This window comes from Jaculus jaculus, chromosome 1 (genome assembly GCF_020740685.1).
Source record: "Jaculus jaculus isolate mJacJac1 chromosome 1, mJacJac1.mat.Y.cur, whole genome shotgun sequence".
Taxonomy (NCBI): Eukaryota; Metazoa; Chordata; class Mammalia; order Rodentia; family Dipodidae; genus Jaculus; species Jaculus jaculus.
The window spans coordinates 246,722,497-247,003,277 of record NC_059102.1 but is presented as its reverse complement, the minus strand read 5'-3'; the positions used below and the strand labels follow the sequence as shown (position 1 = coordinate 247,003,277).

The 280,781-nt window shown below is 45.0% G+C and overlaps 7 protein-coding genes, 1 non-coding gene and 3 pseudogenes across 15 annotated transcripts; 4 read left to right on the top strand and 7 right to left on the bottom strand.

The window, feature by feature from the left end:
* Positions 1-17,917: 17,917 nt before the first annotated feature.
* LOC123457879 lies at positions 17,918-18,050 on the bottom strand. Its single transcript, XR_006635237.1, has one exon. It is a non-coding gene; the product is annotated as a small nucleolar RNA SNORA33 (small nucleolar RNA).
* Positions 18,051-49,257: 31,207 nt separating this feature from the next.
* On the bottom strand, positions 49,258-53,374 carry Dpep2nb (DPEP2 neighbor). Its single transcript, XM_045142807.1, has 2 exons — positions 53,329-53,374; positions 49,258-49,664 (listed from the first exon to the last, which is right to left on the bottom strand). The coding sequence occupies exons 1-2, from the start codon at positions 53,372-53,374 to the stop codon at positions 49,258-49,260; spliced, it is 453 nt and encodes a 150-aa protein (XP_044998742.1).
* Positions 53,375-53,763: 389 nt separating this feature from the next.
* Positions 53,764-55,470, bottom strand: LOC123457749 (annotated as a pseudogene).
* A 9,889-nt stretch (positions 55,471-65,359) lies between these two features.
* On the bottom strand, positions 65,360-66,458 carry LOC101601037 (annotated as a pseudogene).
* A 9,848-nt stretch (positions 66,459-76,306) lies between these two features.
* On the top strand, positions 76,307-78,448 carry LOC101600744 (annotated as a pseudogene).
* Positions 78,449-102,979: 24,531 nt separating this feature from the next.
* On the bottom strand, positions 102,980-106,167 carry LOC123458572 (DPEP2 neighbor protein-like). The gene is made up of 2 exons (XM_045142799.1): positions 106,101-106,167; positions 102,980-103,884 (listed from the first exon to the last, which is right to left on the bottom strand). Exons 1-2 carry the CDS (start codon positions 106,165-106,167, stop codon positions 103,274-103,276), a joined length of 678 nt encoding a protein of 225 aa, XP_044998734.1. The 3' UTR covers positions 102,980-103,273.
* LOC101614023 (probable ATP-dependent RNA helicase DDX28) lies at positions 102,980-109,209 on the bottom strand. The gene is given in 11 exon segments (XM_045142788.1): positions 102,980-103,884; positions 107,345-107,933; positions 107,936-108,021; positions 108,023-108,058; positions 108,060-108,284; positions 108,286-108,352; positions 108,355-108,501; positions 108,504-108,646; positions 108,648-108,733; positions 108,735-108,897; positions 108,899-109,209. Coding segments are annotated over 10 exon segments (1,803 nt in total). The 3' UTR covers positions 102,980-103,884; positions 107,345-107,394.
* Positions 109,065-153,820, top strand: Dus2 (dihydrouridine synthase 2). Of its 4 annotated transcripts, none has more exons than XM_045142275.1 (16): positions 109,065-109,178; positions 114,843-114,979; positions 119,523-119,568; positions 125,404-125,495; positions 127,022-127,065; positions 128,732-128,792; positions 130,445-130,492; positions 135,291-135,356; positions 135,529-135,599; positions 140,915-141,001; positions 143,113-143,281; positions 146,616-146,737; positions 147,799-147,948; positions 149,957-150,044; positions 151,096-151,169; positions 151,364-153,820. In XM_045142275.1, the coding sequence occupies exons 2-16, from the start codon at positions 114,854-114,856 to the stop codon at positions 151,599-151,601; spliced, it is 1,482 nt and encodes a 493-aa protein (XP_044998210.1). In that variant the 5' UTR covers positions 109,065-109,178; positions 114,843-114,853; the 3' UTR covers positions 151,602-153,820. The 4 variants fall into 4 exon arrangements, with proteins under 4 accessions (XP_044998210.1, XP_044998209.1, XP_044998208.1 ...); XM_045142273.1 differs by lacking the exon at positions 109,065-109,178 and adding an exon at positions 109,208-109,472; XM_045142274.1 differs by lacking the exons at positions 109,065-109,178; positions 135,291-135,356 and adding an exon at positions 109,206-109,472.
* A 6,438-nt stretch (positions 153,821-160,258) lies between these two features.
* Nfatc3 (nuclear factor of activated T cells 3) lies at positions 160,259-250,405 on the top strand. 2 transcript variants are annotated; one of them, XM_004661668.2, is made up of 11 exons: positions 160,259-160,387; positions 190,891-192,025; positions 196,500-196,662; positions 201,525-201,724; positions 203,761-203,933; positions 209,081-209,221; positions 212,176-212,231; positions 217,256-217,382; positions 223,551-224,543; positions 232,376-232,479; positions 247,633-250,405. In XM_004661668.2, exons 1-10 carry the CDS (start codon positions 160,285-160,287, stop codon positions 232,474-232,476), a joined length of 3,192 nt encoding a protein of 1,063 aa, XP_004661725.2. In that variant the 5' UTR covers positions 160,259-160,284; the 3' UTR covers positions 232,477-232,479; positions 247,633-250,405. The 2 variants fall into 2 exon arrangements, with proteins under 2 accessions (XP_004661725.2, XP_004661724.2); XM_004661667.2 differs by lacking the exon at positions 232,376-232,479.
* Positions 250,192-256,923, bottom strand: Esrp2 (epithelial splicing regulatory protein 2). Of its 3 annotated transcripts, none has more exons than XM_004661666.2 (15): positions 256,575-256,923; positions 256,337-256,465; positions 254,851-254,964; positions 254,627-254,741; positions 254,230-254,328; positions 253,968-254,022; positions 253,788-253,898; positions 253,582-253,714; positions 253,459-253,501; positions 252,997-253,298; positions 252,684-252,896; positions 252,380-252,578; positions 252,071-252,257; positions 251,610-251,775; positions 250,192-251,531 (listed from the first exon to the last, which is right to left on the bottom strand). In XM_004661666.2, the coding sequence occupies exons 1-15, from the start codon at positions 256,773-256,775 to the stop codon at positions 251,442-251,444; spliced, it is 2,157 nt and encodes a 718-aa protein (XP_004661723.1). In that variant the 5' UTR covers positions 256,776-256,923; the 3' UTR covers positions 250,192-251,441. The 3 variants fall into 3 exon arrangements, with proteins under 3 accessions (XP_004661723.1, XP_045001941.1, XP_045001936.1); XM_045146006.1 differs by having other exon boundaries at positions 252,071-252,173; XM_045146001.1 differs by having other exon boundaries at positions 253,788-253,895.
* A 9,220-nt stretch (positions 256,924-266,143) lies between these two features.
* On the top strand, positions 266,144-280,022 carry Pla2g15 (phospholipase A2 group XV). 2 transcript variants are annotated; one of them, XM_004661665.2, is made up of 6 exons: positions 266,144-266,340; positions 270,608-270,764; positions 274,523-274,641; positions 274,885-274,983; positions 275,929-276,153; positions 278,180-280,022. In XM_004661665.2, exons 1-6 carry the CDS (start codon positions 266,214-266,216, stop codon positions 278,689-278,691), a joined length of 1,239 nt encoding a protein of 412 aa, XP_004661722.1. In that variant the 5' UTR covers positions 266,144-266,213; the 3' UTR covers positions 278,692-280,022. The 2 variants fall into 2 exon arrangements, with proteins under 2 accessions (XP_004661722.1, XP_044995604.1); XM_045139669.1 differs by having other exon boundaries at positions 276,054-276,153; positions 278,180-278,438.
* The last annotated feature ends 759 nt before the right edge of the window (positions 280,023-280,781 follow it).

The following is a 280,781-nucleotide window of genomic DNA, read 5'->3' as shown; positions in this document are numbered from 1 at the left end:
TTCTGAGCTTGGTCAAGTCAAGGTTAACTTAAGATGGCTAGAGTGCACCATACAGACGCTAAGCAACAGTTGGAAGCAACAATGATGATGAACATCGGGCTAGAGAGATGGCTTAGTGGTTAAGGTGATTGCCTGTGAAGCCTAAGGACCCAAGTTTGGTTCCCCAGGACTCATGTTAGCCAGATGCACAAGGGTGCACACATAGCTGGAGTTCATTTGGGGTGGCTGGAGACCCTGGTATGCCCATTCTCTCTCTCTCCCTCTTTCTCTGTCAAATAAATCAATAAAATATTTAGAAAAATTAAAAAAATTGTTTATCAAGGACCAGGGAAGACTCCTTGGTAACAGGCCTGAAAAATAAGTGAGATTTAAAAAAAATTTACTTTTAGTTATTTATTTGAGAGAGAGAGAGAAAGAGAGAGAATGAATGGGCATTCTAGGGCCTCTAATGAACTCCAAATGCATGTGCCACCTTGTGCATCTGACATACATGGGTACTGGGAAATTGAACCTGAGTCCTTTGGCTTTGCAGGCAAATGCTTTAATCACTGAGCAATCCCTCCAGCCCATAAGTGAGATTTGGACAGGTTCAGAAGACATTCCATGTGGCAAGAATAAATGGAGATAGGCTTTTCTTGACATTGTTCTGCCACAGAAGTAAATTCATAGAACCCTCACCTTTTTACAATGGACAGCTCAAAATATCTAAGAAGGAGCTAGGCATGGTGGCACATACCTTTAATCCAAGCACCCAAGAGACAGAGAGGTAGGAGGATGGCCATGAGACCAGCCAGGGGCTACAGAGTGAGTTCCAGGTCAGCTTGGGCTAGAGTAAGACCCTACCTAGAACAACAACAACAAAAATAAAAACCCCACAAAAACAAAACTCTTAAAGCTGGGCATGGTGGTGCACACCTTTAATCCCAGCACTCAGGAGGCAGAGGTTGGAGGATCGCCGTGAGTTCAATGCCACCCTACATAGTGCATTTCAGGTCAGCCTGGGCTAGAGTGAAACCCTACCTTAAAAAAACAAATAAACAAACAAAAAACCCAGAACTCTTAGAGGAGGGCTAGGGATGTAACTCAGTTGGTAGAGTGCTTCCTAGCACACATGAAGCCCTGTGGTCAACCCTAGCACTGTGGAAACTGGGTTTGTTAACATTGTCCTGTTGTCCCACACTCTGGAAGTAGAGACAGGAAGATTAGAAGACCATCTTTGGAGACATAACTAGTTCAAATCCATCTTGGGATACATGAGAATCAGTCTGAAAAAAAGGTTTCAGGGCTGATGATACCCATAAGGGGCACATGTAAGATCTCTTAGGTCGTAAAGAGGTGTTTTGTTCAGCAACTGCTAAGCTTCATGTTGCTTATGTGGGACATCTGGATTTATAGCTGATGAAAAATGAAAACAACCTCATCATATTTAAGGGTGAAACCCACTGGGAAAACTGTTTCCAGTCAAGATGGCAGTTGTAGTGACTTTGCAAAGCGGAGATAGAGCTGGGTATGGCGGTGCATGCCTTTAATCCCAGCACTGGCGAGGCAGAGGTAGGAGGATTGCTGTGAGTTTGAAGCTACCCTGAGATTACATAGTGAATTCCAAGTCAGTTTGGGTTAGAGCAAGACCCTACCTCGAAAAAAAAAACAAGAAAAAAAAAAAAACCAAAACAAAAAAACAACAAACAAATTGGAGGTAGATCTCTTTTTAAATTTATTTGTGTGTGTGTGTGGGGGGGTGCTGGAGAGAGAGTGGATGTGCCAGGGGCCTCCAGCCACTGCAAACAAACTCCAGATGCATGCACCCCCTTGTGCATCTGGCTTATGTGGGACCTGAGGAATTGAACCAAGGTCCTTTGGCTTTGCAGGCAAGTGCCTTAACTGCTAAGCCATCTCTCCAGCCCAGAGACAGATCATTTCAACAGGAAATGAGAAACACACCCATGACACAATAACCTAATATAAAAGGACAATCATTTCACTTCCTTTTTTCAAAGAAGGCCAATAATAGAATTGGGATCTAACTCAGCTCCATGGTAGTACATTTACTCAGCATACTTGAGGCCCTGAGTTAAATCACCAGTATTGCAAAATCCCCGAACAAAAATCCTAACTGTGCTGGTTTAGAGTGTGCTTTCTCAAAAATCTACTGAATGGGCCCAGTGTGGTAGCGCACGCCTTTAATCTCACCACGCAGGGAGGCAGAGGTAGGAGGATCACCGTGAATTCGAGGCCACCCTGAGACTACATAATGAATTCCAGGTCAGTGGTTAAGACGCTTGCCTGCAGTGCCTAACAATCCCCAGGACATAAAGCCAGATATACAAAGTAGCACATGCATCTGGAGTTCATTTTCAGTGGCTGGAGGCCCTGGCACGCCCATACTCTTTCTCTCTCACAAATAAATAATATATTTAATAATAATAAAAAATAGAAACTAAAGGAAAGTTAGACCTGGTGGCATGCACCACCTTGTCTTAGGCTGTCCTCAAACTCACAGCGATCCTCCTACCTCTGCCTCCAGTGCTGGAAATATAGGCACGGGCCACCACAGCTGGTGTTTGTTTTATTTTAAGATAGGGCTCATATAGTTTATGTTGTTCTAGAACTGACTACATAGCTAAGGCTGGTCTGATTCTCTTCTATCCACGTGCCCTGAGTACTAGGATTGCTGGTAAATGCCATCACTGGCAACATAATTGAAGACTTAAGAGAGTGGCCACAAAGCAGGTTTCTGAGTTCAGAATCACAGAGGCCCACAGCCTCACTCCTAAGTGGTTTGTAGGGAACTGTGAGAAGAGCTGTTAGTAAGCAGGCTCTTAAACCTTCGAGAGTCACAGAACATGCTTAAGGCAGGGAGAAACCTGTTCCCTGGGGCAGGGCTTGGAGCACTGAGCAATCATGTCCCTGGGTGCTCAGCTGTAGGTTAGGCACTGTCTGTCCTCCCTGTCATTCACCTTATCATTCTGTAAAGTGTCTTGTGTCTGGATGGAAATGAGGACAGTAACACTCAGAAACCCTGGACTTCTCAAAGTCTGAGGCATGCCTAGAGTCACAGAAAGACCAAACCCTAAGAAATTCTGACAGCTGCTTTCTTTCTTTACTTACGGTGATCTCTACCTGCCTCTGTAGGATAGCAGAGAGGGACATTTTTGCTCTTCGCGTCCTTAGTCCCTGTGCATCAACCGCATTCAGCTGGATGACATACTCTAGGGGAAACCTCCAGGTTCCTGGTGTCCCACTCCATCTCCGTATGCCTGAATACCCTCCACGGTCACTTCATAGCTCAGGATAAATGGTATCCCACTTCTTTTTTTTTTTTTTTTGGTTTTCTGAGGTAGGGTCTCGCTCTAGCCCAGGCTGACCTGGGATTCATGGTGTAGTCTCAGGGTATCATTAAACTCGTGGCGATCCTCCTTCCTCTACCTCCTGAGTACTGGGATTAAAGGTGTGTGCCACCACTCCTGGCTATGTCTCATTTCTTTTCACTTGTGCTTTGCATTATGTCTCCATTGACTGTTTTCTTATTGTGTGCCATCTCTCCCGAATCCTGTGCCTTTAGTGAAAGGAAACTTTGACTAAAAGTGCACGCATGTAACTTTTGCCCCCACCATGGCCATCCAGCTGGTTCCCAGTTTTAGACTTTAGCACCATCAGCTCACCTGGATTCAAGTCTATTATAGGGCAGGGTTGTAGGGATTGCTAAAGATGAGAAAAAGGTAACTCTGCCTACATCAATATATTCTTCCGTCTGTCTGGCCTTTAGTGTTCTTGAAAGCCCAGAAAGACTTGTTTTCATGGAAGAGATGTAGAGCATAGCATGAGGTAGAAGGGAGAATGGCTCAGCGTAGTGCTCTTCTTTTCTTTCTCTTTCATTTAAAAAAAATGTTGTAGCTGGGCGTGGTGGCGCACACCTTTAATCCCAGCACTTGGGAGGCAGAGGTAGGAGGATCGCCATGATTTCAAGGCCACCTTGAGACTACATAGCGAATTCCAGGACAGCCTGAGCTAGAGTGAAACCCTACCTCGAAAAAACAAAAAAAAAATTTTGTTATTTTCATTTATTTAAGAGAGAAAAGGAGAGGAGGAGATAGAGATAGAGAGAGGAAAAATAAAAAATTAAAAAAAAAAGAGATAGAGAGAGAATGGGCACACCAGGGCCTCTAGTTGCTGCAAACAAATGCCAGATGCACTCACCACCTTGTGCATCTGGCTTATGTGGGTCCTGGGGAATTGAACCTGGGTCCTTTGACTTTACAGGCAAGCGCCTTTATCACTAAGTTATCTCTCCAGCTCTTTCTTTCTTTTTGTTTGGGTTTTTTGAGGTAGGGTCTTGCTCTAGCCCAGGCTTAACTGGAATTCACTATGTCTCAGAGTGGCCTCAAACTCATGGCAATCCTCTTACCTCTGCCTCCCAAATGCTGGGATTAAAGGTGTGCACCACCACACCTGGTCTTTTCTTTTTAAATTTAATTTATTTTTATTTATTTGAGAGAGGAAGAGGGAGAGTCTTTTAAAAAATATTATTACTATTGTTTTTGGTTTATTAAGGTAGAGTCTAGCTCTAGCCTAGGCTGACTTGGAATTCACTATGTAGTCCCAGGCTGGCCTGGAACTCACAGAGATCCTCCTTCCTAGCCTCCCAACTGCTGGGATTAAAGGCGTGTGCCACCACCCCTGGCTACACAGTACCTTTCTTTAAAAAAAAATATTTATTTATGTATTTATTATTTATTTATTTGAGAGAGAGGGAGAGAGAGAGATAATGGGATTGCCAGGGCCTCCAGCCACGGCAAGTGAACACCAGACACATGTGCCACCTTGTGCATCTGGCTTATCTGGGTCCTGGGGAATTGAATCTGGGTCCTTTGGCTTTGCAGGCAAACACCTTAATCATTAAACCATCTCTCCAGCCCCACAGCACCTTTTTTTTTAAATTTTTTTTTGTTCATTTATTTATTTGAGAGCGACAGACACAGGGAGAAAGACAGATAGAGGGGGAGAGAGAGAGAATGGGCACGCCAGGGCTTCCAGCCACTGCAAATGAACTCCAGACACATGCGCCCCCTTGTGCATCTGGCTAACGTGGGACCTGGGGAACCAAGCCTCGAACTGTGGTCCTTAGGCTTCACAGGCAAGCACTTAACCGCTAAGCCATCTCTCCAGCCCCACAGCACCTTTCTTAACAGCCATGGGAATCATGGTTGCTGGGCAGTGGGAGCTGAGTTGCCACAGGAATTGTGCCACACTGTCCTTTGGCTCATTCTTTGGGAACGTTCATGGTAGTCCAAGCCATTTGAGCCTAGATTTATGTGATTGGTTCAATATGCACCCTTCCCCTTTGTTTTTGAGACACGGTCTCATGCAGCCCAGGATGGTCTTGATCTTGCTTCCAACTGCCAAATGCTGTCTCTCTGGCATGTGTTACCAAAACAGGCAGTACGTGGCTCATCTAATTGAATAAAGGTTCGTATTTTATTTTATTATTTTTTGGCTTTTGGAGGAAGGTTCTTGCTCTATGTAGTTTCACACTGGCCTGGAACTCATGGAGATACTTCTACCTCTGCCTCCTGAGTGCTGGGATTAAAGGCGTGCGCCACGAAGTCCAGCTAAAGCTTGGTCTTTGAAATGAAAACCTTTCTTCTAGGGTCCTGCTCGAGTTTGCAGGAGAGGAAATTCTAAATATGTTAGCATTGCTCGATGTGTTCTATTCTGATAGTGTTGCTATGACTCATGAACAAAGAAAAGGCCTTCCATCTACTTGCAGGAAAACACTGAGGAAAACAGATGGGCAGGCAAGTCAGCTTGATTTGATAGGTGGCTGGGGACCAGGGCTTGGCAGAGTGGTGCCTGGTGCCCCCTAGTGGATTTAGAGTTTCTCTACAAGTCAGCATTGGACTATAACCTGCCTGGATGTTCTTTCTAGTCACATAGGTGACTCATCTATGGGATTAATAGTTGAGCCAGGGCTGGAGAGATGGCTCAGTGGTTAAAGGCATGTGCTTGCAAAGCCTGCTGTCTTGTGTTCAGTTCCTCAGTACCCATTTAAGGTCAGATGCACAAAGTGGTGCATGTGTCTAGAGTTTTTTGTTTGTTTGTTTTTGTTTTTGTTTTTCGAGGTAGGGTCTCACTCTGGCTCGGACTGACCTGGAATTAACTATGTAGTCTCAGGGTGGCCTTGAACTCATGGTGATCCTCCTACCTCTGCCTCCCGAGTGCTGGGATTAACCGTGCGCCACCACGCCCGGCTTGTCTAGAGTTTTTTTGCAGGAGGCCCAAGTGCATACTTCTATCTTGTCTCTCCCCTAAATAGATATTGAAATAAATGGTTGAACTAGCTCTCCTACCTTGTACAATAGGACTCCAGTAGTTTTTGGAAACCTGCCTGTAAGACTTACTTATCTCTCTCTTTCTCTCTCATGGTGTTTTGGAGGCATGGCTTCACTCTAGCCCAGGCTGACCTGGATCTCATTCTGTAGTTCCAGGCTGGCCTCAAACTCAAAGCGACCCCCTACCTGTGCCTCCCAAGAGCTGGGATTAAAGGCTATACTAGAGAATGCAGCACTGAACAACAATAAGAATGAGAGACCCTGCCTCAGTGAGGTGAAATGTGAGGACTAATGCTCAAAAAGTTAGTCTCTGACCTCTACACACGGACACACAAAAACATACACACATGCATACACCCAAATCAATAAATGAAATAGAGGGCTGGATAGATGGCTTAGCAGTTAAGACGTTTGCCTGCAAAACCAAAGGATTCCAGTTCGATTCTCCAGGACCCATGTAAGACAGATGTACTAGGTGGCGCATGCATCTGGAGTTCATTTGCAATGGCTGGAGACCCTGGCGTGCCCATTTTCTCCCTCTCTCTCTCTCTGCCTCTTTCTCTCTGCCAAATAAATAAATAAATAATATATAAGTAAATGAAGTAGAAAGTATTTTAAAAATTTCTGGAGCTGGGCATGGGGGCATATGCCTTTAATCCCAGCACTTGGAAGGCAGAGGTAGAAGGATCGCCATGAGTTCGAGACCACCCTGAGACTACATAGTGAATTCCATGTCAACCTGAGTTAGAGTGAGACCCTACCTTGAAAAACCAAAACCAAACCAAACAAAAACAAAAACAAAAATTCTGTGTAGACAAGGATGTGTTTGAAGCTTATCCTCCTGTCACTACTTCCCACGTGCTGGGATTACTGTCTTTCACCACATTAACTAGTTTATCTCAGCCATTAAAAAAAGTTTTGGCCAGGCATGGAGGCACATGCCTTTAGTCCCAGCACTCAGGAGGCAGAGGTAGGAGGATTGCCATGAGTTCAAGGCCACCCTGAGATGACAGAGTTAATTCCAGGTCAGCCTGGACCAGAGTGAGACCCTACCTCGAAAAACCAAAAAAAAGAAAAAAAAATTGTATTGTAGCTGGAGTAATGGCTCAGCATTAAGGCACTTGCCTGGAAAGTCTAATGACCTGGATTCAATGCCCCAGTAACCATGTAAAGCCATGGAGGCCCTGGCATGCCCATTCTCTGTCTCTCTTCTCTATTTCTCTCTGTTTGCAAATAAATAAATAAATACAAATATTTAAAAATATACATTTAAAATTTTTATTTATGAAAGAGGAAGAAAATAAAGAGGAAGAAAGGAAGAGGGCTGGAGGGATGGCTTAGTGGTTAAGGTGTTTGCCTGCAAAGCCAAAAGACCCAGGTTTGATTCCCCAGGACCCATGTTAGCCAGATATTTCAGTGATGAGCACTGTCTGTCACTTTTCAGTACCATGGTACCTTCTGAATCATCCCAAGGTCACTGCCATCTGAAAAGAGAAGCTTCTCTAAACAAAAGTGAGAGTAGCATTAGTATAAGGGTATGAACACTAAGAGAAGTGCTTACTGGGCAGTTTGGGGAGCATAGTATATGCAGTTAGCCAGACAGCAGCAGACGTTACACCTCTAGGGCTCATGACTACCCTTGTTGTACGTTTTCAGTATCAGGGGTGTATCCCTCCCATGGAGTGGGCCTTCAGTTCAATTAGATAGCGGTTGGTTTCCCCCCATCACTGACGTGCCACTATTGCACCCTTTGGCTCATTTGGCCTGGCTGGCCAAATATAAGGCTTGCAGTGTCCACTGTTGAGTATCTCCACTGGTGAGTTCTTTCTCTCTCTCTCATTGAACTGCATACAGAATGGCTTCTTCCAGCTTTCTGTCAGCTGGTCTACATGGAGGAGGTTTTCAGTTCAGCTCCAGCAGGATTTCTCAGTGACTTTGCAGCCCAAGTATGTGGCAGTAGTGTCTTACCATCTATTTCTGGTGGGAAACCAAAAGCATTGGCAATGGCCTGGAATGTTTTAGGGGTATCAGGGACCTCCTTGGTTAACAACTCACTGGAAGGAATCCCATCCCTGGCACTGAAAGTTTTCTAGTAACAATCATCATGCTCCAGAATGTTCTTTGTCCAAAAAAGTAGATTTCCATATGACTTATTTACATCCTGTTAGATTTTGATTAGCTCTCCCTCTACCTTTCCTTTACTCAATTTCTTCCCCTAACCTCACTTAAGCCTTTTCACCCCCATTAATCTGTTGTTCTACTTACATGTATGCAATACCATCCTAGTAAGTCTCCCCCTCCCTCCCTTTCTATTGCCTTTATTTCTCCTTTCTAGCTTACTGGCCTCTGCTACTGCGTTTTCTTCCTACTCACACAGAAGTCCAGTCATTTGTAGCTAGGATCCACACATGAGAGAGAACATATGATGTTTGAATTTCTGGGCCTGGGTTACCTCACTTAGCATAATCCTTTTCAGATCCATCCATTATCCTGCAAATTTCATAACTTCATTTTTCTTTACTGCTGAGTAGAATTCCATTGTGTAAATGTGCCATATCTTCATTATCCACTCATCTGTTGAGGGACATCTAAGCTGGTTCCATTTCCTAGCTATTGTGAATAGACTAGCAATAAACATGGTTGAGCAAGTATCTCTAAGGTAGTGAGACGAGTCCTTAGGCTATATGCCTAGGAGTGGAACAGCTGGGTCATATGTAGATTTATTTTTAGCTATCTCAGGAAACTCCACTGATTTCCACAATGGCTGGACCAGATAAATGGGTCTATTTTCATCCTTCTACAGATACATATCCAGTTTTCCCAGCACCAATTGCTGGAAAGGCTGTCTTTTCTCCAATGAGTATTTTTGGCATTTTTGTAGAATATCAGGTGGCTATAGCTACCAGACTTGCATCTAGGTCCTCTATTCTGTTCCATTGATCTACATGTCTGCTTTTGTGCCAGTACCATGCTGTTTTTGTTACTATGGCTCTGGAGTATAGTTTATAATCAGATATGGTGATACCAACAGCCTTATTTTTGTTGTTCAAAATTGTTTTAGATATTCGAGTTTTTTGTGCTTCCAAATAAATTTTCTCTATTTCCATGATGAATGTATTGGAATTTTGTTGGGGATTTCATTAAATGTGTAGATTGCTTTTAGTAAGATTGCCATTTTCACAATAATGATTCTTTCAATCCAAGAACCAGGGATATCTTTCCATTTCCTACTGTCTTCTGCAATTTCTTGCTTGAGTGTTTTAAAGTTTTCATTGTAGAGATCCTTCACTTCCTTGGTTAGGTTTATTCCAAGATACTTTATTATTATTATTTTTTTTTGATGCAATTGTGAATGGGAGTGATTCTCTGATTTCATCCTCTGTGTGCCTGTTCTTTGCATACAGGAAGGCTACTCATCTCTTTGTGATTATTTTGTATCCTCCTACATTTCTATAAATGTTTATCAGCTCTAACAGTTTGCTGGAAGAGTCTTTAGGGTCCTTTATGTACAGAATCATATCATCTGCAAATAATGATAACTTGATCTCTTCCTTTCCAATGTGTATACCTTTTATGTGTGTTGCTTGTCTTATTGCTATGTCTAAGACTTCCAAAACTATATTAAATAAAAGTGGGGACAGTGGACACCCTTGTCTTGTTCCTGATTTTAGTGGAAAAACTTCAAGTTTTTCTTCATTTAGTATTATGTTGGCTGTAGGCTTGTCATATATAGCCTTTACTATGTTGAGATATATTCCTTCTATTCCCACTCTCTGTAGGACTTTTATCATGAAGGGATTTTGACAAATGGTTTTCTTTCATCTAATGAGATGATCATGTGATCTTTATCCTTCAGTCCATTTATATAATGTATTACATTTATTGATTTGTAAATGTTGAACCATCCTTGCATGTCTGGGATAAAGCCTACTTGTTTGGAGTGAATGATCTTTCTGATATATTCTTGTATTCTGTTTGCCAATGTTTTATTGAGAATTTATATATCTATGTTCATGAGGGATACTGGTCTGTAATTTTCTTTTTATGCTCTGTTTTTATCTGGTTTTGGTATTAGGGTGATGCTGGCTTTGTAGGAGTTTGGTAGGATTCCTTCTTTTTCTACTTTATGAAAAAGTTTGAGAAGCATTGGTGTTAGTTATTCCATGAAGGTCTGGTAAAATTTACCAGTGAATCTATCTGGGCCTGACTTCTTTTAGTTGGGATATCTTTTATACCTGCTTGGATCTCCATAATTGTTATAGGTCTATTTAAGTGGTTAATATCAACTTGATTTAATTTTGGTATGTCATATAGATCAAGGAAATCACTGGGTGTGGTGGAACACATCTTTAATCCTAGCACCCAGGAGACAGAGATAGGAGGATCACCATGAGTTCGAGGCCACCCTGAGACTACATAGTGAATTCCAGGTCAGCCTTAGCTTGAGTGAGACCCTACCTCGAAAAACCAAAAAATAATAAAAAATAAAAGAAAACAAAGGAAATCTTCCATTTCTTTTAGATTTTCAAACTTAGTGGAGTATGTGTTCTTATGGTATATCCCTGTGATTTTTTTAGAGATTTATTTCTAGTAGGCTGGGTGGAACAACATACAGGCAATTCTAAAACTTAACCAAACAATGTACACATTCAGTGAAAACCAGCACAGAGTCTTTATGTAAGAGCAGGTATTATGACAAACAGATCCTCTAACAAAGTCACAGTCCGAGGATGTGTGTTGCCCCATACCCTTGATCCTGTCAAGTGGGATGCTGAGATTTCTGGTCTGTAGAGGGTTCCAAAGTCAGCTTGTGACCAAGTGAGACTCTTCCCCAATGAATGACAGAAGAGGAGAAAAAGGCAGTGTACATCAGGAAGCAACAAATGACAAGCCCAAAATATAGCTTATTTAAGAATGGCAAATTGAACCATTCATCAGATTTAACATATAATTTACCCTGACATGAGAGGTGCAATTATCACTTCTGATAAAAACCTATTAGGCTTATTTGGTGGGTACTGACCTGGTGTAATCCCAGTTACCTTTTGGGCTGTCTTTGGTCTCAATTATGCTGCGCACTGGCTTGGGTTACTCTTTGCTGTGCTGTGGACTTAGGTAGGCTGGCTGGGTTGGTGACTCACTGCTCTGATTGACTATGCTGGGTGGCCTGTAGGTGAGCTCCCTTCTATAGGTCTCTGGTGCTTGCGCTGGCAGTAGAGGGAGGAGAGGCTGTGGATGGTGGCTGAATTTTTTCTGATCCTTGTGATCCTTTTCCTCATGAGCTGCTTTGCTAGTCCCTGCTGTCCACCCTTGATCTTTTTTAAGTTTGCGAGGATGCTGTTGTGAGTGGAGAATCCCTTCACCTGGCTTTTCCTGCAGCTCAGGCCAAGCCTGGCAGCCACAGCCTTGCAGACCTGGTTCTGCTGTTGCTGGAGCCACTTCTGCCTGCTTCTGTGGGCTCTAGATGCTCTGGATCTCTCCTACTTCTCTGCTGTGGTTGATAATTTCTTATACATCATCACTATTTAGTAGAAGAGTGTATTTTAAAAACATTTGTTTATTTATTTATTTGACAGAGAAAGAGGGAGAGGGAGGGAGAGAAAGAGAGAGAGAGAGAGAGAAAGACACACACACACAGAGAATGGACACACCAGGGCCTCCAGCCACTGCAAATGAACTCCAGTAATCATGGGCACCACCCCCTTGTACATCTGGATAATGTGGGTCCTGGGGAATCAAACCTGGATCCTTTGGCTTTGCAGGAAAACATCTTAACTGCCACACCATCCCTCCAGCCTTAAAAAAGTATATTTTGATGTTTTTTTGTTTTGTTTTGTTTTGTTTTCTTCCCTAGGCTGCTTTGGTGTGATTCCTATGCAGCCATCTTAACGAAAAGTCCTCTTTTTGGTTTTTTGAGGTACAGTTCCACTCTAGTCCAGGCTGACCTGGAGTTCACTATGTAGTCTCAAGGTGGTCTTGAACTCAGTGATCCTCCTACCTCTGCCTCCTGAGTGCTGGGATAAAAGGAATGCACTGGCAGAGAGAGAAAATGGGCACATCTGGGCTTCAGCTACTGCAAATGAACTCCAGATGATGCACACCACTCTGTGCATTTGGCTTTATGTAGGTACTGGGAATTGAACTTCAATTGTTAGGTTTGGCAGGTAAGTGCCTTAACCACTGAGACATCTCTCCAGCCCTATCTCTCTCTCTCTCTCACTCTCTCTTTTTATTTTTATTTTTATTTTTTGGTTTTTGCTTTAGCTCACGCTGACCTGAATTCACTATGTAGTCTCAGGGTGACCTCAAACTCATGACAATCCTCCTACCTCTGCCTCCTGTGTACTGGAATTAAAGGCATGTGCCACCACACCCAGTCTCTTACTTCATTTTTTTTTTGTTTATTATTTATTTATTTACTTGAGAGCAACAGACAGAGAGAGAGAGTCAGAGAGACAGAGAGAGAGAATGGGCATGCTAGAGCCTTCAGCCACTGCAAACAAACTCCAGACACGTGTGCCCACTTGTGCATCTGGCTAATGTGGGTCCTGGGGAATCAAGCCTTGATCGGGGTCCTTCAGCTTCACAGACAAGTGCTTAACCACTAAGCCATCTCTCCAGCCCTCCTACCTCACTTTTAAGTGTACATTTCAGTAGTGTTGGGTATATTCACATTGTTGTGAAGCAGATCTCTGGGACTTCATCATATATATATAAAATTTTATTTTGGGGGGGCTCGAGGTAGGGTCTCACTGTAGCCTAGGCTGACCTGGAATTCTCAGGCTGGCTGTGAACTCATGGCGATCCAACTACCTCTGCCTCCCAAGTGCTGGGATTAAAGGTGTATGCCACCACGCCTCGCTCATTACTTTTAACATTTGAAACTCCACAAAAATTTAAACAGTTTTCTATTTTGCTTTCCCACTAGCCCCTTGTAGTGGTTTGATTCAAGTCCCCCATAAACTTAGGTTTTCTAAATCCTAGGTCCCCAGCTGGTGGCAATTTGGGATGAATCCTCCTGGAGGCAGTGTATTGTTGGAGGCAGGCTTATGGGTGTTATAGCCACCTTCTCCTTGCCAATGTTTGCCACACTCTCCTGTTGCTGTTGTCCATCTGGTGTTGGCCAGGAGGTTATGTCCACCCACTGCTCATGTGTAGGGAGCCAATGCAGACGCCATTACAAAATGGCGCTAGCTTCCTGCCAGTCTTGAGGTAAACAATTCCTTATTTGGGCAGCACCTTGTCCTGAGCCTATCCCGTGGCTCCTGTTTGGGCGGGTGAGCCTATGGCAGCCAATCAGCAGGCGCCCCATAGTATTCTGCCCTATAAAAGCAGCTACACTCCTGCACCCATTGCCCCTCGCCATCAGCTTTCCAGTTAACCAAGATGCTCTCCAATAAAGTGTGATCAAGAAGGATCTTCGTTTGCTGGTCGTTCTTCTCCTGCTGGTCAGGGGGTTCGCCGCAACCCGGGACGCCGGGTGCTTTGTGGTCACCGGGCGAGGGGCCGAAGAGGATCCAGAACTTGACACACGGAGAGGAAGACGTCGGTAAGGAAGACGTCGGTAAGTCATCCCCAGTCATAATGTTTTTTCACTTAGATCCCTACCTGATCCTTCTTATTTTCATTCCTGTGTGGTTTATTGTCCTTATCGTTTGCTGTGAGCGCAACATGGGCAATTCTCAAAAAAACCACATAGAACTTATGAGAAGGGGACGAGAAATTCTCGCAAGACATCAGGATAGCCTTTCTGAGTCAGATTCAAAGGGGGAGTCAAAAACTAGGCCTAGAAAAAGAAAAAAAATAAGAAAGAAGGGATTAAACAAAGAAAAAGGTTTACAAGATGAGCTCAGAGAAACAGGTGAAATCTATAATTGTCCCCCCCCCCCCAGGGGGAAAGAGGAGCCTTTAACAGGCTCTATCCTCCCATTAAGGAGCTTACACATTTAAATGTACTTAACACAGATGAGGAGGCTAGCTCCGATTCTGCAGAGGAGGAAGAAGAAAAATTATTTAAAGGGGAAGAGGAAAGACTAAAGGAGGCCACCGCCTGTTATAAAAGGGAGCGGACAAAGGGGCCTCAAGGCCAAGGGTGTGGTCCTTTACAGTCGATAGAGCCTTCCGCACCCCCACCCCATAACTCCCCTGGGGACACATGCCGCTTCATTAAAACAAAAACCTGGTTGCGGCTGGCCTCCGCTAGGAGGGGCTTCTATTATGGCTTCAAGAGAAAGAAGAAAAAAAAAAAAAAAAGGAAAAAAACTCCTTGGGAGCCCGCACTCCAATATTTTCCACAGCTGGTAGCCCGACAGGCTTGTTTGGGGCTTAAATATTGCTTAATACACTTTGCAAAGTTGCCTGACAAGCTTATCATTCCTTATACTAAAGAACAAGTAGAGGTCTTGTCTGGCACTGTGGATGACTGGAGCATTCTCATGTGCGCTTTCCCAAATGTCATAGATAATCATTACCCAAAGAGCCCTATTTTGTCTTTTGTTAAAAATAATTTGGTGTATTTTCCTAAAATCACTGTTCAAGAGCCTATTACATCAGCCCCTGCCATCTTTACTGATGGTTCAAAGTCTGGTCGTGGGGCCTACTTGGTACAGGGCTCGGAGCCTGTTGTAAGAATGTTTAGACCTGATTCCCCTCAAATTGTTGAATGCCTAATTGTTTTGGAGGTCTTTCGGACATTCTCTACTTCTTTTAACTTGTTCACGGATTCCCTATATGTAGCTAATGCGGTTGCTGGCCTAGAGATTGCCGCTTCGGTTCGCTCTGCTAGTCTAGTGTCTAATATTCTTTTACAACTTCAGTCTTTAATTTTGCAGCGAACTTGCCCTTTTTATGTAACTCATATTTGGGCGCATTCACTACTGCCTGGCCCCTTATCACAGGCTAATGACCTCGTGGACCTGGCCACTAGGCTCACCATGATTTCTCTGGAAGATACAAAAGCTTCAGCTACTGAATTCCATAGACTATATCATGTTCCTACAAACACCTTGAGAAAGAAATTTTCTATTTCTAGAAATGAAGCACGAGACATTGTAAAATCTTGTCAGTCTTGTGTTACCTTTCTACCCTCCCCACATGTGGGTGTTAACCCTCGGGGCCTATGTCCTGGAGACCTTTGGCAAATGGATGTAACACATCTTCCAGAGTTTGGGAAAGTAAAATACCTACATGTCTCAGTGGACACATGCTCAGGTATTATTTTTGCCTCACCATTGGCAGGTGAGAAGGTCTCTCATGTCAAAACTCACTGCCTAGAGGCCTGGGCTGCTTGGGGAAAGCCACACTGCCTAAAAACTGATAATGGCCCAGCGTACTCATCTGGTGGCTTTCAAGCCTTCTGTGCCCAAATGCAGGTTGCTCATACCACTGGCCTTCCTTACAACCCACAAGGTCAAGGTATAGTAGAAAGAGCCAATAAAAGTCTAAAAGCTCTTTTATTTAAACAAAAAGGGGGTATAGCGGAAAATGCAACTCCCAAGGAAAGAGTGTCTTTAGCCCTTTTTACCCTTAATTTTTTAATCTTGGATAATAATAATAAATCTGCAGCTGACAGGCACAGTCAACATGTGATTCAATCATCCAATGAGATGGTGATGTGGAAGGATGTCTTAGATAATAAATGGAAAGGACCGAATCTTGTTGTAATAAGATCCAGGGGAGCTATTTGTGTTTTTCCACAGGAACAGGATTCCCCTCATTGGGTTCCAGCCCGGATGGTGAGGACAGTCAAGCGATCTCCAGAGGAGGGTCCAGAAGACAGTAAGGTCCATCAGGGCAGAGATGATAAAGGTCTTGTGGACAATCTTCCTCCTGTGCCTGGAATCTATTAAAGGAGAGCCACGTTGGGGTATTCTGTCAACCTTTCCCAAACCTATGCTGGTGCTCCATTCTGCCATGGTCTTCCCTCGCTTCTTTACAACTCCATTTTCAAAGTGGATTTTGTGTGGGAAAAATGGCAGCTGCACGGACTTTATACCCTTTGTACTGTTACAAGGAGGACTTGTAGCTTGCAATAATGTGTCTGGGACCCTCCATACGGAGAATCAAGTGGAAGAGAAAGAAACACAAGATGAAGGGGCGTCTTGGAAGCGCCTCAATACATCTGGGGGTGTTAATGACATTGGACATGGCTGTGGGAGGAATACTTCCTTTGCCCCTGCGCCGGCATGTGTTCATCCACTGTTTCTGTTCGTTCTTAGTAACTTCTCTTTTAGTAATTACACCAATGCTTCCTGCTATCTGTCATTTTAAGGAAGGGGTAGGAGTGGGAATGTTCCTAGTGTGCTGCCTGGGAGGATGCGTACTTTGCCTCTGGTTGATTTGCCGCCTGCGAACCCAGACCAAGAGAGACAAGATGGTCATTTCTCAAGCGCTCGCTGCCTTGGAAAGTGGTTCCTCCCCCCAAATTTGGCTGTCAGCTTTAAAAGGCAAATAGCTCCCCTGGCCCTTGCACCCTCAGGGTCTCAGAGTACCCATTGCACGAGGATGGGCAGGGATCTGGTAGCTTTCGTTTGACCGCCGCCTTTGCACTCTCAGGGGACCTGTCCCATTGCACTGAGGAAGGGGAGGTTGAACTTCTTCCCTTGATCGGTCAACACATCATGAGGTGCGGACCTGATCGGGAAGATGGCTATTTTTCTGAGCTATGCCATAAGTTAATAAAAAAGGGGGATCTGTAGGGAGCCAATGCAGACGCCATTACAAAATGGCGCTAGCTTCCTGCCAGTCTTGAGGTAAACAATTCCTTATTTGGGCAGCACCTTGTCCTGAGCCTATCCCGTGGCTCCTGTTTGGGCGGGTGAGCCTATGGCAGCCAATCAGCAGGCGCCCCATAGTATTCTGCCCTATAAAAGCAGCTACACTCCTGCACCCCTTGCCCCTCGCCATCAGCTTTCCTGTTAACCAAGAGGCTCTCCAATAAAGTGTGATCAAGAAGGATCTTCGTTTGCTGGTCGTTCTTCTCCTGCTGGTCAGGGGGTTCGCCGCACTCATGCCATCATTTTCCCCTGCCTTCATGGAGCTTCCCCTCAGGTCTGTAAGCCAAAACAAACCTTTTTCCCCCACAAGCTGCTGTTGGTTGGGTGTTTTATTTTTCCCCCAGCAATGCAAACCTCATTGCAACACACTTGATAATCACAATTCTTTTTGTTTCCACTAATTGGTTTCTTCTGAATACCTCAGAGAAGTGGAATCATATGTGTATATCATGGTATGACTGGTTTATTTCCAATAGCACAAATTAATTTTCAAAATTTTTATTTATTTATTCATTTGAGAGAAAAAGAAGCGCAGGGAGGGAGGTGGAGAGAATGGGCATACCAGAGCCTCTAGCCACTTGCAAATGAACTCCAGATACATGTGGCACCTTGTGCATCTGGCTTTATGTAAGTAATGGGGAATAAACCTGACTCATTTGGCTTCACATGCATCTTAACCACTAAGCAAGCTCTCCATCCAAAATTTCTTTTTTAATTTTTTTTAAATATGCAATTTATTAATTCTTAGATTTCATTAAACTTAGAACAAGTTACATTAAAATTAAGTCTTATGAAAATGCTTCAACATTAAGGTTTTGTAGCCATTTTCAGGGACCTTAACGACCTCAACTGTCCTTAAGGCTGGTAACATGGCATCACTATTGCCAGCTCTCTACATTTCTGCAGAAACACATTCAGATAAGCAGACCAATTAATTAGCTGGCTCAAAATTTCTTGTTTTTAATCAAGGGACTCAAATCTTATAATTATCATTCCAACTGTAGTGTATGTGCTGCCAAAGTGAGCACAAACCTTGTAATTATATTAGGACCTTTATTAATTCGTGAAGAGTGAAGAGAGAGAGAGAGAGAGAGAGAGAGAGAAAATGTGAGTGAGAGAATGGCCACATCAGTGCATTTTGTTGTTGCAAATGAACTCCAGATGCATATGTGTCACCTTGTGCATCTGGCTTTGTGCAGGTACTGGGAAATGGAACCAGCCCAGCAGACTTTGCAAGCAAACACTTTTAGCTGCTGAGCCAACTTCCAAGCCCACGTACCATAATTTTCTAAAGACTCTTCCACACTGCAGCATGCCACATGATCTTCCTCCTCTTCTTAGCACTTTTTTTTTTTTTTTTAAATTAGAGGCAGGGTCTTATATGTCCCAAGCTAACCTGGAGCTCCTTAGGAGAATGACTTTAAACTTCTGATCCCCTGCTTCCATCTTCTGAGAGCTTGAATTAGAAGTGTGGGGGCTGGAGAAATGGCTTAGTGGTTAAGGTGTTTGCCTGCAAAGCCAAAGGACCTTGGTTTGATCCCCCAGGACCCATATAAGCCAGATGCACAAGGTGGTGCCATGCATCTGGAGTTCGTTTGCAGTGGCTGGAGGCCCTGGCATGCCCATTCTCTCACTCTCTCTCTGTCTGCCTCTTTCTCTTTTGCTCCCTCAAATAACTAACTAACTAAATAAGTACAATAATAATAATAAAAAGAAGTGTAGGCCATGTTACCACCCTTTATGAAGTGCTGAGATCAAATCCAGAGCTTGGTGCATGCAAGGTGAACTTTCTACCAACTGACCAAATCCCCAGCCCCCATCATGGGGTTTTTGGCTAAACTACTGGACTGTTCTGACACACCCCTAAGGCTTCAGGTCTAATGCCAAGCAGTTCTGGAAACCAAGGCGGGAGCTGCCTACACATCTTTACTGTTAAACACTATTTTCTTTCTTTCTTTTTCTTTTCTTTTTTAAAAAAATTGTTTTCTAGCCGGGCGTGGTGGCGCACATCTTTAATCCCAGCACTCGGGAGGCAGAGGTAGGAGGATCGCCGTGAGTTCAAGGCCACCCTGAGACTACATAGTGAATTCCAGGTCAGCCTGAGCTAGAGTGAGACCATACCTTGAAAACATTTTTTTTTTCTTTTCTTTTTTCTTTTTTTTTTTTTTTTTTTTGGTGTTTCGAGGTAGGGTTTCACTCTGGTCCAGGCTGACCTGGAATTCACTATGTAGTCTCAGGGTGGCAGGAAACTCACGGCAATCCTCCAACCTCTGCCTCTCCCCTGCTGGGATTAAAGGCCTGCACTACCACGCCTGGGCTCAGCACTCCATTTTCTGAGATCTAACTCAGAAAATATAATTTTCTTCTCATTTCCTCTTCAGAGCTCCCCTTTTCAGGTCTCAGCAAAAATCCTAAGCCTGTAGTTCAGGGCTGAAGCTCAGTTGGTTTTTCTGTTTTGTTTTGTTTTCCAATTTTTTAAAAATATTTTATTTTTATTTATTTATTTGAGAGAGAGAAAGAGGGAGAGAGAGAGAGAAAAAAAAAAACAAAAAACCGTGGGCACATCAGGACATCCAGCCACTGCAAACAAACTGCAGGTGCATGTGCCACTTTGTGCATCTGGGTTATGTGGGTCCTGGGGAATCAAACCTGGGTCCTTAGGCTTTGCAGGCAAGTACTTTAACTACTAAGCCATCTTTCCAGCCCTGAAGCTCAGTTCGTAGTGTTTGCTTAGCATGCACAAAGTCCTAGGTTTGAGCCCTAGCACTGCATACAGCAAGTATAATGGCCCACTCCTGAAATCCCAGAAAGCAGGAGGATTACAAATTCATGGTCATTCTCAGATACCTAATGATCTTGAGGAGGCCTGCCTAGGGCATGTGAATCCTGTTTCAAAAAAAAAAAAAAAAAAAAAGCTGGGTGTGGTGAATGCATTTAATCCCAGCACCAGGGATGCAGAAGTAGGAGGAGGATCAATTTGAGGTAGAGGCTAACCTGGGCTAGAGTGAGATCCTACCTTAAAAAAAAAAGTCTGGCGTGGTGATGCACTCCGGGAGGCAGAGGTAGGAGGATCACCATGAGTTCAAGGCCACCCTGAGACTACATAGTGAATTCCAGGTCAGCTTGGGCTAGAGTGAGTCCCTACCTCGAAAAACAAACAAACAAAAATAAATAAAATAAAATAAAATAACCAGTGGGCTGGGAAGATGACTCAGCAGTTACAACAGTTACAAGCACGTGCCAGCCAGCGCATTTTCTATTTCCTAGTATTCGAGTCATATGCATTGCTTGAAGACTTCCATTGTGGAGCATGATCCTTCTTCTGACCTCTAAATCAAAAGACATGACTCTCTCCTATGTTTCCCTCCTCCCATGTGCCTGATATAATACTACCTGCTCCAGGCAAGGCTAGAACACGTCATTGTAGCTGAGGATGACTTTGAACTTCTGATCTTTCTGTTTCTACCTTCCAGGTTATGGGATTCCAAGCCAACATCACTATACTTGGCTTCACAATGTGTCTTTGTCTTAAATTATGTATCATTTTAAATTTGCCTGGTTTCCCGATGTTTGTCTTTTTTTCAAGACAAGGTCTGTCCTGGAATTCACTATGTAGTTTCAGGGTACCTTGAACTCATAGTGATCCTCCTACCTCTTCCTCCTGGGTGCAGGAATTATAGGAATGTTCCACCATGCCTGGCTTGTGAGCTTTTTTTTGTCTCTTGCTTCACAATTGCCTTTCTATCTGAGCTCCCCAGTAACTGAAAATGTGCCTTAGTCACCTGAAAGATCAGAGAGGGACTGTGGTGAGTGTGAATAGAGACTTTCAGTGAGAACTGTCTGGGACCCCAGGGCCTGTGCCTGCTAAACCCATGGGCTTGTGAGCATGCATTTCAGGAGAAGCAAGTCCCTGCCTGGAACAGGAGGTGGCACCTTCAGCAGCTCACAGCTCTCAGCCCTGGTCACCCCACCCTGCAGACAGCTCGCTTGTCTTCGAGGACCACAGCAGCAGGACTTGCTTCTCCTGAGATGCCACGAATTTGAGGCCATCCTGAGGCGACAGAGTGAATTTGAGGACAGTCTGGGCTACAGCAAGACTCAACCTAAAAAAAAACTAGTAATAATAAATAGTCTATTGTGTACCACTGAGCAACATTAACAGCTACACTCTCTATTCCTTAAAGAATTAGATTTTAAAAATATAGGCCATTGCCGAGGCCCTTGGTTTCCTGGTTTCCCACCACGAATAGATGGCAAGACCCTATTGCTGAAGACTCCACATACTTGGGCTGCAAGGCCACTGAGAAATCCTGCTGGAACTGAGCTGATAACCTCCTACATGTAGACCAGCTGACAGAAAGCTGGAAGAAGCCATTCTGCATGCAGTTCCATGGGAAAAAGAGAAATCACCAAAGAAGATACTCATCAGTGGATACTGCAAACCTTATAATTGGTCAGCCAGGCCAAATGAGCCAACGAGTGCAATAGTGGTACTTCTGTTATGGGGAAAACCAACTGCCCTCTAATTGGACTGGAGGCCCACTCCATGGGAAGGGAGTACATCCCTAATACTCAAAACTTAAAACAAGGGTAGTCATGAGACCTAGGGGTGTAATGTCTGCTGTTGTCTGGCCAAATGTATATACTATGTTTATCAAACTGCCCAGTAAGCACTTCTGTTAATGTTCACACCCTTATATTAATGCTACTCTCACTTTTGGTTGAGAATCTTCTCTTTTCAAATGGCAGTGACCTTGGGACGACTCAAAAGGTATCATGGTGATGGAAAGAAATGACCGCAGTGCTCAGTACTGCAATATCTCTATCACACCTGCCAAGGCTCAGGGTCTAATGTGGAAGAGGTGGTGGAAAGAATGTAAGAGCCAAAGGAAGGGCAGGGCTCCATACAACATGCTCCCTCCAGACACAAAATAGCCTGGATATCCATGGCCTCACAGTGTCTGACACTACCTGCATAAGACCATCACAAGAGGAGGAAAAGATCAAGACATCAAAAGTAAAAGAGAGACTGATTGAGATGGGGAGGGGGTATGATGGAGAGTGGAGTTTCAAAGGGGTAAGTGGGGGGGGGGAAGGAGGGTATTACCATGAGGTATTTTTTATAATCATGAAAGTTGTTAATAAAAAAATTTTAAAAACTTAAAAAAAAAAAAAAAAGAATTGGGTTTTAGCTGGGCATGATGGCTCCTGCCTTTAATCCCAGCGAATCAAGAGTCTGAGGTAGAGGTTCATCCTAAATTCAAGGTCAGCCTGAACTACAGAATGAGATCTAGGTCAGCATGGCTGGGCGTGGTGGCGCACGCCTTTAATCCCAGCACTCAGGAGGCAGAGGTAGGAAGATCGCCTTGAGTTTGAGACCAGCTTGAGATGAAATAATGAATTCTAGGTCAGCCTGGCCTAGAGTAAGACCCTACCTCAAAAAACAGAAACGCAAGCAAGCAAAAACAACAGCAGCAGCAACAACAACAAAAAAGTGGTCTTTACCTAAATTCATCTGGACATCATTTGTAGGAGTCGCCAAGTTAGGAGATGCACCCAAGGGCTCCTAAAGGCAGAAGACCAGGCACTCTACGTAGGAATGACCTAAAGTACAGGGAACAGGGCGGGTTGGGGTTTGGCCTTGGACAAGCTGGATTTAAAGTCACATGGTGCTACAGAAAATGACTGTAGGACTGGGTGTTGTGGTACAAGCCTTTAATACCAGCACTGGGGAGGCAGAATTGGGAGGATTGCCTTGAGACTGAGGCCATTTGAGATGAAATAGTCAATTCCAGGTCAGTGTGGGCTAGAACAAGACCTTACATGAAAAAACAACACACATTAAAATAAAGAAAAAAAGAAAATCATTTTAGGGCTGGAGAGATGGCTCAGCAGTTAAGGTGCTTGCTTGCAACCCCTGATGCCCGGGTACAAATCCCCTACTACCCACCTAATGCCAGATGCACCAGGTGGTGCATACATCTGGAGTTCATTTGCAGCAGCAAGAGGCTCCTGCGCGCCCCTTTTCTGTCTAGTCTCTCTCCCTGTCTTCCTGTTTGCAAATAAAAGAAATATATGTATTAAAAAAGCAAAATCATTTTATTGAACGGTTGGGGATCCCACTGGCACCATAGTGGGCTGAATATAAAGGAATCTGGAAGCCTGGGCAGGGGAGGCTGGTTTCTTCGTAGTGTCCCAGCTTTGGGTCACAGGTTTCCCTGAGGTTGTTTATTCCACCTCTGGAAACCTTGGGCGGGACTCTCTCTAGATAGCTACTGCTCATTTGTCCAGATTCTGGAAGCCCAGCCACTCCTGCTTATACTGGTGGATGCTGGCGGAGATTCAGAGCTGAAGCCCATGGGTACAGAGACCCGGGCTAGGTCTCTCCGCGTCCTCCCTCAGCGCTGGGCTCCTCCTCGGCTGGCACAAGGCAGGCTGTTCTTTCTTCTGCCCACGAAGGGGCTGGAGAGGACCGAGCAGAGGGTGGGATGGTCAGGGCAGCTGCTCCTTTCCAACTGCGCCTCGGAGGCTCCTTGCTCCTGGCCAGGGGACGTGACTCTGGCTCCCGGATGAAGAAGGCTCAGGCAGAACAGGTCGTGTCCCAGAGGGGCAGTGGTCAGTGCTGAAGGGGCCTGAGCGGTCTCAGCAGCTCGAGGCTTGTCCTCGCCACCGAGATGCCCAACCAGCAAGCTTCTCTGGGCGCGCCTCTTGCTGCCACACCTCAGGCGAGGAATTTTGGGGCTTGGGCACCCTCCATCTTTGTGGGACTCTTCCTGAGCTCGACGTCTCTTGGAAGCCTGCCTGGGTGCTGGCTCCTCTTCCTTGGCCTTTGCAGGGGTGGCAATGGGAGCATCCCCATAGGCCCGGTAGCCACCAACCAGGCAGTAAGTCTCCCCATGCCAGCGCATCTGGCTCTCTCCATTTCCCCTGTAGACGACATGGTAGTAAGCTGGGGTAGGGTGCGGCGTGGGAGCCCGTGGTGCTGTAAAGAAAATAGAACTTGGGCTGGAGAGATGGCTTAGCGGTTAAGCGCTTGCCTGTGAAGCCTAAGGACCCCGGTTCGAGGCTCGGTTCCCCAGGTCCCACGTTAGCCAGATGCACAAGGGGGCGCACGCGTCTGGAGTTCGTTTGCAGAGGCTGGAAGGCCTGGCGCGCCCATTCTCTCTCTCCCTCTATCTGTCTTTCTCTCTGTGTCTGTCGCTGTCAAATAAAATAAATAAATAAAAATTAAAAAAAAAAGAAAAGAAAATAGAACTGATGTGAAGGTCACAAATGATTAGTGGAAGCTACTGCTGTTAACTGAATAATGGATATGCGGTGCCCATCAAATTGCCCTCTAAATATATCTTGTTTGCCCTCATAGATTTGTGCTAATTGAACCTTTAGTCAGAGAAGCCGTTTTGCTTCCTTCCTTCCTTTCTCCTCCCCTCCTTCTTTCTCTCCCTCCCTTCCTTCCTTTCAGAGAGAGAAAGAGGCAGAGAGGGAGAGATAGATAGAGACAATGGGCACGTTAGGGCCTTTAGCAATTGCAAACAAACTCTAGATGCATTTGCCACGGTGGGCATCTGGCTCATGTGGATATTGGGGAATCAAACCCAAGTTCTTAGGCCTCACAGGCAAGCGTCTTAACTACTAAGCTATTCTTTCTCTGCCTGTATCTCTCTCAAATAAATAAAAGTTTGCCAGGTGTTGTGACACACGCCTTTAGTCTCAGCACTCAGGAGACAGAGATAAGAGAATCACCATAAGTTCAAGGCCACCCTGATTACACAGTGAATTCCAGGTGAGCGTGGGCTAGACTGAGACCCTACCTTGAAAAAACAGCAACAAAAAATTATTTGCAAGCAGAGAGAGAGATAAAGAGAATAGATAAAGAGAATGGGCGGGCACACCAGGGCCTCCACCTTGCTGCAAATGAACTCCAGAGGCATGTGCCACTGTGTGCATCTGCTTTATGTGGATACTGGGGAATCAAACCCTGGATGGTTTTAGGCTTTGCAGATAGTGCCTCTACCACTGAGCCATCTCTCCAGCCCCCTACAAAAATATTTTTGCCAGATGTGACGGCACGTGCCTTTAATTCCAGGTAGGAGGATCACAGTGAATTCAAGACCAGCTTGAACCTACTTAGTGAAATCCAGGGTAACCTGGGCTACAGTGACACCCTACTTCAAAAATACAAAAGTTCCGTGTGAGGTTGTGCACATGTTTATTACCAGCTCCTGAGAGGAAAAAGTAGGAGGATTGGCATGAGTTCAAGGCCACCTTCAAACTACACAGTGAATTCCAGGTCAGCCAGGACCGGAGTGAGACACTATTTGGAAAATCCAAAAAAAAATAAATAAATAAAATAAAGATATTTGTATTAGGTTGGAAAGACTTCTAAGTGCTTATGGTGCTTGCTTCCAGAGTCTGACAACCCAGGTTCAATTCCCCAGTACCCACATGGAGCCAGATGCACAAAGTGGCACATGTGTCGAGTTCGTTTGCAGAGGCCAGAGTTCCTGATGCCCCCATTCTCATTCTTTTTTTTTTTTTTAATTAATTTATTTAAGAGTGACAGACAGAGGCAGATAGAAAGAGAGGGAGAAAGAGAATGGGCACACCAGGCCTCCAGCCACTGCAAATGAACTCCAGACACCTGTGCCCCCCTTGTACATCTGGCTAACATGGGTACTGGGGAATCGAGCCTTGAACCGGGGTCCTTAGGCTTCACAGGCAAGTGTTTAACCACTAAGCCATCTCTCCAGCCCCCCCCCCCCATTCTCATTCTTTTATCTCTCTTCTTGCAAATGAAAATGCTTAAAAACATATTTTTAGTTTTTTAAAAAGTTTATTTATTTAAGAGAGAGAGAGAATGGGCACATCAGGGCCTTCAGCCACTGCAAACAAACTCCAGATGCATGTGCCACTGTGTGCATCTGGCTTATGAGAGTACTGCGGAATCGAACCTGAGTCCTTTGACTTTGCAGGCAAGTACATTAATTGCTAAGCCATCTTTCCAGCCCCTAATTTTTTTTTTTTTTCCCCGAGGTAGGGTCTCGCTCTAGCCCAGGCTGTTCTGGAATTCACCAGGTAGTCTCAGGGTGGCTTCAAACTCATGGTGATCTTCCTGCCTATACCTCCTGAGTGCAGGGGTTAAGGGCGTGTGCCACCACACTAGGGTCTCTAGCCACGGCAAGCAAACTCCAGATATATGCACCTTGTGCTTCTGGTTTACAGAGATACTGGGGAACTGAACCTGAGTCTTTAGGATTCTCAAGATAGAGCCTTAACTGCTAAGCCATCTCTCTAGTCCTAAAAATATTTTTTATTCATTTGCAAGGAGAATGAGTGTGTAAAGGCCTCCTGCCACTGCAAATTCCAGACGCATGGGTCACTATGTGTTTCGGATTTTACATGGGTATTAGGGAATTGAACCCAGACAGTCAGGTTTTGCTAGCATGTGCCTTTAACCAGTGAGCCATCTGCCCAGCACCAGAGAAGCTTCCTTTTGCCATGGCAGTGACTGTTGGGGAGTCTCAAAGCTCTCAACGTGTTGAGAAATGAGAGGTGATTGTAAAGTGCTGAGAGATCTATAACACCTATAGCTCCAGGCTCACCTCGAATGCCTGGCAATCTTTCCAATCTTTCCACCTCCGCCTCCAGAAGGCTGGGATTAAAGACCTACACTGTCATTGCTTGATGTATATATATTTTCTTTCTCTCTTTCTCTTTCTTTCTTTCTTTCTTTCTTTCTTTCTTTCTTTCTTTCTTTCTTTCTGTTGCACTCTTATTTATAGAAGACATAGTCTAAACATGTTGGACAGATGAAAGTAGTTTTCTAAGCCAAAATGAGATTGTCATCATAAAGTCATATTTCAAGATAAAAATCAAGCACATAATAGTCAGTGAACTAAATACAAAATTCAAAATAAACAATACACAAAACACGTTCTCAAACAGTTACAAATATAGAGTGGTAGTTTGAATGAGATGTCCCCTGTAGCATCATGTGTTTTGAATACTTGGTCCTTAGCTGATGGCAGTTTGGGAGGTGCTGGAGTAGGTGTGTCACTGGGTGGACCTACAGGCTTAGCAGCCCCTCTTGCCAGTCCTCCTTTGCTCACTCTTTCTTTTCTTTCATTCTCCCCCCCTCCCCCCTGGGGTAGGGTCTTACGCTAGCTCAAGCTGATCTGGAATTCACTATGTAGTCACAGGTGGCCTCAAACTCTTGGAATCCTCCTACCTCTGCCTCCTGAGTGCTAGGATTAAAGGCATGCGCCAACATGCCTGGATCTATTTAAAAAAAAAAAACAAAAAACTTTTTATTTTATTTTAAAAAGAGACAGATAGATAGATTGATAGAGAGGGAGGGAGAGAGCACGTGCACAAAGGGTTTCAACTACTACAAACAAACTCCCGATGCATGTGCCACCTTGGGTGTCTGGTTTTACATGGGTATTGAGGAAGTGAACCCATGTGGTCAGGCTTAAAGCAACCACCTTTAACCACTTAGCCATCTCCCCAGCCTGCTAATGCTTTTTTTTTTTTTTGAGGTAAGGTCTCACTCTTGCCCAGGCTGACCTGGAATTAACTATGTAGTCTCAGGGTGGCCTCAAACTCACAGTGATCCTCCTACCTCTGCTGGGATTAAAGGTGTGCACTGCCACACCCGGCTCTAATGCTTTTTTTTTTTTTTTTTTTTTTGAGATAGGGTCTTGCCATGTTGGCCACTCTGCCAAAACTCCTAGACTTAAGCAAATCCTCCTGCCTCAGTCTTCCCAAGTAACTATGACTGTAGCCCTGCTCAACCATGTCTAGTTCTAATATGTCCAAAACCAAATTTTAAGTACCAAGTTTATTCCCAAAGAGGCTTCTCACATCCCCTCCTAGAGAAACTATCTCCTCAGCCCTCCCTGCGCAGAGCACTTCATGTGCAATGCCTGGCTCTTTCGCTTTTCCCAGATGGAAGACTCCACCCTTTCCTTCAGCAGCCAGCAGCTCACACTGCCACGTGACCTAGGGAACCTATGCGGGTTTCTCCATTACTGTGTAGGAAAGGTGCCTGGGTCTGAGGATAAGGGGATTAGCCTTCAACAGCTCTTCCTCCAACTGCTCCATTTACCACTTGACAACAAAAGTACACTTGGTTTTTGCTAACAGTCAGATCAAGAAAGGACCTGGCTGGGAGTGGTGGCACATACCTATAATCCTATCACTTAAGAGGCAGAGGCAAGAGGCTTAACACAAATTGGAGGCCAACCTTGTCCACATAACTAATTTCTATGCCAGTCAGGAATACATGCTGAAACTGTCTTACAAGGCATTTCTTAAGCCAAGATTTCAAATCTGTCCATATTCCTCCTGCAAAATAATTCCAAAAGGCCAAAGCCACAGAATTATGTTTCTAGCATCAATGACCCCAGTTATTGGTACTAATTTTACTGCTGTAATTAGGTTTACGTTGTTGGCAGAAAACACCCAACCAAGAGCAGCTTGTAGGAAGAAAGGGTTTATTTTGGCTTATAGATTTGAGGGGAAGCTCCATGATGGCAGAAGAAAATGATGGCATGAGCAGAGGGTGGACATCACCTCCTGGCCAGCATAAAGTGGACAACAGCAACAGGGGAGTGTGCCAAACACTGGCAAGGGAAACTGGCTATAACAGTCATAAGTCCACCCCCAACAATACGCCACTTCCAGGAGCATCCACTTCCTAAATCGCCATCAGCTAAGGATCTAGCATTCAGAACTCATAAGTTTATGGGGGACACCTGAATCAAACCACCACAGCTGGCATGTAAAACAATGCTGCTCATCACATAAGGAGACTTATTAGTCATTCATCAAATAAAATGATATTTATATGTCTGTAAAAAAAAAAATAAGTCTTCAGGAAGCATTTTGTAGTCCAAGGGAAGGCTAAATTGCTTGAGTAGGACTTGCCTACTTGACAAGAATAATGAACATAAAAAATTGGTCCCAAGTGTGTGTGTGTCAGGGGGCAAACTGAACTCACAGCTAAAGAATGGGGTGTATGTGAGGCGTGGTGGCATACGCCTTTAATCCCAGGATTTGGGAGGCTGAGGTAGGAGGATTGCTTTGAGTCTAAGGCCACCCTGGAGCTACAGAGTGAATTCCGTATTAGCCTGAGCCAGAGTGAAAACCTACCTCAAAAAAAAAAAAAAAATGATACCCATATATTAATGTTACTCTTTCACTTTTGGTTAGAGAAGCTTTTCTTTTCAGATAGCAGTGACCTTGGGATGACTCAGAAGACACCATGGTGCTGAGAAGAAGTGACTATGGAGTGCTCAGCACTGCAATATCTCTATCACACCTTCCAAAGCTCAGGGTCCATTGCGGAAGAGGTGACAGAAAGAATGTAAGAACCAAAGAAAGGGTAGGACTCCTTACAACATGCTCCTCCAGACACAAAATGGCCTGGATATCCATGACCTCATAGTGCCTGACACTACCTACACAAGACCATCATAATAGGAGGAAAAGATCATGACATCAAAATGAAAGAAACTGAATGAGTCGGGGAGATGATAGGATGGAGAATAGAATTTCAAAGGGGAAAGTGGGGGGAGGAAGGGAGGGAGGAAATTACAATGGGATATTGTTTACAATTATGGAATTTGTCAATAAAAAATAAAAAAAATATTTGAGGTGAAGCAGACAAGACCAAAGGAATACATAGTATCTCAGTAGCCCAATGAGGTTGTGTGTTCCTCCAAGAGCCTGTTCTAGACTTACCCAACACACTGGCCTCACAGAGGACAGAGGACAGGTTTGAGTTAATATAGAAGATTCGGTCACACATTCTCTCTGAGACAACCAAACAGACTGGTATCTCTCCAGCCCTCTAAAATAAATAAATAAATAAATAAATAAATACATACATACATACATACATATATATATTTGGCCAGGCATTGTGTAACCCTTTAATCCCAGGTAGGAGGATCACAGTGAATTCAAGGCCATGCCTTTAATCCCAGCTTTTGGGAGGCTGAGGTAGGAGGATCACTGTGAGTTCAAGGCCATCCTGGATCTACAGGGTGAAATCCAGGTTAGCCTGGGCTACAGTGAAACCCTACCTCAGGGGAAAAAAAAATGAGGTGCAGCAGGCAAGACCAAAGGAGTATGTAGTAGCTCAATTGTCCAACAGGGTTGTGTACCCCCAAGGACTGGTGGCGAGAACCTGGTCTACCTGGACTTACCTGACGCACTGGCCTCCCAGGGGACAGAGGACAGGTTCGAGTTAATATAGAAGATTCGGTCACACATTCTCTCTCAAACAACCAAACAGACTGGTGTCTTCGAGGGAATTAAGAAAGTTTCCCCAAGGGCATGAAGTTTCTATTGACTCACTGCCACGGCAACTGAGAACAGTGATGCCATCACTATCCAGTGATGTCATGTAAGGAAGCTGTAATTGAAGAGAAAGAGTCCAGCCCTGAGTATTTTAATTATTTTCAATTTTATTTATTTATTTTTTTATTGACAATGCCTTAACCACTAAGCCATCTCTCCAGCCCTATTTATTAACTTCTTTTGTTTTGTTTTGGTTTTCAAGGTATGGTCTCATTCTAGCCCAGGCTCACCTGGAATTCACTCTGTAATTTCTGGGTGGCCTTGAATTTATAGCAACCCTCTGTCTCTCAAATACTGGGATTAAAGTCATGTACCATTATGCCTGGCTTGTGTGCATTTATTTGATTTTATTTTTATTTTTTTCAGGATTCTCCGTAGTGTCCCAAATTTGGGTCACAGGTTTCCCTGAGGTTGTTTATTCCACTTCTGGAAACCTTAGGCAGGACTCTTTCTAGCTAGCTACTGCTCATTTGTCCAGATTCCGGAAGCCCAGCCACTCCTGCTTGTACTGGTGGATGCTGGCGGAGATTCAGAGCTGAAGCCCATGGGTACAGAGACCCGGGTTAGGTCTCTCCGAATCCTCCCTCAGCGCTGGGCTCCTCCTCGGCTGGCACAAGGCAGGCTGTTCTTTCTTCTGCCCACGAAGGGGCTGGAGAGGACCGAGCAGAGGGTGGGATGGTCAGGGCAGCTGCTCCTTTCCAACTGCACCTCGGAGGCTCCTTGCTCCTGGCCAGGGGACGTGACTCTGGCTCTCGGATGAAGAAGGCTCAGGCAGGAGAGCTCAGGTCATGTCCCAGAGGGGCAGTGGTCAGTGCTGAAGGGGCCTGAGCGGTCTCAGCAGCTCGAGGCTTGTCCTCGCCACCGAGATGCCCAACCAGCAAGCTTCTCTGGGCGCGCCTCTTGCTGCCAGGCGAAGAATTGTGGGGCTTGGGCACCCTCTATCTTTGTGGGATTCTTCCTGAGCCCGACGTCTCTTGGAAGCCCACCTGGGTGCTGGCTCCTCTTCCTTGGCCTTTGCAGGGGTGGCAACGGGAGCGTCCCCATAGGCCCGGTAGGAAGATCAGAAGTTTGAGGTCACTCTCTACCACATAGCCAGTTCAGGGCAACACTGAGCTACATGAAACAGTGTTAAGACACACACACACACACACACACACACACACACACACACACACATGCACACACACAATGACTTTACACATGTGGTGCCACACAGCTATAATGTTAATACCTAGGTGCCTGAGCCTGATGAAAGAACATCAAGAATTCAGACCCCATTTCAAAAAAGAAACCATGAGCTGAAGAGATGTCTTAGTGGTGAAGGAAGGTGCTTGCCTGTGATGCCTATGGACACAGGTTCAATTCCCCAGTGCCCATGTAAGTCAGATACACATGTTGGCCCATGGGTCTAGAGTTTGTTTGTAGTGGCTAGAGGCCCTGATGCATCCATTCTCTCTCTCTCTAGTAAATAGTAAATAAATAAAAATAAACAAAGCGACGCAGTCAGACAAGCACACTCTTCCCAAACCAAACAACTGAGAAGTCAAGGGCCCTGCCAAGGTCAGTCAGGTAACAAAGCGGTCTTTTGTTCAACAAAACAGTTTTGTTACTGATGGTTTCTGAGGACTTCCAGGTTCTTGGCTTCTTACTCAAAGAACGGAGAAAAGCACACACAACTATTTATGAAGAAACACACTTCATTTAAAAAGCAAGCCATAGTAAATGTTTGAACACACTGCCAAAGGAGAGATTGGAGAGTATTCAAGGGCACAGGAAGTGGTCTGGGTTTCTCGTTATAGGATTTTAACTGCTGAACCATCATTTTGTACGGGAGGATTTTAGGAAAGGATAGATCTGTTGCTAAGGGCATTGTTTGAGTGGTTTTGTGGTTTGATTGACGGCATGGGTTATGCAGTGATTTTCTATTCTGTATGTTCCTTCCCATGATGCATCTGATTTTACCAGTCATACATAGACATAAGATGGTAGCTAAGGGTTTCCCCCTAAAACTTCACTCAGAGGACACAATTTGCCTTACTGCTTATGTACTCCAAGACCAATCCAGGAAGGAGGGACCCCTGCTGTTCTGGACCTAGCTAGGATTATATTTCAGTAGCTACTGATCATGAAGAATGGCCACTAAGAAGAAAACGAGCTCATTGTGTGGAGTGGGATGTGCTTGCACTTCTGTACAGGTGGGGGTCCCAGGTTACAGGTGCACTGTTGAGATGGGCGACTCAAGCTAAGCAGTGTTCCTCATGACTCAACTATTCCTTGGGTTTGTCTGCCTCAGTTGCATGTTGCGCACATGAGTTCCAGATGCACAGCCAACAGAAAAGTGAGGACAAGCACTTGCATTTCATTCCAGCACTCAGGAGGCAGATAGGGGCATTCTTGTGAGTTCGAGGCCACCCTGAGAGTACATAGTGAATTCCAGGGCAACCAGGGCTAGAGTGAGAATGTACCTTGAAAAAAAAAAAAAACCAGAAAAAAAAGAGCATCATCCTATCATTTCACTTTCCCTTTGAAAAACAGAAAACACTAGGGTGGGACATGGCTCAACTTAGTGATAGCAGACTTGCTCAGCATGGGTGAGGCCCTAGGTTAAATTGTAAAGATTGCAAAAACTCCAAAGAAATAAACATCCAATATGTGCTGATTTGTAGTGTGAATTCTCAAAATCTACAGAAGTCTGCACACTTGGTAATTATTTTTTGTAATTTTTTTATTGACAACTTCCATAATTATAGACAATAAACCATGGGAACCCCCCACATTCCCCTTTTCAATTCTGCTCTTCATCATATCCCCTCCCCCTCTCAATCAGTCTCTCTTTTATTTTTAAAAATTTTTATTTATTTATTTATTTTGGGTTTTCGAGGTAGGATTTCACACTAGCCCATGCTGATCTGGGACTCGCTGCGTAGCCTTAGGATGGCCTCAAACTCATGGCAATCTCCTACCTCTGCCTCCTGAGAGCTGGGATTAAAGGTTTGTGCCACCACACCCTGCTCTCTTTTATTTTTGATGTCATCATCTTTTCCTCCTATTATGGTCGTCTTGTGTAGGCAGTGTCAGGCACTGCGAAGTCATGAATATTCAGGCCATTTTTTAAATTACTTTATTTTTTATTAACAACTTCCATGATTGTAATCAATATCCCATGGTAATGCCCTCCCTCCCTCGACTTTCCCCTTTGAAACTCCACTCTCCATCATATCCCCACCCCTCTCAATCAGTCTCTATTTTATTTTAATGTCTTGATCTTTTCCTCCTGTTATGATGGTCTTGTGTAGGTAGTGTCAGGCACTGTGAGATCATGGATATCCAGGCCATTTTGTGTCTGGAGGAGCACGTTGTAAGGAGTCCTACTCTTCCTTTGGCTCTTACATTCTTTCTGCTACCTCTGCCGCAATAGACCCTGAGCCTTAGAAGGTGTGATAGAGATATTTCAGTGCTGAGCACTCCTCTGTTACTTCTTCCTAGAACCATGGTGCCTTCTGGGTCATCTCAAGGTCACTGCCATCTGAAAAGGTTCTCTACCAAAAGTGAGAGTAGCATTCATATAAGGGTATGAACATTAAGAGAAGTGCTTACTGGACAGTTTGATGAGCATAGTATATACATTTAGCCAGACAGCAGCAGATGTTATACCCCTAGGGCTCATGATTACCCCTGTTGTAGGTTTTCAATATCAGGGATGTATTCCCTCCCATGGAGTGGACCTCCAGTCCAATTAGAGGGCAGTTGATTTCCACCATGATAGACATGCCAGTATTGCACCCATTGGGTCATTTGGCCTGGCTGGCCAGATATAAGGCTTGCAGTGTCCACTGTTGAGTATCTTCACTGGCAATTTTTCTTTCTCCCATTGAACTGCATGCAGAATGGCTTCCTCCAGCTTTCTGTCAGCTGGTCTACATGGAGAAGGCCATTTTTTGTCTGAAAGAGTACATGGTATGTAGTCCTACCCCTTTTAGCTCTTTCCACCTCCTCTTCCACAATGGACCCTAAGCCTTGGAAGGTGTTGATAGAGATGTTTCAGTGCTGAGTACTCTTCATCACTTCTCAGTACTTTGGTGCCTTCTGAGCCATCCCAAGTTCCCTGCCATCTGAAAAGAAAAGCTTCTCTATCCAAAAGTGAGAGTAACATTAATATACATGGTAATTATTGTTAAAGAAGCCCATTAAAAACATTTATGTTGGGCTGGAGAGATGGCTTTGTGGTTAAGGTGCTTGCCTGAGAAGCCTAAGGACCCATATTCAGTTCTCCAGGTCTCACATAAGGCAGATGCACAATGACGCAAGCATGCAAAGTTGCATATTCACACAAGGGGATGCATGCGGTTGGAGTTCAATTGCAGTGGCTGGATGCCTTGGTGCGCCAATTCTCTCTCTCTCTTCTCTCTGTCATACACACTTTCTTTTTAAAAAAAATTTATTTATTATTTTGTTTTTTTTTTTCTTATCAAAGTTTGATTAACAACTTCCATGATTATAAAAACATCCCATGGTAATACCCTCCCTCCCCCCACTTTCCCCTTTGAAACTCTGCTCTCCATCATATCCCCTCCCCATTTTAATCAGTCTCTTTTTTATTTTGATGTCATGATCTTTTCCTCCTCTTATGATGGTCTTGTGTAGGTAGTGTCAGGCACGGTGAGGTCATGGATATCCAGGCCATTGTGTGTCTGGGGGGAGCACGTTGTAAAGAGTCCTACCCTTCCTTTGGCTCTTACATTCTTTCCGCCACCTCTTCTGCATTAGACCCTGAGCCTTGGAAAGTGCTCACATACACTTTCTTGCATAAAAAAAATAGACCAGTCTGTTGGGCTTGCCTCGGAAAAAAATTTATGCTGGGCATGGTGGCACATATCTTAATCACAGCATTTGGGAGGCATAGTTGGAAAGATTGCTGTGAGTTTGAGGCCAGCCTGGAGTCAGTTCCAGGTTAGCCTGGGTTAGAGTGAGACCCTACCTCAAAAGTACAAAAAGAGGGCTGGAGTGATGGTTTAGCAGTTAAGCACTTGCTTGTAAACCCAGGTTCAATTCTCCAGGTCCCATGTAAGCCAGATGCACAAGGTGGTACGTGTGTCTGGAGTTCATATGCAGTGGTTAGAAGCCCTGGTGAGCCAATTCTCTCTCTCTAGTAAATAAATAATAAAGAATAATAAATAAAATAAAATATTTTTAATTTTTATACAAAAAGAGAGGCTGGAGTGATGGCTTAATGGTTTAGGCACCTGCCTGCAAATCCTATGGACCAACTTTGATTCCTCTGTACCCACATAAAGTCAGATGCATAATGTGGAACATATGTCTGGAGTTGCTTTGCAGTGGCTAGAGGCCCTGGCATGCCCATATCTCTCTCTTTCTTCTTCCTTCCTTTCTTCTTTTTTTTTTTTTTTTCTTCTGAGGTAGGGGTCTCACGCTGGCTCAGGGTGTCCTGGAATTCACTATATAGTCTCAGGGTGTCCTAGAACTCTCAGTGATCCTTCTACCTCTGCCTCCCAAGTGCTGGGATTAAAAGTTATATATATATTTGTTTTTTCGAGGTAGGGTCTCACTCTAGCTCAGGCTAACCTGGAATTCACTATGTAGTCTCAGGGTGGCCTTGAACTCACAGCAATCCTCTTACCTCTGTCTCCTGAGTGCTGGGATTAAAGGTGTGCACCACCACGCCTGGCACATAAAGGAAATATTTTTTAAAAGCTAGTATGGTAGTTCACACCTTTAATCCCAGCACTCAGGAGGCTGAAGTAGAATGATCAAAGCCACCCTCAGACTACATAGTGAGTTTCAGGTAAATCTGGGTTAGAGCGAGACCCTACCTCAAAAAAAGAAAAAGGAAGGAAGGAAAGAAGGAAGGAAGGAAGGACGAACTCTCCCTGGATCTGTAAGCATGAAATAAATCCCATTCCTCCCATAAACTGTCTGGTTTGGAGGGTCATCCCTTAGTCGAAACTGACTAAGACCCTGGACGTGGTAGTCCATGTCTATAATCTCAGCATTCAGGAGGCCAGAGAGAGGTAGCACCAGGAGCCAATCCAATGTCTAGCACATAGAGAGTTCAAAGCCAGCTTGGGCTATATAGTGACAGCCAATGTTAAAACACACAGATGACATCATTTATAATTAGAAATCATGACATAATATAAAGTCAAAATTCACATTTTTAATTTCGTTTTTTTTGGGTTTTTCAAAGTAGGATCTCACTCTAGCCCAGGTGGATGTATAACTCAGTCTAATTTCAGGCTGGCCTCAAATACATTTAATAATAAAATTAAAATAATTATAAGCTGGTTATGGTGGCACCCTTTAATCACCTTAGATTTTTTTTTTTTTTTTTCGAGGTAGGGTCTCACTGTAGCCCAAGCTGACCTGGAATTCACTATGGAGTCTCAGGGTGGCCTCGAACTCATGCCAATCCTCCCACCTCTGCCTCCCGAGTGCTGGGATTAAAGGCGTGAGCCACCACGCCTGGCTAATCACCTTAGAATTTAAAAAATTATTTTATAATTGAGAGAGAGTCAGACTGAGAGAGAAAGAGGCAGAGAGAGAGAGAGAGAGAGAGAGAGAGAGAGAGAGAGAGAATGGGCACTCCAGGGTCTTTCAGCCACTGTGAATGAACTCCAGATGCGTGTGTGTGTGTGTGACATTACAAGCTTGCCTTACTTTTGCGTCTGGCTATGTGGAGCCTGGAGATTGGAACAAAGCGTTTCTAGCCTTTGCAGACAAGCACCTTAAACACTAAGCAAAGTCTCCTGTCCCAAGATTTTTAAAATATTTTATTTATTAATTTGATATTGAAAGAGAAAGAGAAAGAGAGAACAGATACATCAGGGCTTCCAGCCACTGCAAATGGACTCTAGACGCATGTGCCACCTTGCATCTCTGGCTTATGTGGGTCATGGAGAATCGAACCTGGATCCTTTGTGGGGGGTAGTTTCCAGGTAGGGTCTCAATCTAGCCCAGGTTGACTTGAAATTCACTATGTAGTCTCAGGGTAGCCTTCAAATGAAAGAGATCCTCTTATTTCTACCTGCTAAGTGTTTGGATTAAAGGTGTGTGCCACAACACCTGGTATTAAAATAAGATTTTTTTATTTTTTATTTTTCTTGAGGTAAAGTCTCACTCTAACCCAGGCTGACCTGGAATTCACTCTGTAGTTTCAGGGTGGACTGGAACTCACAGTGATCCTTCTGCCTCTGCCTCCCAAGGATTGGCTACCTTTTTTTTTAAAGGTAGGATCTAACTCTAGCTCAGGCTGACCTGGAATTTGCTATGTAGTTTCAGGATAGCCTCAAACTCATGGTGCTCCTCCTACCTCTGCCTCCTGAGCGCTGGGATTAAAGGCGTGCGTCATCATACTTGGCTTAAGTTTAACATTTTAAAATTAATTAATTAATTAATTTTTTTATTGAGAGAGAGCGAATGGGAGTGCCAGGCCATTTAGCCAAAGCAAACCAACTCCAGACACCTGCACCACCATGTGCATCTGGCTTATTTGGTTTCGGGGAATTGAAATGAGGTCCTTAGGCACCCCCAGGCAAATGCCTTCACCACTAAGCAATCTCTTCAGCCCTGTGGTCACTTTGAAAGTTTCTATTACCTCTCAATAATGTCATTAAAATCATGAATCAAGGCTGGAACAAAGACTCAGAGTTTAAGGCACTTGCCTGCGAAGCCTAAGGACCCAGGTTATATTTCCTAGCACCAGATGTACAAGCAGCACATGCATCTTGAGTTCCTTTGCAGTGGCTAGAGGACCTGGCACAGCCATTCTCTCTTTCTACATGCATCTTTCTCTCTCCCTAATAAATAAATAAAATGTTTTTTTTTTTTTTAAATCAGTTTAAGGGAGGAAGGGATTGTTTTAGTTTATAGTTCCAGATGACAGTCCAACATGGTGGGAAAGGCTTGAATGCAGGAGCTTTAGGCAGCTGCTCGTATTAGGCACAGTGAGGAGGAGGAGATGGATGGATACTCAGCTAACTGTCTGCTTTTTCTACAGTCCGGGAATGCAGCCCAGGAGATGATGCTGCCTACAGTTAGGATACATCTTCCCTCCTTAACTCATCTAATCTAGAAGTTTCCTCACTGACAAGATCAGAGATCTTTTTCCATAGTGATTTTAAATCGTGTCAAGTTTACCACCAGAGATTAATCATCACAGTATCTTTTTTTTTTTTTTTTTTTTTGGTTTTTCGAGGTAGGGTCTCACTCTGGCTCAGGCTGACCTGGAATTCACTATGTAGTCTCAGGGTGGCCTCGAACTCTTGGAGATCCTCCTACCTCTGCCTCCCGAGTGCTGGGATTAAAGGCGTGCGCCACCATGCCCGGCTATCACAGTATTTTAATATGTAACCCAACTGGTCTTCAACCTCTGTATCCTCCTGCCTCAGCTTCACAAGTGCTGAGAGAACAAGTATGAGTCAACACACTCAGCATAACTGAGATTTTTTTTTTTTTTTTTCAAGGTAGGGTCTCACTCTGGCCCAGACTGACCTGGAATTCACTATGTAGTCTCAGGGGGGCCTCAGACTCATGGTGATCCTCCTACATCTGCCTCCTGAGTACTGGGATTAAAGGCATGCACCACCATGCCTGGCCTGAGATGCTTTTTAAAAAATAGTTTTAGCCAGGCTAAAACTACATAGTGAATTCCAGGTCAGCCTGAACCAGAGTGAGACCCTGCCTCGAAAAACCAAAAAAAAAAAAAAAAAAAAAAAGTCTTTATGCCAGGTGTAGTGGCATACACTTTTAATCCCAGAACTTGGGAGGCAGAGGTAGGATGATCATTGAATTCTAGACAAGCCTAGCACTACACAGTGAATTCCTGGTCAGCCTGGGCTAGAGTGAGATCCTACCACAGGAAAACAAAACTTATATCTTATCTTTATCTATCTATCTATCTATCTATCTATCTATCTATCTATCTATCTACCTACCTACCTACCTACCTACCTAACTCATTTGTTTATAAGCAAAAAGAGAGAATGAAAGAAAGAGAATGGGCATGCCAGGGTCTGCTGCAACTACAAGTGAATGCTAGGTGCATGTGCCACTTTGTGCATCTGGCTTTATGTAGGTACTGGGGAAGTGAACCCAGGCTATGAGGTTCTGCAAGCAAGCTCTCCATCCAAAATCAGATGCTTCTTAAAATTTATTTATTTATTTATTTTCAGGCAGAAAGACAAGAGACAGAATGGGTGCACCAGGACCTCTAGCCACTGCAAATGAACTCCAGACACGCACTACTTTGTGCATACTACCATGCCTGGCACCCTCTGTAGTTAAATACACTTTAGGTTAAAAAATATTGCTATGGGGCTGGAGAGATGGCTTAGCGGTTAAGCGCTTGCCTGTGAAGCCTAAGGACCCCAGTTCGAGGCTCGGTTCCCCAGGTCCCATGTTAGCCAGATGCACAAGGGGGCACACGCGTCTGGAGTTCGTTGGCAGTGGCTGGAAGCCCTGGCGCGCCCATTCTCTCTCTCTCCCTCTATCTGTCTTTCTCTCTGTGTCTGTCGCTCTCAAATAAATAAATAAAAAATTTAAAAATATATATTGCTATGTAGCTGGGTGTGGCGGCGCATGCCTTTAATCCCAGCACGAGGGAGGCAGAGGTAGGAGGATTGCCATGAGTTCAAGGCCAACTTGAGACTACTATAGTTAATTCCAGGTCAGTTTGGGCCAGAGTGAGACCCTACCTCAAAAAACAAAACAAAACAAAAATTGCTATGTTGACAAGGATGACTTTGAACCTCTGATCCTCCTGTTGCTATTTCCCATGTACTGAGATTAGTCTCTTTTCTCCATATCCTGGCTTCCCTCAGCCATGCATAGATCATCAGTGCCAGGTATATTCACATTCTTATATAACAGATCTATGGGACTTTATCATTTGGCAAACCTGAAACTCCATACCCACTTAACCACACTCTCCATTTTGCCTTCCCATTAGTCTCTGATAACAGCAACTGTATTTTCTGTTTCTATGAATGGACTACTTAGGATACCTCAGATAAATGCAATCACATAGGGTTCATTATGCGACTGCTTTATTTCACTGTGCATAATTTCCTAGAGACTCATCCATGCATTAGCATGAAACAGAATCTTCCACCTCCCTTATTTTTAAATTTTTGCTAGGGTTTCATGTATCCCAAGCTGGCTTGGAACTTAACTAAGTAGTCAAGAATGATGGTGAATTTTTTTTTTTTTTTTTTTTTTGGTTTTTTGAGGTAGGGTCTCACTATGGTCCAGGCTGACCTGGAATTAACTCTGTCATCTCAGGGTGGCCTTGAACTCATGGCAATCCTCCTACCTCTGCCTCCCAAGTGCTGGGATTAAAGGCGTGTGCCACCACGCCCGGCTTTTATGGTGAATTTTTTTGTTTAAGGTAGGGAATCACTCAAGCCCAGGCTGACCCAGAATTCATTGTGTAGTTCCAGGCAGGCCTGAACTCAAAGCGATCCTCCTACCTTTGCCTCTCCAGTGCTGGAATTTCAGCCTTCCTCCACCACACCTGGCTGATGTTGAATTTCTCCTCCTTCTGCCTCCACCTTCAGAATGCTAGAATTGGAAGAATGGGCCACCCAGCCCACCATCCTTTATAAATTGGCAGGGATCAAAAGAAGAGTTTCAGGCTGGAGAGATGGCTTGTGGTTAAGTCATTTTCCTGGGAAGCCTAAGGACCCAGGTTTAATTTCCCAGGACCCATGTAAGCCAGAGGCACAAGGTGGCACATGTCTCTGGAGTTTATTTGTAGTGGCTGGAAGCCTTGGTGAACCCATTATCTCTCTATCTGCTTCTATCTCTTCAAACTTTCAAATAAAAAAATAAATAAAATATTTTAAAAAGCAAAATCCTACTCTGAAGAGATGTCTCAGCGGTTAAGACGATTGTCCATCAAGCCTAATGACCTGAGTCTGATCACCCAGTATCCACATAAAAGCTAGATGCACAGGGTGGCACATGTGTCTAGAGTTGTTTGCAGTGGCAAGAAGCCCTGTGCAACCATTTTCTCTCTCTCTGTTGGGCATGGTGGCACACACCTTTAATCTCAGCCATGAGGAGGCTGAGGTAGGATGGTCCCTATGCCCTGGAGACCAGCCTGAGGCTACATAGTGAATTCCAGGCCAGCCTGGGCTAGAGTGAGACCCCCCACATCAAAAAAAAAACAAAAACAAAAACAAAAACCATGCAACCCTAAGCCTGTTTATAACAACACTCTGGAAATGCTATGTACAACCACCGCCCCACCCGCGGTACAACTGCTGTGAAGATTTCTCCCGCTGAGCTTACCTGTTCTGACTTCTAACTGACAAGACAGGGTTTTCTCTTGTCAACCTCCTTCTTCCCACAGGCCTGATGCTACACTGTCTCCTCCTACTCCACCTCCTCCTCTCTCCCATGTAGCACAGGCAGCAGGAGAACTTGTTATGTAGCTGAGGATGACTTTGAATTGCCGATCCTCCTGCCTCCACCTTCCAGATTCGGGAAGTACGAGGCAGCACTATCATGCCTGGCTTCACAATGCCTGCGTGTGGTGTGTGTGCTGATATACTGCCCGCGCCCTAGCCTGCTGCACCCAGAAGAGACCATCAGGTGTCCTCCATCACTCATCAACATACTTTTCCTGTTGTTTGAAATAGGGTCTCTCTCTAGCCCAGGCTAACCTGAAATTTGCTATGTAGTCTCAGGCTGGCCTCAAACTCACAGGGACCCTCCTACCTGGGCTACCTGCGTGCTGGGATTTAAGGGTGCACAGCCACACCTAGCTCACCTACTGATATTTTCCTTGCCAACAAAGTCTCTTATGAATTACAGAGCTTGCTTTTCTTTCCTTCTTCCTACCTTCCATCCTTCCTTCCTTCTTCCCTCTCTCTCTCCCTTTCTTTTTTCTTCCTCTCTTCTTCCCTCATTCCTTCCCTCCTTCCTTCTGTCTCTTTCTTTTCTTTCTACCTAAGACAGGGTGTCAGTCTAGTCCAGGCTGACCTGGAACTCACTCTAACCCCAGGCTGGCCCCAAACTCACAATGATTCTCTTACCTCATCCTCCCAAGTGCTGGGATCAAATTTAGCCACTATACCTGGCTCAGAACTTGCCACTCTTTTTTTTTTAATTTTTATTAGCATTTTCCATGATTATAAAAAAATATCCCATGGTAATTCCCTCCCCCCCAACACTTTCCCCTTTGAAATTCCATTCTCCATCATATTACCTCCCCATCACAATCATTGTACTTACATATATACAATATCAACCTATGAAGTACCCTCCTCCCTTCCTTTCTCTTCCCTTTATGTCTCCTTTTTAACTTACTGGCCTCTGCTACTAAGTATTTTCCTTCTCATGCAGAAGCCCAATAATCTGTAGCTAGGATCCACATATGAGGGAGAACATGTGGCACTTGAGAACTTGCCATTCTTGATCCCTAGTGATTCTCCAGTCTCTTCACCCTGCAGGACTGGGGTGATTATCGACAAGCATGGCCACACACAGCTGCTTATGTGGACTCTGGAGATTCCTACTTGGGCAGTGTCAGTGGTATCAGGCCACTTCATGTACTCATGCAAGTAATGAACTTCAACCTGAGTGTGGTGGTGCTTACCTTTTCAAAAAACTTACTTTATTTATTTGAGAGAGAGAGAAAGAGAGAGAGAGAGAGAGAAAGGGCCTCCAGGGTCATCAGCCACTACAGGTACAGTGTACTCCAGATGCATGCACCACTGTTGCAGTCCGGTTCACATTGCTGGTAGAAATCACCCAACCAAGAGCAGCTTCTGGGAAAAAGAGGTTTATTTTGGCTTACAGGCTCGAGGGGAAGCTCCACAATGGCAGGGGAAAACGATGGCATGAGCAGAGGGTGGATATCACCCCCTGGCCAACATAAGGTGGACCACAGCAACAGGAGGGTGTGCCAAACACTGGCAAGGGGAAACTGGCTATAACACCCATAAGCCCGCCCCCCAAAATACACTCCCTCCAGGAGGCATTAATTCCCAAATATCCATCAGCTGGGGACCTAGCATTCAGAACACCTAAGTTTATGGGGGACACCTGACTCAAACCACCAAAACCACCTTGCGCATTTGCCTTACATGGGTACTGGAAAATCAATCCTGGGTCCTTAGGTTTCATGAGCAAGTGCCTTAATCACTAAACCATCACTTCAGCCCATGCATACCTTTAGTCTCAGCTCAGCTGAGGTAGGATCACCATGAGTTCAAGGCCAGCCTGGGTTTACATAATTAGTTCCAAGTCAACGCTGGGGTAAAGTACGACCCTACCTTGAAAAATAAGAAGAAAAAGAAGCCTAATCCACCGCTGAACCGTCTCTCCAGCCTCACAGAACATCTTTGTTATAAATTATGTAACAGTTTCAAATTTCCCTGATTGTTAGTTCTTTCTTGAGGTAGGGTCTTGCTCTAGCACAGGCTGATCTGGAATTAAGTATGAGGTCTCAGGATGGCCTTGAACTCACAGTGATCCTCCTACCTCTGCTTCCCATGTGCTAGGATTAAATGTGTGCACTACCACACCTGAGCACAAGTCATATTAAGAAAAAAAAAAAACAAAAACCAAGCTGGGCTTGGCCAGGCATGTCTCTAACCCCAGTCCACAGGGAGAGGCATGTGCCACCACCTTAGCTCTGATTGTCAATTTAAACTTTTTTTAAAAAAACTTATCTGAGAAAGAGAAGATCAAGGGGGGGGGCGGGTGGAATGGGCATGGACATCTTGCCAGTGCACATGAACTCCAAATGCATGTGTTACTTTGTGTGCCTGGCTTTTTGTGGGTACTGGGGAAATTCCACCTGGGTCTTTAGGTTTTGCATGCTAGTGCCTTAAGCACTGAGCCATCTCTCCAGCTCCTTGATTGTCAACCTTTTTTTTTTTTTTTTCAGGATAAGGTCTTGCTCCAGCCCAGACTGACTTAGAATGACTATGTAGTGTCAGGGTGGCCTCGGACTCACGACAATCCTCCTAACTCTGCCTACAGAGTGCTGAGATTAAAAGCATGGGCTACCATGCCAGGATTTATTGCCAGCTTTTAATTTATTTATTTTGAGGTAGGGTCTCCCTTTAGCCCATGCTGACCTGGAATTCACTATGTCGCCTCAGCCTTGAACACTTGACCCTCCTACTTCTGCTTCCCAAGTGCTGGGATTAAAGGCATGCACCACCATGTGCTTGTCCTTTGTTTTTAGGCAAGACCAGCAGACTAGCCTTTTTTTTTTTTTTTTTTTTCGAGGTAGGGTCTCACTCTAGTTCAGGCTGACCTTGAATTCACTATGTAATCTCAGGGTGGCCTCGAACTCATGGTGATGCTCCTATTTCTGCCTCCAGATTTCTAGGATTAAAGGCATGCGCCACCATGCCCAGCCTTTATTTTATTTTTATTTTTTAATTTGAGAGCTAGAGCAATGCAGAGAGAGAAAAAGAGATAATTGGCACACCATGGCCTCCAGCCACTGTAATCAAACTCCAGACACTTATGCCACCTGTGCACTTGCATCACCTTTTGCATCAGGCTTACGTGGGACCTGGAGAGTTGAACATGGGTCCTTAGGCTTCACAGGTAAGTGCCTTAACTGTTAAGCCATCTCTCCAGCTCCATGTTTTTTGTTTATTTCAGAAATGCCTCCATATCTGAGTTCTCAGTAACCACAAATGTGCCTTAGTCACATGAAAGATCAGAGAGGGACTGTGGTGAGTGTGAATAGAGACTTTCAGTGGGAACTGTCTGGGAACCCAGGGCCTGTGTCTGCTAAACCCATGGGCTTGTGAGCATGCATCTCAGGAGAAGCAAGTCCTGCTGCTGCGGTCCTTGAGGACAAGTGAGCTGTCGGCAGGGTGGGGTGACCAGGGCTGAGGGCTGTGAGCTGCTGAAGGTGCCGCCTCCTGCTCCAGGCAGGGCATGCAGACAGACCTGGATCACAGGCCCAGCCCCTCCCTGTGCTGTTTCTTCTCTGCTGCCTGCCCTCGCCCCAACCCCAGGACCACCTGTCCCCTTAACTGCTGAGAGAGGCAGTCTACTGGTAAGTCAGCTCCTCACTGAATAGCTTGGTGCTGGGGATCAAATGCATGGCTTTGCACATGCCAAGAAGCACTCACTTATTGTAATGCCAATTGTTAGATATGTGGATATTGTATCACTTTTTTATGTTTTATTTTTATTTATGAGCAGAGGAGAGAAAATGTTGTACCAGGGTGTCTATATACTGCAAGTGAACTTGAGACATATGTGCCACCATGTTCATCTGGCTTATACGGGCTCTGGGGAATTGTACCTGGGTTCTTAGTCTTCACAAGCAAGTACCTTAACAGCTAAGCCATCTCTCCAACCCCCATATATATGGTTTTTTGAGTTAAGGTCTTGTTCTAGCCCAGGCTGACCTGGAATTCACTGTGTAGTCTCAGGGTGGCCTTGAATTTACAACAATCCTCCTCCTCTGCCTCCCAAGTGCTGGGATTAAAGGCATGTGCCACCACACCCAGCTCAAATACATTTTTTAATGCATGCTTACATGTGTCCTGGGGAATTGTGCTAGGTCTTTTGGCTTTGCAGACAAGCACCTTAACTGCTAAGCCATCTCTCCAGCCCCTGAACATCAATATTTTTTGAGATAGGGTCTTGATATGTAGACCTAAGCTAGCCTGGACTGGTTATTTGACTGGCCTCACACACTCCTGATGACTGTCCTGCCTCTGCCTCCTCATTGCTGGGTTCACAGGTGTGTGTCACCAAGCTCAAGTTGGCTCATCCTTTAGTTTAGGTGCCTTGAGTAGAGGGGTTTCAATAATTTTATTTTGTGAATAAATAACCTTGTATCACAAACAACTAGCACCTGGCTGATACATAATAGATACTCAATATACAGCTTCTGAATAAATGGACAGGGTTGGCTGACAGACAGACTACCATTTTCTCAGTTTTATCTCTTCTCCACACATGTTTACAAAAGCTCTCTCTCAGCTGAACCATAGACCTTGAATACACTAAAGCCTATTGTTGGGACTTTATTTATTTATTATTATTATAATTATTATTTTGGTTTTTTGAGGTAAGGTCTCACTCTAGCCCCAGGCTGGCCTGGAATTCACTATGTAGCCTCAGGGTGGCCTCAAATTCATGTTGATCTCCTACCTCTGCCTCCTGAGTGCTGGGATTAAAGGTGTGTGCCACCACGCCTGGCTTGTTGGGACTTTATAAAAATTTTATTTATTTGCAAGGAGAAAGAGAAAGAGAATGGGCATGCGAGGGCTGCCTGTCACTGCAAATGAAGTTGAGAATCATGCTTCACTTTGTGCATTGGGCTTTATTTGGGAATTGGGGAATTATATCCAGGCTGTCAGACTTTGCAAATAAGCACCTTTAACCCCTGAGCCATCTCTCCAGTCCCTATTGGGACTTTTAAACCTCCTCTTGCTTCATCATGGGCAGGATTTCATACTGTCTCCTCCTTCCTTCTCTTAATCTAATAAATTACCTGTTAAGTTTAAAAAATATAATAAGCCAGGCATGGTGGCACATGCTTTTAACCCCAGGACTTGGGAGGGAGAGATATGAGGATTGCCATGAGTTCACACCACTCTGAGACAATGGAGCAAATTCTAGGTCAGCCTGAGCTAGAGTGAGACCCAACCTCAAAATAATAATAAAATAATGATAATAAGCCTGGCGTGGTGCTGCACTCCTTTAATCCCAGCACTTAGGAGGCAGAGGTAGGAAGATCACCAAGAGTTCAAGGACACCCTGGGATTACATAGTAAATTCCAGGTCAGCCTGAGCTAGAGTGAAAGCCTACCTTGAAAAACCAATAATAATAATGATAAAATGATAAATAAAAAATAAGAGCTGGAGGGCTGGCTTAGTGGTTAAGGTGTTTGCCTGCAAGGTCAAAGGACTAAGGTTCAATTCCTCAGGACCCACATTACCGAGATGAACAAGGGGACACATGCGTCTGGAGTTCGTTTGCAGTGGCTGGAGGCCCTGGCACACCCATTCTCTCTCTCTCCCTCTCACTCTCCCCCTCTTTCTCTGTCAAATAAATAAATAAAATCTAGAAAAATAAAAAAAATAAAGTCAGTTTTCCACAACTGAGCTACATTTACAGGTACACTCTCCATTCCTTAAAGAATTGGGTTTTAGCTGGGCATGATGGCCCCTGCCTTTAATCCCAGCAAATCAGGAGGCTGAGGTAAACAGTTCACCCAAAATTCAATGTCAGCCTGGACTACAGAGTGAGCTCTAGGTCAGTGTGGTCTAGAAGAAACCCTGTCTCAAAAGCAAACTTTTTGCTGGGCATGGTGGGAGAGGTAGGGAGATCAACTTGAGTTTGAGACCAGCCTGAGATGAAATAGTGAATTATAACTCAGCCTGGGCTACAGTGAGACCCTACATCAAAAAACAGAAATGCGGGTTGGAGAGATGGCTTAGCGGTTAAGCGCTTGCCTGTGAAGCCTAAGAACCGCGGATCGAGGCTCGGTTCCCCAGGTCCCACGTTAGCCAGATGCACAAGGGGGCGCACGCGTCTGGAGTTCGTTTGCAGTGGCTGGAAGCCCTGGCGTGCCCATTCTCTTTCTCTCCCTCTGTCTTTCTCTCTGTGTCTCTCGCTCTCAAATAAAATAAATAAAAAATTTTTAAAAAATTAAAAAAAAAACCAGAAATGCAAGTGAGTGAACAAACAAACAAAAACCTGGCTTTTAACTAAATTCATCTGGCCATCATCTGAAGGAGTCACCCAAATATGAGATGCACCCAAGGGCTCTTATTGAGGTCAGAAGACCAGGCACTCTATGTAGGAATGGACCTAAAGTACAGGGGACAGGGCGGGTTGGGGTTTGGTCTTGGACAAGCTGGATTTAAAGTCACAGGGTCCTATAGAAAAGCATTTTAGGAGCTGGATGTTGTGGCACAAGCCTTTAGTTCCAGCACTGGTGAGGAAGTTAGGAGGATTGCCTTGAGTCTGAGGCCATGTGACATGAAGTAGTCAATTCCAGGTCAGTGTGGACTAGAACAAGAACTTACCTGAAAAAACAACACACGTTAAAAAAGAAAGAAAATAAGTCATTTTAGGGCTGGAGAGATTGATCAGCGGTTAAGGTGCTTGCTTGCAACACCTGATGCCCAGGTTCAACTCTATTATCCACATAATACCAGATGCACCAGTGGCCTAGGCATCTGGTGTTCATTTGCAGCAGCATGAAGCTCTAGCATGTCCATTGTCTCTCTGTGTCTGCTCTCCCTTGGTCTATCTTTGTTTGCAAATAAATAAGACATATATTAAAAAATCATTTTATTGAACAGTCAGGGAATCCACCGGCACCATAGTGGGCTGAATATAAAAGAATGGGGGAGCCTGGGTGGAGGAGGCTGGATTCTCCGTGGTGTCCCAGCTTTGGGTCACAGGTTTTCCTGAGGTTGTTTATTCCACCTCTGGAAACCGTAGGCAGGACTCTTTCTAGCTAGCTACTGCTCATTTGTCCAGATTCCGGAAGCCCAGCCACTCCTGCTTGTACTGGTGGATGCTGGCGGAGATTCAGAGCCGAAGCCCATGGGTACAGAGACCTGGATTAGGTCTCTCCTCGTCCTCTCTCTGCGCTGGGCTCCTCCTCGGCTGGCACAAGGCAGGCTGTTCTTTCTTCTGCCCACGAAGGGGCTGGAGAGGACCGAGCAGAGGGTGGGATGGTCAGGGCAGCTGCTCCTTTCCAACTGCACCTCGGAGGCTCCTTGCTCCTGGCCAGGGGATGTGACTCTGGCTCCCAGATGAAGAAGGCTCAGGCAGGAGAGCTCAGGTCATGTCCCAGAGGGGCAGTGGTCAGTGCTGAAGGGGCCTGAGCGGTCTCAGCAGCTCGAGGCTTGTCCTCGCCACAGAGATGCCCAACCAGCAAGCTTCTCTGGGCGCGCCTCTTGCTGCCACGCCTCAGGCGAGGAATTCTGGGGCTTGGGCACCCTCCATCTCTGTGGGACTCTTCCTGAGCTCGGCGTCTCTTGGAAGCCTGCCTGGGTGCTGGCTCCTCTTCCTTGGCCTTTGCAGGGGTGGCAATGGGAGCGTCCCCATAGGCCCGGTAGCCACCAACCAGGCAGTAAGTCTCCCCATGCCAGCGCATCTGGCTCTCTCCATTTCCCCTGTAGGTGACATGGTAGTAAGCAGGGGTAGGGTGCGGCGTGGGAGCCCGTGGTGCTGCAAGGAAAACCAGAACTGCAGTGAAGGTCACAGACCATTAGTGGAAGCTGCTACTGTTAACTGAATAATGGATATGCCACGCCCATGAAATTGCCCTCTAAATATATCACGTTTAGCCCATAGGTTTGTGCTGATTGAACCTTTGGTTAGAGAAGCCGTTTTCCTTCCTCCCCCCTTCTTTCTTTCCTTCCTTCCTTCCCTCTTTGAGAGAGAGAGAGAATGGACATACCAGGGCCTCCAGCTTGCTGCAAATGGACTCGAGAGGCATGTGCCACTATGTACATCTGGCTTTCATGATTACTGGGGAGTCAAACCCTGGATGTTAAGCTTTGAAGGAACGTGCCTCTACCACTGAGCCATCTCTCCAGCCCTCTAAAAAAAATATTTTGGCCAGGTATAGAGGCAGAGGTAGGAGAATTATCATGAGTTTGAGGTCAGCTTGAGACGACATAGTGAATTTTAGGTCAGCCTGGGATAGAGCAAGACCTTATTTCAAAAATCTAAGAAATATGGATAATGAAGATGTGGCACATTTATACAATCGAGTTCTACTCAGCGGTAAAGAAAAATGAAGTTATGAAATTTGCAGAAAAATGGATGGACCTGGAAAGGATTATACTAAGTGAGGTAACTCAGGCCCAGAAATCCAAGTGCCACATGTTCTCTTTCATATGTGGATCCTAGCTACAGATGATTGGACTTCTGCGTGAGAATGAAAATACTTAATAGCAGAGGCCAGTAAGTTAAAAAGGAGACATAAAGGGAAGAGAAAGGAAGGGAGGAGGGTACTTAATAGGTTGATATTATATATATCTAAGTACAATGATTGATGGGGAGGTAATATGATGGAGAATGGAAATTCAAAGGGAAAAGTGTGTGTGGGGGAGGGAGGGAATTACCATGGGATATTTTTTATAATCATGGAAAATGCTAATAAAAATTAAAATAAATAAAAAGAAAAAAGTCCAAGAAATAAAAATAAAGTAAAAATATTTTTAAATATATTTTTTAATTATTTGAGAAAGAGAGAGAGACAGAGAGGGAGAGAATGGGCATGCCAGGGCTTCCAACCACTGCAAACGAACTCCAGATGCATGCACCACATCGTGCATCTGGCTTATGTGGGTCCTGGGGAGTAGAACCTGGGTCCTTTGGCTTTTCAGGCAAGTGCCTTAACCGCTAAGCCATCTCTCCAACCTCCAAGTAAAAATATTTTTATTGGGCTGGAGAGATGTCTACGTGGATACGGTGCTTGCTTGTAGAGTCTGACAATGCAGGTTCGGTTCCCCAAAACCCACATGGAGCCAAATGCACACAGTGGCACTTGTCTGGAGCTCGTTTGGAGAGGCAGGAGGTCCTGATGTATGCATTCTCATTTTCTCATCTTTCTCCTTACAGAGGAAATGCTTAAAATTATATTTTATAATGTCTTTTTAAATTATTTATTTAAGAGAGTGAAAGTGAGGGGGGGGGGGAATGGGCTTGTCAGGGCCTCCAGCCACTGCAAACGAACTTCAGATGCATGTACCCCCTTGTGCCTCTGGCTAATGTGGGTCCTAGGAAATCAAACCTGGGCCCACTGGCTTTGCAGGTAAATAACTTCTCCGCTAAGCCATCCCTCCAGCCTGTTTTTTTTTTTTTTTTTTTTTGAGACAGGATCTTATTATGTGAAACTCTTATTATGTGAAACCCTAGACTTATGCAACCCTTCTGCATCAGTCTCCCTAGCAGCCGTGACTACAGTACTGCTCGACTGTGTCTAAGTCTAGTATGTCCAAAGCCAAATTTTAAGTACCAAGTTTATTCCCAAAGAGGCTTCTCACATCCCCTCCTAGAGAAACTATCTCCCCAGCTCTCCCTGCGCAGGAGCACTTCATGTACAATGCTTGGCTCTTTCGTTCTTCCCAAATGGAAGACTCCACCCTTTCCTTCAGCAGTCAGCAGCTCACACTGCCACGTGACCTAGGGAACCTATGCGGGTTTCTCCATTACTGTGTAGGAAAGGTGCCTGGGTCTGAGGATAAGGGGATTAGCCTTCAACAGTCCTTCCTCCAACTGCTCCATTTACCACTTGACAACAAAAGTACACTTGGCTTTTGCTAATAGATCAAGAAAGGATCTGGCTGGAAGTAGTGGCACATACCTATAATTCATCACTTGAAAGGCAGGGCAGGATTGCCACACATTGCAGGCCAACCTAGTCCACATACAGATTTCTAGGCCTGCGAGGGATACATGCCGAAACTGTCTTTAAAAAAATGTCTGGAGCTGGGTATGGTGGTGCACACCTTTAATCCCAGCACTCAGAAGGCAGAGGTAGGAGGATCATTGTGAGTTCAAGGCCACCCTGAGACTCCATAGTGAATTCCAGGTCAGCCTGAGCTAGAGTGAGACCCTACCTCGAAACCTCCCCTCCAAAAAAAAAAATGTCTGGACTGTTTTGTAGACCAAGGAAAAGCTAAATTGATATAGTAGTTCCCACCTAAATACTTGACAAGAGTAATGAACATAATAGCTGGGTGTGGTAGCACACGCCTTTACTCCCACTAATCAGGAGGCAGAGGTAAGAGAATCGCTGTGAGTTCGAGGCCATCCTGAGACTACATAGTGAATGCCAGGTCAGTCTGAGCTAGAGTGAGACCCTACCTTGAAAAACAAAAAAAAATAAGAGTAATGAATATAAAAAGTTGGTCCCGAGTGTGTGGGGCTGGGAGGTAGGGCAGCCATTCACTGTTCTCACAGGTGTATGTGAGGTATGGTGGCCATGCCTAAACCTCAGCTTTTGGGAGGCTGAGGTGGGAGGATCACTGTGAGTTCAAGGCCATCATTTATCTACAGGGTGAATTCCAGGTTAGCCTGGGCTACAGTGAAACCCTATTTCAGGAAAAAAAAAAAAAAAGAGGTGTAGCAGGCAAGACCAAAGGAGTATGTAGTAGCTCAGTTGCCCAACAGGGTTGTGTGTACCCTAAGGGCTGGTGTCAAGAACCTGGTCAACCTGGACTTACCTGATGCACTGGCCTCACAGGGAACAGAGGACAGGTTTGAGTTAATATAGAAGATTCGGTCACACATTCTCTCTCAGACAACCAAACAGACTGGTATCTTGGAGGGAAATGATAAGAAAGTTTCCCTGAGGGCACCAGGTTTGTTGTCACATTGCCATGGCAACTGAGAACAGTGATGGCATCTCTACCCAGAGATGTCACGTAAGGAAGCTGTAACTGAAGGGAAAGAGTCCAGCCCTGAGTATTTTATAGAGAAGAGCAGGGAAAAAGCAAAGAGGAAATGTGGACTCAACTGGCCTTCCCACCCACATCTTAATTAAGTAGGCAGACCCTGTGGTCAGCATCTGTAGGTGGGCAAAACTCCAGTGACTAGAGGAGGGCACAAAAACCCAAATTCTGAGATTTGTTGCAATCAAGATAACCGTGAAGCCTAAGTACCCAGGTTTGCTTCTTTTATACTCATATAAAACCCAATGTACAAAGTGGCATAAGTGTCTGGAGTTCGTTAGCAATGGGTAGAGGCCCTGTTGTACCCATTTTCTCAGAAAGAGACAGAGAGAGAGAAAGAAAGAAAAGATATTTAGGCATTTACAAGGGCATGTTGTTCATGTTGGCTTTCCAGATTTACACCTGCCAGAAACATGAGGACAGCTCACCATATTCAAAGGTGACAGTACTGCCAAGAATGGTAAAAGTGTCCATGGCAAGAGGAATCGCCAGTGATTTTACAAAGTCAGAATAGCAAACCACTGTAACAGGAAATAGGAAACACACTCATGACACAATGAATAGTGAAGGATAATTTTATAATTTCACTTAATTTTCAAGACAGGCCAACAAAAAGGTTGATGATGTAGCTCAGCTCAGTGGGGCCCTAGTTTCAAGTGTCAGTATGGACAAAAAGTAAGTAAAAACAAAGTGTGACTGACTCTTCAAAACCTACTGTATTCTGCCCCAATAGTAATTACCGTTAGGTGAGTCCATTAACATACACACACAAAACCCACCATTTATTAGCTAGTTTATATTGTCTGTAATCCCAGCATTAAGTGAGTTCAACACCAGACTTAGATATACAGTAACAACTTGTCTCAAAACAAATCATTTATTGTTAGAAATCATTACATGATATAAAGTAAAATCCACCATATTTTTTTAATATTGTAAAAAACTCACATTGCTCAGCTCCTAATGCCCTCAAAGCAGTCCAGTATCTTCTACTGACAAGTGTAATTATCCACCTGGGACCTCAGCAAGATTCCTGATCTAACATTACATTGAAGCAAACCAAAATCAGGCTTGTTAAGGCAAACTGTCTCTGAGGATGCGAGTCCTGGACGGCTTCTTCTTTGATGAGCTGCCAACTCAAGTCTTCTGAACCAGGCTCACATCCTAGGGGTGGGTCACAAAGCTGACGACCTTCCCTGGCACCTCCTTCCTGCTCTGTGGATATAACCCTGCAGGGTAGGAGGAAAGTCATAATTGACAACCAGTTCCACACCGGAGCTGTCTAGGGCACGAGAAGCTGTCTCTGTGAAAACAAGGATGTCTTGGGAGCCCTTCTGGAAGCACTGGAAAACCCCTGCCCTCAGGGCAGCTGGTCATCCAGAATATAGCCTAGCCAGTTCACAGTACCGGACGGTTCGCGAGGGTCCAGTCTTATGTGATCATCATGTTGCTTGAGGATCTGCACCAACTGTTAATCTTCTTTCCTCCCTTTAGCTTCATAAACGTCTGTCGGACACAAGGCCCAATGCAGTGGAGCTTGGAGTTGGTGACGGTACCCAGACTCTGGGTTGGCAACTTCACTAAGCAATTGGTTTACAGTGAGAAAATGTAGCTCCCACCAGGGCTAAGTGAGCTTTGGGGTTAAAGGGGTCTTGTAAGTCATCTGGGCCTTCTGCGGTATGGGTCATCTCCAAGATGTAGTCCACCAGTTCCAGCAAGCTTTCATCCAGCAGTGTGCCCTCTTCATTCAACACCATGAAGGAGAAATGCTCCAAGCTGAAGAGCCGACTTTTCAGAGCCTTCCACAGATCCCCTGGAGTGACCCCAAACATCTGCCGACCGCTGTCTGGACAGCTGCAGCTTAATCCTACGTATGCCATGACGTCCCGCTGTCTGCCGCACCTGCAAGCCCAAGGACTTGCTCAGTGACCGGGCCACGGCTTGCACCTGCCCAGCTAATTCTCGGGAGGGCACGAGAATCAGGCCCCGGGGAGCTGCCGCGGTGCGGGAGTCCAGGTTTGCTTCGCTCAACAGCCGTTGACCTGCGACAGGCGGTAGCTCAGATCCGTTCCACAGCCGGTTTCCGCGCAGACGTCGCGGTGGCCGCCAAGTACTGGGCGGAGGGTACTCGACCGCACCGCGGCGGGACGAGCCACTCGGGGCGCAGCTTCCTCAAGGGCGCGCAGGCCTCGGGTGTGCAAAGCTGCCCCGGGACGACGGGTTGCGGAGGGCGGGCGCCTCCCGTCGCACGCGCTGCACGGAGCTCTGGTCCCCGCGAGCGAGCGCGGCGAAGCTCCCAGCCGGGCGAGGCGAGAGGCGCCGGACAACGGCTCCGGGCGAGGCGCGCGGGCCGCTTCCATCCCGGCCGCCGCGCCCACACCGGCAGGGCTGCAGCTCGCACCACCACCGGCCGCCGCCCCCTCCCACGACTGCTCGGGTCTCCGTAACGCCCGCGGGATGCGCACCACGGGCAAGGGCTCGTCGGAAGCACGGACTGCCAGGTTCCGCCGCGGCGCCGGGAGCAACCGATTCACTAGCGTCGAAAGCCGCGCCGGCCGCGCGGCAGCCATCGTCTGGCGGAAGCGGAAGAGGCGCGCGTGAGTGACGTCACGCGCGCGCCGCGGCCTCTGGTGCGGTTCCTGACGCGGCTCAGCGCTGTGTGCGGAGCTGGAAAAGCGTCCTGAGGGAGGGAGGGTCTTTAGAAGTCTGTAGCTGCGAGGTGTGTAGGTTCGAGCCGCGCTTCATCTCGGGGATCCACACCACATCCGGGAGAAGCGCAGGAGCAGGGAGGAGGGGAGCCTGCCTAGCTTTCCTGAGAGAACCCTTGCCAGAAGCAAGGCGTGTCAGGCACCTCTGTGCCCAGAGGAAGTCCCCGAGCCGGGTGACTGTTGACTCAGCCCTTAGGAGGCAGTGAGGTCCGAGGCTGACGCCTGCTGGCACACTAGGCAGCGGTCCTCCTGTCCCGTGGTGCTCGCTGCTTGACGGTGTGCAGGAGGAGCTGACAGCACGCCCATCAGCGTGGACGCATGGCTTCTGCCTGTATGTCCAGAATTACAGGGTGTTGTGAGGTCGTGTGACCAGGGTTCGGAAGCTGATTATCTCGTAGGGGTATGTCTCCATCGAGGGGTCAGTTAAAGTCAAGAGACATTAGGTATGGAGTCTGGGAGTGAATCAGGAAGAGTGTTTCTGACAGGAGGAAGGAGACAGGCAAAAGGGAGCAGAGCGGTAGGCAAGCTTGAGCAGATGTGAGTTGGAGAGGTGGGTACGCTAGGACCAGGGAGGACTGCGTGGGCTGTTCTTAATTCAGTTAGAAGCCATTGCAGGATAGAATCAGGGGAGTGATAATATAAGGATACTTTTTTTTTTTTGAGGTAGGGTCTCAGGCTAGCCCAGACTGACCTGGAATTTATAGTGGAGTCTCAGGGTGGCCTCGAACTCACAGTGATCCTCCTATCTCTGCCTCCCAAGTGCTGGAATTAAAAGCGTGCGCCACCAAGCCCGGCTTAAGGATCCTTTTTAAAAAGTCTTTTTACTAGCGGGGCATGGTGGCATATGCCTTTAATTCCAGCATGCGGTAGGCAGAGGTAGGAGGATTGCTGTAGGTTCGAGGCCATGCTGAGACTCTTGTGAATTCCAGGTCAGCCTGGGTTAGAGTGAGACTCTACCTCTGTATACAAAAACCAACGCCAAAAATATCTTTTTACTTATTTGCAAGCAGAGAAAGAGAGAGAGTGTGTAGGAGCACAATAGGGTGTCTTGACATGGTAAAGGAACTCCACACACTTGCACCTTTGTGTGTATCTGGCTTGACATCAGTACTGGAGAATTGAACCTGGGTCAGTATGCAAGCACCTTTACCTGATGAGCCATCTCCCCAGGCCAGAATCTCTTTGTACCACTGAGAGTGTGGCCTTTGATCCAAGGTAGAAGTAGGAGGATCGCCATGAGTTTGAGGACGCCCTGAGAATACATAATGAATTCCAGGTCAGCCTGTGTTAGAGTGAGATCCTACCTCAAAAAAATAAAAAAATCAAAGAATTAAAAAAAAAAAAAAAACCTAATCAAATAAACCCCACTTAAGACTGGGCACTCAGTAATGACTTTTTCTCAGGATTTTGAGAATTTTTTGTTCGTTTGTTTTTAGAGGTAAAGGCTCACTCTAGCCTAGGCTGACTTGGAATTGACTCTAGGCTAAGGATGGCCTTGAATTCACAGCAGTCCTTCCTCTGCCTCCCAACGTGCTGAGATTAAAGGCATGAGCCACCACTCCCATCCCATTTTGACAATGTTTGAGTCTCCCCAATAATCATCACCCATTCTAGGCAGGAAGTTTATCTGTTTTTATAAATTTTATTTATTTATTTATTTGACAGAGAAAGGGGGGAAGAGAGAGAATAAATTAATCAGGGCCTGCAGCCACTGCAAACAAACTCCAGATGCATGCATCTCCTTATGCATCTGGCTAATGTGAGTCCTGAGGAATCAAACCTGGGTCCTTTGGCTTTGCAGGAAAATGCCTTAACAGCTAAGGCATCCCACTAGCCCAGTGTATCTATTTTATACTCTGATGTACTCTGACACCAGGACACTGACTGGCATAGTTCAGACATGTAATGAATATTGGTGGGATGAATGACCATGCATGAATCTTTTTTGGTAGCACAGGAGAGGAAAGCACATGACTATATGACAAGGAGGCATACACTGGATGGAAGCAGGTATACTGTCCTTTATATTTCTGACCCATGTTCTCCTTTCTTCTGCCACAGCCAAGGAGGAATGGTTGTCGATAATCTCTCTCCACATTTTATTGGCTATGGTGTAAGTGGAGACTCTCCCAGAATGGCTGATGATCCTGAACTATGGACTAAACATTGGTTTTCTGGAACTGGGTCTAGCTTCCCTAGTTGGCTTTGAAAGTGGTCAGGCATATAGTGGGCCAAGAAGATCTCCCATCATGATTTCACTGAGTTAGGAGGGATCAACACATGTGATATTAATACATTCTGTGGGGCCTGCTGAGGGCCAGCACCCTGGGGAGCCCAGAGGCATTCTGGCCTATCTTGGATCAGATGGGTAGATGAACATCATGTTGAGCCACTTACATTCAGTTCACCACTGACTAGACAACTCAATGTTAGGAAAAAGAGGTAAAAGTCCAGACTCATACTAGGGCAGCTGGGTTAGGCTGGCATTGGTGGCTGTAGGATATTCTAGAACTGGTAGGTATTAGGCCAATAAATATACCTACTCCCTTGCCCTAGAGAACATTAGGGCTTCAAGACCAGGCTAACAGATCTGATAGGCATAAAAAGGCTGGGGGAGGAGGAGATGGCTCAGGGGTTAAAAGCACTTGTTTGCAAATCCTGCCATCCCAGGTTTGATTCCCTCATATCCATGTAAATCAGATGCACAAATTGGCACATGCATCTGGAGTCCATTTCTAGCAGTAAGAGGTCCTGGTGTGCCAATGCTTGCTCACTCACATTCTTTATCACAAACAAAACCAAACAGCCCCCCCCCAAAGATAAATTACATTATTCAGTATGGATAGTGATGGAGTGTGAGCATAGTGATTGTGAATAAGAAACTACCCACTAGCTGGGCGTGGTGGTGCACGCCTTTAATCCCAGCACTTGGGAGGCATAGGTAGGAGGATCACTGTGAGTTTGAGGCCATCCTGAGATTCCATGGTGAATTCCTGGTCGGTCAGGTTGGACTAGAGTGAAACAATACCATAAAGAAGAAGAAAGAGGAGGAGATGGAGAAGAAGGAGGGGGAGGAAGAAGAAAGAGGAAAAGGAGGAGAAGAAACTACTTAATGCTTCTAATATTATTAATTATTGGTATTGAGAGTTGAATCCAGGGTCTTACCCATGCTAGGCAGGTTCTCTTCCACTGAGCTATTTCCCATATTTCCATTGTTTACATGTCAATGAAAAGAAAAAAAAAACAATAAAAAAGGAAAAAGTGAATGAGACAGGGCTGGAGAGATAGATACCCAAGTGGTTAAAGGTGAATAATTGCAAAGCATGCCAGTCAGTGTTGAATTCTGAAGAACCAGATGCACGGGGCTGGAGAGATGGGTTAGTGGTTGAGGTGATTGCCTGTGAAGCCTAAGGACCCATGTTTGACTCTCCAGATCCCATGTAAGCCAGACACAGAAAGGCGAGGCAAGTGCAAGTTCTCTCATGACCACTAGGTGGCACAATCGTCTTGAGTTTGATTTCAGTTGCTGAGGTGCTAGTATGCCAATTCTCTCTCTAAAATAAAAAATAAATAAAAATTTAAAATAATTAAAGAGACAGATACATGAAGTAATGCATATGTCTGATGTTCATTTGCAGTGCTAAGAGGCCCTGGCATACCCCTTTATGCCTAGTGTGTTGGTGCACATCTTTTTAATCCCTGCACTTGGGAGGTTGAGATAGGAGGATCACATTGAGTTTGAGGCCAACCTGAGACTACATAGTAAATTGCTGGTCAACCTGAGCTAGAGCAAGACCATATCTTAAACCAAAACCAGGACTTCCGGTTAAGATGGTAGCGTAGGTACCACACCAATGCAGCCTGGGGGGGGGAAAGACCAAAAAAATTCAGCAAAATACACACTTTTACTAAATAGTGAGGTGTATAGGAAATTGAAGCAGCAGTGGAGAAGTAGAAGACATCCAGAGCATCCAGAGCCTGCACAGGCCGGCAAAAGCAGCCCCGGCAGCTCCGCCAACCATGGTGGCGGCGCACCACAAAGCTACCAGACTCGGCTCCAGCCGCAGGAAAACCCAGGGGCGGGGAGCTTCCCCTCACACCGCGCTCTCCACAACTCAGGAGACGTGAAGGGAGAGCAGCAGTGAGTAATGGAGGAGCAGACCACGAGATAGAAGAACATGTGGAAGAGCGAGAGAACCAGAGCAGTTGCAGCTCCCTCCCCTCCCCCACCACCTGAGCCCAGCTCCAGCGAACAGAGCAGTGTCCTGGGACCCAGCCATGCCAACTTAGGCCAACAGTGGGACCCAAGCATGAGCAGAGTCCGGCAGCAGTAACAGCGACCCCAACAGCAGCAGACCCAGCAGCAGCAGCTTCAGTGGCAGCAGCGGCAGTGGACCCAGCAGCTTCAGCAGCAGCAGTGGCTCCAGAAGTGGCAGCTACAGCAGCAGCAGAGGCAGCAGCAGCGATGGACTCAGCAGCAGTGATGGACCCAGCAGCAGCAGCTTCAGCAGCAGCGGCTACAGACCCAGCAGTGGCAGCTTTAGCAGCAGCAGTTCCAGCAGCAGGGGTGCTGATCTGCAGGGCCACAGTTGCCAGGAATGGTTTGCCCTGCAGGAAAAGCCAGTGCCCAGCTCCAGAAATCAGAACAGCAGCCTGACGACCCAGGCAGCAACTGGACTGAGACCAAAATCATCCAAGGTAACTGGGATTGCACCAGGGAAGGGTCTCACTTGGTCACAAGCTGACTTGGATCCCTCAACAGACCAGAAATCTTAACCTCTATGTTGATAGAGGATGTGGTTGTTGTAATAACTATTCTGGCATACACACTTGGGGCTGTTTTTGATTGAATGGGTACAGTGTTTAGTTAGCTTTTAGAAGCTACCTGTATTTTATTCCACTCAGCCTACTTGAATACTTCCATAGCAGGGAAACTCAACCCCTAGGAGCACCTTTGTAAATACTCTGAGAGTCTTAAGAGCCACACTTAACACCTTAAGCTCCTACCCTGAAAATATATAACATCAAATCAATTGATACAGCTAAGAATACCCAGCTAGCTAGAAATTCCAAGCATTCACTTAATCTAAGATGCAAAAATATATACATTATAACACAAGAAACACTAAAAAGCAAGACGATATAAATCCACCTAAAAGTATTAATGCATCAGAAATGACCTCCAGTGAGAATGAGTTAGAGGAAATGCCTGAGAAAGATTTCAAAAGAATGATTTTAAATATGTTCAGAGAAGTCAGAGAACAAATCAAAGGAGTCAAAGAGGAACTGAAAGAGGAAATCAAAGGAATCAAAGAAGATGCAGGACACCAATTTTCATGAAATAAAGAAGGCAATACAAGACATAAATAAGGAAATAGAAATAATAAAGAAAAACCAGTCAGAATTACTAGCAATGAAGAACACAGTTAATGAAATAAAAAAAACTCTGTAGAGGGCTGGAGAGATGGCTTAGCAGTTAAGCGCTTGCCTGTGAAGCCTAAGGATCCCGGTTCGAGGCTCAATTCCCCAGGACCCACGTTGCGTCTGGAGTTCATTTGCAGTGGCTGGAGGCCCTGGCACGCCCATTCTCTCACTCTATCTGATGCCTCTTTCTCTCTCTGTCTGTTGCTCTCAAATAAATAAATAAAAGTAAACAAAATTAAAAAAAAAAAAAACTCTGTAGAAAATCTCACCAGTAGAATGGATGAAGGAGAGAACATGATGGAGAATGGAATTTCAAAGGAGAAAGTGTGGGAGGGGGAGGGAATTAACATGGGATTTTTTTTTATAATCATGGAAAATGCTAATAAAAATTTAAAAATATAAAAAAATAAAAAAAAAGAGGGGCTGGAGAAATGGCTTGGAAGTTAAGGCATTTGCCTGCAAAGCCAAAGGACCCTGGTTCGATTCTCCAGGACCCACATAAGCCAGATGCACGAGGGGGTGCATGCATTTGGAGTTTGCAGTGTCTGGATGCCCTGGCATGCCCATTCTCTCTCTCTCTCTATCTCTCTCTCTCTCTCTCTAATAAATAAATAACATAAAATAAATAGATAAAATATATTTTTTAAATGCAAATAAAAAAAAAAAGAATTCAGGGCATAGTAGAAGAAGAATTCCACTCCAAAGGCATAGTAGGCATCTTCAACAAAATCATAGAAGAAAATTTCCCCCAATTTGGGAAAAAGAGGTGCCAATGCAGATACAGGAAGCCTTTAGAACCCCAGCCAGACAAAACCTGGAAAGAACCTCTCCTCGCCATATTATAATCAAACTTCCGAAAACACACATCAAAAAATATATATATATATATATAAATATATATTTATATATATATATTTATATATATATTGAAAGCAGTTAGAGAGAAATATCAAGTTACCTATAAAAGCAAGCCCATCAGGATTACAGCAGATTATTCAACACAAACTTTTTTTTTAAAGTTTTTGTCTGTCCCTCAACAGATGAGTGGGTAATGAAGATGTGGCACATTTATACAATGGAGTTCTACTCAGCGGTAAAGAAAAATGAAGTTATGAAATTTGCAGAAAAATGGATGGACCTGGAGAGTATTATACTAAGTCAGGTAACCCAGGCCCAGAAAGCCAAGCGCCACATGTTCTCTCTCATATGTGGATCCTAGCTACAGATGACTGGGCTTCTGTGTGAGAATGAAAATACTTAGTAGCAGAGGCCAGTAAGTTGAAAAGGAGACATAAAGGGTGGAGAAAGGAAGGGAGGAGGATACTTAATAGGTTGATATTGTATATATGTAAGTACAGTGATTGTAATGGGGAGGTAATATGATGGAGAATGGAATTTCAAATGGGAAAGTGTGGGCGTGGGGAGGGAGGGAATTACCATGGGATATATTTTATAATCATGGAAAATGTTAATAAAAATTTTTTAAAAAAATATTTTTTTGTTTTTTAATCTTTATTTATTTATTTGAGAGTAAGAGCTAGAGAGAGGAAGAGAGAGAGAATGGGTGCACCTGGGCTTCTAGCCACTGCAAATGAACTCCAGATGCATGCGCCCCCTTGTGCATGTGGCTAATGTGGGTCCTGGGGAATTGAGCCTTGAACCGGGGTCTGTAGGCTTCACAGGCTAGCACTTAACCACTAAGCCATCTCTCCAGCCCGACTTCATCATTTTTAAAAGCTGAAACTCCATATGCATTTGAACACTTCATTTTGCCTTCCCATGATCCCCTGATAACCACAATTCCACTTTTCTGTTTCCATGAATTAGATTCCTCCAAATACCTCAGATAAGTGGAATCATTAGTATGTATCATGGTGTGACTGATTTAGTTCACATATCGCTTTTTTTTTTCTTTTTCTTTCTTTCTTTCTTTTTTTTTTTTTGTTTGTTTTTTCAAGGTAGAATTTTGCTCTAGACCAAAATTCACTATGTAGTCTCAGGGTGGCCTTGACCTCAGAAGCATCCTTCTACCTCTGCCTCTGAAATGCTAGGATTAAAGGCTTACACTGGGCTGGAGAGATAGTCTAGTGGTTAAGTGCTTGCCTGTGAAGCCTAAGGACCCCAGTTCGAGGCTCCATTCCCCAGGACCCACGTTAGCCAGATGCACAAGGGGGCACACGCGTCTGGAGTTCGTTTGCAGTGGCTGGAGGCCCTGGCATGCCCATTCTATTTCTCTCTGTTTCTCTCTCTCTCTGCCTTTTTCTCTCTCTTTGTGACACTCTCAAATAAATAAATTAATTAATTTAAAAATTTTTAAAAAGGTTTACACACCTCACCTAGCTTATTTATTTATTTGAGAGAGATATGATGGGCATGTCAGGTCCTCTAGCCACTGCATGAGCCACCTTGTGCATCTGGCTTTACATGGGTGCAAGGGAATAGAACTTCGTTCATTAGGCTTTACTTGCAAGAGCCTTAACCATTTAGCAATCTCTTCAGGCCAAACTTTTTTTTAAAAAAAGAGAGACACAAATTTTGCAGTTATATTATGGGGTTTTTCTATATATTTTTATTTATGAGAGAAACAGACAGACAGATAGAGTGAGAGAGAGAGAGAATGGGTACATCAGGGGTTCTAGTCTTTGCAATCAAGCTCCAGAAACATGCACCATCTTGTGCATATGGCTTTATGCGGGTCTTGGGGAATCAAACCTAGGTCCTCTAGCTTTGCCAGCAACTACCTTAACTGCTAAGCCATCTTTACAGCCCTATTACTTTTATTTATTTGTCAGGAGAGACAAAGTAGAGAGAAAGTATTTGGGAGAATGGCCACATCAGTGCATTTTGTTGTTGCAAATGAACTCCAGATGCATGTGTCACTTTGTGCACCTGGCTTTGTGCAGGTACTGGGAAATGGAACCAGCCCAGCAGACTTTGCAAGCAAGCACCTTTAGCTGCTGAGCCATCTTTCCAGCCCACATACCATAATTTTCTAAAGACTCTTCCACACTGCAGCATGCCACATGATCTTCCTCCTCTTCTTAGCACTTTTTTTTTTCTTTTAATTAGAGGCAGGGTCTTATATGTCCCAAGCTAACCTGGAGCTCCTTAGGAGAATGACTTTAAACTTCTGATCCCCTGCTTCCATCTTCTGAGAGCTTGAATTAAGTGTTGGTCACCCTACCATCCTCTATGAGGTGCTGAGATCAAATCCAGAGCTCGGTGCATGCCAGGTGAGCATTCTACTGACTGACCAAATCCCCAGCCCCCATCATGGGGTTTTTGGCTAAGCAAATGGACTGTTCTGAGACACCACCAAGGCTTCAGGTCTAACTCAGAGCAGTTCAGAATGCCAAGGCAGGAGCTGCGTACACATTTTATGGCTAAGCACTTCATATACTGAGATCTAACTCAGAAAGTATGACTTTCTTCTCTTTCCCTCTTCAGGGCTTCCCTTTTCAGGTCCCAGCAAAAATCTTAAACCTGTGGTCTAGGGCTAATTTAGCATGCACAGAGTCCTGGGTTTGAGCCCTATCACTGAATAAAGCAAGTATAATAGCTCACTCCTATAATCCCAGGAAGCAGGAGAATTACAAATTCAAGGTCATCCTCAGATACCTAGTAAGTTTGAAGAGGCCTGTCAAGGGCATATGAGTACTGTTTCAAAAAAAAAAAAAAAAAAGGCTGGAGAGATGGCTCAGGGATTAAAGCACTTGCCTACGAAGCTTAAGGACCCATGTTCGACTCTCCAGGTCCCAGGTAAATGGTATATACAAGGTGACAGAAGTACACAAGGTAACACATGTGCACAAGGTGGCACATGCATCTGGAGTTTGTTTACAGTAACTGGAGGCCCTGGCACGCCAACTCTATCTCTCTTGTTTTCTTGCTCCTTTGATTTAAAAAAAAAAAAAAAGCCAGTTCATTGGGCTTGTCTTAAAAAAAAAAAGCAAATATAAAAAAAGTTTGGGTGTGGTGGCACATGCATTTAACCCAGTACCAGAGAGGCAGTGGTAGGAGGGTTGCTGTGAGGTTGATGCCAGCCTGGGTTAAAATGAGACCTTTCCTTAACAGACCTAAAAAAATACAACCAGACACACTGGGAAGAGTGTTCTGGCACTTGACACTTTGGTGTTTTGTTAGTATTTTTTAAAATATATTTTTATTGACAACTTCCTGTTTTGTCATTATTTTTTTAAAATAAAATGTAATGTTACTTTTCTGAGTAATCAGCCAGAATAACATTCTCAAACTCAGAAACCTACTGGCACAACTCAATGTCAGACATCATTTCTATTATTATTATATTATATTATATTATATTATATTATATTATATTATATTCTTTCGTCTGCCAAGCTATCTTCACATTTTTAATATCTAAAGGCAGACCTAAATGATAATCCCAGCAATATTCTGGAGATAAGATTTTAGTGGGTCTATTGAGGAGGAAACATTTGTTTAGGTGGCTTTCATCATGCTACTTAGCTTCTATGCCATTTTTCTTGTCCTAATGGATTCCTTTAAAACACTCCTGGGTGAGGTTTAGAACCTGAATCGGTGTTCCTCCAAAAATGACTGCATGGTAATAAAAATCCCACTGTCCAGATGGAATGTATGCTGCCAACTCTTTCTGCCTCTCATAGGTAAACTCATCAAGTTCCATGTTGTGCCACTAGGCCTGGAGCTGAGCCACTGACTGGCCACAAGTTTCCACACAAAAATTATCTTGGAAGATCTGGTCAACATCCATACAGCAGAGGAAGTTGACCTCACGCTGGATGTGGGAGGAAATGTGCTCCCTGATGCTCTTCATGCATCATGCTAACGTCCTGCAGCCTCTTCTCAGCCTTGACCTCAGACGCTTTGAAGGACCGCAAGGGATTCAGCTCTATTAAAGGCATCCTAGAGATGTCATCCTCCATGATGTAAAATATGACTTTGTGGCCGACCAGAAGTACCTATTAGCAGATATTATGAACTCTTCCAAAAATATTCGATGTATCTTTCAACAGCAGAAACAGTCAAGGCCACAGTGATTTTCTGATGGGCATAATGCTTTTCTAGGATAGCTCTGTTTTAAGTGCCTTCCCATACAACTGGTGCCTTCATGGGGTCACTGCCACTACCTCTGGGCATTTCTTTGGATTAAACCAGTTGTCTAGTGGAAGTTCTTCACTGTTGTCTTCCTTCCATCCTTCTTTTCCTATGTCCTCTTCATCCTCATCTTGATAGTCAGGGGTCCTATTGTTAAACCAGGTCTGAAACCACCAGCTCTTCAGACTGTTGTTGTCACCAACTTCTGGATTTTTCCCATGATATATCCACAGCAAAGAGCCTTCTGGGCTGTTGATATATTCCCGAAACACAACTACCATAGTTGAGAGAACCAGCATGGACAGAATTACTTTTCTTTTGACATTCATTATTGTCACCTTGTTTAATATTCAGGAACTAGCATCAGAGGCTCCAAAGCCCATTGCTTTCTGGATAGTTGAAATCTACTTACTCTTTTGCTGTGGCCAATCATCACTGTGGAGCAAGCCGTGCACATTGAAAGCTATTTGAGTGAGCCAATCTTGCAGCCTTTAGAGAAGCACTCACTGTCCACTGTGTTCCCCGCAGAGCAAAAGACAAAACAACAGTTCTACTGAGCTCCAGCCTGTAGGAGGAGGCAGGGCTCAGAGGAAGAGAAGGTATGCATTTCAGCTCCTGATGGACAGGGTATGGGCACCAGGGCCATCACAGGACAAATGGGGGAGACAGCCGGGGGAGGCGCTGGGAGCTGGACTGTGCCTCACCCTGGGTGGCCAGGACAGTAGCAGGGTAGGCCAAGAATGCCAGGCACAGCTCCCTTGCAACCGTGTGCTCTGAGCATAGAGCTAGGGCCAGTGGGTAGATAATTTCTGAGGTGAGCCAGGCAGCCCAGAAGGAATGTGCAGCAGCTCAGTGAGGTTGTGTGAACCCCAAGGCCTCTTGTCCAGAACCTGCTCTATACTTACCTGACATACTGGGCTCATAGGGGACAGAGGACAGGTTCGAGTTAATGTAGAAGATTCTGTCACACATTCTCAGACAACCAGACAGAATGGTATCTCTGAGGGAAATGATAAGAAAGTTTCCCTAAGCTCACCAGGTTTCTGTTGTCACACTGCCATGGCAACTGAGAACTGTGATGTCATCACGACTGGGTGATGTCACATAAGGAAGCTGTAACTGAAGGGAAAGAGTGCAGCCCTGAGTATTTTATAGAGAAGAGCAGGGCAAAGGCAGAGAGGAAGTCTGGACTCATCTGACCTCCCCACCCACATCTTAGTTAAGTAAGCAGGCAATGTGGACAGCATCTGTAGGTGGGCACAACTCCAGTGACCAGAGGAGGGCACAAGAAACCCAAATTCAGAGATTTGTTACAATCAAGATAACCTTGGGCTGGAGAGATGGCTTAGCAGTTAAGGTGCTTCTCTGTGAAGCCTAAGGACCCAGGTTGGTTCCCCAATACCCACACATAAAGCCAGATGCACAAGGTGGCTCATGCATTTGGAGTTTTTAGGCAGTGGCTGGAGGCTCTGGTGTGCTCTCTCTGACCCTCTTTTACTTTTTGCTTGCAACTAAACAAAATATATAACATAAGATAACCTTGAATTGGGTCAATTGTTCCGCTCTGTTCCTAAGCAATATTTGGCACAACCTGTGTGGTTCAGAGGACCAGAAAAGATCCTTGGGAAAGGATAGCTGAGATTTCGACAGGTGAAAGATTTTCCAGGTGGCAAGAATAAAAGAAAACAGGCTATTTTATGACATTGTTCGGCCTCAAAAGTAAATTAATAGGAAGCTCATCTTTTTCCAATTAAGACATCAAAAAAACTGTCTAAGAGGTGGGTTGGGGATGGAGCTCAGTGGGTAAAGTGCATGAAGTCATGAGCTCAATATAAACTGGGCGGCTGGAGAGATGGCTTAGTGGTTAATGCACGTGCCTGTGAAGACTAAGGACCCAGGTTTGATTCCCCAGAGCCCACGTAAGCCAGATGAATAAGGTGGTACATGCATCTAGACTTTGATTGCAGTGGCCAGAGGCCCTGGCCTGTGCATTATCTCTATCTGTCTCTTTCTCTTTCTTTTAAATAAGTAAATAAAATAAATTTAAAAAGATATCCAAGACCTTGCAGTGCCTAGCAATACCTACACAAGATTCTCATAGTAGGAGAAAAAGATGATGACATGAAATTAAAAGAGAGACTAATGGAGAGGGGGAGGGGATGTGATGGAGAGCAGAGCTATGAAGGGGAAAGCGGGTGAGGGGAGGGAAATACCATGGTTTGTTGTCTGTAAGTATAGAAGTTATCAATAAAAAATATATATGTATACATATATATATTTACAAAAATAATACTAGCATAAGAAATTTAAAGAAAAATAGGGCTGGAGAGATGGCTTAGCGGTTAAGCGCTTGCCTGTGAAGCCTAAGGACCCCGGTTTGAGGCTTGGTTCCCCAGGTCCCACGTTAACCAGATGCACAAGGGGGCGCACGCGTCTGGAGTTCGTTTGTAGAGGCTGGAAGCCCTGGCGCGCCCATTCCCTCTCTCTCCCTCTATCTGTCTTTCTCTCTGTGTCTGTCGCTCTCAAATAAATAAATAAAAATTAAAAAAAAAAAAGAAATTTAAAGAAAAATAAACCTAGCATCCTGACCCTTGCTTGTAGTGCCAGTGATCTGGAAGTAGAGGCAGGAAGATCAGAAGTTTGAGGTCATTCTCTACCACATAGCCAATTCAGAGCAACACTGAGCTACATAAAATACTGTCTCACAACACACACAACACACACACACACAGACACACACACACACACAAAGACTTTCCAGATGTGGGGCCTCACAGCTATAATCTTCATATGTAGGTACCTGAGCCTGATGAAAGAACATCAAGAATTCAGACCCCATTTCAAAACAATGAACCATGGGCTGAAGAGATTTCTTTGTGCTTAAAGTGCTTGCCTGTGATGCTTAAGGGCACAGATTCAATTCCCCAGTACCCATGTAAGCCAGATGCACAAGGCAGCCCATGGTTCTAGAGTTCATTGGCAGTAGCTAGAGGCTCTGATGCATCCATTCTCTCTTTCTCTCTGCCTCTTTCTCTTAAATAAATAATAAATAAATAAAAACTAACAGAAAGAGGGCTGGAGAGATGGCTTAGTAGTTAAGGCACTTGGCTGCAAAGCCTAAGAACCAGGTTTGATTCTCCACGTCCCACATAAGCCAGATGCACATAGTGGTACATGCGTCTGCAGTTCTTTTGCAGTGGCTAGAGGCCCTGGTGACCCATTTGTTCTCTCTCTCTAATAAATAAATAAACAAATATTTTTTAAAAAAGAAACTGAGCTGGAGAGATGGCTTAGTGGTTAAGGCGCCTGCTGCACAGCCAAAGGACCCAGGTTCAATTACCCAGTACCCATGTAAGCCAGATGCACAGGGTGGTACATGTGTCTGGAGTTTGTTTGCAGTGGCTAGAGGCCCTGGCACATCTATTCTCTCTCTTTACAAATAAATATATAAATGGTGGAGCACGCCTTTAATCCAGCACTTGGGAGGCAGAGGTAGGAAGATTTCCTTGAGTTCGAGGCCACCCTGAGACTACATAGTGAATTCCAGGTTCCCCTGAGCTAAAGTGAAACCTTATCTGGGGGTGAGGAGGGGAGAAAGATAGACATAGTCAGACAGACACACCCCTCCAAAACCAAACAATTGAGAAGTCAAAAGCCCTACCAAGGTCAGTCAGGTAACAAAGTGGTCTTTTGTTGTTGTTGTTTATTTATTTATTTATTTGAGAGTGACAGAGAGAGAAAGAGGCAGAGAGAGAGAGAATGGGCGCGCCAGGGCTTCCGGCCACTGCAAACGAACTCCAGATGTGTGCGCCCGCTTGTGCATCTGGCTAACGTGGGTCCTGGGGAATCGAGCCTTGAACTGGGGTCCTTAGTCTTCACAGGCAAGTGCTTAACCACTAAGCCTTCTCTCCAGCCCCAAAGTGGTCTTTTGTTCAACAACAGTTTTGTTACTGATGGTCTCTGAGGATTTCCAGTTTCTTGGCTTCTTACCGAAAGAATTGAAAAAAAGCACACACAACTATTTATGCAGAAATGCACTTTATTTAAAGAACAGGCCATAGTAAATGTTTGAATACACTGCCAAAGGAGAGATTGGGGAGTACTCAAGGGCACAGGAAGTGGTCTGGGATTCTCTTTACAGGATTTCAACTGCTGAGCCATCATTTTTTAGGGATTTTAGGGGAGGATAGATCAGTTGCTAAAGATATAATTTGAGTGGTTTGTGGTTTGATTGACGGCCATGGGTTATGTGTTTTTCTACTGTGTCTGTTCTTTCCCATAATGCATCTGATTTTACCTTAAAGTTCACTCAGAGGACACAATTTGCCTTACTGCTCATGTACCCCAAGACCAATCCAGGAGGGAGGGACCCCTCCTTCTGTTCTGGACCTAGCTAGGAATATATTTCAATAGCTACTGATCATGAAGAATGGCCACTAAGAAGAAAACGAGCTCATTGTGTGGAATGGGATGTATTTGCACTTCTGTACAGGTGGGGGTCCCAGGTTACCCAATAGGTTACAGGTGCATTGTTGAGATGGGCGGCTCAAGCCATGCAGTGTCCCTCATGACTCAACTATTCCCCAGGTTTGTCTGCCTCAGTTTCATGTTGTGCATGTGAGTTGCAGATGTAGAGCAGACAGAAAAGTGAGGACAAGCTAATGTATGATGGAATACGCATTTAATCCCAGCACTCAGGAGGCAGAGGTAGGGGGACTGTCATGAATTCAAGATCATCCTGAGAGTTCATAGTCAATTCCAGGGCAGCCAGGGTAGAGTGTGAACGTACCATGAAAACCCTGAAAGAAAGAAAAAAAAAAAAAAAAAAAAGAGCACCATCCTATCATTTCACCTTCCTTTTCAAAAAAAGCAAACAGGGGCTGGAGAGATGGCTTAGCGGTTAAGCGCTTGCCTGTGAAGCCTAAGGACTCCGGTTCGAGGCTCGGTTCCCCAGGTCCCATGTTAGCCAGATGCACAAGGGGGCGCACGCGTCTGGAGTTCGTTTGCAGAGGCTGGAAGCCCTGGCGCGCCCATTCCCTCTCTATCTGTCTCTTTCTCTCCCTCTCTCTCTGTCACTCTCAAATAAAGAAATAAAAATGACAAAAAATATTTAAAAAAAATAAAGCAAACAGGGTGGGATATGGTTCAACTTTGTGATAGAAGGCTTGATCAGCATGGTTGAGGCCTTAGGTTAAATTATAAGGATGGCCAAAACAAAAACAAAACAAAATAAAACATCCAACATATGCTGGTTTAAAACATGAATCCTCAAGATCTACAGAAGTCTTCACACATGCTAATTATTGTTAAAGAAGTCCATTAAAAACATGATTTATGTCAGGCATGGTGGCACACATCTTTTTTTCCCCTCAATTTTTATTTACATCTTCCATGATTATAAAAAATATCCCATGGTAATACCCTCCCTCCCCCCCACTTTGCCCTTTGAAATTCCATTCTCCATCGTATTGCCTCCCCATCTCAATCAGTCTCTCTTTTTATTTTGATGTCATGATCTTTTCCTCCTCTTATGGTCTTGTGTAGGTAGTGTCAGGCACCATGAGGTCACGGATATCCAGGCCATTTTATGTCTGGAGGGAGCACATTGTAAGGAGTCCTACCCTTCCTTTGGCTCTTACATTCTTTCCGGGTGGCACACATCTTTAATCCTAGCACTCGGGAGGCACAGGTAGGAGGATCGCTGTGAGTTCCAGGCTATGCTGAGACTACATAGTGAATTCTAGGTCAGCCTGGGAAAGAGTGAAACCCCAACTCGAAAAACCAAACATAAAATAAAAACAATCATTGAGGCTGGGCTGGAGAGATGGCTTATTGGTTAAGGCACTTGCCTGGGAAGCCTAAGGATTCATGGTCAACTTTCTAGGTCCCACATAATGCAGACACACAAGGCCGCAAACTTGCAAAATTGCACATTTGCACAAGGGGTGAACACATCTGAAGTTCGATTACAGTGGCTGAGTGCCAGATGCACCATTTTCTCTCTCTTCTTTCTTTCTCTCTCTCTGTCACTCTCTCACATAAAAAAATACACTGTTTTGTTTGCCTAAACAAAAAAAAAAAGCCAAAATTTATGCTGGGTGTGGTGGCACTCGTCTTTTATTCCAACACCTTGGGAAGCAGAGTTAGAAGAATTATTGGAAGAATAATTATTGTGAGTTTGAGGTCACTCTGGAACTACAGAGTCAAAATTCACTGTTTTTTTTTTTTTGTCATTGTTGTTGTTGAGGTTGAATTTCACTCTTACTCCAGGCCATTTTCACCTGGAATTCACTGTGTAGTTCAAGGCTGGACTCAAATACATTTAATAATAAACTTAAAATAAACTATAAGCCAGTCATGGTGGCACACACCTTTAATCAGCATAAGAATTTTTTTTAGAGGCAAAGATGAAAGCTTTTATTCGGGAAAAACACGAGCTGCCAGGATTGACTCTCAAGAGTGGAGTACAGCCAATTGTGAGATTCCAGATAGAGTGCTTTATAGGACTCTTCAGTTAGGGGAAGGTGAGGAAGGGAAAAAACTCCTTTGATCTTTAGATTAGCCATTTCAAGTAGCTAGGGTGTGAGACCAGAACAATGAGCAGGTGACCTGGGAGATAAGCGGGCAAGAAACCTAGATCTGTGGCATTGTTAGGAAAGGAAGGGATAATGGCTTGGTGGTTCCTTGAGGAATGTGGATAACCTACTTCCTTATGTCTCTGTAGCCCTCCTGCTGGCTTCAGTGACTCCATTTTGTCCTGACCTAACACATCTTAAGATTTTTAAAAAATTATTTTATTTATTTATTTGTTTAATTATTTTATTTTTGAGAGAGACAAGCAAAGAGAGAAAGAGGTAGTGAGAGAACGCCAGATGCATGCGCCCCCTTGTGCACATGTGCGACACTGCATGCTGTGGCAGCCAGGTTCACATTGCTAGCAGAAATCACCTGACCAAGAGAAGCTTTTAGGAAAAAAAGAGTTTATTTTGACTTACAGACTCTAGGGAATGCTCCACAATGGCAGGGAAAAGCAATGGCATGAGCAGAAGGTGGACATCACCCCCTGGCCAACATAAGGTCAACAATAACAACAGGAGAGTGTGCCAAACACTGGCAAGGGGACACTGGCTATAATACCCATAAGCCCGCCCCTGACAATACAATGCCTCCAAGAGGCAATAATTCTCAAATCTTCATCAGCTGGGAACCTAGCCTTCAGAACACCTAAGGTTATGGAGGACACCTGAATCAAACCACCACACGTGCTTACATCACCTTTGCATATGCCTAAGTGGAACCTGTAGATTCCAACAAATGTTCTTAGCCTTCACAGGCAAGCACCTTAACCATTAAGCCATCACTCCAGTGCCAAGATTTAAAAAAATATATTTTATTTTTATTTATATATTTGATAGAGAAAGAGGTAGAGAAAGAGAGAATGGGCACGCCACTGTCCCTATCTGCGGCAAATGAACTCCAGATGCATGTGCCATCTCGTGCATCTGGCTCCTGTGAGTCCTGAAGACTCGAACTTAGATCCTTTGGCATTGCAGGCAAGCACCATTTCTCCAGCCACCTTTCCTTGCCCCCCCCCTTTTTTTTCCCCTGAGGTAGGGTCTCAATCTAGTTTAGGCTGACCTGAAATTCACTATGTTGTCTCTGGCTAGGTTTGAATTAACAGTGACCTTCCTACTTTTGCCTCTGGAATGCTGGGATTAAACAGGTGTGCCACAAAACCTGGCTTTAAATTTTTTTTTTTTTTTTTTTGAGGTAAGGTCTCGCTCTAACCCAGGTCGACCTGGAATTCACTGTGTAGTTTCACGATGGCCTTGAACTCACAGTGATCTTTCCACTTCTGCCTCCTGAGTGCTGGGATTAAAATTATGTGCCACCACTCCTGGCTAATTTAAACATTTAAACATTTTTTTATTTTTAAGTATTTACTTTTTGAGAAAGAGAGTGTGGGAGTGCCAGGCTCTTTAGCCAATGCAAACAAACTCCAGACACATGCACCACCACATTTATCTGCTTAACCTGGATTCTGGGGAACTGAAATTGAGTCCCTAGGTCTCAGAGGCAAACGCCTTAACCACTAAGCCATCTCTACATCCCTGTGGCCACCTTTGAAAGTTTCTATGACCTTTCAATAATGTCATTAAAATCATGAATCAAGGCTGGAGTTAAGGTTTAGCAGTTAAGACACCTGCCTGCAAAGCCTAAGGACCAGGTTCATTTCCACAGTACCCACATAAGGCAGATGCACATACATCTGGAGTTCCTTTGCAGAGGCTAGAGTCCCTGGCATGGCCATTATCTCTCTCTACCTGCCTCTTTCTCTCTCTGAAACAAATAAATAATATGTATTTTTGAAAAATAAGTTTAAGGAAGGAAGGTATTATTTTAGTTTATAGTTCCAGAACACAGTACAACATGGTGGATACAGGAGCTTTAGGCAGCTGCTCATATTTAGTACAGTAGGACGAAGAGAGGGACAGATACTTAACTATCTGCTTTTTCTGCAGTCTGGGAATGCAGCCCAGGAGATGATGCTGCCCACAGTTAGGATGCGTCATCCCTCCTTAACTAATATAACCTAGATGTTCCCTTAACTTACTGACAGGATCAGAGATCTGTTTCCATAGTGATTTTAAACGTGTCAAGTTTATCACCAGACATTAACCATCACAGTATCTTAATATGTAACCCAATTGGTCTTCAACCTCTGTATCCTCCTGCCTCAGCCTCATAAGTGCTCAGATTGCATGTATGAGTCACCACACTGAACACAACTGAGATGCTTTTTAAAAAAATGCTAGGTGGGGCTGGAGAGATGGCTTAGTGGCCAAGGCATTTGCCCGCAAAGCCAAAGGACCCAGGTTCAATTCCCTAGGACCCACGTAAACCAGATGCACAAAGGGCACATGTGTCTGGAGTTTGTTTGCACTGGCTAGAGGCCCTGGCATGCCCATTCTCTGTCTGTCTGTCTTCTATCTTTCTCTGCTTGCAAAAAAAATAAAGAAATAAAATTTATTTTAAAAATGCTGGCTGTAGTGGCACATACTTTTAATCCCAGTTCTTGGAGGCAGAGATAGGATGATCCCTGTGAGTTTGAGACCAGCCTAGGCCTATAGAGTGAATTCCTGATCAGCCTGGAGTAGAACAAGGCCCTACCATGGAAAAAATATATATACTATACATATTATTTATTTATAAGTAGAAAGAGGGAATGAGAGAAAGAAACAGAATGGGCCTGCCAGGGGCTCCTGCCACTGCAAATGAATTCTCGATGCATATGCCATTTTGTGCATCTGGCTTTACATAGGTACTGGGAAAGTGAACCCAGGCCATCAGGCTCTGTAAGCAAGCTCTTTTAACCACTCAGCTGTCTCTCTATCCCAAATATGATGCTTTTTAAAATTTATTTATTTATTTGCAGGCAGGGAGATGAGAGTGAGAGAGATTGAGTGCACCAAAGCCCCTAGTTGCTGCAAATGCACTCCAGACACACGTGCTACTTTGTGCATCTGGCTTGATGTGGGTACTGGGGATCGAGCCTGGGTCTCTAGGTGTTCTAAGCAACCACCTTAACTGCTGAGCCATCCCTCCAGCCCCCAAATTGTGATGCTTTTTTAGTGAACACTCTAGTCCAAACCACAACATACTGAGTAGAGAGAAGAGAGAGCTTGTGGGGGACTTGAGGGAAATTCCCTAATGTTATTAGTTGAGAATCAATAGCAGAAGCTTAAGCAATGAACACAATAGGCAAACAATGAACACAATAGGCAAATTAATGAAGTTGGCATCAAAAACCATGAAAGTCAGGTATGAGTTGTGGCAGATGATGCACAGAAATGCAGTTGCAAGACCAGAGGGGCTAGGGTTTCGGCTTACCCGGAGAGTGGGTACTTAGCACATACCATTAAAAAATAAAACTGCAGCCAGCTGTGGTGCCCATGCTTGGAATCCTGCTACTGAAGAGATCAAGGCAGGAAGACTGTAATCTGATGTGAGAATGAGTTGATCGGGAACAGCTGTGGTGTATCAACAGGTTGAGAGTTTAAGAGGTGACCAGAGGGCAGCTTGTTCTTGCTGTTCTGTCTCTGCCACAAATGTGTGATGAAGTGAGCTGGTTGTTTTTCGCCACCATGAGGAAGCTTCCTCGAGAAGGTAACTTTCATTGTTGAGGTTCCTCAGTGCTGAGCTTGCAAGAGGGGTACTTCCTTGAATATATTGAGGCCAAGTATTCAGAATGAAGAGAAAGAATGTACACTTGTATGTGAATACCAAGAGAATTGGAAAAGCTCATGTTTTTTGGACTCTTCCTGTGCCTGGATGCGCTTCTGTATGTGTTCACCATGCTCCCTGTAAGTGTTCCTGGCACTGTCAGGCTCTTCACTCTGCCTTGCTATGGCTTAAGACCGAAGGGAGGAGCACTTACAGTGTTGTGCCAAGACCCCTGACCAGGAGCCAAGTCCCCCAGTCACCCAGAGAACCGCCACAGAAGCCGAGACACTCGAATGCAAAAGCTACAGGTTTCTTTATTGCAAGCCTAGGCCTGGGCTCCGTCCCCACAGTCCGGCACAGCGGAGTGAGGGAGACAGCCCCTTTCTTTTGGGGGAAGGGGTTCATATAGGAATTCAAACAAAGAAGTAGGGGATAGACACATGATTGGTTGATTTAAACAGTTCTGATTGGCTTGGGGTTTCAGCGACCAAGTTGGGGGCAGGAGCTAGGGGCACTCCAGGCAGATGAAGTCATCTCTATTGTCCTTGAAGTGGAGATTCCTCAGTTTCTTATCTAAGCAGGTGGTGGGAGGCCGGAGGGCCCCCCACCCCCACCCAGTGGAGTGTTTCTGCAATGTCCTTGAAGTGGAGATTCCTCAGAAACGCTAGGGGGAAAGGCAGCAATTAAGCAAGCAAAGTTTACAGAAGCAAAAGGTCAGCACATTGGCCGGCTAGTTCTCTATCTAAGTCAGGCCTGGACTTTTTTTTTTTTTTTTTTTTACTTAAAATGGTTATATTTGGTCTCTCAACACGTCATTTATAGGATGGAATGTCCCCACAGGGACTCCTTGTGGGACAGGAGTTTGCTTCAGCCTGCCCAGATGTGTGACATTTTGAAGGGTGTCATTTTGGTGATCTGCTATTTCATGAGGCACTATGTTGACTACTCCATCATGTACCACCTGATAAGGGGCAGTCTCTCATCAAGCTCTATATCATCATCTACAACATGCTAGAGGTTGCTGATCGACTGTTTTCTTCAGTTGTACAAGATACATTGGATGCTCTCTATCCGACAGCAACAGAACCTACAGCAAGAAAACGAGCTCACATCGGAGTGATCCCTCACTTTCTCGTGGCCGTGCTCTATGCATGCAATTCTCATGATGGTTCAAGCAACAACTCTCAATGTAGCTTTCAACTCACGCAACAAGTCACTGCTTACTATTATGATGTCCAATAATTTTGTTGAAATTAAAGGCAGTGTTTTCAAGAAGTTTGAAAAGGACAATCTATTTCAAATGTCAAATAGCGATATTAAGGAGTAATTCATAAATTATGTGCTTTTGCTAATAGCGTATTTAAGAAACATGGACCAGTTTTCTTAGAATCCAGATCATCTCTGGGTCTTGTTTCCAGATGTCTGCATGGTGATTGCATCAGAAATTGCTGTGGATATTGTCAAGCCCACCTTTATTACCAAGTTCAATGATATTACTGCAGATAGCTACAGTGAATATAGATAGAGCCAGCCCCGCTTTTCACCTTGTTAACACCAGACAGAAAAACACATATACAGACTACAGCAACTTGGTGGCATGGTGGATGGGATTTATTCTTCTCCCGCTAGTTGTTTTACTTATCAGAGTTGTAATAAGCTCAAAGTGCAAGGAATCCTATCTTATGCCTGTGTCATACTTTTGTATTTTGGTTTGATATCCCTGAAAATACTCAATGGTATTATGCTATTGGGAAACTCATGCCGATACGTGAAGGAAGCCAAAATGGAAGAAAAGCTATTTAAGCCTTCCCCTGCCGGCACTCCAGGAAAAGCATTCAGGAAATCCCAGAGCAAGTGCAAATCCTATCAAGGCCTTTCCACAGAACAAAACCCTGCTTCAGTCATCAGCCAGCCTGTTCATCAAAAGGAAAATGTCATACCCTTACTTGTGACCAGCAATTCTGATCAGTTTCTGATAACTCCAGATAGTGATGAAAAAGACATAACACAGGAACATTCTGAACTAAAACACAGATCCTCAAAGATTTTTTTCGTGATAGACAGGTTCACAATTTGTGGAAACCAAATTGACTGAATTCTGTGGTGCATGAGGTGAAGATGCCATTCCCTAGGGCACCAAACACTGCCACTGGGACAGATGTGCTAAAAATAGCACTTAAATATTTATTTAAAAACTTAAATTATTAATGGTAAGCAAATCGTAGTATCTTCCAGTAATGTGGTCTGGCATCAGATCAGATCACAGAACAGCAATGACTACAGGCCGTGACTCTGGGAACCTCGATGGGTGACAACAAGCACTTCCTCCTGCTTGGCCAGAGCACAGTCATTTCCGGACCCAGCCTAAGCAGGGTTAAGAGTTCTTTGTTTTTGTCAGCCCTGTCCTTCAGAATGTCGAATATTGCCTCAAGCTCTCTTCAGTCTAAGGACAGACCTGGGAAACTGTGAAGCTTTTATCATGAGTTACCTTTCTTTTCTCATACTATTTTCTCAAAGTTTTCAAACTACTTCATCTGCCAAAGCATTTAATAAAAATTATTCAATATAATTCAAGATAAATGTTGTTGCGACCAGAGTAATCCCTGAAGATATATCTGAATTAATCAGTGTAAAGGCTTCCTTAAAGCAGCCACGATGAAGAGTGATAAAACAGAAATTTCCTTACCAAGAGACATTTTTTTTACTGAAAAAGTGGAGCATTGTTAACTGCAAGGTATAGTTAACTGGTTTGTTTTAAACTAATTGCTTCATCAATTATTGCAGCTTAAAGGATGTGGTGTTGAGCAGGCTAAATATTATTGGTGCAGCATCTTGCTAGTTATTGAATTCATTTGTCCTTCAGTGGTGCCCTGTGGGGCCTGGGGTCTGGGCTGTGGGCAAGGTGATGGTGGTGTGCCTATGTTGGAAGACACTCTCATGTGTGGACACCTGTCTGGACCAGAGGAGACATTTGAGTGCAGATGTTGGGAACAGCTTCCAGAAGGTGTTTTTTGTTTTTTGTTTGAGATTCCATTTCTGCTTAGTTATTAGTTGGTGGTCTGCATCATAATACAAGTTATTTCTATCCCATTTCATCTTGAGTATGTTTTTGCATTTCTATAAAAATTGAACAATTCTGATTTTAGAACTGTCCAGAAGTTGATACTGTAAGGGTCTGAAAATCACTGAAGAAAGACCCCAAACTCAAATAGTATGTAAAAGCAAGGAGCGTTTATTCTGCAGAATCAGCCAGCATGCTGGGGTCAACCATTCATGCAAAACGGTGACTCCAAGAGGAGCACACATGCTCCTTTAAGCATAACTAAGGAAGGTTTTTTTTTTTAATTTAAATTTTTGTGTTCATTTTTATTTATTTATTTGAGAGTGACACAGAGAGAGAAGGAGGCGAATAGATATATAGATAGATAGAGAGAATGGGTGCTCCAGGGCCTCCAGCCATTGCAAATGAACTCCAGACGGGTGTGTCCCCTTGTGCATCTGGTTAATGTGGGTCCTGGGGAATCAAGCCTCTAACCAGGGTCCTTAGGCTTCACAGGCAAGAGCTTAACCACTAAGCCATCTCTCCAGCCCATTAAGGAAGGTTTTGATGGACAATTTTGTTCTACAGTTTGACTGGCTAATTTGAACAAGGGTTGCATTTGATTGGTCTACAATTACATCTATACATCCTTGATTGGTTGGGGCCGAGAGGCCTTGATTTTCCAGGAAGTGACTCAGCTTTTCTCCTGCCAGGACAGTCACTGATTAATGGCCCTTTGTTCTAATTTTAGCCTAGCCTGGGAGGTGTTTTGCTGAAGCCTATCATGGCATCAATTTAGTTCTTTCATTCCCTTCTTGAGTATGGTCTCATCTCAAGTCCTTGAGATGTTTCCAGAGGTTCATATTGTTGCCTTAGGACCATTAGTTGTACCTGTTCTTTAACAAATTTGATTAATGCATTGATGATACATGGTCTGCAAGTAGGAGCAAGCAACAGGAGAATAAGTGGGTCTGTTAGGGAGGAGATTAGGGTCGTTAGCCAGGGGGAACCAGTTGAATACTGACTCATACCAGCTTTGATTTTCTTGTCTAATTTAGGCCCTTTCTTTTAGTCTCTTCTGGAGTATGGCCAGGCTATCCCTAATAACACTTGAATTGTTGACATAGAAACAACATTGCTCTCCTAAAGCCTGACAGAGTCACCCTTGCTGCAGGAAAAGTAAGTCTAGTCCCCTTCTGTTTTGTAGTACCACCTCAGCCAGTGAATCCAGGGACTGTTCTAAGTGATGGACTGACTTTTCTAATTGGGCAAGATCAGAATCTATTAGGTTAGTCAAGGCCTGATAAGTCTGGTCTGCTTTAATAAGGGCCGTAGCAACAGTACCAATCCCTGCAAATATACCAGTCCCTATCAGAGTTGTTGGAAGGATTGCTGATATGCCAAAATCACATTTCTGTCTATAATGATGATATTCTAGGTTTTCTATATAGTCATCAAAAGGGAGGAAACAGTAAGTAGGATACATAGACTGGTAGTGTTTTGAAGTATCTGTGGGTGAATACAAGGAGTTAGTCCCACAGTGCATGCAAACCAAGTTCCAGTAGGGGGCACCAGATAGAAGTTACCAGTGTCTGCATTAAGAGTGTGATTACAGGGCTGGAGAGATGGCTTAGCGGTTAAGCGCTTGCCTGTGAAGCCTAAGGACCCCGGTTCGAGGCTCGGTTCCCCAGGTCCCACCTTAGCCAGATGCACAAGGGGGCGCACGCATCTGGAGTTCGTTTGCAGAGGCTGGAAGCCCTGGCGCGCCCATTCCCTCTCTCTCCCTCTATCTGTCTTTCTCTCTGTGTCTGTCGCTCTCAAATAAAAAAAAAAAAAGAGTGTGATTACAGAGGTGTTTGAATTGGGGAAAGTTATCCAGTTTTCCTCCTGCACCTAGTACATATAGTCCTTTCCCAGTGACAGATTGTAGGGTAAGGACTGGGGACTTTCCCCATGAACATTGTGGTGGGCCTCTCATTGGGGTTGACAGAATTCCTGTAGTGGCCCAGCCAGCATAGTAAGGGGGTTGTGGGTCTAAGCAAAGCCAACAGTCCTCCCTAGTGAGGTTAGTAGTGGAGTTGAGGAATCCATAGGTGAAGTTTTGTAACTGTAACTCAAATGCCAGGGAAGCAACCTTGGGAGGTGGCATAGCCAAGGGCATATTAGTGCTTCCGACAAGGGAATTGTCAGGGATTGAGGATGATAACATGGCTGTTGTGGGATGGAAGGCAAGGCCAAAATGGGATTTGATTCCACAAGTACTGCAGCGGCCTGGGTGGTCTCTAATGGTTGGACATGAAGTCATAGGGTGAATAATGTCCCTGGGTCCTTTCCTGATATATGTAACCTTAATCCCCAGTTTTTACCAAGTTCCCATTTAGTGGCAATTTCCCCCTTATCAGTCAATTTAATCAGTAGCTGATTACATCCTTGGGATTGCAAGAGATTGGCTCTGTGATTCTAGTAACAGTGATGTGATCTGTCTTTATAGATAGTTCCCGTGGATTTACATTCCCCATGAACCACAGTAATAATATTCTGGGCCACCACAATTAGCTTGTTGCTCAGGGTTTCTATCATGACCAGGGCATACATAGAAAACCTGTCTTTTCATATTAGTCCGAGTATCAGGTGAGTTACATCCATACGTGGGGAGGGACCAAGTTCCCCGTCATCATCTATGAATGCATAATCCCAGGAGTCTCCTATTAAGTCACAGAAACCAAATATCAAATCAGGAAACCAGGTTCCAGGAGGTGCTGAATGGAAAGTACAGTTGACTATTTTTCCTGTGTCCATATTAGTGAGCATCCATGTGAGATTATAGGGTTGATGTGGGTTTGCAACAACAGAGGTTATTAAGCAACAAGAGATTATCATTACATAAAAAAATTTAGCCATCACTAAGTCTTAGTTTCTAGTTTATGAGTCATTAGTTTGAGTGGGTATCATGGATGTGCAACAGCATGCCACAGTCCAGGTTTTTCTTCAAGGGTGCAGTCGTCCGGGCCGTTTACCTGTGGGTCAAGGGGCTTCATGTGAGAGTGTTGTATCCAGGTAGGAACTCCATCCACTCTGATTGCAGTTGGAGTGGTCAGGATCACAGTGTAGGGTCCTTTCCAGCCAGGTTCAAGAGTCTCTCTCCGGTGTCTCTTGATGAGCACTAGATCTCCTGGCTTGAATCCGTGGGGTGTGGGTGAAGGTGTTTTCTCATAAATGACTTATAGCTGAGGCCAGAGTTGTTCTTGTACCTGGAGTAAAGCTTGCAGGGAGGAGAGGAATCTTGTCATCAAATTCAGTTAACATTTCTGCTTTTATATTAGGTAACAAGGGTGGGGGTCTTGCACACATGATTTTAAAGGGAGTCAGCCCCATGGTATAGGGGGAATTTCAAACTCAGAAAAGGGCAAAGGGAAGGAGAGATACCTAGTCACTTCCAGTTTCAAGGGTTTAATTAGGGTCTCCTTTTTTTTGTTTGTTTGCTTGTTTTTAAGTTTTTTAAATCATTTTTATTTATTTATTTGAGAGCAACATACAGAGAAAGAGGCAGATAGAAAGAGAGAGAATGGGTATGCCAGGGCCTCCAGTCACTGCAAACAAACTCCAGACGCATGCACCCCCTTGTGCATCTGGCTAACATGGGTCCTGGGGAATCAAGCCTTGAACTGGGGTCCTTAGGCTTCACAGGCAAGCACTTAACCGCTAAGCCATCTCTCCAGCCCAAACTAGGGTCTCCTTTAAGGTCTGAATCATTCTTTCTACCTGTCCTGAACTCTGGGGACGATACACACAATGAAGCTTCCAATTAGTCCCCACAATTTTAACTACAGCCTGGATTACCTGTGAGATGAAGGCTGGCCTGTTGTCTGATCCCAAAAGAACAGGTAAACCATACCTTGGAATGATGTCATCTAATAGTCCTTTAGCCACAGTTGAAGCTGTCTCATTCTTGGTTGGAAAGGCTTCAGTCCATCCTGAAAAGGTATCTGTAAACACTAGTAAATACCTGTACCCATACAAGCCAGGTTTTATTTCTGTAAAGTCAATTTCCCAGTTTATTCCTGGCCGGGCCCCCCTTTCCCTAGTTCCTGACTGAGAAACTCTGCTTTTTGCATTTACTAGGTGGCAGGCATGGCATCAGGTTATGGCTTCTGTTGCTTTTTTGTCTCAAGTCAAAGACTTTAAGGTGGGCCCATCTAAGAAAGTCCTCAATCTTCTGTTGTCCTAGATGAGTACTCTGATGTGTTTGTCTGATGAGCTGGCTAGCAAAGTCTGATGGGAGGATGATCCTTCCATCAGGAGTCTTATACCATCCTTGTTCTTTATAGGCTGCTGTGCAGGTCTCAATCCTCTGTAGTTCTGAGTCAGTGTGGTTTGGCATTTCTGGCAAGGTGGGAGCCACCATTGGAGGTAATTTTGCCATTAGAGTAGTAGTGACTTGGAGGACTCCCTCTCTTGTCAGCCCTGTTTTCCCTTTGGAAATAGGATCCTCTCCTTCCTGGTGACCAGGGCAGTGCATGATGGCTATCTCTCTGGGGAGTCATATAGCCTGAAAGAGGTCCAGAATTTTCTGTTTATTTTTAATGTTTTTTTTTTTCCTTCTGCTGTCAATAGTCCCCTTTCTTTATAAATGGCCCCATGAACTTGTACCATTGCAAAAGCATAACGGCTATCAGTATAGATATTAAGTTTCTTTCCTTGGCCCATCTGTAAGGCCTTGGTCAGGGCTGTCAGTTCAGCTTTCTGGGCAGACGTACCTGGAGGGAGGGCTTCTGACCATACGTTGTCTCTTCAGTTGTCACTGCAGCTCCTGCATACCAGACGCCATCCTTAAGGAAGCTTCTTCCATCTGTATACCAGGTCAGCTCTGCCCCTTTAAGGGGAATGTTCTTGAGATCTGGTTGGGTCCCTTGTAAACTGCTCAAGATCTCCAAGCAGTCATGTATGGAACTGTCTAGATCTGAATCAGGTAACAGCCTCACGGGATTGAGGACCTGACTGATGGCAAATTGAACCCATGGGGGGTTGACAAGAAGAGCCTGATAATGAGTCAGTCTGGCATTGGTCAGCCACCTGTCAGGGGGCTGCTTTAGCACTCCCTCAATTGCGTGAGGTGTAGCCACTCTCAGGGTTTGGCTCAAAGTCAGTTTTCTGAGTCTTTGACTTAATAAAGTGGTGGCTGCTATTATTTGGAGGCATGGGGGCCATCCTGTTGCCACTGGGTCTAATTTCATTGATAGGTAAGCAATTGGCCTTTTCCAAGGGCCGAGAGTTTGAGTCAATACCCCTTCAGCTGTGCCTTTGTTCTCATCCATGTAAAGATGGAAAGGGTTGTGGATGTCTGGCAAAGTTAATGCTGGGGCTTCAAGGAGAGCCTTTTTTAACTGGAGGAAGGCCATTTCCCTTTCTGGGATCCATTCAAGGGAGTTTTCTTGTCCCTTCGCAGCCTCCTAGAGAGGCTTGGCAATCTCTGTGAATCTGGGTATCCAGAGTCTACAAAATCCTGCTGACCCCCAAAACTCATGTACCTGTCTCTGGGTTCTGGGGTGGGGAATGTTCAGGATTTTCTTCTTGCAGGCTTGAGACAACAGGCATTGTCCCCCCTTGAGCATGTAACCAAGGTACGTTACTTCCCTCTGGCAGAGCTGTGCCTTTCTGGCTGAAACTCGATACCCCATGTGGTTCAATTTTCTCAGCAAGGCCTCTGTAGCTGAGCGGAGGTTTCTTCATCTGAGGCTGCAATAAGGTGGTCATCTACATACTGCAAGAGGAGTATTTGGGGATGGGCCTGGTGGTACTCAGCCAGATCCTCATGGAGTGCCTCATCAAAGATGGTGGATGAGTTTTTAAATCCTTGCGACAGTCTGGTCCAAGTCAATTGTTCACTGAACCCATGTTCTGGATCACTCCATTCAAAGGCAAATAGAGGTTGACTGGCCAGGGACAGTGGCAGACTGAAGAATGCATCCTTGAGGTCCAGCACCATGTACACATTCCATTCAGGTAGCAGAGTGCTTAGCAGAGTGTATGGGTTTGGCACTGTCGGGTGGATGTCTTCCACCCATTTATTAATTTTCCTCAGATCCTGCACAGGCTGGCAGTCATTGGAGTGAGGCTTTTTTACTGGCAGGAGAGGAATATTCCAGGTGGACTGACAAGGGACCAATATTCCTTGTTCCCAAAGTCAGTTTATGTGAGGTGTTATTTCCAGTTTTAAATTTTAGTTATCTATTTATTATTTTTATTTATTTATTTATTTTTTTTTTAAATTTATTTATTTGAGAGCGGCAGACACAGAGAGAAAGACAGATGGAGAGAGAGAGAGAGAATGGGCGCACCAGGGCTTCCAGCCTCTGCAAACGAACTCCAGATGCGTGCGCCCCCTTGTGCATCTGGCTAACGTGGGACTTGGGGAACCGAGCCTCGAACTGGGGTACTTAGGCTTCACAGGCAAGCGCTTAACCGCTAAGCCGTCTCTCCAGCCCTATTATTTTTATTTTTAAACCTTTTGTTTTGTTTTTTTTTTTACTTGAGAGAGAAAAAGAGGCGGGGGGAGGGGAAGAAGAAGAAGGAGAAGAAGAAGAAGGAGGAGGAGAAGGATGGAGGGAGGGAGGGAGGGAGAGAATGGGCATGCCAGGGCTTCCAGCCTTTGCACAGTTGGCAATGGCAGCATCCCCATAAGCTTGGTCTTGCAGTCAGGTTTGCATTGCTGGTAGAAATCACCCAACCAAGAGTAGTTTCTGAGAAAAAGAGGTTTATTTTGGCTTACAGGCTCAAGGGGAAGCTCCACGGTGGCAGGAAAAATGATGGCATGTGCAGAGGGTGGACATCACCCCCTGGCTAACATCAGGTGGACAATAGCAACAGGGGAGTGTGCCAAACGCTGGCAAGGGGAAACTGGCTATAACACCCATAATTCTGCCTCCAACAATACACTTCCTCCAGGAGGCATTAATTGCCAAATCTCCATCAGCTGGGAACCTAGCATTAAGAACACCTAAGTTTATGGGGGACACCTGAATCAACCACCACATTTGCCAGGAGACATGAGGACATTCCGTTGAACTGGAAGCTAAGACTTCTCCCTGGCCACTTTGGGCTCCTGAGGCCCTTGAGTGAACAGGCTGAGACAGGAGTTACAGTGATAGCAGGGATGATTGATCCAGACTACCAGGGGGAAACAGGACTGCTCCTCTCCAGTGGAGGTAAGGAAGAGTGTGTCTGGAGTGCAGGAGATCCTTTAGGTGTCTCTTAGTGTTACCATGCCCTGTTATCAAAGTCAATGGAGACTGCAACAAACCAGTGGGAGTAGTATGATAAATGGCCAGATCCTTCAGGAATGAAGGCATGGGTCACCCCTCCAGGTAAAGAACCAAGACCTGCTGAGGTGCTTGCTGAAGGTGGAGGAAATACAGAGTGGGTAGTAGAAGAAGGCAGTTACAAATATCAGCTAAGGCCATGTGACCAGGTACAGAAATGAGGACTGTAGTTGCAATGTTTCTGTCCTACTTTGATACAGAATGTTTGTATATATTTACACCAATATTAAGATTATATAAACCTAGCTAACTGCTGAATTTATATTAGATCAATTGTATTAGAGAATTCCTCAAGGAACCTTGCTTTGTGTTGGGGGAAGATTATGCATTTCCGGTTGTACGTGGGACAGTTATACCATGTTAGGCAGAATTATGAGCTTTGTTACTGTTTGCATTTGGAAATAAAGTATGATGTAAGGAGATATGGTTTAGTGTCAAGTTGACAAGGGGTGGACTTGTGATAGTTAAGGCATTGTCAACTTGATCTGTTTAGTAATCCACAGAAATCCCTTTCAGGTGGGGCTCTGAGGTTGCTTCCAGGAAGGATTAACTGAAGGAGGAAGTCCTTCCCCCAGAGCTGGTGCCCCGCTTAGTGGGGACTTTATATAAGGAAGCTCTGGGTGAAAAGAGCCCCTTCCTTCTTCCCACTCGGCTGCTCTGCTTGCTGCCTTTCAGCATGGATTGAAGTGCAGTGTGGACTGAACTGAAGACCAGCTTCAACTGAAGACCTGCGTGGATCAAAACCCAGTGGCTCCTCAGGAAGCCTCCCGGCCTTCTGGTGCCATCTCAGAGCCGGATTGGGACTGCAGAGGCATCTGGCCACAAGGACTGAGCAGCTACCAGGTTCCTTGATTCTCGGGCCTGCAACTGCTACCGTAAACTAATACAATAAGTTCCCTTTTAAAAATAATTCATTCTAGCAGTTCTGTTCCTTGGGAGAACCCTGACTAATAAATCCAGTAACTACCAACCAAGCAGTAAGTCTCCCCATGCCGGCGCATCTGGCTCTCTCTATTTCTCTGTACACGACATGGTAATAAGCAGGGGGACGGTGGGGCGTGGGAGGTGGTGGTGCTGTGCAGAAAACCAGAACTGATCAGGGTTTTTTTCTTCATGCACTGTGTTACCAATACCTTCCCCTCACTTCCCTTCCTGTTTCTAAATGAAGCCCTCTTTACTGTGTGGTGGCCCAAACACAGCTGTGGTCTGTCATCTTTATGGGCCCCTTGGGAGGATGACTCTATAAAATTACTTGGTGGTTGACCACAGTACATGAGCCTCATTTCCAGACCCCTCATTTTCTCTTCTCCCCAAACGAGAAAAACGTCTCTGTCATTTCTAAGTCTAGTGAATATGTATTTTGTATTCTTTGAGAGTAGATTGAGAAAGGAGGTATAAATTTATTAAGAACCCTCATACCTTTTGCAGTTCTTCTTAGGACCCATGCCTTTATACTGTGTTTTAGTCACAGTGAACTTGAGCACATTTTTTGTCTAAAGTTTTAAAATATTTTTTTTTATTTATGAGAGGGAGAGAGAGAGAGAAAATAAAAAGAGAGGAAGAGGAGATACCAGGGCCTCCTGCCACTGCAAACAAACTCCAGATGCAGATGAGTGTGGTGGTGCATGCCTTTAATCCCAGCACTTGGGAGGCAGAAGTAGGAGGATGGCTGTGAGTTCAAGGCCACCCTAAAGTTACATAATGAATTTCAGGTGGCCTGGACTAGAGCAAGGTACTGTCTTTACAAAAGCAAAAAGCAAACTCAGATGCATGTGCCACTTTGTGCATCCAGCTTTACATGGGTACTGGAAAATCAAAACTGTGCCATCAGGTTTTATAAGTAAGGGTCTTTACTGTGCAACTTCTCCATCAGCAAATTATGTATATATATTCATTCCTACCTTAGAAAACTAAAACAAAATAGATTATTAGCCAGGCATCGTGTTGTACACCTTTAACCCCAGAACTTGGAAGGGAAAGGTCGGAGGATCTCTGGGAGTTGTGAGTTTGAGGACAATCTGAAGATCAGAGTGAGTTCCAGATCAGCCTGGGCTAGAATGGAATTCTACCTTGATAAAAAACAATTAAAAATATATGGAGGAGCTACAGAAATGGCTTAGCAGTTAAGGGGGTTACTTGTGATATGTAAAGACTCAGGATTGATCCCCCAGTTCCTACATAAGCCAGATTTACAAGGTGGCATATGCTTTTGGAATTTGTTTGCAATGGCTAGAGAACCTGGCTGCCCATTCTCTCTCTTTATTACTCTTTCTTTCTCTTTCTCTCAAGTAAATAAATAAAAAAAAATTTTTTTTAAATATGGTGGGGGGGGGCAACCAAGTAGCCTTAGTGGTTAAGGAGCTTTCCTGTGAAACCTAAGGACTCAGGTTTGATTCTTCAGGTCCCACATAAGTCAGATGCACAAAGTGGTACATGCATTTGGAATTTGCAGTGGCTAGAGGCCCTGGAGTGCCCATTCTCTCTTTCTGTCTCTTTCTCTCTCCCACCCCCTTCTTAAATAAAAATGAATTAAAAACTAAAAAATTATAGGAGCTGGAGAGATGGCTTAGCGGGTAAGGACCCAGGTTTGATTTCCCAGTATCCAGGTAAGCCAGATGCACACGGTGGTGCATGTGTCTGGAGTGCATTTGTAGTGGATGGAAGGCCTGGTGGCCTGTTCGGTCTCTCTTCACTATAACTCTCTACTTGATAATAAATACAAAGAAAAGAAGAAAAACTATTTTACTTATTTCTGAGGGGAGGAAAAGAGTGAGTAAACAGATATGGGTGTTGGAGAGCCTCTTGCCACTGAATATGAACTCCAGATGTATGTGAAACTTTGTGCATGTAGCTTTTCATGGGGAATCGAACTGGGGCCAGCAGATATTGCAAGCATGCACCTCAAACCATCTCCCCAGCCCTCTTATTTACATTTTTCAATGGTTTTTACTTGTTTTAAAAAAAGATCTTGACAATCTGGCATGGTGAAACCACACCTTTAATACCAGCACTCAGGATACAGAGGTAGGATGATTGCCATGAATTCAAGGCCACCCTGCAACTACATAGTGAATTTTAGGTCAGCCTGAGCTACAGAAAGAACCTACCAGGAAAACAACAACAACAACAAAAAATAAGGATACTTTTTTTCATCTTATTTTTTTTTTTTTTTTTTTTTTTTTTGGTTTTTCGAGGTAGGGTCTCACTCTGGTCCAGGCTGACCTGGAATTAATTCTGTCATCTCAGGGTGGCCTTGAACTCATGGCAATCCTCCTACCTCTGCCTCCCGAGTGCTGGGATTAAAGGCGTGCGCCACCACGCCCGGCTTTCATCTTATTTTTATTATATTATGAGAGAGAATTGGCATGCCAGAGCGTCCCAGTGACTGCAGACAAACTCTAGATGCAAATGTCACCTTGTGCATTTGGCTTACCTGGGGACTGTAAAATCGAACCTGGGTCATTAGACTTGGCAGGCAAGCTCCTTAACCACTGAGCCATCTCTCCAGACTCCATGTAATTTTTTTTTTAAATATATTATTTATTTATTTATTTATTTGAGAGCGACAGACACAGAGAGAAAGACAGATAGAGGGAGAGAGAGAGAGAATGGGCACGCCAGGGCTTCCAGCCTCTGCAAACGAACTCCAGACGCGTGCGCCCCCTTGTGCATCTGGCTAACGTGGGTCCTGGGGAACCGAGCCTCGAACCAGGGTCCTTAGGCTTCACAGGCAAGCACTTAACTGCTAAGCCATCTCTCCAGCCCTCCATGTAATTTTTGAAACTCGGTCTCTCATTGAATCCAGAGCTCACAGATCAGTCTAAACAAGTTCCTCCATGGAAATCTTCCTGTCTGTGCCTCCCTAACTCTGATTGCAAGCTTGCTCATACTGCCATACTCAACATTCTTTTTTTCTTTTTCTTTTGGTTTTTCAAGGTAGAGTCTCACTCTATCCCAGGCTGAGGTGGAATTCACTATGTAGTCTCAGGGTGGCCTCAACCTCATAGCAATCCTCCTCCCTCTGCCTTCCGAGTGCTAGGATTAAAGGTGTGAGCCAACATGCCTGGCTGCTCAGCATTTTTGAGTGTTGGAGATCTGAATTCAGATCCTCACTGAAGCCAAGCACTTTACCCATTGAGCAATCTCTCCACCTAGGTGAGATTTTGTTGTTGTTGTTTTGCTTTAGGTAGGGCCTCCCTGTAGTTTTTGTGTGGAAGCCAGAGGACACAGTTGGGTTTCAGTCCTCAGCTGCCATCCAATTTTTTTTATACAGGATCTCTTACTGGCTTGGAGCTCATCAAGGAATCTAGCCTGGCTGGCCCGGGGAACTTCAGGAGCTGGCTGTCTCTGCCTCTTTAGCACTGAGATGACAAGTGGCGGTCAGCACACCCGGGTTTTATTTTATGTGGGTGCTGAGATTTGGAAATAGGCCCTCAGGATAGCATGGCAATCACTTCACCCATTGAGGAACCGTCCTGCTCTTGAAGATGAGGCTTAGGCTTCGTGCCGCCTCAGACAGCGCTACTTCAAACTGCTCACTCACCCCTTGACAAGTAGAGCTCACTGGCGCTTAAGTCTAATCATACCAGGCTCTGGCCTCGGGTGGTGACACAGAAGTAAGGGGCTCTTCATGAGTGTGAGGCCACCCTGAGACTACCTAGGGAATTACAGGGAGCCTGGGCTAGACCAAGACTCTACTTTGAAAAACAAAAATGACAAATAAGGGTCTGGCCAGGAAGGATCATGCCTGTAATTCCAAGTGATAGCAAGATGATTGCCACAAAATTGAGGTTATATCATTCTTCATAGTGCCCTAGGATACCAAGGCTACATGAGATGGTCTCAAAAGACAAAACAAATGAAAAAAAAAAAAACCAAAAAGACCCTGTAAAGGAAGCATCTGTAGGCCAAAGGGAAAGCTACGTTGATAAAGCTGAAGGCCTTCTTTGTAGCTCAATGACGTCATTCCCCTCAGTAGTGAGCAGGAAGAGTTGGTCCCTGAGGGGGTGTCAGGCCACTCATTATGTCATGGCTAATAATTTCTGAGATGAGCCAGGCAGCCCAGAAAGAATGTGCAGTAGCCCAGTGAAGTTGTGTGAACCCCAAGGCCTCTTGTCCAGAACCTGCTCTACACTTACCTGACACACTGGGCTCATGGGGGACAGAGGACAGGTTTGGGTTAATGTAGAAGATTCAGTCACACATTCTCTCTCACACAACCAAACAGTATCTCTGAGGGAAATGATGAGAAAGTTTCTCTAAGGGCACCAGGTTTCAATTGAGAATTGTGATGTCATCACAACTGGGTGATGTCACATAAGGAAACTGTAACTGACGGGAAAACATCCAGCCGTGAGTATGTTATAGAGAAGAGCAGGTACTGGGTTCTCAGCACCATGAGTTGTACTGCATTAATTCATTCCCTGACAAAAGAGATTAGCTTATTGATTATGCAGGGTCCAAGGGTTAGCCCCAAAATCTCGTTTTTGTCTGTAATGGTCCAGGGCTGTTTCCATATACAAGCTGAAAGGAAGGTAGTAAACTTGAGGGAATAGAGTAATTAAAACACAGATAAAAAAAAAAAAAACAAAACACAGATGCTGGAGTCCTGAAGAACTCGTGGGTGGATGAAAGGGGTCAAGCCTGTGGTGCAAGCAAACCAAGTTCCATTAGGAGGCACTAAATAGGAATTACTATCATTTGTGACAATAGTGTGGTTACAAAGGTGTTTAAGGTTAAGGAAATTATTTAGATTTCCTCCTTTTCCTATTACACATATTCCTTTCCCTGTTACAGCTTGAAGGGTAAGGACGGGAGATTCTCCCCAAGAACATCTCAATGGGCTTTCTGGGGGAGATGACAAGTTTCCTACAGTAGCCCAACCAGTATAGTATTGGGGGCCTGGGATCTAAGCAAAGCCAACCATCTTCTGTGGTGAGGTTAGTAGTAGATTTAAGGAAATTAAAGGTGAAATTAAGTAATCCAAATAAATTGGATGCACCAGGGACCTCAGAGGGATACTGGATTATTGGGGTCATAATCCAATTCATGGGAGAGATGGTGCTCAAGACTGAGGTTGGTATTATAGGCTTTAGAACAGACAAGGCAGGAGCTGCAGGTCCTGTAGCTACAGGGGGAGGCCCTGCCAGAACAACCTGTCTCCGGATCTGAAAGAGGAGCCCCCTATCCTGACTAATTGTATTTTCATATAACCTCAGACCCCAAATTTTTCCGGCTTCCCATCCTCTGCTTGTTTGTCCCTTTTCTATTATAGAGATGGAGATGGTGTTTCTCCTTTTTAGTAATGTCCTATTGTTTGTTCTACTAATCTGTATAAGGTCCAGATTTTTATTTTTTTACCCAAAGAGCATTAGTTTCACAGTCCCATTTATAGCAAAAAAAAATCTTCTGTCCCACCACAAGTTCCATAATCATTTGTCCCTGGACAAACATAAAATTTGATAGTTGCGCGCTTTTGTTCCTGGCAGTTGCTACCACAGTTAGTATCGCTCTCTCCAGCTTGATATGATGGACAATTATTATTTTTGTACCCTGAAACTGGGTGTTCCCATATGGAGCTGGCTAGGGCACAAAGATCTAGGTGAAAGACAGGGAAGGTGGTACTCGCCGGGCCTGTTAGTACCAGTATCTGTACCTCTGTTCCTAAGTCTTGTGGGGAAGTCTTAGGGCCTCGGAGTATCCATATGGTGCTGACAGCCCAGTGTGGGCTGGGAGTACATACAGTTAGGAACATGGATAGGATCAAGAGCGTTTGAGTCTGAGCTTGAGTGGGGTGCTGTGTTCCTGATTGATTTTCCATTGTGGCTTGTAGTCTTGGGGTTGAGCCAGGGCATCTGTGGGTCAGACGTGGGTGTGACGGATCCAGGTGGCAATTCCGTCCACCTTCACGGCTGTAGGTGTGGTTAGGATGATGATGTAGGGTCCTTCCCAACAGGGTTCAAGTGTCTCGTGACGGTAGCGGTGAACAAACACCCAGTCTCCTAGATTGTAACCATGAGTTGGTGGGGGAGGTCCAGTTTCATATATGGCCTTCAGTCGTGGCCATACCTCTTTATGGGTTCTAGCAAGAGATCGAAGAAATTCATGCAACTGTTGATTATTAAATTCAGCAATAAACTCTGCTTTTAAGTCAAGCAGAATTGGGGGTGGTCTCCCAAACATTATTTCATAGGGTGTTAGGCCTATCATGTAGGGTGTGTTTCGCACCCTGTAGAGGGCAAAGGGGAGGAGAGATACCCGGCCCCTGCCAGTCTCCATGGCTAATTTAGTAGGGGTCCCCTTTAGAGTCCTATTCATTCTTTCTACCTGTCCTGAGCTTTGGGGGTCTGTAAGCACAATGTAATTTCCAATTAGCTCCAAAATCTTAATAACTTCCTGTGTTACCTGAGAGATAAAGGCTGGTCCATTGTCTGGGCACAAAAGAGCAGGCATTCCATACCTGGGAAGGATGTCCTCTAGGATTTTCTTAGTTACCACTTGAGCTGTTTCCTGCTTGGGGGTGAGGGGGAACCTCTGTCCATCCTGAAAAAGCATCTACAAAAACTAAAAGATATCTGTAACCATATTTACCAGGCTTTACCTCAGTAAAGTCCAATTCCCACTGTGCTCCAGGCTTGGGACCTCACAAGTGTGTTCCATCTCCTTTAGGATGATTGTTTGCATTAGTCATTTTACAACTTAGTCATTTATTGGCAATTTCTTCAATTTGAGATCTGAAATAGAATATTTTAAGGTGGCTGTGTCTTACCAGTTCTTCGGTGCACTTTGTACCCAAATGTTTAGATCAGTGCAAATATTGGAGAAGTTGCTGAGCCAGGTGTGTGGGAAGGATCAACTTATCATCCCCACTTTTGATCCAACCCCCATTGCCCTCTTGTGTTTAAGGCAATTTATTAATCTGTTTGGTTTCCTCCTTTGAATATCCTGGAGTGTCAGGTAAAGTTGGAGGTCCTGGGTCTGGGAGCAGAGTCAATACCAGTTCAGTATCTAGGGCAGCCCTCTTAGTGACCTCATCTGCCCTCATATTTCCCCTGGCCACGGGAGTATCATTTCTTTGGTGGCCAGGGCAATGCATAATGTCCAGTTGAGAGGGCAACCACAAGGCAGCCAACAAGTCCAGAATTTGCTCTTTGTTTTTGATTGAGGCAGGAAAGCCCAGAAGGAATGTGCAGCAGCCCATTGAGGTTGTGTGGCCTCTTGTCCAGAACCTGCTCTACACTAACCAAACACATTGGGCTCACTGGGGAGAGAGGACAGGTTTGAGTTAATATAGAAGATTCAGTCACACATTCTCTCTCAGACAACCAAACAGACTGGTATCTCTGAGGGAAATGATGAGAAAGTTTCCCTAAGGGCACCAGGTTTCTATTGTCACACTGCCATGGCAATTGAGAATTGTGATGCCATCACGACTGAGTGATGTCACATAAGGAAGCTGTAACTGAAGGGAAAGAGTCCAGCCTTGAATATCTTATAGAGAAGAGCAGGGCAAAGGCAGACAGGAGGTCTGGACTCATCTGGCCTCCCCACCCACATCTTCGTTAAGTAGGCAGGCAATGTGGACAGCACCTCTAGGTGAGCACAACTCCAGTGACCAGAGGCAAGCACAAGAAATCCAAATCCTGAGATTTGTTACAATCAAGATAACCTTGGGATGGAGAGATGGCTTAGCAGTTAAGGTGCTTGCCTAAGGACCCAGGCTGGTTCCTGAGTACCCACATGTAAAGGAAAAGGCAGAAGGTGGTGCATGCATTTGGAGTTTGTTGGCAGTTGCTGGAGGCCCTGGTAAGGCCTTCACTGTCTCTCTCTCTCTCTCTCTCTCTCTCTCTCTCTTTTAAATTTTATTTATTTATTTATTTATTTGAGAGCGACAGACACAGAGAGAAAGATAGATAGAGGGAGAGAGAGAGAATGGGAGCACCAGGGCTTCCAGCCTCTGCAAACGAACTCCAGACGTGTGCGCCCTCTTGTGCATCTGGCTAACGTGGGACCTGGGGAACCGAGCCTCGAACCAGGGTCCTTAGGCTTCACAGGCAAGCACTTAACTGCTAAGCCATCTCTCCAGCCCTGTCTCTCTCTTTTTTCTCTTCTATCTTTTTCTCTTTACTTGCAAATATATATATATATATTAAATAAGATAAACTTGAGGTGGTGAGATTGTTCAATTCTGCTTCTCAGCAACAGTTGGAGGCAGAGAGAGAGAGAGAGATAAAGGGAGAGAGAGAGAAAATGGGCACACCAGGGCCTTTCAGCGGCTGTGAACAAACTCCAGATGCAAGCACCCCCTTGTGTACATATGTGACATTGCAAGCATGTGCTACTTTTGTGTCTGGCTATGTGGGACCTGGAGATTGGAAGAAAGCATTCCTAGACTTTGCAGGCAAGAGCTTTAAACACTAAGCTATCTCTCCTGCCCCAAGATTTTTAAAATATTTTATTTATTTATTTGATAGAGAAAGAGAGAGAAAGAAAGAATGGACACTCCAGGGCTTCAAGCCACTGCAAATGAACTCCAGATGTATGCGCCACCTTGTGTCTCTGATTTATTTGGGTCATGGAGAATCAAGCCTAGATCCTTTGGGGGGCAGTTTCATGGTACGGTCTCAATCTGGGCCAGGCTGACTTGAAATACACTATGTAGTCTCAGGCTAGCCTTGAATTTACAGAGATCCTCTTACTCTGCCTCCTGAGTGCTTGGATTAAAAGTGTGTGCCCTAACACATCTCATTAAATTAAGATGTTTTACTTTTCTTGAGGTAAGGTCTCACTCTAACCCAGGTTGGCCTGGAATTCACTCTGTAGTTTCAGGGTGGCCTGGAACTCACAGTGATCCTCCTACCTCTGCCTCTGAAGGCCTGGCTAAGTTTAACTTTTTTTGTTTGGTTAGTTTTGTTTTTTCGAGGTAGGATCTCAGTCTAGTTCAGGCTGACCTGGAAGTCACTATGTACTCTCAGGATAGCCTCGAACTTACTGTGATCCTCCTACCTCTGCTTCCTGAGGGCTGAGATTAAAGGCATGTGTCACAACGACTGGCTTAAGTTTTACATTTTTTAAATTTATATTTATTTATTTATTTATTTATTTACTTATTTATTATTAAGAGGGAGAGAATGGGAGTGCCAGGCTCTTTAGGCAATGCAAACAAACTGCAGACACATGCACCACTATGTGCATCTGGTTTATGTGGGTTCTGGGGAATTGAAATTAGGTCCTTAGGCTTCCCAGGCAAACACCTTAACAATCTCTCCAGCCACTTTGAAAAGTTTGAAAGTTTCTATTACCTCTCAATAATGTCATCAAATCAGGCATGTCTCTAACCCCAGTCCACAGGGAGAGGCATGTGCCACCACCTTGGCTCTGATTGTCAATTTAAACTTCTTTTTTTAAACTTATCTGAGAAAGAGAAGACCAAGGAGGCAGGGAATGGGCATGATAGGGCATCTTGCCAGTTCACATGAACTCCAAATGCATGTATTACTTTGTATATCTGGCTTTATGTAGGTACTGGGGAAATTCTACCTTGGTCTTTAGGTTTTGCATGCTAGTGCCTTAAGCACTGAGCCATCTCTCCAGCTCCTTGATTGTCAACCTTTTTTTCCCCCCCAATATAGGGTAGTGCTCCAGCCCAGACTGACTTAGAACTCACTATGTAGTGTCAGGGTGGCCTCGGACTCACGACAATCCTCCTAACTCTGCCTACAGAGTGCTGAGATTAAAAGCATGGGCCACCATGCCGGGATTTATTACCATCTTTTTATTTATTTATTTATTTATTTTGAGGTGGGGTCTCACTCTAGCCTATGCTGACCTGGAATTCACTATGTAGCCTCAGCCTTGAACACTTACTTGACCCTCCTACTTCTGCTTCCCAAGTGCTGGGATTAAAGGCATGCACCGCCATGCCTGTCCTTTAAAAAAAAAAAATATATATATATATATGTGTGTGTGTGTGTGTGTGTGTGTGTGTGTGTGTGTGTGTGTGTATTTCAATTTTAATTTATTTATTTGGAAGAGAGGGAAAGAGAGGCAGAGAGAGGAAGAGAGCAGGCCTGGTCCTCTAGCTCCTGCAAATGAATTCTAGATACAGATACTACTGTGTACTTCTGATTTATGTGGGTTCTGGCGAATTTAAACTGAGTCCTTAGGCTTTGCAGGCGAGTAGCTTAACTATTAAGCTATCTCTCCAGCCCTGTTTTCAGCTTTTCATAACTGATTTGAGCTACATAAGATAAGACATCCCATATATCATGTGGGATCAAACCCATGACCTTGCACATCAAGTACATTGTCTGTTATTAAGCTATGAATCCAGTCCTGGATATCTGGATATTGTGTCACCTTCCTTCCTTCCTTCCTTTCATTCTCTCTCTCTTTCTTTTTATTTTGAAGCAAGTTCTCAATAAAACTAGGCTGATCTGGACCTCACTCTGTGGTCCCAGGCTGGCCTCAAACTCACATTGTTCACCTTTCCTCTGCCTCCTGAGTGTTGGAATTATAGACATGTGTCACCATGCTCAACTCACTTTTCTTTTTAATGTTATTTGAGGCAATCCCAAGAGACTGCCTTTTTTATGCAAGAGAGACAGCCAGAGACAGAGAGAGAGAATGAGTGTACCAGCACCTCCAGCAGCTGAAACTGAACTCCAGACACATGCACTGCCTTGTGCATCTGGATTTATGAGGGTCCTGTTGATTGGCTCTGGGTCCTTTGGCTTTGCAGGCAGTACCTCAACTGCTAAGCCATCTCTCCAGCCCTATCTCAGGCATTTATAAGTGTATAGACCAGCAGAATGGGATATATTCACATTGTTAGGAAATGTCATCTTTTTGAAAAACTGAAACTCCACACAAACTTAAACTATTTTACCTTTTTTAAATTTTTATTTATTTATTTATTTGAGAGCGTCAGACACAGAGAGAAAGACAGATAGAGGGAGAGAGAGAGAGTGGGCGTGCCAGGGCTTCCAGCCACTGCAAACGAACTCCAGACGCGTGCGCCCCCTTGTGCATCTGGCTAACGTGGGACCTGGGGAACCGAGCCTCGAACCGGGGTCCTTAGGCTTCACAGGCAAGCGCTTAACCGCTAAGCCATCTCTCCAGCCCCTATTTTACCTTTTGTCTTCCCACTAGTCCCTGCTAATCTCAATTCTATTTTCTATTTTCTAATTTCTATTTTCAGTGAATTAATTTTCTTTAAATATCCCAGGTAGCCGGGCCTGGTGGCACACACCTTTAATCCCAGCACTCGGGAGGCAGAGGTAGGAGGATTGCCATGAATTCAACGCCATCCTGAGACTCCATAGTGAATTCCAGGTCTGCTGGGGCCAGAGTGAGACACTACCTCAAAAAAAAAAAAAAAAAAAAATCCCAGGTAAATGAAATCATACAGTATGAATCATGGTGTGACTGGTTTATTTGACATAGCACCAATTACTCTTTTTTTCTTTTTAGGCTTGGCAAGCAAGCGCCTTAACTGCTGAGCCATCTCCCCAGCCCTATCTCAGCCATATTTTAAAAATTTTTAATTATCTTCCCCTTCCACCTCCTCTTTCTAGCCCAGGTTGACCTGTAATTCACTCTGTAGTCTCTAGGTGGCCTTGAATTTACAGCAATCGCCTATCTCTGTCACCTAGTGCTGGGATTAAAGTGAGGCACCACTACACATGGCTTGTGGGAATTTTTTTTTTGTCATTTTTTTTTTTTTTTTTTTGAGGCAAGACCAACATACTAGCCTCTTTTTTTTTTTTCATCTTTTCTTTTTTTTTTTTTTTCGAGGTATGATCTCACTGTAGTTCTGGTTGACCTGGAATTCACTATGTAATGTCAGAGTGGCCTTGAATTCATGGTGATGCTCCTATTTCTGCCTCCAGAGTTCTAGGATTAAAGGCAGGCACCACCATGTCCAGCCTTTATTTTATTTTTATTTTTATTTTTATTTTTTAATGTGAGAGCGGGAGCAATGCAGAGACAGAAAGAGAGAGAATTGATGCACCATGGCCTCCAGCCACTGTAATCAAACTCCGGACACTTATGCCACCTTGTGCACATGTTTAACCTTGTGCACTTGTGTTACCTTGTGCATCAGGCTTACATGGGACCTGGAGAGTTGAGCATGGGTCCTTAGGCTTCACAGGCAAGTGCCTTAAGGGTTAAGTCATCTCTCCAGCTCCATTTTTTTTTTTTTTTTGTCTCTTATTTCAGAAATGCCTCTATATCTGAGTTCCTAGTAATCACAAGTGTGCCTTAGTCACATGAAAGATCAGAGAGGGACTGTGGTGAGTGTGAATAGAGACTTTCAGTGGGAACTGTCTGGGAACCCAGGGCCTGTGTCTGCTAAACTCACGGGCTTGTGAGCATGCATCTCAGGAGAAGCAAGTCCTGCTGCTGCGGTCCTTGAGGACAAGTGAGCTGTCGGCAGGGTGGGGTGACCAGGGCTGAGGGCTGTGAGCTGCTGAAGGTGCTGCCTCCTGCTCCAGGCAGGGCATGCAGACAGACCTGGGTCACAGGCCCAGCCCCACCCTGTGCTGTTTCTTCTCTGCTGCCTGCCCTCGCCCCAACCCCAGGACCACCTGTCCCCTTAACTGCTGAGAGAGGCAGTCTACTGGTAAGTCAGCTCCTCACTGCATAGCTTGGTGCTGGGGATCAAATGCATGGCTTTGCACATGCCAAGAAGCACTCACTTATTGTAAAGCCAATTGTTAGATATGTGGATATTGTATCACATATTTATGTTTTATTTTTATTTATGAGACAGAGACAGAGGAGATAAAATGTTGTCCCAGAGTGTCTATATACTGCAAATGAACTTGAGGCATATTGCCACCATGTTCATCTGGCTGATGTGGGCTCTGGGGAATTGTACTTGGGTTCTTAGTCTTCACAAGCAAGTACCTTAACAGCTAAGCCATCTCTCCAACTCCAATATTTTTTGAGATAGGGTCTTGATATGTAGACCTAAGCTAGCCTGAAACTGGTTATTTGACTGGTCTCATACTCCTGATGACTCTCCTGCCTCTGCCTCCTCATAGCTGGGTTCACACATGTGTGTCACCAAGCCCAAGTTGGCTCATCACTTAGGTGCCTTGAGTAGAGGGGTTTCAATAATCTTATTTTGTGAATAAATTATCTTGTATCACAAACAACTAGCACCTGGCTGATACATAATAGATACTCAATATACAGCTTCTGAATAAATGAATGGACAGGGTTGGCTGACAGACGGACTGCCATTTTCTCACTCTCATCTCTTCTCCCCATATGTATACAGAAGCTCTCTCTCAGCTGAACCGTAGACCTTGAATACACTAAAACCTATTGTTGGGACTTGATAAAGATTTTATTTATTTGCAAGGAGAGAGAGAAAGAGAATGAGCATGCCAGGGCTGCCTGCCACTGCAAATGAAGTTGAGAAGCATGCTCCACTTTGTGCATCGGGCTTTATTTGGAAATTGGGGAATTATATCCTGGCTGTCAGACTTTGTAAATAAGCACATTTAACTCCTGAGCCATCTCTCCAGTCCCTATTGGGACTTTTTAACTTCCTCTTGCTTCACCATGGGCAGGATTTCTTCATACTGTCTCCCCCTTCCTTCTCTTAATCTTATAAATTATCCATAAATTTTTAAAAAACATAATAAGCCAGGCATGGTCCACATACTTTTAATCCCAGGACTTGGGAGGGAGAGATATGAGGAGTGCCATGAGTTCAAACCACTCTGAGACAATAGAGCAAATTCTAGGTCAGCCTGAGCTAGAGTGAGACCCCACCTTAAAATAATAATAAGAGGAGGAGGACAAGAGGAAGAAGAGGAAAAGGAAGAGGAAGAGGAGAAGGAGAGAAGGAGAAGAGGAGAAGAAGGAAGAGAAGGAAGAGAAGGAGGAGGAGGAGAATAGAAGAAGAAGAAGCCAGGTGTGGTGGCACACATGTTTAATCCCAGCATTTAGTAGTCAGAGATAGGAGGATTGCCAAGAGTTCGAGGCCATCCTGAAATTACATAGTAAGTTCCAGGTCAGCCTGAGGTAGAGTGAAACCCTACCTTAAAAAAATATTAATAAAAATAAATAAATAAATAGTAAGAGCTGGAGGGATGGCTTGGCAGTTAAGGCATTTGCCTGAAAGTCCAAAGGATTCATATTCAATTCCTCAGGACCCACGTTACCCAGATGAACAAGGGAGCACATGTCTGGAGTCGTTTGTAGTGGCTGGAGGCCCTGGTGTGCCCTTTCTCTCTCTCCCTCCCCCTTTCCCTGTCAAATGAATAAATAAATAAATAAAAAGTTTTTTTAAAAAAGTCAATTTTCCACAACTGAGCTACATTTCCAGGTACACTCTCCATTCCTTAAAGAATTGGGTTTTAGCTGGGCATGATGGCCCCTGCCTTTAATCCCAGCAAATCAGGCAGCTGAGGTAGACAGTTCACCCAAAATTCAAGGTCAGCCTGGACTACAGAGTGAGCTGTAGGTCAGTGTGGTCTAGAAGAAACCCTGTCTCAAAAGCAAACAAAATTTTTTGCTGTCCATGGTGGCAGAGGTAGGGAGGTCGCCTTGAGTTCGAGACCATCCTAAAATGAAATAGTGAATTACAGGTCAGCCTGGGCTACAGTGAGATCCTACCTCAAAAAACAGAAATGCAAGCAAGCAAGCAAACAAAAAACCTGGCTTTTAACTAAATTCATCTGGCCATCATCTGAAGGTGTCACCCAAATATGAGATGCACCCAAGAGCTCTTACTGAAGGCAAAAGACCAGGCACTTTATGTAAGAATGGACCTAACGTACAGGAAACAGGGCAGGTTGGGGTTTGGTCTTGGACAAGCTGGATTTAAAGTCATGGGGTCCTATAGAAAATCATTTTAGGAGCTGGTGTTGTGGCACAAGCCTTTAATCCCAGCACTGGAGAGGCATCGTTTGGGAGGATTGCCTTGAGTCTGAGGCCACTTCAGATGAAATAAATTTCAGATCAGTGTGAGCTAGAACAAGACCTTACATGAAAAAACAACACCCATTAAAAAAGAAAGAAAGTCATTTAAGTCAGTTTAGGGCTAGAGAGTTTGCTCAGCGGGTAAGCTGCTTGCTTGCAACACCTGAGGCCCAGGTTCAACTCCCTACTACCCACATAATGCCAGATGTACCAGGTGGCCTAGGTATCTGGAGTTCATTTGCAGCACCAAGACCAGCGTGCCCATTCTCTCTGTGTCTGCTCTCCTTTGGCCTTTCTGTGTTTGCAAATAATTTTTTTAATATATATATATATTAAAAAATCATTTTATTGAACAGTTGGGGATCCCACCGGCACCACAGTGGGCTGAATATAAAAGAATGGGGGAGCCTGGGTGGGGGAGGCTGGATTCTCCATAGTGTCCCAGCTTTGGGTCACAGGCTTCCCTGCAGTTGTTTATTCTCTCTTGTGAAACTTTAGGCAGGAGTCTCTCAAGATAGCTACTGCTCATTTGTCCAGATTCTGGAAGCCCAGCCACTCCTGCTTGTACTGGTGGATGCTGACGGAGATTCAGAGCTGAAGCCCATGGGTACAGAGACCCGGGTTAGGTCTCTCCGCATCCTCCCTCTGCGCTGGGCTCCTCCTCGGCTGGCACAAGGCAGGCTGTTCTTTCTTCTGCCCACGAAGGGACTGGAGAGGACCGAGCAGAGGGTGGGATGGTCAGGGCAGCTGCTCCTTTCCAACTGTACCTCGGAGGCTCCTTGCTCCTGGCCAGGGGACGTGACTCTGGCTCTCGGATGAAGAGGGCACAGGCAGGAGAGCTCAGGTCATGTCCCAGAGGGGCAGTGGTCAGTGCTGAAGGGGCCTTAGCGGTCTCAGCAGCTTGAGGCTTGTCCTCGCCACAGAGATGCCCAACCAGCAAGCTTCTCTGGGCGCGCCTCTTGCTGCCACGCCTCAGGCGAGGAATTCTGGGGCTTGGGCACCCTCTATCTTTGTGGGACTCTTCCTGAGCTCGGCGTCTCTTGGAAGCCTGCCTGGGTGCTGGCTCCTCTTCCTTGGCCTTTGCAGGGGTGGCAATGGGAGCATCCCCATAGGCCCGGTAGCCACCAACCAGGCAGTAAGTCTCCCCATGCCAGCGCATCTGGCTCTCTCCATTTCCCCTGTAGATGACATGGTAGTAAGCAGGGGTAGGGTGCGGCGTGGGAGGCGGTGGTGCTGCAAGGAAAACCAGAACTGCAGTGAAGGTCACGGACCATTAGTGGAAGCTGCTACTGTTAACTGAATAATGGATATGCCACGCCCATGAAATTGCCCTCTAAATATATCATGTTTACCCCCATTGGTTTGTACTGGTTCAACCTTTGCTTACAGAAGCCGTTTTCTTTCCTTCCTCCCTCCCTCCCTCCCTCCCTTCCTTCCTCCCTTCCTTTCCTCTTTGAGAGAGAGAGAATGGACACACCAGGGCCTCCAGCTTGCCTCAAATGGATCCGGAGGCATGTGCCACTATGTGCATCTGGCTTTATGTGGGTCCTGGGGAATCAAACCTAGGATGCTAGGGTTTGAAGGGAAGTGCCACTATCACTGAGCCATCTCTCCAGGCCCCTAAAAATATATTTTTTGGCCAGGTATAGAGGCAGAGGTAGGAGAATTGCCATGAGTTTGAAGCCACTTTGAGACTACATAGTGAATTTTAGGACAACCTGGGATAGAGCAAGACCCTATTTCAAAAATCCAAAAAATAAAAATAAAGTAAAAATATTTTTATTGAGCTGGAGAGATGTCTATGTGGATACAGTGCTTGCCAGCAGAGTCTGACCACCCAGGTTCGGTTCCCCAGGACCCACATGGAGCCAGATGCACACAGTGGCACTTGTCTGGAGTTCCTTTGGGGAGGCAAGAGGTCCTGGTGCACCCATTCTCATTTTCTCATCCCTCTCCTTATGAATGAAATGCTTAAAAACCCATTTTTAAGTCTTTTAAAATTATTTATTTAAGAGAGTGAAACAGGGAGGGGGGAATGGGCATGTCAGGGCCTCCAGCCACTGCAAACGAACTCCAGATGCATGTGCCCCCTTGTGCATCTGGCTAATGTGGGTCCTGGGGACTCAAACCTGGATCCTTTGGCTTTGCAGGCAAATACCTTCTCTGCTAAGCCATCCTTCCAGTTCTATATATATTTTTTGAGACAGGGTCTTATTATGTGAGCCACCGCACCTGAAACTCCTAGACTTATGCAACCCTCCTGCATCAGTCTCCCTAGCAGCTGTGACTACAGTACTGCTCGACTGTGTCTAAGTCTAGTATGTCCAAAGCCAAATTTTAAGTACCAAGTTTATTCCCAAAGAGGCTTCTCACATCCCCTCCTAGAGAAACTATCTCCCCAGCTCTCCCTGCGCAGGAGCACTTCATGTGCAATGCCTGGCTCTTTCGCTCTTCCCAGATGGAAGACTCCACCCTTTCCTTCAGCAGTCAGCAGCTCACACTGCCACCTGTCCTAGGGAACCTATGAGGGTTTCTCCATTACTGTGTAGGAAAGGTGCCTGGGTCTGAGGATAAGGGGATTAGCCAACAGCTCTTCCTCAAACTGCTCCATTTACCACTTGACAACAAAAGTACACTTGATTTTTGCTAGCAGATCAAGAAAGGATCTGGCTGGAAGTGGTGGCACATACCTATAATCCTATCACTTGAAAGGCAGGGCAGGAGGATTGCCACACATTGGAGGCCAACCTAGTCCACATACAGATTTCTAGGCCTGCGAGGGATACATGCCGAAACTGTCTTCAAAAAATAAGTATGGGGCTCGAGAGATGGCTTAGTGGTTAGGCACTTGCCTGTGAAGCCTAAGGACCCTGGATCAAGGCTCGGTTCCCCAGGTCCCATGTTAGCCAGATGCACAAGGGGGCTGGAGTTCGTTTGCAGTGGATGGAGGCCCTGGAGTGCCCATTCTCTCTCTCTCTCTCTCTCTCTGCCTCCTTCTCTATCGCTCTCAAATAAACAAATAAAAATGAATAAAATATTTAAAAGAATAAATCTGCAGGACCATTTTGTAGCCCAAGGAAAGGCTAAATTGATACAGTAGGTACTGCCTAAATACTTGACAACAGTAATGAACATAAAAAGTTGGTCCTGAGTGTGTGGGGGTGGGAGGTAGGGCAGCCATTCATTGTACTGAATGTGAGTCATGGTGGCCATGACTTTAATCTCAGCATTTAGGAGGCTGAGGTGGGTGGATCGCTGTGAGTTCAAGGCCATCATTTATCTACAGAGTGAATTCCAGGTTGGCCTGGGCTACAGTGAAACCCTATCTCGGGGAAAAAAAAAAATGAGGTGTAGCAGGCAAGACCAAAGGAGTATGTAGTAGCTCAGTAGCACAACAGGGTAGTGTACCCCAAGGGCTGGTGTCGAGAACCTGGTCTACCTGGACTTACCTGACGCACTGGCCTCACAGGGGACAGAGGACAGGTTAGAGTTAATATAGAAGATTCGGTCACACATTCTCTCTGAGACAACCAAACAGACTGGTGTCTTGGAGGGAAATGATAAGAAAGTTTCCCTGAGGGCACCAGGTTTCTGTTGTCACATTGCCATGGCAACTGAGAACAGTGATGGCATCACTACCCAGTGATGTCACGTAAGGAATCTGTAACTGAAGGGAAAGAGTCCAGCCCTGAGTATTTTATAGAGAAGAGCAGGGAAAAAGCAAAGAGGACGTCTGGACTCAACTGGCCTTCCCACCCCTATCTTTTTTTTTCCCCCCACCCATATCTTAATTAAGTCGGCAGTCACTGTGGACAGCATCTGTAGGTGGGCACAACTTCAGTGACCAGAAGAGGGTACAAAATACACAAATTCTGAGACTTGTTGCAATCAAGATAACCATGGGCTGGAGAGAAATGGCTTAGAAGTTAAGGCACTTGCAAGTCTAATGACCCAGGTTTGCTTCCTTTATATTCATGTAAAGCCAAATGTATAAGGTGGCACATGTGTCTGGAGTTCGTTAGCAGTGGATAGAGGCCCTGGTGTGCCCATTCTCTCAGAAAGAGAGAAAGAAATAAAGAAATAACGAAAGAGGTATTTAGGTATTTACAAGGGCATGTTGTTCACAGATTTACACCTGCCAGAAACATGAGGACAGCTCACCATATTCAAAGATGACAGTACTAGCAAGAATGGTAAAAGTGTCTAAGGCAAAATAGGAGTCGCCAGTGACTTATTTTATAATTTCACTTAATTTTCAAGACAGGCCAACAATAAGGTTGATGGCATAGCTCAGCTCAGTGGTAGAGCAATTAGTTGCCAAGCATCCTTGAGGCCCTAGTTTCAACTGCCAGTAGGGACAAAAAAAAAAAAAAAAAAAAAGTAAAAATGGGGTGTGACTCTTCAAAACTTACTGTATTCTGCCCCAACAGTAATTACTTTTAAGGGAGTCCATTAACACACACACACACAAAACCCCATCATTTATTAGCTAGTTTATATCGTCTGTAATCCCAGCATTAAAGAGCCGCAGAAAGGGCATCAAAAGAGGCCAGCCCCAGCTACATAGTGAGTTCAAGACCAGACTCAGCTATACAGTAACAACTTGTCTCAACACAAATCATTTGTTGTTAGAAATCATTACATGATATAAAGTAAAATCCACCATATTTTTTTAATATTGTAAAAAACTCACATTGCTCAGCTCCTAATGCCCTCAGAGTAGCCACAGTAGTCCAGTATCTTCTACTGACAAGTGTAATTATCCACCTGGGACCTCAGCAAGATTCCTGATCTAACATTACTTTGAAGCAAACCAAAATCAGGCTTGTTAAGGCAAACTGTCTCTGAGGATGCGAGTCCTGGACGGCTTCTTCTTTGATGAACTGCCAACTCAGTCTTCTGAACCAGGCTCACATCCCAGGGGTGGGTCACAAAACTGACGACCTTCCCTGGCACCTCGCTCCCCACATGGCCCACCCTTCCTGCTCTGTGGATATAACCCTGCAGGGTAGGGGGGAAGTCATAATTGACAACCAGTTCCACACCGGAGCTGTGTAGGGCAGGAGAAGCTGTCTCTGTGCAAACAAGGATGTCTTGGGAGCCCTTCTGGAAGCACTGGAAAACCCCTGTCCTCAGGGCAGCTGGCATCTGCCCTTGTAGCCTTAGATGTTGGATCTTGGGGTCATCCAGAATATAGCCTAGCCAGTTCACAGTACCGGACGGTTCGCGAGGGTCCAGTCTTATGTGATCATCATGTTGCTTGAGGATCTGCACCAACTGTGAACCTTCTTTCCTCCCTTTAGCTTCATAAAAGTCTGTCGGCCACGAGGCCTGATGCAGTGGAGCTTGGAGTTGGTGACGGTACCCAGACTCTGGGTTGGCAACTTCACTCAGCAATTGGTTTACAGTGAGAAAATGTAGCTCCCACCAGCGGTAACTGAGCTTTGGGGTTAAAGGGGTCTTGTAAGTCATCTGGGCCTTCTGCGGTATGGGTCATCTCCAAGATGTAGTCCACCAGTTCCAGCAAGCTTTCATCCAGCAGTGTGCCCTCTTCATTCAACACCATGAAGGAGAAATGCTCCAAGCTGAAGAGCCGACTTTTCAGAGCCTTCCACAGAGCCCCTGGAGTGACCCCAAACATCTGCCGACCGCTGTCTGGACAGCTGCAGCTTAATCCTACGTATGCCATGACGTCCTCTGTCTGCCGCACCTGCAAGCCCAAGGACTTGCTCAGTGACCGGGCCACAGCTTGCACCTGCCCGGCTAATTCTCGGGAGGGCACGAGAATCAGGCCCCGGGGAGCTGCCGCGGTGCGGGAGTCCAGGTTTGCTTCGCTCAACAGCCGTTGACCTGCGACAGGCGGTAGCTCCGATCCGTTCCACAGCCGGTTTCCGCGCAGACGTCGCGGTGGCCGCCAAGTACTGGGCGGAGGGTACTCGACCGCACCGCGGCGGGACCAGCCACTCGGGGCGCATCTTCCTCAAGGGCGCGCAGGCCTCGGGTGTGCAAAGCTGCCCCGGGACGACGGGTTGCGGAGGGCGGGCGCCTCCCGTCGCACGCGCTGCACGGAGCTCTGGTCCCCGCGAGCGAGCGCGGCGAAGCTCCCAGCCGGGCGAGGCGAGAGGCGCCGGACAACGGCTCCGGGCGAGGCGCGCGGGCCGCTTCCATCCCGGCCGCCGCGCCCACACCGGCAGGGCTGCAGCTCGCACCACCACCGGCCGCCGCCCCCTCCCACGACTGCTCGGGTCTCCGTAACGCCCGCGGAATGCGCACCACGGGCAAGGGCTCGTCGGAAGCACGGACTGCCAGGTTCCGCCGCGGCGCCGGGAGCAACCGACCCACTAGCGTCGAAAGCCGCACCGGCAGCGGTGCAGCCAGCGTCTGGCGGAAGCGGAAGAGGCGCGCGTCAGTGACGTCACGCGCGCGCCGCGGCCTCTGGTTCGGTGCCTGACGCGGCGCAGTGAGGTGCGCGGAGCTGGAAAAGCGTCCCGAAGGAGGGAGGATCCTTAGAAGTCTGTGGCTGCGAGGTCTGTAGGTTCGAATCTGGCATGGCGCCATCCAGACCAGGGTCAACGTTGAGGAATGGCGCGGGGTGAAGGCAGGAACCTGGACAGGCAATGCGCGGTAGCAATGTGTCCCAGGCCCGATGGACCCGGAGTGGGGATGGCTTCTGACAGTTGGGTGCCCTGTCCCTGCAATTCTTCTATGTCGTCCTCATTGCTCCTGTGATGGCTTGTCCTCTGCGGGTTCCCTTGCAGACTCTCAGGGTGCGGCATTGTTCTCTCAGAGGCGACTCCACGCGGACGGTCTATACCTGTTTAGTAAGTTTGAATGAATGGTAGGCCTGCAGGTTGGGGGCTAGGTTTGGGAGCTGTGAATCCAGACGGGACTCTGTCCCCTTCTAAGATAGCCCAGATTGCAAGCTGATGTCCTTCAGCTTCTTTCCTCTCTGAGGAGAGACGCAAGATCTTGGGCATTTAAATGGAGTCTCTTTTTCTCATTCATCTTTTTTACAGCCTTTTTTGGGGGGGGAGCGGGTGTTTTGATGTAGGTTCTCGCTCTGACCTGGAATCCACTGTGTAGTCTCAGGGTGGCCTCACAGTGATCCTCCTACTTCTGCCTTGGGAGTGCTGGGATTAAAGGCATTCGTCACCACGTCCCGCTCTCTCCGTTTTCTCGTCACTTCTTCCACCTTTCTACTTTGAACTCACTACTCTTGCAGCCTGCTTATGTCCATTGACTTCTCCGTCAGATTCCTACCTCATCTGAATAGGAGTAGGGTGGTGAGATGATCTGGCTTATTTCATACAGCCCTTGTCAAGCTGACTACTTGACCTGAATGCAGAAGCTTGGCTTTAAAAACAATTCACTATTCATACATACTGTTGATCAGAACTGAAAAATTGGTGGCAGATCTTTTCTGTAATGTGAATGTAGTTCCTGGGTTGGGAGATAAGGTAAATGTTTGTGGATCTAGAAGGGCCTGAAAATGAAAGATACAGGAGATTGTCTGGGCCCAGCATATTGGTGCACTCCTTTAATCCCAGGCAGCCTAGGTATGAAGATCTCCATGAGCTTGAGGCCAGCCGAGTGAATTCCAGGTCAGCCTGAGCTAGACTGAGACCTTGCTTCAAAAAAAAAAAAAAAAAAAAAAAAGAGGTTGGGTGTGGTGGTGCACGCCTTTAGTCCCAGCACTGGGGAGGCAGAGGTAGGAGGACTGCCATGAGTTCAAGGCCACCCTGAGACTCCTTAGTGAGTTCCAGGTAGCCTGGGCTAGAGTGAGACCCTATCTCAAAAAAAAAAAAAAAAAAAAAACCCAAAAAAGAGAGAGAGAGAGAGAGAGAGAGAGAGAGAGAGGTACTGGGAAGAAATTGAATGACTGAAATGGTGATCTGGATGTGAGTGTCTAGGAGAAGTGCAGTGGCTGTGGCAGGAGCAGGGAGGAGGGGAGCCTGCCTAGCTTTCCTGAGAGAACCCTTGCCAGAAGCAAGGCGTGTCAGGCACCTCTGTGCCCAGAGGAAGTCCCCGAGCCCGGTGACTGTTGACTCAGCCCTTAGGAGGCAGTGAGGTCCGAGGCTGACGCCTGCTGGCACACTAGGCAGCGGTCCTCCTGTCCCGTGGTGCTCGCTGCTTGACGGTGTGCAGGAGGAGCTGACAGCACGCCCATCAGCGTGGACGCATGGCTTCTGCCTGTATGTCCAGAATTACAGGGTGTTGTGAGGTCGTGTGACCAGGGCTCTAAAGCTGACTATCTTGTAGGGTTGCAGTCCACCAAGGGGGAATTTAAGGACAAAGGATACACTGAATTTAGCAGTATGTGATATAGAGTGTTTGTTAGAGAACTGGAAGGAATATAGGCCCATGGCAGCAGAGAGCCAGGGCAGCTAGGCCAGCGAGTAGGAGAGGTGCACAGGAGATGGATTGTTTGAAGGGTTTGAATATATCCTTAACTCAGTGGGAAGCCACTGAAGGATAGACACATGGAAGTGGTATTATTAGAAATGTTTTACAGCTGAGTCCAAATGGTACATACCTGTAATTCAAGTATTTGGGAAGTAGAAGCAGGAGGATTAGGTAAGGTTGTTCTTACCTACATAGCTAATTTGAAGCCATCTTGAGCTACATGGAACTCTGTCTCAGGAAAAATAAAAATAATTGCTTTTATTTTATTTTTATTTTTATTTTTTTACTTAGTTGCAAGCAGGAGAGATAGAAGGGAGGCCCACACACACAGAGAATGGGTGCTTCAAGGCCTCCGGCCACTGCAAAGGAACTTCAGGTGTATGGACTACTGTGTGTCTGGCTTTACATGGGTGCTGGGGAATTGAACCAGGGTTGGTAGGCTTTGTAGGCAAGTGTCTTAACTGCTGAGCCATCTCTGCAGCCCAAGAATTGCCTTTTTAAAGATGCCCTATGGTTTGTTGTGAAGAGAATATCTAGGTGGGAACAAGACCAAATTTTGAGCCCTGTTTGGTGGCACATATCTGTAATTCTAACATTCAAGCGGAGGCCAAGGCAGGAGGATCTTGAGTTTGAGGCCAGCCTGGGCTATAGAGCAAGACTCTGCCCAAATATTCAAAGGGTAGATTTAAGGAGGTCCCTAAGCAAAGTGAGCTGAAATCCTGGCAAGAGATTGGTCAGGGACACAGGTGTATAGTGGTAGTGACAGCAGTGGAGCAGAGCAGATGGGTTGGAGTTAGATTTTGAGTGTTGCCTCACCAAGAGCAAGGTAGTGATGGGATGGTTGGGGATGTGCATTGAGGATGAGTACTTGAGGGACTGCTGCTTGTGGAAATGGGAAGGATTTGCTTTCCATGCATTGGCATTTAATGCTTTCTGCCTTTTGGCCATGGATCAGGAACTTTCTCAGCCGAGTATTAGTGGTACATGCCTGCAGTCTGTACACTCCGTAGTCTGAGGCAGGAGGATCAAGGGCTGGGATGGTAGGCATGGGTCACCACACCCAACTTCAGGAGACTGTATTTGATTAGAATGGTTATATTAATAGTAATTATCTCTAGGACATTAAAAAAATTGATACTGAGAATAGAAACCAGAACAAGTGCCCTTCTACTGTGCTACATCCCCCATCCATAATCTGTCCCTCTGCTTCTTCCTCCCTGTGTAGCTCTGGTTGGCCTGGAACTCGATGTGGACCAGGCCAGCCTTATATTTTCAGGGGTCCTCCTAACTCTGCCTCTCAAGTAATAGAATTACAGACATGCACTACCACACCCAGCTATAGACCCTGACTTTCTCCCTTCCCAGTTTTTCCAAAATGTAACCACTTTTCACCTCCTTCACTACTGCTGCCTGGACTGAGCCATCCCTTATACTGATTATTGAATTGTCTTTTTTGTTTGTTTGACAGCCTTTTTTTCTTTTCTTTCTTTTTGTTTTGTTTTCAAGGTAGGGTCTTACTCTAGCCCAGAATGACATGGAACTCACTCTGTAGTCCCAGGCTGGCCTTGAACTCACAGCAATCCTCCGATCTGTCTCCAGAGTGCTGGGATTAAAGACCTGGGTTAACAGTCTTGTTTAATTAATTTTAATTTTAATTTATTTACTTGAGAAATAATATGAATGTGCCAGGGCCTTTTGCCACTAGAAAAAAACTTCCAGACCCATGTGTCACTTTATGCCTCTGGCTTTACATAAGTACTAGGGAATCAATCAAACCTGGGATTAGGCTTTGTAAGTATGCACCTTTTTTTTTCTTTTCAAAGTAGGGTCTCACTCTAGCCCAGCCCAGGCTGACCTGGAATCCACTCTGTAATCTCAGGGTGGCCTCACACTCATAGTGATATTCCTACCTCTGCTTCCTGAGTGCTGGGATGAAAGGCATGCACCACCACACCAGGCTCAAATAAATTAAAAAAAATTTTTTTAAAAATAAAGTTACAATTCATCCCAGCACTTTTAATCTTCCTTCACTCTGCTTTAAAAAAAAAAAAAAAAAAAAAAGAGTGCCCTGTTACTGTTCCCAAACCCTGTAAAATTGTTTATTTGTAAGTTTATGTTGTCTATATTCCCCTGCTGGAGAGTGACAGCTCTGCTAGGCAAGAAGTTTGTTTTGTGTTCTGGTACATCCCAAGAGACTAGGGCAATGACTGGCACAGACTGCACACTGAATGGATAGTTACCAGATGAACTTGAGAGAGGTGGGGGGAGGGAGGATGGGTGTGATCAGAGGAAAGGGAAACAAATAAGTATGGGTTAGAAGGAGGAAGGAAACCCTGTCTTAAATGACCCTAGGGCCTTTATTCACTTTTTCTTTTCCTTTTTCTCTTTCTTTCTTTCTTTCTTTCCTTCTTTCTTTCTTTCTTTCTTTCTTTCTTTCTTTCTTTCTTTCTTTCTTTTTTGAGGTACGGTCTCACTGTGGATCAGGCTGATCTGGAATTCACTATGTAGTCTCAGAGTGGCCTCAAGCTTACAGCAATCCTCCTAACTCTGCCTCCTGAGTGCTGGAACTAAAGGCATGTACCACCATGCCTGGTTTCTTTCTTTCTTTTTTTTTTTTTTAATTGACAACTTCTATAATTCCCACTTTCCCCTTTGAAACTCTACTCTCCATCATATCCCCTCCCCCTCTCAATCAGTCTCTATTTTATTTTGATGTCATCATCTTTTCCTCCTATTATGATGGTCTGGTGTAGGTAGTGTCAGACACTGTGAGGTCACAGATGTCCAGGCCATTTTGTGTCTGGAGTAGCATGCTGTAAGGAGTCCTACCTTTCCTTTGGCTCTTATATTCTTTCTGCCACCTCTTCCGCAATGAACCCTGAGCCTTGGAAAGTGTGATTGAGATATTTCAGTGCTGAGCACTCCTCTGTCACTTCTTCTTAGCACCATGGTGCCTTCTGAGTCATCCTAAGGTCACTGCCATCTGAAAAGAGAAGTTTCTCTAACCAAAAGTGAGAGTAGCATTAATATAATGGGTATGAACATTAGAGAAGTGCTTACTGGGCAGTTTGGTGAGCATAGTACATACATTTAGCCCCACAGCAGCAGACATTATACCCCCTAGAGCTCATGACTACCCCTGTTATAGGTTTTCAGTATCAGGAATGTATTCCCTCCCATGGAGTGGGCCTCCAGTCAAATTAGAGGGCGGTTGGTTTCTCCTGTAACAGATGTGCCACTATTGCACTTGTTAGCTCATTTGTCCTGCTGGCCAAATATAAGGCTTTCAGTGTCCACTGTTGAGTATCTTCGCTGGTGATTTCTCTCTCTCCCATTGAACTGCATGCAGTGTGGCTTTTTCCAGCTTCCTGTCAGCTGATCCACATGGAGGAGATTTTCAGCTCAGTTCCAGCAGGATTTCTCAGTGGCCTTGCAGCCCAAGTGTGTGAAGTCTTCAGCAGTAGGATCTTACCATCTATTCTTGGTGGGAAGCCAAGGGCCTCAGCAATGGCCTGTAATGTTTTGGGGGCATCTTGGAGCTTCTTTGTTTTAAACTATATGTTATTTATTTATTTGAGAGAAAGAAGCAGATAACGAGAGAATGGACTCACCAGGGCCTCTAGTCCTTCAAACGGACTCCAGACGCATGTTGCCACCATGTGCATTTGGCTTACATGGCTCCTGGGGAATAGAACCTGGGATCTTTGGCTTTGCAGGCAGTGACTTAACCACTAAGCCATCTCTCCAGCCATCCACGTACATTTCTAATGTGTTTTTCCTTTCTTCAGGCAGAGAAGAAATGATCGTGAACAGCCTCTCATTGTGCTACCACAATAAACTCATCTTAGCCCCTATGGTTCGGGTGGGGACTCTCCCAATGCGCCTACTGGCCCTAGATTATGGAGCAGACATTGTTTACTGTGAGGTAAGGTGTTCAGATGTTCTGGGAGTATATGTGTGTGTGGGGGGGGGAAGCAGGCTCCCTGTTTGGGTTGTGAGAGTGGTCTGCAGGTGGAGAGGAAGAATGTGTCTTCCTCTCTTGGGACTCACTGAAGTCAGGATGTGTAAACACATGCCATTAGAGTTTTATGGGATGTGCTGAGGTGTTCTGGGCTAGCCTAGGCCAGGTGAGTAGATGAGCATCATGTTGGGTCACTGCCCCGGTCCTTATAAGAGATGCCATACATTCAGTGCACCAGTTACTGATCTCCAAGGTTAGGAAGAAAAGGAAAAGAACTAGACACAGGCCAGGGAAGCTGGAGGAGTTTGGTGGCTATAGGATTTTCTGGTAGCTAATAGGCCAGTGAATATACTGTTGACTTCCTTAGAGAACATTAGGTCTTTGGACTCAGGTTTAGAAAGATCTACAAGGGGGGAAAAAAGAATTACAACAGTTAGGCATGGTGTGCATACCTTTAATCCCAACACTTGGGAGGCAGAGGTAGGAGGGTCGCCATGAGTTTGAGGCCACCCTGAGACTACATAGAGAATTCTAGGTCAGCCTGGGCTAGAGCGAGATCCTACCTTGAAAAACCAAAAAAAAAAAAAAAAAAAAAAAAAAAAAAAGAAAAGAAAAGAAAAAAGAGAAAAATCCCAGGAAATTCAGATAGCTGTTACCCTTGTTTATGGTCATCCCTACCTTCACTGCAGGATGCTGAGAGGGACATGCTCTTAATCCCAGTACACCAAGCAGGTTCAGTGGGAGGACACCCTAAGGGAAGTCCTTACTTCCTCTCTATCCTGCTGTCTCTTCCATGCTAGTTTTAAAGCTCAGGTAGATGGTGTCCCTCTCCTTTCCACTTGTGTTTTGCATTCTGTCTTTGTTGACCATTTGCTTACTCCATATGCCATTTCTCCTACTGCTGGGCCTTTAGTGAAAATGAGACATGGTCCATGGCTCCATGTGTGGACTTGATAATGGGACTCAACTCTTCAGCACCATCAGCTCACCTGGCCTAACACCTATTCCAGGGCAAGGTTTAAGGACTACTAAAGTTGAGCAAAAGGTAAAGATGCCTACATTAGCATAGTCAACACCAACCCCCCTTGGCCCTTATTTTTCCCTGAAAGCCCAGAAAGTGGGCTTGCTTTCACTGGGGTAGATGTAGAGTATAGTAACATGAGGGTGGAAGAGAGAATGGCTGTCTGCCCAGTGCCTGTTTGTTGTGGTTGTTGTTTTTTTCTTTTCAAGGATAGGGTCTTGCTGTAACTCAGCCTGACCTTTAACTCACTATGTACTCTCAGGGTAGCCTTGAGGGCTGGGATTATAAAGATGTGCTTCACCATACCTGGTTTGATTTTTTTCTTTTTAATTTTTTTTTCAAATTTTTATTAACAACTTCCATGCTTATAAAAAATATCCCATGGTAATACCCTCCCTCTCCCCATTTTCCCCTTTGAAACTCCATTCTCCATCATATCCCCTCCCCATGTCAATTTTTACTTATTTACATATTTTTTTATTATTCTTTTTTTCCAAATTTTTATTAACAACTTCCATGATTGTAAACAATATCCCATGGTTATACCTTTCCTCCCCCACTTTCCCCTTTGAAACTCCATTCTCCATCATATCCCCTCCCCATTTCAATTTTTAAAAAAATTTTAAAAAATTTTTATTTATTTGTTTTGTTTTTGTTTTTCAAGATAGGGTCTCAGTGTGGCTCAGGCTGACCTGGAATTAACTCTGTCATCTCAGGGTGGCCTCAATTTCACAGCAATCCTCCTACCTCTGCCTCCCAAGTGCTGGGATTAAAGGCATGTGCCACCATGCCTAGCAAATTTTTATTTATTTATGAGATAAAGACAGAGAGAGAATGGATGCACAAGGGACTTTAGCTATTGCAAATGAACTCCATATGCACACACCACCCTGTGCATCTGGCTTTACATGGGTCCTGGGGAATTGAACCTGGGTCATTAGGCTTTACAGGTGAGCACCTTAACTGCTAAGCCATCTCTCCAGCTCTTGATTTTTTTTTTTTTTAAGGGAGGGTTTATTTCAGCTTACAGTTTAAGGAAATATAGTCCATCATGGTGGGGTCGCATGACAGCTGGAGCATATAAAGTAGTTCAGTTGGTCACATTCAATCTGTACGCAGGAAGCAGAGATAACCGCTGATGCCTACCTAGTGTGCTCTCTCTCTCTCTCTCTCTCTTTCTTGTTTGTTTGTTTGTTTGTTTGAGTTAGGGTCTTACTCTAGCCATGGCTGACCTGGAATTCACTATGTAGTCTCAAGCTGGCCATGAAATCACTATGATTCTCTTACCTCAGCCTCCCAAGTGCTGGGGTCAAAGGCATGCATTAGCACAGCACACCCAGTGTTTTTATTTTTATTTTATTTTTTTACTATTTATTCACAATTTCTATAAATACAGACAATAAACTATGATCATAATTGTATCCCACCACCATCTTTTCCCCCTTCTGAATCCCTCCCCCACTGAATCCCTTCTAAGTAGTTTCTCTTCTATTTTAGTGCCATCATTTTTTCCCCTCTTACTATGCAGGTCTTGTGCAGGTAGTGGAAGTTACTTTGTGTCTGGAAGACAGCATTGTAAGCAGTTCTTTCCTTCCTTTGGCTCGTACAATATTTCCGCCACCTCTCCTGCAACAGCTTTGGAGGATGTGATAGAGGTGTCTCAGTGGTGAGCACTCCACTGTCCCTTCTTCTCAACACTGTGGTGCCTTTAGAGTCACCCCAGTGGTCACCGTCATCTGAAAAGAAGCTTCTCTAACGAAAATTGAAGCAGCACTACTATATGGGTATAAACATTAGCGCTTAGAGAGCAGTTGTGTGGGCATAAGATGTGCATTTAGCCAGACAACAGTAGTTGTTACTCCCTCATGACCTTCCTGACTCAGCCTCTCTAGTGCTGAGATTACAGGTGTGTGCTATTCACCTGGTGTTGGATTATACCAACTGAATTTCAGTATTATCAGAAAGACCTTGTTCTAACTCAGCTCCATTTCCTTCTCTCCTCTCTCACAAGTACAGGCCACTTAACGCTTCCTACTTCCTCAGTTGTCTTTTTTTTTTTTTTTCCGAGGTAGGGTCTCACTTTGGTCCAGGCTGACCTGGAATTAATTATGTAGTCTTAGGGTGGCCTCGAACTCACGAGATCCTCCTACCTCTGCCTCCTGAGTGCTGGGATTAAAGGCATGTGCCATCACACCCGGCCACATTTCTTTCTTTTTTTTTTTTATTTTTGTTAACATTTTCCATGATTATAAAATATATCCCATGGTAATTCCCTCCCTCCCGGCCACATTTCTTGATTGTGGTTGTTTGGTCAGACTGGGTGGGCATTGGATGCTTGATGATTTAAGTACTGTGTGGAGAGAATAGCCATGAAACACCTCAAACATGTTTTTGCCTATATGTTAGGTGTGTTGCGAGAAGCCCTGTGAATGCTGTTGGGACCCTTTGGTCTTGTTATTCCTTGATGTTGCCATGCATGTACAGAGGTGACTGTGCCAACTTTCTGGGGTTGTAGCTTGCTGAGGCTCAGAGAGGATCAGCATGGGGATGAATGTCATGGGAGATAATCTTACTCCCTTCTTTTGGGTGCCCATGGTTCTGGACATGTGCTTCTGGGAGTGTCACAGATGCCTGGGTGTTCACTTTGTGGTCTCTGTCACTGAACAAAGCAGAGCAGTCATCTCTATCATAGAGACTCTCAACCATCAATAGATTGATACTGATTTTGAAGAACTCTCTTTTTCCTTCCTTCTTCCTTCCTTCCCTCCTTTCTTTCTTCTTCTCTTTCTCTCTTTCTCATTGTAGCCCAGGCTGACCTGGAACTAACTCTGTAACCCAGGTTTTTCTTGAACTCATGGTGATCCTCTACCTTAGCCTCCAAGTGCTGGGATTAAAGGCATCTCTACCATGCCTGGCTCCCTTTTTCCTTTCTGTCCTACATGTTTTTGACTGTCTCCTGAGTTGGGAAACTCACCCCCTTTGTTTACATACCATGTGAACTGCATAGACTTTACTTTTCCTCTGTTTACCTCATGACGAACTCCAAAGGCTTCTCTTTCCCAGTCCCTATTTTGCCTGCAACCTTTCCCTGGGATGCCCTCACTTGAGTAGTGATTAAGGGAAGAGGTTCTCCGAAGGGTTTACACTTGAGCTGAGGCTAAGAAGAGTTTCCTGGTATCCACATCCTGGGCAGTAGTGTTTGTACCAGCATTTTGAGAGGCTCATCCTCTTCAGCCCCAAACATCTCCTGCTCCTGAGAAGAGCAGCTAACTGGCAGTTCACTCAGGACCCTGCTTTCCTTGTTCAGTTGTAGAGGATAGCACATGCTCCAAAAGCCATGATTGGTTCATGGTCTTAGGGTTATTGTCCATCCCGGGTGTAATAAAAGCCTTTCTCCTTTGCTCGGGGCTACTACCCAGCACTGATGACTGTCCTCTGCTCAGGGTACTGTCCAGCACTGGTGACTGTCCTCTGATTTCTCTGCAGGAGCTGGTTGACCTGAAGATGCTTCAGTGCAAGAGAGTGGTCAATGGTGAGTGCAGCCCTGGCCCCGGGATGGTGTGTGCTCAGCTGGCACGAGTAGAGCTACCACTGCCCCAGCCCATGTTTCTTCCTGGCTGCACTATGTAATTGTGTGGATCACCTGCTCCCTTGGGAGCAGCCACTAGTCCCCGATACAGTGACGGAAAGCCAGGTGGGAGGGCTGTGGGTATAATTCAGTGGCACAGGGCTTACCTAACATACTTGAGACCCTTGGCTTGATCTCCAGCATCACAAAAGAATGAATGGGTTGGACAGATTGTTTAGCCATTAAGGCACCTGCAAAGCCTAATGACCCAGGTTCACTTCCCCAGTACCCACATAAAGCCGATGCACAAAGTGGTTCATGTATCTGGAGTTCATTTGCAGTTGTTAGAGACCTTGGCATGCCCATTATCTCTCTCCCTCTGCCTCTATCCTCTCTCCATCTGTTTCTCTCTGCTTGCAAATAAATAAAAATTTTAAAAAGGAAAGAAAAAAAATTACTGGTGGAGAGTTGGTTTAGCAGCTAAGATGCTTGCCTATGAAGCCTAAAGACCCAGGCTTGATTCCCCAGTACCCACATAAGGCCAGATGCACAAGGTAGCACATGCATCTGGAGTTTGTTTACAGTGGCTAGAGTAGCCCCAATGCACCCATTCTCCCCCCCCCCTCTCTCTCTCACACACACACAAGTAAATAAATAAAATATTTAATTTTAAAAAATTCCTCCTGGCCTCTGAGTCCGTGCCTTTAATCCCACTCAGGAGGCAGAGGTAGAAGGATCATTGTGATTTCAAGGCCAGCCTGAGTCTACATAGTGAATTCCAGGTCTGCTAGAACAAGACCCTGCCTTGAAAAAACAACAACAAAATTTTTTTCATGTATATAATTTGTCAATAAGGCTCATCAGAGCCTTTTTATTAGAAATAGTATTAAAAATGGTAGAGTTAACACCAGAAAATACAAAAGACCAGAAAAGGGACTTGTTATATCATAAAAAAGACATTTTATTTAATTTTATTGGTTTTTCAAGGTAGGGTCTCACTCTAGTCCAGGCTGACCTAGAATTCACTATGTAGTCTCACAGTGGCCTCGAACTCACGATCCTCCTACCTCTGCCTCCCAAGTGCTGGGATTAAAGGCATGTGCCACCACACCCGGCTGACATTTTATTTTTTAATAGGCACACCAGGGCCTCCAGCTACCTTGTGCATCTAGCTTTACATGTGTACTGGGGAATCAAACCTGGGTCCTTAGGTTTGTCAGGCAAGTGCCTTAACTACTGAGCCATCTCTCCAGGCCCAAAAGGGACATTTTTAAAAAAATTATTAATTAGAGAGAGAGAGAGGTACAGAAATAGGCAGGTAGAGAGAGAGAATGGTCATGCCAGGGCCTCCAGCCACTGCAAACAAAAACCAGATGCATGCGCCCCCTTGTGCATCTGGCTTGTGTGGATCCTGGGGAGCCAAATCTTGGTCCTTTGGCTTTGCAGGCAAGCACCTTAACTGCTAAGCCATCTCTCTAGCCTAAGGGATAGTTTTTTAAATTTTACTTTATTTTGTTATTTATTTATTTTGATTTTTTGAGGTGAGGTCTTGCTGTAGCCCAGGTTGACCTTGAATTCCCAATGTAGACTCACGGTGGCCTTGAACTCACAGCGATTAAAGTGCTGGGTTTAAACCAAGTCTGGCTTTTATTTTATTATATTTTTAATAAAAGTACTATTAATTTATTTGGGAGGGGAGAAAGAAGCAGATAGAAAGAGAGAATGGGCATGCCAGGGCCTCCAGCCACTGCAAATGAACTCCAGACACACCCCCCTGTGCATCTGGCTTACGTGGGTCCTGAGGAATCGAACCTTGGTCCTTAGGCTTCCACAGGCAAACGCCTTAACAACTAAGCCATTTCCCCAGCCCATATTTTTATTTTTATTTTTATTTATTTATTTGAGGGAGAGAGAATGGGTGCTCTAGGACCTCTAGCCACTGCAAACAAATTCCAGACACATGCACCTCCATGTGTATTTGGCTTGTGTGGGTACTGGGGAATGGAATCTGTGTCCTTAGGCTTCACAGGCAAGCATCTTAACCACTAAGTTGTCTCTCCAGCCCAGGGACTTTTTTTTTGGAACAGGGCTTCATGAAGACCAGACTGGCCTTGTACTCATGTATATCTGAGGATTACCTTGAACTTCTAATCCTCTTGTTTTCTCCCCCCGAAGTACTAGGATTACCAGTCTGGGCCACCATGCTTGCCTCTAAGGGACTTTTTTTTTTCTTTTTTTTTTTCAAGGTAGGGTTTTACTCTCACCCAGGCTGACCTGGAATTCACTCTATAGTCCCAGGGTGGTCTCAAATTCATGGCAGTCCTCCTACTCTGCCTCCCAAATGCTGGGATTAAAGGTGTGCACTCCCACGCCTGCCTCTAAGGGATATTTTACAGAATGAGAAACCAAAATAAGGACCTTAGCTGCAAATAGGTACATTAGGTGACCCAAATTACTTGTCACTTTGTATCTGGCTATGAATGACTAGAAACACCAAAGGTGTTAATTTGTCAGTTTTGGATAAATTTTAGTGAACAGCTGAATTTACAAGTACTGTAACTGTAAGTAATTATGAAGACTGACTGAAATGCAGTTAGTCTCCACTCACAGTCCCCAGACAATACATAATTAAGAACTTTGAAGCTGGCATAGTGGTATACCTCTTTAATTGAAACACTTGGGAGGCAGAGGTAGGAGGATCACTGAGTTCAAGGCCAGCCTGAGACTACAGAGTAATTTCCAGTTCTGCCTAGGCAACAGTGAAACCCTATCTTGCAAAAACCAGAAAAATAATAATAATAATAATAATAATAATAAGCCAGGTGTGGGTGTGGTGGCACCAAGCAAAGCCTAACCACCTGGGTTTAATTCCCCAATACCCACATAAAACCAGATGCACAAAATGGTGTATGCATCTGGAGTTTGTTCAAACTTGCTGAAGGCCCTGGCTCACCTATTTTCTTTCTCTTTCTCTCTCTCACACTCTGTCTCTGTCACTCTCTGATTGCAAATAAATAAATAAATAAAATCAGCATGGTGCATGCCTTTAATACCAGCAGTCATGAGGCAAAGATAGGATAATCACTGTGAGTTTGAGGTCTGCCTGAAACTACATAGTGAATTCCAGGTCATCCTGGACTATAGCAGGACCCTACCTTAAAAAAATAAAACTAAATGTTTCTATTAAAAAATGTTTTAAAGCCGGGTTTGGTGGTGCACACCTTTAATCCCAGCACTCAGGAGGCAGAGGTAGGAGGACAGCCATGAGTTCAAGGCCACTCTGAGACTACAAAGTGAATTCCAGGTCAGCCTGAACTAGAGTGAGACCCTACATCAAAAAAACAAAACCAACAAAAAGTTTAAAAAGGGTCTGGAGAGATGGCTCAGCAGTTAAAGTACTTGCCTTACAAAGCCTAAGGGCCCAGGTTTGATTCCCTGGTACCCATTTAAGCCAGATGCACAAGGTAGTGCATGTGTCTGGAGTTCATTTGCTGTGGCTAGAGGCTCTGGCATGTCCATTCTCTCTCTTTCTGCCTCTCAAATAAATAAAATATATTTTCTTTTCTTTTTAATCTTTTTGTTATTGTTTTTATTTTCCAAGGTAGGGTCTTACTCTACCCCAGTGGCCTTGAACTCACGGTGATCCTCCTATCTCTACTTCCCGAGTGCTGGGATTAAAGGCATGCACCACCATTCTGGGAAAATAAAATATATTTTTTTCTTTTTTAAAAATATTTATTTTTTATTTTTAAATTTTTATTAACATTTTCCATGATTATAAAAAAAAAAATCCCATGGTAATTCCCTCCCTCCCTCCCCCCGACACTTTCCCCTTTGAAAATCCATTCTCCATCATATTACCTCCCCATCTCAATCATTGTACTTACATATATACAATATCAACCTATTAAGTACCCTCCTCCCTTCCTTTCTCTTCCCTTTATGTCTCCTTTTTAACTTACTGGCCTCTGCTACCAAGTATTTTCATTCTCACGCAGAAGCCCCAGTCATCTATAGCTAGGATCCACATATGAGAGAGAACATGTGGCGCTTGGCTTTCTGGGCCTGGGTTACCTCACTTAGTATAATCCTTTCCAGGTCCATCCATTTTTCTGCAAATTTCATAACTTCATTTTTCTTTACCGCTGAGTAGAACTCCATTGTATAAATGTGCCACATCTTCATTATCCACTCATCAGTTGAGGGACATCTAGGCTGGTTCCATTTCCCAGCTATTATAAATTGAGCAGCAATAAACATGGTTGAGCATGTACTTCTAAGGAAATGAGATGAGTCCTTAGGATATACTCCTAGGAGTGCTATAGCTGGGTCATATGGTCGATCAATCTTTAGCTGTTTTAGGAACCTCCACACTGATTTCCACAATGGCTGGACCAGATTGCATTCCCACCAGCAGTGTGGAAGGGTTCCTCTTTTTCCACATCCCCGCCAACATTTATGATCATTTTTTTTCATGATGGTGGCCAAAAAATATTGGGCTGGAGGGATGGCTTAGCAGCTAAGACATTTGCCTGCAAAGCCAAAGGACCCAGGTTTAATTCCCAGGACCCATGTTAACCAGATGCACAAGGGGGGTGCACGCTTCTGGAGTTCGTTTGCAGTGGCTGGAGACCCTGGTGCCCCCATTCTCTCACTCTGTCTCTTTCTTTCTCTGTCAAATAAATAAATAAAATATTAAAAAATACATTTTAAAAACAAATAATTAAGTCACAAAAAAATGATAACTTTGCTGAGCCTCAGAATATTATCTTCTGGAGAAATTTGGGCCCAAACTGAAACAGAAAGTTTCATATATATACGTTTTCACCTCAGTATTTTAAAAATTAAAAATTGTTAGTAATTTTTCAGAAAATAATGCATTAAAAATAAACCTACTGTTTATAAAGTGAGCTACCATCACTCAGAAGATAGTACCTTAAAAACTTCCCAAATATATGTTTATGTCCTTTAAGGAGAGTCCACACCTAGAATTTCTTTTTTCCTTTCAAAGTTATAGATTTTTTTTTGTTGTTGTTGTTGTTGTTTGTTTTTGGTTTTTTGAGATAAGGTCTCTAGCCCAGGCTGACCTGGAATTCACTCGGTAGTCTTTTTTTTTGGGCGGGGGGTTCAAGGTTTGTTCTTGCTCTGTCGCTCTGGTCCAGGCTGACCTGGAATTAACTCTGTAGTCTCATGGTGGCCTCAAACTCACGGCAGTCCTCCTACCTGTGCCTTCTAAGTGCTGGAATTAAAGATGTGTGCTACCACATCTGGCTTTTTTGTTGTTGTTTGTTTTTTGAGGAGAGGTCTTGCTGTAACCCAGACTGACCTGGAATTCACTGTGTAGTCTCAGGGTAGCCTCCAACTCATGGTAATCCTCCTACCCCTGCTTCCTGAGTGCTGGGATCAAAGGTATGCATCACCACGTCTGGCTCAAGGTTACAGTTTTGCTTTGGGTTCTAGGGTTTAGACTGGATTAAACTTGCATCTTTTTTTTAATTTTTTTAAAAATTTATTTGAGAGTGACAGGGAGAGAGAGAGAGAGAGAGAGAGAAAGAGGCAGAGAGAGAGAGAGAGAGAGAGACAGGAGGGAGAATGGGTGCGCTAGGGCCTCCAGCCACTGCAAACGAACTCCAGACGCATGTGCCCCCTTGTGGAATCTGGCTAATGTGGGTCCTGGGAATTGAGCCTTGAACCAGGGTCCTCAGACTTCACAGGCAAGCGTTTAACCACTAAGCCATATCTCTAGCCCTGAACTTGCATCTTAATTGGGTGGTTTTCTGTGTTTGCGTTTTCTTGTAGAGGTGCTCAAGACAGTAGACTTTGTTGCTCCTGATGACCGAGTCGTGTTCCGCACATGTGAAAGAGAACAGAACAGGGTGGTCTTCCAGATGGTAAGGGATCCTCATTGTCTTAAATATGAATTGGAGAGACTCTGGTGAGGCTCCATAGGCTCTGAGATGGATTTTTTAAAAAATTTTTATTTATTTATTTGAGAGCGACAGACACAGAGAGAAAGACAGATAGAGGGAGAGAGAGAGAATGGGCGCGCCAGGGCTTCCAGCCTCTGCAAACGAACTCCAGACGCATGTGCCCCCTTGTGCATCTGGCTAACGTGGGACCTGGGGAACCGAGCCTCGAACCAGGGTCCTTAGGCTTCACAGGCAAGTGCTTAACCACTAAGCCATCTCTCCAGTCCCGAGATGGATTTTTGATAAACTATCCTTTGATAATATTGGCCACCAGCCACTGGAGAGGCTGAGGTAGAAACTCCAGCAACCTGAAAAACAAAGGAAGTCCCTTACTTTTATAGGTTTCTAAAGGGGAAGGGCTTCAAGTAGATTGTGTGGCTTTTACTATGAGGTGGTTCGGGGTTGGCTATGTGCTAGGAGAAGGAAAGCACTAGATAGGATAAAAGGCCATGAATCAGATCTTCATGGACCCCCGGCATCAGGAAGCTGGTCCTTTTGTCCCATCTACCTGGAGGCCTATGTCTTCTAACAGTCAGCTCTCTGCTGTACCTGAGATGAGAGAGAGAAGCTGCAGGGTGTGGCTGAATCCCTGTCCAGTCTTAGGGAAGTCTGTGATCTCAGTGTCTGGTGTCCTTTGGAGGCTCCTTGTCCCCTGGGATTCCCTAACTCTCACTTGTGCTAGAGCCAGTGTTAAGTGCTTGTCCTGTGTTATACAGTGGCGGCTTCCTAAAGCCTTGTCTTGGACATTTTCCAAAGATTCATTCATGAGTGGTTACACTGTTGTTGCAGTCTAGTCTATGCCTCCAGTCTCCAATTTACATAATTATAGGAGTTGTCAGTTCAGCATGAGTTCTATATATTTTTTAACCTTTAGCATTGATTATTCAGGCCTAGTCTGTATCAAGGGAAATTATGTTTTTTCAAGAAGAGTCAAGATTTATGTTAGAGATACAAGGAGTTCTCCCTGCATCTCTGGAGCTCTAAAGAGCTCTCTGGAGTGCTCCTTTCTTTCTTTGGGTATTTCTTGGTACTTTTTAAATAAATAGCTCTTGAAGCCGGGTGTGGTGACACACACCTTTAATCCCAGCACTTGGGAGGCAGAGGTAGGAGGATTGCTGTGAGTTCTAGGCCACCCTGTGACTATATAGTGAATTCCAGGTCAGCCTGAGCTAAAGTGAAACCCTACCTCTAAAAAACAAAAACAAAAAAATTGTGTGTGTATATATATATCCCTGACATGAATGAGGTTGTCTAGGCCTTCTAAGTCCTTTTTGCTTTGACAGTGAGCTAGTCCAGTGGATAGTGTTTACAAGAAAGCTGACCTGACTGCTATATTTGTTTGCACAGGCATATACACACATGCTTGTGTTTGAGATATGCATAGGCGTATTTGTCTACTCATGTGTACTTATGTCAAGACTGGTTGATACAGCTTCTTGTGTTCCCAGGGAACTTCAGATGCAGAGCGAGCCCTTGCTGTGGCCAGGCTTGTGTAAGTTCCTTCCTCCTTGGGGCTGCCTTTGTCTCTTCTAGAAGCGGTAAAGGCCTTAATGTCACTTAGTGACCCACCTTCTGCCTGCGGGCCCTTTCTATTTTCAAGTGAAGAGTTTCAGGTTTCCTTTTCTGTATATCTAGAAGCTATCCTGGGCCTTGGTGAGATCCCAGAAATCCTCTGTGTGGGAGCCTGATTTTAGCATTGATTCATGGAATTTCCTTTCCAAGGATTCTCTTGGGAGTTCTGAGGCAAAAACTTTCATGAAGTGTAGGTAAGATGATGTATTCTTTGTTAAGTTAATGAAATCAGGAGAGTACCATGACTTTGGATTTAAGATCTGGGTTGGAATTCCGGATTTGCTAGTTTATAATCTAAATTTAGGCAAATTCTTCATTCACTAAGATTTTGGTTCCCTTATCTATAAAATAACACTGATAATATAATAACCTCTGGCATTATAGCACATTGTGAGCACTTAGGTAAATATTAGCTTATTATCAACGATAGTGAGTTAAGAAGGAACTCGGAAGTAGTTGCTATAAGTCATAGACTATTAATTTTATAGAACATAGATATCAGACAATTGAAGTAAGCCAATTGTACAGCCCAGTAAAAAGAAGTTCTATAACTTTTTGTGGTGGATATTTAAAAAAAAAACTTTTATTTTACTTAATTTCTTTATTTGAGAGAGAGAAAGAGAGGCAGGTAGACAAGAATGGTGTGCCAGGGCCTCTAGCCACTGCATATGAACTCCAGATGCATGCACCACGTTGTATATTTGGCTTAGGTGGGTACTGGGCATCAAACCTGGATCCTTAGGCTTTACAGGCAAATGCCTTAACCACTAAGCCATCTCTCCAGCCCTGTGGTGGTATTTTTTTGAGACAAGGTCTTACTCTAGTCCAGGCTGACCTAGAAGTCATTTTGTAGCCAAGGTTGGTGTTGAACTTATAGCAGTTTTCTACCTCAGCCTCCTAAGTGCTGGGATTATAGACATGAGCTACCACATTGGAGGTGTGCGTGTGTGTGTGTCTATGTTCTGTACATGTGTACTGAATTTTGCTATGCAGTTCAGACTGGCCTTGAATTTATTATGTAGTCCAGATTGGCTTTGAACTTGAAATACTCCTGCCTCAGTCTACTGAGTGCTGGGATTATAGGCATGTACACTACACTGGACTTAGTCCTGTAACGTCTATAGAAGATACATTCCAGTAAAGCTCTTGTATAGGGTAAAAGGCTATGATACAAATCAGTTCTCCTTGGGCCCCAGCAGCAGGAAGCATGTCACTTTTCTGCATTGACAAATGGATCTACTACTTGAGTCAGAACTGCAGCCCTGGGGTAGGGTTCACTGTCACTCAGTGTTTGAAATATCTGTTACTCCAATGTGGTAAAGTCTTCTACATGTAGCTCTTTATAGATGTATGTACACATTATGTCCCTCTTTTCAAGCTTTGCTCAAATTAGTCAGTTGTATAGTTTTGGGAAATTTTTTTCCGCTACTTTTCAGCCTTTTCCATTGAGAGTTAATGTGTTTCATAGGCACGGAGACATAGTAAGAGATTTGTGAACACAAACTCATCCTTGCTGGTCACTTTACTTTCTTTCTCAGAAGTGAAATGTTTATTACCTTTTCTCCTTCATTTTTTTTTTTTTTCAGAGAAAATGATGTAGCTGCTATTGATGTCAACATGGGCTGTCCTAAAGAATATTCCACTAAGGTAAACTGACAAAACATTGCACCTAAGGATATATCTGACGCTGGTCTAGATCCTGTGCTGGAGGAGGAAAATGCTCAAATTGATATTAGTAGATCAGATATGGTGGCACATGCTTGTAATTTGTACTTTGGAGGCTGGGGCAGGAGGATTGTGAATTGGAGGTCAGCCTAAACTATATAGTGAGTTCCAGGCCAGCCTGGACTACATAGTGGTACACTGTCTCAAGACAAAAATCAACTAGGAGTGGTGGTGCACACATGTAATCCCTGAACTAGGGAGGTGAAGACAGGAGGATCCAGAGTTCTAGGAGACCCTGTCTCCAAAACAACAATAAACCAGGTGTGGTGGCACACACATTTAATCTCAGCAGTCAGGGATGCAGAGGTAGGGGGGGATCACTTTGAGTTCAAGGCCAGCTGTGGACTACAGAGTGAGTTCTAGGTCTGCCTGGTCTAATGTGAGACCCTGCCTTGAATAAAAGAGAGAGAAGAGAGAGACCCTGACATGTACATGCACATACACAAACACACACACACACAAATAAATTTCAAACCAAATCTAGGACTGGTTCAAAATCTAGTTTAGTTTGTTGTTGGTAGAACACTTGCGTAGCCTAATGCTCTACACTTGCTTAAGTGCCTGGGCTCAATCCCCGGTACTACCCAAAAAAAAAGGAAACTCTGAAGCCAAATGAAAAAAATATTATATTTATTTATTTATTTGCAAGCAGAGAGATATAGACAGATGGGAAGGCAGAGAATGGGCAGCCCAAGGCCTCCAGCCACTGCAAACGAACTCCATACACATGTGCCACCTTGTGCATCTGGCTTACATGAGTACTGGGGAATTGAACCTGGGTCCTTAGGCTTTGCAGGCAACTGCCTTAACTGCTCAGCCATCTCTCTAGCCCCCCTTTTCTTGGTTTTTGAGGCAAGGTCTTACTGTAGCCCAGGCTGGTTTTGAACTCATAGGCAATTCTCTTACCTCAGCCTTCCAAGTGCTGGGATTATAGGCATGAGCCACTATGCCAGGTAAAACCTTTGTCATCTGAGACAGTGCCTCACTATGTAGTATAGGTTTGTCTTAAACTTACTACCTAGCCCAGGCTAGTCTCAAACTCTTGATCCTCCTGCCTCATCTATCTGAATACATGTGCTACCTTGCTTGAGTAGTCTCTTGAGTCTCAACTGTAGCCCAGGCTGACCTGGCATACACTGTAGCTTCAGGCTAACCTTGAACTCACTGATCCTCTTACCTCAGCTGCCCGTGTGCTGGGATTAAAGGTGTGTGTCACCACACCTGCCTCAGTCTCACTGGGTTTTAAGGGTTTAGTGATTGTGAGTTTAGTTTATGATAACACTGAAACCTGTGTGGGAAGTAAGAAGTCCTAAAAAATGAGTTTTGTAGAGCCCATTTCTAGATTGATGCATTGTTTTTGCCAACGGCGTTAGAGCAATGGCTTTTAGGATTCATCACACTCTGACCTCTGATGGGATTTGTGGGGTGCATAGATGCTACCTTCCCCATGTGCTTAGTAAAATGCCAGTTGCCAGTGGCCCTTGATTACCAGGTTAACACACTGTGTTGCCTTACCACGGGCAGAGGCCATCTTCCCTCAGCTCTCAGAAGGCCTTCTGTATGCTTCCCCTCAGGGAGGAATGGGAGCCGCTCTGCTGTCAGACCCTGACAAGATTGAGAAGGTAAGTCCTACGTTGTGAAGTAGGGTTCTCAAACATGACTATGAATTAGAGTCACCAAAACATCTCCCTCCCTGTTCTAGATTTGCTGAAGTCTACCTGGACTATTTGAGGTCAAGACACTTTAAGTTTACCGATGATTTTGACATGCTAGATATGGGAACCTCTGAGACAGTCTGGAGCAGTCTGGAGTTCTATAAAAGCTTGGAGCAAGGGACAGGCCACCTGAGAACTAGAGGGCCTGAGAACTCTGCTAGAACTTTCTCTGTACTTCCTTTCTGTATATCCCTTGTGGGATGATCTGAGTTACTTTAGGTAAGGGTAGGCTCAGTAGCTTTGTGAGTGGTGAGCCTCTCCTAGGGCTTGGATGAGAGCAGCAGGGTGTCCTCTGTATGTTGATCGAGTCCCCCGCAGCCTTTTTTTCTGTCTTTCACTTTTTCTTTCTCTCTTTTCAAAGTATTTTTATTGTATTTATTTTCAAGGAGAGAGAAAGAGACAAAAAGAATGAGAATGGGCACACCGGGGCCTCTAAGTGCTGAAAACAAACTCCAGATACACGTGCCACTTCATGCACTTGGCTTTAGGTGGATACTGGGGAATTGAACCCAGGTCATTAGGCTTTGCAGGCAAGTGTCTTAACCACTGAGCTATTTCTCCAGCCTTTTTTTTTTTTTTTGAGGTAAAGTCTCACTCTAGTCCAGACTGACCTGGAATTCACTATGTAGTCTCAGGGTGGCCTCAAACTCATGGCAATCATCCTGCCTCTGCCTCTTGAGTGCTGGGATTAAAGGCATGCGCCACCACGCCCTGCTTCTCCAGCCTTTTTTAAAGTAACATTTAAAAATTTTATTTATTTGAGAGAGGCAGATAGAAAATGGACACGCTAGGTCCTCTAGCCATTGCAAACAAACTCCAGATGCATGCACCACCTTGTGCATCTGGCTTACATGGGTACTGGGGAATTGAACCTGGGTCCTTCTGCCCTGCTGAGTGCTGGGATTAAAGGCATGCACCACCACACCTGGCTTCCAGCCCTGTTTTTATGGTTTTTCAAGGTAGGGTTTCACTCAATCCTAGGCTGATTTGGAATTCAGTATGTAGTGTCAGGGTGGCCTTGAACTCATAATGGTTCTCCTACCTGTCTCCCAAGTGCTGGGATTAAAGGTACATGCCACATGCCCTGCTCTTGCTAAGTAGTTCTGACTGGGCTAGTTCTCACTATTTAGCCTCAGAACAGTCTTCCTCCTTCTGCTTCAGCCTTCTGAATGCTGGGATTTGGGACATGTTCCACTACCCTCAGCTTCACTATGCTCTTTATTTTTTTTTAATTTTTATTTATTGATTTGAGAGTCAGACATAAGGAGAGAGAGAATGTGTGCACCAGGACCTCAAGCCACTGTTAACTAACTCCAGACACATGCACCATCTTGTGTATTTTGCTTATGTGGGTCCTGGGAAATTGAACCTAGGTCCTTTGGCTTTGCAGGCAAGTGCCGTAACCACTAAGCCAGCTGTCCAGCCCTCCTTTTTGGTTTTTTGAGGTAGGGTCCCACTCTAGCTCAAGCTGACCTGGGATTTACTATGTAGTCTCAAGCTGGCCTTGAACTCATGGTGATCCTCCTACCTCTGCCTCCCAAGTGCTGGGATTAAAGGTGTGTGCCACCATGCCTGACTTCCTTATCCTGTTTTTAAGAAAGAATTGATAAAAATAGAGTCAAGAAATTATGAATTACTTAGTTTATTTAGAGAGAAATCATAAAATATAGAATTGTGGGGTTCATTTAAAGGAAGTTGGGCTCCAGGAAAAGGCTGGAGCAGGTTCATAAGCATGTGGAAGATAGGAAACACTTATGTGGAAGGCACAGTATGTTTCACGAGGTCCATTTAGTGTTTTTGTTTTGTTTTGTTTTTCTGGTGCTGAGGACCAAACCCAGGGCCTTGTGATTGCTAGGCAAGCACTCATCCACTGAGCTAAATCACCAACCCCTACTTGGTCCATTTAAATTGAGGTCTAGGAAGAGGCTGGAGCTATAAGCACGTGCAAGATAGGACTTAGGAGCTTATATAGAGAGACTTAGAAGAAATACTCGCTCGTGTGGAAGGTGCAGCATCCACTCTGAGCCTCCCCATGGAAGAAAGTTGAGCGTAAGTGGTGATAGTTTAATGAAGAATAGCAGAGGGAAAGTACCAAAGCAGAAACCAGGAAATTCAGATGAGAAATAGAAATGGGTAATAAAGATAATTACACCCACGTTACTCCAAGTTTAGAGTTTAGAGGAGGTACGTGGTAAATCTGGAATGTAAAGAAAATACACTTGTGGTAGATTCGGAGATCAGAGGAAAATCGCACATGTAGTTAATTAAAGTGAGAAGGTACTCCAAAGCATAAAGCAGAGGCAAGCAGAAAACTACTTTACCATATCCAGCTTGTCTGGACCTATGTGTCCAGGCAGAGAGGGCAGGGATCATCATGGACAAGCTTTATAGTCGATTAAAAGAATGGATTCTTTAGTAACATAAGGGAACGACCTGATTGGTTTGCAGTCAAGGGGCTGACCCCAAAGGCCCGCCACCTAGGTAGTGTGATAGACGGTGGAGACAGTAGGGGGCGCTGCAACCATTGTGGATGGAACTGGATCAGAACAGCGTTCCATTCCTGCCAACCTGGGGTGGCATTTTCTGGTTCTCTCTTTGGGCTCCTGTCCCTAACTGAAACTGTCTAAAGAAAGGTAGCTTTCTCCTGAGCCTCCTTCACCATCCCACTGCCTGACTTCTACCCACAAACCAAGGGAAGTAAGTTCTGCTTTTCCCCAGGCAGCCAGTGGATCAGTGGATCTGTTGAGGCAAGCCTGCTTGTGGGTAGGTGTGCCGTTCCTCTACTCAGATCTTGTGTCTGTCTGCTCCCTTTGCTCCCAGATGTCTTCACACTACAGAGACATGTGGGGTGATTTGGGTGTCCAGCAGAGTTTCATGGAGATTAAACAACCTCTAGTTGCCCTTTCTCCTCCGTGTGGCCCTAGCATGTGGCTGGACTTTCAGTTGTCTAATGTCCTTCCTGATCCTAAATGTGTGCAATAGCGGGAATACTGAAGTGCTTAGAGTTACTTGGATTAAATACATCCAAAGGAGTTTCTGTAAGACAAAGTAACCACTAGCAGGGAACCTTCCAGAAGTGTTTCTGAGAACCAGAGCTGTAGGACTAGAGAAATCTTTATCATGTGTCCTCATGGGTCTGTCTGGCAGTCACCCATTTAAAGGGTAAGTGCATCTATTAGGCCTGCTGGGGTGACTCTGGGAGGGAACACGTAGGGAACTATTCATTCCTTTCTGGCAGTTGTGCCTAGGCTAGTGGGCATTGTCTTACTCATAAACTGTCCACCTTTCAGTCCATCCAGCTAAGTCTGATGGCTTGAATGATCTGCCTCAGCTTGTCCTAGAAAGAAAACCGTTTTAACTGAGTCTCTGCTGCCCCCTTCTGTCCAAAATCAAGACTGGGAGCAGCTGTCTGGGTGTTTCCACTGTCAGTCACAGCTCCCATTCTTAAAGGGGGGGAGGTGGGCTTTTGAGATCACTTTCCCTTTAGCTTGCTTGAACTAATTTTTTTTTTTTTTTTTTTTTGGTTTTTTGAAGTAGGGTCTCACTCTAGCCCAGGCTGACCTGGAATTCACTCTGTATTCTCAGGGTGCCCTTGAACTCATGGTGAGCCTCCTGCCTCTGCCTCCTGAGTGCTGGGATTAAAGGCGTGCACCACCACACCTGGCTGAACTGAAATTTTTGATACAGGAACAAGATAGCAGTGCTACAGACGTGCAGCATCATCTCTAGCTCTCTTGATCTGATTCTTTTGTGGCCATGGCCTTGTCTTTCTACCTTTTCTTTTCTTTCTTTCTCCCTTCCCTTCCCGCCCCCCACCCAAGGTAGGGTCTCACTTTAGCCCAAGCTAACTTGGAATTCACTATGTAGTCTAAGGGTGGCAATCCTCCTACCTCTGCCTCTGGAGTGCTGGGATTAAAGGTATGTGCCACCACACCTGGACTTTTTGTTTGTTTGTTGTTTTGTTTTCTTTTTTTGAGATAGGGTTTCACTCTAGCCTAGGCCTCTTCCTCCTGAGTGCTGGGATTACAGGTGTGTGCCACCATACCTGGGTCTTGCTACCTTCTTAACACTTTCCTATATTTCTTCTTTAAAAAAATCATTTGAGACAGGCATGGTATAACACTCTTTAATCCCAGCTCTTGGGAGGCAGAGGTAGGAGGATCACCATGAGTTCGAGGCCACCCTGAGACTACATAGTAAATTCCAGGTCAGCCTGGTCTAGAGTAATACTCTACCTCCCAAAACCAAAAAGGAAAAAGAAACTGCCAGTTGTGTGTTCATAACCAGGACTAGGCCTCAGAATCATATTGATGGGGTATTTTGGGCAAAGCTTTTGAAAACACATACTTCTAAACTCTGCCCCTAGAGACTCATTCAGGAAATAATGTGGTATGGAAGTCTGTATTCTTAGGCTCTCTAGGTAATTCCGATGTTGTTCCTGGCAAAGGATCACTGGTGGCTCATGGGAACACATGCTGATCTATTCACTCACTCTTTATATTTGCCTTTATGTGCCAGGTAGGGAATCAGTAATGCTGGGGCTCTACCATTGAAAACAAGTAGACTCCTTGCCTCAGAGAACTTATGTGTATCTACACACAACAAATAAATGCATGCAAACTGTTCTTGTCACCGGAGTTGACACGTCTGTAGGATGCTAGTCAGTACAGAAGAGATAGATGCTCCTGTGTGCTCCTCTCTGCAGATCCTCAGCACTCTCGTGAAAGGAACACACAGACCTGTGACCTGTAAGATCCGCATCCTACCATCGGTAAGGATGTCTGTTATATTTGAAGGTTCTCTCTGGTAATGTTGGACTTGAGGGTGTAAATTGTTCACAACACTCTGAGTTGATGGAGAGTGGTAGAGCTGAGCCCACTTTAGGTGTTGGAAGCTGCTCCCTTGGGACCTTATCAACCACCCTATGTTATCTTTTTCCTCAGCTAGAAGATACCCTGAGCCTTGTGAAGCGGATAGAAAGGACTGGCATTGCAGCCATCGCTGTTCATGGGAGGTGAGTGGTCAGTTGCCTTACAAGTGAATGACTGGTGGGAAGATTTCCCAGCCATCTTTATGATCTTGCAACAGACCCTAGGTGACAACTAGCTTATCTATATATTAGCCCACTTCTGCCTAGCTCATTGATGTCCTGTGAATCCCAAGAGTAGGCAAGCCCTGCATGGGCTTATGTTTGTCTGCTTTATTCACTGTGTACCTGCAAGAGGCAGGCACTGCTCTAAGCATTAGAGAAGAAGGGGTCCTACATGAAGGATGTGTAAGTGGTAGAGATGGAACAATTAGCTCAGAATTGTATCACACAGTCAGGAAGTGGTAGAATTAAAATTTTGACGCTAAAGTTTTGTTTCCTTTTTTTTTCCCTCTTCCTTTTAGTTTTATTTTATTTTATTTTATTTTTGGTTTTTCGAGATAGGGTCTCACTCTGGTCCAGGCTGACCTAGAATTAACTCTGTCATCTCAGGGTGGCCTTGAACTCATGGCAATCCTCCTACCTCTGCCTCCTGAGTGCTGGGATTAAAGGCATGCGCCACCATGCCCAGCTTCTCTTCCTTTTTGGAGGAGGCTGGCCTGAGATTCAGTGTGTAGCTGAGGGAGACCTTGAGCTCCTTAGCCTCTTGTCACCATCTCACTTTTTTGTATTGGGAATTGAACCCAGAGCTTTGCACATGCTAAGCAAGTGCCATGCCACTGAAATATATCCCTAGCCCATGTTTTCTTATGTTTACTTTTAAATATTTTATTTTGTTTATTTATTTGAGAGAAAGAGAGGGAAAGAATGGGTGTTCCAGGGCCTCTTACAAATGAACTTCAGATGCATGTGCAACCTTGTGCATCTGGCTTACATGGGTACTGTGGAATTGAACCTGGGCTCTTAGGCTTTGCAGGCAAGAGCCTTAATTGCTGAGCCATCTCTCTAGCCCTACTTTTGGTTTTACTGGGGGTCTCATGTAGCCCAGGCTGTCCTCACACTTGATGTGTAGTAGAGAAGGCTGGCCTTGAACTCCTGGGCCTTCTGCCTCTACTTCCTAGGTGGTGGGATTACAGCTGTGTATGTAATCCCTTTGTCTTTTTTAAAAATATTTTTATTTTTATTTATTTATTTGTGTGAGAGAGAAAGAGGGAGAGAGACAGACAGACAGAGAGAGAATGGGTGTGCCAGGGCCTCCAGCCACTGCAAATGAACTCCAGATACATGTACCACCTTGTGCATCTGGCTTATATGAGTACTGGAGAATTGAACCTAGGTCCTTCAGCTTTGCAGACAAGTACCTTACTGCCAAGCCACCTCTCCAGCCCTCTTTATCTCTTTTTAGAGGCAGAGTTTCACTATGTGTCCCATGCTGACCTGAATTTTTTGTTTTTTTTTTTGGGTTTTTAAGGCAGGATGTTGCTATAGCCCAGACTGACCTGGAATTCACTGTATTTTCAGGCTGGCGTTGAACTCACAGCAGTCCTCCTACCTTGGCCTCCTGAGTGCTGGGATCAAAGGCATGTGCCACCATGCCCAGTTGGCCTGAACTTTTGGTCCTCCTTTCTCTGCCTTCCATGTGCTGGGATTACAGTCATGCAGCATCATACCTGACATTTCCTTTCCACTTTGTTGAGCCATGGCTTCTCCTTTGAATGACCCCAGGCGGATGGCTCTCTATTTTATTTTATTTTATTTTATTTATTTTATTTTATTTATTTTAGTTTAGTTTAGTTTTTAGTTTAGTTTAGTTTATTTGAGGTAGGGTCTCACTCTAGCCCAAGTTGACTTGAAATTCACTATGAAAAATCTCAGTGGCCTCGAAGTCATGGTGATCCTCCTACCTCTGCCTCCCGAATGCTGGGATTAAAGGCGTGTACCACTACGCCCAACGCAGATGGCTATCTTTTTAAGGGCAGTGCCTCTCTTGCTTGCCCTTGTTACATAGCCAGATGTCCCAGTGACTGCTTTTAATAATCCTCGTATCTGTAGCCCATGGGCTCTTGAGGCTGAGGTATTTCTGAATATTACTGTACCTCCCAGTTAAATGTGCTTTCTGAGCCTATGATGTCCTTTTGTACAGAATCCTGCTCAAAAGACATTCTCTGGATAACATTCATTTTGGGATCAGAGGTCTTATAAGAACACCTTGGGATGCTTTTAAAAAATATATTTTATTGCCAGGCGAGGTGGCATACACCTTTTTTTTTTTTAATATTATTTATTTATTTATTTATTTATTTATTTGAGAGTGACAGACACAGAGAGAAAGACAGATAGAGGGAGAGAGAGAGAATGGGCGCGCCAGGGCTTCCAGCCTCTGCAAACAAACTCCAGACGCGTGCGCCCCCTTGTGCATCTGGCTAACGTGGGACCTGGGGAACCAAGCCTCGAACCGGGGTCCTTAGGCTTCACAGGCAAGCGCTTAACCGCTAAGCCATCTCTCCAGCCCGGCACACACCTTTAATCCCAGTACTCGGGAGGCAGAGGTAGGAGGATTGCCATGAGTTCAAGGCCACCCTGAGATGACAGAGTTAATTCCAGGTCAGCCTGGACCAGAGTGAGACCCTACCTCGAAAAACCAAAAAAAAAAAATTATTTATTTGAGACAGAGAAAGAGAGGGGGAGAGAGAGAGAGAAAGAGAGAGAAGAGAATGGGTATGCCAGGGCGTCTAGCCACTGCAAATGAACTCCAGACGCATGCACCATCTTGTGCATCTAGCTTACGTGGGTCCTGGGGAATCAGACCTGGATCCTTAGACTTTGTAGGCAAGTGCCTTAACTGCTAAGCCATCTCTCCAGCCCCCATGTTGCTTTTTACTGAGTATATCCAGAACACCAACTTTTAACAGAAAACCTGCTTGGGTTGAAGCCAGGAGGGAAACATGACAGATGCACACATCTATACATAAGCTTCTTCCTGGGGCAGCAGGCTTTGGACTCCAACAGCCTCATTTTAAATCCCAGCTCTGGAGCTGCAGAGATTGCTGGTGGTTAAGATGCTTGCCTACAAAGCCTAAGGACCTAGGTTCAATTCCCCAGAACCCACATAAGCCAGGTGAGCATGGTGGCTCATGCATCTGGAGTCCATTTGCAGTGGCTGGAGGCCCTGGTGCACCCATTCATGCTCACCCCCTGCCTCAAACAAATAAATAAAATATAAATCCAAGCTCTGCAGCTTATTAGTTCTGTATCCTCATGGGAATCATTTAACCTCTTTTATTGTTTTTGTTTTGTTTTGTTTATTTTGAGGTAGGGTCTCACTCTAGCCCTAGCTTTCCTGAAACTGTCTCTGTAGTCCCAGACTGGCCTCAAACTCACAGAGATCCTTCTACTTCTGCCTCCTGAGTGCTGGGATTAAAGGCATGGGCCACTGGCTTTTTTCTTTCTTTTCTTTTTTTTTTTTGGTGGTGGTGGTAGTACTTGATCCCAGGGCCTCAACCTTGTTAGGCAAACAAGCAGTCTACCATTAAGCTATATCCCTGGCTTTCTCTTAACCTAAGTGACACATTCCTCATTTTGAAATTATGTAAAGCTCTTGTGAGATTGTGAATATAAAGCCTTGCATACAGTATTGTCTTAATTTAAGATAATATTAGTGGGCTGAAGAGATGGCTCAGTGGTTAAGACACTTGCCTGCAAAACCCAAGGATCTGGGTTAGATTTCCCCAATGCCCATGTAAAGCCAGATGTACAAGATGCCACATGTGTCTGGAGTTCATTTGCAGTGGCTAGAGGCCTTGGTGTGCCCATTCTCCCTTCTCCTCTCCCTCAAATAAATCAAATATTTTGAGGGCTAGAAAGATGGCTTAGTGGCTAAGGCACTTGCCTGTGAAGCCTAAGGACCCAGGTTTGCTTCCCCAGTTCCCATGTCAGCTAAATGCACATAGTGGTGCATGTGTCTGGAGTTTGTTTGCAGTGGATAGAGGCCTTGGCACACCCACTCTCTCTCTTTCTCTCTCTCTCCCTCTCTCTCTCAAATAATAAATAAATAAATAATTTTAAAAATTGTATTGCCACTTGCGGAAGAGGGGGCAGAAAGAATGTCGGAGCCACACGTTGGGTCATGATACACAGAGACATTTCCTCCTACCCATAACTGAGGGCTAACCCCACAATGCATGACCCATACACCCCAATAAGAAGGGGCCAGGGGGAGGGGAAAGACAGGGAGGAGGCTTAACAATGGTACTGACTTGACTATATTCACTGAGTACAAAACTAATTTAAAAAATTTTATTACCAGCTTCCATAATTATAGACAATAAACTATGATAATCCCCTTCCCCTCCCACTTTCCCCTTCCCAAATCCACTTTCCATCATACCCCTCCCCCTCTCAATTAGTCTGTCTTTTATTTTGATGTTGTCATCTTTTAGTGAAGTCCAGGTCAGTCTGGGCTAGAGCAAGACCCTACCTTGAAAAAACCAAAGATAAAAACCTGTATGTATTTTTTTTTTAAAAGAGATACTATTACTTTTATCAAAAGTTGGAGGCAATAGGAAGACAGATTTGAGTAAGTGTAAGCAAGTTTACACAGCTTTAAGGATATTATGAAAGTGGCTGCTGAGGTTGTAGGGAGTTAAAGGTGGAAGCTGAGTTGGTGGAGTTTTCTGAGGAATTGAGGGATATTGCACATTTGAGCACGACCTGGTGAACCTCCTCTGTGGCTTGTCTCACATTTAGCTCTGCCCAAGCATCAGCGTGGTGGCCCTAAAGACTTGCTTACTCCTGCACAAGGACTTCTTGGAGTTGACCTCACGAGGAAGGGCCCTGGGTTGTGTCTTGCTTCCCCTGTGGTTTTTCGTGACAGTCATGGTCTGTGGCCTTCCCTGGCTGCCCGGGGCACCAGGCCTACCCTGTGTCAGGTGCTTCTCCCCAAGATCAGCTGTGCAACTTGGCCTCAGCACAGGCAACTGTGTGGGAGTGGCTGATCCCAGCAATGGCAGCTGTTCTAAGTCCCTTGGGAAGGGCAGGACTGGGACAGTAGGGGCAGCATTCTTGTGGCACTGTCTCCTATTTCTGGCAGAGGCAAAGGCAAGCCAGGGAGAAGCAATGTGACCTTGGGAATCAGGCCACCCACATTGGTCCTCTATAGCCATGCCACCTCTGCAGGCTCCTGAGAGCTGGCCTGGCCTTCTCTGTGTGGATCTGCTGCCCCTACCCCTCAGGACAGAGCTCTTTCCAAGAGGTCATGAAGGCCAGTCCCTGAAACCTGTCCTGGGCAGCCACATGGCTGGCTGACCTGCTTGAGATTCAGTAGGAAGGATCGTACGATTTGAGCAATGATATGGCCTTTAACCCTCAGCCCTCAGACCCCATCTCTTGTCTTTCTCTCCAAGGAAGCGTGAGGAAAGACCTCAGCACCCTGTCAGCTGTGAAGTCATCAAAGCCATTGCTGAAACCCTCTCCATTCCTGTCATAGCCAAGTAAGCCCCTCTTCTTCTTCATTTATGTTGTTATGTTCCATCTCATTCAGAAGAGATTTGATCTGACATACAAAAGTGGAATGACAAAGCATTTAGAAAATGACCACAGGGGTTGAGGAGATGGCTCCACGGTTAAAGGTGTTTGCTTGCAAAGCCTGCCAGCCCAAGTTCAATTCCTCAGTACCCACATAAAGCCAGCTAGGCATTATTTGTAGAAATAAGAGCCCCTGGGGCACTGTACAAGGCACTCTGATGGGTGGGCTGATGAGCTGTGGTTGGGAATAAGGGAAGAGAGAGTAAAGAGGTAGCTGCAGAAGTGGGCCCAGAGCAAGGTGATGTCACACGTAAAGTTAGGTATGCAGGGCCCAGGTGCTTTGGGAGGAGTCTAAAGCCAGAGCTCCTAACACTATGGCTCAGGGAACATAAAGCAGGTCAATGAAATCCAGACAAGTGCTCTGGGTGGCTACTGGAGTAGGAATTTGGACTGGTAGGTATGAGGTTCCCGAGCACCTCCACAACTCAATATTAAGGCCACATCTAGTGGCCTGTGTAGAGTAGCTTAGCCTTGCACCTTAGGATAGCATGTACCACAGGGGCCTGAGACATTGGGAACAGGGCAGCCCTGGGGAACGTTACCCCCAGCTGGTGGGAGGGAGGAGTTAAGGGGTGGTATCTTGATCTTGTGTCTTCTGAGCAAGAAGTTTTAGGAGTGACTTGGAGGTCTGCTTAAGACTTCTGAGCCAGTCCATCCTGTGTGGTGGTGCACACCTTTAATCCCAGCACTTGGGGAGGCAAAGGTAGGAGGTTTGCTGTGAGTTCGAGGCCAGCCTGGGACTACAGAGTGAGTTCAAAGTCAGCCTGGGCTAGAGTGAGACCCTACCTAGAAAAACACAAACAAAAAAACAACAATAAAAGACTTTGGAGACTATTGCTTTGCTTTCACCTGAGGGTCCTCTGCAGCATAGCTAGCTACCTCTGGACTGAGGCTGCCACCTGACTCCCAGTGAAATGGATGAGGTCAGAACAGTTTCTCGGATGGTCCCTGTAACAGGCCAGGAGGGCGGGGAATTATGATCACACTAGATCTCCTTATCTCCTGTTGCAGTCTGGTTCGCATTGCTGGTAGAAATCACCCAACCAAGAGCAGCTTCTGGGAAAAAGAGGTTTATTTGGCTTACAGGCTCAAGGGGAAGCTCCACGATGGCAGGGGAAAACGATGGCATGAGCAGAGGGTGGACATCACCCCCTGGCCAACATAAGATGGACCACAGCAACAGGAGGGTGTGCCAAACACTGGCATGGGGAACCTGGCTATAAAGCCCATAAGCCCGCCCCCAACAATACACTCCCCCCAGGAGGCATTAATTCCCAAATCTCCATCAGCTGGGAACCTAGCATTCAGAACACCTAAGTTTATGGGGGACACCTGAATCAAACCACCACATCTCCCTCCCCCAGTCATCCCTCTCTCTAGGGTTTTGTTGATCAGTCACTAGAAGGTATATGGTTGGCTGCTCAGCCTTGGGGGTTTTCCTGTGGTCGTAATACCAGTTTGTTTGCTTGCTTGCTTATTTTTAGACAGGGCCTTGCTGTGTAGCCCAGGGTGGTCTGGAACTGACTGTATAGCCCAGGCTGGCCTCCAACTTGTGATCCTCTAGTCTTAGCTTCCTAGGTGGTAAAATTACAGACATATGCCACCATCGCCTAGCTAATAACCCAGTTGTAGGCATATGTTGTTTGCTTTGGCCATTATTTTGGTAAGAGAGAAGGAAAGTAAAATATCTAAATACTTAAGTACCAGGCATGGTTGAGGCTCCTCATTTAATAATGTGATGCATTGAGTTGGGTGTGGTGGCACACTCAGGAGGCAGAGGTAGCAGGATCACCATGAGTTCGAGGCCACCCTGAGACTACATAGTGAATTTCAGGTCAACCTGGACTAGAGTAAAACCCTACTTCAAAATCCAAAACAAACAAACAAAAGATGTATGTTATAATCTCCCTTTGCTGAAGCTCTGCTAGCTGAAGGGACTTGGCCAAAGCTGTATTAATAACTAGCATGCTGGTAGGTTCTATAAGGGGACACTTCTAATTTGCCTGTTGCTTTTTAGTGGAGGATCTCATGACCACATCCAGAAGCATTTGGACATAGAGGGCTTCCGACAAGCCACAGCTGCCTCTTCAGTGATGGTGGCCCGTGCAGCTATGTGGAACCCATCGATCTTCCTTAAGGATGGTCTTCGGCCCCTGGAGGAAGTCATGGAAAAGTACATCAAATATGTATGTCTCTGTGCTTTCATTTGTTTTTTATTTTTTTGGTGTTTTGGGACAGTGTCTTGCTGAGCTAGAGCCCAGGCTGACCTGGAATTTACTATGTAGTCTCAGGGTAGCCTCAAACTCAGGATGATTCTCTTATCACTGCCTCCTGAGTGCTGGGAATAAAGGTATGCACCTCCATGCCTAGCTCAAAGTCTTTGTTTTTTTCCTTTTTCTTTCTTTTTATTTATTTTTTTGGTTTTTCGAAGTAGGGTCTCACTCTGGTCCAGGCTGACCTGGAATTAACTCTGTTATCTCAGGGTAGCCTTGAACTCATGGCAATCCTCCTACCTCTGCCTCCCAAGTGCTGGGATTAAAGGTGTGCGCCACCACACCTGGCTTTCTTTTTTTTTTTTTTAATTTAATTTTTATTAACATTTTCCATGATTATAAAAAAATCCCATGGTAATACCCTCCCTCCCTCCCACACTTCTTTTGTTTTAATATATATTTTATTTGTTTGTTTATTTGAGAGAGGGAGGGAGGAAGGTAAGGAGAATGGGCACACCAGGGCCTCTAGCCACTGCAAACAAACTCCAGATGCATGTGCCACCTTGTGCACCTGGCTTACTGGGGTGCTGGGGAATCAAACTTGGGTCCTTAAGCTTTACAGGCATGGGCCTTAACTACTAAGCCTTCTCTCCAGCCCAAAGTCTTTTAATATTTATTTGAGAGAAAAAGCAAGAGAGGGAAGGAAGGAGAGGATATATGTGTGCACTGGGGCCTCCTGTTGCTACAAAGGAACTCTAGACACTTGTGCTACTTTGTGTGTCTGGCGTTACATGGGCACTGGGAAACTGGACCCAGGCCATCAGGTTTTGTGAGCAAGTGCCTTTAACTGCTGGACCATCTGTCCTGCCTCTACCCCTCAAGTGTTAGGATTACAGACATGTGACACCATGGCCAGCTGCAGAATAGCTTCTTCTTTTTCTTTTCTTGTTTTTGCTGAGGAAGGGTCTCACTTTAGCCCAGGCTGACCTGGAACTCACTGTGGCTCCAGGCTGGCCTCAAACACACAGATCCTCCTACTTCTGCCTCCCAAGTGCTGGGATTATAGGCATGTGCCACCACACCCAGCCAGTGTAGATTCTTCTAAACTATTTTCTCATTTATGTATTTATTTTATGAAAGAGAGAGAGAGAATGGGCATGTCAGGTCCTCTAGTCACTGCAAACGAACTATAGACTTATGTGCCACTTTGTGCATTGGCTTTATGTAAGTACTTGGGAAATGAACCTGGGTCCTTGGACTTTGCAAGCCAGTGCCTTAACTGCCTAGCCATCTCTCCATTCCTAAACTATTTTCTTCTTACTGGAAGTTTTATAGTTGTGCCAAAGAAATTTAAAAAACAATATCTTAAAATTTTATTTATTTACTTGAGAGAAGAGAAAAAGAGATAGGCAGATAGAAAGAGAGAATGGGTGTGGAAGAGGTGGCATAAAAAAATGGAAGAGCCAAAGGAATGGTACGACTCCTTGAAATGCACTCTTCCAGACACAAAATGGCCTGGATATCCATGACCTTGCAGTACCTGGCTCTGCCTACATAAGACCATTATAATAGGAGGAAAAGATGATGCCATCAAAATAAAAGAGACAGAGGAGGAGGGGATATGATGGAGAGTGGAGTTGCGAAGAGGAGTGTGGGGAAGGAGGGACTTCTCATGGTTTATTGTATTTAATTATGGAAGTTGTCAATAAAGGAAGGAAGGAAGGAGCATGCCAGGACCTCTAGCCACTGCAAATGAACTCCAGATACATGTGCCTCTTTGTGTATCATGGGCACTGAGGAATCAAACATGGGTCATTAGGTTTTGCGGGCAAGTGCCTTAACCACTGAGCTATCTCTCCAGCCCCCCACAAAGGAATTTTTTGTTGAGCTCACTTGTCATTTTTCTTTGCCGTACCCCTGGGACACTGTAGGATTCTGTGATGAGCTGAGCGTGCACATTAGCAGAGGCAGAGTGTTCCTCAACCTGAACAGAAGATGTAACCCTCTAGAGCAGACTTCCACCTTTCTTTCAGTCCTAGGTCTCACCCCTAGCTAGAACTGTGTGTGCCCTCTTCAAACCATGGCCAGACCTACACAGTTGTGGCTGCTGTGGCATGGAGGTGTTCCCATGGCTCTGGGATGGCAGGACAACGCATGTGTCCAGTTCTGGGCAGCTTTTGTCCTAGAGTCTTCCCTCTCCAGTGGTACAGCCTTCATCCCTTTGACCCTGGGTATCCTGTTGGGCAGGTTGGTGATTGCTGGCTCTTCAGCATTCTGAGTCAGCTATAGCCAAGGTGCTTTACCTCAGCCAGGGTCAGCTGGCTAGCTTTTCTGACCACCTGGCTGGTGTGTGGCAGGGCAGACATGTTTAGCAGTGCTGAGCCTGCTTGCCGGGTGAAGGGTGATGTTATCACTCCTGCTTAGCCATACCTTGGTAGTGTTCAGGAGGGTACGTGGTCATGGGGAAAGGGAGTGTCCTCAAGCATCACCAGTGTTGCCTCTGATATAGTCAGGTTTCTTTTGGTCCAAATAAGCCGAATCCAGGTCCTGTCTATGGCGGGGACTTACTCACTTATTCCCTGCCTTGTCCTGAGCATACTATGGGACCTTCCTAGAAGACAGGCATAGAGGAGATTGTGCAGCAGCATTAGGGGGAGGCGCTTCTGGAGGCTGTGCATGCAGTCTTTACCCAGTGCTGCTCCCCTGCCCTTAGCTGGGTGGGCATCCCAGGTGTCCTTGGGAAGTCATCTCATCTCCCTGGGCCTCACCTCTCAGGTTTTTGAGTTGAGTAACAGCTATATTTCTCGTTGTACAGATTTGTAAAATGACAAGTATATACAAACATGCTTGATAGCTGGGCCATTCCCTACCCATGCAGGGTAGTTGCAGAGAGGCTAGTCAAGATGAAGGAAGGCAAGGTGCTTGCCTGGTTATAAGGTAATAGTCTTGCTCATGTCCTGAGACTGACCCTGCCATGCCAGGATTTGGTATGTTCCCTCTCCCTGCCCTGGAAGACACTCGGCGGAAGGCTTTCTGTGGTGGTGTGGTAGCTGAAGCACACGCTGCTCCTCTCTACTTCTGGCCCTCTGGTGGCTCTCCAGGAGCGTGTGCTACTGAGCATGGGCCTCCGCTGTGACTCTCAAACGCTGTCATAGCCGGAGGAGTAGATGTCAGGGTGGAAGCCACATGGGCTTGACTGTGAGCACCCTTCAGATGCACCCTTGGAGCTTTGTTCCCTGCCAGCAGACCCTAGCTCAGGTCTTTGTGCTTGCTGAAGCAGGTGGGCTCATGCTAGTTCTCCTCTCAGGCTGTGCAGTATGACAACCACTACACCAACACCAAGTACTGCTTGTGCCAGATGCTGCGGGAACAACTGGAGTCACCTCAGGGAAGGTTGCTCCACGCTGCCCAGTCTTCCCAGGAGATTTGGTAAGAGAGACAATGGTCTGTCCATCTGTTCTTGCAGATGTGGCCCAGGCTCGACCTTGAGCACTAAACTTACTCTGCTAGGGAGGTGGGGGGGGGGCCCCAGGGATACAGCTTCCAGATGTAATTATGCAGGAATGGGGTGGTGCTATAACTTACAGAGGGGGTACTTTCAAAGCTTTGGAGTAATCACACACTAGAGTTTTGGGAACTAGGACATGGGTACAATGGAAGGATGTGAAGGATAGGGCTGCGAATTCCTGAGAAAGAAGGGTGTTTTCATTAATGGGCCCATCTTATGCCAGACCAATGAGACCCAATTGTTAGGAAAGACAGGGCTATAGAAGCGGGCCCTTGGCCTACACCCACAGCCACTGAACTAGTGTGAGTCTTCTAAGTCTGATACAGCTCTGACTCAGGTGGTTAACACCTTCCAGCTTCGTTTATTTCCTGACCTAGCTTCCTGTCTTCCTGTCTGTTTACTTCTGTACTTCCGAGTTATCCTCCTTGGGTCCTCTGCCTAAAAAATCTACCCTCCCATATTGGCTGGCTATAGCCTCCCCATTCAAGGAGGCTTTCTAAACTAGATTCGCCCTCGGGGATCTCTCTGCAGGGGTTTCTTCTTAGAAGGGAAAGCTGTACCAGAACCCTTCTATTCGTGGCTTGTGAGGTTTGGTGTTGGTTCCGTCTCTATTCCACATAGCTTAAGCAGCTAGACCATGATGCTTTGTGAATTCAAGAAGAGAATGTTAACTCTGAATAGTACATTAGTTCAGACTAGATCCATAATACTACACACAACCCACATGTTTGATCAGCATGGGTTGACTCAGTCATGGGTGCTGGAGAAGCCCAGTGCTTTAGTCATTCTTGGGAGAGAGCTGCATATGATAACCTTTAGAACCCACCTTCCTCTGGTGTCCATGCGGAAGGGTTCAGATATTCATTCACCAAGTTCTGGTCTAGGCAGATGCTATGGCAGGTAGCATGTACTTTCTGGTATAGGAGTTTCTCAGTACACTGCTCCACTAAGTACCTACCTTGCTCCACCTCTTCCTCCAAAGCGAGGCCTTTGGCCTTGGTGCCTTTTATGAGGAAACCATGCGGGAGCTGGATGCCCGGCGGGCTGACTTCCTAGCCAAGACTCCGGAGGGGACTGAGGAACCAACTGAAGACACCACCGGCATCATTAAGATGGCTGTCAGGTTTGACAGGTAAATTTCCAACTTGGCCTCAGGGTAGTACAGGACCTGTATCCTTGGGGTTTTCCTGTCTGTATGTATGACTAATGTCAAGTAGGAACCACAAATTTCCTTGGCTTGAATACTTGTTCTCGTTTATAGTACAAAGATACTTCTTTTAATTTTTCGTTTCTTTCTTTTTTTTTTTTTTTCCAGGTAGGGTCTCATTCTGGCACAGGCTGGTAAGGAGACTGAAGTAGGATTGCTGTGAGTTCGAGGCCACCCTGAGACTACACAGTGAAATCCAGGTCAGCCTGGACTAGAGTGAGACCTTATCTTGAAAAACAAAAACAAAAAATTAGTTTTGGTTTTTCGAGCTAGAGTCTCACTCTAGTCCAGGGTGACCTGGTACTCACTCTGAAGTTCCAGGCTGGCCTCAAACTCAATGGTGATCCTCCTACATACGCCTCCCAAGTGCTGGGATTAAAGGCATGTGTTACCATACCTAAAATTTTAGTTATTTATATTTCTTACTATATTTATTTATTTATTTTTGGTCCTTCAAGATCTTGCTCTAGCCCAGGCTGATCTGGAATTCACTATACACTCTTAGGCTAGCCTTGAACTCATGGCGATTCTCCTACCTCAGCCTCCTGAGTGCTGGGATTAAAGGCATGCACCACCATGCCAGGATATTTTTAATTTTTATTTTTTTAAGGTAAGGTCTCACTGTAGTCCAGGCTAACCTGGAATTCATTCTCAGGGTGACCTCGAACTCACAGTGATCCTCCTACCTCTCCCTCCCGAGTGCTGGAATTAAAGGCATGTGCCATCACTTCAGCAAATTTTTTAAATTATTTATTTATTTGTTTGTTTGTTTAAGAGACAGAGAGTGTGAGAGCATGGGCGCACCAGGGCCGCCAGCCACTGCAAATGAACTGCAGACACATGGGATGCCTGGGCTAGCAAGCTTTGCAAACAGGTGTCTTTCTCTACTGAGCCATCTCCCCAGCTTTCTTCCTCTTGTTTTGACACAGGGTGTCATGTAACTTAGTCTGTTCTCAAATTTGCTGTACACCCGAGGGTGGCCTTGAATTCCTGATCCTCCTGTTTTTACCTCTTGAGTGCTGGCACAGGAGGTACTTTCAGGGAAGACAGTCCCTGCAAACCCAGGCAGCGCTGTTGGCTGTGCACGTTGTCCTGATGGTGACTGAACTCCACTCCCCCTCTTCCCCCCGCCACCATTCCCTTCCTGAAAGTCTCTGCTTTTCCCCTAGAGCCCCCCAGTGGCTGAAGGTGCTTTGCCCACATTTGGTGTCTGTACTCCTGCCCATCCCCACTGCCTCCCACCAGGTCAGTGGTGCCCTCTCCAGGCAGAAGTAGCCTCAGACTGATCCTTGCTTCACATTGTGACTCAGTTTTGAACAGTGTCCTTCCTCATCCTTGTCCTCTGAGCCTTTTTCCAGTACCCATCCCCAGACCAAGGGGTCAGTCTTGTCTGACAAGAGGTGAGGGTGGGAAAACAGCTGTTGGGCAGTTCCTATGCCAGAGGGAGCACCCAGTGGGTGGCTATTGGAACATGTCCCTTTCACCCTGTTACACTGACTCTGAAGCCAAAATCCTGTGTGTCCATAGCAGAGCAGGTAATCCTGACTCTCAGCAGATGGAATCAGAGTGGGCACAGAGCTAGATCTCTGAGTCTACTTACCTGTATTCCTGCCTCCCTCCACTCCTTACCTTGTCTTGAAAGGCAAATTGAACCTTCCTAACTGTTAAAGGAGGGCATTCAGAGAGCTTGGAGTTCACTTTTACCCTATCCTGCAATTTTTCAGGCACATAGAAGCCATCTTCCTCTTAGGTAAAACCTAGACCCAACTGCTAGTAGGGCAGGACAGAGAGCCCAGGGGAGTGGGCACAGGAGTCCTGAGACAGCAGTTTCTACAGGTCCTATAGCATCCATCAGTGGCTGACAGTAGCCCTTGCTGAGGGAGGGAGTGGAAGTGATGAATGAGCCATAAATTACCTCCCCCTCTTTCCCCAGAAGAGTATACCCACCCCAAGTTACCCCCAAGATGTGCCTGCTGGAGTGGTGCCGGAGAGAGAAGTTGGCACAGCCTGTGTATGAAACGGTGAGTTCCTGGCTGTAGCATGTCTTTGCATCCGGCTGTAGTGCTCCTCATATTGGCACCATCATCCCAGCACACCCATAGGCTTGGTTATCCTTGCTCTCCGTAGGTGTGTACATAAGTTGCTGGTGGCAGGGTCAATTGCTGGTAACTTTTTCCCTCTAACCATGGCCTGTTGTCCAATTTGGAAGACATCTTTGGATTGGGCCTCAGCCAGTAGAACACAGAATTATGTCCACACACAGGGCCCTTGGGTGGAAACCTTGAAATAATCTTGCTTCACCTGGCTTACATTTTTATTTTATTTATTTATTTATTTATTTATTTTGGACCTTGTGTCCCCCATCTGCCAGAGTGACTTTTGGAAAACAAATCTGATCTCTGTCTGTCTTGTTCAAATTACCAACACCTTGGAGCCTCTAAGATAAAGCTGCGACCCTTTGCTGGGCTTGATGGCGCATACCTTTAATCCCAGCACTTGGGAGGCAGAGGTAGGAGGATTGCTGTGCGTTCAAGGCCACCCTGAGACTCCATAGTGAATTCTAGGTCAGCCTGGGCTAAAGTGAAACCCTACCTCAAAAAAAAAAAAAAAAAATTGACCCCTCAGCCAAGAATACAAGACCCCCAAATACCTTGCTGTTTCAAGTCTCCACTCCAGCCACTCCACATCCACTGCTCCCTTTGCCAGGTGTGCCATCTTTGCCTCCACTTTCTTCCCTTCTCAGTCCTTTGCCCGCTAGTGAACTCCTCCTTATTTTTGGGGACCCAGCCAATCTGGATGTCAGTAGAAGGTCCCACAGTCATGTGCAGCTAAGGATTCTGATGGCCTTTTGCTTGGGTCAATGACAGAACTCTGACATACTCTTGGTATCATTATCAATTTGAGTATTTGCCTTTCTTTTCTGAAAGGCATACCAGATGCCATCATGTAGAAGGAACTTGTGATTGGGCAGCCTTCACTTGACTTAGGTTGGGAGCACTTCTCTTTATATGCTATTGATGTGATGAGGCAGGTGGGCAGTGTGCCCTGTTTCCATTGCTTTCTCTGCCTCAGGTTCAACGACCTCTAGATCGCATGTTCTGCTCTGTTGTCACTGTTGCGGAGCAAAAGTACCAGTCTACCTTGTGGTGAGTTTTTCATCAGATGGCATGAGGCTTGGGGTGGGGACACCTGAGTCCAATTGTGGCCTGGGAGAGCTGGATAGGTGGTATGTAGGGGCACTTGATGATGACCCTTGTTCCCAGTTATGTCAGAATCTCTGCCAGGGGTAGGTAGAGTTAGGACTTCTAAGCTCTTCTCCTGCTAACTGCCATCTTCCCAGGGACAAGTCCAAGAAATTGGCAGAACAGACTGCAGCCATCGTCTGTCTACGAAGCCAGGGCCTCCCTGAGGGTCGGCTGGGTGAGGAGAACCCCTCCTTGAACAAGCGCAAGCGAGAAGCCCCTGACCAAGACCCTGGGGTCCCCAGAGGTCAGGAGCCAGCAGTACCTGGGGAGATTTGCAAGAAGCCATTTGTGGCCTTGGAAAATGGTGAAGAAAGCCTCCTAGAAGGCTGGTGACTATTGTTCCTGTCCTGGTCCCCACTCCATGGGCCAGGCCCAGAGGTGGCTATGGATGCCATCAGACAGTTTGCTGGTTCTTGCCTTACTACAGGATTCAGAGGACCAGGCCCAGGTTATCAGCCTGGGGCATGGGCCAAGGAGTACCCAGGAACAGTACCATCTCCTCTCATAGGCCTGAACAGCAGGACCGAGTTCCCAGCAACCTGAATATTTTCCTTGAAAGTAGGCTTTTCAGGCTGCATCTCTAACTTGACATTGTTATAGTGCAATAAAGACAACTCAATCCTCACCTAAGGCTGACTGCTTCAGCCTTGGATGCAGGTCCTGGCATAATCATTCTATTCCTACCCTCTGGGTAGAGGTGGAGTTTCCCAAACCCCTGCATGTAGGGGCTGGGCTGTTATCTTTCAGATTCACTAGACTTTGGTGGAATCTGGAAAGGCCCAAGAAACCCATTTTACTGATGGGAAACCTGAGGTGCTAGGCATCAGTTGACTTTCTTGATGGGAGGCTCTGTGGAATCTTAGGGAAAGACTAGGGTACCCCAGTAGAGGACCAGCCTAGTTAAGCAGGGTTGATTGTGTTTATGCCTGACAGCTGGCTGGAACTCAGACTTCATAAACCGGACACAGAGAACTGCTGAGAACATTGGTTTAGCTGTTGGGCTTCACTGATCAGTAGTCGCCCTCCTGCTGCCCCCACTCACCAATCCCATTTGGGGTGGAGGGAAGTGGCAGATTCTCTTTAATTTCCTCTTGACAGTGAGAACCAAATGGCTACCACTACATTTCTTGGGCCTCCCCTACTGGGAGGAGCGGTCTGACCAAAGGTCTCTGCCCCACCCCACCCCTGCTTCCTGTGCTGTAAACAGGCAGGTGTCCTCCCCTTTGCCAGGCTATATGAGGGGAGAATTCCTGCTCTGGGCCAAGCCTGTCTTTCCCAAATCCCTCCACCAGCCCCACCCTCAGCCTCATGGCTCTGTGGAAGCCTGATCCAGAGGTCAGGCCTCTGTGCCAGCCAGCAGTCCCTGGCCCTGTGGGCCTCTTGAGAATTTGGTGGGTGAAGCTTACCCTTAGTCCACTTCTGCCCTTCCCTGCTGCCCACACTTGCTCTTCTCTGTTCAGATAAGAATGGTACACTCAGCCGGCCATGTTGGAGCATGCCTTTAATCCCAGCACTTGGGAGGCAGAGGTAGGAGGAATGCCATGAGTTCAAGGCCACCCTGAGACTTCTTAGAGACAACATAGTGAATTCCAGGTCAGCCTGAGGTAGAGTGAGACCCTACCTCAAAAAACAAAAACAAATAAACAAACAAACAAAAAGAATGGTACGCTCCCAGGTGCATCTCAGATCACCTTGCCTTTTGACCTTGAGCAACTTACTTTTACCCTTCTCTGCCCCAGAGTGGGATGAGCTATCCATAGTCTTCATGAGGCTGGCTGGAAGGGAGTAAACAGTGATGATGGGTCACTGAATAGCTAATGGCATCACTCCATGCCCAGGCTGGCTGCTTTAACTGACTTCCTTATTCAGTGCTCTACAAAGGGCCCTAGAAGACTTGGTCTGGTCTCAGGCACCAAGATTTAAAAACAGTTTCTCAGTTGATTTATTGGTTTGTTTGTACTAAAAACTGTCCCTCACCTTTTCTCATACCTGAACTGGAAGTGGGCAGACCAAAGCATCAGAGGAACATCTCTCTCTACCCCTGCCCAGGCATGCTGGGAGAAGACTCTGGGGACCAGGGACCAGATTCTGAGATCTATCTCCCAGTGGTTCTGGGCATTAATGTCAGACCTCTTCTCACACCAGTGTGGTTTTCCTGGGGAAACCCCTTCCCTGGCAGAGTCAGATTTGTTTCTGGGGACAGGAAGGAGAGGCAAGAGTAGAGGGGCTGCTGTTAAGATACAGACTAGAGGTGAGGGGCCTTGAAGGTTCTGGGCAGTGGCTCATTCTCAGGGGATTCAGCTAGAGAAGAGATAGTTAATGTGTGCCTTGTGGCAGGGGATATCTAGCAAAGATCCTGGCTGATTGAGTATATTGGCCCTCAAATGATTTCCCTTTAGCAAGCCTCAGTGGTGTCTGCTCTGGACTCAAAGTGCCCTGCCTAGCATCTGGGACTGACTGAGAGGCCCAGCCAAGCCTGAAGGCTTTTAAAAAAAAAAAAATCATTCTCTCCATGTCTACTTTAGACTAGGCCACTTAGAGTTTCCAACCCTGGGCTAGTAGCCTCAACACTGTGCAACCATTTCTGCCACCTAGATCAAAGCTCACCACATTTTGAAGACACCTTTTTAGTTGTGTCGTGTTGTTTGAGACAGGTCCTCACTGTGTAACCTTGGCTGGCCTGAAATTCATTATGTAGACCCGGCTTGCATCGAACTTGTGGGGATCCTCCCATTTTTCCTTCCTATGCTAGAATTACAGGCATGTGACATCATTCCCTGCCTGTGGCAAAAACAAACAACAACAATAAAAACATTATTTTTTTCAAAGTAGGTGGCTGACCTGGAATTCACCATGTAGTCTCAGGGTGGCCTTGAACTCACAGTGATTCTACTACCTCTGCCTTCAGAGTAATGGGATTAGTGGAGTATGCCACTATGCCCAGCTGGCAAATTTTTCAAAATATTTTATTTGCAAGCAGACAGAGACAAAGAGAAGAGAGAAAGGGAGAGAATGGGTATACTAGGGCCTTTAGCCGCTACAAATGAATCCAGATACATGTGCCACTTTGTGCGTCTGGTTTTACTTGGTTACCAGGGAATCAAACCCAGGTGGTTAGGCTTTGCAAGTGGCTTAACCACTGAGCCATCTCTTCAGCCCCCACTTTTTTTTTCTTTCTTTCTTTTTTTTTTTTTCCAGGTATGGTCTCACTGTGGCCCAGATGACCTGGAATTAACTATGTAGTCTCAGGGTGGCCTCAAACTCAACGGCAATCCACCTACTTCTGCCTCTCCAGTGCTGAGATTAAAGGCGTGCACCACCATGCCCAGCTTGCAAGTGGTTTTGATATGATCATGAAAGGGAGAATGGATAAGGCTGGAGAGGGTGGCAGGAATACCAACGCTACAGAAACACAAGACTAGATTTGGGCAAGGATGAGGGAATCTTATGTCTACTCTCCCATAAGTATAGGTCCCCTCAGGTACTGCTCCTGTTCAGGACTCTGCACTCTACTGCTGCCCTCTGGATCAAGTCCAAAGCCTCAGCCCAGCAGGAGAGGACAAAGTGCTGGCCTGTCTTCTCAATACACTGTGCTGACTTCAGCAACTAACCCTGAGGTTGTAGTTGGCTGGTCTTACCCTATCCACCCAAATTGGGAGCTGCTCAAGGACAGTCCTTGTGACCTCTGTGGTCAGCACTGGCATGGAGGTAGAAAACAGTCACAGAAAACTGAAATAAGGGTTTTATGTAAGGGGATGTGGGACATGGGGAGGAAGAATTTTTCTCAACTTTTTGTTTTTAATGTTTATTATTTATGAAAGAGAAGCAGATAGAGAAGGGTGCACCAGAGCCTATAGCCACTGCAGGCCTCTAGCCACTGCAAATGAACTTCAGATCCATGTGCCACCTTGCTCATCTGGCTTTACATGGGTACTGGGGAACCAAACCTCAGTCTTTTGGCTTTGCAGCAAGCTCTTTAACTGCTAAGCCATCTCTCCAGCTCCTTTTTTTTTTTTTTTTTTTTGGTTTTTTGAGGTATGGTCTCACTTTGGTCCAGGCTGACCTGTAATTAGTAATTAACTATGTAGTCTCAGAGTGGTCTCGAACTCATGGTGATCCTCCTACCTCTGCCTCCTGAGTGCTGGGATTAAAGGCGTGCGCCACCACACCCAGCAACATTTTTTTTTTTTTTTGAGGCAGGGTCTCACTCTAGCCCAGGCTGACCTTCAACTCACTCTTTTGTCCCAGGCTGTCTTCAAGCTCATAGCAATCCTCCTGCCACTGCCTCCCAGTTGCTGGGATTAAAGGCATGAACCATCATGGCTAGCTAAATGCTTTTTAAAATATTTTTATTTACTTATTTGTAAGCAGAGAGAAAAGAAAGACAGAGGAGGGAATGGGAGCACCAATGCCTCTAGCCACTGCAAATGAACTCCAGACACATGTGCCACCCTGTGCATCTGGCTTCACATGGTACTGGGACATTGAACCCTGGTCCTTAGGCTTTGCAGGCAGCTTAACCTCTGAGCCATCTCTTCAGCCCTAAACTTTTTTTTTTTTTTAAGGATCTAAACTTTTTAAAAAAATGTATTTTTGTCTGTTTATATGCTCCAGGGTCTCTAGCTGCTGCAAACAAATGAATGCGATATGCTTTTTCCACTTTTTTTTGGGGGGGCCAGGGATGATGAGGTAGGGTCTCACTGGAATTCACTATGTATTCTCAGTTGTGGCCTCAAACTCACAGCGTTATTCCTACCTCTGCCTTCCCAGTGCTGGGATTAAAGGTGTGTGCCCCTGTGCCACGCTGCTGTTGTTTTGGCTGCTTTTGACAGGTTTTGTGTCTAGCTTTTACAAGGGTGTTTGAGAATTTAACTCAGGCTTTGCAAAGCAAGCACCTTTAACTGCTAAGCCATCTCCCCAGCCCTCAAACTTTTTTTTTTAAGGTTTCTGTTTACCCAAGGCTAGGCTAAACTGCTTCATCCCATTGCACTGAGGCACAGGAGAGCCTTCAGCTTTAAGGCCAGGCGCATGACAACTGATGAAACAAAAGGCTTTCTCTGATTCTCAGGCCTGGCTGTCATTCACACTGGAGTGAGAAGAGATATACTGATAACCCCATAGTTCCTGTCTACCCTGATGTTTTATCCACTGCACTGGTCCCTTGGGCCTCATTTTACAGGGCCCTCAGAGAGCTGCAAGTGGGTTAGATGATCTTCAAAAGCTTTGAAACTGGGGCTGGAGAGATGGCTTAGCGCCTTAACCTTAATTTAGCACTCTCTATCTCTCTGTGTCTCTAAACATAAATAAATAAAAGATGCGCATTAAAAGCTTTGAAACTGGCTGGAGGAAGAGTTTGTCTTGGCTCTGGCTGGGGGAAGGGAGTGGAGAGAGCATGCATATTTGGGGAGTAAAATGGGGAATTGGGTCCTTTACAGCCTATAGGGTCCTGGCTATTGCTGCCCTTTCACTTTCCTCTCTTTCTCATTATGACCTTTCTTACAAAAAAAGAAAAACTGGTGACTCATTTCCTGCAGTTGGTGCTCATCTCTGCCCTAGCCCTCATCACTACATGTTAGATTCTCAGTTTACCATAATCCAGAAGCCCTCCCTACATTGTGACCCTTTTCTGGGTTTTTGAAAGGAGTTCACTGTCTGGAAATAATGATGCATTGCTGAACATTTAATAAATGTGAATTTTTTCAAGCAATGTACAGCTTCTCTGTGTGGTCCCTTCTCAAGGGCGGGTGACAGGCCAAAGTCTGCATCCTGCTTCCCCTCTAGCCTGATTGGCTCAGGGGAAGTTATAACTGGTGGGGAAAAGGACTGAGTGTCTATTATTTTAATCCGAATGATAGCCTGGGAGGTATGTCCCTAGGTGTGGGATAGCACATTCTGAAGTTGCCTTTTTTTTTTTTAAGGGTTTCATTGTAGTCCAGGCTAACCTGGAATTCACTATATAGTCTCAGAGTAGCCTCGAACTCACAGTCATTCTCCTACCTCAGCCTCCCGAAGGCTGGGATTAAAGGCAAGAGCCACCACGTGGGCATGCGTACATGTAATTGGGTGCACGTATGGCACACTGGCATCACAGATTTGTGTCCAGCTCTAGGTGGGTGCTGGAGAACTGAACCCCAGGCCAGCAGGCTTTGTAAGCAAGAGCCTTTAATCACGGAGCCATCTCTTCAGCCCTGAAGTTGTTTTAAGTTTAATGGGAATGGGGAATTGAGCTGGCCAATCTTCTGGGACCTAACAGTATACTGGGATCATGTGACAGCAGCCTGTCTGAGGTAGAGCTGGTGTGGCATGTGGAGTCCAAGTTTCATAACAGGCTTTCAAAGTTAGATACCCTCTCAGAGCAAAATAGCTTAGTGGGAGGTTTTCTACCCACTTGATGCCATTTGTGCGCTCTCTCTCTCTTTTTCCTAAATCCTAAGGTGGGGTCTCATATATCCCAGGTTGGCCTCAAACTCATGTTGTAGCAGAGGATGACCTTGAACTTATTTTATCTTTTTATGGTTTTTTTTGTTTTGAGGTTTTTTTTTTCTATTTATTTCCAAGAAGAGAGAGAATAGGTGTTCCAGGGTTTCTAGCTGCTACAAATGATGTTCAGATGCATGAGCCACTTTGTGCATCTGGCTTTACATGGGTACTGGGGAATCAAACCTGGGTCATTAGGCTTTGCAGGCAAGTGCCTTAACCTCTGAGCCATTTCTCTAGCCCGTAACCTTGAACTCTTGATCCTCTGCCTCCACCTTCCAAGTGCTGGGATTACAGGCATGTGCCATCACACCCAACTGCTCCCTGTCCTTGACTCTGTTGTCCTGCCTTTAATATTCCCAATCCAGTGTTCCATATTAAAATTCTGATCATGTATATATCCTGGTTTTGGTTCCCTACTGCCTTCAGGATAAAGTCCAGGCATCATGGAGGTAACTACTGCATTCCACCTGCCCATCTAGACTCATCTTTGGCTTCTTTCTGCCCACTGCAAGTACCTCATAGTGTCCAAGGCTTTGGAAATTGGTTTCCTCCCTGAAACAAACAATTCTCATCTCTTTTTGTTTTAATTTTTATGTACTTGAGAAGTAAGTAGGTAGATAAATAGATGAAAGGTAGGTAGGTGTGCCAGGGCCTCTTGCCCTGCAAACAAACTCCAGGCACATGTGCCACTTTGCACATCTGGCTTTACATGGGAACTGGGGAATCAAACCTAGGCCAGGAGGCTTTACAAGTGCCTTTAACCACTGAGCCATGTCCCCAGCCCCAAACCTTCCCTACCTCTTTCTTGTCTGGCTCCCCAATTCCTACTAGTCTTGGTGGAGGCCCTATAGCCAGGGTAGTTTGAACTTTCTTAGAGCTCCAAGCACAGCTCTCATCTCTTTTACACAGTAATTACAGATTTGTTGTTGCCCTCTCCTCCACCCCTGAAGCGAGACCAATTTATCTGTATCCCCATGTCCAGCATAAGTACCAGTATAAAGTCTTGGGCCAGAATGAAACTGCTTGAACATTCCATGTTCATTTGACCCAGTGTTAGCTGGGGTAACAGTAGCTCAGAAATCACTGAGACAGACATCTTTACAAAGAGCTCCTACTTGGCTCCATTCTCCCAGGGGCTTTTCTGAGTAGTGTGGCATGTGCTGTAGGCTCCATGAGATGACATTTCCGAGGCTTCTCACAAGCGTTCAAACGTCAGACAGCGCCCTGTAGGCCCTGTGTTATCTAACACCCTATCTAATCATGAGCCATGGTGGAACCCTAAGTAAACAAGCCAGGCTCTGAGTCCCTAAGCCTCAAGAGGTGACGTCTAGGGCCTTCTCTGGGGAAGGCAGGCCCGTTGGGGTGGGGCCAAGAGCTAAAACGGTTCTTCAGGCAGTGTCATGTCACTTCCTACCCACTGGCAGCCAACAGCTTGGGTTACATGAGAATGGCCGGTTTCACGGCTGTGCATCAGCATGCAGAACAAGGATCCGCACGGTCCCTGTCCAACTTCCAGCAGGGAAAACAGATCATGCCCTTCTGACCGGGGGTGGGTGGGGGGTGTGTGTGTGTAGAGTGCGCACGCCGTCTTCAGGGACGCAGCTGCCAGGGCCCGCTAGTGGGGATAAAAGCGCAGCCACGGAGGCGGGTCCCTGCCCCCACCCCGCAGGGCTGGATTTGCAGCGGCCGCGAGCTCAAGCTTCGCACTTGTCGCACAACCTAGGTTTCCTTCAGCTCCACCCCCAACTTATTTAGGAAGCTCGGTCTAGTCCCCGGCCCGCTCGAGACTCTGCTATAGAGGCTGGGGTTGAAGAGAGGAGGGCGTGAGGGTCCTAACGCATTCTCTAAGTAACCCGGTGGAGTCAAACATCCTCGAACTTATCACCCGGCTACTCCAGTAGTTCCCCTTCCCCGACGTGAGCTCCGCCCAACGAGGGTCTTCTCCAATTGGCCCGCAGTGCCCAATCCAACTACATCCGTGGACTTTAGAAGTAGCGGAAGGAATAGAGGCTGAACTACAACTCCCGGGAGGCAACGGGGCAGCTTGTCACGTGACTTCCCCCTCGCAGGGAGGCACGCGATAGGCCGAGGACGGGGCGGGGTCCCGTAGGGCTGTTCCACAGAGGGAGCCCGCGGCCTATGGGCGGCCCCGCCGGATGGGCGCGAGGCCGGAGGCGGGGCTGGGCGCGCGGCACGGCCCGGGAGCGCGCGGGCGGCGGTGGCGGCCGTGGTGGCGACTCTTGGGGGGGGTGGGCGGGGAACTTTAGTTAATTCCACTGTGGCTGCTTAGGTGTCCTGACCGGCGACGGTGGCGGCGCCTGGGGCGACTCGGCACTGGGCCAGCCTTCTTGCCGGGAACCGAACGCCTGGCGTCGTGGGCCCCGCCCGGAAAGTTTGCCGTGGAGCCGCGACCTCCTGGCCGGCGCGGCCCAGCATGAAGCGGCGCTAAAGAGCCGTCGCTGCCGCCGCCGCCGCCGCCGCCGCCGCCGCTGCCGCTGCGCCCGAGGAGGAGTCGCTGCACCCTTGGGCCACGCCGATGACTACTGCAAACTGTGGCGCCCACGACGAGCTCGACTTCAAACTCGTCTTCGGCGAGGACGGGGCGCCCACGCCGTCGCCCCAGGTCTCGCGGCCTGCAGGTGGGTGCCGGGCCGGCCGGCCGGGACTGGGGACGCGTTCGCTCGCCGCGCTCCCGCGAGCTCGCCTTCTCCGTGCTTCCCTGCGTGCGTGTGCGCGTGCGCGCGGGTGGGGAGGGAAGACCGACAGAATTCGGCTGGGTCGCCGCGACCGTGGTGGCCCGGGGGCTGGGCGGGGAGAGAACTAGCGGAGAAGTTGACTCCCGGACGTCCGTGGCCGCTGGACGCCCCGGGTTTGGAAGCCGAGAGGGACCGAAGCTCCGACAGGCGTCTGGTCGTCGCGGCTTGTCGTTGCTCGGCCAGCGTGGTACTGAGAACATGTCCCTGTGAGGTGTAAGCGTACCTTGGTTGCTTGAAAATATCTGGGGTTGCTTTAAAGCATTCTTTCTTTGAAAGGTGCGTTTTCTTGATGGGTCAGGCCCCTGGCCCCTTTTAAGATTCGGGAGAGTTGTACAATTTTATGCTTCACAATGAATTAGAAGGGTGCTATAACGGGACTGTTCTGAAAACTGGATTTCCTTAGTTTGAGCAAAATGTTTTGGAAGTTCTTTTTATTTTTATTTTTTTAATTACAGAGAGAGAGTGAGTGTGTGTGTGTATATATAGAGAGAGAATGTACTGGAAGTCCACTTTTGTTTTAGGGGAAATCCTCACAAAATATTTTAAAGATCTTAAATTTGGAAAGCTGGGCACGGTAATACTTGCAGGTCAGACTAGTGAGGAAATAGAAACAGGATGACCTGGGGACTTAAAACTCTCCTGTGACCTGGTTTGTGGAATAGTGTGGTTCATTAAGTTCAGTTTCTCTATTACATTTGCATGTGAACTTAGAAAAGAAGACGGTGAAGGGTAATCTCTAGTTTTTCTCTCCAGTACTAGCTGAAATACTTAATGTTCATATTGATGTAGAATAGTTTCTCTAGCATTGTATCGAAAAACTTTTTGAGTCATAAGAATTCTCTGGGAGGTACAGTAGCTGTTTTGTCAATTTCTTCTTAGCCTTTAGATGTCTTTCAGTGTAATAATTTTTTATTTTGTTATTTTTATTTTTCGAGATAGGGTCTCACTCTAGCCTAGGGCCGACCTGGAATTCACGTTGTAGTCTCAGGGTGGCATTGAACTGGTGGCGATCCTCCTACCTCTGCCTCCTGAGAGTGCTGGGATTAAAGGCATGCACTCCCTCGCCCAGATCTCAATGTAGAATTCACTATGAAGTCTCAGGGTGGCCTTGAACTGTAGGCCATCCTCCTACCTCTGCCTCCCAAGTGCTGGGATTAAAGGCATGCGCCACCACGCCCGGCTTCAATGTAATAATTTTTAATAATTATATGTAATGTTAATTTTCAATTCCATTAACACTATTTAAATGTATTTTGTAGAAGGTACTAGTAGATACTTGGTAATGTTATGTTGCTGCATAAAGGACTGTGGCTTGTCAAGAAGCTGAGGAAATAATTGAAGGACACATTCACTAGCCTGAGAAGTAACTGTGCTGTTAGGTTGAATTGTGATACGTTTTATAAATAGAGGAAGAAATGGGTAGAATGTAGTTTGTGATGAAAAGGATGGCAACAAATTGTACTTACATTACTGAGGTTGAACAAAATAAAAACAGCTTACTTGAGTGAATTTTTTTTGCAAGGTATGCTCTCATTCTAGCCTAGGCTGACCTGGAACTCACTTTGTAGCTACAGGCTTGTTTTGAACTCTGGTTGTCTTCCTAGCTCTGCATGGGATAAAAGGCATGTGCCACCATGCCCAGCTTGAATTAATATTTTCATTTTTAAAAAGTTATTTGTTTGACAGCTAAAGATTGATCTACCATATGACCCAGCTATAGCACTCCTATGCATATATCTGAAGGAATCATCTCATTTCCTTAGAAGTACGTGCTCAACCATGTTTATTGCTGCTCAATTTATAATAGCTGGGAAATGGAACCAGCCTAGATGCCCCTCAACTGATGAGTGGTTAATGAAGATGTGGCACATTTATACAATGGAGTTCTACTCAGCGGTAAAGAAAAATGAAGTTATGAAATTTGCAGAAAAATGGATGGACCTGGAAAGGATTATACTAAGTGAGGTAACCCAGGCCCAGAAATACAAGCGCCATATGTTCTCTCTCATATGTGGATCCTAGCTACAGATGACTGGGCTTCTGCGTGAGAATGAAAATACTTAGTAACAGAGGCCAGTAAGTTAAATAGGAGACATAAAGGGAAGAGAAAGGAAGGGAGGAGGGTACTTAATAGGTTGATAATGTATATATGTAAGTACAATGATTGTGATGGGGAGGTAATATGATGGAGAATGGAATTTCAAAGGGGAAAGTATGGGGGGGGGAGGGAATTACCATGGGATATTTTTTTATAATCATGGAAAATGCTAATAAAAAATAAAATAAAAAGAGAATTTAAAAAAGCCACCATGCCCAGCTTGAATTAATATTTTCATTTTTTTAAAATTACTTGTTTGAGAGAGGGGGGCGGGGGCAAATGGGCACGCCAGGGCCTCTAGCCAGTGCAAAAGAACTCTAGACACATGCACTACCTTGTGCATCTGGCTTATGTGGGTATTAGCGAATTGAACCTGGGTCCTTAGGATTCTCAGACAATCACCTTAACTGCTAAGCCATCTCTCCACCCCTATTTTTATTTTAATTTTTTGGTTTTTCGAGGTAGGGTCTCACTCTAGCTCAGGCTGACCTGGAATTCACTCTGTAGTCTCAGGGTGGACTCGAACTCACGATCATCCTTCTACCTCTGCCCTCCAAGTGCTGGAACTAAAGGCATGTGCCACCACACCCAGCTCCTATTTTTATTTTATTTTATTTTTTTGAGGTAGGGTCTCGCTCTAGCCTCGAACTCATGGTGATCTACCTACCTCTGCCTCCCTAGTGCTGGGATTAAAGGCGTGCGCCACCATGCCCGGCTCTATTTTAAAAAACAAAAAAAAATTTTTTTTTTTGGTTTTTCGAAGTAGAGTCTCTTTAAAAAATATTTTTATTTATTTATTTGCAAGAAGAGAGAAAGAAGAATGGGCACAGAGAGAGAAAATGAATGGGCACACCCAGGCCTCCTGCCGCTGCAAATGAACTCCGGATACATGCACTACTTTATATATCTGGTTTTATATGGGTACTGGGAAATTGAAACCTGGGCCTATCAGGTTTTGCAAGCAAGTGGCCTTAACACTGAGCCATCTCTCCAGCCCTTTATTTTATTTTGATTTTTTTCTAGGTAGGGTCTCACTGTAGCTCAGGCTGACCTGGGATTCACTATGTAGTCTCAGAATGGCGTTAAACTCACGCCAATCCTCCTACCTCTGCCTCTTTAGTGCTGGGATTACAGGTGTGCGCCACCATGCCTGGCTAATTTTTTTTTTTAGTATATTTATTTTATTTATTTGAGAGAGAGAAAGAGGTAGAGAGAGAGAGCGAGAATGGGCACACCAGGGCCTCCAGCCGCTGCAAATGAACTCCAGATGCATGCGCCTCCTTGTGCATCTGGCTTACGTGGGTCCTGGGGAATCAAACAGGGGTCCTTTAGCTTTGCAGGCAAACACCTTAACTGCTAAGCCATCTTCTCCAGCCCTTATTTATTTCTTGTTTTATTTTTCAAGATAAGGTCTTGCTGTAGCCCAGGCTGACCTGGAATTCAGTATGCAGTTCAGGCTGGCCTCAAACTCACAGTGATCCTCCTACCTCTGCCTCCTGAGTGCTGAACGTAAAGGCATGTGCCTGGCTCTGTTTTTATTTAAAAAATATTATTTATGGGCTGGAGAGATGACATAATGGTTAAGGTGCTTGCTTGCAAAGCCTAAGGACCCATGTTCACCTCTCCAGGTCCCACATAAGCCAGATGCATAAGGTGACACAAGTGCGCAAGGTCACACATGTGCACAAGGTGGTGCACGTGTCTGGAATTTGATTGTAGTAGCTGGAGACTCTGGAACACTAATTCTGTCCCCTTCTCTCATAATAAAGGTGTGGTTTTAAAAATATTTATTTATTTATTTGCAAGGGGTGGAGGAGAGAGAATGGGTACACCAGGGTCTCCTACCACTGCAAATAAGAGTCTAGTTGCATGTACCACTTTGTGTATTTGACTTTACATGGGTATTGGGGAATCAAACCCAGGCCATCAGGCATTGCAAGTGCCTTTAATCACTGAGCCATCTCCCCAGCCCTAATTGTACTTTTAAAAAATATCATTCACTTATTTATTTGAGGGTGCATGAGAGAGAAAGAGGCAGATAGAGAATGGGTGCACCAGGGCCTTTAGCCACTGCAGATAAACTCCAAATGCATGTGCTACCTTGTGTATCTAGCTTATGTGGGTATGGGGTTATCAAACCTGTGTCCTTAGGCTTCTCAGGCAAGTGCCTTAACAACTAAGCCATTTCTCTAGCCCCTGATTGTATTTTCTTAAATATTTTTATTGTTTGTTTGAGAGAGAGAGAGAGGTAGACAGAATGAGTGCGGGCACCCCAGGGTCTCCTTCTACTGCAAAGGAACACATGTGCCACTTTGAGCATCTGGTTTTATGTGGGTACTGGAGAATCTAACTTGGCTGTCAAGCTTTGCAAACAAGCACCTTTAACTGCTGAGCCATCTCTAGCCCATTTATATATTTTTTTGTTTGTTTGTTTCTTTCGCATTAGGGTCTCACTGTAGCACTGGCTGACCTTTGATCCCAGGCTGCCCTTGAACGCATAGCAATCCTCCTACCTCTGCCTCCTGAATACTGCGATCAAAGGTGTATGTCACCATGACTAACTATTGTACTCTTTGTGATAATAATATTCAGGCTGGGACCCTGGCACATCCATACATGCACATGCACACAAATAAATTATTACTATTTTTTTCCAGGTAGGGTCCCATTCTAGCTCAGGCTGACCTGGAATTCACTATGTAGTCTCAGGGTGGCCTCACACTCATGGTGGTTCTCCTACCTCTGCCTCCCAAGTGCTGGGATTAAAGGCATGTGCCACCATGCCCAGCTAAATTTATTTATTTTTGTTTTTTGATTTTCAAGGTAGGGTCTTGCTCTAGCCCACACTGACCTGGAATTCACTATGTAGTCTCAGGTGGCCTCGAACTCATAACAATCCTCGGACCTTGGCCTCCCAAATGCTGAGATTAAAGGCATGTGCTACCACACCCAGTCTTAATGAATGATTAAATGACTAATTCATTGACATTTAGTTCTTCATGGTACTGTGCAATTTCCAATTCCATCAAGTTCCAAAATATTTTCATTGAAAATATTTTCATAGAAAACCCAGTACCCAATAAACAGATATTCCTCACCGTTTTTACTTTCCAGGTGTTTGGCAACCAACTATTTGATAATGTGTTCTATATATTTACATATTCTGGGTATTTCATATAACCATACAATATGTAATCTTGAGTCTTCTGTTGATGGAAACTTAGCTGTTTCTACCTTCTGACTATTGTGAATAGTGTAGCTGTGAACATCTAGCAGCTAATACTATGAGTCCTGGGTTTGATCTCCAGCACCATGTAAACCAGGCATGGGGGTGTATACCTGTAATTCTAGCACATGGGATGGAGGCAGGAGAATCTGGAGTTCAGAGCCTACCTGAATTAATAACTTAATTTGATGCCAGCCTAGGCTGCATGAGACCCTGTCTAGAAAAATAAAAAATAAGGAGTTGGAGAGATGGCTTAGTGGTTAAGGCACTTGCTTGTGAAGCTTAAGGACCTAGGTTTTATTTCCTAGTACCCAGGTAAAGCCAGATGCACAAGGTGGTGCATGGGTCTGGAGTTCATTCGCAGCAGCTGAAGACCCTGGCAGCCCATTCTCTCTCATTCTCTGCCTCTTTTTTTTTTTTTTTTTTTTATTCTCAAAATAAAAAATAAATGGTAGCTGGGCATAGTGGCACACACCTTTAGTCCCAGTACTCAGGAGGCAGAGATAGGAGGGTCACCATGACTTTGAGGCCACCCTGAGACTGCATAGTGAATTCCAGGACAGCCTGGGCCAGAGCAAGACCCTGCCTTGAAAAAAAATAAAAAAATAAAATAAATACTGAGTTACTTCTACCATGAAAAAAGTGTGTTACTCCTCTGGCTTCTGGTCCTTGCTGGTCTCCACTGTGGTTTCTTAAGTGATTGGTTCTCTTTAGTCTCCCATCCCCTCAACCTTGTGGCCTTTGTCCCTCTCCTCTTTATAGCAGTTTCATATTAACTAATATACATTGGCTCATTAGACATTTTGTTGTATTTAGTTCAACAATTGTCATACTCATAGCCTCTATGAAATATACTACCAAATGATAGTACAATTACAAACAAGATACAAACACTGTTTCTTTTTTTTAAGGAACTACAGTTCTAAAGAGAATTTAAAACCAAATCAATACATTGATCTAACTCAGTACAGATCTGAATTCTACTAATCAATTTTATAGTCATAGCCTTCTTGACTTCATCTACCATTCCTAAAGCTTCAGTTGATTCCTTCAAACTACATACTAATAATTATGCTTATTAAAATGAAATCTAAGTATAAAATAATTTTGAAAGTTTAGATTTGAATATATAACATCCCCTCAGTAGTATCTTTAAGTTTTATTTTTAAAATATGTTATTTATTCTTTTTTTTTTTTTTTTCTATGTAGGGTCTCACTCTAGCTCAGGCTGACCTGGAATTCACTATATAGTCTCAGTGTAGCCTCGAACTCATGGTGATCCTCCTACCTCTACCTCCTGAGTGCTGGGATTAAAGGCATACATCACCACACCTGGTCTATTTATTTATTTTAAGGGCAGGGAGAAAGGATGGGTGTGCCAGGGCTCTCTTGTGCACAATGGCAACATTGTGCGCTTGTGTCACTCTGCGTCTGGCTTACATGTCTGGACCTGGAGAATCAAACATGAGTTCTTAGGCTTTGTAGGCAGGTGCCTTAACTGCTAAGCCATCCCTCCAACCCCCCCCCCCTTTTTTTTTCTTTGAGACTGGGTCTTGTTATTTTTTTTTTTTTTTTAGCCCTTTCCAGACTTGTGTTCTTGTTTTTTTTTTTTCTTTTGTAATCTGTGTGCATGTGTGTTTGTGTATGTGTTCACATGTGGACAGGGAGACCAGAGAACATACAGTCTGAGGCGATATTCTTCAGGAATGTTCTCCACCTTTTTTGAAACAGATTGTTTCATTTGCCTGGAGCTTGCCAATTAGGCTATACTGGCTGGCCAGCATGCCCCAAAGATCTGTCTGTCTCTTCCTCCCCAGTGCGGGGATTACTAGCATGCACCACCACACCCAGCCCATGGGGTTGAATTCAGGTACGCATGCTTGCAAGGCACTTTACTGCCTGAGCTGTCTCCTCATTGCTGTTTTATTTTATTTATTTTAGTATTATTTATTTCGGGGGGGGGTGCTGAGGTATGGTCACTCTAGTCCAGGCTGACCCGGAATTCACTATTTAGTCTCCTGGTGTCCTCAGACTCACAATAATACTCCTACCTTTGCCTCCTGAGTTCTAGGATTAAAGGCAAGCACTACCATGCCCAGCTCTGCTGTTTTATTTTTAACGTTGCATCTGTAACAGGAAGAAATGCTGCTGAACTTCTTTCAACATGCCATGTGATTAAAGATTGTATTGGTCTTGAAAATACTTTCTTTGAGCCAGGTATAGTGGCTTACACTTATAATCCCAGCATTTGGAGATAGAGGCAGGTGGATTGCCATGATTTCAAGGCCAGCCTGGTTAAATAGTGAGTTCAGGACAGTCCGAGCTACAGAGTGAGATCCTGTTTCAAGACAAACACCACCACCACCAACAAAAAATGCTTTCTTTTCTTGGTTCAATTCCAATTGTCAAAAGAGAGGTGAAAGATATCTTGTAAATTTTCATTTTACAGATGAGTTTATGTTACAGGAGATGAAGTTAGGTGCTGAGTGGTTACAGAGGTCCCACTGTGTTTATTTTCAGGCAGTTTGAATTAACAGTTGCTTGTCTGTGTGAGTTAGAAAATGCCCTAACTTTGAGATGTGGCGGTGAACCCCTGTAATCCCAGCACTTGAGTGGTAAGGCAGGAGAGTTAGAAATTTGAGGCCAGTTTCAGCTACATATCAGGTTCAAAGCTAGCCTCAGCTACATGATAAATCAATATTGAGTTTTTTTTTTTTTTTTTTTTAGATAGAGTCTCTCATACCCTGTAGGATTCTAGGGTGGCCTAGAACTTATATGTAGCATAGTATTTCCTTGAACTTCTGTTACTGAGTATTGGGATTACAAGTGTGTGCCACCATGCTTAGTGTATGTGATGCTGGGGATTAAACCCAGGGCTTTATGCATGCCAACTGAGCTGCATCCCCAGCCCAGAATCAGCTTATTGTTGGGACCTGCCACTGATCTGTATATCTTTAGTCTTGAAACAAGCCTTTTAATAGACGATGGTCAGTTGTATTACTGATTTCCTTCTCACTATTGCTACTTGAGAAGCAGATTGACTAACATAATAGTATTTTATAATAAATAGGGATGAGACTGAGGAAGTCATAATGTAGTAAAAGCATTCACATTACTAAGAGGTAGGAAACCTGAGTAGGTTTAAGCCTCATTTGATACTAAGTGATAGTTTGGTCACAGTAGTAACATAAATAAGGAAGGTGTTGTTTAAAGCTGTCCTGATGGGTTAGAAAGACTAGACACACTGGACTTGGCAGTGAGCCTGGCTTCTAAAACTAAATCCAAGTCATCAAATTTGCTCAGGCATGCCATGAGGTTCAAGTGACAGTGGAATTTAAGAGGAGTGAGTTTTATCCCGGGAGGCTTAGGAGAGTCACAATAAGGAGCAAGCTTGTGTGGGGGTTATTGACTGTGGGCATGCCCATGACATGCTACCCATGTGAAGATCAGAGGACAACCTTGGGTATCTGTCCTCACCTTCCATCTTGTTTTGAGGCAGGGTCTCTTGTTCTGGCACTCAGGCTTCTTGAAACTTCCTTTTGCAACTCTGTCAGCTCACCATAGGCACTATAGGATTACGGACACATGGTACCTGCTCTGCTGGAAGGAGCAAGCTTTATCTTTTTCCTTCTTCTTCTTTCAAGGTATTGTCTCACTCTAGCCTAGGCTGGCCTGGAACTTACTCCATAGTCCCAGGCTGGACTCAAACTCACAGCAGTTCTCCTTTGTATAGTAGAGTAACTATCTAGCATGCACAAAGTCCCAGGTTCCATTCCAGCACCACATAAACTGGCCTGAATTCCAGCACTTGGGAAGCGGAGGCAGGAGAATCCTAAATTTAAGATCACCCTCTAAGCCAGTCATAGTGGCACACAGCTTTAATCCCAGCACTTGGGAGGCAGAGGTAGGAGGATCACAATGAGTTCAAGTCCACCCTGAGACTACATAGTGAATTCCAGGTCAGCCTGGGCTAGAGTGAGACCCTACCAAGGTGGGGGGGGGGGAGGAAGGAAGATCATTCTCTCATAACTATATATTGAGTTCAAGGCCAACTTAAGATACTGGGGACCCTTTCTCAGATTTACCAAAAATGAGAAAATATATGTAGACCTCAGTTAATGTATGAGTCAAATGGTGGCTGTTTAAAAAGCATGCTCCTGCCAGGTGTTGTGGCGCATGCCTTTAATACCAGCACTCAGGAGGCAGAGGTAGGAGAATCACAATGAGAATGACTCGGCACGCCGGATTCTCCAGCCACTGCAAATGAACTCCAGACACATACACCACTTAGTGCATCTGGCTTTACATGAGTACTGGGGAATTGAACCTTGGTCCTTAGGCTTTGTAGGCAAGCACCTTAACTGCTAAGCCACCTCTCCAGCCCCACCCCTTTGTTAGCTTTTAAAAATTATTTATTAGAGAGAAAAGCGACAGATAGAATGGGCATGGCCTGAAGTGCCTGGCACTCCCATTCTCTATTTGCTTCTCCCCCCCCCCACCAATAAAATAAATAAATAATAATTTATTCATTAGAGAGAGTAGTGGGGTGGGAGAATGGGTGAACCAGGGCTTCCTAGTCACTGCAGACAAACTCCAGATGCATGCGCCACCTTTTGCATCTGGCTTTGCATGGGTACTGGGAAATTAAACCTGTGTCCTTTGGCTTTGCCAACAAGGGTCTTCCCCACTAAGCCGTCTCTCCAGCCACAAAAGTAGTTTTTTTTTTTTTTTGACAACTTCCATAATTGTAGACAATAAACCATTAATCCCCCCCCCACTTTCCCCTTTGTAACTCCACTCTCCATCATACCTTTTCCCCACTCTCAATCAGTCTCTTTTTTTATTTTGATGTCATCATCTTTACCTCTATCCAGGCCATTTTATGTCTGGACGAGTGCATTATAAGGATTACTACTCTTCCTTTGGCTCTTACATTCTTTCTGCCACCTCTTCCACAATGGACCCTGAGCCTTGGAAGATGTGATACAGATGTTTCAGTGCTGAGCACTCCTCTGTCACTTCTCAGCATCATGGTGCCTTCTGAGTCATCCCAAGGTCACTGCCATCTGAAAAGGGTTCTTCTCTAACCAAAAGTAGGAGTAGCATTAATATATGGGTATGAACATTAAAAGAAGTGCTTACGGGGCTGTTTGGTGAACATTTAGCCAGACACCAGCAGATGTTACACCCCTAGGGCTCTTAACTTCCCCTGTTGTAGGTTTTCAGTATAAGGTATGTATTCCCTCCCTTGGAGCAGTCTTCCAGTCTATTTAGAGAGCAGTTGGTTTCCCCCATAACAGACATATCACTGTTGCACTGGTTGGCTCATTTAGCCTGGCTGGCCAAATTTAAGGCTTACAGTGTCCACTGTAGTTTATCTCCACTGATGACTTCTTTGTTTCTCTCTCTCCCATGGAGCTGCATGCAACATAGCTTTTTCCAGCTTTCTGTCAGCTGGTCTACATGGAGGAGATTTTCAGCTCAGCTCCAACAGGATTTCTCAGTGACTGCTGCTCAGGCATGTGACATCTTCAGTAATAGGGTCTTACCATCTCTTTCTCATGGGAAAACAAGGGCCTTGGCAATAGCCTATAATGTTTTAGAGGCAACAGGGACCTTTCTGGCCAACAACTCACTGGAAGGTATCTCACCCCTGTCACTGAAAACTTTCTAGTAACAGTCTATGGCTACTGGGTGTGCCATTGTCCAAAAAAGTAGGTTTCCATATGACTTACTCATACCCTCTTAGATTTTGATTAACCCTCCCCCCACCTTTCCTTTACTCAATCACTTGCCCTGACCTTGCTTAGGTCTTTCCACCTCCTCGTAATCTGTTCTTCTACTTACATATATACAGTACCATCCTGTTAAATCCCCCCTCCTCCCTCCTCTTCTATTCCCTTTTTGTTCCCTTTCTAGATTACTGGCCTCTGCTACTGAGTTTTATTCCAGCTCACATAGAAGTTCAATCATTTGTAGCTAGGATCCACATATGAGAGAGAAGAAGTGATGTTTGGTTTGGCTTCTCAGCCTGGGATACTTTCCAGATCCATCCATTTTCCTGCAAATTTATAATTTCATTTTTCTTTTTTTTTTTTTTTAACATACTTTACTTATTTATTTATTTGAGAGAGAGAGAGAGAGAGAAGAGATGTAGAGGCAGATAGAGAGAATGGGTGCACCAGGGCCTCCAGCTAATGCAAAAGAACTCCAGATGCATGTGCCACCTTGTACATCTGGCTTACATGGGTCCTTAGGCTTCGCAGGCAAGCACCTTAACCACTAAGCCATCTCTCTAGCCTCCCTCCCCCATTTTTTTTTTTTTTTTTCTTTTTTGGAGGTAGGATCTTGCTATAGCCCAGACTGATCTGGAATTCACTATGGAGCATCAGGGTGGCCTTGAACTCACCTCGATCCTCCTCCCTCTGCCTCCCAAGTGCTGGGATTAAAGGCATGCCTCACCATGCCTGGCCCAACATGTAGTTTTTTTTGTTTGCTTGTTTGTTTGTTTGTTTTTAATTGGAGAGAGAGAGAGAGAGAGAATGGGCACATCAGGGCCTCCAGCCACTGCAAACGAACTCCAAATGCGTGTGTGCCCCTTGTCCATCTATCTGGTTCATCTGGGTCCTGGGGAGTGGATTCGGGGTCCTTTGGCTTTGCAGGCAAGTGCTTTAACTGTTAAGCCATCTCCCCAGCCCACCAACATGTAGTTTTAATGTGTCTTATGTTATAGCAACAGGTGAGCTTTTTTGTTTTTGCTTTTTCGAGGTAGGGTCTCACTAGCCCAGGCTGACCTAGAATTCCCTCTGTAGTCACTGGCTGACCTCAATTTCACAGTGATCCTCCTACCTAGGTCTCCCAAGTGCTGGGATTAAAGGGTGTGTGCCACACTTGACCGGTGAAAGTTTTATTTATATTCTTGGTTTTTTATTTTTTGAGGTAGGGTTTCACTCTAGCTTAGGCTGACCTAGAATTCACTATGTAGTCTCAGGGTGGCCTTGAATTTATGACAATTATCCCACCTCTGCCTCTTGATTAAAGGCATGCACAAAAACTATAACATTTAACCAGGCATGGTGATGCAGGTGAGTTCAAGGCCACCCTGAGACTACATAGTGAATTCCAGGTCAGCCTGGGCTAGAGCGAAATCCTACCTTTAAAAAAAAATACACACACACCATACACACACACACGTTTCAGACAGGTATGATGATTTCACACCTGTAATGTTAGCATTTGGAAGGCTGAGGCAGGTGCATTTCCATTAAGTTTGATTCTGGCCTGAGCCACATGGTGAGTTCCAGGTTAAATGAGAGCTTTTCTTACCACCCCCCCACCAAAAAAAAAAGTTTCAGTGCTTTAGAATTTTGCGTTTCTTGGGCTGGAGAGATGCCTAGTGGTTATGGTGCTTGCCTACAATGCCTAAGGACAGGTTAAATTCCCCAGTACTCAACGTAAGCCAGGTACACAAGGTAGCACATGTGTCTGGAGTTCATTTGCAGTGGCTGGGGGCCCTGGTACACCCATCCTTTTTACCTTTCTCTCAAATAAATAAAATATTTAAAAGAAATACATTACGTAGAATTTTGCATGAAATTTCATCATCATTGTGTATCTGAAGAGATGGATAGAATTACGTGAATTTTGAACTTGAATTCTCATTAATTTTTTTTTCAATAAAGTTGGTTTTGTATCAGATGTAAAAAAAGTACATATAATTTTGATTTTTCAAGGTAGGACCTCGCTGTAGCCCAGGCTGATCCGGAATTCACTATGTAATTTCAGGGTGGCCTAGAATTTACAGCAATCCTCCTACCTCTGCCTCACAAATGAATTTTCAGCAATCCCTCTACCTCTCAAGTGCTGGGATTAAAGGTGTGTGTGCTCCACCATGCTCTGCTCTCCCATGCCACCACACCCAGCCCTTCAAATGTAAAAATATTTCTAAAAGCTTTTTTCCTCCCATGAAGGTTATCACTGGCTAGAACACTTTACTTTGTTTGTTTTACTGAAATGTAAACAATTTTCAATATTGCTTTAAAATTTTACAGTAAAGTTTTCTAGATAAAAATAGCTTTCTTGGGCTGGAGAGATGGTTTAGCAATTAAGCACTTGCTTGTGAAGCCTAAGGACCCCAGTTCGAGGTTTGGTTCTCCAGGACCCACGTTAGCCAGATGCACAAGGGGGCGCACACGTCTGGAGTTCGTTTGCAGTGGCTGGAGGCCCTGGCGCGCCCATTCTCTCTATATACATGCCTCTTTCTGTCTCTGTTGCTTTCAAATAAATAAATAAAAATAAAAACAAAAAATTAAAAAATATAGCATTCTCGGGCTGGAGAGATCGTTTAGTGGTTAAGGTGTTTGACTGCGAAGCCAAAGGACCCACGTTTTATTCCTCAGGATCCACATAAGCCAGATGCACAAAGTGGCTCATGGGTCTGGTGCTCATTTACAGTGGCTGAAGGCCCTGGAACACCCAATTCCCCCCCACCTTTCTATCTCTCTTTCAAATAAGATAACAATTTTAAAAAGATTTTAAAAATCAGTAAATTGTGGGGGGAGGGAGGGAATTACCATGGGATATTTTTTTATGATCATGGAAAATGCTAATAACAATTAAAAAATAATCAGTAAATTAAAAAAATTAGCATTCAGGGCTAGAGAAGTGGCTCAGCAGTTAAGGCGCTTGCTGGTAAAGGTATAGGACCCAGGTTCGATTACCGAGGACCCATGTACAGCCAGATGCACAAGGGTGTCTGGAGTTTGTATTGGCTAGAAGCCCTGACATACCCATTCTCTTTATCTACATGCTCTCTTTCTCTCTCTCAAATAGATAAAATCAAATAATAGCATTCAAGACTGGAGATATGGCTTAGTGGTTATGGTGCTTGCCTGCAAAGCCAAAGGACCAAGGTTTGATTCCCCACTACCCGTATAAAGCCAGATGCGTAAAGTAGTGTATGCATCTGGAGTTTGCAGTGGCTGGAGGCCCTGGTGTGCCCATTCTCTTTCTCTCCCTCTTTTCTTTCTCTGCTTGCAAATAAATAAACAAAATACTAGATTTTTTTTTTTTCTTTTTTAGCTTTTTGAGGTAAGGTCTCTCTCTGGCCTAGGCTGACTGGAATTCACTGTGTGGTCTCAGGGTGGCCTCAAACTCAGCAATCCTCCTACCTCTGCCTCCTGAGTTCTGGGGTAAAAGGCATGCATGCACCACCACAGCTGGCTTAGAAATTTTTCAAAAACAATATTTTCAATATATTTATTTATTTATTTGAGAAAGAGAGAGAGAGAGAATGGGTACGCTAGGGCTTCTAGCCACTGCAAACGAACTCCAGATGCATGTGCCACCTTGTTCATCTGGCTTATGTGGGTCCTGGAGAATTAAACCCAGGTCCCTTGGCTTTGCAGGCAAGCGTTTTAATGGCTAAGCCATCTCTCCACCACCCCCCTTTTTTTGGGGGGGGTTTCGAGGTAGGGTCTCACTCTAGCCCAGGCTGACCTGGAATTCACTATGTAGTCTCAGGTGGCCTCGAACTCTCGGAGATCCTCCTACCTCTGCCTCCCGAGTGCTGGGATTAAAGGCGTGCGCCACCACTCCCGGCTTCCCCCCTTTTTTTTTTGAGGTATGGTCTCACTCTGGCCCAGGCTGACCTGGAACTCACTATGTAGTCTCAGGGTAGCCTTGAACTCATGGCAGTCCTCCTACCTCAGCCTCCTGAGTGCTGGGATTAAAGGCGTGCGCCACCATGCCTGGCAGGAAATATTTTTTTAGAAGGCATTCACCTGGCTGGGGACTCAGTAATTAAAGGTGCTTGCTTGTAAAGCCTGCTGGAAGTAGAGATAGTAAGAATATTCAACTCTTTTTGGAAATTTGGTTTTCAGAGCAAGCTTCCTCAACCTTGGAATTATTGACATTTTGAGTTGGCTGATTAATGTGAGAGGTTGACTTACGCTTTGTGGAATGTTTAGTAGCATTCCCGGGCTCTACTCACTATATTCCATGTTCCTACTTATGTGCCAGGACTGCTTCTGTAGCCATGACAAGTAAAGTGCTGAAATATGATGAGCACCGTTTTTATCTCAAAACAGTTTGAAAATCTGCATTTCTACTGTCTAATGTTTTTGTTTTCTGTCCCAGCAGTATCTAACTTAGTATAATATAACGAAGAAGATGACTAGATTGATCCTAAATGCAAATTTCTTAGGTCAAAAGATAGATAGAGCGGGCTGGAGAGATGGCTTAGCGGTTAAGCACTTGCTTGTGAAACCTAAGGACCCCGGTTCAAGGCTCGATTCCCCAGGACCCACGTTAGCCAGATGCACAAGGGGGCGCACGCGTCTGGAGTTCGTTTGCAGTGGCTGGAAGCCCTGACGCGCCCATTCTTTCTCTCTCTGCCTCTTTCTCTCTCTGTGTCTGTTGCTCTCAAATAAATAAATAAATAAAATAAACAAAAAATATTTTAAAAAAAAGATAGAGCAAAGGAGGTGGCACATACCTGTAATTCTAGCACTTGGGAGGCAGAGGTAGGAGAATCATTGAGTTTGAGGCCAGCCTGAGACTACGTAGTGAATTGCAGGTCAGCCTGAGCTAGTGAGACCCTATTTGGGGGGGAAGGAGTAGATGGATGGATGGATGATTGACACACACACACACATACATGCATGCATGCATGCAAACATACATACATACATAGGGTCAGAAAGAAGGTGGTTGAAAAGATGGAGTTGCTTATTTAGATGGGATGGGGAGGAAATTAAGCTAGGAGATGAAAGATAGATTGAGATAAAAGGGGTTAAGAGATTATATATCTAAAAGTGGTACTGCAGACTATTGATGTAGCTCAGTTGGTAGAGTGCTTGCCTTACATGCAAGGAGGCCCTGGATTCAATCCTCAGCACCACATAAAACCTGGCACGGTGGTGTACACCTGTAATCCCAGCACTTGGGTGTGGAGGAAGGGAGAATGGAAGTACGAGTCATGCCGGGCATGGTGGTGCATGCCTTTAATCCCAGCTCTTGGGAGGCAGAGGTAGGAGGATCACCACCAGTTTGAGGCCACCCTGAGGCTACATAGTGAATCCCAGGTCAGCTTGAGCTAGAGTGAGACCCTACCTCGAAAAACCAAAAAAAGGAAATATGAGTTATCCATAGCTACATAATGAGTTAGGGTGGGGAGGAGGAGGGAAGGGGAAGCAAGAGAGGGGAGAGAGAAGGAAAAAGAGGGAGAAGGGACAGAAGAGTTAGGTAGGTAGAGTGGTCAGAGATAGAGATTTTAGGATTTCAAGATGACAGATAGGAATCACAAGGGCCCTGGAAGTGTCAGGGTATGTATGTTCCTGGGAATTGGATGCTAAAGAAAGGTAAGTGATAGTCAGGAACTTTGTTGAAGATACCTTGAATCCAAGTAGTTTCTAGAATAGAAAGGAAACCTCTGCTGGATGTCATTGACCTGCCATTTGGTAATCTAGATCAAAGGTGATTTGTGTTGAGTAGGCTGCCAAAAGAATGGTAACAGTTTCCCGAGGCAGAGAGAGATGTAGGAGTGGTTAAAATAATACTAGCACTGTCTTTTTAGCACTAGAGTATGAATTCGAGAATAAATGAATGAGCATCATTATATATTACAGTGGCTACTAAGAAAGTGTTCTAAAGAGTCAGCATTTAACTGGAGATATGGAGATGGAGGGAGTCTGCTGTTACGTTGAGAGCAAAGAAAAATTGATGAAGGATGTCAACCCTTGTTAGTAGGCTAAGATCCAGGGAAAGAGTATGGAGTAGAAAGGAATTAAGAAGACAGATTAGAAGCCAGGTGTGGTGGTGCATGCCTTTAATCCCAGCACTTGGGAGGCAGAGATAGGAGGATCACTGTGAGTTCAAGGCCACCCTGAGACTACATAGTGAATTCCAGGTCATCCTAGGCTAGAGTGAGACCCTACCTCAAAAAAAAAAAAAAGAGAGAGAGAGAGAGAGAGAGAGAGAGAGAGAGAGAAAGAAACTAGATCGGGGCTGAAGAGATGGTTTAGAGGTTAAAGCGCTTACCTGAGAAGTTTAAGAACTCATGTTCAAATCTCCAGGTCTCATGTAGCCAGGCACACAGTGACGCAAGCATGCAATGTTGCACATGCACACAATGCACAAGCGTGGAGTTTGTTCGCAATGGCTGAAGGCCCTAGTGCACCCATTCTCTCTTTTTTTCTCTTTGCCTCTTTCTTTCTCTCTCAAATAAGGAAGGAAGGAAGGAAGGAAGGAAGGAAGGAAGGAAGGAAGGAAGGAAGGAAGGAAGGAAGGAAGGAAGGAAGGAAGGAAGGAAAGAAGGAAAGAAGGAAAGAAGGAAAGAAGGAAAGAAGGAAAGAAGGAAAGAAAGAAAGAAACAGGTTGGCTCTGAACATGGTGACACATGCTTATGATACCAGCACCTGGGAAGTAGAAGCAGGAAGGTCACCTCAAGTTCCAGGCCAGCCAAGGCTACATAGAAAGAGCCCATTTCAAAACAAAACAAAGTCCCAAAGATGATGGGGGCTTGGAAGAGATACAGAAATTGTATTTTATAATTGATTTCTTTTCTGAAAACTGTGACTTTTGTACACCTTAGTCTTCTTTATTGGAAATATGAGGATTAGTATTTGTACTACTGTGGTGATATAAATCTTACTGAGGGGCTGGACAGATAGTTCAGTGGTTAAAGGCACTGGCTTACAAAGCCTGACAGCCTGTGTTCCATTCCCCAGTACCCATGTAAAGCGAGACGCACACAGTGGTGCATGCTTCTGGAATTGATTTGCAGTGGCAAGAGGCCTTGGTGCGCCCATACTCACTGATTCTCTGTCTGCTTCTTTCTGGAGTTCAGAATTCTCCCTCTGAGTGCTAGGATTATAGGCATGTGCCATTACGCCCAGTTTAGTATTTCCTTCCTTCCTTCTGTCTCTCTCTCCCTCCCTCCCTTCCTTCCTTCATTTTTGTTCATTTGTATTTTGGCTTTTCGAGGTAGGTTCTCATTCTGGTCCATGCTGACCTGGAATTCACTATGGAATCTAAGGGTGGCCTCAAACTCTTGGCGATCCTCCTACCTCTGCCTCCCGGGTGTGCTGGGATTAAAGGCATGGACTACCACGCCTGGCTTTTTTTTTTTTTTTTTTTTTTTTTTGAGGTAGTCTCACTCTAACCCAGGCTTACCTGGTGAAGCTCTCCTACCTCTGTCTACTGAGCTCTGAGATTAGGCGTGCATTACCAAGCCCGGTTTGTCACTATTTTTAATGTTGAAGCTTCTCTTAGATGTTTGCTGATCATTGCTATCTGCTTAATTTTCTTAAATGAGGCACTAAAATTTTATTGGTTGTTCTGTGATAACAAGTGGTACTTGCCATCTTAAACTCTTATGGTAGAGGTTTTTACTAGGTGACCTTTGATGTCATTATTTGTAGATTTTCTCCTTAGGCTAATTAAATTCCCAAGAGAAGTCTTCCAGTCTATTGCCTACAGAATATAAGTCTATTATCTTGTGAGCCAAGGGAATAGAAAGGCACTTAGGGTTTCAATATACAAGTTTTACAGAGACTTTGTTTCATCATCCTGTTTTCAGAATAGTTGCCCAGGTTCTCAGTCATCCTTCTTTCACCTCTGGAAAATTTCATCTTCTGCCTAAATGAAAAGTAAGCCAGTACTATTGAATGAAGGGAAAAGTGTGGAAGTTTGGGAAATGGGCTAGTTTTTGTTGTACAGCTTTGTTCCAATCATGTATTTAGTTTTGTCTTCACTTCTGTTTTCAGTAGTAGCTGGGAGTGCATTTCCTGAGTGTTGTGGGCTCCTTTCTTGTTGCTTAGGTTCTTTCCATGCTTCTGGCTTTTTGGATCCTAAATCAGTTACTGAGTGTCCTACATTCTAGCATTTGAAAATTGTGTTGCTATGGTTTCATCTTCTGTTCTGCTTGTCTTATAATTTTACACCTTTAAAAAATTATCATTAAAAAATTATCATCATGGGCTGGAGAGATGGCTTAGCGGTTAAGCGCTTGCCTGTGAAGCCTAAGGACCCCGGGTCGAGGCTCGGTTCCCCAGGTCCCACGTTAGCCAGATGCACAAGGGGGTGCACGCGTCTGGAGTTCGTTTGCAGAGGCTGGAAGCCCTGGCGCGCCCGTTCTCTCTCTCTCCCTCTATCTGTCTTTCTCTCTGTGTCTGTCGCTCTCAAATAAATAAATAAAAATTAAAAAAAAATTATCATCATATAGTAGGGTTTTGGTAGGATTTGGACAAATGTGTGCACACAGGTACCATGGTGCAAGTGGAAGTCAAAAGACAATTTTTGGGTTGGTCCTTGTCTTTCCTTCTCATTTGAGGCAGGTTTTCTCCTGGATCTTGCTCTGCTGTTGTTCTTTGCTGTGATCACTGTGAGCTTCTAGGAAATTATCCTGTCTGTCTGTGTATCTGTCATATATCTATTTATCTACTTCCCCTCTCCAGGTAGGGTCTCTAGCCCAGGCTGACCTGGAATTCACTATGTAGTCTCAGGCTGGCCTCCAACTCACAGTGATCTACTTATCTGTCTCCTGAATGCTGGGATTAAAGGCTTGCCCCACCATTCCTGACCATATTTCTTCTTATTTATTTACAAGCAGAGAGAGAAAAGAGAGACAGAAAGAATGAGTATACCAGGGCCTCCAACTGCTGCAAATGAACTCCAGCTGCATGTGCCACTGTGCATCTAGCTTTACATGGATATTGGGGAATCCAACCTGGGTCGATAGGCTTTGCAAGGAAGCACCTTTAACCACTGAGCCATCTCTACCTCCTCCTTTTTCTTTTCTTTCTTTCTTTCTTTCTTTTTTTTTTTTTTTTTTTTTTATGTAGGGTCTCCCTCTAGCCCAGACTGACCTGGAATTAACTATGTAGTTTCAGGGTGGCCTTGAACTCATGGCAATCTTCCTACCTCTGCCTACCGAGTGCTGGGATTAAAGATGTGCACCACCATGCCCGGCTTCCACTTTCTTTTTTTTAAATAAATATTTGATGGGGAGGCACATAGAGAGAATGGGCGTGCCAGGGCCTCTAGTCACTGCAAACGAACTCCAGATACATGTGCCACCTTGTGCATTTGGCTTACATGGGTGCTGGGGAATTGAACCTGGGTCCTTCAGCTTTGCAGGCAAGGGCTTTAACTTCTAAGCCATCTCTTTAACCCCATCCATATTCTTTTTTTTTTTTTTTTTTTTTTTTCGAGGTAAGGTCTCACTCTAGCCCAGGCTGACCTGGAATTCACTATGGAGTTTCAGGGTGGCCTTGAACTCACGGCAATCCTCCTACCTCTGCCTCCCGAGTGCTGGGATTAAAGGCATGCGCCACCACGCCCGGCCCCATCCATATTCTTAATGTTGTGTATCATATCACTTGATTTTCATTTGTTGCATTACCCTTACATCTCTTGTACAAATCCCACTTGGTTCTTTTAATGTGTTACTGGATTTGGTTTGCTAATAATTTAGTTGAGAATTTTTTGTGCCAGTTTTAATATGGATATTGGTATGCAGTTTCTTGTAATATGTCTTGTTTTGGCATCATGAAAATCAGTTGGTCTGATAGAATATATTGGCAAGCATTTTTTCCTTTTCTGTTTATTGGCTTTTTTTTGAAAATAAGATCTCACTGTATAGCCTAGACTGGTATGAAACTCACTATGTAGCCCAGGCTGGCATAGAACTACAATAATCTTGCTTCTGTTCCAGAGATTAGCAATTACACCTGTGTGCTGTCATGCGCCACCTCCACTTCTGTTCTTTGAAGTTTCAGAAGGACTGCTGCTATTTTACATAGTGTATTTTAATTATATTCCCACTCATTATTTTCTTTTACTCCTCTCCTGTTAAACCTTTTCTTTTTCCCAACTAGTCCACCTTCTACTTTATATCTAATCTTAGGGATTACGTATAATCCTTTGTGTAAGTGATCCACTGAGTTAAATTAGGGTTGCTTCCATGAGCATGTGTGGTGGTTTAATTCAGGTGCCCCATAAACGTAGGTGCTCTGAATGCTAGTTCTCAGCTGATGGAGGTTTGGGAATTAATGCCTCCTGGAGACATTGTATTGTTGGGGGTGGGCTTATGGGTGTTACAGCCAATTTCCCTTGTTAATGTTTTGGCACACTCTCCTGTTGTTGTTGTACACCTGAGGAAGTGATGTCCACTGTCTGTCTGCGCATGCCTTCATTTTCCCCTGCCATCATGGAACTTTCTCTCAAGTCTTTAAGCCAAAATAAACTTTTTTCCCCACAAACTATTCTTGGCCTGATGTTTTTTGCCAGCAATGCAAACCTGACTGCAGCAGTAAAGTTGGTACCAAGGAGTGGTATCATTGCTACTAGACATCTGAGTGTGTGGTTTTGGGCCTTTTGGAGCTGATTTTTTGAGAGGAATATGGAAGAATTTGAAATACTGGCCTAAGAGAAGCCTTGCAGCACTTTGTAAGTACAGCTTGATGGACTATTCTGGTTAGAGTTGAAAGGCCTGAATGCAGTAAGAACTATGGGCTGTGAGGTTTGGATTATGAAAGTGAGAAAGAAAGAGCTTTGCCTGGAGTGTGCTAGAAGCAGATTGTGTGAGAAACTTGCTGCTATACCTGTGTCCTGAGAATTTGTGTGGGGTTGCATTGCATAGAAATGGACTGGTGTGAGCAGAGGGATATAGCACAGAAAAAAAAAAATTGCAATCTTTTGGCTGAAACTGCTGCCCATTCAGCTGTAATTGTATGAGAGATTACAGCCATTGAGATTGAGCCAGCTGACCTGCATTGGGACAATAGGAAGAATACAGATACTTTTGAAGGGACCTGAATGCTCAAGGAGTGCCCTGTTCTTCAAAGTCTGCTTTATAACCCCCTGGATTAACAACTTGGCACCCCACCTGATATTATAAAGAATATAAAGAATGCAGGGAAGAGAGGGTCATTGAATTTGCAACATGGTCTTATGTTTTGGAACATGGCCAGTGTGGAGCAGGATTGCCTGCATGGAGACCCGGAGGAGCCATGAGGGTGTACCACATATGTAGTGGAGACCCAGTTCAGGACCACGAGACAGGCGCTGAGGAAAGCTGCTGGCCCTAGATAAAGTTTCCAGGACTCTGAGTAGCCTAGCTGGAGGGGCAGAATTGGAACTCCATAGACTTGCTGCTGGTTAGAATTACTAGACTTGGCAATTTGTCACTAACTAGAGTTGTTGGACTTAGAGCTACAGAGTTTGATGTTTGCCCTGTTTAAATCTTGTATTGATTGAATATTTCTTTGCTATGCCCAATGCGATCATTTGTGAGTGTTTATTCTGTGCCATTATGGGTTTTTTTTTGTTTTGTTTTTTTGGTTTTTTTGTACTACGGCTCAGTTAAGAGATCTTGGCCTGGGATAGAGAGATGGCTTAGCATTAAGGTGTTTGCCTGCAAAGCCAAAGGACCCAGGTTCAACTCTCCAGGACCCATGTCAGCCAGATGCACAAGGCTAAGCCTGCGTCTGGAGTTCATTTGCAGTGTCTGGAGGCCCTGAAGTGTTCATTCTTTATCTGCCTCTTTCTCTCTCTCTCTCTCTCTCTCTCTCTCTCTCTCAAATAAATGAAACAATTTAAAAATTTTTTAAAGAAGATGTTGGACTACGGGAATATTGAATATCATTAGGATTGATGAAAAACTATGGGGACTTTTAAAGTTAGACTGAATGCATTGCATTTACATCACAGATGGTTATCAGTTTATGTGGGTCAGGGGTGGAATGTGGTGGTTTGATTCAGGTGCCCTCCTAAACTTAGTTTTTCTGAATGCTAGGTTCCCAGCTGATGGAGATTTGGGAATTGACACCTCCTTAAGGCAGTGCATTGTTGGGGGCAGGCTTATGGGTTTTTTAGCCAGTGTCCCCTTGGTTGCCCATCTGTTGTTGACCATGAAGTGATGTCCACCCTCTGCTCATGCCATTGTTTTCCTGTGCCATTATGGAGCTTCCCCTTGAGTCTGTAAGCCAAACTAAACCTTTTTTTTCCCCACAAGCTGCTCTTGGTCAGGTATTTTCTGGCAGCAATGTGAACCTGACTGCAGCAGCATGAGTGGTAGTTATTTACTGGAGTATAGGCAACTTGAACTCAATGTGAACTATGGCTACGGCATTCAAAGAAGTGACTCCTTTCCCCAAGCTAAGGTTAATTGCCAGTAGTTCCTCAGGGAGGAGTGGTGTTTCATGAGGCTTACCCACATCTATGATTCTATGATGAAATGTTGATTGGCCCAGTTTTGTGCAGGTCTTATGCAAATAACCACAGCTGCTGTGAGTGCAATAGTCAAGCCATGTCTACAACACAGTATTGCACTGCACTCCTGGTACTTTGGCTCCAAGAGGAATTAATTCCCAAATCTCCATCAGCTGGGAACCTAGCATTCAGAACACCTAAGTTTATGGGGGCACCAGAATCAACCCACCACATTTGGTTAGTGGGGAAATAACTCAGTTAAGGCGCTTGCCTGCGAAGCCATGTTCTACTCCCCAGATCCCACTTTAGGGAGACACATGCACAGTGTTGCACAGGCTCACAAGGTGGTGTACCTGTCTGGAGTTGGATTAAAATGGCTGGAGGCCCTGTACGCTAATTCATATTTTCTCTCTCTCCCTCTCCCTCCCTCCCTCTCCCTCCCTCCCCCCCCCCCTCATCCTTAGGCTTTGCAGGCAAGCACCTTACAATTGCTAAGCCATCTCTGTAGCCTTGGCTTATTTTTTTTTATTGACAACTGCTATAATTATAGACAATAAACAGGATAATTATTTCCCCTTACCCACTTCCCCTTCATAAATCTACTCTCCAATTAGTCTTTTTTTAAAAAAATTATTGTTTATTTGAGAGAGAGAAAGTGTCAGGAAGAGAGAGAATGGGCATGCCAGGGCATCCAGCCACTGCAAACGAATTGCAGATGCTTGAGCCACTTTGTGCATCTGGCTTATGTGGGTACTGGGGAATCAAACCTGGGTCCTTAGGCTTGGCAGGCAAGCACCTTAACCACCAAGCCATCTCTCCAGCCCTAGTTTCTTTTATTTTGATGTCATGATCTTTTCCTCCTATTATGATGGCCTTGCATAGGTACTACCAGGCATTGTGAGGTTGTGGATATCCAGGCCATTTTGTGTCTGGAGGAGCACGTTGTAAGGAGTCCTACCCTTCCTTTGGCTCTTACGTTCTTTTCACCACCTCTTCTGCAATGGACCCTGAGCCATGGAAGGTATGATAGAGATATTTCAGTGCTGAGCACTCCTGTCACTTCTTTCCAGCACTATGATGCCTTCTAAGTCATCCTAAGGTCACCACCATCTGAAAAGAGAAGCTTCTCTAACCAAAAGTAAGAGTAGCATTAATATATGGGTATGAACATTAAAGAAGTGCTTACTGGGCAGTTTGGTGAACAGTTGCCTTATTTAAAAAAATTATTTATTTATTTGAGCGGGGGGGGGGGGAGGGAGAGAGGGAGAGAATGGGTGCACCAAGGGCCTCCATCCACTGCAAACGAACTCCAGAGACATGCCCTACCTTGTGCATCTGGCTAACATGGGTCCTGGGGAATGGAACCAAGGTCCTTTGGGTTTGCAGGCAAGTGCCTTGACCATTAAACCATCTCTCCAGCCCTCGCCTTATTTATTGATTTTGTCTGTGAAGAAATTCTACCATGACAAACTGTTTCACATTTTCTTTTTTTAAATTATTTTTATTGATAACTTCCATAATTGTAGACAATATCCCATGGTAATTCCCTCCCTCCCCCCACTTTCCCCTTTGAAACTCCACTCTCCATCATATCCCCCCCCCCCCAGGGCTTACTGGGCAGTTTGGTGAACATAGTATATACATTTAGCCAGCCACCAGCAGACATTACACATCTAGGGCTCGTGACTACCCCTGTTGTAGGTTTTTAGTATTGGGGATGCATTCCCTCCCGTGGAGTGGGCCTTCAGTCCAATTAGAGAGCAGTTGGTTTCCCCTTTAACACATTTTCTAATTTTTCTTCTGCTTGCCTGTGAGTTGTAAGTCATTGTGATAAATGCTTACTGTGACAATGCTTATATGTAATGTGTTCTTTTGGCATAGTCATATCACTGCATGATAAACACAATGTTTTGCCATCTAATTTGATAACCAACTAACATAACTCCATAGTACTTTAAAAGAGCAACATTCAAAGATCAGTTTTGTTTTCATGTGATGACTATTCACTGTTAATTTTAACGTTCCAGTATCTCAACATACGTTGCACTTGAAATGTAGTGAAAGTTAGAACTTATATATGTATATGACTTGGGACCTGGGTTATAGCTCACTTTTTTTTTTTTTTTTTTTGAGGTAGGGTTTCACTCTAACTAGGCTAACCTGGAATTCACTATGTAGTCTCAGGGTGGCTTTGAACTCATGGCAATCCTCCTATCTCTGCGTCCTGAGTGCTGGCATTGAAGACATGTACCCCCAGGCCTAGCCATGTGCACGGTTCTGGATCCAGTCCCAAGGATGTGTGCAACATGAATATACACACCAAACAAATCCAAAACTGTATTACTGTGCTCCAAGCACCAAAGTGGTGCTCACTCCTAAGGTGTCTTTTCAGTTACTCATCTATCTGTACCTTGTGGGAATGTAACCATGGACAGTATATAATTGTTTGTTTGTTTGTTTGTTTTTTTGATTTTTTTTTTTGAGGTAGGGTCTCACTCTAGCCCAGGCTGACCTGGAATTCACTATGTAATCTCAGGGTGGCCTCGAACTCACTGCGATCCTCCTACCTCTGCCTCCCAAGTGCTGGGATTAAAGGCATGCGCCACCACGCCCGGCTTGACAGTATATAATTGAATATGGCTGTGCTGCAATAAAATTTTATTTCTGGATACCAGAATTTGAATCACATCCTAATATGTCATAAAACAGTTTTTCAAAAAAAGTATTCTTAGCTTATAGACTATACCAAAATGGGTGGTAGGCCAGATTTAGTCCACAGGCTGTATTTTGACAGCCTCCTGTTTTACTGGTAGTAAAGACATGAATAAGCAATCTACATTCTCCAGATTACTCCAGACGCTTGCCTGGGGCCCTCTGGTGGCTGACAGAATATAAGACAAGTACGCCTTGAAATGGTCAAGCTTCTGAAGGAAGCATCTTGAGATAGAATTCTAGAATTGGGAACCTGAGCTACAACTTTCATTATAGTGAGATGGTAGTGACTGCTGCTGTCGTTTTCAGAGCTTGGACTTTGGTGACAGGAAAAAGATAAGACAGCACTTCATTTTTTTGGTGGCTCTGTCTTTCATACATTCTTATTTGCTTTCTCTATTCTTTATTTGGAGGAAGGGCATGTGTTAGCCCTGAAAAGACAGTGATACAATAATTACATTAGAATGAAACTGTAAAGTCTTTGGGTGATTTCCACTGTTTTCACTAAAAGAGTTGAGATTTAGTAACTTTTTTTTTTCCAGGTAGGATTCTAGCTCTAGCCTAGGTTGGTCTGGAATTCACTATGTAGTCTCAGGGTGCCTTGAACTCAACAGCTATCCTACCTTTGCTGAGATTAAAAGTGTGTGCCATCACACCTGGCTGTTTAGATTTAGTAAGTTTTTATTATGTTATCAAGTACATTCTTCTAAAACTGAGTGCAGGATGGCAAAGACAATAGTAGTTGTTGATACAGTTGAGTTCCTGGCAAGACTTGCTTAATGTTAGATGTTCCATCAAGGGGTAGATTTATTTTATTTTATTTTTTTTATTTAATTTTTTTTAATTTATTTATTTGAGAGCGACAGACACAGAGAGAAAGACAGGTAGAGGGAGAGAGAGAGAATGGGCGCGCCAGGGCTTCCAGCCTCTGCAAACAAACTCCAGACGCGTGCGCCCCCTTGTGCATCTAGCTAATGTGGGACCTGGGGAACCGAGCCTCGAACCGGGGTCCTTAGGCTTCACAGGCAAGCGCTTAACCGCTAAGCCATCTCTCCAGCCCAGTAGATTTTATTTTAATTTACTCATTTTTAAATTTAAGATTCTTTTTATTACTGATTTTGAGATATGTGTCTTTATACCCTAAGCTGGCCTAAAATTCACATTGTAGCCTGGTCTAGAACTAGTGAGTCTCCTGCCTTGACCTGAGTTGACTGACTTGCAATTCAGTCACATACCACCCTTGCCTGGTGAGAAAAAAGAGCACCTTTCCTTGACTCTACTTTCACATAATTTTAATGTACAAATCCCAAATGAGGCTTAATTTATATTATTTTTTAAAAATATTTTTATTAGCCAGGCGTGGTGGCACACGCCTTTAATCCCAGCACTTGGGAGGCAGAGGTAGGAGGATCGCCATGAGTTCGAGGCCACCCTGAGACACCATAGTGAATTCCAGGTCAGCCTGGGCTACAGTGAGACCCTACCTTGAAAAACCAAAAAAAAAAAAAATTTACTTATTTTAAGGGGAGACAGAAAAATGGGCACACCAGGGCCTCTTGCCACTACAGATGAACTCCAGACACATTTGCCGCTTTGTGGATCTGGCTTTATGTGAGTTCTGGGGAATTGAACCCTGGGTTGTCACACCTTACAATCAAATGCCTTTAACTGCTGAGCCATATCTGTAGCTCCTCAATTTACATTATTATATCATCTTACAATTCTTTTGTTTTTTAGGGTTAAAGATGTTTATTTCTTTTTTAATAGCATTCATATTTTCAGACCATATTTTCTGATTATAACTTTTGAAAATAAAGTAGTAAATAAAAATTAAAATATATTATTGCATAGGTAAATATATAATTCTGCACAAATAACTAGATGCTTTTTGGTTTTTCTAGGTAGAATCTCATTCTAGCCCATGCTGACCTGGAATTTACTGTGTAACCTTCACTGTAACTTCAGGGTGGCATTGAACTTACAGTGATCCTCCTACCTCTGCCTCCCAGGTATCCACCCATGTCCAGCCTAGATGCATTTTTTAAAAGGGTTTGTTCCTTTCTTGTTTTTTTTTTTTTTTCTAATTTAATTTATTAGTTTTCTTTTCAGCAAATTCAGGCAGTTTGGTACCATTGTTTAGGCTCATCCATGATTTACCCCCTCCCATTGGACCCTCCTTGTTGATGTAAATGGGTCGTGCATTGTGGAGTTAGCCCACAGTTATTGGTCTGATAAATGTCTCTGCATATCATGACCCAACATGTGACTCTGACATTCTTTCCGCCCCCTCTTCTGCAAAATTTCCCTGATCCATGTTGGGTTCATTTTTGGTCTGCTTCAGTGCTGAGGTGTTGGGGGCCTCTGAGGCTCTGGCTCTCTGATTTGGTAGGAGTTGATTTTTCTCTGTGTTGGTCTCCTTCCCCTTTGTGCTGGTATGCAGTTCATCAGGAAAACATCACCTTTGCTTGTTTCGCCAATTGTCCTTAGTTTCAGTTGGGCCCCTTTTGAGGTATGTTGGGGCAGCTCTCTCCTTAGGATCTGCATCTTTCTTTCCCTGGTATCTGCAGCGCAGCTAGGCCGTCGCCATCTTGGCCGAAAGTCTGGGGTTTTTTTTTTGGTTTTTTTTTTTTTTTTAAGTAGGGTCTAGCCCAGGCTGACCCTGGAATTCATTATGTAGTTTTCAGCTGGCCTTGAACTCACAGTGATCTTCCTGCCTCCACTACCCAAAAGTGCTGGAATTAAAGGCATGGGCCCACCGTGGCCTTGAACCATAGCAAACAAACTCTAGATGCATTGGCTACTTTTTGCATCTGGATTTTACTTGGGTACTGGGTAATTAAACTTGGGTCATTTAGGCTTTATGGGCAAGTGCCTTAACCTCTGAGCCAGCTCTTCAGTCTATTTATTTATTTATTTATGAGGGAGGGAGGGAATAGGAGTGCCAGAACATCCAGCCACTGCAGATGATCTCCAGACACACGTACCACCTTGGGCACGTGCTTTACATGGGTACCGGGGAATAGAACCTGGGTCCTTTGACTTTGCAAGAGGGCACCTTAAGTGCTAGGCCATCTGTCCAGCCTCCCATTTTTTTATTTTTCTGAGGTAGGGTCACACTCTAGCTCAGAGCTGACCTTTAATTCACTATAAAGTCTCAGGATGGCCTCGAACTCACGGCGCTCCTCCAACCTTTGCCTCTCGAGTGCTAGGATTAAAGGAGTGCACCACCACATTTGTCTTCTCCATTTTTTTAATAGGGTCTTGAGCTGAGTGTGGTGGCACATGCCTTTAATCCCAGCACTTAAGAGGCAAAGGTAGGAGGATCGCCATGAGTTCGAGGCCATCCTGAGACTACGTAGTGAATTTCAGGTCAGCCTGTGCTAGCATAAAACTTTACCTTGAAAAACCAAATATAAAAATAAATATAGGGTCTGATTGTGTAGCACAGGCAGGCCTAGAACTCACTGTGTAGCCGGTAGTCCAGACAGGTATTAACTACAGTAATCCTCCTGCCTTTGCATTCTGTGTTCTGGGATTATAATAATCATGAGCCACCATGACCAAGCTAGTCTTTTAAAAATTTGTGTGTGTGTATGTATCCGCAACTGCACAAGGGTCTCTTGCTGCAGATAGGCATGCCAGATGCTCGTGCCACTTTTTGCATCTGGCTTTTTGTGGTGGTGCTAGAGGATTCCACCTAGGTCAACAGGTTTTGTTAGCAAGCTTCTTTAACCACTGAGCAATCTCCCTAGCAACGCTTTTTTAAAAAAAATTTTTGTTTATTTTTGTTTATTTATTTGAAAGTGACAGATAAAGAGAGAGAATGGGCGCGCCAGGTCCTCCAACCACTGCAAACGAACTCCAGACACGTGCGCCCCCTTGTGCATCTGGCTAATGTGGGTCCTGGGGAATTGAGCCTCAAACTGGGGTCCTTAGGCTTCACAGGCAAGTGCTTAACCACTAAGTCATCTCTCCAGCCCCCTAGCAACTCTTTATTATTAGAGCCAATTATATCTGTTTGGCGTTCCATTTTTTTTCTCTTGGGATTACTGTTACTTATTTTTTCATCTAGTAATTAATATGTCTGAATTTTCTAATTTTTTTCCTTTGTTGATTTTTTTGCCTTCCTTCCCATAGATCTTGAGCCAGATGATTGTGCGCCCGTTTACATCTTTAATGTAGAGCCACCTTCATCTACCTTAAACTCACCTATTGGCTTACCACATCATGGATTACCATCTCACTCTTCTGTTTTGTCATCATCATTTCAGCTCCAAGGTCACAAAAACTATGAAGGAACTGGTGATATTTCTGAATCTAAATACAGCCCATTAGGTGGTCCCAAACCCTTTGAGTGCCCAAGTATTCAAATTACATCCATCTCTCCTAACTGTCATCAAGAAACAGATGCACGTGAAGATGACCTACATATAAATGACCCAGAAAGGGAGTTTTTGGAAAGGCCTTCTAGAGATCATCTCTATCTTCCTCTTGAGCCATCCTACCGGGAGTCTTCCCTTAGTCCCAGTCCTGCCAGCAGCATTTCTTCTAGGAGCTGGTTCTCAGATGCATCCTCTTGTGAATCTCTCTCACACCTTTATGATGATGTAGAATCAGAGTTGAATGAAGCTGCTGCTCGATTTACTCTTGGATCCCCTCTCACTTCTCCAGGAGGCTCTCCAGGAGGATGTCCTGGAGAAGACTCCTGGCATCAGCAGTATGGACTTGGACACTCCTTGTCACCCAGGCAATCTCCTTGCCACTCTCCTAGATCCAGTATCACTGATGAGAATTGGCTGAGCCCCAGACCAGCCTCAGGACCCTCATCGAGGCCCACTTCCCCCTGTGGTAAACGGCGGCACTCCAGTGCTGATGTGTGTTATGCTGGCTCCCTTTCTCCCCATCACTCACCTGTTCCTTCTCCTGGTCACTCCCCTAGGGGAAGTGTAACAGAAGAGACCTGGCTTAATGCTTCTGTCCACAGTGGATCAGGCCTTGGCCCTACACTTTTTCCATTTCAGTACAGTGTAGAAACTGATATCCCTTTGAAAACAAGGAAGACATCTGAAGATCAAGCTGCCATATTACCAGGAAAATTAGAGCTTTGCTCAGATGATCAAGGGAGCTTATCACCATCCCGGGAGACTTCAATAGATGATGGCCTTGCATCACAGTATCCTTTAAAGAAGGATTCATCTGGTGACCAGTTTCTTTCAGTACCTTCACATTTTACCTGGAGCAAACCAAAGCCCGGTCACACCCCCATATTTCGGTGAGTTGATGGAAAAGGTTGATCATTTTTCCTGCTTGTAAATTATTGGTACCATGTAACTATATTATCTGTTCATAATGGTTTGACTGTCTCCCCTTTGCTGTCCCCTTCTTCCCTTCCCTTCCATTCTACTACCCTTCCCTTGTCCTTCCTTCTCTTTTTTTTAATATCTTTTTTTTTCAAAATTTATTTATTTGTAAGCAGAGAAAGACTGATGGAGAGAGAATAGGCATGCCAGGGCCTCCAGCCACTGCAATGAACTCCAGACCTATGTGCCCCTTGTGCATTTGGCTTACATAGGTCCTGGGAATTGAACTTGGGTCCTTCGGCTTCATAGGCAAACGCCTTAACCACGAAGCCATCTCTCCAGCCCCCCTTTTTTCTTTTTTTTCTCCCTTCAAAATAGGGTCTCACTCTAGGCCAGGCTGACCTGAAATTCTTTTTTTTAATTTTTTTTATTTTTAATTTATTTATTTGAGACAGAGAGAGAGAGAATGGGCACACCAGGATCTCCAGCTACTGCAAACTCCAGATGCATGCGCCATCTTGTGCATCTGACTTACCTGGGTCCTAGGAAATCAAGCCTTGAACCGGGGTCCTTAAGCTTCACAGGCAAGCCCTTAGCTGCTAAGCTGTCTCTCCAACCGTGACCTGGAATTCTTTATGTAGTCTCAGAGTGGCCTTATACTCACAGCAATCCTCCTACTTCTGCCTCCCAAGTGCTGGAATTAAAGGTGTATGCCACCATGCCTGGCCCTCTTTTTTTTTTTTTTTCCCATTGGTTTTTCAAGGTAGGGTTTCACTCCAGCCCAGGCTGACCTGGAATTAACTGTGTAGTATTAGGGGCCCTCTTTCTTTTTTCAAAAGTAAATTTTGGCTGGGCATGGTGGCGTATACCATTAATCCCAGCACTTGGGAAACAGACATAGAAGGATTGCCATGAGTTTGAGGCCACCCTGAGACTACATAGTGAATTCCAGGTCAGCCTGAGCTAGAGTGAGACCCTACCTCAAAGAAAAAAAAATACGTAAATAAATTTTGTGGGCTGGAGGGAAATGGCTTCGTGGTTAAGGTGCTTGCCTTCAGAGTCCCATGTTCCACTCCCCAGATTCCACACAAGGTCACACATGCTAACAAGTTGATACACATGTCTGGAGTTTGATTACAGTGGCTACAGGTCCTGGCATGCCCATTCTCTCTCCCTCTTTCCCTCTCTCTAATAAATAAATAAATAAAACATTTTGAAAAACTAAAATTTAAGCTAGGCATGGTGGTGCAACCTTTAATCTCTTCACTGGGAAGCAGAAATAGGAGGATGGAAGTGAGTTTGAGGTCAGCCTGGGACTACAGAGTGAATGCTAAGTCATCATGAGCTGCTAGAATGAGACCCTACCTTTTTTATGTTTTGTTTTGGCTTCTCAAGGTAAGGTCTCATTCTAGCTCAGACTGACCTGGAATTCACTATGTAGTCTCAGGGTGGCCTCAAACTCATGGTGATCCTTCTACCTCTGACTCCCAAGTGCTGAGATTAAAGGCATGTACCACCACGCCCTGCCCTTCTTTAATTTTTGTTTTTTGTAATCTTTTTTTTGGTTTTTCCAGATAGGCTGTCACTCTAGCTCAGGCTGACCTGAAATTCACCGTATAGTCTCAGGGTCACCTCAAACTTATACCAGTCCTCTTACCTCTACCTTCCAAGTGCTGGAATTTAAGGCATGAGACACCATACCTGGTTTTTTTTTTTCTTTTTCTTTTTCTTTTTTTTTTTTAATGAGAGAGAGGATTTCTAGCTACTGCAGTCAAATTCAAAGACATGTGCCACCTTGTGTGTCTGGCTTATGTGGGATCTGGAGAGTCAAACAGGAGTCCTTAGGCTTTGCCTTAATCACTAAACCATCTCTCCAGCCCATGTTTACTTATTTATTTTTTTATTTTTATTTTTTTGGTTTTTCAAGGTAGGGTCTCACTCTAGCTCAGGCTGACCTGGAATTCACTATATAGTCTGAGTGTGACCTCGAACTCACGGAGCTCCTCTTACCTCTCCTTCCCAAGTGCTGGGATTAAAGGCATGCACCACCATGCCCAGCTCCATGTTTACTTTTTTAAAATATTTTATTTTATTTATTTGAGAGAGAGAAAAAATGAGAATGAATGGATGCACCAGGGCGTCTAGCTGCTGCAGATGGACTCCAGATGCATCACCATGTGCATCTGGCTTATGTGGTTTCTAAGCTTTGCAGGCGAGCACCTTATCTGCTAAGCCATCTCTCCATCCCAATGGTATTTTTAAGTACAGATTATTTTAGATTTGGGTCCATTAAGATTATATTTAACTTGTAGGTACATAAATCATTTCTAGTTCTGTATTTTCAGAATTAATATATCTAAATTAACCTTTAGACCTTCATGTTATATGAGCTATACTATTAAGGCAAAGGTTGACCTTTTTAAAGATGTTGCAGATTTCTTATGTTGTTTTAGCCATGCATGTACTAAAATTAAATTTTACCTTAAATTGCCAATTGCTTTGTGTAATCATATAAGTAATTTTTCAGACAGGTAAATAATAGGGAGGAAATAGGGAAAGCAACAAACATAATAAATTAACTTCCACAGATTCTAACCAAACAGGGGAGGAGGGAGGAGAGAGAGATGTTTAAAGAGAGACTTTTAGAGAGTGATGTCTTAGAGATTCTTATAGAGATACTGTTATGCATAGAGGTAAGCGTCTTTGCTTTAAGAATGTGAATTAATATCACTTTGATTGCTTTAATAATTACATACACATAGTTGAGAAACAGTTCCATTAACAGTTTCACAAATTATTAGAATTTGTACTTTTAAAAAATACAGGGCTCAGGCTACAGAGATGGCTCCACAGTTGAAGGTGCTTGCCTGCAAAGCCTAAGAACCTGAGTTCAGTTCCCCAGATGTAAAGCCAGATGCACAAGGTGGCACATGCGTCTGGAGTTTGTTTGTCAGGGCTAGAGGCTCTGGCATGCCCCATCCTCCCTCCCTCTCTCTCTACTTCTTTATCTCTCAAGTAAATAAATTAAAAAAAATTGTTTAAAAATATATAAAGCCGCCAGGCGTGGTGGCACATGCCTTTAATTCCAGCACTCGGGAGGCAGAGGTAGGAGGATCACCATGAGTTCGAGGCCGCCCTGAGATTACCTACTGAATTTCAGGTCAGCCTCAGCTAGAGTGAGACCCTACCTCAAAAAATAAAAAAATAAAAATATATAAAGCCGAGCTGGAGGGATGGCTTAGTGGTTAAGGCGTTTGCAAAGCCAAAAAACCCAGGTTCAATTACCCAGAACCCACATTAGCCAGATGCACAAAGGGATACATCCATCTGGAGTTCGATTACAGTGGCTGTAGGCCCTGGTACATCCATTCTCTCTCTCTTTCTCTCTCTTCCTCTTTCTCTGTCAAATAAACAAAATATTTAAATATATATATGTAAATAAATAAAGCCAAACATGGTGGCACTCGCCTTCAATCTCAGCACATAGGAGGCAGAGGTAGGAGGATCACTGTGAGTTTGAAGCCAGCCTTAGACTCCTTAGTGAATTCCATATCATCCTGGACTAGAGCAAGACCATTACCTTGAAAAACCAAATATCAACGATTTTTAAAAATAAGGGTCTTAGTAGGCGTGGTGGTCCACATCTTTAATCCCAGCACTCAGGAGGCAAGGTAGGAGGATTGCCATGAGTTCCAGGCCACCCTGAGATGACAGAGTGATTTCCAGGTCAGCCTGAGCTAGAGTGAGACTTTACCTCGTAAAAGCAAAAAAAAAAAAGGGGGGTCCTGTTTTTGTCTGCTCCTCTCTTCTGATGGCTGAACCTATACATCCCAGCTCTGGTAACAGTCCTGGTAACATTGGGCTAGCACAATGTGAGGAGGGGACCCCTACTTCCCTGTCGGTTCCCTATCTCCTTCTGCCATCCTCATGGTAAGAACTCTCTGTACTTCTCCTTCCTTCTCTTCATCTAATAAGGTCTGTAAACCTTTAAAACATATAGGAATCATAAAAGTACATAAAACAGATTTGTTTTCAGGTTAAAGAATTATTTATTCAGAGCTGGAGAGATGGCTTAGCTGTTAAGGCACTTGGTTGCAAAGCCAAAAGACCCAAGTTTGATTCCTCAGTAGCCACGTAAGTCAAGTGCATAAGGTGGCATTTGTTTGCAGCAGCTGGTGGCCCTGACGTGCCCATTCTCTTTCTACTTCTTTGTCTTTCTCTCTGTCAAATAACTAAATAAATAAAATTTTAAAAAGAACTATTTATTCAATAGCAAAATGATTTTTAAGTACTTACTAAAATCAGTATCATAATTTGTTAAGTGGTTTTATTTTGGAATACTTTGAAAGATCATAGGAAGGAATGCTAGGTACGGATAGAAATGTTTGAATCACTGATTGGCAATAATAGTATGGTAAAATTCTTCTTTGTATGTTTTGTCTATAGTACATCTTCATTACCTCCACTAGATTGGCCTTTACCAACTCACTTTGGGCAGTGCGAATTGAAAATAGAAGTACAGCCCAAAACTCATCATCGAGCCCATTATGAAACTGAAGGTAGCCGCGGAGCAGTAAAAGCGTCAACTGGTGGACATCCTGTTGTGAAGGTATGAGGTTTTGGGTCTTGTTTTGAAGATAATATATACATATTGATGGTTAAATGATTCTATTTACTTATTAAGTCCAAAGAGGGAAAACTGAAGTCTGGAGAGCCTTTATTTTGTGTGCTTGTTGACATGGCTGCACTTTGGCATTAGGTTTTCTTTGCTAGTCTAAAAGGTAATTTTTCCCTGAGCTAGAGCAAGCCCCTACCTCAAAAAACCAAAAGCAAGACAAAAGATAACTTTCTGACTTTCTAGCTTGAGAAAGAAGATTGTTAGCTGTGCATAGTGGCGCACACCTTTAATCCCAGCACTTGGGAGGCAGAGGTAGGTGGATCACCATGAGTTGGAGGCTACCCTGAAACTTCATAGTAAATTCCTGGTCAGCCTGGAAGGAGGGAGGGAGGGAGGGAAAGAGAAGGGAGGGGAGGGGAGGAAAAGAAGAGACAAGACAAGACTCAGGCTGGCCTTGAATTCACAATGATCCTCCTACCTCTGCCTCCCTAGTGCTGGGCTTAAAGGCATACACCACCACAGCCGACTTAGTTTCTACAAGTCAAGTGTTCTAAGTACCAGTTTTTGCATGTGTGTGTGCAAAATATGTGTAGTGTGATGTGTGGTTTGTTTTTATGTATAGTATATGCATTTGTGTGTATGCAGATGGTGCATATCCTGTGTGTGTGTTTGGACTAGAATTACTGACAAAGTGCCACACCCATCTAGCATTTATGGGGTGCTAGGGATCCAAACTGGTTCTTGTTCATGCTTACGTGGCAAGTGCTTTAATAACTTAGTCAATTCATGGAGTCTCCACCTTTTTTAGGAGGATTCTATTCAATTTATTGCATGAAGGAATTGCATTAGTCCAAGTTAAAAGTAGTGCCAAATGTTTACATTATACAGACTTTGAGGTTTTCAAATTTGAGACATGATGGGCTGGGGAGAAAGCTCAATGGTTAAAGGTGCTTGCTTGTAAACCTGCTGGCCAAGGTTCTGTTCCTCAGTACCATGTAAGGCAAGATACATAAAGTGGCACATTCATCTGGAGTTCATTTGCAGCAGCAGAAGGCCCTAGGACACATATACATTCATTCCTTCATTTTTCTCCCTCTTCCACACATAATAAATAAATATAATTTTAAAAAATGGCATTTGCTTGCAACTTGCTGGTCTGAGGTCAGTTCTCCTCGGCATCCATGTAAATTCGTATGCAAAGTGCTGCAGTTCCAGCGTGCCTACAGCAATGGGAAGTGGAGCCAGGAGACTCCAGAGGCTCTTAGGCTTCTGGATGGTGGAAGGAAAGGGTGGACACCTTGAGATTGACCTCTGACCTCTACCACATGCACCCATACACATCATCATCACCATCCACATACATAAATTTTAAAATTATTTATTTATTTATTTAAGAGAGATAAAGAGGCAGATAGAGAGATGAAGAATGGGTGCACCAGGCCCTCTAGCCGCTACAAATGAACACACGCATGCGCCACCTTGTGCATCTGCGTGCATGGGTCCCAGGGAATCGACCTTGTACCTTGTGTCACCTTATGCATCTGGCTTATGAAGAACCAACTCCTTGTTTTACTGATTCTTTGTATTGTTTCCATTTCATTAATTTCTGCTTTGATATTTTTACAAACTTCTTAGTGCCCATTTTCATACATGTATATAATAATCCCCAACTGCTCCCCTTCCACTGGACCCTTTATTCTCTCTCTCCTTCCCTCCCTCCCTCCCTCTCTCCCTCTCTCTCTTTTTCAAGGTAGGGTTTCACTCTAGCCCAGGCTGACTTGGAGTCTCAGGGTGGCCTCAAACTCACAGTGATCCTCCTACCTCTGCCTCCCAAGTGCTGGGATTAAAGGCGTGCGCCACCACGCCCGGCTCAATTCTTCTCTTTTCTACTTTCATGCCCTGTTTTTTTTTTTTTTTTCATTCATATGTGTGTGTGTGTGTATAAATTTTTTTAATTGACAATTTTATACTTAGAGACAACAAACCATGGTATTTCCCTCCCCTCCCCCACTTTCCCCTTTGGTGTCCTGTTTTTGATTATTTGGAATTGTCATGTTCTCTTTATGTGCTGTTGAGAACAGCAACACCTGTTTTTTTCCTATTTGGTTGGTGTACCTTATTTATTCATGTATTCATTTATTTATTTGAGGCAGAGAGAGAGAGAATGGGCATGCCAGGGCCTCTAGTCCCTGCAAATGAACTCCAAGCACATGTGCCACCTTCTATATCTGGCTTATGTGGGTACTGGGGACTCAAACCTGGTTCCTTAGGCTTCACAGGCCTTAACCTCTAAGCCATTTCCCCAGCCCAAATAAATTTTTTTTACATATTTTATTTATTCGAGAGAGAAAGAAAGAAGCAGAGAGAGAGGGAGGAAGGGAGAATGGGCATGCCAGGGCCTCTCACCAATGCAAACAAAGACCACATGCATGTACCACCTTTTCTATCTGGCTTACGTTCATACTAGGGAATTGAAGTTAGGTCCTTAGGCTTCACAGACAAGAGCCTTAACCGCTAAGCTATCTCTCCATTTCCCCAAATAATTTTAAGTGTGTATTTGTTTTTTATAACATTTTTATTTATTTATTTGAGAGAAAGAGAATGAACACGCCAGGGACTCCAGCCACTGCAGATAAACTCCAGATGCATTTGCTTCCCCCTTGTGCATTTTTGGCTTACGTGGGTCCTGGAGAATCAAACCAGGATCCTTTGGTTTTGCAGGCAAATGCCTTAACTGCTAAAAGCCATCTCTCTAGCGTAAGTGTTTTTTGTTTTTTTTTTTTTGTTGTTCTAACTGAAGAGGTGGCTCAGTGATTGAATGTGCTTGCTTTTAAAAGCATGATGGCCCTGTGTCAATTCCCCAGGACCCGTACAAAGCCAGCCAGATGCACAAAGTGGCAAATGCACCTGGAGTTCATTTGCAGTGGCAAGAGATCCTGGAATGTCCAAACTCACTCTGTCTGCCTCTTTCTCTGTGTGTCTATGTGTCTTTCTCAAACAAACAAACAAACAAATAAATAAATAAAATACAATTTTTTTCAATTATTATTAACATTTTCCATGATTATAAAAAATATCCTATGGTAATAACCTCCCCCCCCGCTTTCCCCTTTGAAGTTCCATTCTCCGTCATATCCCTTCCTCATCTCAATCATTCTACTTACATATATACAATACCAACCTATTAAGTACCCTCCTCCCTTCCTTTCTCTTCCCTTTATATCTCCTTTTTAACTTACTGGCCTCTGCTACTGAGTTTTTTCCTTCACACACAGAAGCCCAATCATCTGGAGCTAGGATCCACATATGAGGGAGAACATGTGGCACTTGGCTTTCTGGGGCCTGGGTTACCTCACTTAGTATAATCCTTTCCAGATCCATCCATTTTTCTGCAAATTTCATAACTTCATTTTTCTTTACCGCTGAGTAGAACTCCATTGTATAAATGTGCCACATCTTCATTATCCACTCATCAGTTGAGGGACATCTAGGCTGGTTCCATTTCCCAGCTATTATAAATTGAGCAGCAATAAACATGGTTGAGCACGTACTTCTAAGAAAATGGGATGAGTTCTTAGGATATATGCCTAGGAGTGCTATAGCTGGGTCATATGGTAGATCAATCTTTAGCTGTTTTAGGAACCTCCACACTGATTTCCACAATGGCTGGACCAGATTACATTCCCACCAGCAGTGTAGAAGGGTTCCTCTTTTTCCACATCCCCACCAACATTTATGATTATTTGTTTTCATGATGGTATCCAATCTGACAGGAGTGAGATGGAATCTCAGTGTAGTTGTAATCTGCATTTCCCTGATGACTAGGGATGTAGAACATTTTTTTAGATGCTTATATGCCATTCATATTCTTCCTTTGAGAACTCTCTATTTAGCTCCATAGCCCATTTTTTGATTGGCTTGTTTGATTCCTTATTAGTTAACTTTTTGAGTTCTTTGTATATCCTAGATATTAATCCTCTATCAGATATATAGCTGGCGAAGATTTTTTCCCATTCTGTAGGTTGCCTCTTTGCTTTATTCACAGTGTCCTTTGCAGTGCAAAATCTTTGTAATTTCATGAGATCCCAGTGATTAATCTGTGGTTTTATTGTCTGGGCAATTGGAGTTGTAAAATACATATTTTTAAAGTTTTTTTTCTTCAACTATGATAGATAGCTTTGCTGAATCTAGTAGTGTGGGTCTTTAGTCTTTTAGAACTTAAAATGCATCATTCCAAGTCCTCCAAGGTTTTAGTTTCTGTGAGGAGTCTGTTGTTACTCAGATAGTCTTGTCTTTATACCCGACTTGGTGTTTCAGTCTTGCCAATTTCAATATACTTTCTTTGTTTTATTCTTTGGTGCTATTGGTGTAATTATGATGAGGGGCACTCTATTAGTTTTGATGGCTTGATGTTCTAAATGCCCCCTGTATTTTCATTAGCATCCCTTTTTCTAATTTTGGATATTTTTTTGCTATGATTATGTTGAAAGTATTTTCTGTGCCTTTAGAGTGAAGTTCTCTCCTTTGTGCCCATGATTTTTAAATTTTGTCTTTCATAGTGTCCCATATTAAATTTTGTCTTTCCATAGTGTCCCATGTATCTGAAAGTCTTATTTGGGTATTTATCCCCACCCCATAAAAATCACCCCCGTGTCCTTTGGTATTGTATTCCAGTGTTTAATATTTCTTAAACTAATTTAGAAATTGGGAGCACTTTTCATAGACTACATTTTGTCTTTTTAAATTAATATGTATCAATAGTATGTGATATAGGAGCAATAAATTTATTATAAGCTTACGAGATGCATGGATAATAATAGATTATACTTTTTTGTATTTCTTTTTCTAATCAGCTCCTGGGATATAATGAAAAGCCAATAAATCTACAGATGTTTATTGGAACAGCAGATGATCGATATTTACGACCTCATGCATTTTACCAGGTGCACCGAATCACTGGAAAAACAGTTGCTACTGCAAGTCAAGAGATAATAATTGCTAGCACAAAAGTTCTGGAAATTCCACTTCTTCCTGAAAATAATATGTCAGCCAGGTATCATGAAGCCTTTCCTAAAATGAGGAGTTTTCTTCTCCTGAAACAACTTTTAAAAAGAAATACGTACATAAATTTTTAATGTAAATAAAAAATATTCATTATTGTAAGGTTACTGATGAGCATTATATGAGTACCTATAACCAGTTGTGCAGGGTGATAGGTAGCATACTTCCAAAAAACAAATTGGTGGCCTCTGCTTGAGATCCCTGCATTTTGCAGGAGAATTAGGAGTGCAAGGTCATCCTTAGCTACATAGTGAGTTTGGGGCCAGCCTTGGATACATAAGCCCTTATCTCAAAGAAAACAAAATAAATTTACAATAACAACCATAAAATCAATTCGGCAAACATTTGTTTGGTAGAGTGCATGTAGGCATGTGTAGTGTCGTAGGCTCTATCCCTAACACTACCACCCTGCCCCCCCCCCAAAAAAAGACACAATAACAGAAATTTTTACACAAGCATGGTGACTCACATCAATAAATACAGCACTCAAAAGGCCTAGACGGAATGATTGCTTCAAGTCCAAGGCCAGCCTGGGCCACAGAGTGAATTTAAAGCCAGCTTGAGCTATAGAGCGCGACCCTATCCCATACAAAAAAATTTATGGACCATATAAATTTATGGACCATAAAGGAGGGGCTGTTTCCCCCTCCTTTAATGAAACAGTGCCTCACTCTCACCACCCTTTGTTTTTGTTTTTCAGGGTAGGGTTTCTTTGTAGCCCAGGCTGTCCTGAAATTCACTATGTAGTCTCTGGGTGACCTTGAACTTGTAGCAATCCCTCTACCTCTGCCTCCTGACTGCTGGGATTAAAGGCTTAGGCTACCATGCCTGGCCTTAAACTGTGGTTTCTTTTGTTGTTGCTGTTGTTTGGTTTTTTTGTTTTTTGAGGTAGGGTTTTACTCTAACTCAGGCTGACCTGGAATTTACTGTGTAGTCTCAGGGTGACATTGAACTCATGGCTCACTTCTACCTCTGCCTCCCGAGTGCTGGGATTAAAGGTGTGTGCCACCACAGCTGGCTGAACTGTTTATCTAAGAACTCATTGATCCTAGGGGTTAGTTTGTAGGATGTTTCCATTCATTCTGCTGGGTACTCAAAATACAATGCTTGAGTGAGATTAAGTAGATAGTCCCCAGGAGTTTGTTATGCTACTTAACTTTGCTTATAGCCATACAAAGACTTAGAGCTTGGGCAATGGCTCAGTGGTCAGGAACACTTGAAACTTGAAGACCTGAATTACCCGTCACCCAGCTAAAAAGCCATGCATGGGTGTACATTCCTGTAATCCCAATGCTGAGAGGGATAGAGACAGGATTATTGGGGCTCACTGGTCAATCATTCAAGTTAAAAACTGGGAAACTTCAGGTTCAGTGAGGGACTTTGTCTCAGGGAAATAAAGCGGAAGAGCAATAGAGGAATACATTTGATGGCTTCCTGTGGCCTCGTTATACACACATGTGCACACACACACAATTTTTTTTTTCCTTTTTGAGAAAGAGCCTCATTTTGCTTCCCAGGCTAGTCTCTAACACTGGTAATCTTTCTATCATAGCCTTCTAAGTGCTGGGGTTACAGGTGTGTGTCACCATGCTTCTCTCTTTTTTAAGGTAGGTTCTCACTCTAGGCCTGGTTGACTTGGAACTCACTCTGTCATCTCAGGCTGGCCTAGAACTCAACAGTGGTCCTCCTACCTCTGCCTCCTAAGTACTGGGATAAAAAGCATGTGCCACCATGCCCAGCTTCATACTGTGCTTTTTACCTGATGTCAGGTATATAGTTCTTCCTTGGCTATATTTGTTTTTAGATGGTCACATATAGCCTAGACTGACCTAAAACTCACCATATAGCTGATGCTGGCAATGAACTCCTGATCCTTCTGTCTCTACTTCCCAAGTACTGGGATTATCAACCCACACCACCACACTCGTCTTCCCTAACAGATTGACCATCTCTCTGTCTATGCAGTTGAGTTGTTTAGAACTATGGTTTATCAATAATCAAATAATTATTTTTGTATTTTTCCCCTAGTATTGACTGTGCAGGTATTTTGAAACTCCGCAATTCAGATATAGAGCTTCGAAAAGGAGAAACTGATATTGGCAGAAAGAATACTAGAGTACGACTTGTGTTTCGAGTACACATCCCGCAACCCAATGGAAAAGTCCTTTCTCTGCAGATAGCGTCTATACCTGTTGAGTGCTGTAAGTGAGATTGTAATGTGTTTTCAGGTTTTAATGTAGTTTTTTCCCTCTGTTTTGAGTAAATGTAGTGTATACATTAAAAGTAAAGACTCCCATTCTTTCTTTCTCTCTCTGCCCCCTTTTTTTAGTGTTTTTTTTTTTGTTTTTTTAGTGTTTGTTTTTTGTTTTTTTTGAAGTAGGGTCTGACTCTAGCCTAGGCTGACCTGGAATTCACTATATAGTTTCAAGGTAGTCTTGAACTTGTGACAGTCCTCCTACCTCTACCTCCTGAATGCCGGGATTAAAAGTGTATACCACCATGCCTGGCTCTTTTTGTTTTTCTTTCTTTCTTTGAGGCAAGCACAACAGACTGTTTTTTATTTCTGTTTAATGTGAGAGAGAGAGAGAGAGAGAGAATGGGCACGTGTCAGGGCCGCTAGCCACTGCAGTTGAACTCCAGATGCATGCATCCCCTTGTGTGCATGTGCTACCTTGCACGATTGTGTCACTGTGCATTTTGCTTATGTGGGACCTAGAGAGTTGAACATTAGTCCTAGGCTTTGCAGGCAAGCACCTTAAATGCTAAGCTATCTCTCCAGCCCTCTTTCTGTTTTTATTTATTTGTTTGTTTATTTACTTGAGAGAGAGAGAGAGAGAGAGAGAGAGAGAGAGAGAGAGAATGGGTACACCAGAGCCTCTAGCCACTGCAAATGAACTCCAGACACATGTTCCACCTTGTGCATCTGGCTTACATGGGTACTGGCAAATTGAATCTGAGTCCTTTGGCTTCACAGGCAAGTGCCTTAACTGCTAAGCCATCTCTCCAGCCCCCTTTTCATTCGTTTGTTCGTTCTTCCTTTCTTTCTGAGCGAGAGAGAGAGAATGAGCACCCCAGAGCTTCCAGCCACTGCAAACAAACTCCAGACGTTTGTGCCCCCTTGTGCATATGGCTAATGTGGGTCCTGGGGAATCGAGCCTCAAACCGGGGTTCTTAGGCTTCGCAGGCAAGCGCTTAACTGCTAAGCCAGCTCTCCAGCCCCCTCTCCCCATTTTTGTTTCTTTTTTTTTTTTTTTTAAATATTTTATTTTTATTTATTTATTTATTTGAGAAAGAGTGAGAGATTGAGAATGGGCACTCAGGGCCTCCGGCTGCTGCAAATGAACTCCAGATCCATGTGCCCCCTTGTACATCTGGCTTATGTGGGTCTTGGGGAATTGAACCTGGGTCCTTTGGCTTAGCAGGTAAGTGCCTTAAACTCTAAGCCATTCCTCCAGCCCCCCATTTTTGTTTCTTAAAAATATTTTTTTCAAATTTCTATTAACAATTTCCATGATTATAAAAAAAAAAATCCCTTGATAATAGCCCCTCCCACTTTCCCCTTTGGAACTCCATTCTCCATCCCTTCCAATCAGTCTCTCTTTAGTTTTAATGTCATGATCTTTTTTTTTTTTTTTTTTTTTGGTGTTTCAATGTAGGTTCTCACTCTAGCCCAGGCTGACCTGGAATTCACTATAGAGTCTCAGGGTGGCCTCGAACTCACGGTAATCCTCCTACCTCTGCCTCCCGAGTGCTGGGATTAAAGGCGTGCGCCACCACGCCCGGCTAAAAATATTCTTAAAAGATCATGACATTGCCAGGTGTGGTGGGGCACGCCTTTAATCCCAGCACTCCAGAGTCAGAGGTAGGAGGATTGCCATGAGTTCGAGGTCACCCTGAGAATACAGAGTGAATTCCAGGTCAGCCTGAGATAGAGTGAAACCCTACCTCGAAACACCAAAAATATATATATATTTTTTTAATTTGAGAGAGAGAGAAACAAATAGAGAATAGGCATGACAGGGACTATAGCCATTGCAAGTGAATTCTGAACACATGCACCACAATGTACATCTGGCTTACATGGGTACTGGGGAATCAAACCTGTGTCCTTGGGCTTTGCAGGCAAACACCTTCACCGCTAAGCCACCTCCCCAGCCCTTGTTTCATTTATTTTGAGGTAGGGTTTTATTCTAGCCCAGGCTGACCTGAAATTCACTCTGTAGTCCCAGGCTAGACTTAAACTCACAGTGATTCTCCTTTCCAAGTGCTGGGATTAAAGGTGTGTGCCAGTTGGGCATGGTGGAAACTTACATGTATCAAGCTCTGTGGGAGTTTGGATCTCAGAAAGGTTAGTTGTAAGCTTGATGTGGTGATTCACACTTTTAATTCCAGCATTTGGGAGCACGAGGTAGAAGGATCACCATGAATCTAGGTTACAGAGTGAATTCTAGGTCAGCCTGGGCTAAAGTGATACCCAACCTTAAAAATTTTTTTTTAAAGTCAGTTGGTAATGACTAAAGATTTGAGGCTGATGTTAAATTGTTCTAATTCCTTGATTTAGGCCCTCCTGGTTGTGTGTTAGAGCATATTGTCTTGAATTATTATATCCAGGGTTATTTGCCTGTTGTTTTTACACTTGTGCTTAGAGTATAAGTTTTCTTAGCACTTTTTTTTTCTCTCTCCCAATCTTTAGCTCCAAACCTGAATCCAAAGGACCTCTAACACTTTTCTGTTGACACTTTTTCTGTGTGTGCGCGCACACACACACACACACACACACACACACACACACACAGTTTATACATTTCTGGGGATTAAACACGGGGCCTTGTGCATGCTGGTCCAGTACTATATCAACTGAGCTTCATTGCCACCCCAACTACATTTATTCCTAATATGGGATCACACTCCATAGTTTAATTTTGCCTCCTTTTATAGTTTGCTGAATCAGATTTTACTTTATCATTTCCCAGTTGACTGTGGGAATCACTGAGGACATGTTTGTGATAGAATATGCCATAGAACTAATTTTAATTTTGTGGGCTTTTTTTTTTTGGTTTTTTAAGGTAGGGTTTCACTCTAGTTCAGGCTGACCTGGAATTCACTATGTAGTCTCAGGGTGGCCTCGAACTCACGGTGATTCTCCTACCTTTGCCTCCCAAGTGCTGGGATTAAAGACGTGTGCCACCATGCCCAGTTTAATTAATATTTTGAAAGGTAATGTAAGTCTGTGGTACAAAACTAATACAGGACATAGTGGTGTGTGCCTGTTGTAACCCTAGAATTTAGGAGATTGAGTCAGGAGAATCAGTAAAGTTCAAGGTCATCTTCAGCTAACCTGGGTTACCTGAGACCTTGTCTCAAAAAAAAAAAAAAAAAAAAAAAACCACAAAACAAAAATCAGAAAGAAAGAAAACCCAGGTGTGGTGGTACATTCTTAAAATCCTGGCATTTGGAAGATGACAGCAAGAGGATTAGTAGTTCATTGTCATCCTTGGTCATTGAGTTCAAGACCTGCCTGGGCAATATGAAGCTCAGGAAGTAGGGGGAGCAAGATGGGAGAAGGAGATGGCTCAGCTTTTAAAGGTGCTTTCTTGCAAAGCCTGCCAGCCTGGATTTGATTTCTCAGTATCCATGTAAAGACAGGTGCATAAAGGACACATGCATCTGGAGTTCATTACTAGCAGTAAGAGGCCCTTATGTGCCTATACTTTCCTTCCTTACCCCCTTCTCTGTCCTCTCTCTTCTCTCCTCACAAGTAACTAAATAAATAATGTTTTCAAAAATAGGCAAGAGGGAAGTTGAGAGAGAGAGTGCATGTGTGCCAGATAAAGGATTTCTAGAAAAATATAGTACCTTTGATCAAACAATGTAAGGTAAGGATGAAACCAAAGACATTTTATAAACATTGTTTGTTTAAGGCTGGACATGGTGCATGCCATAATCCCAGCATACAGGAGGTTGTGGTGGGAGGAGCACCATTAGTTTGAGGCCACCCTGATACTACAGAGTGGATTCCAGGTCAGCCTACCTTGAACCCCCCCCCCCCAAAAAAAAAAAGGTAGTTATACTAGACAGATTAGATTATGTTCTCTGAACCCTGTGATGATAGAGCTATTTTTAGAAGTTCAATATTAAAATGTGAATTTCAGGGCTGGAGAGATGGTTTAGCAGTTAAGGCACTTGTCTGCAAAGCCTAAGGACTCATGTTTGACTCTCTAGGTCCCATGTAAGCCAGATGCACAGTGACGGAAGCATGCAATGTTACATATGCACACAAGAGACACATGCTTCTCTGGAGTTCGATTGCAGTGGTTGGAGGCCCTAGCGTGCCACATATCTTTCTTAGAAAAAAGAAAAAGAAAGAAAGGCCAGTCTGTTGGGCTTGCCTCAAAAAACATGAATTTTGCCAGGTGTGGTGGCACACGCCTTTAATCCCAGCACTTGGGAGGCAGGGGTAGGAGGATTGCCATTAGTTTGAGGCTGCCCTAAGACTCAAGGTGAATTCCAGGTCAGCCTGGGCTAGAGCAAGACCCTACCTTGAAAAACCAAAATATATATGTATATATATTATTTTTATATATGTATATGAATTTCATAAATATGTCAGTTATGTAGAAAATTCTCCAATATGGAAGCTTGATGTTATAATGATCTAAGTATTTTCTTGTTCAAATAAATGGTTGCTTGTCCTATAGTAATTCTTTAAATATTTGTCTTCTACTAGTTGTACACAGTATAATTACAGATTGTTGGAATTATTTTTTTCTAATTATATTTGTATGTTTTTAAAATATCTTATTGTTACTTATTCAATGAAAGAGAGAGAGAGAGATCGGGTGTACCAGAGCCTCTAGTCTCTGCAAACGAACTCCAGACGCATTTGCAACCACATGCATCTATCTGGCTTAGGTGGGTACTGGGGAATCAAACCAAAGTCCTTAGGCTTCACAGGCAAATGCCTTAACAGCTAAGCTATCTTTCCAGCCCTAGACTTGTATATTTTAATTTTTGTTGTTGTTGTTGTTATTTTTGTTTTCCCCAGGAGGTAGGGTTTCACTCTAGCCCAGGCTGACCTGGAATCCAGTATGTAGTCTCAGGGTGGCCGTGAATTCACGGCGATCATCCTACCTTTGCTTCCCGAGTGCTGGGATTAAAGGCGTGCACCACTACTCCTGGCTTATTGTTTTTTTAATAAAAGTACTTACCATCACCTTGAATTTTAAAAGCCTAAATGGATTAATCCAAATTTCCCTTTTATTTTGTAACTTAAATTCATCTTGTATGTGTGAAATATTTTAAACTAATGTTTGTTTTTCTTTTTTCCTCAACTCTTCTAAAACAATAGCGCAACGATCTGCCCAAGAGCTTCCTCACATTGAGAAGTATAGTATCAACAGTTGTTCTGTAAATGGAGGCCATGAAATGATTGTGACTGGATCTAATTTCCTTCCAGAATCGAAAATCATTTTTATTGAAAAAGGACAAGGTAAATAATATACAATAGAAATTAATTGATGTTAGTCTAAATGATAAAAGACTGAAATAAATTATTTAGATTAACAATTTTAATCACAAAATTTTCCTAAAACTCTACAGATATCATCTATACACTGTATTTTATTATAAACCATAGGTATTAAATTTATATATAAATCTGAAGTTCTCTTGACAGATATCATAAAAATAGATTTTCTTGGTCTGGAGAGATAGCTTAGTGGTTAAGAGTGCTTGCTTGCAAGACTGACATCCTGGGTTCAATTCCTTAGTACCCCCATAACACCAGATGCAAAAAGAGATTTCTTTCAGCATTTCCACTAGTTATACATTCAAAATTCACTTGTGAATCTGCCTTCTGTTTGAGTTCTAACTCAAAGAGTTTAAATTTTCCTTTTTATATTTTCTTTCTCTTCTCTGGATTGTGACTGAAATCCTAAGCATACTTACTCTGGCACTTTGGAGCTTTTCTATCTTTTTGTTTCTTCAGTAAATCTCCTTTGCCTTTAAAGAGTCTTAAAAACATAATGTCCACACAGAATCTCAGATACAGATATTTGTAGTAACATTTGATAATTGCCCAGGAATGCAAAAAGCCAAATCCTGATGGATGAAAGGATAAACAATGTGGTGTGCCCACATTGTGGAATATTATTCAGCCATAAAAAGTAATGAAATATTAGCACATGGTACAACATAGGTAGATTTGGAAGATAGTCTACTTGAAGGAAGCCAAAACAAAAGCCCACATATCTGTGGTTCTGTTTGTGTCAAATGTCTGTTTGTATAAAATATCCAGAATAGGTACTATACAGAAATAGAAAGGATGTGTCTGCTTACCAGTGGTTGGAATTGACTGCTCATCAGCATTTCTTTGGGGGATAATGAAATTAGTAGTGATGGTTATATCACTCTGAATATTCTAACCACCCTGGATTAAATTCTTTCAAGGGTCAGGCATGGTGGTATACGCCTTTAATACCAGCACTCAGGATTCCAGGTCAGCCTGGGCTAGAGTGAGACCTTATCTTGAAAAACAAAAATAAATAAAAATAAAAAAAATACTTTCAAGGGATGAAATTAGGTGGATGTTGTCTGTAACTCTAGCATTTGGGAAACTGAGGCAAGATGATTGCTTCACATTTGAGATCAGCCTGGGATAGAGAGACTGTCTCAGAAAAATTAAAAGCAAGTTAAGCAGGGCATGGTGGCACATGCCTTTAGTTTCAGCACTTAACAGGCAGAGGAAGGAGGATCATTATGAGGCCAGTCTGGGACTACAGAGTGAGTTCCAAGTCAGCCTAAAAAACTAGAGTGATAGCTGGGCTTGGTGGCACACGCCTTTAACCCCAGAACTTGAGGCAGAGGTGGGAAGATCACTGTGAGTTCAAGGCTACCCTGAGACTACATAGTGAATTCCAAGTCAGCCTGGTCTAGAGTGAAACCCTACCTCTAAAAATAAAAACAAAATAAGCAAACAAACAAAAAACTGGAGTGAGACCCTATTTCAGTAAAACCAAAATTAAAAATAATGAGGGCTGGAGAGATGGCTCAGCAGTCAAAGACATTCGGACCACCATGTCGGGCTCTTAAATTCTTTTTTTTTTTTTTTTTAATATATTTTATTTATCTATTTGAGAGAGAGCAGGCATGCCAGGGCATCCAGCCACTGCAAACAAACTCCATATGCATGTGCCCCCTTGTGCATCTGGCTTATGTGGGTCCTGGAAAATTAAACCGGCATTCTTTAGCTTTGCAGGCAAGTCAGCACCTTAACCGCTAAGCCATCTCTCCATCCCTTTGTTTGTTTTTCAAGATAGGGCCTCACTCTAGCCCAGGCTGACCTGGAATTCACTATGTAGTCTCAGGGTGGCCTCAAGCTCAACAGCGATCCTCTTACCTCTGCCTCCCGAGAGCAGGATTAGCATGTGCCACCATGCCTGGCCTGAAATTCTCTTATATTCATTACTATATAGTTTTTCCACGATAGAAATGTATCTGTTTTCTATCCTTCCTCTTACTGAATGTTTGAACTGTGTCCAAGTTGGTTTTTTAAAATATTTTTTTTAATTTTAATTTTTTATTTATTATTTGAGGGAGAGAGAAAGAGGCAGGGGTGGGGGGAGAATAGGTGGCACACCAGGGCCTCCAGCTTCCGCAGTGGAACTCCAGACACATGTGCCACTTGTGCATCTGGCTTATGTGGGTCCCGGGGAGTCAAACCTGAGTCCTTTGGCTTTGCAGGCAAGTGCCTTAACCACTAAGCCATCTTTCCAGCCTTGTGTCCAAGTTTTGACACTGTCAAATAATAGTTAACAGTGCTGCTTTGATTTTTCTGATTCTTATCGGGTAGATACAGACAAGTAGCTTAAGTATTATAAATTTACTAGGAGTTCAGTGGTGTCTTGAACTTTAAGGTTGAATTTTCTTGATACAAAATCACTCACTACTGTTTCCTTTTTGTGCCACATTTGTTCTTGTTCCTGCCTATTTTTTGGTCATTGAGTTAATTTTTAATTTTATTATTGACTTAAAGTTATTTGGGAAAGTGCTCCACCTTTTTTCATCACTTGAACTTGTCTGTTTGATAAGTTCACCTTCTCAAACATGTGACAAAGAAACAATTATTTTCCAAATATGAAAGGAGTGAGTTTCACATCATTTGAAGTACACAAGCAAAAGCTGGCTATTTCCTGTTGGGGGTGCTCTCAGAGGGCTGTCAGATACCAGTTAGGTAGATAAAAAGAATAAACTAGATCATTTCTGTTAATCTGGGCAGCCTAAAGTCTTTAGCCCATTATTCTCCACTACTACACATTCTTTTCATATTGGAAGTCAGTGAGAAAAAGATTTCCTTGGTCAATGAATTGTTGGTATTACATGGGGTTAGAATTTGTATGTTTTCTAACTTGAATTGCTCTTAACATTAATATTTTCTTTCAATAGATGGAAGACCTCAGTGGGAGGCAGAAGGGAAAATAATCAGGGAAAAATGTCAAGGGGTAAGAATTTCACCTTAATTATGAATATATTAGGAAATAAAAAAAATTTTTGAATGCTGCTTTATAGTATGGTAAACATTGAGTTCTAACTCAAAGAGTGTAAGTTTTCTGTTTTTGACCTTTGTTTCTCTTCTCTGGATTGTGGCTGAAATCCTAAGCATACTTACTCTGGCACTTTGGGGCTTTTCCACCTTTTTTGTTTCTTCAGTAAATCTCCTTTGCCTTAAAAGAGTCTTAACAACATAATGTCCACACAGAAGCTCAGATACAGATACTTATTTTAAAAATAATTGTTTAAATAAGGGGGGTAGAGTGAGACCCTACCTTGAAAAACTTCGTCGTCATCATAATGTGGAGCCTAGCATAGTGGTGCACACCTTTAGTCCCAGCACTTGGGAAGCAGAGCTAGGAGGATTGCTGTGAGTTTGAGGCCAGCCTGAATCCATGTAGTGAAAGGTCGGCCTGGGCTAGAGTGAGACCCAACCTCACCAAAAAAAAAAAAAAAAAAAAAAAAGCAAAAAGTAAATCAGTAAATAAAGATAAGGTAGAAACATTTGATGAAGCCACCCAATGTCAACCTCTAGCCTCATCACAGATACATATACAAATACATACACAAACACATACACACACAATAAAGGTTAGGAAGATGGCTCACTGGGATAAGGTGCTTACTCAACAACTCTTGAGTACCTTAATTTGGAATATCTAAACCCCAGATAAAAGCCAGAAGTTGGGCTGGACATATGGCTTAGGGGCTAAGGTACTTGCCTACAAAGCCTAAGGACTTAGATTTGATTCCCCAGTACTTAAATAAGTCAGATGCACATGGTGGTGCATTTGTGTGGAGTTTATTTGCTGTGGCTAGGGTCCCTGGCCTTCCCATTCCCTCTCTCTGTAATAGATAAATTACATAGATAAATTTTAATTTTATTATTATTATTAGTTTTGGTTCTTTGAGATAGAGTCTCGCTGTAGCCCAGGCTGACCTGGAATTCACTCTGTATTCTCAGGGTGGCTTTGAACTCACAGTGATTCTCCTACCTTTATCTCCCAAGTGCAGGGATTAAAGGTGTGAGCCACCACACCCGGCTAAGATATTTTTTTAAATATTTTATTTATTTATTTGAGAGAGAGAGAGAGAGAGAGGAAGAGGTAGAAAGAAAGAGAGAATGGACATGCCAGGGCCTCCAGCCAATGCAACCGAACTCCAGACACATGTGCCGCCATGCCTTTGGCTTACGTGGGTCCTGGAAAATTGAACTGGGCCCTTAGGCTTTGCATGCAAATGCCTTAACCACTAAGCCATTTCTTCACCCCTAAAAATATTTTTTAAATAACCAGCTAGGTATGGTAGCACACACCTTTTGTTCTAGCACTCAGGAGGCAGAGGTAGGAGGATCACTGAAAGTTCAAGTCCACCCTGAGACTATGTAATGTATACCAGTCAGCCTGGGCTAGAGTGAGACCCCAGTTTGAAAAACAGAAGGAAAAAAAAAAGCCAGAAGTTGTGGGCTTCTGTAACCTCAGTGTATCTATGGAGAGAGGTAGTAAAATTTTCTATCAGATTGTTAATGGAGACTTGTGAACTAGGAGAAACCCTGCCTTGCACTGAAAACAAATACTTTTAAAAAAAAAATCTAGGGGGCTGGAGAGCTGGCTTAGTGGTTAAGTGCTTGCCTGTGAAGCCTAAGGACCCCGGTTCGAGGCTCGGTTCCCCAGGTCCCACGTTAGCCAGATGCACAAGGAGGCACACGCGTCTGGAGTTCGTTTGCAGTGGCTGGAAGCCCTGGCTCGCCCATTCTCTCTGTCTCCCTCTGTCTTTCTCTCTGTCTGTCACTCTCAAATAAATAAATAAATAAAAACTAAAATAAAAGAATTCTGCACACCTCATTTAAAAAAAAAAAAAATCTAGGGCTGGAGAGCTGGCTTAGCGGTTAAATGCATGCCTGCGAAGCCTAAGGACCCCAGTTCAAGGCTTGATTCCCCAGGACCCATGTTAGCCAGATGCACAAGGGGTCGCATGTGTCTGGAGTTAGTTTGCAGTGGCTGAAGGTTTGCCCATTCTCTCTCTCTCTCTCTCCCCCCTCTCTCCCTCTTTCTCTCTCTCTGTTGCTCTCAAATAAATTTTTTTTTTTTTTTTTCGAGGTAGGGTCTCACTCTGGTCTAGGCTGACCTGGAATTAACTCTGTAGTCTCAGGGTGGCCTCGAACTCATGACGATCCTCCTACCTCTGCCTCCCGAGTGCTGGGATTAAAGGCGTGCGCCACCACGCCCAGCTTCAAATAAATTTAAAAAAAAATCTAATTAGGGGCAGGAGGGATACTTTAGTGGTTAAGTCATTTGCCTACAAAGTCAAAGGACCCAGTTTTGATTTCCCAGGACCCACATAAGCCAGATGCACAAGGTTGTGCATGCATCTGAGGTTTGTTTGTGGTGTCTGAAGGCCCTGGTACACCCATTCTCTCTATCTGCCTCTTTCTCTCCCTTTCTCTCTCTCTCAAATAAATAAAATAAAATAAAAATCTTATCAAGATAGCCAGGTATGGTGGTACACACCTTTAATCCCCACATTCAGGAGGCAGAGACAGGAGGATTGCTGTGAGTTCCAGGCCAGCCTGGGCTAGAGTGACACCCTATCTTGAAAATACAAAAAGAAAAAAATCTATTAGAGAGAGAGAATGGGCACACCAAGGGAATTGAACCTGATTCCTTTGTCTTTGCAGGCAAGTGCTTTAACTTAATCTCTCCAGAACCCCCCCCCACACACACACACAAAATTTTAAAGTGGCTGTGTCTTGAGAAACCCAAACTTCCTATTGATTATGTGTTACTGTTCTTCATAAACTCTTAACTTTATTACGAAAAAGAACAGCTGGGTATGGTGGCTACATCTTTAATCCCAGCACTCAGGAGGAGGCATAGTTAAGAGGATTGCCAAGAATTGGAGGCCGGGCTGGAGAAATGGCTTAGTGGTTAAGCGCTTGCCTGTGAAGCCTAAGGAGCCCGGTTCGAGGCTCGGTTCCCCAGGTCCCACGTTAGCCAGATGCACAAGGGGGCGCACGCATCTGGAGTTCGTTTGCAGAGACTGGAAGCCCTGGCGCGCCCATTCTCTCTCTCTCCCTCTATCTGTCTTTCTCTCTGTGTCTGTCGCTCTCAAAAAAAAAAAAGAATTGGAGGCCACCTAATTTTACATAGTGAATTCCATATCAGCTTGGGGTAGAACAGACCCTACCTTGAAAAATCAAATAAATTAATTAACAAAAGAAAAAATAAATTATAGTATAAATTGAGAAATGTTAAACGTGATTAAACATCAGAATAGACTTCTAATTAAGATATATAGTGACCTGTAATGTCTAACAGAGCATATTTCACTACATGATGTGTAATAAAACTATTTTTTCTCTCTCAAGCTGGGTGTGGTGATGCACACCTTTAATTCAGGAGGCAGAGGTAGGAGGATTGCTATGAGTTCAAGGCCACCCTGAGACCACCTAGTGAATTCCAGCTCAGCCTTAGCTAGAGTGAGGCCCTACCTCAAAAAACAAACAAACAAAAACACAGTTTCCTCTTTCTGCATACACACACAGACCCCTGTCTCTTTCCTTTACTTCCTATGTAGTCCAGGCTAACCTTGAATTTGCAGTCTGCCTGCTCTTAGCTCCTGAGTGTTTGGGAGTATAGGTGTGCAACATCAGGAAAACTGGCTTTTTTTTGTTTGTTTTGGTTTCTTTTTTTTTTTTTTTTTTAATTTTTATTTATTTATTTATTTATTTGAGAGCGAAAGACAAAGAGAGAAAGACAGGTAGAGGGAGAGAGAGAGAATGGGCGCGCCAGGGCTTCCAGCCTCTGAAAACGAACTCCAGACATGTGCGCCCCCTTGTGCATCTGGCTAACGTGGGACCTGGGGAACCGAGCCTCGAACCGGGGTCCTTAGGCTTCACAGGCAAGCGCTTAACCGCTACGCCATCTCTCCAGCCCTTTTTTTTTTTTTTTTTTTTTTTTTTGCTATAACTAGAAACAGTTGGGTTGTAAAAAGGAACTTTAATAATTAAAGGACCAAAACCTTTAATGCGGGGCTCCTTCCCAGTCAGGTAGGTAGGTAGTGCCAAGGAAAGAACCAGGCCTGCTGGTTCCTCCCCAGGGGTTGAGGGAATGATGAGCATCGGATGACCCAGAAACCTCTCCTGGCCACCGGAGAAAAACCACACTGAGTTGAGAGTCTTCGATACAGGAGCTCGCAGAAAAAACTCGCTTTATTACTCTGAGCAGTTACCTATATAATGTTAGGGACGAAGGCGGGGATTTTAGGACGGGAGGAGAGGTAAGGGCCAGTAGTAAACTGTAACTATTGAAATGGTAATTACAACTGCCACGCAGAGGTGGCAGGCCAGAAGCCATTAGGCGTCTTGCTGAGTCCTAGCTGGCCAGAGACAGGTCGCCAAACTTCAGCTAGACTCAGGAAGTTCCACTAGGCCTCACGCCTGGGCCTTTCAGAGTCCAACACTTTAATGCCAGCACGTGGGAGACAGAGGTAGGAGGATTGCCATGAGTTTGAGGCTACTGTGAGACTACATGTTGAATTCCAGGTCAGCCTGGGCTAGAGCAAGACCCTATCTCAAAACCCCCCTGCCCCCCAGAAAATTAGAGTTTGTCTATGTTAAGTATCCAAGGCTGGGTGTGGTAGCTCATGCCTTTAATCCCAGCACTTGGGAGCCAAATGTAGGAGGTTCACTGAGTTTGAGGCCGCCCTGAGACTACATAATGAATTCCATGTCAGCCTGAGCTAGAGCGAAACCATACCGCAAAAAAAAGAAAGAAAAAAAGGAAGGAAGGAAGGAAGAAAAAAAAAAAGAAAAAGAAGTATCCAACATAATGACTCTCCAGATAACATATAACTGTTGATGATTTTCTATGGTGCAGACCCTTGTAGTGAAGTCTCATGAGTTGCTCTCAATTTAACAGGTGCGTTTCATTTTTAGTTCTGAGTGTAACACAATCTTGCTTTCCTTGCTCCTTAGGCTCACATTGTCCTTGAAGTTCCTCCCTATCATAACCCAGCAGTTACAGCTGCAGTGCAGGTGCACTTTTATCTTTGCAATGGCAAGAGGAAAAAAAGCCAGTCTCAACGTTTTACGTATACACCAGGTACAAAGGAGTTGTGTTGGTTAACTATAAAACTTTGCTTCATGATGAATAAAAATAATTTTATGTTAAAATGTTTAATGTAGAGTGGTTATAATCTGTAAAAAAACAACATAAGCCTAAACATTGAATTTGTCTAAGTTATTAAGTTTGCTATCAGTTATTTTTTTTGTACTGATTTATTGTAAGAAAATTATAAGATGAGTTTGGGTTTTTGAAGTCTTTTCAGAAGTCGCCTGCACCTGTCAGGCAAAATAGGTTGATGTATGCTCTTGGGTCATGTAGTCCCTTTGTACCTCTAGCAACAAAGGTACTCTGCCAACTTGTTAGTGTCTTCATCTTAACCACTTCTTTTTGCTTTTTTTTTTCTTCAAGGTAGGGTCTTGGTCTAGCCCAGGCTGACCTGGACTTCATTATGTAGTCTCAAGCTGGCCTAGAACTCGCAGTTATCCTCCTACCTCTGCCTCCCAAGTGCTGGGATTAAAAGTATGTAAAGGGCTGGAGAGATGGCTTAGCAGTTAAGCACTTGCCTGTGAAGCCTAAGGACCCTGGTTCAAGGCTCAATTCCCCAGGACCCACGTTAGCCAGATGCACAAAGGGGCGCATGCGTCTGGAGTTCACTTGCAGTGGCTGGAGGCCCTGGTGTGCCCATTCTCTCTCTCTGTCTCTCTCTGCTTCTTTCTCTCTCTGTCCCTTTCAAATAAATAAATAAAAATATTTTTTTTTAAAAAAGTGTGTAAAAAGAGAGATGCTTTTAATCTTAGTAGAAATAGTTAAGGCTTGCCGGGTGTGGTGGCGCACGCCTTTAATCCCAGCACTCGGGAGGCAGAGGTAGGAGGATCACCATGAGTTCAAGGCCACCCTGAGACTACATAGTGAATTCCAGGTCAGCCTGAGCCAGAGTGAGACCCTACCTCGAAAAACCAAAAAAAAAAAAAAAAAAAAGGAATAGTTAAGGCCAGGTGTGGTGGCACACTCCTTTTAATCCCAGCTCTTGGGAGGCAGAAGTAGGATCACTGAGTTTGAGGCCATCTATGAACTACTGAGTGAATTCCAGATCAGCCTGGACTAGAGTGAGACCCTACCATGAAAAAATGAAAACAAGCTGGGCATGGTGGTGCATGCCTTTAATCCCAGCACTCAGGAGGCAGAGGTAGGATTGCCTTGAGTTCGAGGCTACCCTGAGACTACATAGTGAATTTCAGGTCAGCCTGAGCCAGAGTGAGACCCTACTTTGAAAAAACAAAAGAAAAAAAAGAAAACAAAATAAGGTCTCATGTTCGATAAATATACTTACTGTGAGCTGTGGAGGATATAAAGTTGATGGCACAGTTTGGTTGCAGACATACACACTAACAATAGATGTAATGGGCTGGAGAGATGACCTAGCAGTTAAGGCACTTTCCTGTGAAGCCCAAAGACCCAGGTTTGATTCCCCAGAATCCATGTAAGTCAGATGCACATGGTGGTGCATGCGTCTGGAGGCCCTGGTGTGCCCACCCCCATCCACCCGCCAGCCTCTCTGTTAAATAAATAAAAAAAAAATATTTTAAAGAATCATAGTGAACCTTACTCTCCAAATTTAAAAGTTTTATTTATTAGGCTGAGGATATTGCTCAGTGGTTACAGGCACTTGCTTAAAAAATCCAATGGCCTAGGTTGTGTTCCCCAGTACTCACATAATGTTAGATGTACAAAGTGGTACATGAATCTGAAATTTGTTTGCAGTGGCAAGAGGCCCTGGCATGCCCATTCTCATTCATTCATTTTCTTTTTTTTGTTTCTTGTTTTTGGTTTTTCAAGGTAGGGTCTCACTCTAGTCTAGGCTGACCTGGAATTCACTAAGTAGTCTCAAACTCACGGTGATCCTCCTACTTCTGCCTCCCGAGTTCTGGGATTAAAGCCATGTGCCACCACGCCTGTCTAAAACTTTTTTTTGCTTCTTGTATGTGTGATCCTAATGGTGCTAAAATGGGAGTGGAAACCAGGAGTTCTCAGGCCAGCTAGTCTGATGTTCATTTGTGGTCTAGCAATTTGCATGCAGCCACAAAAGACTGTCTCAAAGACTCACTGACACTCAAAGTTGTCTCCTGACTCTCACATGCACAGGGCAGCACAAATACACACACATGCTTTTTTTTTTGCCAGGTAGGATCACAGATGTATGTGCCATTTTGCATCTGGCTTTACATGGGTGCTGGGGAATTGAACACAGGCCTCCAGGCTTTGTGAGAAACATAGTTATAATGATAGAGTTTTGCAAAAAAAAGTAGGCTGGAGAGATAGCTTAGCTTAGCTTGCCTGCAAAGCCTAAGGACCTAGGTTTGATTTCTCTGCTACCCAGGTAAGCCTGATGCACAAAGTGGCACATGCATCTAAAGTTCATTTGTAGTTGCTAGAGGCCCTGGTGTGCCTATTCTCTCTATCTGGCACTTTCTGTCTCAATAAATAAAATATGTTTTTTAAAAAGGTAGATGCACTGGTATGTGGTGGCACATGTCAGTCATCCCAGCCCTTGGGAGTTAGAGGTAGCAGGATTGGCTCAAGTTTCAGGCCACCCTGAGACTACATAGTAAATTTCAGGTCAGCATGGGCTACAGAGTGAGACCCTATCTTGAAAAACTTAAAAAAAAAAAAGGTAGATTGCATACTGTAGTTTTCTGTTTTTGGTTTGTTTCTCTCTCTCTTTTAAATATTTATTTATTTGAAAGAGAGAATGGGCAGTACATCAGGGCCTCTAGCCACTGTGAATGAACTCCAGATGCATGTGTCACCATGTGCATCTGGCTCATGTGGGTTCTGGGGAATCAAACCTCCATCCTTATGCTTCATAAGCAAGCATCTTTTTTTTTTTTTTTCTGTTGAAAGTGTGTAGTACATTGGCTTTTGGTGATTTTACAGTTATGCAGACATCATCACAATCAATTTTACAATATTCTCATTGCTTCCCAGTAAGGTCCTGCCCTTAGATGTCACTTCCCACCACCACCCATTTCCCCCAGGCCTGGGCAACATTTCCCTAAGCAAGCATCTTAACCACTAAGCTGTCTCTCCTGCCCTCTTTGTTTTTTGAGGCAGTCTCGTGTAGAGCCCAGCCTGGCTTTGAATTTGCTATGCAGCTAATGCTAGTATTGAACTCCTGATCTACAACCGTACCACCCTGAATATGCCCGATATCATCTGAACTTCTGATTCTCCTGCTTCTACCTTCCAAGTGCTTAGTGGTACATGGACTACTATACCTGGCTCCTTTGTCTCCTTTTTAGTTCACAGTAAGCAACCGATTATATAACGAAGGGTTCCACTTCATCAGAATTAAGTAGTGAAATAAATAACTTCCCCACCTCCTAGTTTCCTTTCCTCCTATCCATCTTGAGCATATGAGACGATCTTTTCCTTTATTATTATTTATATATGTTTATGTATTTGTTTATTTTGAAGCAGAGTGTTGAAGCTAGCCTGGATCTCATTGTGGAAAACCATATTGACCTCATATTTAGGATTCTCATGCCTCAGCCTTATAAGTACTGGGATATAGTATGTGCCACCACACCCAGCTTCCTGTTTTGTTTTTATTTATTTATTTATTTATTTATTTTATTTGTTTTTGTTGCTTTGTTTTGTGTTCCTGAGGTAGGGTCTCACTCTAGCTCAGGCTGACTTGGAATTTACTCTGTAGTCTCACGATGGCCTTGACTCAGGGCAATCCTCCTACCTCTGCCTCCCAAGTGCTGGGATTAAAGGTGTGGGGGGGAGGGGGAGGGAGGGAGAGAATGGGCACACCAGGGAATCCAGCCACTATAACTGAACTCCAGATGCATGAGCCTCCTTATGCATTTGGCTTATATCAGTCCTGAGGTCCTTAGGCTTTTCAGGCAAGCATCTTATCCTCTAAGCCATCTCTCCAGCCCCAGCCTCCTTTAAAAAAAAAAACAAAACAAAAAACTTTTAAAAATAGTATGTGTGTATATATGTGTGCGTGTATACAATGTACAGAGGCCAAAAGACAGCTTTCAATGTTGCCCTCTTTTGAGATAGGGTCTCTCATAACTTTGAGCTCACCAATTAGGCTATACCATCTGGCCATGGAGCCTCAAGGGTCTTGCTGTTTCTGCCTTCCCAGTGCTAGGATTACAGGTATACCACCATGACTACCACTTGCCTTGCCTACTTGACTCTACCTCCCAAGTGTTAGGATTGTAGACATGTCCGACCATGCTTAGCTTCTTCCTTTTTTTGTTGTTTGTGGTTTAAAAAAAAATTCAAGCAGGGCGTGGTGGCGCACGCCTTTAATCCCAGCATTCAGGAGGCAGAGGTAGGTGGATTGCCGTGAGTTCAAGGCCACCCTGAGACTACATAGTGAATTCCAGGTCAGCCTGGACTAGAGTGAGACCCTACCTCAAAAAACCTAAAAAAAAAAAAAAAAAAAAAAATTCAAAAGGGCTGGTTTGTGGTGTCGCATTTGGAAGGTAGGAGGAATGCTTTTAGTTCAAGGTCAGCCTGGAGTAGAGTAAAACCCTATCTCAAAAAAAAAAAAAAAAAAGTTGCAGGGGCTAGAGAGATGGCTTAGCGGTTAAGGTGTTTGCCTTCAAAGCGAAAGGATCCCGGTTCAGTTCTCCAGGACCCATGTAAACTAGATGCACAAGGGGGCGCATGCATCTGGAGTTTGTTTGCAGTGGCCCTCCTCTGCCCATTCTTTCTCTCTCTGTGTGTCTCTTTCTCTCTCAAATAAACAAATAAACAAATAAATATATTTTAAGTTGGGGCTGGAGAGATGGAACAGTTAAGGCACTTGCCTGCAAAGCCTAATGACCTGGGTTTGATCCCCTAGTACCCACATAAAGCCAAAGTACAAAGTGGTACATACATCTAGAGTTCATTTGCAGTGGCAAGAGGCACCCATTCTCTCTCTCTTTCTGTTTGTATCTCTCTCTCTCAGATAAATTAAAAAAAAATTTTTTTTTTTAAAAGGTATGTACTGAAAGTCTATCTCCCATTAACACAGGGAGAATGTCACTTAATTTCTTTCTTATTTTTCAGGGGGTGGGTGAGTTCAAGGTAGGGTTTCACTGTAGCCCAGGTGTTCCTCCTACCTCTGTCTCTGAAGTGCTGGGATTAAAGGTGTGTACCACCACGACCAGTAGTTTCTTAGAACAACTTTGGAAGGTTTTATTCTCTTCTAATGGAACTTAACAGATCTTTTCATTGCTGGACAAACACCCGACTAGAAACAGCTTATGGAAGGAAAGGGTTTGATTTAGGCTTACAGACTCCAGGGGAGACTTCACCATGGCAGAAGAAGCTCCACACTTCAGCATATATCCATAGCAAAGAGACAGAAGCCAACACCAGCAAGCAGTAGCTGATTTAGGACGTACCTAGTAGGGCTGGACTCAAGATTTGCCCCTAGTGGCACACTTATCAGGGCTCTACCTGCTGAAGACTTAAGGAGGAACCTTGATTAAAAAAGGAAAGGAAAGGGCTGGAGGGATGGCTTAGTGGTTAAGGTGTTTGCCTGCAAAGCCAAAGGACCCAGGTTTGATTCCCCAGGACCCACATTAGCCAGATGCACAAGGGGACGCACACATCTAGAATTTGTTTGCAGTGGCTGGAGGCCCTGGCGCACCCATTCTCTCTATCCCTCCCTCTTTCTCTGTCAAATAAATAAGTAAAATAATTTTTTTTTTTTGATTTTTCGAGGTAGGGTCTCACTCTGGTCCAGGCTGACTTGGAATAAACTCTGTAGTCTCAGGGTGGCCTTGAACTCACGGCGATCCTCCTACCTCTGCCTCCCGAGTACTGGGATTAAAGGTGTGCGCCACCACGCTCGGCAAAATAATATTTTTTTAAAGGAAAGGGAAGGGAAGGAGAAAGGAAAGGGGAAGGGAAGAAAAAAGCCAGGTGTGGTGGCGTGCGCCTTTAATCCCAGCACTCGGGAAGGCAGAAAAAACTTCCAATCAAGCCAGGGGTGGTGGCATTGGGGAGGCAGAGATAGGAGGATCCCCATGAGTTTGAGGCCACCCTAGAATTCCAGGTCAGCCTGGGCTAGAGCAAGACCCTACCTTAAAAAACAAAAGTTTGCTAATATGTACTTTCTTCCCTGAAGGCAATTTAATCTGGCTTATATTTGTGTAACCTAGAATTAATCGTTTGTCTTATTCATCTTTTCAGTTTTGATGAAGCAAGAACAAAGAGAAGATACTGATTTGTCTTCAGTTCCTCCTTTACCTGTGTCTCATCCAGCCCAGACTCACAGGCCTTCCTCAGATACAGGGCACCCACATGACAGTGTATTGTCAGCACAGAGGAGCTTGATTTGTCCCATCCAGCAAGCATATGCATCCATGGTAGCCTCATCCCATCTGCCACAGTTGCAGTGTAGGGACGAGGGTGCTGGTAAAGAAGAGCACATGATGCCATCTTCAGTCATGCACCAGCCCTTTCAAGTTACGTCCACCTCTCCTGTGGGGTCTTCCTATCAGCCTATGCAAACTAATGTTGTGTATAATGGACCAACTTGTCTTCCTATTAATGCTGCCTCTAGTCAAGAATTTGATCCAGTTTTATTTCAACAGAACACAGCTCTTCCTCACTTAGTAAATCTTGGCTGTCCACCACTGTCATCAGTACCATTTCATTCTTCGACAGGACATCTCTTAGCCCATTCACCTCATCCTATGCAAACTCCACCTCATCTGCAGGCAATGGGATACCATTGTTCAAACACAGGACAAAGATCTCTTTCTTCTACAGTGGCAGAACAAGTCACAAGTCAGTCTTCTCAGTTACAACCCATTACATACTGTCCTTCACATTCAGGGTCGGCTACAGCAGCTTCCTCAGCAGCCTCTCATCCCCTGGCTAGTTCACCACTTTCTGGATCATCGTCCACTCAGCTGCAGTCTATGCCTTACCAGTCTCCTAGCTCAGGAACTGCCTCTTCACCATCTCCAGCCACCAGAATGCATTCTGGACAGCATTCAACTCAAGCACAAAATACAAACCAGGGAAGTCTTTCTGTATCTTCATCCTTAGTGTGTCACAGTTTGTGTGAGGCAGCATCATTTCCACCTGATGGGGCAGCTGTGAGCATTAAACCTGAACCTGAAGATCGGGAACCTAACTTTGCAAACATTGGTCTACAGGACATCACTTTAGATGATGGTAAGTTTACCTGTTTGCTTGCTTGCTTGCTTGCTTGTTTATTTTGAGACAGTGTTTAATGTATCCTGGATTTGCCATGAACTCACTAGGTAATGGAAGATAATCTTAAACTTCAGAGTCTTGGATTACAAGTGAATGCCACCACAGTGAGTTTACGTACTGTAACTGGAGTCTAACCCAAAGTTTCTTATATGCTAGACAAGCACTCCTACAACTGAGCTACATGGCCAACTCCATTTGTTTATGTTGTTGTTTGTTTTGCCTGTTTGTAGGTTAGGTTTTTGAGATGGAATATAGCCCAGGCTGGTCTAAGCTCTTTATGTAGCTAAGGATATCCTTGAACTTCTTGAAGCTGGGATGGCTACCATGTGTAGTTTATGTGATGCTGGGTATTAAACACCAGTTTAATTAGTGGGTTATGGTTTTTGTGAGGCAGGCTCTCATTTTAGCCTTGGTTTGCTTTGAACTCATGGTGAACCTTGAACTTGAGCTTCTTGAGTGCTAGAATTACAGGTATAAGTCACCACATCTCACTTGTGTGTCTTAAAGCAGTGAAAATTCAAAAACAATAATGAAAAAATTGCTATGAACTGGGCAGGGTGGCACACATCTTTAATCCCAGAACTTGGGAGGTAGAGGTAAGAGAATTGGTATAAGTTCAAGGCCAGCCTGAGACTACATAGTGAATTCCAGGTCAGCCTGGGCTAGAGTAAAACTCTACTTCAAAAAAACAAATAAATAAATAAATGTTACTATGGTTTACACAATTGGCATACAGTTGGGCTTTAAATAAATTGTTACTAAGATATATGTGTGTGTGTGTGTGTGTGTGTGTGTGTGTGTGTGTATATATGCTGGGCATGGTAGCTCACACCTTTAATGAATCTAATAAACTCCAGGTCAGCCTGGGCTGGAGCAAGACCTTACCTCAAAAAACCAAAATAAGCTCGGCATGGTGGCGCATGCCTTTAATCCCAGCACTCAGGAGGCAGAGGTAGGAGGATTGCTGTGAGTTCGAGGCCACCCTGAGACTCCATAGTGAATTCTGGGTCAGCCTGGGCTAGAGTGAGACCCTACCTCAAAATAAAAAAGAAAAAAACAAACAAATAAATAAATGAAGTAGGGCTGGAGTGATGGCTTAGAGATTAAAACAGTTGCCTGCAAAGCCAAATGATGCAGGTTTGATTCCCCAGTACCCAAGTAAGCCAGATGCCCAAGGTGACAAATGCATCTGGAGTTCATTTGCAGAGGCTGAAGACCCTGGTGTACCCACCCACCCCCAGCTTCTTTGTCTCTCTTTCTCTCTCTCAAATAAATAAATAAAATAAAAGATTTAAAAATTTAAAGTAAATTTTGTTTTGGCTCTGATGTCTCTGTAATGATGCAAAATAAATCTACTCTCTGTATAGCAGCCCTCAAAGCTTAAATAACTTTAGAGCTGGTCATGGTGGTTCATGCCTTTAGTATCAGTACCAGGAGGCAGAAAAGTAGGAGGATCACTGAGAGTTCAAGGCCACTGTGAGTCTACATAGTGAATTCCAGGTTAGCCTGGGCTAGAGAAAGACCCTACCTCAGAAAAAAAAAAAAAAATGTAAAAGTTAAGTAACTTTACCTCACTAACATGAGAGTCTTTGCATTATGAGGTATCATTATGAGGTATCCAGAAGGGGACACACATTCTAGCCAACTCAGCAGTATTGATTAGAGCTATCTATCCCCTTTCCTTGTTCAGAAGACTTCAATTAATCATTGTGATGGGTGGACCATGGGATTTTCTTGGCTCCATTTTGCTGTTTGGATTCTTAATTAGGCTAACTCACATCCTTCCTCTCCAATAAACTTTGAATAGGTTTGTTTAAAGCAGAGACTAAATTTTACAATTCTGTTTTTTTTTTCCCCTTAGTTTTCGAGGTAGGGTCTTGCTCTAGTTGACTAGTTGAGACTGACCTGGAATTCACTATGTAGTCTCGGGGTGGCCTTGAATTCATGGCAGTCCTCCTACCTCTGCCTCCTGGGTGCTGGGATTAAAGGCATGCGCCATAACGCCTGGCTAAAATTTTACAATTCTTCATCTTCATTAAGGTGATTTTAGCCCCTTATAAGAATCTTCCAAGTTTTGAAGACTGTAGTAGTGTGGCTCCCTCTTTAGAGGTCTCCCTTAGGGTTAATAGCAGAGTTCTGGTCTTTACCAAGCAGGATTGTGTTTCACTTAGTTACCTAGGAAGGCTATAGTACATATGGTATTGCTCACAACTACTTGGCTACTTGCCTTTATTATTTTTCTTGTTTGATACGTACACATATCATGTCCCTCCTTGAAAAGTGTTCTGCAGTTTCAAACTATCAATGAGTTATTACTAATATGTCACAATGTGTGTGCCTGGAGCCATAGTTATTGTTAAACAAATTTTATTCTTAAATTTTTTTTTAAAAAAAAAAGCTCATTAAGGGCAGGAGAGATGGCTTAGCAGTTATGGTGTTTGCTTGTGAAGCCTGAGGACCCAGGTTTGATTCTCCAGATCCCACGTAAGCCAGATGCATGCATCTGGAGTTCATTTGCCCATTCTTGCTCTCTCTGCCTCTCTAACGAATTAATTAATTAATTAAATTTTAAAAAGCTTCATTAAATAAAAAACTGCATAGAGTATGGCTTTTTCCAGCTTTCAGTCAGCTGGTCCACATGGAGGAGGTGTATCAGCTCAGCTCCAACAGGATTTCTCAGTGACCTTGCAGCCCAAGTATGTGGAATCAGCAAAAAGGTTTTACCATCTATTCCTGGTGGGAAACCAAGGGCCTCGGCAATGGCCTGTATTGGGTTTCAGGGACCTCCCTGGCCAACAACTCACTGGAAGGTATCCCACCCCTGGCACTAAACATTTTCTAATAACAATCTATGGCTTCTATGTATTTCAGTGTCCAAATAATTATATTTTTTAAGGCCACCCTGAGACTACAGAGTGAATTGCAGGTCAGCCTGAGCTAGAGTGAGACCCTACCTCAAGAAAACAACAACCAAAAAAAAATATTAAAGCCATACATCATAGGGAGAGTATATAATGAATGAAGTAGCTAGTCCGGTCGTAAGCACTAGGAAGTATAAGGAGGTAGATAGGTAGATAATACTGAAGTTCATTTATTAGAGGTTGAAAGTTCTTTAAAAAAAAAAATGCAAGGGCCGGGGTAGTGGCGCATACATTTAATCCCAGCACTCAGGAGGCAGAGATAAATAGATCACTGTGAGTTTGAGGCATGGTGTTGCATGTCTTTAAATCCCAGCACTCTGGAGGCAGAGTAGTAGGATTGCTATGAGTTCAAGGCCAGTTTGAGACTGCATAGTAAATTCCAAGTCATCCTGGGCTACAGCGAGACCCTACCTCAAAATAGCAAAAACAAAAAAATTTTAAAAATGAACACCTGCCATGGTGATGCATACCTTTAATTCAAGCACTGGCCCACATACACACATGCTGATAGCTAGCTCAGTTGGTATAATATTTGCCTTGCAAGCATGAGTACCTAAGTTTAGTCCCCAGTACCCATGTTAAAACGGGTATAGCTTTTTTTTTTTAATTAAATTAACAACTTCCATGATTGTAAACAATATCCCATAGTAATGCCCTCCCTCCCCCCATTTTCCCCTTGAAACACCATTCTCCATCATATCCCCTCCCCCTCTCAATCAGTCTCTCTTTTATTTTGATGTCATGATCTTTGGCTCCTCATATATATATATATAAATATAATATAGTGTCAGGTATTGTGAGGTCATGGATATCTAGGCCATTTTGTGTCTGGTGGAACATGTTGTAAGGAGTCCTACCTTTCCTTTGGCTCTTACTTTCTTTCCTGGTTCAGGTTTTTTATGGCACTGTGGAAAAACATACAAGCTTTGCAGACAAGTGCTTAAACTGCTGAGCCATCTTTCCAGCTCCAACATCTTTGTGTTTTTGCTTTTGTTTTTCAAGGTAGGGTCTGCTTTAGCTCAGGATGACCTGGAATTCACTATGTAGGCTGAGGCTGGCCTCAAACTCACAGCAATCCTCCTAACTCAGCCTTCCAAATACTGGGGTTAAAGGTGTGTGCCACCACACCTGGCCCTTTTTTTTTTTTTTTTTTTCCCCCAAGGTAGCGTCCCACTATAGCCCAGGCCAACCTGGCACACATTCTGTAGTCTCAGGCTGGCCTCGAATTCAACAGTAATCCTGCTAACTCTGCCTCCCAAGTGCTGGGATTAAAGGCCTACACCACCACCACGCCTGGCCCCATCATCATTTATTAACACTTAACATTTTTTTTGTTTTTTTTTTTTAAATATATTTTATTTATTTATTTATGATACAGAGAAGAGGTGGGGGAGGGAGAGAATGGGCGTGCCAGGGCCTTCAGCCACTGTAAACAAACTCCAGATGCATGTGCTCCTTGTGCATCTGGCTTACATGGGTCCTGGAGAAATGAACTAGGATCCTTTGGCTTTGCAGGCAAGTGCCTCAACTGCTAAACCATCTCTCTAGCCCCTGGTTGGTTGGGTTAAAAAAAATACTTTATTTATTTATTTGTAAGCAGAAGAAAGACACACACAGAGAGAATGGGCATGCCAGGGCCTCTGGCCATTGAGAATGAACTCCAGACACATGTCCCATTTTATGCATCTGACTACGTGGGTACTAGAGATTTGAACACAGGTCATTAGGCTTACAGGAAGCCATCTTAATCACTGAGCCATCTCTCCAGTTCAATATTTTATTTATTTGCAGGGAGGGAGGATGAGAATGAATGGATATACTAGGGCCTCTAGCCACTGCAAATGAGCTCCAGATGCATGACCACTTTGTGCATCTAGCTTTACAGGGCTCCGGGGAATTGAAACCAGATTGTTAGGCATTGCAGGCAACCTCCTTAACTGCTGAACCATCTCTTCAGCCTGATCATGTAGCCCAGGTTGGCCTTGAACTCATTATGTGGCCCAAGCTGGTCTTGAACTTATGATGTTCCTGCCTCCCCTTATCAAGTGCTGAGATGATAAGTGTATGTTACTATGCCTGACTCTTATCACTAACATATTTAATATTTTATTATTATTTGAGAGAGAATGAGTATGGAGTACCAGGGCCTCTGGATGCTGCAAACAAACTCCAGATGCATGCCACCACTTTGTGCATCTGGAGCACTAACTTTGGGGGTTTTTGTGGAGTCTCACTAAAGTACAGGCTTACCTGGAACTCACTCTAGCCTCAGGTCAGCTTGGAACTCACACAGCAATCCTCCTACCTTTGTCTTCTGAGTACTGGGATTAAAGGTGTGTACTACCTCATCCAGCTGAGCATTATTTTTTGTTTGTTTGCTGGTTTGTTTTGTCAAAGTAGAGTTTCACTCTAGTCCATGCTGACCAGCAATTCACTATGTAGTCTCACGGTGGCCTTGAACTCATGGTGATCCTCCTACCTCTGCCTCCCAAGTGCTACCATGCCTGGCTTGATACGAAGTTTTTTTGTTTTGTTTTATTGAGGTAGGGTCTCACGCTAGCTCATGCTGACCTGGAATTCACTATGTAGTCTCAGGGTGGCCTTAAACTCATGGCTATCCTCCTACCTCTGCCTCCTGAGTGCTGGGACTAAAGGTATCTCAAAGAACAAGGTGAAGATTGACTAAGGAAACCCCCACTGTCAATCTCTGGCCTCCACAAGCACACATGTGCATGTGTACCTGCATACCCATATGCTTACATACAAATATGCTGGTATGCCCTGCATACATACATAAATGTGCAAGTTTTCTTAAGTACTTTTTAAATAAATATGTTGTTTATTAGAGAGAGAGAGAGAGAGAGAGAGAATGGGCATACTAGGTCTTCCAGCCATTCCAGACACATGTGCCCACCTTGTGCATCTGGCCATACGTGTTTACTAGGAAATCAAACCTAGGTCCTTTGGTTTTGCTGGTAAGCACCTTAATAGCTAAGCCCTCTCTCCAGCCTCCTAAAGTTAAGTACTTTTGTTTAAAGTTGAATAATAGGCCAAAAGTAATTATAGGTCAGAGGAAAGAGCTTCTTGAACTACTGTTAGATTCACTGTCATAAAACTAGTTTCTTTTGCTTGTGTATGTGTGATTTATATACGTGTATATGCCCATGCCACACCCCATGTGCTCACCTGTGGTTGTGGAGCGTCAGGTGTCCCATTCCATTGTTCTTCCAGCCCATTCTTTTTTTGTTGTTATTGTTTTTGTTTTAATTTTTTTACTTTATTTTTATTTATTTATTTGAGAGAGAGAGAGAGAAAGAGGCAGAGAGAGGGAGAGACAATGGCGCACCAGGGCCTCCAGCCACTGAAAACGAACTCCAGATGCATGTGCCACCTTGTACAGCTGTCTTATGTGGGTACTGGGGAATCGAACCAAGGTCCTTTGGCTCTGCAGGCAAATGCCTTAACTGCTAAGCCATCTCTCCAGCCCCTGTTGTTATTGTTTTGTTTTGTTTTTCAAGGTAGTCTCTCTTGCAGCAATCCTCCTACCTCAGCCTCAGGAGTGCTGGAATTAAGGTGTGTACCACCAGGCCCAGCAAAACATTACATTGAAGGTGTTTTTTTGTTATTTTTTTTTCTTTAGGTAAGGTCTTGCTCTAGGCTGACCTGGAATTCACTCTGTATTCTCAGGTTGGTCTTGAACTCCCAGTGATCCTTCTGCCTCTGCCTCCCAAGTGCTGGGATTAAAAGTGTGTGCCACCATGCCCAACATTTTTTTTAAGATAAAGTCTCATTGTACTCCAGGCTGACCTGGAGCTCACAGTGATCCTTCTTCCACTGCCTCCTGAGTGCTAGGATTAAAGGCATGTACCACCATGCCTGGTTTATTACCTTTTTTTGTTTGTTTTGTTTGGTTTTTGTTTTTTTTGAGACAGGGTCTCACTCTAGCCCAGGCTGACCTGGAATCCACTATGTAGTCTCAGGGTGGCCTTGAACTCATGGCAATTCTCCTACATCTTCCTCCCAAGTGCTGGGATTAAAGGCATGTGCCACCATGCTTGGCTGTTTTTTTGTTTTGTTTTGTTTTTAAGGGTAATAAGGCCGGGCATGGTGATGCATGCCTTTAATCCCAGCACTCGGGATTCAGAGGTAAAAGGATTGCCATGAGTTTGAGGCCACCCTGAGACTATCAAGTGAATTCCAGCTCATCCTGGGCTAGCGTCAGACCCTGCCTTGAAAAACAAAATAAATAAAAATAAAAACTTTATATTATTTGTTGAGTGAGAGAGAGAAGGAGGTAGATAGAGAATGGGTGCCTCAGGGCCTTCAGCTACTGCAAACGAACTCCAGATGCATGTGCCACCTTGTGCATCTGGTATACATGGGTCCTGGGGAATTGAACCTGGGTCACCTTTGGCTTCTTAGGTAAGCACCTTAACCACTAAGCCATCTCTCCAGCCTGCTTATTAGTACCTTTTTAATTAAAAAGTAATCTCTTACTTAAATTATCTGGATTTTCAGTATTTATATTGTCCCATGAAATATGGGGAGCTACTTTTTACAGTAGTGATTGATAAGTAAAATACTAATTCCTAATTGACTGTGGTGTTGCACGCCTTTAATCCCAGCTCTCACAAGGCTGAGGTGATAGGATCAGTGTGAGTTCAAGGCCAGCTGAGACTGCAGAGTGAGTTCCAGGTAATCCTGGGCTAGAGTGAGATCCTACCTTGAGAAAAACTAAACAAAAAAAGAAATTTGTATTGATAATAAGGGGGAAAAAAAAACCACACACACACAGGCTGGCCAGTGTAGTAATTAAGTTCACCATCTGGTTTGTTCCATTCAGTAGTGATGTTGTCTTCTTTGACACAGACCAGTTTATGTGTGACTTGGAACTCCAGCCATCAGGTTCAACAGAGGAATGGCCTATTCACAGTGAATTCTCATGTCCAGCTCCTTTCTGGAGAATCTAGAGGGTGAGTGTTGATGGAAATGTGTCTTTTTTTTTTTTTTTTTTTTTTGTGCCCTAGTATGATATTTGCATGCAGTGCACTGGCTGGATTTGCATGTGCTACAAAGGATGGGATACAGACAGTCACCTTTGTAGGTCCCTTTGTTATCTTTGGAAGTGCACTTCGACAACACTGAGGCTCTTATATTCATCCTTTTAATCTCAGTCTAGTCCTTATGAAAAGCCAGTGCTTAATTAGATTTATGTCATATATTTATTTATGTATGGCTTAGGTAAATATCTAATTGTTTAATCAGGTATATAAGCCTATATTTACTTCTGCTCAAGTTTGGTGTGAGTCAGTGTAGACTTACAGTATATCCGGTTGTTTTTTTCCAGGTAGGGTCTCTAGCCTAGGCTGATGTGGAATCCACTCTGTAGTCTCAGGCTAGCCTTGAACTCAAGGAGTGTGGGTATTAAAGGTGTGTACCACCACGCCCAGTTTGTGTGCATGCATATGTAATTTATTTATGAGAGAGAAGGAAAGAGGCACCCAGAATAAGAGAATGGACATGCCAGGGCCTCAAGCCACTGCAGATGAACTCCAGATGCATGTACCACTTTCTGCATTTGGCCTTTACATGGGTACTGGAGATCAAAATCCAGTTTTTAGGTTTTGCAGGCAAGTAAGTGCTTAACTGCTGAACCATTTCTCTAACCCCAGTTTGTATTTAATTTATTTTTTAAGTTTTTTTATCTTTATTTATTTAGTTATTTGAGAGGGACAGTCAGAAAGAGGCAGAGAGAGAGAGAATGGGCACATCAGGGCCTCCAGCCACTGCAAATGAACTCCAGATTCATGTGCCCCCTTGTGCATCTGGCTTCCGTGGGTCCTGGGGAATCAATCAGTCATGTGCTTAACTGCTAAGCCATCTCTCCAGCCCTAGTTTTGTTTTTTGATGTAGAGTCTTGCTCTAGCCTAAGCTGGCCTGGAATTCACTGTGTAGTCTCAGGCTGACCTTGAATTCAAGGTGATCCTCCCACCTCTTCCTCCCGTGTGCTGGGATTAAAGGCAGGTACCACCATCCCCAGTTTGGCTTTTTGTTTTTTCTTTTCGTGAGGTAGGGTCTCACTGTAGCTCAGGCTGACCTGGAATTCACTATGTAGTCTGAGGGTGGCCTTGAACTCATGGTGATCCCCTTACCTCTGCCTCCTGAGTTCTGGGATTAAAGGTGTGCATCACCATGCCCAGCTTGTTTTGTTTTTTTGAGGTAGGGTCTCACTGTAGTCCACACTGACCTGGAACTCACTTTGTAGTCCAGTCTGGTCCTGAACTCGCATCGATCCTCCCACATTTGCACTCTTGTAAGTTCATCTGATGTTCCACATGTAAGAAAGCCCTAGTAACAGAACCTAGTATCTCTAAGGCTTTGAAGGGTCTAGACCTTGAGCCTCTGGACCTCAGTGGCTATCCTAGGAACACAGTCTTCCCTTATGAGACCAGCTTCCTTTTTTAGAAACTCTCACTGGACATGATGGCACATGCCTTTAATCCTAAGAGCACTTTCGAGGCAGAGGTAGTAGGAGGATCACCTTGAGTTGGAGGCCACCCTGAGAATACACAGTGAATTCCAGGTCAGTCTGGACTAGGGTGAAACCCTACCTCAAAAAAATCAAAAATCATGGAGCTGGAGAGATGGCTTAGTGGTTAAGGCACTTGCCTGCAAAGACAAAGAAAGGATCTTGGTTCAATCCCCCAGAATCCATGTAAGCCAGATGCACAAGGTGGCACATGCATCTGGAGTTCATTTGGAGTGGCTGGAAGTCTTGGCATGCGCGTCTTTCTTCCTCTCTTTCTCTTTCTCTTTCTCTTTCTCTTTCTCTTTCTCTTTCTCTTTCTCTTTCTCTTTCTCTTTCTCTTTCTCTTTCTCTTTCTCTCCCTCTCCCTCTCCCTCTCCCTCTCTCTCTCTCTCTCTCTCTCTCTCTCTCTCTCTCTCTGCCTCTTTTCCTCTCTCAAGTAAATAAATAAAAATAAAATATTAAGCTGAGCATGGTGGCACACATCTTTACTCTCAGCACTTGGGAGGCAGGGTTAAGAGGATCATCATGAATTCAAGGCCACCTTGAGACTACATAGTGAATTCCAGGTCAGACTGAGCTAGAGTAAGACCTTACCTTGAAAAAACAACAACAACAACAAAAACCCTTCTCAAAAGCACATAAAGTTTATAAGTGGGCATTGTGGCTCATGCCCATATTCCTAGCTACTGGGGAGGCTAAAGGAGGGTGATCTCAAATTCAAATGCAGCAGTAAAGCCTTGTGTCAAAATAAAACTTCAGAAAAGGGTTGGCAGTGTTGCTCAGTGATAGAGTACTTACTAAGCATATGGAAAGGCCCTTGCTTGCTTGCTTTTATGCAATAAATACTTAACCTATATTAAGTATTAATAAGCATCTTGGAGGGAGATGGATGTATTGTGACTAGTTAACAATATGAAAAGTAAATAAGATTGATAGAGCATGATCTTGAGAAGTGTCTAGAGGGTTTGGCCAGGGTTTGATCCCTCAGTATGCATGTAAAGCGAGATGCACAAAGTGACACATGTGTCTGGAGTTCGTTTGCAGTGGCAAGAGGCCCTGGTATATCCCTCCCCCTTTCCTTGACAATAAAACAAACATATTTTTAAAGAAGGGAGGATTCTTCTGATAACTCTAAAATGTGCCTGAGGGGCTAGGGATGTGGTTTAGTGGTAGTTTTTGCCTAGCATGCATGAGGCCCTGAACAGAGTTGGAGTGGTAAGCCCCCAGATCTCATGTCTTAAACCAAATTTAAAAGAAGTGTTTATTTTTTTCACATTTCAGTTTTTGGTAATAGAAAAGGCTACATGCCAGTACTTAAATGTTCTTTCAAGTACCTGTGTAGTGTTTACCTAGCTGCAGATTAACTGTTTATAGAATGTTTCATTACAGACTTAAAAAAAAAATGGGCTGGCAAGATGGCTCAGTGGTTAAAAAGGTACTTGCTTGCAAAGTTTGCTGGCCCCATTTCGATTCCCAAATACCCACATAAATCCAGGCACACAAAATGTCACATGCGTTTGGAGTTCATTTGCAATGGTAAATTGCCTTGGCATGCCAACACACACACACACACACACACACACACACACACACACTCTCTCTCTCTCTCTCTCTCTCTCTCCCTCCCTCCCTCCCCCTCCCTCTCTCCCTCTCTCTCTTTGCAAATAAATAATTTTTAAAAAATATGTTTAGTATCATGTATAAGAGGCTTCTTGGGAGCTGGGCATGATGGCACACACCTTTAATACCAGCACTCAGGAGGCAGAGGTAGGAGGATCACTGTGAGTTCGAGGCCACCCTGAGACTACATAGTGAATTCCAGGTCAGCCTGGGCTAGAGGGATGGCTTTAGGGCTTAAGGAGCTTGTCTTCAAAGGCAAAGGACCCAGGTTTGATTCCCCAGGACCCATGTGAACCAGATGCACAACAGAGCACATGCTTCTGGAGTTCGTTTGTAGGGGCTGAAGGCCCTGGCATGCCCATTCTCTCTCTCTAATAAATATAATAAATAAAATAAAGGGGCTTTTTAAGTCATTTGAGGCATTTGCCTGCAAAGCCTAATGACTTGAATTTGATGCACCAGTACCCGTGTAAAGCCATATGCACAAAATTGCACATGTATCTGGAGTTTGTAGCAGCTAGACGCCCTGGCATGCCCATGCTCATTCTCATTCTCTCTCTCTCAATCCCAGTAATTAGGGTGGGGAGAGGGGGAGCTAGGAGGATCACTGAGTCAGAGTCCAGCCTGAGCTAGAGCAGGACCCTACCTCAAAAGAACAACAACAACAACAACAAAAAGCTGAAGAGATGGCTTAGCAATTTAGGCACTTGTCTGCAAAGCCTATGGATAAGGACCCAAGTTCGATTCTCCAGGTCCCACATAAGCCAAATGCACAAGGTGGCACATGTGTCTGGAGTTTGTTTGCAGTGGCTAGAGGCTTGGATGCACTCATTCTCTCTCTCTTCCCTCTCTGTCTCTAATTAAATAAATTAAAATAAACTCATTTTTAAAAAGTTATTTATTTACAGATAAGATCTTGCAATGAAGCCCAGGCTGATCTTGAATCCTCTTAATCCTCTTACCTGTACCTTCTGAGAACAGAAAGGAGTCATAAAAACATTATTATATCTCCCTTGATCAGTTGTTATGAGAAAATAGTAAAATAATTTTCCTTTACTGATAGTAGACATAGTATTATAAGTAAAGGTTATTATCTGATTATTGTGTGTGTTTTCAGTATGACCTATGATTGGAAGTTGTATAAATTCAGGGTAACCTCTTTCAAACTGTTCCTCAAAAACATTAAAATTTTAAAAAATTGAAAAAAGAGAAATAGAAACAATAAGATAATGGTGGGGCTCAAGAGAGATGGCTTAGCAGTTAAGGCGCTTACCAGCAGAACCTAATGACCCAGGTTTTACTGCCTAGTACCCATGTAAAGCCAGATGCATAAAGTGGCGCATGGTCTTGAGTTTACATTTGCAGTGGCTAGAGGCCCTGGCATGCCCATTTCTCTTGTCTGTTCTTTCTTTCCCTTTCTGTTTGCAAATAAATAAAAATAGGGGCTGGAGAGATAGCTTAGTGGTTAAGTGCTTGCCTATGAAGCTTAAGGACCCAGTTCAAGGCTCGATTCCCCAGGTCCCACGTAACCCAGATGCACAAGTGGCACATGCATCTGGAGTTCATTTGCAGTGGCTGGAGGACCTGGCACACTCATTCTTTCTCTCTCTCTCTGTCTTTCTCTGTCTGTTGCTCTCAAATAAATAAAAATAAACAAAATAAAGGAAAAAGTTATGTATTACTCACACACAATAAATTATCCTCTACTAAGTGTACAATCTTATCAATCTGGAGAATTGTATAGACCTTGCAAAAAAATCAAGATAGAAGCCAGGCGTGGTGGCGCACGCCTTTAATCCCAGCACTTGGGAGGCAGAGGTAGGAGGATCACCGTGAGTTTGAGGCCACCCTGAGACTCCATAGTGAATTCCAGGTCAGCCTGAGCTAGAGTGAGACCCTACCTTGAAAAACCAAAAAAAAAAAAAAAAAGATAGAGAGTATTTCTGTCACTCTAAAATAATAATAAATAAATAAATCTATTTAGCTGGCTGTGGGGGTGCATACCCCGAGTACCTGTGTAAGGCCAGATGCACAGAGTGGCACATATACACTCACAAATAATTATTTTTTGGTCTTTCAAGGTAGGGTCTCACACTAGCCCAGGCTGTCCCAGAATTCACTGTGTAGTCTTAGGCTGGCTTTGAATTTACAGCGATCCTCCTACCTCTGCCTACCGAGTGCTAGGATTAAAGATATGCACCATATCTAGCCAATAAAAAGTTATTTTAAATACTGAGATATTAGGGCTAAGGAGATAGCTCAGTAGATAAAATGCTTGCTGCTTAATCACAAGTGCCCAAGTAAAGATCCCCATGCTCCACATAAAAGCCCCCATGTAGGGGGCTAGAGAGATGGCTTAGCGATTAAGGCACATGCCTGTAAAGCCTAAGGACCCAGGCTCAATTCTCCAGATCCCACATAAGCCAGATGCATATGGTAGCACATGCGTCTGGAGTTAAAACATTCTCACTCTCTCTGTCTCTCTCCCTCTAATAAATAAAATATTTAAGAAAAAAAAAAAGCCCTCACATAACTGCTAGAAGCTGCTGGGCATGGTGGCACGTGCTTTTAATAACAACACTCAGGAGGCTAAAGTCAGTGAATTACCGTGCATTTGAGGCCATCCTGAGACTACCTAATGAATTCAAGTCAGCCTGGGCAAGTGTGAGACCATACCTTAAAAAAAAAAAAATTAAAATTAAATAAATAAACTGGGAGCTGTGTCAGGCTTTTGTAATCCCAGCATGCTCATAGTGAGATGGGAGTCAGAGACCAGAGAATTTTCCAAAAGCTTCTGGACCAACTAGCCTGGTGAATGCAGCAATGATCGACAGTAGCCCCTGCCTCAACTGAGTTGAGGCAAGGACTGACACCTTAAAAGTTGTCCTCTGACTCCACACATGCACTGTGGCACTCACATACACAACGCCAGGAAAAAAAAAAAAAAATTAAGATGAGAAAGCTCAGGCTGAGCATCTTGTTTAAAATAAGAAGCCAAAGCCGGGTGCAGTGGTGTATATCTTTAATCCTAGCACCTGGGAGGCAGAGGTAGGAGAATCACCCTGAGTTCGAGGCCACCAGAAACTACATAGTGAATTCCAGGTCATCCTGTGCTAGAATGAGACTCTACCTTGAAAAAACAATAAATAAATAAAATAAGAAGCCACACATGGTGACACCCACCTTTAGTTTACAGCAAGCACTTGAGAGGCTGAGAGGTAGGAGGATCGTTGTGAATTTGAGGCCAGGTCATCCTGGGCTAGTGTGAGATGCTGCCTTGAGAAAAACCCAAAAGTAAGTAAGTAAAATACCTAAAGTATTCTGTGTTACAGTTATGATACCAAGTTTTAGTTTTGTTAATAGTCTTTAGCAATATTTTTTAAATTTTTATTTACTTATTAGAGAGAGAGAATGGGTGTGCCAGGGCCTCCAGCCACTGAAAACAAACTCTAGACGCATGCACCACCTTGTACATATGTCTGTACTAGGTACTAGGGAATCAAACCTGTGTTCTTTGGCATTGCTCACAAATACCTTAACCACTAAGCCATCTCTTTAGTCCTTAAAATTTATTTCTATCTTGAGCATGAGATGGCAAATAAGATCTTTTATTTTAATTTAATTTTTATAGTGTAAAGTTGTTGATTAATTTATGGAATTCAATGGAATTTCAAGGGGGAAAGTGAGGGGGAGGGAGGGTATTACCATGGGATATTTTTTATAATCATGGAAAATATTAATAAAAATTGAGAAAATAAAATAAAATAATCCTATCATATATAAAATAGCAATCTATACAGAAGCATTTAATACATAATACATATACAAAAAGTTAAGATACAAGTTACAATGATTATAAATATAAAGTTTGCATTAAAATATTGTCAAAAATGTGGAGAATGGAATTTCAAAGGGGAAAGTGTGGGGGTGGGGAGTGAGGGAATTACCATGGGATATTTTTTTATAATCATAGAAAATGTTAATAAAAAGTTAAAAATTTAAATTTAAATTTAAAAAATTTGTCAAAAATGATTTATAAGAATGGAATTTCAGGGCTGGAGAGGTGGCTTAGCGGTTAAGCGCTTGCCTGTGAAGCCTAAGGACACCGGTTCGAGGCTCGATTCCCCAGGACCCACATTAGCCAGAGGCACAAGGGGGCGCACGCGTCTGGAGTTCGTTCGCAGTGGCTGGAGGCTCTGGTGCGCCCATTCCCTCTCTCTCTCCCTCTTTCTCTGTCTGTTGCTCTCAAATAAAAATTTTTAAAAAAAATGGAATTTCAAAGGGGAAAGCGTGGGGGGGGGTATTACCATGGGATATTTTTTATAATCATGGAAAATGTTAATAAAAATTGTGAAAAGAAAAAAAATTTTTTTTAATGATTTATATCGGGCTGGCGAGGATGGCTTAGTGGTTAAGGCACTTACCTAGCAACGCCAAAGGACCTATGTTTGATTTCCCAGTACTCCCATACACCAGATGAACAATGAATGTGGCATGTGTGTCTGGAGTTTCATTTTCAGTGGCTAGAATCTCTCTCTCTCTCTCCCTCCCTCCCTCCCTCTCCCTCTCTCTCTCAAATAAATTAAAATTAAAGGCCGGACATGGTGGTGCATGCCTTTAATCTCAGCACTCAGGAGGCGGAGCTAGGAGGATGGCCATGAGTTCAAGGATACCCTGAGTCTACATAGTGAATTCCAGGTCAGCCTGGGCTAGAGTGAGACCCTATCTCTGAAAACCCAAAACAAAAAAAAATTAAAGAAACTGTTTTAATTGACTTTTTTTTTTTTTTTTTTTGAGAATCTGATCACTTTTTTTCACTTTTTGCTCCATTACAATAACTTGGGAAGCAGGGCGTGGTGGTACACGCCTTTAATCCCAGCTCTGGGGAGGCAGAGTTTGGATGATTGCTTTGTGTTCGAGGCCACCCTGAGACTACATAGTGAATCCTGGTCAACCTGGGCTGGAGTAAGACACTACCTTGGGGGATGGGGGAAAAACTCACTTGGCCAAATATGTCAATAGGAGATGAAATTTCATTTGTGTATAATTTCTGTTTGGCTCTTTTTAGTTGAGACATGTTATGTTTAGTAGCTTCTACATTTGACAGCTTTGAGGGACTCATTTTATCTTCTTTGCTTTGGTCTGGAAAGTTGTAGAAAATTTTTTTGTTGTTGTTGTTTTGTTTTTCAAGGTATGGTTTCACTCTAGCCCAGACTGACCATTCAGTATGTAGCTCAGGGTAGCCTCGAATTTATGACAATCCTCCTACTTCTGCCTCCCAAGTGCTGGGATTCAAGGTATGTGCCACCACACCTGGCTTAGTTTTATTTATTTATTTGTTTTTGAATATTTTATTTTTCTTTATTTACTTGAGAAATTGAGGGAGAAAGAGAATGGGCGCCCCAGGACCTCCAGCTGCTATAAATAAACGAACTCCAGATGCGTGTGCCTCCATTTGGCTTACATGGGTCCTTCAGCTTTGCAGGCAGGTGCCTTAACCACTAAGCCAGTTCTCCAGCCCTAGTTTTATTTTTTTAAAGAGTTTTTTTGGGGCTGGAGAGATGGCTTAACGGTTAAACGCTTGCCTGTGAAGCCTAAGGACCCCGGTTCGAGGCTCGGTTCCCCAGATCCCACGTTAGCCAGATACACAAGGGGGTGCACGCGTCTGGAGTTCGTTTGCAGAGGCTGGAAGCCCTGACGCACCCATTCTTTCTCTCCCTCTATCTGTCCTCTCTGTGTCTGTCACTCTCAAATAAAAAAAAAAAAAAATTAAAAAAAAAAGAGTTTTTTTGTTCTTGTTTTTCGAAGTAGGGTTTTGCTCTAGCCAAGGCTGACGTAGTATTCACTACGTATTCTCAGGTTGGCCTCAAACTCATGGTGATCCCTCCTACCTCTGCTTCCCAAATGCTGGGGTTAAAGGTGCACACCACCATGCCTGGCCTTTTTTTTTTTTCCAGGAAGATTATTGATCTAGCCTAGGCTGACCCCAACTTTTAAAATTTTTTTATTTTTTGGTTGTTTTTTTTTTTTTTTTTTGATTTTCGAGGTAGGGTCTCACTCTAGCCCAGGCTGACCTGCAATTCACTGTGGAGTCTCAGGGTGGCCTCAAACTCAAGGCAGTCCTCCCACCTCTGCCTCCCAAGTACTGGGATTAAAGGCCTGAGCCACCATGCCCGGCTATTTTTTGTTTTTTCAAGGTAGGGTCTCACTCTAGCTCAGGCTGACCTGGAAGTCACTCTGTAGTCTCAGGGTGGCCTCGAACTCACTGTGATCCTCCTACCTCTGCCTCCCAGGCGCTGGGATTAAAGGCGTGCACCACCATGCCCAGCTTCAACTTTACTTTTAAAAAGGAGGAAAATGGTGTTTGACATTGTGGCTCATACCTTTAATCCCAACACTTGGGAAGCTAAAATAGGATCACCTTGAGTTTGAGGTCAGCCTAGTCTACAGAATGAATTTCAGTTCAGCCTGGACTAGAGTGAGACCCTCCCTCCAAAAAAAAAGAAAAGAAAAGAGGAGAATGATAAGATTGAACATTAGGAATATAAACATCTCTTTATGTCTTTATCTGAAATTTATGAAGAATCTGAAAAGCAAGGGTACCTCATACATAGCGAACTTCAGTTTAAATAAATCAGTACTTTCACAAATATATATATTCAAAATGAAGTGAAAATTGAAATTGTAGCTGGTTGTGGTGGCACATATCTGTAATCCTAGCACTTGAAAGGCAGAAGCAGGAGGATTGTCATAAGTTTGAAGTTCAAATAGCAAGAACTCTCTCAAAATGAAAAAGGAAGTGGAGAGAGCAGGATGAATTATTATGTAAGTGTTACTTTCTTGTGCGTTCATTTGTTTTGACAGTCTTACTCTTTAGCTCAGGCTGTGGGCTGTCTGGAACTCAGCCTGGCCTCATATTCATTGACATAATCCTCCTGCCTCAGCATGCTGGTATTATGCCCAGTTGAATATTAGTGTTTTTGTTAGCTTGTTTTTTCTAGGTAAGGTCTCACTGTAGCCCAGGCTGACCTGGTACTCACTCTAGCCCAGACAGGCCTCAGATCATGCCATTTCTCCTATGTCTGCCTCACAAATGCTGGTATTAAAGGCATTCTCACCCAGGCTCAGCAAATATTAGTTTGTTTTTTTAACTTATTTGAGGGGTGCACAGACAGAATGGGTGCCCCAGGGCCTTTTGCCACTGCAAAGAACTCCTGACACATGTGCCACATAGTGCAGCTGGCTTTTTTTTTTTTTTTTTTTTTTTTTTTTAGTGCAGCTGGCTTTACATGGGTACTGGAGAATCAAACCCAAGCAGTCAGGCTTTGCCAGCAAGTGCCTTTAACCACTGAGCTATCTTCTCAGCCCGAATATTAAGGGGTTTTTGTTGTTGTTTTTGTTTGTTTGTTTTTGTTGTTTTTGATTTATATGCATGTAAACCCATCAGTAATTATTGTAATGTTTTACAAAGTTCATAAAGATATATGCTTATTATTTTATTTACCTTTAAAAAAATTTGCAAACAGAGAGAGAAAGAGCAACAGAGAGAATGGGTACACCAGAGCCTCCAGCTGCTGCAGATGAACTCCAGATGCATGTACCATTGTGCATGTGGTTTTACATGGGTACTGGGGAATTGAACTCAGATCATTAGACTTTGCAAGGCAAACGCCTTAGCCTTCTGCTTTTTGTTTTTATTTATTTGCAAGCAGAGAGAGACAGATGACAAACAGAATGGGCACACCAGGGCCTCCAGCCTCTGCAAGTCAACTCCAGATGCATGCACTACTTTGTGCATCTGTTTTTACATGGGTACTGGGGAATTGAACTGGGGTTGTTAGGTTTTGCAGTCAAGGGCCTTAACGTCTAAGCCATCTCTCCAGCCCTGGATATACGTTTTTAATTCTCTTGTGTATATGTCTGAGAATAGAATTAGTATAAAATTTTTAGTTGTAAAGCTTTGAAAGGGGCTGGAGAAATGGCTTAGCTGTTTAAGATTCTTGCCTACAAAGCCTAGAGACCCAGATTTAATTTCCCGGTACCCACATAAAGCCAGATGCATAAGGTGGAACATGTGTCTAGAGTTCATTTGCAGTGACTGTAGGACCTAGAACACCCTCCCTCTCTGTATCTGCCTTTCTCTTTCAAATAATATGTGTATATGTGTTTATGTGTGTGCATGCGTGCGTGTATATGTGGGGGAGAAGCAGGCAGATAGAGACAGACAGAGAATGTGCACACCAGGGCCTCTAGCCACTGAAAACAAACTCGAGACATATAGACATATGGGCCACCTTGTTTGTCTGCCTTTATGTAAGTACTGGGGAATCAAACCTGGGTCCTTTAGTTTTGTAGGTAAGCACCTTAATCGCTAAGCCAAGACTAAGCATAGTGGCAAATGCATGTAGCCCCAGCAGTCTGGAGGGTAATTCAGGATGATCCCCAGTTCTAGGCCAGGTTAGGCTACTGAACAAAACTTTTCCTCATCAAATATATACACACCAAAAAAAAAGAAAGAAAGGGGAGGGGAGGGGAGGAAAAGAAAAGAAAAGAAATGAAATGAAATGAAATGAAATGAAATGAAATGAAATGAAATGAAATGAAATGAAATGAAATGAAATGAAATGAAATGAAATGAAATTTGATGTGAAAACTGAAGATTCTTATTTGGGGGTTTGGTTTTTTCTCTCTGTGTCTGCATGTGCACACTGTGGTCTCTTGCCTCTACAAATTAATGCTCTTCTGGCTTTTTTTATTTTATTTTATTTTATTTTTTTGAGGTAGGGTTTCAGTCTAGTCCAGGCTGACCTGGTGTTCACTATGTAGTCTCAGGCTGGCCTTGAACTCATGGTGATCCTCCTACCTTTGTCTCCCAAGTGCTGGAATTAAAGGTGTGTGCTACCACACCCAGCTAGTTGCTCTTCTGGCTTTTACATGAATGACTGGGGAATGGAAGCCAGGCCAGCAGGCTTTCCAAGCAAGAATCTTTAACTGCTGAACCATTTTTCCCTGCCCTTTTAAAAATTATTTTTACTTTTATTTGTTTGAGAGAAAGACAGAGAGAATAGGCACACCAGGGCCTCCAACCACTGCAAATGAACTCCAGATGCATGTGCCACTTTGTGCATCTGGCTTACATGGGTCCTGGAGAATTGAACGAGGGTCCTTTTGCTTTTTTTTTTTTTTTTTCTAAGCACCTTAATGGCTAAGCCACCTTCTAGCACCCCCCCCCTTTTAAATTTATGTTTATTATTTGACAGAGAAAAAGAGGAGTAAGAGAGAGAGAGAATGGGCACACCAGGGCCTCCAGCCACTGCAAATGAACTCCAGACACATGCCCCCCTCCCCTTGTGCATCTGGCTAACATGGGTCCTGGGGAATCGAGCCTGGGTTCTTTGGCTTTGCAGGCAAATACCTTAACCGCTAAGCCATCCCTTCACCCCCCCCCTTTGTGTGTGTGTGTGTGTGTGTGTGTGTGTGTGTGTAATTTATTTGAGAGAGAGAAGAGGTAGAGAGAGAACGGGTGTGCCAGGGCCTCTAGCCACTACAAAGAGACTCCAGACGCATGCACCATCTTGTATATCTGGTTTACATGGGTCCTGGGAATCAAATCTGGGTCCTCCGTCTTTGCAGGCAAATACCTTAATCGCTAAGCCATTACTCCAGCCCCCTTCTTTCTTTTCTTTATTGTTTTTGTTTAAAAAAAATATTTCCATTTAGCCAGGTGTGGTGGCGCACGCCTTTAATCCCAGCATTTGGGAGGCAGAGGTAGGAGGATCACTGTGAGTTCAAGGCTGCCCTGAGACTACATAGAGAATTCCAGGTCAGCCTGAGCTAGGGAGACCGTACCTCAAAAAAACAAAAACAAAAAATCCATTTATTTGAGAAAAGAGAGAGTATGGGCATTTCAGGGCCTTTTGTCACTGCAAACAAACTCGAGACACATGAGACACTCCCATCAGGCTTTGCCCTTTAAGTTTTGTTGTTGTTTGTGTGTGTGCGTGTGTGTGTGTTGTTTTTCTGTTTCCTGGTTTTTCAAGGTAGGGTCTTGCTCTAGCCCAGGCTGATCTGGAATTCACTCTGTAGTCTCTCCCGGTGGCCTTGAAGTTACAGCTATCCTCCTACCTCTGCCTCCCAAGTGCTGGGATTAAAGGTGTGCACCACCACACCTGGTTAGTTAGTTTTTTTCAGAATGAATATATATATAATTTGACAGGAGGGGATGAGCACACTAGGGCCTCTTGCCTTTGTAAACCAACTTCAGATGAATGTGCCACTTTGTGCATCTGGCTTTACTTGGGAATTGAACAACCTAGGCCAACAGGTTTTGCAAACAAGCACTTTTAACTACTGAGCTACCCCTTCAGCCCTTCAGTTTGTTTTGACTCTTTGTTGTTTAGATGTTTTTTTTGTTTGTTTGTTTTGTTTTGTTTTTTGAGGCAGGTCTCACTCTGTAGCTCCATGCCAGCCTCAACTCACAACAACCTTCCTACTTTATTTTACCTTCCCAACGTTGGGATTATAGGCATGAGCCACTGTGCCCAGCCTGTTTTGATTTACCTAGGTTATTCTGGAACTCATTACATAGACCAGGCTGACATCAAACTCATGGTAATCCTTCTGCCTCTTTACTGCTGAGATTACAGGCATGAGTGACCATGCCAAGTTTCAAATTCTTTGCAATTTGATTCACAGAGCACTGTGTTCTCTGAGGTATTTGGCAGATCAGACAAACCAACAGAAGGCAAAGCCTGCAATCAGAAAGGACCACAGACTACCCAAGTGTCCCCACATAATAAAGGGTACTTGTGAGACTCGGGGTATGTATAGTTCTGTGGATAGAGGGCTTGCTGTACAACTCTGAGTTACCTGAGTTTCGATCCTTGAGCCTTACATAAAAGCTAGCAGTTGTGGTGGGTTTCTGTGCTTTAGTGAAAAGAGGCAGATTGGCTGGAGAGGTGGCTGAGCACTTAAGGCATTTACCTGCAAAGCCAAAGGACTCAGGTTTGATTCCCCAGGACCCATGTAAGCCAGTTGCACAGTGTGGCATGTGTGTCTGGAGTTCGTTTACAGAGGTTAGAAGCCCTGGCGTGCCCATTCTCATTCTCTCTCTCTCTCAAATAAATAAAATTCTAAAAAGAGAGAGAGAGGAGGGGGGGCAGAGATAGAATATCCCTACAACTCATGAACAGAACAGGTAAACAATGGGAGATTTTGCAGCAAAACAAGGTGGAAGGCAAGGACTGATCTGAAAGTTGTCCTCTGTACACACGCCTCCATAATCACACCACAAATTAATTAAAAACAAAATGATATGGGTACTTGAATAACAAAAAATCCTCTAAATCTCCCCTAAAAGAGGTGCTTGCTCTGTCCAAACCATTATTTCACTCACTTTTATACTAGATAGCAATGGGAAGCAGGAAAGGAAACTTTCCAAAGGAATTCAAATTAAGGGAAAATTAGATTAAGGTGGACACTCCTTTCAGTGTACCAAGTCAGTTCTGCTGAGAGCAACAGCCTTTAAAGCAAGAATAAAGTATTTTCCTTTTCTCAGCCATTCTTTTTGCAACTCAAACTGACCTGAGAGGGAGAAGGGTCTAGAGCCACTTGAGGAAAGATGTTTCTTTTTTTTCTTTTCTTTTTTTTTTTTTTTTTAAATCTGAGAGAGTGGGTGCACCAGCCACTGCAAATGAACTCCAGACACATGCACTACCTGTGCATCTGGCTTTATGTGGGTACCAGGGAATCAAACCCAGGTCTTTAGGCTTAGCAGGCAAGTGCCTTAACTGCTAAACCATCTCTCCAGCCCAATGTTTCTGTTTTTAATGACATTCAGTTCTGCCTTTATTACCTTTACTGAATGTCACAGGAAAGGAAATGGCTAAGGGAGAGAGGTCAGTAAAAAGCATTGAATGGTATCCATAAGGTCTCTAATCTCTCTCTTTTTTTTTTTTTTTCCTTTTTTCTTTTTCAGTGAATGAGATAATTGGAAGGGACATGTCCCAGATTTCTGTTTCCCAAGACCCAGGGGTGAGCAGAGAAGCACCACTTCCGGGTCCCGAGTCCCCGGATTTAGGAAGATCTGATGGACTGTAACAGTACCTACCACCAGCTATTCAGTCTGTTTCTCTCTTGGACCTTCAGGACCTGCTCCAGGAATTGGACTTACTATTTGTGGGAAAAGCAGCATTCCTCCACCTCAGGCCTTGGGCAGATTTTTATAAAAGAACAGGAGCAGCATAGGCTGCTTGAGCTATAGGAAAATGAGCTTTGCATTTTATACGTATATATGTATATTTAAATAGAATACTTTTATATGATGGGTGCTTTGCGTGTGAATGCAGCAGGCTCTCAGAGGTACTGCTTTTGCAGGTGGCCTGGTTGCATAGCTAGAATTAGTGATTTGTACTGCTTTCTGGTCATTTGAAGGGCCCTTTAGTTTTGATGATATTTTTAAAATAGGAACTTTTGATAAAACCTTCCAGAGGCAAACAAAAAAGAAAAAATATATTCTAAGACCATACTTAATGCCTCAGAAACTCAGCATGTGCCCTGAAGCCTTTCATAGATTCATAGGAGTAAAGCCAAATGTAGCTCATACTCTTTATAAAAAGTAAACTTATTAGATAAATAAGAATAGACCATTCCATCATTGAAGTGTTGGAATATGAATACATTCCAGAGCATAGGTTTTTTGTAACTTCCTAGGTAGTCATCCTGCAGCCTTTCCATATTAGCTCCATGTTGAAACTGCTTTCTTCCTTAGGTGAATTGGTTACTTGTAAGATGACTTTGAAAGGTGAGGTTTTGGCTTGGGTAGCTATCATTTTCTACCTGACTAAACTCTAGTGGGCTGTGGAGTGCTCTTCCCGTTTATGTCCTCTGGCTACCTTTTCCAAGTGGGAGCTTCTGTTTTTGGTTGTTCTGTGACATTTTGAAGCCACCATCTCCTGATGGGTTCAGGCTTTGAGATTCTAATTCTTTTGGAGGCCAGCTAGGCAGTTTCAGGAACTAAGTATGCATGGGCTTAAGAGGAAAATGTAAGATTCCTGATGTAAAGGCTTATCTCCCATTCTGTTTACAGCCCAGAATGATCTGTCCCACCCTGTTCTGTCTGTATTATACAGCAGCCTTTTTCCTAAAAGGCTTTTTAAGACACATCCAAAAATGAGGTGGTGTCATAGACCCAACCTTTACACCAAAGACACCCTGGTGCTGCTGCTGGTGAGACTGGTGTCCAAGGCAGGGCCAGCAGAAATTCTAGCCTGCTGTCTACCAAAGGAAGTGCCCAAGTTGGGTACTTTTTCCAAACCCTGTCCTTACCCTTCCCTCCAATGGGCTTTGTTACCAATTTCTGGGCCTATTTCAAAGTCCCTGAATTTTATAATATGTTTTCAAATGAAATAATGTACTTTCATTTATTCAGGAAGGAAAATTTTGGAGTGCCTACATGTGAGACTATACTGCAATGGCTAAATACTTAATGCTTTTATTCTATAGGGTTGTGAGCCCTTGAATCTAGGACTCTCTTTATTAAGGCTACATCAGGCCTGAACAAGGGCTGACCTGTTGCCCACTGCCTCTAGTCAGCAGGGTAGGAGGTACTGAGTCAGGATGAGGGAAATAAACTTTCCTGTCTTTAACTTGATTCTTTAGATTTCTCCACTAAAACTAGTTAGAGAACTGTCTCCCCTTCAGCAAATTGCTGTGCCCAATCTTTGAGCTGAATATTTTCAAATTTTCTTTGAAAAGTAAGTTTTATATCAGTGTGGATAATGATTTGCTTTAGGTTCTATAGTTGGAAGCCCACAGCTTCCTTTGAAGGGGTTAAGGGGATGGGCCTCTCAGGTGAACTTTTCAGAGACATGGCCAGACTTGCTTCCACCCTCTTGTCCCTGGGGTAGCTGCCTCATGTGGGGTCACTGCAAGACCCTTTGGGGGCTGCTTTACTGCCTCCAAGAATAAAAGCCTCTATGATCCAGAGTTGTGATGCACCAAATGTTGATGCCTTTTAAATACATACCTTGATGCCTGTAGCACTAGAAATGCTTTCCTATTTAAAACAAGTTAAATTTTAAAATAGAGCTTTGTATACTCTGTAAGCAGTTTTATATTAGCTTTATAAAAGCTTTCGTGTAAGAGTCAATATTTTTGGCTTTGTAGATAAAGACTTAAATTTTTGCTCAACATAGTGGTGGTAAAGCACATATTCATTGGACTATGCAAATCGATTCCTAGTAGTAGCACAGAGCAACTGGGCATTTGTTAGCACATACCCCTTCCTCTCAAACCTGTGCTAGACCTGGAGTTGAAGAATGGAATGAGGAGCTTTCTGCTTACTAGAGATGCAAGGAAACATGGCTGAAAACAACTTATAAAGAGATGTCTTTGGGTTCGCAGATGTTTCCACTGTTCCCGGTACAACCCACCTCCACCCAGGGCTGGCCAGTGTTGCCATACTGTGCTGGGCCTGGCTGTGAAGTCCTGTTTGTGGTGTGCAGAGCATTTGGTTATTTTTAAGGCTCAGATGGGCTTAAGTTGAAACCTTGCATTTTTATAGAATGGATGTTAGGTAAACTGGTTCTCAGTTATGTTTACAGCACTTGAAATAGTGTTTTCTTGTACATTTTGTATTTTAAAACCTTTTATAGGAGTGCAGTGCTCCTTACACAAATACAAAGGGAAGAAGAGCCCATAGTTCAGGCTCCTCAGTTACAGTGCTGAAATAAATGGTGACCGATCCAGTCTCTCGGAAATCTCTCTTTCTCTTGATGGGGTTTGTGTGGAGCTCTTTACTTTGGGCCAAAGCTAATGGCACTGTAGCTTTTAAACAGTCCACTTGATCAGGACCTTTTATTCACTTTATGGAGAAGACAGTTCCAAATTTCTTCTTGCGACTTTTGTCCCACACTTGTAATGAGTGCAGAAGACGTGCCATGGTGTTTGCTGTGCTCTGGACTACTGGCTTTCCCAAGGTATTAGAAGAGAAGTTGGCCCCTTTCAAACTCAAGTCTGAGTTCTTGCATGAGGGCCACCTGCCCTCTAGTGTTCTCTGGGGATATTGCAGCAGCACAAGTTTGTGAGGGTGGGGGTTGTTTTGTTGCTGGGTTTGTCTTTTTGAGACAAAGTCTCACTGTGTAGCCCTAGCTGGCCTGGAATTTGCTATGTAGACCAGATTGGGCTAAAACTTGTGGCAGTCCTCCTGCCTCTGCCTCCCATGTGCTGGGATTATAGGTGTGTACCATTTTAAGTTCCAGCTAGCATGTGGTTTTGTCCTCTGAAGTTCTTTGTGCATGGTTGGAGGAGCTTTAGCACAGTTAGGTGGGGCCACCTCTGGCACATGGTCTCTGAGGTCCAGGTATCCTGAGGGTGGGAGCTGACTCTACTCTCCTGTAGGAGTAGAGTTGAACTTGGGATCTCTACCCAGGCTCAGATGAATGCTTGATTCTCCCAGGAGTCATGTATTGTAGTGTAACTAGACTTAAAAAGAAACAAGCCTGCTGTGCACCCTTCACCCCCAGTATCTGAGGGCCAGGAGAGACCGAAGGTGCTCCAGGTGCCACTTGAGCCCCATTCATCTCCCATCCATGCATGTAGGGTAGCCATCCTCTTTGAGGGGACAGGCAGTGAAATAAGTGGGGGTGGAGCTGGCTTGATCTTCTGTAGGTGCCTTTGAGAGCTCTGACAAGCCAGAAAGAAACCACTGGATTGAGGACGCTCTGGACACAAGAGAGGCATGTTAGCTGAATATATCTGCTCAGTCTTACTTCCTGGCTTCCTCGCTTATAAACACACCCACTCCTTGGGGGCTTGTAACACAGAGCGAGTTGAGTCACCAACAGGCATCAGACTGGTATAGTCATCAGGGGCCAGCTGCAGAAAACACACAGGTTTAGGGGAGGGCTGTCCATGCTCAGGTAGCCCTCAAGCCCTCCCACCACATGACCTCACCTGGTAGGCTTGGAAGACGCTAAGCAGATCCTTCATACCAGCTGTGTATGGGATACCTTGCATGCGGACCAGAGCTGCTGGCTGGGACAACATTGAGGTGGGAGTAGAGGCCAAGGCAGCAGGAGGTGTGGTGAGGTAGCCCACGGTAGTAGGAGAGACTGGAGGACTAGGGTGAGAAAGTTTAGTAGTATATCCCCAACTATGGCCTAGGCCAGACCAAGACCTGGCCCCCCTTCTGTGCTTCTGCCTTGTGTTTAGCTTGTCCTCCATAAATTCCCTGCCTCTGGCACTGTAGTGACATAACCAGTCTATTTGGTTAACAGCATCTATCATCCCACATTTGTGTACTATTACCACATGAAGACTAGCCTCTAATAGACCTTGGCTTATCTGGCCCACAAATGGCTCAGGGCCTTGCAGCAAGTGGTGACAGTAGGTCTGTGGGGTTCTAATAACAGTACCTGGGGTAGTAGGCTGTGTAGTTCATGTAGAGTTGAGTGGCTGGCCCTGGGTAGTAGGCTAGAGGGGTGGGGGCAGCAGGCACTCTGGCAGCTGGAAGCAGTGCTGAAGAGGGATACAGTGCTGTCGTCTCAGTGGGAATGAGGGCTGGGGTGGTCTGAAAGGTGGCATAGGTGGGCGGCGAAAGGCCTAGAGACAAGTAAAGAGTGCATCTGCAGAGAGCCCACAACTGCCCTTGATGGGGTTCCTAGAATGGAACTCCCCACTACGGGGATAGCCTGGCTCCCACAAGCCTTCTCTGGAGCACTCACAGGGCAGTTTGCAGGGTGGAGGGGACATGCCACTGCGGCTCAGGGTACCCCCCATCAGCACTCGGCTCATCTCCTCTGTAGAGCAGGGGACCACTTCCACGTAGCGTTCCTTCATCACCTTCTTGTGGCAACGCTGAGCAGCAGCTAGAGCACGCTCTGCTGATGTCATCTGGATAAAGGCATCACCAGAGGGCCGGCCCTATGCACACCATCTTGTAAGCAGTTTACCACATGTAACAGTGCTTGCCCCTAAAACACCCCTTTCTACCCTGTGTGTGTGGTCCCCTTCCAGAAGCAACCTCACCTGTTGGTTGAGGACCATGTGCACACCATGGGGCCGGATGTCAACTGCTGCCTCACCCAGAAAGCTCAGGATGTCTTCAATGGTGGCCGTGTAGGGCAAACCTCGAAGTCGTATACAGTCCCTCCCAGTCCCACTTGCCAGTGAGAAGGGGATGGGCAGCAGCGGAGCAGTCAGTGTGGGAAGGAGTGGGCTGGATGCATAGCGGTTTAGTACCTGTAAGAAGGACAACAGGCTTAAGCATGCAAGTAGGGCAGAGACATGGGACCCACGGGACACTGAGGAAGCAGCACGTTACCATGCAGCGGGTACTCACCTGCTGTACCTCAGCTGCAGTGCTCCGGAAGAGTTCAATGTATCGCTTACCCAGCATGCCTTTGTGCCTGCGCAGAGCAGCCTGTGCCAGTTCCTCACAGGCAAAGAGAGCAAAGGCATCCCCAGTTGGCCTGCCATCAGGGTGGCGCACAAAAAGCAGCCCATCAGCACCCCCAGTTACTGGGCACTCTGGTCCCAGGAAGCCTAGAACATCCGTTGGTCCCGCTGAGAAGGGGAGTCCCCGTAGCCTCAGAATCACTTGGTCTTCCCGTGACAGGAAACGGGCCACCTCTACTGATGTCCCTAGGTTGAGGGAGTGTCAGCATGTGAGTCACTTGCAGACGTAATTCATATACTAAGGAACAACCCATCCACCCACCTGGAAGCCAAGAGGCAGCGTGGTGGGGAACAGAACAGAGGTCAAGAAACAAAGACAACTAGGATCTGCTGTGAGCACACTCACCTCCTGCGATCTTTACAAATTCCTCCCCTGTAGCTTTATATACCTGTGGGGATGGAGCGGATAGGCATGGGTCTCTGGCCTGACTTAGCTTTGCCCTGCTCCATTTCTAGCCCGAGGCCCCACCTCAATATAGCGGACGCCCATGTGGTGCTTGTGTCTCTGCAGCGCTAGGTCCCGCTGCTCGCTGTCCACAAAACGGATGAGGGCCTCGCCATTTCTGCGGCCCTGGGCGTTGAGGCAGAGTGCTACACCACCCCTGTGAGAGCCAGTGCTGTTAGTGCCTCCTGGGTAAGCTTTCCCTCTTGACCCTCCCATCCTGCCACACCCACCTGGCAATGTTGAGCCCTTGGAAGAATCGAGCCACATCCTGGTCTGACGACTGCCAGGGCAGACCACGAGCCCGCACCACAGTCTCACTGTCCACTACGTCAGCCTTGCTGCTGCGGGAGCAGGGCATAGGGTCAGAGCTGTCCAAATGTTGTCTCTCCCACCCCTGCTCTCACACTCACCAAGGCCCAGTCTCATATTTCTGCTTTACCACCTCGGGCTTCGAAAATAACTGACCTGAGAGGAGATGGCATGAGGTCAGGTGTGTGGGGGGGGGTCCTCCCCACCAAGCTCTGCCGAAATAGGGCAGGTGAGAGGATTAAGGGGGTGATACATGGGCTTCCACATTGTGTTCTCTTAGGTAAGGTCACAAGTGGGCAAAAGGACTTTGAGGAAGTGATACCCAACCCTGAGAGCAAGTGACAGTCAATGAGGGAATCTTACCAGTGGGCCCTTCGAGCAAGTGGAGGATAACAGCTACCATCGTCTTTACTTCCCAGACTCCGAAGTCATCCTCCGTAGCATCTGTCTCTAGTCCCAAGTCTGGGGGCAGAGAAGTGACAATAAAGACAAGTCTCGTGTAAGAGGTCTGGGGCACCCAGCATGAGCACTATTTGGGAGGTTTGACCAGTTCATACACACATGCCCCTACAGATCCCCAGCCCAAGCGTACGGGTGTGTTCACGTTACAAATGCATCCCAGCACAGACATACACGTAGTACTCTCATGGACACAGCAGGTAGCACAGACTTGTCTAGGTTCATACAACCATTCAGTAGCATACACATGCTCAGATACACTAGTCAACCCTCCACCTTAACCCTGCAGGATCACAGATACCCTGTGCCATAGTGGCCACTGTGAGGTCCCTGGCGGAGCAGGCACTCGGGTGTTGCCTATGGAACTCTCTGCGGAGGTCATAGAAGGTGAAGAAGGTGTCGGGGAGCACCAGGTTCTGGGGGCACACAAGTGGGGGTGAATGGGAGAAAATGAGGTGTCCTGCCCATCTCCACAACAGCAGAAGCCATAGGAACCTGACCACCCATAACTCTTCAATGGCATACCTTCCTGGAGGCCTCGGGGTGCAGGACTTGTCGCAACAGCTGCTGCCCATCAGTGCAGAGCACATAGGGGCCCCCACCCAGCAGAACCACATCCCCGCTCACCAGCTGTGAGAACTGCAGACAGGGAGTAGAAATTCAGACATAGATTCACAGCTAGGCAGGCAGGAACTTGGAGGAGGAGGAGGGAGGGCACAGCCTGCAAAGCTGGTTCAGCCAGATGTTCAGCCCTACCTTGCTTGGGAAGCAGGAGGCCGCTCCCACTGGAACTTGCCCCGTGCCCCAGCCTCCTAAGCGCCCACCCCTGTCCCAGCCCACTGTCATCTCCAGGCCTAATGGGGGCAGTCACAAATAACCCAAAGCCCCCCACCACACACAGTTGAGGAGTCTGGAGGGGAGCCAGAGCAAACACCTGGTGGAGTGGGACAAGCAGGTGGGAAGGGGCAGGGCAAAGCAGGTTAAACCAGTCCCTGACCAGGCACCGCCCTCAGACAGGTGGGGGAGGCCCAAACCAGCCTGAGGGCCATAAGGCTCATGGTCAAAGGCAGCCCCGCCTCCAGGTCTGACCAACCCAGGGACGGAGAAACTCCAAGGACAGCTTCACACTTGGACACCAGGGGCAACATGAGCTTTGACCCACAATCTATCGACCACTGGCACTGAGCTGTTTGCTCGTAGAGGGGGTGGCCCTCTGGAGTCTGCCCTGCGTCCCCACCATTCTCTGCTAGAGAACAGGTATAAGCACTGATCACAGATGCATGAACTGAACCCCCACCCACTTCCCTGACCCGGTCAATTCTGTGACAGATCTTCTCCAACACCCTCTCCAGGTGCAGGGCTAAGTTAGGCCGGGAACGTTTCTCAAACATCGATTCAGCGTGTTTCCTCATTAAGACCGTGAGCTGGAAGAGTACACAGACTATGTGCTTTTAAAGCACTTACACCCATTACACTTGGATCAGTCATTGAGTACAGCAGTGAAGACAAGGAAAATTGCAATGGAAGTTGCCTCCCCCACTAGGACCAGGATCGGGAGCCCAGCCTCGCCAGGCCTTTGTGCTTAAGTAGGCAGGTAGCCCCCAGGTTGGGGACGGACAGAGCCAACGCCTGGCTAGCCAGCCAGGACAGGCCTAGACGAGCAGTTTACACCTGGCGGCGTCTGCCCTTAGGGCAAGACACCGCCTTAACGCCCCCGCTTCAGCCGATCCCAGGCAGGCGGGCCCAAGGAAGGCCACCGGCGACCCCCAAAGCCCAGCCTGAGCCCCCTCGGACCCTTTATCTCAGCCTCGCTCCACCGCAGGCCGGTGAACTCGGGCATGGCTCAGACAGCCTCCATCCCCACATCCTCAGCAGGAGTGGACAGGTCTGTGAAGGTTGGAAAAGTTAAGGTGCCGCCGGTACCCAGACATACGCACACGCGGGAGTCGCTCCACAGCTCCCAACAAAAGCCCTCTCCCACTGTCCCCCCGCGCCGGCGGCCCCCGCTCACCTGCTGCAGCACCTTGTCCAGCGACTCGGCCCGCGCCAGGCAGTCGGCGCTCAGGCCGCTCGCCTCCCGGCACTGCGGGCTCAGCGCCGCCGCTTCGGCGCGCACTAGCGATTTGTGCAACGTCCCCACCTGCGGGCGGCGGGGCACACTCGGGTCAGCCGCCGTGACCACGGCTCTGGGGCTTCCCGAGGACCCCCCCCAACCCCGATCCCGGGCCGTCTCTTTTACCCTCCCCTACCTGTCGGCTCCGCGGCTCCACCACTTGCCAAACTAGGAGAATCAGATCGGTCTCGTCGGAGCCCAGGTCCGGCCCCAGAGCACCAGCCGTGGCTCCGAACAGGACCACCAGCGATGGGGGCTCTGGGCAAGGGTCAGCGACCGGGTCTTCGGCCGGGTCTTGGCCCGGGGGTGGGGGAGGCGGCGGCGGTGGCGGAGTCATGGCCGCAGAGAAAGGGGGCGCTCGCCCACACACTCACACTCACACACACACACACGCGAGCGCGCGCGGACCGACGAGGCGCACGCACGTACCGACCGACGGCAGACTCCCAGGAGCTGGGGCGGGACACCGGGTGTTGGGGGCGGCACCTGTGGCCAGACTGGCGCGGTTACGAGCCGCCGAGACCCGCCCGAGGTGCCCCCGTGGGGCGGGGCTGGGGGCCTCCGCCCTCTTGGGCGAGTTACCTGCGGCCCGGGCCGACCACGTGATCCGGGGCGGCCCCGGGAACCTTGGGGGCGGGCCAGGACCCAGCGCCAGAGGACAAGGCTCGCTCACTTTCCATCTGCCGATGCGCCCAGCTTCTGGACTCTCAATCCAATGTCTGGTCCCGCCAGACTCTTAGGACGAACCCCTTTCGACCTCCTACTTCCTCTCCAGCCGGAACCATGAGGCCTTGCAAAAGATCATTCAGAGCCAGAGGCCTTGCCCCGTCCCGTGAGGGTTTTATGGGACCTGTGGGAGTCGCCAGGAGGCGATCTCAGGGCTGTTAAGAGGACGTCCTGCTTGGGGTTGATGGAAGTCACCAAGGGTTAAAAGGGGCAGTGAGCCGGGTGTGGTGCGCACGACTTTAATCCCAGCACTCGGGAGGCAGAGGTAGGTGGATTGCCATGAGTTCAAGGCCACCCTGAGACTACCTAGTGAATTCCAGGTCAGCCTGGCCTACAGAGAGACCGTACCTCAAAAAAAAAAAAAAAGAAGTAAAGAAAAGAAAATAGGAAAAAAAGGGGGGATGCACAATGAGAGTTACCAGGTTATCACCTGGAGGCCTGTGAAAGAGATGACCAGAGGTCAGTTGGACTACAGAGATCAGGAGTTCTTAGAGCTGTGGGCAGTTCCCTAGGGATCACCGAAGGAGTTGTCCATGCAGGTGCGAGAGTTGGCCAGGTACCCACAGAACAAGGCGCAATAACTAGAGGAGAGTGCAGGACTTGATGCTGGGGGAAGGAGGAACCTCCTCTTCCCCAAACCTCAGAGTTGCCACCCTAAATGGGGCTGAGCCGGATGGTCTGGTCCTGTAGCTTCAGCCTACCCCACATGGGTGGAAGGGGGTGCCTGTTTTGTCAGGCTTACTGTCTGGATACCGAGCACTCTGACAGGTATTGGTTAGTGTAGAAATGTGTATATGCATACGCCGACTGCACAGCCTCCATCCCAAACCAGTCCTGAATGGCCCCATTTGCCCCTACGGAGTTTCGGGAGACCACCTTAAACTGTTTCCATGCCCCCCCCCACACCGGCGCGCCTCCTGTTACTTTCCCAACTTTTCCCGTTTACGCAACCGAAATGTAATCCACTGGGAGAAAAGGACTCCAGCCTGACTAGAGCGAAGAAATGTGGGATTGCCAAAGCCGACGTGAGGCTGGGACTGAACCTCCTCTATTAGGAAAATCGGGGCACTACATTAGAGCCTGTGGACAAGGGAGAGCCCAGAACGCGGGATCGTGCCCAGGGAAGGGGTGCAGGGCAAGAGAACCTAAAGTTGGTTCGATGCGCTTTCCACACCGCGTTTGGGGACGGCGTAGAAAGTGGTTGTTGAGGGTCACGGCAAGCCCTCGGCTGACCGCCCACCCGGAGCCAGCCCCCGAGGCCCCGCCCCACCGATAAGCCCGGAATGTCAAATATTTGTTCACCCGGCCGGACGCCACTTCGAGGTAGAGCACCTCCCTCCCGCCCTCCGTTCCGAGCGCGCCTGCGTCAGCAGGGATCGGGCTCTCCTATAGGTCAGTCCCTTCCAACCAGCTCCTTCTACCCTCCCCCACCCCACCCGGCTTCCTTAAACTTCCTGAGGAGCATGGACGCTTCCAGGCCTCCTCTTTGGCCTCGGGGTCCTGTGGCTGAGAACCCCAAGTCCACGGGGCTATCCTGGTGCTAATAGTACCGGCCTCACCGCTTCACTTTGTAGACTTCGCGCTTAGCTATTTCCTCTTCGGTCAGCGTGGGTCTCGATCCTCGGGAAAGTTTCGACTATGGCACTCCTAGATGGAGAGGCGCTCCAGTGTACCTGACAGCTTTGGGTGGTGGAACCTAAGCACCTGATTGGGCAGCTTCGTCCAATACCTGGGCGTTCATCCAGCCACTGGCCCCCTTCGTGAAACTATGCCAGCCCCCACCCCAAGCGCGGTTCTTTTTCTTTTCTTTTTTTATTGACAACTTCCAAAATTGTAAACAATATCCCATGGTAATTCCCTCCCTCCCCCCACTTTCCCCTTTGAAACTCCACTCTCCATCATAGTCCCTCCCCCTCTCAAATCAGTCTCTCTTTTATTTTGATGTCATCATCTTTTCTTCCTGTTATGATGGTCTTGTGTAGGTAGTGTCAGGCACTGTGAGGTCATGGATATCCAAGCCATTTCTTTCTTCTTTTCATTGTTTTTTTTTGGGGGGGGTTGAAAAAAGCATGTAGCCTCGAACTTACTGTGTAGCTGAGGATGACCTTGAATTTCTGGTCCTCCTGCCTCCACCTCCCAAGACCTGTAATCTTTGGACTACCCTTAAAAAACAGCCAGGCATGGGGGTGCATGCCTGTAATTCCAACAGCCTAGGAGCAGTGACAGGCGGATCAGTGCAAATTCAAAGCCAGCCTGGTGTACAGAGCAAGTTTCAGACCAGCCAGGGCTACATAGGGAGACTTTGGGGAGAGAGAATCACTGGTTGTGGTGCCACATGCCTGTAACCCTAGCACTTGGGAAGCTGAGCTAACTTTATCTTTCTTTTCTCTAACCTTAGTTTAGAAGAAAATTGACCAGACATGGTAGCACACATCTTTAATCCCAGCACTCAGGAGGCAGAAGTAGAATCGCGTTAGGTTTGAGACCAGCCTGAGACTACATAGTGAACTCCAGGTCTCCCTGGGCTAGAGAGACCCTACCTCAAAAACATATAACAGGATTTGTTAATTAGTCTCGCTTCTTACCTCAACTAGAGGAGAGAGCCCTGCACCAACCCCCAACACCATTCCCACCTATTATATGACCTGGCAATGAACGAAAATTAAACCCAGAGTGGTGGCACACGTCTTTAATCCCATCACTCTAGCAGGCAGAGGTAGGAGGATCACTAGTGAGCTCAGCCCTGCCTGAGACTATTACATAGTGAATTCCAGGTCAGCTTGGGCTAGAGTGAGACCCTACCTCAGGGGGCGGGGGTGCGGGGGAGGGAGGAAGGAAGGAAGGAAGGAAAAATAAATTAATCATCCTGGTGCTCGCTTCGGGCATCCCACAAAACCTTTACATTTGTGTCTTTTCCTCATTCCAGCCCGTTCTTACTCTTCCTTCTGGTTTTTACTTCTCAAGGGATCTTCTTCTGTAGTATCGGTCCCGTCCTGATGAATGTCCTCCATCTCCAACTCAGTTCTCTCTTCTAGGGTTAATGGTTGAATGGGAGGTGGGTATCGGGGAGACCTGAGTAGGAAATAAGGGACTGTTTCCCCGAGGAGATGCACACAAGGCCCTTTGGGACCTGCCTCGGGCTGTAGCTCTAAAAGCAGCCTGCTGCCAGGAAGATCGAGTGTGTCAGCTCTTGCGTTAGAGGGGAGGGAGAAGGGGGCCGAGTGTGCAATCTATGGATGCAATTTCCGGTGCAAATAGGAGTGGTGAGAAAACAGCCCCCACTTGCTGATCAGAAAAGATCCAGAGATGAAATGAGATTAGACGCGGGGAGCCACCATGAGGATCCCAGACATCTCAACCCTCAGAACCGCTCCCCCGCCCCACACCCCAGTTTTATCTCCAGGATCACTAGAGCAGCCTGGGCGCAGGGCTCATCAGGTTTTCCTATCTCGGCTCATATGCAGAATAGGAGTACCACTAGAGGGCGCGCTGACTCCGTCGCCAGAGCCCATCGGTGAGGAGCGCACACCCAAGGGTAGGCAAAGCCCAGGACTGCTATGGAATCGGGATGCTCTGGAAGCCAGACACAATCTTAAGAGTGGCTCCTGACTCTCTGGGCATAGACCAGCCACGTTTTAAAGTTTAGTTTCGGGATCCTCAGTGCTTGTTTCACCCTCACCCACCCTGCCCCACCCAGTGCTCTGGACGCATTGCTGTAATTCCTTACATCTCTGGGCTGTTGGAGCGAGCACTTATGTACCCACCTATCCCTTTGTTGCCCTGGAAAATTACCTCTCTTTCAGATAATTCCTTCACAAGGCAGCTTTCCTTGATGCCTAGCCAGATTAGATGCTCTGTTCTGGGCTCTTGTCTACAGGGTTCTGGCTAAGATGGCTAACTGGATCTGAGTTTGGCCTCCCATGCACAAGTCCAACGAGGTTCCTGGAAGCAGGGTTCAAGGAGAATTGACTGGCATCCAAATGAGCACAGCTAGGACCTTCTAATGGGCTTTTGGTTTTGCTTGATTTTGGTTTGCTTGCCCCATTCCTGGGTCCCTGTTGGTTCAGGGAAGGAGTTTGAAGCATAGGCCAATGAGAAGAAATGCAAGGGGATGGGTGACAGGATCTGTGGAAGCTGTTGGCTATTCCCACCCGAGGAAGATACCCTAGCTAGGATACCATCTTAGTTTGAGTTTGTTCCCATTTCCAGAATGAATGCCCTCATGCTTTCCTTGTCTTTTTGTTTGTTTGTTTGTTTTTCGAGGTAGGGTTTCATTCTAGCTCAGGCTGACCTGGAATTCATTCTGTAGTCTCAGGGTGGCCTCGAACTCACGGTGATCCTCTAGCTCTGCCTCCCAAGTGCTGGGATTAAAGGTGTGCTCCACCACACCCAGCTTTTATACTATGTCTTATTTATTTGAGAGAAAGAGAGAGAGAGGAAGAGGCAGAGAGAAAGAGAGAATGGGTATGCCAGGGCCTCTAGCCACTGCAAATGAACTCCAGACACATGTGCGCCCTTGTGCATCTGGCTTATGTGGGTCCTGGGGAATTGAACCATTGTCATTAGAACATTTCCCCAGCCCCTGTACTATGTCTTAAAAGGCTGAAGGGGGTTGCCTTTTGACCTTTGTCCACAGTACCAGCAAGAGTTATTGCTAACTAATCATGGCTGCCCCTCCTCCAGTATTTGTAATTCCTGACACCTGCAGGGTTTATGGGGTTAGGGCACCAAGGAAATCCAGCTGCCAAGAGAACCACTCTTCCTGGGGTCCATGGACACCTGAGGCTGCTGGCCTGGCAGGGTGTTCAAATTGGCCCAAGTCCAAAGCTTTCCAGGTCCTCCTATTCCCTCTTCTCCTCAAACTTTACCCTTGGCTCTGAACTTCTGCCTGTGCCTAGCCCCGGCAGAATGGCCTCTATGATCTTTCACACTAGTCCTTTGTCAGATCAGTCTGCAGGTGCCCTCTGCTGGTACCAGTAATGAAGGTGGCAGGGCTGAAAGTGGGAATAGTGGGCCTTAAATTTTATTTATTATTATTCATTTATATTATTTATTATTACTTCTTTTCGAGGTAGGGTCTCACTCTAGCCGAGGCTGACCTGGAATTCACTCTGTGTTCTCAGGGTGGCCTTGAACTCATGGCCATCCTTCTACCTCTGCCTCCTGAGTGATGGGATTAAAGGCGTGCATCACCATGTCCTGCTTATTATTTTTATTTTTGAGAGAAGAGAGAGTGAGTGTGCCAGGGCCTTTCAGCTGCTGTGAATGAACTCTAGACGTGTGCACCCCCTGTGCGCATGTGTGACGTTGCACACCTGTGTCACTTTTGCATCTAGCTATACATAGGACCTGGAGATTTGTACAGGCATTTCTAAGATTTGCAGGTGAGCGCCTTAACCACTAAGCCATCTCTCTAGCCCTTGACTTTTTTTTTTTTTTTTTTTTCGTGGTAGGGTCTCACTCTAGCTCAGGCTAACCTGGATTTCACTATGTAGTTTCAGGGTGACCTCGAATGCATGGCAATCCTCCTACCTCTGCCTCCTAAATGCTGGGATTAAAGGCATGCACCACCACGCCTGGCTTATACACTTGGCTTTTTTAATATAAGAACTCAGAATGGGTAGAATTATTTGTTTTAAATCATGTTTTAACATGGTTTCATCAATTGTAACTTGACCTCAAGCCCGTTGCCATAACATCCAGGTGGCATGACAGTGTGTCATTAAAGAGAAGATACATAAAGAAAAAAGAAAAGAAAGAAAAAGGACTCAGAATGGGTAGGCAAAAGCATTTTTATTGACAACTTCCATAATTGTAGACAATATCCCATGGTAATTCTCTCCCTCCCTGCATTTTCCCCTTTGAAACCCTACTCTCCATCATATCCCCCCCTCCCATTAGTCTCTCTTTTATTTTGATGTCATGATCTTTCCTCCTTTTATGATGGTCTTTTGTAGGTAGTGTCAGGCACTGTGAGGTCATGGATATCCAGGCCATCTTGTGTCTGGAGGGAGCACGTTGTAAAGAATCTTACCTTTCCTTTGGCTCTTACATTCTTTCCGCCACCTCTTCCACAATGGACCCGGAGCCTTGAAAGATGTGATTGAGATATTTCAGTGCTGAGCACTCCTCTTTCACTTCTTCTCAGCACCATGGTGCCTTCTGAGTCTTCCCAAGGTCACTGCCATCTGAAAAGAGAAGTTTCTTTAACCAGAAGTGAGAACAGCATTAATATATGGGTATGAACATTAAGAGAAGTGCTTACTGGGCAGTTTGGTGAGCATAGTATACACATTTAGCCAGACACCAGCCGACGTTACACCCCTAGGGCTCATGACTACCCCTGTTTCAGGTTTTCAGTATCAGGGATGTATTCCTTCCCATGAAGTGGGCTTCCAGTCTAATTAGAGAACAACTGGGTTCCCTGATAAAAGACATGCCATGATTGCATGCCGTGGCTCATTTGGCCTGGCTGGCCAAGGCTTGCAGTGCTCACTGTTGAGTATCTTCACTGGTGATTTCTGTCTCTCCCATTGCACTGCATGCAGTGTAGCTTTTTCCAGCTTTCTGTCAGCTGGCCTACATGGAGGAGGTTTTCAGCTCAGCTCCAGCAGGATTTCTCAGTGACTATGCAACCCAAATGCGCAGCTTTATCATGGGCTCAGCTGCTTTCCAAGAAAAAAGAGGTCTTGGGATCTGGTGGGGATGACCAGGATGTACCTGGCCTTTTGGAAGAGGTATGTGCAAGATCAAGATCTCCATTCCCCCAGGTCCTACTACAAGTTTGAGGCCCGCCCTGTTCCCGGGGTTTGTCTGGCGTGGAGGAAGAGTGCACACACCGTCTTGTGATAACTCCTTCCACTCTGCAGGGAGAATTTACAAATAGAGTTTAGGTCTACTTGTAGCCCTGCTCCCCCACTGTCTTGTCAGGGAAGATGCTCCATGACCCAAAATCAAGTGGACAGATCCCTCACTTGGAAGCTGAACAGGGTGGCCTAACTTCTCCCTGGCCTGGCTTCTTTGGCCCTACTTGCATTTCCTTTTTTTAAAAAAAAAAAAATTATTTAGGCTGGGGAGATGGCTTAGCGGTTAAGGCATTTGCCTGCAAAGCCAAAGAATCAACTCTCCAGGACCCACATAAGCCAGATGCACAAGGGGGCTCTTGCATCTGGAGTTCCTTTGTAGTGGCTGGAGGCCCTGGTGCTCCCATTCTCTCTCTCTCAAATACACACACACACACACACACACACACACATATATATATATATATATATTTTTTTTTTTCCCCCCAGGGTAGGGTCTCACTCTGGCCCAGGCTGACCTGCAATTCACTCAGAGTAGCCTCGAACTCACGGTGATCCTCCTACCTCTGCCTCCCGAGTGCTGGCATTAAAGGTGTGCACCACCATGCCCGGCAAATAAATAATATTAAAAAAATTTCATTTATTTGTTTATGAGGGAGAATGGACATGCCAAGGCCTCTAGCCACTGTAAACTGGCTTTATGTGGGTTCTGGGGAATTGAAGCCCCTAGGCTTTTCAGGCAATTGCCTTAACCTCTGAGCCAACCCCCTACTTGCATTTTCTTTTTCTTTTTTTTTCTTTTTTTAGTTTTTCAAGGTAAGGTTTCACTAGTCTCAGGGTGGCCTCAAACTCACCGGAATCATCCTACCTCTGCCTCCTGAGTGCTGGGATTAAAGGGGTGAGGGATCATGCCTGGCTCCTACTTGCATTTTCTATTAGCAAGGCAGAGAGTAAAGGGTCCCTGGGCCTGGTGTGGCCATACTCAGACACCCTTGGGGCAAGTTGAGAAAAACCTGGGTGAGAGTTACACAAATGTCCTGACCTGCTGCTGGTCGCCTAAGGCACTTCCCCTCTTTTTTTTTAAAAGTAAGGCAAAGGTGATTTGTTGAGAAAACCGTTCTGCTGGTCTCCAAAGAGGAGAAAGATTGGGTGGGAAATAGTTTCAAGGGGCAAACTCAATAGTGAAGATCTGCATGCAATTGCTTCCCCCTTTAAAAATATATTTTTTTAATTGTTATATTTGGGGAAAATGCCTCTGACAAAAGGGCAGATGCAAAATACAGAGACCGCGCAACAATTATTTGTTCTATTATTTTTTGTAGTTATTGTTTTGTTTTTGTTTTTCGAAGTAGGGTCTCACTCTAGCCCAGGCTGACCTGAAATTCACCAGGCAGTCTCAGGGTGGCTTTGAACTCACAGTGATCTTCCTATCTCTGCCTAACAAGTGCTGGGATTTAAAGGCCAGCACCACCACGCCTGGCCCACATTTTCACTCAACGTGAAAGAATGGGTGCGTTCCAGGAACTCAAAGAGGATGAGCAATCAGGAGAATCTCTCAAGTTATTTTTAGGATACAGAACCATACCATGCTAGGGTGAAGTTTCCCATCAAGGATTTCTAACAACTGCACCTTTTCTTGTGGGTTAACCCCCCATTCCGCTCCCCTTTAGTGGAAAGTGTTCCTTATTTCTGCAAAACCAATTATGCCACTCCCAGAAACACCTTAGCACATAGATTTGGAGCCATCTGCTCCCCCCCACCCGCCGCGCCCCCCGCTTCTAGATTGGACACAATCGCTCGGTCACCGGGAGAGGTGGACCCATAGCGTCGTCTAGGTCGGACCTATTTTCTGTCCTCCGAGTGTGGGAGGTGCCAGAGATTGGGAGTGAGGGCTACACAGCGTGGGCATCAGTACCCCGGGGCTGCGCTGGGCACACAGCCGCGGTGACCCAGTGATACTGTAACAAGGATCGCTCCGAGGCCCGGCGGGTCGGCCAATCGATGCGTTCGGCACTCTGCACGGTCTAGGGAGCAGGCCCAGGGGTGGGCCTGGGCGGGGCGGTAAGATCGGGTGGGCGGGACGTTCCTGGCGGCGAGTTCCAATTGGTAGGTTGTTTGCGAGAGACGCGTCCTAATTGGCTAGGTGGCTGCGAGCGGTGGGGTTAAGCACGACGCCTCGTCCCGGCCTAGGCACGAGCCCTGAGCGCTCTTGCAGCTGCTCGGACCTGCAGGCAGGGTCGCGAGCCATGGACTATCACCTCCGCACATGCCGCGGGAGCCTGCTCCAGCGTGGTCTCCTGTTCCTCCTGCTTCTGCTCATGCTACTGGTGGACCCGGTGCTCCCGGCCCAACGTCACCCCCCGGTGGTGCTGGGTGAGGCGCGCGGCTGGGGGTGGTTGGGTCCTGCCGAGAGGAGTGTTGGAAAGGCCGACTTCCCGGTGGGCATCGGTTTTATGCACGGAATGGGAGGACGTGTTTTAATGTCTTACCTTGCTACCTGGGTCAGGATAGCCCACCTCCAGTCAGGCTGGGCATGGGTGTGGTCAGCCTCTCATCCCTTGCCCCCTCCAGTAACAATGGGAGTGGGAGGGTTACCGTCCAGTTTGTCCACTCCACCTGTCTACATCAGCTCCCAGACCTTTCCTTACCGTACCCCCATTTTTACATGGAAAGACTGAGGCAATTCAGCCCCACTCAGAGGGCAGGTGTGGGTATGCAAGGTAGTCTCAATTGGGCTTGGCCTGCCTAAGAGACATCACCCTTGACATTTCTGTTTCAGAGGGTCTTATTAGAAGTAAGTTTTTTGGGGGAAAGGTTTGTGCATGTGCGCTCTCTCTCTCTCTCTCTCTCTCTTTTCCTAGGTAGGGTCTTACTCTAGCCCAAGCTCACTTTGTATTGCCAGGCTGGCCTAGAACTCTGTGATCCCTCTACCTCTCACAATGCTGGGATTAAAGGTGTGTGCCACCACGCCCTGCTAAGGTTTGCTCTCTTAGGCACCCGGCTCATTTCCTTTCACCCTCAGCTTATTATATGGATGACACTGGTATGAGGTAGGTGGCATAAGGGAAACTGGATGACTAATAAAAAAGAAGATAGAAGAGTTGGGATAACATTCCTGAACAGGTGTCAGAGAGCATGCTTCTTCTATCCCCTGACATACCTAGTTGGTCCAGGCTACATGAACAGATGACATCTCTAAGTGATTGCTTCTTTGTCTCACACCTGGCAACTGAACAGAGGATCACAGTGCTCTTTGTGCTGATGGGCCAGGATGAAATCTATCTGGGGAACCGTGGGTACCTCTTTCAGGCCAGGGTTCCTATCTAACCCCGCTGGCCTACTCCTGAGAGCAGAGGTATGGTGAGGTGTATGTTATATACTCAGTCTGCTGAAGCATGATTTCCCATGCTCTTTCTGTTGGAAATATGTGTGTGTGTATGTGTATGTATACATACATACATACATAGATACACACACACACACATACCTGGGTTTGGGTATATATGTATCTATATATATGTTGATGTTTATGAGTACACCTTCTGTCTCTGTCAGTGAACTCCAGATGCATGTGCTACCTTGTACATCTGGCTTCATGTGGGTACTGAGGCATTGAACCCAAACCCAGGTCATCAGGCTTTGCAGGCAAGCACCTTTAACTGCTGAACCATCTCTCAAGCTCTCTGCTGGGTATATTTTAATGGAGATTTAATGCTGATTGTAGAAGGGTAGATTGACAGACAAGGAGGTCCTAGGGGAGCCCAGTAGGTCTTCCCAGTCAGAAAGTGCTCTGAAAAAAAAAAAAAAAATCAAAAGGGCTGGAGAGATGGTTTAGTGGTTAAGGCACTTACCTGCAAAGCCAAAGGACCAAGGTTCAAATCCCAGGTTCCATGTAAGCCAGATGTATAAGGTGGTGCATGCATCTGAAGTTCGTTTGCAGTGGCTGAATGCCCTGCTGTGCCCATTCTCTCTCTCTTACACTCTCTCTCAAATAAAATAAAATAAAATACTTTTTTAAAAGAAGGAAGTGCTCTGGGCTCAGGTTCACTTTGAAATTTGTGTACACTTGACCTTTCCTTTACTGAAAGCTTAGGATCATTAGCTTCCAGGATGGAACTAGCAGTGACCCTTGGCCGTGAGGTCTAGGCTGTGCTGGGCAGACTCAGAATCACTGAAGCAGCTGAATGAGTGGATGCCAGGAACGGCTTCCTAGAGTATGCCAGAGCTAAGGTCAAGAGAGGGGACCATGCCAGGTGGGGCGGCGCATGCCTTTAATCCCAGCACTTGGGAGGCAGATGTAGGAGGATTGCTGTGAGTTCAAGGCCACCCTGAGACTACAGAGTTAATTCCAGGTCAGCTTGGGCTAGAGTGAGACCCTACCTCGAAAAACCAAAACTAAACAAAGAGGGGTCCAGGCGGGCTAAATGGAATGGGGGGAAATGTGGCTTGTGTAGAGCTTGTGATTCATTGGGTCACATGTTTAAGTCACATGTGGGTTCAAGGAGTTCTGAGAATGAGGGATGTGGTCACATGTTTGCAGAGGAGAGTGAATAGCTAAAATGCTCATCTGCTCATTTTAAGGAGTGAAATTGCTGCTGTTTACTCAGACAACCAGGCACAGAGTAGAGTTCCTTCAGGGTACAACTACTGTAGAGGTGGTTCTGGAATTAGAGGAAGACTTAACCAAAGCCAGAGAAGTGACCCTGGACAGGGAGGGACTGTAGGCTAGCCATTCCTCCCTCCGAGCCTCAGTCTTCTTATCTGTTAAGTGGGGATAAAGATGCCCCCTTACAGTGTTACTTGAGTGAAAGGCTTGTGGTTCTTGTTCTAGTTTCAGGTACAGAGGTTCTCAAGAAGTGGTCACTGTTATTTTTAGAGGCCACTCAGCCTGACCAGGGCAAGGGTGTCTGGGCAAAGCAGAAGTTGTAGCTTCCTCTTTTAGCCATTTCCACTTTGGTGGCTAGAGACAGTGACCAGTCTGCAGACATGTCATCTAGAGACCATCATGCTGGCAGTCCCTGCCTCTGAACCCCCATCATGAAGGGAGGTGAAGGCAGGTGCCATGCCTGCTTTCATGGCACCATGAAAATCCCGAGACTGTACTGGGCCAGGTTCATAGTCAATAACCAGGAAAGTCAAGTGGTGGGGCTGGGCAGTGGATCAATGGGTAAAGTGTTTATCATGCAAGTGTACGTACCTGAGTTTGGATCTCATGACCCATGTGAAGCTGTAGCCAGCGTCTTTAATCCCAGGGCGCCTAGGACCAAACCAAAAGGGAGGCAGACAAGATGATCATCAGCCAGCAGGTTAAGGGTTATTTAGCCTGGCATCTACAGCAGTGAACAAGAGACTCTATCTCAAAGTGGAGGGTGAGGACTAACACCCGAAGCTGTCCTCTGACCTCCGCGTGTGCTCTGTGTCAAGTACATGCCTGCAATTGCACTCTCACACAGGCATGCACGCACACACACACACACACACACACACACACACATCATAGGTTGCTTAAAAGCAGAAACTTCTTTGTTTTCTTGGGGGCATGGCTTGTAGGAAGGCAGGAGGGAGGGAGAGAGAGGAATAAAGAAAGAAGGAAGGAACGAAGTCAGAGGATTGCTGTTCACTCACTAGCCATGGATTATAAATGAGGTTGTTTCTGTGAAGTGTCTAGGATATATAACATGTGGGGGTGGCCGGGAAGGTCAACAGGATTAAGTAGACTGTGCAGGGATTTGAATGCTGGGGAATGAAGCAATGGGTATGGGTTTGGGTGTCACTAGGACCCCAGTGTTTGTGTTGGGGTGGGGCCTGGTCACACATACCCTAGTCTGTAATTGGAGTGGCATGCTGTTGCACAGTAACCATGTGCAGCCCAGGCTCTCAGCTGGGCTACACACCTGTCAGATGCTCTGCCTTCTAGAACTTTTCTGGAAACCTTGAGCAAGGCCTGGGGATCTTGGTAGGCCAGCAGGTAGCAGTGTGTGATTTTCTCGTTTGTGTGTTCATGGTCTGCCTCCCACCAATCTGTCCTAGAATGCCAGTGATCCCAGCCCTGGGGCGACAGAGGCAGGAAGATGATGAATATATCCCTGTAATCCCAACATTCAGGAGGTGGAAGCAGGAAGGTCAGAAATTTGAAGCCAGCCTAGGCTACGCCGTGTGACCTTATCTCAGGGAGGAAGAGAGGAAGATGGGAAAGAATATTTTTGGCTAATTCTGTTCTGTAGCCCACTGCCTCTCTCAAAGAAGATAAAGCCCATCTGTTCTGGTTTTTTGTTTTTTTTGTTTTTTTTTGGTTTTTTTGAAGTAGGGTTTCACTCCAGTCCAGGCTGACCTGAAATTCACTATGTGAACTCATGGTGATCCTCCTACCTCTGCCTCCTGAACGCTGGGATTAAAGGCGTGCCTCACCATGCCTGGCTTTGTGGTAGCTTTTCTACATGAAAGAGGTATCTGAGCCTCTATCAGGCTCCTCTGTCTCTGATTTTCCTGCCCCTAGCATTATGCTGTGATTTACAGAATAGGATTACACAGATCTTCCATGGTGGCTCTAACTCTGGGAGAGCTTCTGCGGACTTCAGGGTTCTGGACGTCCCCAGCCTGCCGGCACCAAGGCTCACGCATACCCTTTGTTCCCCTGCAGTGCCTGGTGATTTGGGCAACCAGCTGGAAGCAAAACTGGACAAGCCGAAGGTCGTACACTACCTTTGCTCCAAGAGGACCGACAGTTACTTCACACTCTGGCTAAACCTTGAATTGCTTCTGCCTGTCATAATTGATTGTTGGATTGACAATATCAGGTGGGAGCTAGGACACACAGGTGGGGTACCACTTATCTATTGGGCCCAGAGAAATCTCTAGAGTCTATGTCCTTCCTGTACCTACATCAAGAGAGCTCCAAGTCAGTGACCTTTCTCTTCTAGCCCTCAGTCTTGTCTGATTTGGTTGGCACCAGTTCTGCACTGTTCCAGGCAAAACTTTCTTTTCCTTTCTGTTGTTTTTGTCTCTCCCTTCAGTTAGCGCCTGTGCCCCAGCCCCTGTCCACAGCCTCTACATGGCCCCACTCCTTTCCTTGCCTAGGTCTTGGCCATACTTGCTTCTCTAGCTGCTCCCTCTTCCTGGAATATGTCCACATCTTTGCATAGTACTCTTCTTTCCACATGGAATCTAATGCTCACCTTTTGTCTAACAAATTCCCCCTGGGGCTGGAGATATGGCTTAACAGTTAAGACGCTTGCCTGCAAAGCCAAAGGAAAGGACCCAGGTTCAATTCCCCAGGACTCACATAAGCCAGATGCATAAGGTGGCACATGCATCTGGAATTCATTTGCAGAGGCTGGAGGCCCTGGGTGTCCATCTCCCTCACTCTCTCTCCCCCTCTTTCTCTCTTGCAAATAAATAAAAATAGAAAATAAGTAGTAAAAAAAAAATTCCTTTCCACTCATCCCCCCAAAGTCTGATCTTTGCTGAGGAAAATGCACACCTGTAATTGTTTGGGAGGCTGAAGCAGGAGGACCATAAGTTTGAGGCCAGCCTGGGCTACATAGCAATATCCCATCTCCAAAATCCACCCACCCCAAAAATGAAACCTGACCCTAATCCCTTTGCAAAGTCTTCCAGGCATTGTTTACCCCAGGCCACATGCATGTTTCTTGTAGCCCTCACCAAGTGTCAGACTATGTCGTTAGGTTGATTCCCCAAATTCAATATAGGCATTGTATATTCTTTTTATTTATTTATTTTTTTTGGTTTTTCAAGGCAGGGTCAGCACAAGCTGACCTGGAATTCACTATGTAGTCTCAGGCTGGCCTTGAACTCATGGTGATCCTCCTACCTCTGCTGGGATTGAAGGCATGCACCACCACACCTGGCTTGGCGTAGTATATTCTATATACAGTTATGTGCCTTTAATCCTAGTACTTGGAAGGCAGCGGTAGGAGGATGGATCGCTGTAAGATCAAGGCCAACCTGAGACTACATAGTGAATTCCAGGTCAGCTTGGACTAGAGTGAGACCCTTCCTCTAAAAACAAAACAAGCAAACAAAAGAGCATAAAGAATGAATGACCTATCCTGTCTAGGTGTGTGTCAGTGCACTCTGATGTTCACACAGTAATCAAATCACCAAATGACACATTTCCTGAACATATCCCTGCCCTTGAATGACACTTGATCACTTTTCATTTCATCCTATTACATTCCTCTTGGAACAGATGCTGTTTTTAATCCTGCTTTTTAGGAGGTAGGCGTGTAGCTCTGTGGCAAACCATTTGCCGGTCATACCTGAGGCCCTGAGCTTGATCCCCAGCAGCATAATAAAACAAGAGAAGGAAATCTGAAAGCTCAAAGCAGTTACAAAATTGTCTAAGCTTCTCAGCTATTAAACGGAAGAATTCAAACTCAGAATTAAGTAACTCTGAGCAAGGTCCCTAACCGACATTTCCCAGAAGACAGGGACTGTTTCTCTGTTTTATCTTTATAGCAGTAGAACCAAGAACACAGCTGGTGCCGATCAGTGTTTGAGTTGATTAAAGGTTTTTCCTAGGGACTTGCTAGCAGGTCCTCTGTGCACCCAGCCCTTCCCTGTTTATGTTGCCAGCTTTTTGTTTTTGTTTTTGATTTTTCGAGATAGGGTCTCACCCTAGCCCAGGCTGACCTGGAATTTACTATGTAGTCTCAGGGTGGCCTCGAACTCACAGCCATCCTCCTACCTCTGCCTCCTGAGTGCTGGGATTAAAGGCATTGCACCACCATGCCCAGCTGTTGCCAGCTTTTTAAATTCTGTCCTACTTAGTGTATGGTTGGGATTTTTCTGGGCTGTTGATCTGTATTTCTATTTTTGTGTTGAAGACGTGGCCTTAGGTATTCCAAGAATTTGTGGCTACACCCTGGGTATTGTGGTTGCTGGCAGATGATACAGCTCTGAGGTACTGAACAGGCTATGTGGCTTGGTCATTCCCTTATTTGAACATGGCCTGACTGGGGGGAGACAGGCTGCTGGAACCAGTTCTCAGAGTGATTGGGACTCAGTTGTTCAGCTGTACTGGTTCTTTAGCAAGGCCTTTGTCCTGTCTCTTGCCACCTGCCCTCATCATTCCTCTGGGCCTTAACCATCCTCCTACCCACCCATCCATACAGCACTCACAGGTACTCAGCCCTGCGGTGGCCATGTCTCCTGTGTGCATCCCTGACCATCTCTTCTGCCCCATGATATGTTAAGGTCAACGGCAGAAGCTAGGTCCATGGAGATGCGAGCTGACAAGGTAGGCTGTGTCCTAGTCAAGTGTGATGTTCATGACAGCTCTAACTGCTGCTTCCTTCTTCCTGGTCTGAGACCATCACTCTAGGGCGAGTGACACTGAGGAAAAGGGAATTTGCCTTGATGGATCCCTGTGATCAGTCTTTGGAGTAAGCCTTGGAGGAGTCTTCATTTATATGTGGTTACTGTGTTCTGTATGAGTCATTTGTTTGGGGCTTTTTGAGGCAGGGTGTTGTAGCTACATGTTGCTGGGATAAAACACCTGGTCAAGAGCAGCTGGTGGGAGGAGAGTTTATTTCGGCTTACAGTCTTAAGGGGATATTTTAGGTTGGCAGAGGAAGAATAGCAGAGCAGAGGCTGGACATCAGTCAATCACCAGAGCTTGAGAAATGGCTCAACAGTTAAAGACTCTTGCCTGCAAAATTTGCCAGGCCTGGATTTGATTCACCAGTACTGACATCATGCCAGGCTCATAAAGTGGTGCAAGCATCTGGAGTTCGTTAGCCGCAGTGGGAGGCTCTGGCATGCCCCTCTCTTCTCTGTCACTAACATAAATAAATAAATAAATAGAATTTTAAAAATAAAGAAAGTTGTTAATAAAAATTGCGAATAAATATTTGAAAAAAATAAATCAAAAATAAAGAAAGTGGACTGAAGAGATGGCTTGCCTGCAAAACCTAAGGACCCAGGTTCAATTCCCCAATATCCACATAAGCCAGATGCACAAGGTGATGCTTGCATTTGGAGTCATTTGCAGTGGCTAGAGGTCCTGATGTGCCCATACTCTATCTGCTTCTTTTTCTCTCTCTCAAATAAATAAATAAAATTTAAAATACAACACTTCTCGAAACTAAAAATAAAGAAAGTGAGCTGAGTTCTGGCATGGGGGAGCTGGCTGTAACACCCCTAAGCCTACCCATCCTCTGGCAAGGATTTGCCTCCCAAACTGCCACCAGATTGTGGCCAAGCACTCAAAACATGTGTTTATGGGGGATATCTGGTTCAAACTACCACACAGGGACTCATGCAACCCAGGCTGGTCTTGAACTCATTTTGCAGATGAGGGCGACTTTGCACTCCTTATCTTCCTACCTTTGTCTTCCAAGTGCTGTGATTACATGTGTGTATCACCACATTCAGCTTTGGTCTGTGTTTTATAATCCTGCTTTGTTATTTTTTCATCTTTCTATTGCTGACCAAACCTGGAAATTAGAAGGGAGTATGGCTAAGGTCATAAAGTAGTATTGGGCCATACCAAATGTTGCCTTTGGGTCAGTAGCTCATTAGCCTCTCCTGACAGGCTGATTTACAACAGAACATCTCGGGCCACCCAGTTTCCTGATGGTGTGGATGTTCGTGTCCCTGGATTTGGAGAGACCTTCTCACTGGAGTTCCTGGACCCCAGCAAAAGCAATGTGGGTATGTAGCTGTTGGTCAAGTCTTCTGGGGGGATGTGGCTGGGGACTATTCTGAGTCGGGGAGGCACACCATGGGTGTGAAAGCATAGCCTGTGAGCTGTCTGTGATCAGCGTGGTCACGAATCCTGATAGCCCTCCTGCAGGAATCGCCTTTAAGAGACAGATGTCACAGTCCTTGTTGGGGCTTGGTGTGGGTGGCTGGAACTGGTTATACCTTCTATAAATCTGTGTTTTCTGTCTGTAGGTTCCTATTTCTACACTATGGTGGAGAGTCTCGTAGGCTGGGGCTACACTCGGGGAGAAGATGTTCGAGGGGCCCCTTATGATTGGCGCCGAGCCCCAAGTAAGAAGCCACCTTCATTCCCTCGTTGAGGGCTTGGGAGTCAGGGACAAGGCAGTAGCCATTAGTTAACTAGCTTTGGAGCCGGGCGTGGTGGCGCACGTCTTTAATCCCAGCACTCAGGAGGCAGAGGTAGGAGGATCACCATGAGTTCAAGGCCACCCTGAGACTACATAGTTAATTCCAGGTCAGCCTGGACCAGGGTGAGACCCTACCTCGAAAAACCAAAAAAAAAAAAAAAAAAAACTAGCTTTGGGCTCCTCTCTACCCCTGGCATCCAGCCCAGTAGTTACAGCCACCAGCTCTAGTCAGTCTTGTTCTGTCCTCCTCCATCCCTCATCCTAGTACCTCGGGGTGAAGGATAAGACTGAGCCTGGGAGGGGTCCTTTGGGCTTCATGACTTCTTGGGAAGAGCCAATCTGCTCCTACTTAGGGTTTTTTTTTTAAACATATTTAAAAAATTTTTATTTTACTTTTTATTTTTTTGGTTTTTTGAAGTAAGGTTTCACTCCAGCCCAGGCTGACCTGGAATTCACTATGTAGTCTCAGAGTGGCCTGGAGTTCATGGCAATCCTCCTACTTCTGCCTCCCAAGTGCTGGGATTAAAGGCATGTGCCACCATGCCTGGCTAAATTTCAATTTTATTTATTTATTTGAAAGAGAGAAAAAGGCAGACAGAGAGAATGGGTGCACCAGGGCCTCCAGCTTTTGCAAACAAGCTCCAGACGCATGCATCATCTTGTGCATCTGGCTTACATGGGTCCTAGGGAATTGAACCTGGGTCCTTTGGCTTTGCAGGCAAGCGCCTTAACCATTGAGCCATCTCTCCAGCCCCTACTTAGGTTTTAACACTTTGTACCCCCGGTCCTGGGTCCAGCCTGAGGATTGGTCAATAGTGTAGACTCCAGGACCCTTCCTGTCTGACCCCTGCCTGGCTCTGGCCTGCAGATGAAAATGGTCCCTACTTCCTGGCCCTCCGAGAGATGATCGAGGACATGTACCAGCTGTATGGGGGCCCTGTGGTGCTGGTTGCCCACAGCATGGGCAACATGTACACGCTCTACTTTCTGCAGCGGCAGCCACAGGCCTGGAAGGACAAGTACATCCATGCCTTCGTGTCACTGGGTGCGCCCTGGGGGGGCGTGGCCAAAACCCTTCGAGTCCTGGCCTCAGGTAAGATTTGCCTCTTCAGCATAGGTGGTGGTTCTCAAAATTCCTCCCTCCGCTATACCCGTCATGTCTTTTCCCTGGGCCAGCGTGGTGGCTCATGCCTTTAATCCCAGCACTCGGGAGGCACAGGTAGGAGGATCGCCATGAGTTCAAGGCCACCCTGAGACTACATAGTGAATTCCAGGTCAGCCTGGGCTAGAGGGAGACCCTACCTTCAAAACAAAACAAAATACAACTATTTCTTTGTAGGCATGGTGGGGGCGTGCATGTATGGTCATGCTAGGGTCTCTAGCCACTGTAAATAAATGTCTGTCTGGCTTTACAGGAGTGGCTAGAGAATTGAACCCAGGTCAGCCAACTGTGCAAGCAAGTGCCTTTAACTGAAAGAATTATCTCCTCAGCTCCCAAAATGGTCTTTTACACGAAAAAAATTTCCCCTCCAGAGTGAATCTAACACTATTTTTATTTCTTTGGTTTTTTTTGAGGTTATAGCCCAGGGTGACCTGGAATTCACTGTGTACCCTCAGGCTGGCCTCAAACTCAGCAATCCTCCTACCACTGCCTCCTGAGTACTGGGATTAAAGGCGTGCACCACCATGCCTGGCTAATGCTATTCTTAATTTTACCTCTCTTTTGACTTTACACCTTGTATATAAAGTAGTTACCTACTGGTGACATAGACACTTGCTCATGCATACACACATAAACATGTTTAGGCCTGACTGGCTAGACTTGGTTTGACCAAGTTCCCTGGGGTACCTTCAACCCCTTTACAACCACCTTTACCTCGCAGGAGGAAGGCTGACTACCATTTCCTGTTTGTGAGTTGCATCTCTGACCGCGGGCAGTGCAGGGAGGAAACAGGTGCAGATCTGGCTGGGCCTCTGCCTGGCAAAGTCAGCCCCTTCTTTAGTTACCCTTTCCCAATCCACTTGCCTTTGTGTGACTGTTAGAACTCATCATTGGCAGCCATGGAGCAAGGCTGCATGGTGTAGGAGAAGGCTTTTCTCCCTCTTCCATGTCTGAGTGGGAGTGCTGTGGCTCCCTCAATTGGGGACTGTGAACCAGGGTCACCCCAGGAATCTTGTGAGCTTTCCTTTTGCAGTCTCTGGCCCTGTGTGACTTGATCAGCTGTCATCCTGACTGGGCTCAGATCGAGTATCTCCCCCGAAAGATTGTGAATGATATGAATGATCCTGATTTGTCTGGACAATGAGCCTGTGGCTCATACATTCAGAGAGAGTGAGGATTCATCACAGCCATATACTCTGTCCATCCCGGGCCTAGAAGCAGACATAGGAGAACCTGAGTTGGGGCAGGGAGCCATGAGTTCAGGCGCTGGCTGTGTTGCAGCTTCCCAATGAGACTTCATGGAGCTTTGCCTCAGATGGCTGGGAGGGGAGGTGGGAGTCCATGGGACTCTAGGGTCTTCCCTTTCCTTAGGGATCTTAGCGGCATCTCCTGGTAGGCAAAACTGAGACTCTAGAGTCAGAGAAACCTTTTGGCTGTCCAATAGGGTGTGGCATGATGGGTGAAGATGTGTCTGAACAGAGGAGATGCTCCTCTTCTCCTGATCACCGCACCCACTGGAAGTCCCACTGGCTAATGAGAAGGGCTGACTCCAGTTGTAGTCTCCCCATTGCCCTGTCTCCAGCAGGCCTGGCCACCCAGGTCAGCATGCAGGCAGGGAGGTTTGTGGGATGAACCAAGACTGGTCTGGGCCCAGGAAAAGAAAAGCGTGTATGTGTACAGTTCATTATAAGACAGGAAGAGGACTGTGACTCTGGGCTGTTGACCTGCTTTAGTTTAGGCAAGGCCAGTGCCCCCACAGGCATAATGGTGCACATTTGGAAGAGGGCAACCTTCGTAGATGAGGCAACATAAGTCACTTTGGGAGTATATGCTGGTGAAATCCCACAGGATTGGAGTGGGCCACTACCTAGAGTCTGGTAGGATGTCCTGTGATAAACCTGCTACCCAGTCAGCTTTCTGTCCTCCGCATAGACTGACCAGAATCCTCTCCCTGTAGGAGACAACAACCGCATCCCTGTTATCGGTCCACTGAAGATCCGAGAACAGCAGCGGTCTGCCGTCTCCACCAGCTGGCTACTGCCCTACAATTATACCTGGTCCCCTGAAAAAGTGTTCGTGCACACATCTACAACCAACTACACGTTGCGGGACTATCGCCAGTTCTTCCAGGACATCGGCTTTGAAGATGGCTGGTTCATGAGACAGGACACAGAAGGGCTGGTTGAAGTCATGATGCCACCTGGCGTGCCACTGCACTGCCTCTATGGCACCGGTGTCCCCACGCCAGACTCCTTCTACTACGACAGTTTCCCTGACCGTGACCCAAAAATCTGCTTTGGTGATGGTGACGGCACTGTGAACTTGGAGAGTGTCTTGCAGTGCCAGGCCTGGCGGAACCGCCAGGAGCACCAGGTGTCCCTGCAGGAGTTGCCAGGCAGCGAGCACATCGAGATGCTAGCCAACACCACCACCCTGGCCTATCTGAAACGTGTGCTTCTTGGGCCCTGATTCGTGTGCCAGGCAGGGCTGCTGGGTGGCTGGCTCGTGGAGCTTTTCTTGGCCTTTGGGCCTGTATTGGCCTACAAGCTCAGCAAAGCGTGTGACCGATCGTCGTCCGAGGCTGTAGTCTACCCTGGAGGGCTGCTGTTTCTTACCATCCCTGAGTGGCGGTGAAGGAAGAAATATGCGTAGATTCGAGACACTTGAGACAATGTGCTGACGCTGTAATTGCTGTGACCTCAGACTTGGTCTGTAGGGTGGATTGGTTGGTTCCTGGCCCCAGCCCTCGATTGGGAGCCATGCAGTCTTCCCATCCTTATAGCCTTTCCACACTTGCCCCCTAGACCCTAGTCTTCCTGTGAAGGATGTTGCAGAGCTGCATGGTCCTTGCCCCCCAGGGTCCCAGCATGACCTCAGATGGCCTCACAAACTGGCTTCAGCCCTGCCCCACTGGCCATGTGTGGCTAGAGACTCTGGCTTCTCTGGGACCTTAGGTGGACAGCCCTGAGTGTGGCCTCCTCGGGGGTAGCCCATTACCCCTTGCAAGCAGGGGCAGAGTATTATGTCCTCCCTGGTTCCCAGGTCTGGGAACGTTGGTTCCATTCCTACCTCTTAACTCCAGGAGCAGCCTAATTCTAGACTGGGCAGGAGAGGGCCTCCCAATTCTGGGAGCCATGTCCCAGGGTTCTGGGTCCCTTGCTTACGCTCTGGGTCTCAGTGTTGGAGCTGGCTTTCTTGGCTGTGGGACTGTGACTTAAGGAAAGCAGGGCCCAGTGTCCTGACCTTCTAGCTAGGCATCTGTGAAGAAAGGGAGCTCTAGGAGGCAACTGTGGCTGCTCATAGCTGCCTAGAGCCACCCTCTTGGGAACGTCACCATCATACTGTGCCCTGCCTTAGGGTCTCCCTACCAGCCTACTTGGAACTGGCATGGGACTAAGAGGTGGTGGGGCTCCTGTCACTCACATGTGCCCACGAGGCAGCTGAATGATTTTCAGTCTTCAGGAGTTAGCGCAGGGACTTGAGTGGGCCCTTGAAAGAGGGGTTTTCTGTCTTCCCCAGGGATGCTGTATGGAGGTGGAGAATCTGGGTCTGCCTTAGGGGCAGTGGGCTCCAGGCGGGCACCTGGCCATAGGCTGAGGCCTGGGTCCAGCCTTTAGGCTGGGTTCCCCAAACCACCTTCAGACTAGTCTATGCTGCTCCCCCACACAGTTTCTGTGACACTGGACTTTGTGCACATGTCCAGCATGTCTCTTAGCTTGTTCCTGAGTGGCGGGTCCCATCTGGGGCTCTGAGAAGGCCATACCTCGATTCTGGCAATAAAAGTATTCTGGATGCTGTAAGGTGCCTTGGCCTGCTCTGAACGTGAGAGAAGGGAGGAAGTGGGCACGTGAGGGTGCTAGAGAAGTTAGTAATTAGCTGGAACTTTACTGAGGCCTTGCTTGGGTCTCAGCTCTGAAGCTCCTGTTTCTTTTGCTGGCACCAAGTACCAGACACTGGAACCTGTCTCTTGGAATTGCCCAATCAGCATACTGTGAATGTAGAGGTTTTTTTTTTTTTTTTTTAAGTCTTTTATGTTGTAGTTGTTTATTTTTATTTATTTATTTGAAAGAGAAAGAGAATGGGCACACCAGGGCCTCCAGCCACTGCAAATGAACTTCAGATGCATGTGCCACCTTGTGCATCTGGCTTATGTGGGTCCTGGGGAATCAAGCCTCGAACTGGGGTCCTTGGGCTTCACAGGCAAGTGCTTAACTGCTAAGCCATCTCTCCAGCCCTGACCTTAGAGCTTTAGGAAATTAGCTTCTTGGATTCTTCAACTTATCTGCCATATGTCCCTCCTTTTTTTCCTGTGTGTGTGTGTGTGTGCGCACGCACATACATGTGCGTGTGTTCAGTGCATGTGCAGATGAGTAGAGGCCAGAAGAGAGCATTGGGTATTGTTCCTTAGGAAAATTATCCATCTTTTTTTTTTAATTTTTAACTTTTTATTAACATTTTCCATGATTATAAAAAAAATCCCATGGTAATTCCCTCCCTCCCCACCCCCACACTTTCCCCTTTGAAATTCCATTCTCCATCATATTACCTCCCCATTACAA

Bases quoted from the DNA above. Each gene is read 5' to 3' on its own strand.
- Pla2g15 (XM_004661665.2), top strand. From the start codon at position 266,214: ATGGACTATCACCTCCGCACATGCCGCGGGAGCCTGCTCCAGCGTGGT. The intron at 270,765-274,522 runs GTGGGAGCTAGG...CTCTCCTGACAG, and splicing joins TGTTGGATTGACAATATCAG to GCTGATTTACAACAGAACAT. The intron at 274,642-274,884 runs GTATGTAGCTGT...TTCTGTCTGTAG, and splicing joins CCCCAGCAAAAGCAATGTGG to GTTCCTATTTCTACACTATG.
- Nfatc3 (XM_004661667.2), top strand. From the start codon at position 160,285: ATGACTACTGCAAACTGTGGCGCCCACGACGAGCTCGACTTCAAACTC. The intron at 217,383-223,550 runs GTACAAAGGAGT...TCATCTTTTCAG, and splicing joins ACGTTTTACGTATACACCAG to TTTTGATGAAGCAAGAACAA. The intron at 224,544-247,632 runs GTAAGTTTACCT...TTTCTTTTTCAG, and splicing joins GGACATCACTTTAGATGATG to TGAATGAGATAATTGGAAGG.
- Esrp2 (XM_004661666.2), bottom strand. From the start codon at position 256,775: ATGACTCCGCCACCGCCGCCGCCTCCCCCACCCCCGGGCCAAGACCCG. The intron at 252,579-252,683 runs GTGAGGTTGCTT...TGGTGTGCATAG, and splicing joins ACATGGTCCTCAACCAACAG to GGCCGGCCCTCTGGTGATGC. The intron at 251,532-251,609 runs GTGAGGTCATGT...TGTTTTCTGCAG, and splicing joins GCGTCTTCCAAGCCTACCAG to CTGGCCCCTGATGACTATAC.
- Dus2 (XM_045142273.1), top strand. From the start codon at position 109,298: ATGGACCCGGAGTGGGGATGGCTTCTGACAGTTGGGTGCCCTGTCCCT. The intron at 143,282-146,615 runs GTATGTCTCTGT...TTCTCCTCTCAG, and splicing joins TGGAAAAGTACATCAAATAT to GCTGTGCAGTATGACAACCA. The intron at 147,949-149,956 runs GTAAATTTCCAA...CTCTTTCCCCAG, and splicing joins ATGGCTGTCAGGTTTGACAG to AAGAGTATACCCACCCCAAG.
- Dpep2nb (XM_045142807.1), bottom strand. From the start codon at position 53,374: ATGGACACTTTTACCATTCTTGGCAGTACTGTCACCTTTGAATATG. The intron at 49,665-53,328 runs GTGAGCTGTCCT...TTTTCCTTGCAG, and splicing joins TACTGTCACCTTTGAATATG to CACCACGGGCTCCCACGCCG.
- LOC123458572 (XM_045142799.1), bottom strand. From the start codon at position 106,167: ATGTGTGACCGAATCTTCTATATTAACTCTAACCTGTCCTCTGTCCCC. The intron at 103,885-106,100 runs GTAAGTCCAGGT...TTTTCCTTGCAG, and splicing joins CTGTGAGGCCAGTGCGTCAG to CACCACCGCCTCCCACGCCG.